The sequence below is a fragment of the Bufo gargarizans genome, chromosome 2, assembly GCF_014858855.1.
Source record: "Bufo gargarizans isolate SCDJY-AF-19 chromosome 2, ASM1485885v1, whole genome shotgun sequence".
Classification (NCBI taxonomy): domain Eukaryota; kingdom Metazoa; phylum Chordata; class Amphibia; order Anura; family Bufonidae; genus Bufo; species Bufo gargarizans.
The window spans coordinates 221,209,715-221,416,572 of NC_058081.1; the positions used below are offsets into that span (position 1 = coordinate 221,209,715).

General features: G+C 43.7%; 1 protein-coding gene across 1 annotated transcript; it reads left to right on the forward strand.

Annotated features, from left to right (window-relative positions):
- Window positions 1-83,087: 83,087 nt before the first annotated feature.
- LOC122925383 (store-operated calcium entry regulator STIMATE-like) lies at window positions 83,088-200,977 on the forward strand. The gene is made up of 8 exons (XM_044276738.1): window positions 83,088-83,387; window positions 148,035-148,083; window positions 150,146-150,241; window positions 151,263-151,384; window positions 175,509-175,621; window positions 181,598-181,681; window positions 183,074-183,199; window positions 200,208-200,977. The coding sequence occupies exons 1-8, from the start codon at window positions 83,237-83,239 to the stop codon at window positions 200,244-200,246; spliced, it is 780 nt and encodes a 259-aa protein (XP_044132673.1). The 5' UTR covers window positions 83,088-83,236; the 3' UTR covers window positions 200,247-200,977.
- Window positions 200,978-206,858: the final 5,881 nt, after the last annotated feature.

Sequence of the window (206,858 nt, forward strand, 5' to 3'; positions counted from 1 at the left end):
GCTTCGTCTGATTACCCTGCTGGTTCCTGATCCAGGCTTCGTCTGACTACCCTGCTGGTTCCTGATCCAGGCTTCGTCTGACTACCCTTCTGGTTCCTGACCTCTGGCTTCGCAAGACCCTGCTTCGGTTTAGCCATCCGTTTGGACTTTTGCCTTACAGCTTGATTTTCAATAAAGCCTTCTTATTTCCACTTATCTCTTGTTGTACGTCTGGTTCATGGTTCCATGACATTTGCATGCAGTACCATAATGAAAAATCACATACAGATATTCGCATGTGCAAGTTTTGGTGCAGAGTTTTTATAAAATTGGATGAAAAATCAGCTTTTCCATAATTTAAAAAAAAATAAAAAAAAAATTACATTTTAAGCAAAAACAGCACAATAAAAAACTCAGCAACACATATACTGAATATACGCTGAGTAAATCAGTGTGGAAACGTTTCACCACTTGTAAAACAAACCAAGCAGGTTCTGTATCCTCTGCATGTACAATTCCTTGTGGACCATGCTATATTTAGCAGCGCTATGGAACTTAAATTGCCTTCCATCCCTGTGACTGTTGACTATAGTTTCAATTCTGGCAGGAGACATACGATATACAGTACACATACCTATTACATGAATGGCGCTTACAAACACATGAAAAGAAAATTAATTAGCCACCTTTTTTTAAAATATAAACTCATGGTAAAAGGAATACATTTTGTCATCTACTGAATAATGTATCATTCAGAAGGGAAGGCAGCGATTCAGTGTCCTTTTTATTACTTGACAGTGCTTGTGGCATTTCAATGGGCATGTTTCCAAGCTTCTATTAAAATAAGTTTTATTTGCAAGAAAAGAAAACTGCAGTCCCTTTCAAATCATTTCCGCAGCCTGTATGTTACAAGACAAGAATTAAATTTGACACCACAATAATAAAATACCCACTTTTTTTCAGACATAATATGACTGCTACTGTCACCTGACGCACTTGAATTATTTTGGACTGTAATAACACGTATTTTGTCTCAGTTGACCAACAAAAATAAACAATTATTGCAAAAGGACTAAACAATTTTTACTCCCATTGAGCAGAGGAAGCTTTAAAGAATCACTGTACTTTCTTACAATTTCATTTAATAGAGAATGGTTTAACTAACAAATTTCTGGGCTCCTTCATGCTGGACTCATCTCAGGTTAATTTATACATAAGGTATATTTATACATATGTATCAAATCTTTTTTTTTTACACAATAAAAGCACACAGAGCTATGAGACAAAAGGTTTTCTGATTGTCCTAACATAATATTCAATAGCCTTTCTATACAGTTTTGTCATGTAAAAACTAATTTGCTTAAACATGGGCATATGGGAAAGGCATGCAAATGAGCAGAATCTGCCTTGTCTTTCAGTTAAAAAAACATTTGCATGGAAAATTCACAATCTACACTACTCATGAACAGCGCCATCTATTGGTTTCATAGGCTTATGACAAGATTATTAGTGTAGCTTTTTGCATGGACTATTTGCAATAAAAATTTGCGATTAGAGTATCTACACTACTCATTAACAGCGCCATCTATTGGATTCATAATCTTGCCATAAGACTATGAAACCAATAGATGGCGCTGTTCATGAGTCATTACAAGCAGGACAATAGTCCTCAGATACACCCTAGCAAGCTTATATTACCGCAGATAAAGTGCTAGAAGATGTGTGAATGATAGCTGCAATCCGATATACACCTCAGTGTTAGCGCAGGCTATTATAGGCTGAGTGCTACATGGTGTGTGGACTATTGAGCAGTGTGCCCCACTTACTAGCATCTATTGGTTTCATAGTCTTATGACAATACTATTACTCTTATCATAAGACTATGAAACCAATAGATGCCGCTGTTCATGAGTAGTATAGATCGCAAATTTTCCATGCAAATGGTTTTTCAGCTGAAAAACAAAGCAGATTCTGCTCATTTGCATATCTTTCTTATATGCTCATGTTTATGCAAATTCGTTTTTTACATGACTAAACTGTATAGAAAGGTTATTAAATATTATGTTAGGACAATCAGAAAACCTTTTGTCTCGCTAATGATATTGATCTAGGTGTGCAGGTCCACCCAAGCCATCCAACAGATCTGAAGTAACTTTGAGGCTTACTGGCTTCCAGTCAGATGAGAGCTGGTTTGGAATGTCTCATAGTGCTCAAGGCTGCCATTGTAAGGTATGCTGACAATGTATGTCATCTGTCTCATGGATAGATTGATTACAATTGATTACAATTTTTTACAATTGATTACATTTTTTTTTTTAACTAAAATATTTTCCACTTAATAAAAAAAGTACAATGTACATTTACTTGAGATTTGAACTTTCTGCATTCTGCATTGCCTGGGTATGACTGACGCATGCGTATTGGTAAACTGGGTGGTGCAGGTGTGCCCATACTATGTTTTGCTGTGGGGCTGTATGAGATCTTTGTATGCTCCTGACACCACCTATTCATTTTCAGGCTTCGAAGACACAGCAATGTTTTAGGGTACAGTTATACAGAATTTACACAACAATTGTGTGTCATATGCTGTAGAAATCCATAGCCTAATTTAACATGCTGTGGATTTAAAATCCTCACTGCAGGTCAATATAATTGCATCTCAGAAAATTAGAACAGCATTGAAAAGTCAATTATTTCAGTAAGTCAATTCAAAAAGTGAAACTCGTATAAAGATTAATTACATACAGAGTAATCTAAGATTGAGAAAAAAAACAGCACCACCATGTTCCAAACTGGTCACTTTATTTGCAGAAAAAAATAAACACTCAAGCAGTAAAAAACATCACCTTCTTGACACGTTTTCGGGCACCCAGGCCCTTTGTCAAAAGAATGGTATAATAATGAACATACAAAAGTTAAAATACGCGTATAGAAAATGGATCCACCTATCAGGAGACAACCTAAAGTTAAATCAGCCCCAGGGTAACAACCACCTATTAGACAAACATACTTCAGTAAGTCTTCAAAGCAAGCATATAGAGCACTGTTCAGACACACTCAAGGTGCTTTTGCAATACAATAGAAAAAAAAAAAAAAACACACTAAAAACAAAAGCAATATATTATACATAAAATCCCTGATGTTAATAGTGATATATAACGTCCTGTCTGCTATTTAAACCTGTTGGAAATCTGGTTTCAAGCATAAAAATCCAGAAAGTTCCCCTTGCTAGTAGTTTTTTTTTGTGATCGCCTCCTCTGTATGGTTTAACCACTTCCCATCTGGGCCATTTGCCCCCTTCCTGACCAGGCCTAATTTTGCAAAACTGACATGTCTCACTTTATGTGGTAATAACTTTGCAACGCCTTTATTTATCCAAGTCATTCAGAGATTGTTTTCTCGTGACACATTGTACTTCATGATAGTCATAAATTTGAGTCAAAATATTTCACCTTTATTTATGAAAAAATCCCAAATTTACCCAAAAATTTGAAAAATTTGCAATTTTCTAAATTTCAATTTCTCTGCTTTTAAAACAGAAAGTGATACCTCATAAAATATTTATTACTTAACATTCCCCATATGTCTACTTTATGTTGGCATCATTTTGGAAATGTCATTTTATTTTTTTAGGACGTTAGAAGGCTTAGAAGTTTAGAAGAAATTCATCATATTTTTAAGAAAATTGCCAAAACCCACTTTATAAGGACCAGTTCAGGTCTGAAGTCACTTTGTGGTGCCTAAATAGTGGATACCCCCATAAATGACCCCATTGTAGAAACTACACCCCTGAAGGTATTCAAAACCGATTTTACAAACTTTGTTAACCCTTTATGCGTTCCACAAGAATTAAAGGAAAATGGAGATCAAATATTTAAATTTCACTTTTTTGGCAGATTTTCCATTTTAATCCAATTTTTTCTTTAACACATCGATGGTTAACAGCCAAACAAAACTCAATATTTATTACCCAGATTCTGCGGTTTACAGAAACACCCCACATGTGGTCATAAACTGCTGTATGGGCACACGGCAGGGCGCAGAAGAAAAGGAACTCCACATGGTTTTTAGATGCCATGTTCCATTTGAAGCCCCCTGATGCACCCTTACAGTAGAAACTCCCAAGAAGTGACCCCATTTTGGAAACTAGGGGATAAGGTGCCAGTTTTATTAGTACTATTTTTGGGTACATATGATTTTTTGATCATTCATTATAACACTTTATTGGGCAAGGTGACCAAAAAATTGGTTGTTTTAGCACAGTTTCTATTTATTTATTTTTACAGCGTTCACCTGAGGGGTTCAGTCAAGTGACATTTTTATAGAGCAGATTGTTATGGACGTGGCGATACCTAATATGTATACTTTTTCTCATTTATTAAAGTTTTACACAATAATAGCATTTTTGAAACAAAAAAATTATGTTTTAATGTGTCCATGTTCTGAGAGCTATAGTTTTTTTTTTTTTGAGAGATTTTCTTATGTAGGGGCTCATTTTTTGCGGGATGAGGTGACTGTTTTATTGGTACCATTTTGTGGGACATACGCGTTTTTGATCACTTGGTGTTGCACCTTTTGTGATGCAAGGTGACAAAAATAGCTTGTTTTGACACAGTTTTTTTTTTTTTTTTTACGGTGTTAATCTGAGGGGTTAGCTCATGTGATATTTTTATAGAGCTGGTTTTTACGGACGCGGCAATACCAAATATGTCTATTTTATTTTATTTTTTCTATTTTGAAATTTTTTTTTTTTATTCCTTACTTGGGGGCCTTTAATTATTACATGTGAAACTTTTTTTATTTTATTTTTTCAACCCTTTATTTTTTTTTATTTTTTTTTAATTTTTTTTACACTTTTCGTCCCCCTTAAGGTCATACAAGACCTCTGGGGGACATTTGCTTCACTTTTTCTTTTCTTTTTCACTGTTGATTTCTCCTGTAAGTAACTGGGGCTGACATAGTAGCCCCAGTTACAGTGGAAATGCACCCCCCAGAGAGGCTGTACAGCGCAATACTGAGCTGTACAGCCTCAGTGCAGGGCTGATCGAGGTCTGTGAGAGACCTCACACAGCTCCTGCACGCTCCGGTCCCGGCGATCACATGACCGCCGGGCCGGAACAGTAAGCGCACAGCGCTTCCTGCTCTGTATACACAGCGCTCGGTGAGCGCTGTGTCTGCAGCGATCCGGAAGGCAGGGACACCTGGGCACTGTCCCTGCCTTCTCTCTGGGTTGCCCTGCTGTCACTGACAGCGGGCAACCCGATCAGCAGCTGCACGATTAGCGTGCAGCTGCTATTTCTGAAATAGAGGTCCACCCATAGGACGTTTATATCCTATGGGCGGACGTAATGTGGTTTTAAATACCCTTTCAATTCCACGGAAGGTGAAGAAAGATAAATCACCCCTGTGAACATCACGGAAGTGTCTGGAAACTGCAGAGGCCTTCAGTGCATTCTCATTAATCGCATCGGATAAATGTTTGCGGATCCTTGTTTTTAAAGTATTAGTAGTGCATCCCACGTACTGCGATTTACAAGAAGGGCAGCAAATGAGAGACACAACATACTTAGTGTTGCAATTAATATAAGATGACATTTTACAGGCAATATTACTTTTGTATGATGTAAACGTTTTTGTTGTTGTAACAAAGTTGCAACAGCGACAGATCTTATGCCCGCACATATAAAAGCCTTTTGTTTCCAGCCAAGTACATGATGGTTTATCAGAAAGAGACAAACTGGGGGATAATATAGAGCCGACCGTACGAGGTCTTTTTGCAACATATTTAAAACCCCCATGTAAAATATCCGAGAAAACCTTATCATGGTACAAAATAGTAATGTATTTATTTATGATATTAGTAACCTGTTTGTACTCCTGGCTAGACACTGTGGAAAAAACAATGCCCTTCTTTTTGGACTGGTTCTCATGCACAGCCCTGGAAAATGGAGCTAGTAAATCTTTCCTCCTGGTAAACTGTATTGCATACAAACTGATCACCTAAAGAAATAAAACACCATGCAAGCACCTGAGAATCCTAATCCTACTATTTTGAGCCTCAAATGTGTAGAAGATTGCTCAGATATATTAACAAAACTTGCAACAATCTTGTGGAGAAAAAGGATGTTTCAGGTGTAACAGATTTAATGTTTCGTTTAGAGGATCTTCTAATAAGGGATTGTTCCCATGACCGTTGGTGTCCCGTGCCTGTTGCAGTCCGCAATGCACGGGAAACTTCCATAGGGCAGGAGCATGGGGATCGCAGACCCATTCACTTGAATGGGTCCGCGATCCCTCCGGTCCGCAAAAATATAGAGCATGTTCTACGGAACCACAGAAAGCACTCCGTAGTGCTTCCATAGTGTTCCGTTCCGTGCTTCCGTTCCGCACCGCTCCGCATCTCCGGATTTGCGGACCCATTGAAATGAATGGGTCCGCATTCGTGATGCGGAATGAAAATGGAACGGTGCCCGTGTATTGAGGATCCACAAATGCGGTCCGCAATATGGGAACGGGACACCAACGGTCGTGTGAACGAGCCCTAAAAGAAACAAAGGTGTGGTAGGATTCTACCAGCCTAAAAACCTATCTTGAGAAACGTATGATCCCTAGGGGTCTCCGCATAAAAAAGAAACCGACAACAATATATGGTGAGGATTTTTCTACCACATGGAATGGAATCTTATCAGAATGTTCATTTAAACTGATTGCACTTATTGTGGAACAAAAAGAGAAATTATTGCAGCCCTTACATGTCGATACAAAGGAGATACAGCAATTATTGGAGCCGCATAAGGATTTACAAATTTTCTAAGAACTTGACAAATTGAAAATCAACATGTTGAAATTAGAAAATGATATGGCACAAATAAAAAAGAATAAATACATCCGAGACAATCTGGACTATGAGAGTAATAAAATCTATGACTGGAAAAGAAATTCACGTTCCTCTGATACACCGAAATCTATACTCAGAAACAAATCTAAAAAACATGGTAAAGGACTTTCAGTCACCAAACAGAATAAAGTGTCATTTTCTGATGTGGAGTCTTCTGATTTAGACTCTGGTGACACTACAGACCATTCTCAATCCTCCTCGACATGTCCTTTTACTCCCAATCGTGCAAGCCGTGCAAAAAACGCATTCGCAGAGCCGGATGCAAACACAGGTGAGGGAGAAAGGAGACGCTACCCTTCGAGTAGGCACAAATAAGTAATGTCCCTAACCTTTCTGCCCAGATATTGAGTGAGTCGCATATTTCACTCCCGAGTAAGGGTTTGGGCTTCTCACTGAGCTGTCATTTTGATTCATTTGGGACTATTGTAGACGGTAGTCGTTTTTCTCGGCTATTGACTGTTAAGAGCCATTTTTCCTTGATAGACATGATGGAGTCAAATTAAATAAATATCACACACAGTCCATTTCCTAATGATGAATTGAATATCCCTACTGTTCAACCTTCTTTGTTATATCAGGACAAGTTGTCCAGTACTTTTCTGAGACGCTAAGGCTAGGTCTGCGCGACAAAAAGTCGCGCGACAGATAGGGCGCAACAGTTGTCGAGCGACAATTTTTATAATGGCAGTCTATGGTGTCGCACTGCAACATGCGACATGTTGCGACTGCGACGCGACAGTCGCAGAAAAATCCATCTTCAATGGATTTTCTGCGACTGTCGCGTCGCAGTCGCAGCATGTTGCATGTTGCAGTGCGACACCATAGACTGCCATTATAAAAATTGTCGCGCGACATTGGTGCAACAAAATGCCGCGCGACAAATGTCGTCGTGTAGACCTAGCCTTAGAGTCTGAATCTATGAGGGAGAGTACTCTAGTGCCAGCATTTTCTGTTCTGAATCCTGATTTTTATCCAGGCCAGGACTTCAGTGCTTGATGATTTTCAGAATTTCAGAACTAGTTCGCCTCCATAGAACCTCTCTGAACAATAAGCATGCTAACAATCTAACTAAAAGTGAGAAAATAGCTCTTTATGATGTGAAGAACAATGATAGGTTAGTGGTGCGTGCTGGAGATAAGGGGGCATGGTCGTTGTTCTGGATTCTGCACTCTATAGGAAGTTAAATCTGGAGCTGAGGGTTTGTCTTTAGGGGTTTTGGATGAAGAAAAAGAGATTTTCTGCTCGTCTCCCATCCAATTGTTCCTATTTTCCACTCTACCTAAGGTCCATAAGGAGGTGTTTCCCCCTCCTATGAGACCCATAGTTGCAGGCATAGGTTCCCTGAATGAAAGATTAGTTCAGTGGCTGGATAGGATTCTGCAACCTTTAGTACTACAGGTCCCAGGTTACCTTAGAGACAGCAAGCATGTTTTGCAGTCCCTTCAGGACATTCAGGGGAAATCCAGTTACTGCTGGGTAACCTGTGATGTGGCCTCTTTGTACTCCAGAATACCACATGAATTAGCATTACGGTCTCTGTCGCATCATCTGAACAGTTATAGCTCTTATAATAATGGGGTCAAACTATTTGTTTTGTCCTCCGTTGATTTTTTGTTAAAGCACAATTATTTTGGTTTTGATGGTGAGTTTTTCTTACAAGTGCATCAATGGGGGCTAAATGTTCACCTTCGTTAGCTAACCTTTTTGTGGCGTGGTGGGAGGAGTCTTATATTTTTTCTGAAGAAAATCCCTAATATGGTATGGTAGATTTATAGATGACCTCCCCATTATTTGGGGAGTTTGTCAGGAGGATATCATTGCTTTCGGAACATTTATCAAAAACAATGATTGCAATTTAAGTTTTGCTCACTGCATGCAATCATGACATTGTCTCTGCCACTTATATCAAACCTACTGCGGGCAATTCTTTATTGCATGCGACATCATGTCATCCATTACACATCATAAAAAATATTTCAAGGGGTGAGTTTATAAAGTCTAGACGTAACTGCTCGGATGATGCAACTTTCCAAAGTGAATGTCAGAGAATTTCTAGACTTTTTTGGCTAGGAAATATCCCACCTGGTCTTTGGAACGAGGCATAAAATATGCCTCTGATAGCAGGAGGAAAGATTTACTAGCTCCATTTTCCAGAGGTATGCATGAGAACCAGTCCAAAAAGAAGCGCATTGTTTTTTCCACAGTGTCTAGCCAGGAGTACAAACAGGTTACTGATATCATAAATAAATACATTCCTATTTTGTACCAAGATAAGGATATTTTACATGGGGGATTTAAATATATTGCAAAAAGAGCTCGTATGGTCGGCTCTATATTATCCCCCAGTTTGTTTCTTTCTGGAAACAAAAGGCTTTTATATGTGCGGGCATAAGATCTGTCGCAACTTTGTTACAACAACAAAAACGTTTACATCATACAAAACTAATATTACCTGTAAAATATAATCTTATATTAATTGCAACACTAAGTATGTTGTGTCTCTCATTTGCTGCCCTTCTTGTAAATTGCAGTACGTGGGATGCACTACTAATACTTCAAAAACAAGGATCCGCAAACATTTATCCGATGCGATTAATGAGAATGCACTGAACGCCTCTGCAGTTTCCAGACACTTCCGTGATGTTCACAGGGGTGATTTATCTTTCTTTACCTTCTGTGGAATTCAAAAGGTATTTAAACCATACACAGGGGGAAATCACAAGAAAAAAACTACTAGCAAGGGTAACTTTCTGGATTTTTATGCTTGAAACCAGATTTCCAACAGGTTTAAATAGGAGACAGCACGTTAGATATCACTATTAACATCAGGGATTGTATGTATATTAATCTATTACTTTTGTTTTTAGTGTGTTTTTCGATTGTATTGCAAAAGCACATTGAGTGTGTCTGAACAGTGCTCTATATGCTTGCTTTGAAGACTTACTAAAGTATTTTCCACTCATAGGTGGTTGTTACCCTGAGGCTGATTTAACTTTAGGTTGCCTCCCATTTGTTAATGAAGGTTTTCTCCCGATAGGTGGATCCATTTTCTAAACTTGTATTTTAACCACTTCCCATCTGGGCCATTTTCCCCCTTCCTGACCAGGCCTAATTTCGCAAATCTGACATATCTCACTTTATTACATGAAAATTTAGACTGGCATATTTTTATTCATAGTCATAGGTGCATATCCATAAAGCAAACATAATAAATAAAAATATAAATAAATAAATAAATAATGTCTGCACACACATATAAGCAGTAAAGCTGAGAAATGGGGATTATTCTAAATTCAAGTGGTACTATACCTACTATTGGGATCAATGGAAGCTCTTAGCGCACATTTTGATCAAACTTGTGTCGGCCCATCTACCTTGCGTCAAGGTGGCTTCCGCAGACGGGTCCCTATCACTAATATACCGCCTCTCTTGGACTTATCCAAGTCCACATTATCAGGGCAGTAAAGGAACCAGCTACATTTGTACTTTGCTTAGAAGCCCCAGGCAGATGGGCGTGTGCTCAGTCTAAATGAGGTGCTACCCTCAGATAAATATTACAAGAAAATTTAGACTGGCATATTCTTAGTGATGGGGGAATATCCATAAAGCAAGCATAATAAATAAAAATAAAAAAATAAAAATTAAATTATTTTTTATTATACAGTATCTCACTTTATGTGGTAATAACTTTGGAATGCCTTTACTTATCCAAGTCATTCAGAGATTGTTTTCTCGTGACACATTATACTTCATGATAGTCATAAATTTGAGTCAATATACTTCACCTTTATTTATGAAAAAATCCCAAATTTACCAAAAATGTAAAAAAATTCGCAATTTTCTAAATTTCTATTTCTCTGCTTTTAAAACAGAAAGCGATACCTCATAAAATATTTATTACTTAACATTACCCATATGTCTACTTTATGTTGGCATTATTTTGGAAATGTCATTTAATTTTTTTAGGACGTTAGAAGGCTTAGAAGTTTAGAAGAAATTCATCAAATTTTTAAGAAAATTGCCAAAACCCACTTTTTAAGGACCAGTTCAGGTCTGAAGTCACTTTGTGGGGCCTACATAGTGGATACCCCCATAAATGACCCCATTGTAGAAACTACACCCCTCAAGTTATGTAAAACCAATTTTACAAACTTTGTTAACCCTTTAGGCGTTCCACAAAAATTAAAGGAAAATGGAGATCAAATTTTTAAATTTCACTTTTTTGGCCGAATTTCTATTTTAATCCAATTTGTTCTTTAACACATCGATGGTTAACAGCCAAACAAAACTCAATATTTATTACCCAGATTCTGCGGTTTACAAAAACACCCCACATGTGGTCATAAACTGCTGTATGGGCACACGGCAGGGCGCAGAAGAAAAGGAACTCCACATGGTTTTTAGATGCCATGTCCCAGTTAAAGCCGCCCTGATGCACCCTTACAGTAGAAACTCCCAAGAAGTGACCCCACTTTGGAAACTAGGGGATAAGGTGCCAGTGTTATTGGTACTATTTTTGGGTACATGTGATTTTTTTGATCATTCATTATAACACTTTATGGGGCAAGGTGACCAAAAAATTGGTTGTTATAGCACAGTTTTTATTTATTTATTTTTACAGCGTTCACCTGAGGGGTTAGGTCAAGTGACATTTTTATAGAGCAGATAGTTACGGATGTGGCGATACCCAATATGTATACTTTTCTTATTTATTTAAGTTTTACACAATAATAGCATTTTTTAAACAAAAAAATTATGTTTTAATGTGTCCATGTTCTGAGAGCTATAGTTTTTTTTATTTTTTGAGAGATTTTCTTATGTAGGGGCTCATTTTTTGCGGGATGAGGTGACTGTTTTATTGGTACCATTTTGTGGGCCATATGCCTTTTTGATCACTTGGTGTTGCACTTTTTGTGATGTAAGGTGACAAAAATGGCTTTTTTTGACAGTTATTTTTTAAAAAAATGTATGGTGTTTATCGGACTGGGTCGATCATGTGATATATTTATAGAGCCGACCGTCACGGACGCGGCAATACCAAATATGTCTATCTTAGTTTATTTTTTCTATTTTTTTATTTTTTTATTCCTTACTTGGGGATTTTTATTTTTTACATGACACCTTTTTTTTAATTTTATCTTTTTAACACAATTTTATTTTTATTTTTATTTTTTTACACTTTTCGTCCCCCATAAGGTCATACAAGACCTCTGGGGGACATTTACTTCACTTTTTTTTTTTTTCACTGTTGATTTCTCCTGTAACTGGGGCTGACATAGTAGCCCCAGTTACAGGAGAAATACACCCCCCCCCCCCCCCAGAGAGGCTGTACAGCGCAATACAGCGCTGTACAGCCTCAGTGCAGGGCTGATCGAGGACTCTGAAAGACCTCACACAGCTCCTGCACTCTCCGGTCCCGGCGATCACATGACCGCCGGGCCGGAATAGGCGCGGTGAGCGCTGTGTATGCAGTGATCCAGAAGGCAGGGACACCTGGGCACTGTCCTTGCCTTCTCTCTGGGTTGCCCTGCTGTTACTGACAGCGGGCAACCCGATCTGCAGCTGCACGATTAGCGTGCAGCTGCAGTTTCTGAATGGACGTTATGGAACATCCATTCACAAATAGAGAACCACCTCCCTGACGTTTTTAGTCTATGGGCGGACGGGAGGTGGTTAACTTTTGTATGTTCATTATTATACCATTCTTTTGACAAAGGGCCTGGGTGCCCGAAACTCGTCAAGAAGGTGATTTTTTTTACTGCTTGAGTGTTTTTTTTTTTTTTTCTATAAATAAAGTGACCAGTTTAGAACACGGCAGTGCTGTTTTTTTCTCAATCTTCGATTCAGGAGTCTCTGCTCACCGTGACACGCCGTCAGCTTTTCACACACCGTGGTTCATTGATAGAGCCGGTAAGGGGGTATATCACCGTATTGTGTTGTTATGCAGAGTAATCTATTTCAAGCGTTTATTTATTTTAATGTTGATGATTATGACTTACATCTAATGAAAACCCAAAAGTCAGTATCTGAGAAAATTAGAATATTGTGAAAAAGTTCAATATTGTACACTCATGGCAAGGTTTCCTAAGCCTTTAAATGTTCCCACAGTCTGGTTCAGTAGGCTACACAATCATGGCCAAGACTTATGACTTGACAGTTGTCCAGAAGACAGTCATTGACACCCTCCACAAGCAGGGTAAGCCACAAAAGGTCATTGCTAAAGAAGCTGGCTATTCAGAGTGCTTTATCCAAGCATATTAATGGAAAGTTGAGTGGAAGGAGAAAGTGTGGGAGAAAAAGGTGCACAAGCAACAGGGATAACCACAGCCTTAGGGTACTTTCACACTTGCGGCAGTGTGATCCGGCGGGCAGTTCCGTCGTCGGAACTGCCCGCCGGATCCGCTGATCTGCCGCTGATTGAAAGCATTTGTGAGACGGATGCGGATCCGTCTCACAAATGCATTGCAAGGACGGATCCGTCTCTCCGCTTGTCACGCGGACCGACGGATCCGTCTTGTACATTTTTTCACATTTTTACCGATCTGCGCATGCGCATGCCGGAACGACGGATCCAGCATTCCGGTATTCTGAATGCCGGATCCGGCGCTAATACATTCCTATGGGAAAAAATGCCGGAAGTCTTCAGTTTTTTTTCGCCGGAGAGAAAACCGTAGCATACTGCGGTTTTCTCTTTTGCCTGATTAGTCAAAACGACTGAACTGAAGACATCCTGATGCAAACTGAACAGATTACTCTCCATCCAGAATGCATGGGGATAAAACTGATCAGTTATTTTCCGGTATAGAGCCCCTGTGACGGAACTCTATGCCGGAAAAGAAAAATGCAAGCGTGAAAAGTACCCTCAAAAGGATTGTCAAGAAAAGACCATTCAAGAATTTGGGGGAGAATTACAGGGAATGGACTGTGGCTGGAGTCAATACTTGAAGAGCAACCGCACACAGGCATATCCAGGACATGGGCTAGAACAAATTCATTGTGTCAAACCACGCATGATCCAGAAACAACATCAGAAGTGTCTTACCCTGGGCTATGAAGAAAAAGGTCTGGACTGTTGCTCAGTGATCCAAAGTCCTGTTTTCAAGTGAAAGTAAATTTTGCATTTCATTTGGAAATCAAGGTCCCACAGTCTGGAGAAAGCTGCTTGAGGTCCAGTGTGAAGTTTCCACAGTCAGTGATGGTTTGGGGAGCAATGTCATCTGCTGGTGTTGGTCCACTGTGCTATATCAAATCCAAAGTCATAGCAGCTGTCTACCAGGAGATTTTGGAGCACTTCATGCTTCCCTCTGCTAACAGGCTTTACGTAGATGCTGGTTTCATTTTCCAGCAGGCCTTGGCACCTGCCCACACTTCCAAATGTACCAACACCTGGTTTAATAACCACGGTATCACTGTGCTTGATTGGCCAGCAAACTTGCCTGACCTAAACCTCATAGAGACTCTATGGAGTACTGCCAAGAGAAAGATGAGACACCAGACCCAACAATGCAGATGAGCTGAAGGCCGCTATCAAAGCAACCTGGGCTTCCATAACGCCTCAGCAGTGCCACAGACACAGTATTGAGTGCATATACTGTACATACTTTTTAGTAAGCCAACATTTTTGTATTAATTTATTTAATTGGTCTTATATATTCAAATTTTCTGAGATACTGACTTTTGGGTATGCATTAGATGTAAAAGCCATAATAATCAACATTAAAATAAATAAAAACACTTGAAATAGATAACGGTGTGTAATGAATCTATAGAATATATGAGTTTCACTTTCTGAATTGAATCACTGAAATAAATCAACTGATGATATAGAATGATATTTAAATTTATTGAGATGTACCTGTATATGTTTTTTTTTTTATTATTATTTTTTTTTGCATTGTGTGGATAAGATTTCTTAAACTCTCATCTAGTGTCCTGCTACTGCAAAACACACATTGTCACATGCAAATCCATAGTGGTAAGTCTGCTACATATCTACTATGTGTGAACATACTTGAGGTTTTTTAATCACAACATTCTAACAAATATGAATTTTATTGCTACTGGGACCCGCACCAATCACAAGAATAGTGGTGCAGTCTGTTCCTAGTATGAATGGATCAGCAGGTTGTACAAACACATTTCCACTCCATTCATTCTTTGAGAACTGACAGAAGTAGCTGAGCCGAAAAAATGGCGAATCGGCCATTTAGATTTTTTTCATTATGCCTTTCACCACATGGCATAAATATTTTTATATTTTAATAGTAAGGAGGTTTTTGGACACAGCGATGCCATGATGTTTTATTTCTTCTAGGGAAAGGGAGAGTGATTAGAATTTTTATATATTTTTATATTTTATATATTTTTTTTGTCACCCTAGGTGACAATAACATGCAATCATTAAATTGCATCTTGTATTCTGTAATGAATATCTATGCATTACATTATACAATATAATGCTGTGCTGCCACCTGCAGGCCAGCATTGGAATATACTAGTAATAAGCCTGTAAGCCTTGTACAGGCTCAGGCCTATTACGAGTACAGGCTTCCTACCCCAATCTCGACCAGGGGAAGGTGGCTCGGATGGACGTGCGCGGCTCCCAGATGCAGTGGTCACATTTCACCACGGTATCTGAGGGGTTAAATGTCTGCAATCAGCATTAACGCCATTCGCTGACATTAGCCTGTGCCTCTGCTGTGCAATTACTAATTGAAATTACTTACTAATAGAAATGTATTAGCAGAAGTGCCCCCTTGTGTCATTTTTATTTATTCTTCTACCCCTTTTCCATAGCTCATTGTCAAGGAATTGACCACCACTGCTATATAGCAATCATGGCCACGGTTGCGCAGTGTAGGTAACACTTCCTGCATCTTTGCCGATCAGAATTGTGGGAGCTCTAATAGGGACGCATTCGCACCAGCATCTGTGCGGGCCACCTTGCAACTGTCTGTGTAGTTTGTGTAGAACAGCTCCAGAGTATATGTAGTAGCCTTGAGGCTCTTCTACACAGCTGCATGACTGGCAGTTCGCAACAGCCTATAGACTTAATGTAGTACAGCTCCAGTGCATGCACAGTATCCCTGGAGTTGTACTGCATAGCTCCTTCATTGCCAGCTGTCACCTGGAGTTCATGCTAACCACACCTACCATAGCTGGTTGTCACTACTGGAAAAGGTCCTTCCATGCTAAAGCTGCTATTGAAAATACATCTAAGCAGCATCGGGAATGTGCACACACAGGCAATTGGTCTGATGACGTCACAGGCTGCATGCCTGTGCTATCAATTAGGATAGAAGTCACCACCCCCTTAAGATGCAGGAAGTTCAGGGCTGCTGCTGTTCATTGGAAGATGGAAAAACAACCCCTTTAAGCACCGAGCAGGAAAAAAATTTAAGCAAATCCAAGCAGGATGGAGCAAGTGTATAACATCTGAAAAATAAGCAAAAAGGTTCCTTTTGCTCATTGGTCAAATATTTCTGGGAAAAAACTAAGGGGTAATTTACTAACTGATATACACCAGTTATCTGTTGTAGATTGCGACGCAAATCTGTAACAGACCTGCGACTTTTCCCCCCTCACAAGAGGTCTAAAAAAAAGGTGGGGGGAAGGGGGTGGGCCGCCAGGCCCATCTCATTTATCATTTTCTACACCTGTTTTAGGTGTAGAAAATTTTCTAAATCTGCTCCAGCAAGGAAGCTGGCATAGATTTAACCGGCGGTGGATGCGCCAAAGTTATGTACAGGCCAGCACTCTTATATAGCTTCAGCGGATCTACCACCAGCGCAGGGGTTATTAAGACCAGTGTCTAAAACACCGGTCTTAATAAAAGACTCCCTAATTCTGTGATGTACAAACCGGATTCCAAAAAAGTTGGGACACTATACAAATTGTGAATAAAAACTGAATGCAATGATGTGGAGGTGCCAACTTCTAATATTTTATTCAGAATAGAACATAAATCACGGAACAAAAGTTTAAACTGAGAAAATGTACCATTTTAAGGGAAAAATATGTTGAATCAGAATTTCATGGTGTCAACAAATCCCCAAAAAGTTGAGACAAGGCCATTTTCACCACTGTGTGGCATCTCCCCTTCTTCTTACAACACTCAACAGATGTCTGGGGACCGAGGAGACCAGTTTCTCAAGTTTAGAAATAGGAATGCTCTCCCATTCTTGTCTAATACAGGCCTCTAACTGTTCAATCGTCTTGGGCCTTCTTTGTTGCACCTTCCTCTTTATGATGCGCCAAATGTTCTCTATAGGTGAAAGATCTGGACTGCAGACTGGCCATTTCAGTACCCGGATCCTTCTCCTACGCAGCCATTATGTTGTGATTGATGCAGAATGTGGTCTGGCATTATCTTGTTGAAAAATGCAGGGTCTTCCCTGAAAGAGATGACGTCTGGATGGGAGCATATGTTGTTCTAGAACCTGAATATATTTTTCTGCATTGATGGTGCCTTTCCAGACATGCAAGCTGCCCATGCCACATGCACTCATGCAACCCCATACCATCAGAGATGCAGGCTTCTGAACTGAGTGTTGATAACAACATAGGTTGTCCTTGTCCTCTTTGGTCTGGATGACATGGCGTCCCAGATTTCCAAAAAGAACTTTGAATCGTGATTCGTCTGACTACGGAACAGTCTTCCATTTTGCCACACTCCATTTTAAATGATCCCTGGCCCAGTGAAAACGCCTGAGCTTGTGGATCTTGCTTAGAAATGGCTTCTTCTTTGCACTGTAGAGTTTCAGCTGGCAACGGCGGATGGCACGGTGGATTGTGTTCACTGACAATGGTTTCTGGAAGTATTCCTGAGCCCATTCTGTGATTTCCCTTACAGTAGCATTCCTGTTTGTGGTGCAGTGTCGTTTAAGGGCCCGGAGATCACGGGCATCCAGTATGGTTTTACGGCCTTGACCCTTACGCACAGAGATTGTTCCAGATTCTCTGAATCTTCGGATGATGTTATGCACAGTTGATGATGATAGATGCAAAGCCTTTGCAATTTTTCGCTGGGTAACACCTTTCTGATATTGCTCCACTATCTTTCTGTGCAACATTGTGGGAATTGGTGATCCTCTACCCATCTTGGCTTCTGAGAGACACTGCCACTCTGAGAAGCTCTTTTTATACCCAATCATGTTGCCAATTGACCTAATTAGTGTTAATTGGTCATCCAGCTCTTCGTTATGCTCAAATTTACTTTTTCCAGCCTCTTATTGCTACTTGTCCCAACTTTTTGGGGATTTGTTGACACCGTGAAAATTTGAATCAACTTATTTTTCCTTTAAAATTATACATTTACGTGGATTAAATGTTTGATCTGTCATCTACGTTCTATTACAAATAAAATATTGACATTTGCCATCTCCACATCATTGCATTCAGTTTTTATTCACAATTTGTTTAGTGTCCCAACTTTTTGGGAATTCGGTTTGTATAAAAAAAATCTGATTACCCTACTTAAAGGGGTTGTCCAAGTTATATTTATTGATGACCTATCCTCAGGATAGGTCATCAATATCAGATCGGAGGGGTCCGACACCCGGCACCCCCTCCGATCAGCTGTTTGAAGAGGAGACTCGCACAGTGTCAGCGCTGCCTCCTCTTCACTGTTTACCTTCTAGCCGTTGCATCTGCAGTGGTGAGCAGGTGTAATTACACCCAAGCCTTCCTATTCAAATGAATGGGAAGGCTTGGGTGTAATTACACCTGCTCACCACTGCAGATGCAACGGCTAGAAGGTAAACAGTGAAGAGGAGGCAGCGCTGACATCGTGCGAGTCTCCTCTTCAAACAGCTGATCGGAGGGGGTGCCGGGTGTCGGACACCCTCCGATCTGATATTGATGACCTATCCTGAGGATAGGTCATCAATAAATATAACTTGGACAACCCCTTTAACCACCTCCCGTCCGCCCATAGACTAAAAACGTCCGGGAGGTGGTTCTCTATTTCTGAATGGACGTTCCTGAACGTCCATTCAGAAACTGCAGCTGCACGCTAATCGTGCAGCTGCTGATCGGGTTTCCCGCTGTCAGTGACAGCAGGGCAACCCTTAGAGAAGGCAGGGACAGTGCCTTTCCGAGAACTCGATCAGCCCTGCACTGAGGCTGTACAGCGCTGTATTGTGCTGTACAGCCTCTCGGGGGGGGGCGGGGGGGAGGTATTTCTCCTGTAACTGGGGCTACTATGTCAGCCCCAGTTACAGGAGAAATCGACAGTGAAAAAAAAGAGTGAAGTAAATGTCCCCCAGAGGTCTTGTATGACCTTATGGGGGACGAGAAGTGTAAAATAAAAAATAAAAAAAGAAAGTGTTAAAAATAGAAAAGAAAAAGGTTTCACATGTAAAAAAAAATTCCCCAAGTAAGGAATAAAAACAAAATGTTAAAAATAGAAAAATAAAAATAAAAGACATGTTTGATATTGTCGCGTCCGTGACAGTTGGCTCTATAAATATATCACATAATAGACCCAGTCCGATAAACATCATAAAAAAATAAAATAAATAACTGTAAAAAAAAGGCATTTTTGTCACCTTACATTACAAAAAGTGCAACACCAAGTGATCAAAAAGGCGTATGTCCCACAAGATGGTACCAATAAAACTGTCACCTCATCCTGCAAATAATGTGCCCTGTGGGGATTCGCTTTGGTAGGCAGGGTAAGCGGACGCAGTACAGAGGCAAAAACAAGGTTTAAATCAAAGTTCAGTGTTTATTCACACATAGCAAGAAAACAAGCCAAAAGAAAGGTGTTCCATTTTGGTGCCTGTTCACACCACACAAAGTTCACAGTGCAAAAAGACGTCACCTGGTCAGCAGATGATTTTCACCCAGAGTCCGCAGCAGTCTTTAGTGGCCTGTTTCCCCAGCCTATGGCTCACACAAACAGATGCCTCAGTGTCTCAAACCACAGACTCCTCAGCTCCTCTGTCATGGAGGATAATCCACCACCTGAACATGCTGGCTGGGTTTTTTATATTCCAGCCAAAACCCGGCCTGGAACCGTGGGGAACAGCCACCCACCCTGCTCTTTGGCTGCTCCCAATAAGAACCGGCCCGGATTGGCTTTACAGCCATTCTAACAGTTGAAGTGTCAGATTGCACTACAGACCTGACACTTCAGGAAAAAACCCGGTTCTTACCTCACCGAGGCCAGGAACCTCGGTGACACGTATCTTCCGTCAAAGACGGCTCCTTGTTCCTTCTTACAGCCCCTACATAAGAAAATCTCTAAAAAAATAAAAAAAACTATAGCTCTCAGAACATGGAGACACTAAAACATAATTTCTTTTTGTTTCAAAAATGCTATTATTGTGTTAAAGTGAAATAAATAAAAAAAAGTATACATATTAGGTATTTCTGCGTCCGTAACAATCAGCTCTATAAAAATTTCACATGACCTAACCCCTCGGATGAACACCGTAAAAAATAAAATAAAATAAAAATTGTCAAAACAAGCAATTTTTGTCACCTTACATCACAAAAAGTGCAACACCAAGTGATCAAAAAGGCGTATGTCCCACAAAATGGTACCAATAAAACTGTCACCTCATCCCACAAAAAATGCGCCCCTACATGAGAAAATCTCTCAAAAAATAAAAAAAATATATAGCTCTCTGAACATGGACACATTAAAACATAATTTTGTTTAAAAAAATGCTATTATTGTGTAAAACTTAAATAAATAAAAAAAAGTATACATATTAGGTATCGCCACATCCGTAACGATCTGCTCTATAAAAATATCACTTGACTTAACCCCTCAGGTGAACGCTGTAAAAATAAATAAATAAAAACTGTGCTATAACAACCAATTTTTTGGTCACCTTGCCCCACAAAGTGTTATAGCGAATGATCAAAAAATCATATGTACCCAAAAATAGTACCAATAAAACTGGCACCTTATCCCCTAGTTTTCAAAGTGGGGTCACTTCTTGGGAGTTTCTACTGTAAGGGTGCATCAGGGGGGGCTTTAAATGGGACATGGCATCTAAAAACCATGTGGAGTTCCTTTTCTTCTGCGCCCTGCCGTGTGCCCATACAGCAGTTTATGACCACATGTGGAGTGTTTCTGTAAACCGCAGAATCTGGATAATAAATATTGAGTTTTGTTTGGCTGTTAACCATTGATGTGTTAAAGAAAAAAATTGGATTAAAATGGAAAATCTGCCAAAAAAGTGAAATTTCAAAATTTGATCTCCATTTTCCTTTCAATTCTTGTGGAACGCCTAAAAGGGTTAACAAAGTTTGTAAATTGGTTTTAAGTAACTTGAGGGGTGTAGTTTCTACAATGGGGTCATTTATGGGGGTATCCACTATTTAGGCCCCACAAAGTGACTTCAGACCTGAACTGGTCCTTAAAAAGTGGGTTTTGCCAATTTACTTAAAAATTTTAAGAATTGCTTATAAACTTCTAAGCCTTCTAACGTCCTAAAAAAAAAATAATTACATTTCCAAAATGATGCCAACATAAAGTCGACATATGGGGAATGTTAAGTAATACCGTATTTTTCGCCGTATAAGACGCACTTTTTCCCCCCAAAAAAGTGGGGGGAAAATAGCAGTGCGTCTTATACGGGGAATGTAGCCGATTTTTTGCCTTGTTTTCAATGATACACCCGCCGCGATGCCGTGCGGCGGGTGTATTAGCTGTGAGGGAGGAGGGGCTGGGGGCGGCATCTGCATTTATAATGACAGCGGGGCCCGTGCAGTGACTGTATTCTACTACACAGGCCCCGCTTACTGTATAATCATATCCCTAATAGTTAATTGTTGTATGCATGTAAAAGCATAATGAGCGTTAATGAGCGCTGTGTATTACTTACAATTAGAAGCGCTCGCCGTTCGGAGCAGAGAGGAGGGAGGAGGCAGGCCGGGAGGACGGGCGCTGGCAGTGTGAGTCATACGTCACGCGCCTGCGCCGCCCACTTTATGAATGAAGCAGGCGGCGTGGGCGCATGACGTATGACTCACACAGCCAGCGCCCGTCCTCCGGCCTGCCTCCTCCCTCCTCTCTCCTCTCTGCTCCGAACGGCGAGTGCTTCTAATTGTAAGTAATACACAGCGCTCATTAACGCTCATTATGCTTTTACATGCATACAACAATTAACTATTAGGGATATGTGCGTCATCCACAGATCCCCCATAACAGTGCATCACTCACAGATCCCCCATAACAGTGCGTCATCCACAGATCCCCCATAACAGTGCGTCATCCACAGATCCCCCATAACAGTGCGTCACCCACAGATCCCCCATAACAGTGCGTCACTCACAGATCCCCCATAACAGTGCGTCACTCACAGATCCCCCATAACAGTGCGTCACTCACAGATCCCCCATAACAGTGCGTCACTCACAGATCCTCCATAACAGTGCGTCACCCACAGACCACAATTAGTTAAAAAACCACCAAAAGCACACCTTTTGATTCAAAATATTTTTTTTCTTATTTTCCTCCTCAAAAACCTAGGTGCGTCTTATGGGCCAGTGCGTCTTATAGGGCGAAAAATACGGTAAATATTTTATGAGGGATCATTTTCTGTTTTAAAAGCTGAGAAATAGAAATTTAGAAAATTGAGAATTTTTCTAAATTTTGGGTAAATTTGGGATTTTTTCATAAATAAAGGTGAAATATATTGACTCAAATTTATGACTATCATGAAGTACAATGTGTCACGAGATAACAATCTCTGAAAGACTTGGATAAGTAAAGGCGTTCCAAAGTTATTACCACATAAAGTAACATATGTCAGATTTGCTAAATTAGGCCTGGTCAGGAAGGGGGCAAATGGCCCAGATAGGAAGTGGTTAACTACAGTAACCTAAGACATTGTTCACAGAAGCCACAATGCATATGTGAGCAGAGTTTTGGAAAGACAACTTTATAGGCAATAACTACAAAAACTGAATTCTTTTCATTAACATCTGCAAATTTAAAATTTTCTCTCCCTCTCCAATTTCAGCCATTCCCCTGTGCCCAGCATATACCTTCAATGTAGACAGACCACAGGTACTAAACTGCTTCTTCTCTTCCGGGCATGAAAACACTACACTTTCATGCAGCCGTCACTAGGGGGAGCTGAATGCAATGATTATTACAGCTTCCACGGTCATTGTACAAATTTGTATGCACTGAGCTCCCCCTAGTGGTGACTTCAGGTAGTTTGTAAATACTAGAGATGAACAAAGTTTTAAAAAAATTTGATTTCAAGAAATTTGCTTCATTCCGAATTAATTCTTCATGAAGTGCGTTAAATCAGCTATATCCCAGCCTGCAGGGAGAGTGTATCTCGGTGTACCTCACTGTGCTTTGCAGCAACATGCATAGCTAGTCCTTTCTGGTAGTAACATAGGAACATAGTATATAAGGCCGGAAAAAAATAATTTGTCCATCCAGTTCAGCCTGTTATCCTGCAAGTTGATCCAGAGCAAGGTAAAAAAAAAAAACTGTGGTAGAAGCCAATTTTCCCCACTGTGAAACGGTTACTGTGATAGGCAAGTGGACACCCCAATAACAGTAGAATTAGACAGCTTATTCACCCCAATTTGAGACTAAAGGCCTGATAGAATTGCTCATCTATTAAACAAGGAGGACCCTGATCAATTAGATAGCTCTGTGCCCTACACAGGGTTTGATGCAAACTGCGCTGTCTCCTATGGATCCCTTCAGCATTAGAATACAGTCCCTGCTTTGTCCCTACAGTATGTAAAAACTCTTCCTATGATTTCCCTACACTGTCCCTGCACTGTCCCTATCTAATATTCCACAATTAAAAGCTTTTAGCAACACTGTCCCTAGTGCTTGTTATGTCTTTCCCTATGCTCAGCTCACAGTAAAATGGTGACCGCGCAGGATGAGGCTTTTAAATGGCTGAGACATCACAAGGGCTGTCTGGCTGCTGACTGGCAATCTGCACGACATTATGGGTGATCTCGCTTTCCCGGGCTTCTTACTTTCACTTTGTAACATGTGTAGCTTCGTTACCACAAAGCGTGATGAAATTCGGATTTGTTGCAAATCAAATTTTTCCTAAACTTCAGGTCAAATTCCACTTTGGATGCTTAGATTTGCTCAACACTAGCAAATACATTAAGAAATATGATTTTCAGAACGAGTGTCATATTTTTTAAGCTACTGTTGCTGTTTTCCGACATAAAAGTGGGTGTGGCAGAGGTGACTTTTTCATTACAGTTTGCTTTTAATACAAATTTCCTACATTTGATTAAAAAAAATGTATATTCATCAGAAATCTTGGCCATTACATTTTGTATTTTGCATTGCCTGGGCGTGGTTGACACACAGGTACCGGGAAACTGATTGGGGCCAGTTTGAGATCCATGTACTGTACACCCCTGCCTGTGCCTACTTGAATTAGTAAACTGATGTGAGAACATCCGCACAACAGCTATAAGCATGCCAACTATTATTCATTATTAATTTATGGAAATGCAGTTTTGGTTCAGAATTCCCAAGAACGTTAGATAATTTTCTTAAGCAATCATTTACTTTCTACCAACAAATAATACCCGATGTTAAGCATACAACTCAAACAGGATACGAGAAAAACAGGTTAGAAATGTGTTTGTCAATTGCATTTAATAACCCAAAACACATTTTAATGCTGGCTATTCATCTGTAGTCATTTGTTGCATGTTTTTTACACTTTGCATCCATGAGGCCTGAATCTCTGGAGCAGAAAGAGACATCTGCTGTGTTCACTTTAGAACACCACCAGCGACGAATTGGCCACAGACCCTACAGGGAAATTTCCCGGTAGGCTGTTGCCCAGGGGGGCCACCCAAGATCTCCTGATCTCCTGATGATGCTTAACGGCCTCAGTTGCCCTCATGAACTCAACTGTATTATCGTCATTAGGACGGAGATACAGTTGAATACTGTAAAGAAAAAAAAGGGAGGAAGTATTTTGTGCTGCACTGTGGTATTTGATTCTCCTGGGGCGGTAATTCGGGCTGCACTAAGGTATTGTAGGCCATGTCTACTTCTGTTCTCCCTGCCTACTTATGTTGCTCTGTCTTCTATCAATTTAGTCCTGTCTACAATATGGGGTCACTTAGATTTTTTTCCAGGGCCCCTTTAAGTTCCGAATCCGCTCTTAAACACCACAAATAATTATACATGAATGTTAATATACTTAAAATGATTGTAGCTGGCTGTTTAAGGAAAACATACACATTTACAACTCTTAACTGGGTAATTACAGTGAGACACTTGGTTAATAGTTTAAAAAATATTCATACTTTTTTTTCTCTCTGTTTTCATTTATTCTGTCTAATCTTTAAAAGTATAAGGTACTTAAAAAAGCTGAAACCTAGGGAATCTAGCACATTGCTGAAATATGCATGAAGCAGGAATCCCAAATAATCGCAATTAATATTACCCCATACATAAGACTTGATAGCCAACCCACTTTTTAATACAGTAGCAGTTTTTAAAATATTTGATGTTATATTTTAGACAGTCAAGTCCCATTCTGGCCTTGGAATAGTGCTATTTCTGAGACATGGTAAATATTTAAAGATATCTGGAATGTTTTTGCATGGCGTGTGAAAGAGAATATTTCTAACTTCTTGCATAGTGATACTATCATCAAAAATATTCAATCTTTCCTTTTCCTGTGTGAACATGAATTATGTACAGACTGCATTTATAAGCATAGCCTTCTGTAGGGATCTCCTGGTGTGTTATGTGAGGATGCAAATCAAATTAAGTAACATATCATAGGACGATGAAAGAAAACCTAGTCTCATATATCATCTTTTATATGTAACAAAATAACTATAGATTATAGATTTCCATAGGCTACTTGATATAATGTATAAGTGCAAACTAAACAGTGTAAACATGCACCAGATTCATCACAGTGGCTGATGCTGGATGATAAATCTTTAGACTATCTAAACTGCTATAGGCAGATTTACACTGCCCAACCGAGCAGGCAATTATCAGGAAGGGAGCGTTCCTTCCCAATAACTGTCTTCTCGTCAGTGCAGGAAAGCGCTGCATTTGTAAGCAGCAATGTCCTCCACTGCATGGAAACAAGTGATGGCTACGGAGTCATCGTTTCTGTTCACACAGTACAATCTGCAGCCCAGAAACAATGATTTATTGCACTGCATGAAAGATCATTTCACCTAAAGCTTTGCTCGTACATCCGGTGATCAGCAGCGCATTTACATGGGAAAGAGCGGTCGTAGTAACCTTCTTTCTTGTTATCAACCCAACAATTGTGGTGTAAAGCCACCTAGTAGGTGGCTTATTTTGTTCCTGAATCGTGTGAATGAATTTTGGTGCATTTAAGCCACCTCTTCCACCGCTAAATCACACTCTTTAACTTCCCTTGTGCTGAGGAAAAAAAAAATTACTGTGAAACTTACAGGGAATATGTCAAAAGGATCAAACTGTTTACACCAGAAATAATGCCTGGTAGGGATGACCCTGCCGATTAAAAAATGCCTTTCTTCCTTCTGATCTGTTGCTGTATTTAGGAGAAATACATGTTTTTAGAAATAGGCAAAAATAGGGCTTAACTGCACAAAGGATTTCCCCTAGCCACTCAATGCCCCTTAGCTCCTCCGCCTGGCTTACCTGGACACTCAACCCTTTAGCTTTATCCCTGGCCTTGTCAATCAAGTGGAGGGGGAGTGTCCATGGAAGTCAAGTGGAGGAGCTAAGGTGCACAGAGTGGCTAGGGCACACCCTAAGTGCACTTAAGCGCTAATTTGCATATCTCTAAAAATGCTAGGGAAGATTTATAAAGGAAAACTAGATTAGTTGCCCTTAGCAACCAATAAGATTCCACCTTATATTTTTCAGAGATCCTCTGAACTCTTTACCACTTATTTCTCCTAAAGACATCAAGGGAAAGGAGGAAGGATGCAATGTTTTTAATCAGCAGGGTTAGTGCACCAGGCATTATGGCTGGTTCAATAGGGTTGATCCTGATGACAGATGCTCTGTAGTAAGTGTGGGGGGACATCCATACTCTGCTACAAAATTCTGGCTCAATTTGAACCATCATTCTGTGCATTTGCAATAGGAAATTTACTACATTGTTTAAAAAAAAAAAATATTAAGTTCAATATATAGTTAAATTTGGTCAGAATTATCAGAAATGCAGATATAACAGAAATGATCAGAAACATAATTACTATGTTTACCCATTCCTGGGCATTATGGTCCTTGATTCATTTCGAAGAGTAAAGCAAACTGGCATTGATACTGCCATTGAGAAACAGATGCTGGCACTGAAACCAATAGGCTGATGCTGAAAACCCTGTGCTTTTTTTGCTTACCATGTTGCTGAAATTCCCTCAAAGACAGGCATGCTCCATCACATGTCAGAATCAATGAATGGGCATGCTTGAAAAGTTTAAGCAAATACCTATGGGAATGGTGCCATGCTTCCAGAGAACAATAGGGTTTGGGAACGAAATACTGCTTAGGTTTGTCTATGATTGTGTAGTAGAAAACTCTCGCAGCTACACCTAAGGTCTCCTAGAGCAATGCGGGCACATATGAACATGGGTCCAACACAAAAGCCTTTAGCTGCCAGCCACACATTCAGCCAGTTTCATAGATATGAATCTGCTGACAGATGCCCTTCAAAGACTCTAACTTTTATTTCCCAGTAGACTGATAAGGGAATGCTGCATGTTTTAGTCTTCTCTGTATTATTGCCTTTTGGGCAAGGGTCCTTCATCAGGCTTAGCAGGATGAATGTCCGTAACAGCATGGTAGTGATTTACATTTTTCATTGGCCTTTATAATATCAGGTGAAGTGACAACTGGCTGTCCCATTAGATTAGAGTAGGTAAAACATGTGAATTAGCTATGATCAGAATGCAGACATGCTAGGCTTTCTTCTCAGCAGTTGATGGATGTAGACAAGTTGTAAAACAGTAACCTGCCCAAGAGGCATCATGGCACACAAAAAGTATGTTTTCTTTCCCTTCTGACAGTTACATTTTACTGTAAAGGGGTTATATAGTATTTATTATTTACTCACTTATTTAGCGCCAACATATTCCACAGCACTGTACAGATGTTATCATCACAATCTAAATTCCTTTAGAGTATGACTTTTAGAGTAAAGAAACATTTTATTTTTCCTTTTGGACAAATACTATTTATACACAGGAGAATCTGGCATCACATAAAAACTGATCCCACAGCATAGTTGCCAACAGTTTGGAATTTGCAGGAACTGTTCCTAATTTTCACAGACAAAGGCAAATTCAGGCTGTCAAGAGACAAAAATTGTCAGGGCTTGAGTGAGCCACATCCATAAGTGGGAGAATCTGGTGGGTTTGGGCCATTCCCATTCCCAAAATGTTCCATCATACCATAGATACAGTTTGCAGGAATTTGAATACATTATAAGGCCGTGATGGCTAACCTCTGGCACTCCAGCTGTGGTAAAACTACGACTCCCAACATGCTCCATTCATTTCTATGGAGTTCTGAGAACAGCCAAGCAAGTGTGCATCTTGGGAGTTGTAGTTTTAGCACAGCTAGAGTGCCGGAGGTTGGCCATCACAGTTATTAGGAAACACAAACTCACGCAATTTACTGTACCATAAATTGCTCTGCAACCAAAAGTTTACCATGGAATAAAAGTCTTTCACTGGAAACATGTTTATAGTCTCAATGATAAAGTGGATTTAGATGGGGCAATAATCAGGCAGATTATCAGGAATGAATGTTCCTGTGAACGCTCGTTCTCGACAATCTGCCCGTGTAAAGATGCAGCAGATCACCCAATGAAATGACCATTAGGGCAGGCACATAAAATGTGCATATCCATCTGTGGTTCCTCGGCAGGTGTAAATGCACTCAATGTTACTGTTAGACTGCGCTGTTAAAATGCACAAAACATGGATACTGGCCCTGGACATTTCGTATTTTTCAGAACGGAAACGTCTGATCCATAATAAAACAGGACATGTTCTATATTTTTGCAGATGGCATGGCAGGACAGCACACTGGTATGATGTCCGCATGTTTTTCGGCCCCATTGAAGTGAATAAAAATACATTTGTGTGCATGAGCCCTAACTGTGTATACATAGCTGTACATGGGGGATGTGTTATCGGAGATTGACAGCATTCTCTGTGTAAGTGTGTATATATAGAGATAGCTGTCAGTCACTGATGGCTGTATACAGGGGAGGTGTTATCAGTGATTGATAGTATTCTCTGTGTAAGTGTGTATACAGAGAAAGCTGTCAGTCACTGATAGTTGTACACCGGGGATGTGTTATCAGTGATTGTTAGTATTCTCTGTGTAAGTGTGTATACACGGATAGATGTCAGTCACTGATAGTTGTCCACGGGGGAGGTGTTATCAGTGATTGATAGCATTCTCTGTGTAAGTGTGTATAGAGATAGCTGTCAGTCACTGATAGTTGTACATGGGAGAGGTGTTATCAGTGATTAATAGTATTCTCTCTGTAAGTGTGTATAAAGAGATAGCTGTCAGCCACTGATAGTTGTACACAAGGGAGGTGTTAGCAGTGATTGATAGTATACTCTGTGTAAGTGTGTATACATAGATATCTGTATACAGGGGAGGTGTTAACAGTGATTTATAGTATTCTCTGGGTAAAGCCTCATGCACACAAACGTGCCTTTGCCATGCATTGGGGACCAAGCAGTCAGTGTGAACAGTTGCGGCCCCATTCAACCCACACAACGCCGTAGTGCTTCAGTGGCCTTCCACTCCGTATCTTCTGGATTGTGGACCTGTTCTAATGAAAGGGTCCATATCTGTGAAATTATGTGCACACGGCCGGTGCCCATATATTGTGAACCCACTGTTTGCGGGCCGTAACACAGGCATGGCACACACAGTGTGTATACAGAGATAGCTGTCAGTCACTGATAGCTGTTCACAGGGGAGGTGTTATCAGTGATTGATAGTGTTCTATCATGTCTGGTATGGCAGGTACGAGACGTGTGGCGCACAGGGAAGGGAAACTGGGTGCCCTGACACAAGGGGGAGGGAGGAGTTGTGACCCCTAACTCACCTAGCACTGGCACCTGGCTACCCTGACATCCCTAGATGGGTTGCTCACCCCTACGCTGATCACGTGCCTCGTCCCTGACTTACCCTGGAAGAAGCCCTAGGTAGTGAGTAGGTGTCACGGCTGAGGATGGGGGAAAATCCTCAGCTGTGCGATGCCAGATGATGTTATGGCTGCTCGGCCAGGACAACAGGATTAGGGAGCAGGTCACCTCCTACAGCGTCCCTAACCTGACCCTAACTCCTACCTGCATGGGTCGACTTTAAAGGTAGGAGGACCCATGCGCAGGAACCTAGGAGCCCTGACTTATCCTCCGTCCGGTCCCCAGCTAGGAGTCAGGGTAAGACAACCTACTCCTCCTAGGCACGGAGGAGCAGGAGTCTCAATGGCCAAGCTGCTGGAAAAGGGGAAACATAAACAGCTCTATGGATTTGATAGGTGAACAAGGAGTTCCACCTACCTGCCACAGCCTTGCTGACTGGATCCCTGTGCTGGCAAGGTGAAGTTCACAACGCATCCGCACACAGGGACCCAGATGCATAGCTGCACAAAATCACAAGGAAACATCAAATAGACATCACACATAACTGGACATAAACGTAAATGTGACATAATGGTTATGACCACAGGGGTGTCTCTCACTGGCAGGTAGAAAACACAGGAGGCTGCTCCAGCTAAGCATGGCTGAAGCAACCTCCAGACCTGGGAAAACAGTGAGGCTTTATAGGTCAAGAAGCCACACCCCACAGTCGGACACACCCAGTGAGACACACACACACTGGGAAGGGAGTTAACCCTTCCAGCACCAGAGAAAGGAAACACACATTAAAGGGAAAGTGTCCAACTCACTAACACACACTGTGGCTGTTGCCGCAGGCAACGACATGGGTGGCACTCATGTCCTGGGAGTCAGCCCGAAGGCCGGGACACTGCCACCACATGTACAACAACGACCAAACGTTGCCACGGACAACCACAGTGAAGGGAAGGGTCACAGTGCACACGTAACATAAAACACAGTGCACACCAGACATACATACACACACACCTAACAAAAAGTTGCTAGGTGTAACCGCATGAAGATGCCGCAAGCTGCCTAGCACCAGCTCAGGCTGCTATCTGCGACAAACTCCAACCACTTGTTGCCCGTGGCAACCGCAAGTGAGGCAACACACAAGCAGCCCTCACCTGTGGTTGAACAACCAAAAACAAACCGCAGGCAACTGCATGCGGTTAAGGAGTCACGGTCATGGCCATGGCCGTGACAGTAGGGTGGTGGGAGCACTAGTCCTCACCACTGACACCTAGGGTAACAACGGGGAGTGGACAAACAACACAAACACTACATATAACCCCAAAGGGAGACAACAAACAGTATACAACAAACTGAGGAGAACTGGAGATCCAACCGCACTGGTTCCAACTGCTCCAGCAACTCCGCAGAAACACCACCTGAGGTCAGAATAGATAACCTGAAAGCAAGGTCAATATCTGGCAACAAGGGAAGTAGGAAGAGAGACTAAATAGTGGCTGGGAGTGGCAGACCCAGAACAGCTGAAAGAAAAACTACTGATACCTAGATAGGACAAAAAGGATAGTAAACCAAAACAGGAAAACATGGACCGGAATCCATTCCCACAACTAGGTCATGCAGAGATCCCTTGAAATCAGGCGTGTAGCCACCTGCTGCGACCTTCTGACCCCAGGCACCACAGGGTCAGCAATAGGTTGTGACACCCTCGTGAGAGTACCCCCCTTTCTACGAGGGGCCACCGGATACTCAGGACCAGGTCTCTCTGGATGAGAGATGTGAAAAGAACGGATTAATATGCTGGCGTTTACTTCAGACGCTGGCACCCACATTCTTTCCTCTGCACCATAACCCTTCCAATGCACCAGATATTGAAGGGAGAGATGGACAAAACGAGAATCAACAATTTTTGCTACCTAAAACTCCATATTGCCATTGACAATAACTGGAGGGGGCGGTAATGGTGATAATTCTGGAGATGCTTTTTGAGCAACGATTTGTGAAATACGTTGTGAATTTTAAATGTTTGAGGTAGCTCCAAGCGAAAAGCCACAGAGTTAATGACAGTGACTATTTTATTAGGACCAATAAACCTAGGACCCAGTTTCCAATAGGGAACTTTTAACTTAATATTTCTAGTCAACAACCACACATAGTCATTCACCCCTAGGTCCGGACCTGGCGAACGTTTCTTATCAGCCATACGTTTATATCTGTCTGCCATATTTTTCAAATTACTTTGAACCTTCTGCCATACAGAGGAGAATGACGACATAAACCGTTCTTCAGGAATCCCAAACGGCTCCCCCTCACTGAAAGTACAAAATTGAGGATGAAAACCATATGCACCTAAAAATGGTGACTTATCAGTTGATTCTTGCCGGCGATAGTTTATAGCAAACTCTGCTAAAGGTAAGTCTCTAGGTTTTGGTTGGTGTGTTCAGTCTAGCCGTTTGACTGCGCATGGAAGGCTGAGGAAAAAGACAAATGTACCCCCAGACGAGAACAAAAAGCTCTCCAGAATTTAGAAAGAAACTGGGTTCCCGATCCGAAACAACATCGGATGGGACCCCGTGAAGCTTCACAATTTCACTGATAAAAACCTGAGCCAGGGTTTTAGCATTTGGCAACCCGGGTAAAGCAAAGACCAGGATAACAGTTTTACCTGCAGATATAGGTAGGTTAGTGATAAAGTCCATCAACAGGTGTGTCCGCGGCCTGTTAGGAATGGCCAGTGGTAACAGGGACCCTGCCGGACGAGTATGAGAGATTTAGCGCGTGAACGGGTTGTACAGGTGGACACAAAATCAACTACATCCTGATGCAACCTTGGCCGCCAAAAACGACAAGACAATAGCTCCGAGGTTGCCCTACTACCTGGGTGCCCAGCGAGTGCAGAGTTATGATGTTCTCTTAATATTTTAAGGCGCAAATTCAAAAGGCACAAACAACTTTCCTGGGGGGCAGGAGACAGGGGCATCCCCCTGAGCCTCCAACACCCTCCCCTCCAGGTCTGAGTGTAACACAGAGACAAACACCCCCTTTTGTACAATCGGCACCATATCAACAACCTCACCCCCTCTAGGAAAGCTTCAGGATAACGCATCAGCTTTGATATTTTTTGCCCCCGGACGATAGGCGATAACAAAATTAAACCTGGTAAAAAACAAAGACCACCTAGCTTGTCTAGGGGTAAGACGTTTAGCAGAGTTAAGGTACAACAGGTTTTTATGATCTGTAATCACCATGACGGGAAAAGCTGCCCCCTCCAAAAAGTGACGCCATTCCTCAAATGCAAATTTAATACTGAACACTGACTTTAGAAATGGCGAAGATATATTCTAAGTGTATAAATTATAGGTTTTACTGAATCTTTTCCCACAAAACTATTTATTAATCTGCTCAACTTCTTCTCCTGTATAACATTCTGCCTGCAGATTGCACTACCCTTCGTGGTGACAGGTTCTTTCAGTGATTGACCGCCTTCCCTCTATGATTAGATGTCAATCACCGAGTGGCACCGCCCAAATGACTCCAATGCACAAAAAGAGTTAAAATTAATAAATTAAAAGTTTTACTGATTTTGCTTCCATAAAACTATAGATCCATCAGCTCAGCTCCTCCTGCTGTATAAAATGCTGTCTGCAGGGTACACTGCATTTCATGGTGACAGGTTCTCTTTAATACAGAGGGCTGCTTAGTAACGAAACTTTTGAGATAAAGATCACACATCTTACTGGTAATGCCACCACCTAAACACATTCTAAATCATATGATTAGGATGAGTGTATGAAAACAAGTGACTCATATTTCCAGACATTACAATTCAGGCGTTGAGTTCTTTAGTGGGAAAAAGAAAGACTTCCTCCAGTAGTTCTCATATATATTATATATTATATTATAGTGAACTTCTATCTATGGAGTCAGTTTTAAAAATATATTACTGAGCAGCAAATGATGTATTTATCAGAATTTTTTTTATGGTAGCTCTGTGACTGTTCACATAATGACCTTAGGTGGAATCGTGGAGTTTTTTTTTTAACCCTTTACCACATTGATTTCCTGAAAACAGAACGAATGCTCAAAAGGCACCAGAGATGGCAGGGTGTGATAGCTACCCCACCCCCACTGCACCTCATACCAGCTGTTTTAACCTTTTAAAGAAGCAGCAGACAAATGAAATTAACATACTGTCTACCTTCAGCTGCCACAAGAGGGAGCTTAAGGCCCCTTTCAAACGGGCGAGAATTCCACGCGGGTGCAATGCGTGAGGTGAACGCATTGCACCCATACTGAATCCAGACCCATTCACTTCAATGGGTCTATGCAGATGAGTGGTGATTTTCACGCATCATTTGTGCGTTGCGTGAAAATCGCAGCAGGTTCTAAATTCAGTGTTTTTCACACAACGCAGGCCCCATAGAAATGAATGGATATGTATAAAAATCGCAAGCATCCGCAAGCAAGTGTGGATGCAGTGCGATTTTAACGCATGGTTGCTAGGAGATGATAGGGATGAAATCTTCTATCTTCATTCAGCAGGACCTGCGCTGACGTCACCGCGCTCACCACATGGTAAGCGCGATTACGTCACCAAAGGTCCTTTTGCAGGTCCTGAAAGAAGAAGCAAGAATGCAGGCTGCGCGATCAATTGTAACAGGTAATTTTAACACCTCAATCTACATTTTACTAAGCATTCTGTATTAAGAATGCTATTATTTTCCATTATAACTATGTTATAAGGAAAAATATTAAAATCTACAGAATACCTAACCCAAAGCCGAACTTCAGTGAAGTAGTTCGGGTTTGGGTCTGGGTACCACATTCAGTTTTTTCTCACGTACGTGCATAATGCATTGCACTCGCACAGAAAAAACCTGAAGAACGCAATGCAATCGCCTACAAAACTCTCCCCACTCGCAGGCAAAAATCGCATGATTTTCCCGCGACGCACCCGCATCCTACCCGGCCCTCACACGCGACGCCCCTGTGAAAGAGGCCTAAGAGTTTATTTCTTCATGTCTTATGACTGAGTTCAATATATAACAATACAGTTACAACAATACGCAGTAAAAGCTCAAGCTCTCTCTCTAGTGGTGGCTGCAGGCAGGTAGCACGGTATCAATATCTATACTATGGATTTGAAGCACTTTGTCAAAATAATGTAGCTTTGACCACTTTAAGGATATATTAAGACATTGGCTGCTTTCTACTGAAATTTCTAAAACACCATAAACAGTAGTCTTCTGGCATAGAAGATAGTATATCACCCCAATTTTTACTGCAGCTCTTCTTTTCAAGTCCCCCTCATGCCCATGAATACAATGTGTAAACACTTTATGGTGACTGTCTCCTTGTCCACAGCTCTCAAGATGGTGGCAGTCACATGATTTAGGCTTCATGCACATGAATGTTGTTTGGGTCCACATCCAAACCAATTTTTTTGAGGCTCGGCTGCGTCCCCATTCACTTCAATGGAGCTACAAAAGATGCGGACAGCACTCCGTGTGCTCTGTGCATCTGCACCTCCGTTCCGTGACTCCACAAAAATAAAAATAGAACATGTCCTATTCTTGTCCGTATCACGGACAAGGATAAGACTAGTCTATTGAGGGCCATACCTTCCGTTCCGCAAAATGGGGGAACGCACACGGACAGTATCTGTGTTTTGCGGACCGCAAAACACAGTACAGCCGTGTGCATGAGGCCCTACCCACATGATTACCTTTTCAGATGTGTTCTCTTCTGGAATCAGAATTATCAGAATATGGTATTGCTTGGTTTCCCATTCAGTGGTATTTGGATTTTGGTTCTCTGTGTTTCAGATCTGTACAAGGCCAGTAGATCTCATCTAATATAAAAAAAACTTGCAGAAAAAGGTCAAGGAGAGTTTGGCATTGCTCATAATATCTAGTACTCTTTGTACTGAAGAATTTGTTTTTTTCCACAGTTGTTCCATAAATGAAAGAGTTTGGACTCATTCCCAGTCTGTCCTACTGTGAAAGGAGGTCTAATTTCAATGCTGTTACTAGTTGTCGTCATTAAAGTAAACTTTTAGAGACCTATTTTTAGGTGACATTTCAAACAAGACGTCTTTACGGGTATTATTCCCATCATTCCATTGAATGTTTGTAGGGGCACGTATTTGTATTATTATTATTTATGTGGCTGTACAAAGTTGTACTTATATAGCGCCACCATATTACGCAGCGCTTTACAAATTCATAGGGTTCATGTACAAAACAAAACTAACTGGCTAATATGCAACTGAAACACTAGGGGTCAGGGCCCTGCTCGCAAGAGATTACAATCTATGAGGAATTGGGGGTGACACATAAGGTAGTTGATTGTGATAAGTAGGATTTGAGCCATTATTTAACTGACAGGAGTGGTGCTGGACGATCCGCTTCGGGTTTTGGACTACTAGAGGATCGAGCTCAGGCCAGAGGAGTTGGTGGGGGGAGGTTTAGTCGGGGAATAGTCAGTTTAGGTAGCTTGATAAGCCTGCCTAAAAATGTGTTTTTAAAGCACGTTTGAAGGTGGAGAAGTTGTGAATTCACCTAGTATTCCGGGGCAGAGTATTCCAGAGAGTAGGTGCAGCTCGAGAAAAGTCTTGAAGACGGGAGTGAGAGGTACGAATTATGGAGGTTATTAATCTTAGGTCGCTAACAGAACGGAGAGCACGAGTAGGGTAGTAGATGGAGATGAGGGAGGAGATATATGGAGGTGCAGCACTGTGGAGAGCTTTGTGGGTGAGGGTGAGAAGTTTGAACTGTATTCTGTGGTGGATGGACAATCAGTGAAGTGACTGGCACAGACTAGTAGCATCAGTGTAGCGGTTGGATGGATAGATGAGCCTGGCTGCAGCATTTAGAACAGACTGAAGGGGGGAGAGTTTAGTGAGAGGGAGACTGATTAGTAATGCGTTGCAGTAGTCAAGACGAGAATGAATCAAGGCAACAACAAGAGTTTTTGCAGTTTCCACTGTAAAAAAAAGGGTAGATTCTGGTGATATTCTTGAGGTACAGACGACAAGAGTGGGTAAGTGATTGAATATGGGGAAGATCAGAATAAAACGTGGCCCCAAGACAGCGGGCATGTTGCACAGGAGTTATAATAGTGCTGCAGACTGAAATTGAAATATCAAGTTTAGGTGGGTTAGTAGATGGGGGAAAGACAAGAAGTTCCGTTTTTGAGAGGTTCAGCTTTAGATACAGAGAGGACATGATGTTAGAGACAGCTGCCAGACAATTAGTTCATACCTACCACTGTACTCTTTTAATAACTATTGGCTCCTACTTTGTACATTGTTAAGATATTTACAGTATATGCAACATTATAATGTGACTAATCTAAATAAGGCTAACCTGTTATACTGTACTAATTGCCAAGTCAAACAATAAAATAAAGCTCAGAAGAACACGGGGCAGGATTACTAATTCTCTAGATGGCGTAAACTTAGACCGGCTGTCTAGACCAGATTTATCACAGTGGCTCAGGCTGGATGATAAATGTGGTGCAATTTTCACCAACATAGACACATGTGTCTAATTGTATTGGTTGCCTTAGATAGAATTTTATTACAGAAATTAGGCACATTCAAAGCCATGGCCCTTTCCCCCAAAGCCACATCCATTTTCCATTGAGTCATGTCCCCTTGAATGGTTAGGTGCAGATCATTTTGCCAAACCAAATGCGCCCAATTGTGCCACATTTTGGTGCAATTTACACTAACATCTAGGTCCCCTCAGATTAGTAAATATGGGCCAATGTTCCCAATGTACTGATTGTGCCAATCTTAGGCGCTCTGTATTATGTCATAAAGCTTTAAAAATGTTTTCCGACACAGAGCAGGAACCTGAATAAAAGAAATAAAAAAAAACAAAACATTAATCACTCTTTAAATGTCCTCTCACCACAACACTGTAGCTCCGGACCCGTTGCTCTGGTCCTTACTGGTCTTGCAGCAATGACATCACAATCTTCAGTCACATGACCACTACAGCCATTCACTGGTCTTAGTGGATACGTGTGCATGAATAGCATGTCACGACGGAAGTCAGTAATTGGCTGCAGCAGTGAATGGTGGAAGCGACATCACTGCTGCAAGACCAGTAAGGACTGGTGCAAGAGGGATCACAATGCTGCAGCGGTGGGACATTTAACTTCTTCTGGACCTCTGCTACAAATGTAGAAGTCTGGTATTTAAACATGGTGCCTGCTAAGAAGCTGAGCAGGAGCCATTGCCACCAGGTGCCTGCTGTTTTACACAACAGACACCTGAAGCTAATGTATATGATCAGCAACAACACTGCATTTAACAGACATTTAACCCTTCATATACCATGGTCAATTGTGACCCGGGCATCTGAGAGGCTTTTCCTCTGGAAATGCTGCGCTTCGGGGGCCTGAGCGGCTCCCCCTTGCTAAGATAGGGGAGCTGTTCATTTGCTGTGATAGCTTCAAGCCTGCTAGAGGGTCCCATGCCTGCCACAGCAATGTTACAATGAGCTCTACCTGTGGCAGGGCTCCACAGGAATACAAGACTGTCACAGGCTGCAATGGTTATTTATTCATGCATGTTTAGTTCTTAAAAAAAAAAAAAAAAGTAAAAACTTGTGTAACACTTAAAAAAAACTGAAAATAAATAAATATATATATATATATATATATATTGTAACATAGTAACATAGTTTATAAGGCCGAAAAAAGACATTTGTCCATCCAGTTCGGCCTGTTATCCTGCAAGTTGATCCAGAGGAAGGCAAAAAAACAACAACTGTGAGGTAGAAACCAATTTTCCCCACTTAAAGGGGAAAAAAATTCCTTCCCGACTCCAATCAGGCAATTAGAATAACTCGCTGGATCAACAACCCATATCTACTAATTGTAACCGGTAATATTATTACGCTCCAGAAATACATCCAGGCCCCTCTTGAATTCCTTTATTGTACTCACCATCACCACCTCCTCAGGCAGAGAGTTCCATAGTCTCACTGCTCTTACCGTAAAGAATCCTCTTCTATGTTTGTATACAAACCTTCTTTCCTCCAGACGCAGAGGATGTCCCCTCGTCACAGTCACAGTCCTGGGGATGAATAGATGATGGGAGAGATCTCTGTACTGAACCCTGATATATTTATACATACCGGTAGTTATTAGATCTCACCTCAGTCGTCTTTTTTCTAAAGTAAATACCCCTAATTTTGATAATCTTTCAGGGTACTGTAGACCACCCATTCCAGTTATTACTTATAACATGTCATGATGAAGGACCAATATATGGAGGTCCGAAACACGTAGACTGTATTTGTAGTTGATGTCTGGATTTTAACGCAAGTAAACGGAAGAGTACTTTTTATGGGAAGCTGGATTTTGCTATTTCTTCAGAATTTTTGCATGGCGGTGTCCAGGCCTCTTTTTTCCGTGCAACCCAGGGAAGTAACACAAGTGAGCACTGCAGTTTTGTTTTGCTTTGATTAATACTTTTTATAATATATATCTATAAAATTATGTTCAAGTCACCCCCTACTATTAAAATATAAACATATTCATCTCATTCGGTGAACATCATTACAGATAAAAAAAAACTAAGTGATTTGCCATTTTTTCATTGCTGCGTAAACTCATCAAAAAGTCATACACACTCAAAAATAGTATCACTGAAAACTACCGACCGCCCTGCAAAAATTGAAAGAGAACCTGTCACTGGGATTTTGTGCATAGAGCTGAGGACATGGGTTGCTAGATGGCCGCTAGCACATCCGCAATACCCAGTCCCCATAGCTCTGTGTGTTTTTATTGTGTAAAAAAAACTATTTGATACATATGCAAATTAACCTGGAATGAGTCCTGTATGTGAGATGAGTCAGGGACAGGACTCATCTCAGGTTAATTTGCATATGTATCAAATCGTTTTGTTTTATTTACACAATAAAAGCACTACATTTAAAAAAAATATTACGCTACTCATTGCACATTTTGAAAAGTGGCCCTGGTAAAATTTGTCAAACTCATTTATGACAGATGTACCAACAGCAACTTTTTAAAAAGCAGCAAAAATTGTCGCAATATTACTCCAGTAAAGGGGTGGTATAGAAAGCGGAGGACTTAAGATGCAGCAAATATATCAAATATTATGCAACATTTCATAAAATTAGTGCAAATTACCACAACGCAGACTCCTGCAGAATTGACTTTAAAAACTTGCCTCATGAGAAATCTTCTCCTTAAGGTCCTTTTACATGCACCAATGATTGGGTGAATCATCGGAGATGAATGTTTATAGGAACTCTCACTATAATTTCCTATGTGAAGGTGCTGACGATCACTCTAAGGGTCCATTCACACATCCGTAATTCCATTCCGCATTTTGTGTAACCCGCACTTCCGGGGTCCGCAATTCCGATCCGGAAAAAAATAGAACATGTCCTATTCTTGTCCGCAATAGCGGACAAGAATAGGCATATTCTCTTAGTGCCGGCAATGTGCGGTCCGCAAAATGCGGAACGCACATTGCCGCTGTCCGTGTTTTGCGGATCCACGGGATCCGTGGATCCGCAAAACACACTCGGATGTGTGAATGGACCCTGTGAATGAGCAAACGAATATTAACAATTATCAGGAACGTTTGGTTTGCTCCCTATAATTAGCTGTTACATCGCCATATGTAAAATCTAGTGGCAGGTGGGCTCTACTTCACCTGCAGGCATGTCCCTCCACAGGTTAAGAAGTCCTGGTGATGAGAGGAATTGATTCATTAGTATCGAATTGCTAATCTGTGCTGTATATACTACACGGTGGCCCACGAAAAAGTAGCCCGCCTCCAGTGATAGTATGATAACATGAACGAGCAAGTGGATAGTTTTTTTTAATTATCCACAAGTCACAATTGATACTGAAAGTGGTCCCTGTTCACATATATGCATCTCATTTGCAGATCCAGGGGTGGCAAGGGGTCAATTGCCCCCTCCCCCGGAGAATATAGTGAGAGAGAGGGCTTCTGATCTTCCTACTCATCTTTAACGCGGGGCAAAAGGGGCAGCTGCCCCGGGCCCAGTTGCTCATGAGGGCCCAAGGCAGCTGCCTCTTGAGCCCCGCTGGCCACTGCCCACAAATTCAATGACATCTATGATCCGGAGGACCGGGAAGCGGTGGAAGCTCTCCTATACTCACCTCCTGATTCTCGGCTCTCTGCTGTGAAGGCTACGCACATGTGAGGTCGCGCTGTGACCTCACGCTGTGCGCACCAGTTCACAGCACAGCAGACTGAAGAGGAGGAAGACCGTGGAGGAAGGAGTGGTGGCATCTGGAACAGGAAAGGTAAGGGTTTATTTTACTTATGAGGCTGATGGAGGCATATGGAGGCATGTGGGGGCTGAAGAGAGGCATGTAAGGGCTGAAGAGAGGAATGTGGGTGCTGAAAAGAGGCAACATGGGGGCTGAGGAGAGGCATGTAGGGGCTAAAGAGGGGCGTGTGGGGGCTGATATAAGGCATGGGGCTCTTATCTGAGGTCTGATTGGTTGTCATTTTAGGTAAGGTCTGATTGGGGGGTCTGATCTGAGGACTTATTGGGGTTTTATTAACATTGGGGGTCTGATTGGTGGACTGACCTGAAGTGTCATAAAAAAAAAAAAAAATCTTATTGTCCCCCTCTAAAACCTAGGTGCGTCTTATGGTACGGTACTTGCTTGCTCCTCCTCCTGAACTCCCCTGCCTTTTCTGTACACGGCGTGCCGTGACGTCACATGGAGGCACTGTAACGCTAGTTTAGCCGAGCCCCGGTTTTCTTACTGAACTGTAGAGTGTATCCCACTTCCAGCCCTGAGCCCAGCTGCCCAGAGCACTGATCCTGAGCCTGCTGGAGTCTTCAGAACTGTACGTATTTACAGTAATTAGCTGTAAGCTATAAAGCTATATTATATACACTCACCTAAAGAATTATTAGGAACACCATACTAATACGGTGTTGGAACCCCTTTTGCCTTCAGAACTGCCTTAATTCTACGTGGCATTGATTCAACAAGGTGCTGATAGCATTCTTTAGAAATGTTGGCCCATATTGATAGGATAGCATCTTGCAGTTGATGGAGATTTGAGGGATGCACATCCAGGGCACGAAGCTCCCGTTCCCCCACATCCCAAAGATGCTCTATTGGGTTGAGATCTGATGACTGTGGGCGCCATTTTAGTACAGTGAACTCATTGTCATGTTCAAGAAACCAATTTGAAATGATTCGAGCTTTGTGACATGGTGCATTATCCTGCTGGAAGTAGCCATCAGAGGATGGGTACATGGTGGTCATGAAGGCATGGACATGGTCAGAAACAATGTTCAGGTAGCCCGTGGCATTTAAACGATGGCCAATTGGCACTAAGGGGCCTAAAGTGTGCCCAGAAAACATCCCCCACACCATTACACTACCACCACCAGCCTGCACAGTGGTAACAAGGCATGATGGATACATGTTCTCATTCTGTTTACGCCAAATTCGGACTCTACTATTTGAATGTCTCAACAGAAATCGAGACTCATCAGACCAGGCAACATTTTTCCAGTCTTCAACAGTCCAATTTTGGTGAGCTAGTGCAAATTGTAGCCTCTTTTTCCTATTTGTAGTGGAGATGAGTGGTACCCGATGGGGTCTTCTGCTGTTGTAGACCACCTTTCTTTCCCATTCTGACATTCAGTTTGGAGTTCAGGAGATTGTCTTGACCAGGGCCACAACCCTACATGCATTGAAGCAACTGCCATGTGATTGGTTGACTAGATAATCGCATTAATGAGAAATAGAACAGGTGTTCCTAATAATTCTTTAGGTGAGTGTATATATTACTTGTTTTATGTTCTATAAGCACTAAATTATTTTCTGTCCGCCACCACAAAACAATCTGGAAGTGCCCCTCCCGAGACCAGGCTCTGGATCCGCCACTGATGCATCTTTGGGCACGTCGGATTATGCTGGCTGATACTGCTTGCAGCTCTTCAGAAATGATGCTTCATCCAGGGGATGTGGATTGTTAGCGGACACTTTCTATTTTAAATTTCCCCACAGAGAAAAATTGCATGCGGACAAGTCTGGGGAACGTGGTGGCCATAAACCCCTTGCTCACAGTTCCCTCCTCCATAAGCAGTTCATGAACACGTGTCAGTGAGTTCTGTGAGGTGGGACATATTGCCCCATCTTGTTGGAAAAAGCAGGACATTTTTTCTTCTGGTGTAAGTTGGTTGTAAAACTGTTCAAAGATGTCCAGGTAAATTGCGATATTCACAGTAGATTTGAAGAAAATTGGACCCACTATTCGTATTCCTGACACTGTGCACTAAACACCAATTTTCTGGTTGTGAAGTGGTGTTTCGTGAGTCAAATGGGGATTTTCAGCGGACCAGTACCTAGTATTCTGGGAATTTACGTGACCTGATAAATTAAACCAAGCTTCGTCTGTCATAAAGTACAGCAATGGGTCCAAATGTCTGTCAGCAATCATAGTCACCAACCAAGTCCAGTAATTTACACGATTAGCTTTATCAGACTCTTTCAGTTGCTGCACACGCGTTATTCGGTACGGTTTTAGGTTCAGAGATTTCAGCACTCGCTGACACGTCTTTCATGATGCACCAACTTGCTCAGACAGTCTTCGAGTTGATTTTTGGGGTCTACTTGCAATCGGATGCTGAATTTCATGTCCTGATCGATGCAGGCCTCGGTTTCTTCATGTTTGCAACAGAGCCAGTTTGATGCCATTTCTGAACCAGACTCTGAATACAGCATTTAGCTGGTGGTTTTGTTCCAAAGGTCTCTCGCATTTCCTTAATCGATCTGCTTCGCACATAGTCTTTCACAATCACTATTCGCTGTCCAGGGAGAACACCAGCTTTCTAACACAATAATAAATTAGTCATAGTTGCCCATAGCAACCAATCAGAGCTCAGCTTTCAGTTCCTACAGGGCTATAAAAAAAAATGAAAGCTGAGCTTTGATTGGTTGCAGTGGACAACGAAGACAGATTTACTATTAGGCAGTTTGATTTGAAGATATTGGAGGCGGGCTACTTTTTTGTGGGCCACCCTGTATATCTGTCATCAATAATTTCTTTTGGAATTGACGGAAGTAAATCCTATTTTGTCTCCTAAAACGTACCATCAGTTCAATGAAATGGGTAAGAATAGCTTCAGTGTTTTATAACATCCTGCAGATGGCACTGTTGCTCTCTAGTTCAGTAAATCCAGACATACTGGAATCCAAATACATACAACATTTCCAGTTTTAGGTTATAACAATAAAATGACATAATTATGTATTTTTAATTAACACTTAATGACAGATATGTGGTGAAGGTATGCTGTGCTATTCAGAACGGAGCAGACACTAACAGCTCCCATTCATTTCAGCAGTGTTCTTTGAGCAGTACAGAAGGTCTATTGGATGTACTTTTGTGCATGCGTTGAAAACTTGAATGGCATAAAATACCAAATGGCATTTTAATCATGGCATGAACAGATTCTCTGACTACATATTCCTGTATTTTGACGGCACTCCAATCTTGTTTTTGTAACACAATGCTCTCTCTTGTCTTTCTGATTATGACTGGATTGCTCAGCTAATAAAGTGTATACTTTATTTACATATGGCTAAGATTACACGCACTAATGACCTTGAGCACAGCTTGACAATGCGTCTCATGACTTTCAGCCATCAAGAGCTTATTCGCATGACCATGTCCGATTCTCAATTTGCAGAAACAAGATATATGAAAAATCCCGTATACATGATTGTGGGTGGAGATCAGATGAGTAGCTCAGTCAGAGGCAGACCCTGGGCTTCAGAGAAGCAGAGTGGAAAACTGGAGCAAGACTAGAAATTATAAGCTTGCGGTCCTACTGTAGCAGAGCCAGAACTAGCTGGGTACTAGAGCAGCTGATGGCAAGGGCAGCTTAAAGGGAACCTGTCACCAGGATTTTGTGCATAGAGCTGGGGACATGGGCTGCTAGATGGCCGCTAGCACATCTGCAGTACCCAGTCCCCATAGCTCTGTGTGCTTTTATTGTGTAAAAAAACTGATTTAATACATATGCAAATTAACCTGAGATGAGTCCTGTCCCTGACTCATCTCACGTACAGGACTCATCTCAGGTTAATTTGCATATGTATCAAATAGTTTTTTTTACACAATAAAAGCACACAGAGCTATGGGGACTGGGTATTGCGGATGTGCTAGCGGCTACCTAGCAACCCATGTCCTCAGCTCTATACACAAAATCCCGGTGACAGGTTCCCTTTAAAGGAGCCCAGAACAGGACAAGCCAGAGCACTGCAGCAGAATATAGGAACGTCGCATACCAGACATATATATCCCTAGAAAAACATGTCTGATGTATACAGATAGTAAGCACAGTGCTGTTTGTTATATTCAGTTTCAACTCAACTGAGTGTTGCTCAGTGGCAAAAACTGTGCAAGTATTACACAGTCGATTCCCATTATTATGACCACTTCCTACTTTCAGTGGCAGTGCATAGCTCATGAAGGAAGTCAAGTGGTGAGCTGGCTTGGTGGGTATACAAGGTGTATAATAGCCCGTCTGCACACATATCCCTCATTGCTGTCATGGGTAAAAAGGGGCAGTTTATTAAAGAGTTGCAAAAAGAGACTACTATTGGCTTTTGGGCCAAGGGTGGCAGTATTTTTGAAACGGTTCTCTTGCTGCTGTAGTGAAAGTGTATTGTGAGTGGACAAATGGCACCATTGCGATTAAACAATGTGGAAACTGTGGAGCACCACATGCCATTGATGTAAGGGGTTAATGTCAGCACGAGGGTGAACGGACACGGTACAGTAGAGCAGCTCACAGCCATAATGAACCAGGGGGCTACCAGACATGTGTCCAAAACAACAGTTCAGCGACCCCTACTGCATATGGGTCTCTGAAGCAGGCTGATGGTCCCTGCATCTCTGTTGACAAAGCTGTTTCATTTTTCTTGGCAGAATAGGAATTGCACTCCCGCTGATTGGCAAAGGGTTGAATTCTCCGATGAGTCACGTTTTCTGCTTTATCGAATGGATGACGTTAGCATGTCGGAATACAAACACCCTGCAACCATACCTGGAAGAACACAAGCTGGTGGTGGCAGCGTTATGGTCTAGAGAATCGTTTCATGATATTCTCTGAACTCACTCATCCATGTGGAAGACACTCAACAGATCTTGGTATAAATCCATCCTTGCAGATCATATACAGCCATACATGCTGATTGTCTTCACTGGGGCAGATGGGATCTTCCAACAAGAAAATGCAACCTGTCACATACCTAGAAATGTCTAAAGTATTGGAAGAGTAGGACCAAGACTCCCAAGTACTACCCTGGCCCCCTAATTCCCCAGACTAAGAATCTGTGGGACCAACTCGATCATCTTGTTCTCTGTATGGATTCCCCCCACACACCATTGAGTAGCTGTGAGATGCACTGTAGTCAGCATGGCTCCAAATACCTCTGACAACTCCTGCGCTGTGAACTCCGTCAGTCTGTTTTGGCGGAACTTAACATGACCTTATTGAATCACTCCACGCCCATCTCGATGCTGTCTGTGCTGCACACAGTGGTTAGACTGAATATTAGCTAGTGGTCATAATAATGTGACTCAGATGTGTACAATTATTCTGATTTTCATTGCGAACCATAGAAAAACTGAATTAACATAGAAGAACCTGAATTGACTGTACACCAGGCAATCTAGGGATGTAAGTTCGGATGCTCCCAGTGGTCCAGCATGTAGACCTGGTGTCAGAAACAAACAAAAGCATGGAATCACAGATATGGGGAAAGATGAAAGAACTAAAGCAAGTGTTGGCACTTAAAAGTGATGAACTAAAGTTTCAAACATCAAGTCACTGGATAGCAAGCTAGATAAATAGGCCAGCTAGGCAGAAAAGGGGCTCAAAAATAACATTGTTCTTTGGGCATACCAGCCTGCATCAGAGAGGCGCAAACTGCAAGGGAAAGAGCTAAAATGCCCCCTGCTAGAAGGCAGAAGTGGGAGAGTGTTTGGTAGTGGTGTTGGCCAGGTTTAACAAAGTTGAGCTGTTCTGTCTAGTGCATATTGAATCCTAAGGCTGGGTTCACACCTGAGCGTTTTACAGCGAGTACGATCGCGCTGTAAAACGCCCTACACCAAGAAGTACAAGAGCTTCTTTAGGGCGCATTCCCGCACATAGACCTAGCGGGAACGCGCAACAATGGGCGTTTGCTTATTTCCTCGAACGTATGTAAACGCCCGATAAGCACGCTTGTAAACATCGCTTATCGGCTACGCTTATGTGTGAACCCAGCCTAAGTGACAACCATGGTCATGTCAGTCTTTGAAACTCACGGTCCCTCCTTGTTATGTGAGGAAAGTGCCATCCAGGTAGGCCTCAAGATGGCCAACATTCTTCTCATGGAAGTCTGTTCATACAATGCATGTGGATACTTAGGCCTGGGGCTGAGAAGCAAATCAGAAAGGAATAGTGGTAGTGAAGATATTTTGAATGTATTGCAAGAGTTATAATTACATCAAAGACCTCCGTGTACATGTAGCCATGGTCAGTCTTGATCAGGAGAAGACCTTTCACAGAGTTACTGATGAATTTATGGGCGAAGCATTGCACAAGCTGGCTTTCAGCAATATGTTTTGTTCATAAAGTCAGGTCCATAAATATTGGGACATCAACACAATTCTAACATTTTTGGCTCTATACACAACCACAATGGATTTGAAATGAAACGAACAAGATGTGCTTTAACTGCAGACTGTCAGCTTTAATTTGAGAGCATTTACATCCAAATCAAGTGAACGGTGTAGGAATTACAACAGTTTGCATATGTGCCTCCCACTTGGTAAGGGACCAAAAGTAATGGGACAATTGGCTTCTCAGCTGTTCCATGGCCAGGTGTGTGTTATTCCCTCATTGTCCCAATTACAATAAGCATATAAAAGGTCCAGAGTTCATTTCAAGTGTGCTATTTGCATTTGGAATCTGTTGCTGTCAACTCAAGATGAGATCCAAAGAGCTGTCAGCATCAGTGAAGCAAGCCATCATTAGGCTGAAAAAAAAAAAAAAAAACATCTAAGAGGTAGCAAAAACATTAGGTGTGGCCAAAACAACTATTTGGAACATCTTTAAAAAGAAGGAACGCACCGGTGAGCTCAGCAACACCTAAAGACCCGGAAGACCATGGAAAACAACTGTGGTGGGTGACCGAAGAATTCTTTCCCTGGTGAAGAAAACACCCTTCACAACAGTTGGCCAGATCAGAACACTCTCCGGGAGGTAGGTGTATGTGTGTCAAAGTCAACAATCAAGAGAAGACTTCACCAGTTAATACAGAGGGTTCACCACAAGATGTAAACTATTGGTGAGCTTCAAAAACGGGAAGGCCAGATTAGGCTTTGCCAAACGACATCTAAAAAAGCCTTCACAGTTCTGGAACAACATCCTATGGACAGATGAGACCAAGATCAACTTGTACCATAGTGATCGGAAGAGAAGAGTATGGAGAAGCAAAGGAACTGCTCATGATTCTAAGCATACCACCTCATCAGTGAAGCATGGTGGTGGTAGTGTCATGGCGTGGGCATGTACGGCTGCAAATGGAACTGGTTCTCTTGTATTTATTGATGATGTGACTGCTGACAAAGACAGCAGGATTAATTCTAAAGTGTTTCGGGCAATATTATCTGCTTATATTCATCCAAATGCTTCAGAACTCATTGGATGTTATTTACATGGGACTGAATGTTAAAGGTGGCTGGTTGGGGGGGGGATGATGTTATTTACATAGGACTGAATGTTAGGGGTTGATGTTTACATGAGGTTGCATGTTGGAGGTGGCTGGGGAGGAGGTCATATTACTTACTTGGGACTGTATGTTTAAGGCAGCTGGGGAGGAGGTGATGTTATTTATATGGGACTGTATTTTGGAGGGGGCTGCAGATGGAGAGGAATGTTATTTACATAGGACTGTATACCGGAGGGGGCTGGAGAGATATGCAGTGAGCTGGACCGGGGTATGCACTCTGACGCCAAATTAGTCAAAGGCTGGGTAAGGTGTAGATAATAGTCTATGTTTTGTTTGTGACGCCAATTGCAGCGTGCGCAGGGTACTGTCACAGGGCCCTCCGAGGTGTTATAAGTCACGCCCCATGTTAGGAATGCCAGAGTGGTGTAATGTCTCTGTATGGTGGCGATAATGGTGTCAACGGTGTCTCCTACCTGGGTACGGCTGGACTCCTGGATCCTGGCTCACTTACAATAAATTGAGTGTAGTGCTAGTAGGAGTAAAAGAGGGATTTTGCAGCAGAAATTGAGATCCAGACCTTTGGTAAAGTTCAAACTTGTCTTTACTAATTGTAACTTTCATCCAAGCAAGATACAGCTTTAGTATTTGGTCCCAGCAGGTATTGGCAATGGTTGGCAGGAATTTATCTTCTGCTCTATCAACCTGGAGCTTGCAGGAAAGGACGTATGCTTGTTAGCTCTAAACTGTGGCAGGAATTTGGCTTCTGCACTCTCTATCTTCTGTTGTATGGGGACTGACTAGCTGAGGAGGAATATGGCTTCTCCTGGGTCTCTGGACTTTACTCACAGTTATCTTCTCAGGGGATGCTTTCTTCCTGGACCTGGAGTTGTCTGCTTGCTTCATCCAGCCGAGGCTGCAGGGCTCAGACTAGGGATGATAATCAATGTCTCAGCCGAGACAAGATCCTGGTTTGGTTCCCTATATCTTGGAGCTCTTAACACACACAGCCTTCCCAAATAGGGGTGGCTGGCACACTGCCTCTAACTTCCTTCTCTCCCCATGCTGCAGGATATGGGCACAGCCCACTCTGCTCACAGAGGGGGAGCTAAGTTGGAACAAACTAGTCCAGCCTAGATGTACTAAACTAAACCTAGCTCCTTACCAATGCATTGCTGCCACCTGCTGGTGAACATGGAAATTACAGCAATATACATTTAACATGGTTTATAATGAACATCTGTGAAGATATAATGTACAATTACATCAGATGACAAGGTTAAGGCTCTTAACAGATTGTAGCAGGGTAAAAGAGTTTAGTAACACAACTCTGGGGTGTTACAGATGGTGTGATGTTATTTACATAGGACTGTATTTTGGAGGGGGCAGGAGAGATTGTGTGATGTTATTTACATGGGACTGTATGGTGGAGGGAGGAATATAACTACAGGGGGCATTATAAATACTGGGGGCACTTCAGGGTGAGAATTATAACAGTAGGGGACAATATAAATACTGGGGGCGCTGTAGGGGTATTATAAATCCAGGGGACACTATAGGCATTCTTATTACTACTGGGGGCTCTATAGGAGGGACTTATAGATTTGCATTATTTCTACTAAGAGCACTATGGGGGGCATTATTACTGGGGAATCTGTGAGGGTATTATTAATACTGCAGGGCTCTTCTACTAATAGGGGCACTCTTGGGAGCGTTATCACGGTTGGGGGCATTGTAGGGGGCAGTATTACTAATGAGGGTATTCTAGAAGGGAATTACTATTGTGTGGGACTATGAGGTGCACTATTACTATGGGGTCACTCATTTTTCTTCAGGATAGTATTTAGGGGTATTGGGGAGCACAGCGAGCAGCAGAATAACACAGTGGGGACCCCAGGTTGGGAGATGATGATAGAAATGGGAGGAAGCTAAGATGTCTGTGTGTCACACTCGGCAGAGACGAGGCGACTGAGAGAAGTTGTCCGGATCAAATGGAGAAGATGATGACAGAGAAGATCTACATCGGAGGAGACGTCACCTGGGAGGCCCTGGATGTGAGAGGTATGTGCTGCTGTATAGCAAGTACAGCAAAATGCTGTGTTTGGGGGGAGGGGAGGATGGTGACTTAGACTGTGCCATATTCATTGGGGCTTGGGCCCCAGATCTTTTGAGAACCTAGCAACGCCCCTGGCATCAGGACCCCAAAAATTCAAGGTCAAGTGCTTGCTCTACATGGACCACATGACCTTCTACTGCACTGGCCAGTACTCAGTGACTGCACTCATCTAGACCTGCAAGTTTCGAAAAAAGCCTCAAGGTCAAAGGTCAACTAAGGGAATTCAGAAGCTATGAACCTGTCTTCCTATGTCCCTTCCCATTCACCATTACACCGGACTTCATCAAAATTATGTAAACCTGGTTTGGGAAGGAAGGCCAGGCCCGCAAGTCTTGGGAAGAATGCTAGGCCAAAGTTAACCAATGGATTGGACTATGGAGCCTCCTACAAGTCACCATTAAAGGCAAATCACTTATCCTACATAAAGTTCTGCCTGCACTCCAAAACACTGCAAAGTACCAGTACCATTTCCAGGGCCATCACCAGGGCAGTGTTTCACTTTGTTTAGGGCTCAAAAATGAAAAGAATGAAGCAAACAATTATGTTCAACACGCCCTACAAGGGTGGAAAGGGCATCCCGAGTATCCTCACTCTGCTGCGGACTGCCTTTGTATATGACTGGCTGTGTTTGCTAGAATAACCAATGGGTCTGAGGGTATGGCTATGTCCCGATTGTTCCTGCTACCCCTATAGCAGAGACTGGGACAAGTGGTACTGCTTCATCCCTTACAATTAGCATGCGCCCTAGTTCTATGGAGTTGTCTACATTGTGAAGAAGCACCAACTGGAGGGTCTGAAGCTCAACTTGTGGAAACCCAAGACTAGCCACAAGCTAATTAGGGCAAAAGACTTGATGGAGGCTGTTCCAGAGATAGTTGCAGACACCACAGAGACTATATGGACTAATGTGTCTTCACATGGTTAACCAACAGAAAAAAAGACTTGTCATAGATGGCTATCCAAGGATGCCTGCCCCTTATTTCATTCATGCATGCAAACAACCTTTGCAAGACCCGCTTCTGCCCCATTCACAGAGGAAACATTTTCTCACCTTTTTTGGGAGTGCCCCTTTGCTCAGGGTCTGTTGGATGCTCTGGAACATGAACTCAAAGACTGGACTTCAGTCCTCGACTGCTGCAGGCTGATCCTCAGGATGCTCAGAAACTATTTCTTATTGGACAGATCAGCCATTGATCAAGAAGAGGATTAACAAGCCTCTCCTGCCCGTTTTTGTGTTCTGTCTTTAAATAAAGCTGCAGGCATGCGATTTCCCTATCCCTGATCACTTGTCTGTATTACTTTGTTTGTTTTGCATTGTATAAGAATGTAAGTGTAGCACGTATAGTGCAGGTTAGCCTGTGGTGTACAATACCAGTCAAACGTTCGGACACACAGATACCCATTTAAAAAAAAAAAAAATCTACATGTTGATTCATATTAAAGATATGAATACGATGAAGGAACACATGTAGTCAAGTAGTAAACCTTTGCTTTGATGACAACTTTGTATACTCTTGCATTCTCTCAATCAGCTGCATAATAAAGTTGCCTGGAATGGTTGAAGGAGTTCCCAGATGTCCTGAGCACTTGACTGCTTTTCCTCAACTCTGCAGTCCAACTCATCCCAAACCATCTCAATTGGATTCAGATCAAGTGATTATGGATGAAGCCATAATTCATCAATCTCCTTCTTGGGCAAATAACAATTACATAGCTAAGAGGTGTGTATGGGGTAATTGTGTTGTTGAATAACAAAAGAAGGTCCTACTATGTGTAAAACTGATGGGATGGCGTGGCTGTAGATGCTGTGGTAGGCATGCTGGTTAAGTGTTCCTTGATTTTTATTTTTTTTATAAATCACGAACCGTGTCACCTAAAACCCCCTAAACCAGGGATGGCCAACCTGAGGCTCTCCAGCTGTTGCAAAACTACAACTCCCATCATACCCTGACAGTCTTCATATATCAGCATATAGCAGGGCATGGTGGGAGTTGTAGTTTTACAACAGCTGGAGAGCCGCAGGTTGGCCATGCCTGCCCCAAACCATCACACATCCTTCTCCCTGCTTCACGGTGGGAACCACACTGTAGAAACCATCCACTCCCCTTTTGTGCATCTCACAAAGATATGGCAGTTGGAACAAAAAATCTCAAATGTTGACTCAGACTAAAGTACAAATTTCCACTGGTCAGATTTACACTTTTTACACTTGGTTTAACACTTTTTGTTTACTACTTAAGGGGTCACGCCACAATTGATGGAAAAAATAAAAACAAAGATCATATTGTACATGATAATCTCCTGCTAACAAAGCTAGAAACAGCTCTGTACCTCACATGATCCAGAGATCTCCATATTAACTGCTCCAATTGCTCTGATAGATTATCTTCACCCTAGCAGCTCAGGGAACATACTGCAGCTCTCATCTGTTTAGGGATTGTCAGCAAGCACCCCATCTGTGCACCCAGGTATTTAGGGAAAGGTTAGGTTAGGCAGGGATATTCAGGGAAAGTTAGTGAGAAAAACAAACAATTTTTGATTGCATCACCCTAAATCGGGGTGTCTGGGGTCCACAGCTCAGCTGTGTGACCCTAGACCCCCCAGGAGTGCTGCAGCTTTCCCCCCTGCCTCCCCCCCCCCCACAACTTTTTTTGGGGCGCTAGCATTTTTTTAAAAATTTTTCCTGCGTACGCTGACTGTGGCAGGCACTCTTAGCGTCCAGCCACTGTTAGCGCATCTCCCACCCCACTGCTAATCAACTTCGGACGGTTGATCAGCGATTTAGAAAAAAAAAACATCACATTTTTTGCCCTTTTTTTATTAATTAATTTTTTGGTCTGTTAGGTTTAGGGTAAGTTCGCAAACACCCGTGCCCCCACACACACGCACACTAAATAAAGTTTCACACACACAAATACATACGCACATACACACTCCCCTATGGCCCGCCGGATGTTTTCGGCCGAGGAGGCATATGCCCGGCTTGCCTCCTCATCAGAGTGCCCCAGTGAGGACGAGGATGACCCCACATTCCTTTTGTCATCCGCGTCCTCCTCATCATCTAGCGATAATGATGAGCCCCCAAGGCAGCGGAGACGCCGCCAGACGGAGAAAAGGGACCACCATGCTAGGGACCCTGTGGCCCACACTAGTACCTAGTACGAGCAGCTCTGGGACTCGTACTAGTTTTCCGGCCCACCAGTTAAGTCCACCGGAGTCCCCTGCCGGTGAAATTGTCTAGTATACCCCAGAGCGTTTTGAGCCTGTGATTCCTGATTTTGTAGGCCAACCAGGAATCCAGATTTCCACATGGGCTTTACTGAATACGACTACTTTAGTCTTTATTTCAGTGACCACTTTGTAAATCTAATGGTGGAGCAAACAAACCTGTACGCCCAACAGTTTGTTGCTCAACACCCGGGAAACTTGTGTGGGACCTTATGCACCCACTGCTAGATAAGGGTTACCACCTGTACACGGATAACTTTAATACTAGTATCCCCTTGTTCCAGTCCCTCGCCGCCAGATCCACGTCCACTTGTGGGACCGTGCGGATAAATCAACACGGCCTCCCTACCCACTCCCTTCAGATACCTATCCCCAGGGGGGAGACCCGTACCCTTACCAGTGGAAACCTGTTGCTGATCAGATATAAGGACAAGAGGGATGTCCTTGTACTGTCCACAATTCATGGTAATGGCATCACCCCTGTCCCTGTGCGAGCTACTGCGGCAACGGTCCTCAAGCCCGATTGTATCGTCGACTACAATTGGTATATGGGAGGACTTAATCTCTCTGATCAAGTCCTCAAGCCATATAATGCCATGCGCAATACCCGGGCATGGTACAAAAAAGTTGCGGTCTATTTGGTACAGGTTGCCTTGTACAACTCTTTTGTGCTGTCCCGGAGCGCTGGCAACACAGGGACATTCCTTCAGTTCTATGAGGCAGCCCTCAAGGTCCTGATCTTTTCTGACCGGGAAAGAGCAGGCTGGAGTACCTCGGGAACTGGAGGCGCCCGGAACGTCCCTGCCAACACTTTCCAGGTGTGGTCCCCCATACTGGAAAGAAGGGACGGACCCAAAAAAGGTGCAGAGTGTGTCACAGGAGGGGGATATGGAAGGACACCACCACTCAGTGTGACACGTGCCCCAATCATCCGGGCCTCTGCATTATTGGTTGCTTCAGGGAGTACCACACTTCCATGGAGTACTAAATTTATATCCCAATTTAGCCACTGACAATCGGATAAAAAACTATAGTTCTCAGACTTGAGACACTAAAACAAAACAAAAAATTTTCCAAAATATTATTTAGTAAAACTAAAATAAATAAAAAAAAGTAGACATATTAGGTATTGCCGTGTCCGTAAGAATCTGCTCTATAAAAATACCCCCCCAAACACGACCTAACCCCTCAGATGAACACGGTCAAAAAAATTCAATAAATACTGTGCAAAAAAAAGGTCTTTTTTTGTCACCTTACGTCACAAAAATTGTAATAGCAAGCGATCAAAAAGTCATATGCCCTCTCCAAAATAGTGGCAATAAAGCCGTCCTCTCATCGCGCAAAAAATGACTCAGACTAAGGCGATACTAAAATGTTTATTTTTTTCTTTATAAAAAGATAATATAGTGTAAAACATAAATAAATTTTAAAAAGTACACATATTAGGTATCACCGCATCCGTAAGAATCTGCTCTATAAAAATACCCCATGACCTAACCCCTCAGATGAACACAGTAAAAAAAAAAAAATTAAAAATGGTGCCAAAACAGCAATTGTTTGGCAAATTTTCCATTTTAATACGTTTTTTTCAGTAACAAAGCAAGGGTTAACAGCCAAACAAAACCTAATATTTATTACCCTGATTCTGCAGTTTACAGAAACGCCCCATATTTGGTCATAAACTGCTGTATGACCAAACGCAGGGCGCAGAAGGAAAGGAACGCTGTATGGTTTCTGGAAGGCAGATTTTGATGGCCTTTTTTTTTTGGCACCATGTCCCATTTGAAGCCCCCCTGATGCCCCCCTAGAGTAGAAACTCCATAAAAGCGACGCCATCTAAGAAACTACACCCCTTAAGGTATTAAAAACTGATTTTACAAACTTTATTAACCCTTTAGGTGTTCCTCAACAGTTTATGAAAATGGAGATGAAATTTCAGAATTTCAATTTTTGGTAACCTTGCCTCACAAAAATGTAATATAGATAAAAAATCATATGTACCCTAAAAATAGTCCCAACAAAACTGCCACCTTATCCCGTAGTTTCCAAAATGGGGTCACTTTTATGGAGTTTCTACTCTAGGGATGCATCAGGGGGCTTCAAATGTGACATGGTGTAAATAAAGCAGTCCAGCAAAATCTGCCTTCCAAAAACCACACAGCGCACATTTCCCTCTATGCCCTACCGTGTGCCCGTACAGTAGTTTATGGCCACATATGGGGTGTTTCTGCAAACTACAGAATCGGGGCAATAAATATAGCATTTTGTTTGGCTGTTAACCCTTGCTTTGTTACTGAAGAAAATTGATTAAAATGGAAAATTTGCCAAAAAATTGAAATTCTCAAATTTCATCTCCATTTGCCAATAACTCTTGTGCAACACCTAAAGGGTAAACAACGTTTTTAAAATCAGTTTTTAATACCTTGAGAGGTGTAGTTTCTTAGATGGGGGTCACTTTTATGGAGTTTCTACTTTAGGGGTGCATCAGGGGGGGCTTCAAATGGGACATGGTGTAAATAAACCAGTCCAGCAAAATCTGCCTTCCAAAAACCACACGGCGCACCTTTCCCTCTACGCCCTACCGTGTGCCTGTACAGTAGTTTACGGCCACATATCGGGTGCTTATGCAAACTACAGAATCGGGTAAATAAATATAGCATTTGGTTTGGCTGTTAACCCTTGCTTTGTTACTGGAAAAAATTGATTAAAATGAAAAATTTGCCCAAAAAAAAAAAAATCGAAATTCTGAAATTTTATCTCCATTTGCCTTTAACTCTTGTGGAACACCTAAATGGTTAACGACATTTGTAAAATCAGTTTTGAATACCTTGAGGGGTGTAGTTTCTAGAATGGGGTCAATTTTTGGGTGGTTTCTATTATGTAAGCCTCACAAAGTGACTTCAGACCTGAACTGGTCCCTAAAAAATGTATGTATCTCAGTATGGCCTGGATAAGTCAAAGCGTTTTAAAGTTATCACCACTTAAAGTGACACTGGTCAGATTTGCAAAAAATGGCATGGTTCTTAAGGTGAAATATGGCTGTTAACTCCTTCATCGTTTTTATGTCTTCAATATGAACCTACAATGTAGGGGGGAAAAAAGAAAAACCATGGAATGAAGAGATACAGCCTCTTGATACTGATACAGCACTGAATATTGTGTTGTCATGCTATGTATGGTGAATGTTCAGTTTTACAGAGGGTTCAGACCTGAGCGTTCTGAAACGAGCGCTCTGTATGCGCGATTGTACGGGCGTTTACAATCGCGCATACAGAGACAGGCGTGCACACATTGTCGAATATCTATGTGCGGGAACGCGCGACAAACGCCCCAAAAAAAGCTCAAGAACTTGTTTGAGCGTCGGGCGTTTTACAGCGCGATCGTACGCGCTGTAAAACGCCCAGGTGAGAACCATTCCCATAGGGAATTATTGGTTTCTCCTTGTTGAGCGTTTTACAGCGCGTAGGAACGCTGTAAAACGGTCTGAACTTAGGGTTAGGCCTAATGCACATGAACATATTTTCTTTCCATGTCCATTCAGGTTTTTTTGCGGACCATATGCGTATGTCCGTTCCACAAAAAAATAGAACATGTCCTATTATTGTCCGCATTACGGACAAGGATAGTACTGTTCTATTAGGGGCCAGCTGTTCCGTTCTGCAAAATACAAAATGCACACAGATGTCATCCGTATTTTCTGCTGATCCGTTTTTTGCGGACCACAAATACATACAGTCATGTGCATAAGCCCTTATTGTGAGCTGCCTCTTGGCCTGCACTGCGTTGCAGTACTATGTATGTTTGATGGCAACTGATTGAAAGTAGCCTAATAAAGTATTTTCACACTGGCGTTTTGGTTTCCGTTTGTGAGATCCGTTTCAGGGCTCTCACAAGTGGTCCAAAACGGATCAGTTTTTCCCTAATGCATTCTAAATGGATAAGGATCTGTTCAGAATGCATCAGTTTGCCTCCGTTCCACCTCCATTCCGCTCTGGAGGCGGACACCAAAACGCTGTTGGATAAATATTATGGGACTCTGTAGTTCTGTGTAAATTATAGGTGCTTATGGCTATCTCTTCCTCCAAATAGGGGACTTCCTTGGCAGCTCTGCACAGCTTTCTACCCTGCACAGAAAAATAAAGAGAAGGCTGCCTTCATCTCATTAATGGTGGCGTTTCCAACACAATGATAAACTTCAAGAGACTGATGCATCTGAATCGGAGGAGCTGAGTTTTGAATATCTGCTAATTTACAAAGATTACATCTTCACTTTCAATGAACACATAGAGAGATTGGACCTGGTGTTTGCTGGAGCTACACAGGGTAAGGCTGAAACCGAGCATATCTCATCTGTTCAGAGAAAGTAGTACCTGGGTATTATCTACAATACTGTAGTGCATATGGACACCATCAAGCTGGTGGACTTAGAGTAGTGGTGGATGGCTAGGCTCAGCAAGTTCAAATAAAAGTCATGGATCCAACCAGTCAACAATAATGCTGAAACCCTATTCTGCATCACAGTGAAAACAGCCAGTGGCCCAACTGTTGGGCTACAGGAAACAGAGGCCTCCAACTTCATGTCAACTGTCAAAAAGGCACTGCAGGCTTACCAAGGCTTGGGGAATGCTCCAATCCTAAGTGCAGTGCTCACAACAGCCCCAGAAATGGAGTGGACCACTGAAGAATGGAGAAGCTAGCAGCGGAAGGAAAAGCAAGCAGAGAAATTAAGAAGATGGCTCATTGACGGACATCAACCCACCTGTGCCGAAAGAGAGAAATAGGTACTCTTAGGAAACCAACTGCTCCAACAACAAGACCAGCTGGTCCTCCATGCAGGGGTTCTTTAATTGCAAGTAAATGTCCAAGAAGAAGTGCTCTTTGGATCAGCAAAAATGTTTGCCTGGCTATATTGGTTTTCTTATTACCTTCAACTACAGAAAGCAGTGTTAAAAGGTCTACAGAAGCTGTGGAAGTTGCAGCCTGGCCAGGACAATAAAATGGGAAGCCCCAGTAGGAAACATCCAGACCTTCTCTCCTCTGACGGCATAAGAATAGTACATACAGGGTCAAGTATTTTCTGAGGATAGTAGATCATTTTACCAAGTTTGCAGTGGCATAACCAACAAGACTAGACCACAGAGCCAGCAGCACAGGCCCTGTGGAAGAATTTTGCCTCACACAAAGAGGCCTGCTACGTGACAGCCCAAGGTAACTCCTTGACCTGGCTTCTCTACAGTCCCACTGATGCTCCATATGTGTAGGCTAAGATGTACCCATCCTCCAAGCTACCCTTCTGCTGCTGCAGTTGTCTCTGCCATTTCTGTGTGCCAAAAAGTGAGAGCTACTGTCCCCCTAAATGCTAGCGAATTACCAGACAAGATTTGGCAGGCTCATTGACTGAGGTCAATTGCAATTTAAAACAAGGCATGAAATACTTTTGCCCGGATGTAAGAAGGGTCTCAGAATCAATTATTTAGCTCCCCCTATGTACCCCAGTCCCAGGGGCAGATATACAATTGGTGCAGCCTGTGCAGTTCCAGAGGGGCCTTACAGGCAAAAGGGCCTCTATAGAGGCAACAAGATCTTCTTGGCTCAAAATTAATAATAGATTTGGAGTGCCATAGTAAGAAACTGCTATACAACAAGGGGTTCACATACTACTTTTGCACAGGGACATCTGTGTCCACCTCTAAACCTACCAGAATATTTTTGCAGGTGATTATTTTTAAAATATGTTACTTGTAGGGCTTTTAGTTTTTAGAAGGGATCTAGCAGATAGAAATCTGCATCACACTCTTATTACTGTTGTACTCCTTACGCAATCCTGGAAAGAGTCCCAAAACCCTGTGTGGAGCTTGACATGGAAGGCTGCCTGGAAAAGAGCAAAGTTCAGGAAGACGGTTTATTGGCAGAATTACAGCAAAAATGCTAACAGAAACCAGGAACTATAAAATGTAGTAAAACCGGCCATTATGCCTCCACTATGAAGTAAACAAGTCTGCTTATCTTGTGTATAGCTTACACCAGCAGCAAGAAAAATTTGGGCCTCAAATCTCCTATCCACAGTAAGGCCTCTTTCACATGAACATGTGCGCTCAGTGGCCATATTGTGGACCGCATTTGCGGATCCGCAATACACGGGCACCGTTCCGTGTGCATTCCGCATCTCCGGATTTGTGGACCCATTCACTTCAATGGGTCATCAAATCCGGAGATGCAGAATGGTGCAGAACGGAAGCATAGAACTAAACCCTACGGAAGCATTACAGAGTGCTTCTGTGGGGTTTCGTCCCGTACTTTCGTTCTGCAAAAAGATAGAACATGTCCTAAAGTGAATTGGTCCGCGATCTGCTGCCCCACAGAGGGTGTTCGTGGATTGCGGCCTGCAGCACGTTCGTGTGCAAGAGGCCTAAAGTGGTGCCTCCTAACATTATCCAAAAGAACAAAATAAATGTGTATTTTCGGCATGAATGATACTAGAAAAACGCTGAAAAATATGTATTATTATTGGCACACTACAAATAGTGTGCAACGCTCTCCCCGAGTCCAACATGTGGCAGATTCATCAACAAATGCAGGAAAATCTTTAGAAATGAGTAGTTCTCAGTATCCAAAAAGTGGAAATGGGACTTCAGAATCATGGCATTTGGACCAAAGTAAATATTTTTTTCAATCCTCAATATAAGGTCTGGACCTGCGCTAATGTTATGTGACCTGCCTATGTAATATATATTAAAAGGAGATGTAGTCTGTAATAGTGTAACACACACAGGGCCAGATTTATCATGACTCTGACAGCTCACTCCACTTTCACATATGGCTAAAGTCAGATTTAGCCAACTCAGATTTATAATCGGCCCTTTAAGACTGTGATAAATGTGATTTGACGGTAGCAGTTTATCTGTCAGTAAGCGGCTTTACAAAAGTCGCACGTCTTTACGAAAAAGTCGCATGTTCTATTAAAAAGTCTCATAAGATAAGCATGGTCCTCACTGGAGTGTAATTGCGCATTTTTTTGCGACTTTTTAAATAGTCGCAATAACAAATCTGTCTGGAGATTTATTTACATAAGAAACTTTCAGAAAACTGGCGATCATAGTGCAGAGCAGAAAAAAGTCTAAAATTTTAGCGCAGTTTTAGCGATTGCGCAAAAATTTGAGACTTTTTCACTCCATTATTCTGACTTGAGCTAATGATAAATCTGTCCCAGAGACTCTGTGTAATACCCAACTCTGGCAAAGGACACCAGTTAGTTGGTCAGGACGGTCAGGAAAGACGATTCAGCTCAAACAAGAAGACGCGGAATACTGCTCGAGTGTTTGCACGTGTGTGCAGAGACTGGGTGTGTAAGGCCACCTGCACACGTTGTGGAATACATGTGGTGCGAATTCTCATGCAGAAAAAACGCAGCGTATTACAGTATCAGCAAAGTGTATGAGGTTACACAAATCTCATGTACACTGCAGATTTTTTCCGTGCAGACACTGACCGAAATAAATAGCATGTCATTTATGTTTGCGGTTTTAGCTGCAGATTTCACCCTTTTCAATGGAAAAATGAGAACTACAGCATAACTGCAGCAAATCTGCACCATCCGCAACTAGACATTGAGGATTTTGGTGCGGATATGCAGCAGAAACGCACATCAATCTGCACGGAAATTCGTACACATTTTATGTGCATTCACCTGCACCCGTGTGCTTGAGGTCTAAGGCTACTTTCACATATGTATTTTTCCTTTCCGGTATTGAGATCCATCATAGGATCTCAATATCAAAGAAAAACACTTCAGTTTTGTCCCCACTCATTGTGAACGGGGAAAAAAACGGAATGGAGTGCACCAGAATGCATTCCGTTCTGTTTGGTGGCATGGGAATTGGAACAAGACGGATCCAACACAATGTAAGTCAACGGTGCCGGATCCATTTTCTCGGACACAAAAGATCCAGCACCCATTTACGATGTTTTTCATGCCATCGTCTTGGCTATTTCATGCCACGTCTTGGCTATTTCATTTCATGTTTTTCATGCCACGGATCGTCTTGGCTATTTTAGAGATAATACAACCGGATCTATTCATAACGGATGCAGCCGGTTATGTTATCATGATGGAAGCATTTTAGTTAATTCCTGCCGGATCAGGCAAAAATGCAGATGTGAAAGTAGCCTAAAGGAGCGCAGGGGAAGCACAGGAAAGTCCCATTCTAGGGTCGGACATCTTCGGCACCTGGTGTACGCAGAGGCTAAGCACCAGTTCGCTCTGCACATTGTTCTCTGCTCAATCAATAGTGATTGATAATTTGCAGAGACTGCATGAAGCATTATATTATCCTGATTATCACGGCAGACGCCATAGCTGTCAGATGCCAGCTGTTTTAAACAGCAGACACCCGGGACTAATTTATGAGATCGACAATAACGTTGATGGCATAACTTTAACCCCTCAGATGCCTTGGTCAAATGTGACCTGAATCATACAAAGCTGCCGCACATTAGTTCTTATGGAGCCCTTCCCTGTGGCAGGGCTCTACAGGAAGATAGTAAAATCCTCATAGATTTCAATGCTAATGCATTCTAGTCTGAGAGAAGCAATCTGATGATTACTTGTTATAGTTCCCTATAGGAACTATAAAAAAAAAAGTGTTAAAAAAAAAAAGGTAAAAAAAACAACAACATTCCAATCACCGCCTTTTCTCCAAAACAAAAATAAAAATACATAAACAATAAAAAAAATAAAAAAATCAAGGGCATCATCACATGTGAAAACACATGTACTATTAAAATCTCAAATTTTTTATCCCATACTGCAAATGGTGAAACAAAAAAAAAGTCAAAATGGACGTTTGCTGTTTTCTGGTCGCTTCACCTCATACACAACACAAAATGATATCAATAAGGCTACTTTCACACTAGCGTTCGGGCGGATCCGTTCTGAACGGATCCGCTCATAATAATGCAGACGGAGGCTCCGTTCAGAACGGATCCGTCTGCATTAAAATGGCAAAAAAAAAGCTAAGTGTGAAAATAGCCTCGGACGGATCCGTCCAGACTTTCAATGTAAAGTCAATGGGGGACGGATCCGCTTGAAGATTGAGCCACATTGTGGCATCTTCAAACGGATCCGTCCCCATTGACTTACATTGTAAGTCTGGACGGATCCGCACGGATCCGCACGCCTCTGCACGGTCAGGCGGACACCCGAACGCTGCAAGCAGCGTTCAGCTGTCCGCCTGTCCGTGCGGAGGCGAGCGGAGCGGCGGCTGAACGCCGCCAGACTGATGCAGTCTGAGCGGATCCGCTCCATTCAGACTGCATCAGGGCTGGACGGCTGCGTTCGGGTCCGCTCGTGAGCTCCTTCAAACGGAGCTCACGAGCGGACCAGCGAACGCTAGTGTGAAAGGAGCCTAAAAAGTACAGCTCACCCTGCAAAAAATGAGCCCTCACACTGCTCCATACACATAACTAGAAAAAAGATATAGGGGTCAGAATATGGCGACGAAAATAAAAAAATAAATTTGTTTCAAGGTATTTTTATTTTTTTCTCCAGTATTAAAACGCAAGAAAAACTATACATATGTGGTATTTCTGTAGTTACACTGACCTGGAGAATGAAAGTAACATGTTAGTTTTATCGCATAGGAAACGCCGTATAAACACCACTTTGCGTTTTTTCCTATTTTACCCCATTTGGAATTTTTGTCCAGCTCCTTACTACATCATATACAATATTAAATGGTGGAATTAGAAAGTGCAACTTGCCCCACAAAAAACAAGCCCTTATATGGCTTATCTGTAAAGAATAAATCAAGGCAACTGGACTTACTGTAGATTTCTTGAAAACGTTTCACTCATTCTTCCAACGAACTTTCTGAATTCTGAGTGACTGTACAAGAATTCTCTGAGAAAGCTTGTTGGAAGAACGAGTGAAACGTTTTCAAGAAATCTACAGTAAGTTCAGTTGCCTTGATTTATTCTTTACAGATATACCATGACCTGGATAACTGAGAACCTTCACAGACATACTCACACGGCTTCTTTGTGATCAGAAAAAATAAATAAAAATTATGGCCCCCGAAAGGCAGGCCCTAGTGTAAAACAAAAACACAAAAATGAAAAAACCTCCTAGGCTGAAAGGGTTGTTCTGGGGAAGATATACAGTGAAAAACCTCAAATGAAATAAAAATAAATAAAATAGGCCATACCCACCCTGACACTCTCTTTCTGACACTTACTGGATCCCCGCTGATCTCTGCTTCCTGTGGCAACAGACTGGGGAAGGAAGAGGAACACTATGTGCGGCAAATTTTTTCTGCACTAGGCCATGCCTCTAATTCCGCCCAATAACATAACTAAACACCTAATCCTACCCAGTTCCATAAATGCCCCACATAGTAATTATTCCCCGTTTATGCCACCACACAGTAGCTATGTGAGCATTGTGCCCCTTCACAGATTATGCCCAGATATGTGCCCCCTCACAGGAGCCATGACCAGATATGTGCCCCCTCACAGGAGCCATGACCAGATATGTGCCCCCTCACAGGAGCCATGACCAGATATGTGCCCCCTCACAGGAGCCATGACCAGATATGTGCCCCCTAACAGTAATTATGTCCACTTAGGTGCCCTCTCACAGTAATTATGCCCAGATATGTGCCCCTTCACAGTAATTATGCCCAGATATGTGCCCCTTCACAGTAATTATGCCCAGATATGCCCCCCACCACAGTAATTGTGCATAGATATGTGCCCCCTCACAGTAATTATACCCAGATATGTGCCCCCTCAGAAATAGGGACGTCTCCTTCTCCCAGGCTGTGAGCTGTCCAATTGCAGCAGAGAGCGTCACAGCCAGGGAGAAGGAGACGCCCCCTGAGAAACACAGATGTCTCCTCCTCTCTGTACTGATGGTATGAATTTACATACCAGGCGGGAAACAAGTACGGGGGCACAGTGGGGAAACGGAGCAGCGAATGGAAAATAAAATGAGCGACATGACATCTCCTAAACATACCCTACAGTACCAGGTTTTAGTACTGTAATCTCAGAACTGGTGAAAGGTCCTCTTTAACTCCTTGAGGACACATATTTCACCTTAACAACCAGGCCATTTTTGCAACTCTCACCAGTGTCACTTTATGTGGTGATAACTTTAAAACGCTTTAACTTATCCAGGCCATTCTGAGATATATTTTTTTTTATCACATATTGTACTTCATGACACTGGTAAAATGAAGTAAAAAAAAAATAAAATCATTTTTATTTATAAAAAAATACCAAATTTACCAAAAGTTGAGAAAAATTAGCAAATTTCAAAGTTTCAATTTCTTTACTTCTATAATACATAGTAATACCTCCAAAAAAAGTTATTACTTTACATTCTCCATATGTCTACTTCATGTTTAGATCATTTTGGGAATGACATTTTAGTTTTTGGGGATGTTACAAGGCTTAGAAGTTTAGAAGCAAATCTTGAAATTTTTCAGAAATTTTAAAAACCCAATTTTAAGGACAAGTTCAGGTCTGAAGTCACTTTGAGGCTTACATAATAGAAACCACCCAAAAATGACCCCATTCTAGAAACTACACCCCTCAAGGTATTCAAAACAGTTTTTACAAACTGCACAAGAGTTATTGGCAAATGGAGGTGAAATTTAAGAATTAAAATTTTTTGTCAAATTTTCAATTTTAATCAATTTTCTACAGTAACAAAGCAAGTGTTAACAGCCAAACAAAATGCTATATTTATTGCCCCGATTTTGTAGTTTGCAGAAACACCCCATATGTGGCCGTAAACTACTGTACGGGCACACGGTAGGGCGTAGAGGAAAAGGTGCGCCTTGTGGTTTTTAGAAGGCAGATTTTGCTGGACTGGTTTATTTACATCATGTCACATTTGAAGCCCCCCTGATGCACCCCTAGAGTAGAAACTCCATAAAAGTGACCCCATTTTGGAAACTACGGGATAAAGTGGCAGTTTTGTTGGGACTATTTTTATGGTAGATATGATTTTTGGTTGCTCTATATTACATTTTTGTGAGGCAAGGTTACCAAAAATAGAAATTCTGAAATGTCATCTCCATTTGCCATAAACTGTTGAGGAACACCTAAAGGGTTAATGAAGTTTGTAAAATCAGTTTTGAATACCTTGAGGGGTGTAGTTTCTTAGATGGGGTTGCTTTTATGGAGTTTCTACTCTAGGGGTGCATGAGGGGGGCTTTAAATGGGACATGGTGCCCCCAAAAAAAGGACATCAAAATCTGCCATCCAGAAACCACACGGCGGCGTTCCTTTCCTTCTGCGCCCTGCCGTTTGGTCATACAGCAGGTTACGACCACATATGGGGTGTTTAACTGTGTGAAGTTGGCACCCCATGTTCTTAAATTTCAAAAATAAATACACCATTCGTTTGTGCTGCGTTTGTGCTGGTTTGTGCCGCAAAAATGAACGTTTGTGCCGGTTCGGTTCCTGAGATATTGCGCGTTAGATTTTTATGAAGCCCCGCCCATTTTCCACCCCATGTTCTTAAATTTCTAAAATAAATACACCATTCGTTTGTGCTGCGTTTGTGCTGGTTTGTGCTGCAAAAATGAACGTTTGCGCCGCTTTGGTTTCCGAGATATTGCGCACTTGATTTGCTGAAACCCCGCCCACTTTCCACCCCATGTTTTTAAATTTCAAAAAGAAATACACCATTCGTTTGTGCTACGTTTGTGCTGGTTTGTGCCGCAAAAATGAACGTTTGTGCCGGTTTGGTTCCTGAGATATTGCGTGTTAGATTTTTATGAAGCCCCGCCCATTTTCCACCCCATGTTCTTAAATTTCAAAAAGAAATACACCATTCGTTTGTGCTGCGTTTGTGCTGGTTTGTGCCGCAAAAATTAACGTTTGCGCCGCTTTGGTTTCCGAGATATTGCGCTTGATTTGCTAAAACCCCGCCCACTTTCCACCCCATGTTCTTAAATTTCAGAAATAAATACACCATTCGTTTGTGCTGCGTTTGTGCTGGTTTGTGCTGCAAAAATAAACGTTTGCGCCGCTTTGGTTTCCAAGATATTGAGCACTTGATTTGCTGAAACCCCGCCCACTTTCCACCCCATGTTTTTAAATTTCAAAAAGAAATACACCATTCGGTTGTGCTGCGTTTGTGTTGGTTTGTGCCGCAAAAATGAACGTTTGTGCCGGTTCGGTTCCTGAGATATTGCGCGTTTGATTTTTATGAAGCCCCGCCCATTTTCCACCCCATGTTCTTAAATTTCAAAAAGAAATACACCATTCATTTGTGCTGCGTTTGTGCTGGTTTGTGCCGCAAAAATTTACGTTTGCGCCGCTTTGGTTTCCGAGATATTGCGCGCTTGAGTTTCTGAAACCCCGCCCATTTTCCACCCCATGTTCTTAAATTTCAAAAATAAATACACCATTCGTTTGTGCTGCATTTGTGCTGGTTTGTGCTGCAAAAATGAACGTTTGCGCCGCTTTGGTTTCCGAGATATTGCGCGCTTGATTTTCTGAAACCCCGCCCATTTTCCACCCCATGTTCTTAAATTTCAAAAATAAATACACCATTCGTTTGTGCTGCAAAAATGAACGCTTGCACCGCTTTGGTTTCCGAGATATTGCGCTCGATTTGCTGAAACCCCGCCCATTTTCCACCCCATGTTCTTAAATTTCAAAAAGAAATACACCATTCGTTTGTCCTGCGTTTGTGCTGGTTTGTGCTGCAAAAATGAACGTTTGCGCCGCTTTGGTTTCCGAGATATTGCAAGCTTGATTTGATGAAACCCCTCCCACTTGCCACCCCATGTTTTTAACCCTGACTCTAGACCCCCCAGGTGTGCTGCAGCTTGCCCCCTCCCGCCTCCCCCCACAACTTTTTTGGGGGCACAAGCATATTATATTTTTTTTTTCTGCATACGCTGACTGTTAGCGCATCGCACGCCCGACCGGGTTTGAATAAAAATAAAAATAAAATCACATTTTTGGGCCTTTTTTTATTTTTTTGTCTGTTAGGTTTAGGGTAAGTTCCCGAACACCCGTCCCCCCACACACACGCACACCAAATAAAGTTTATCACACACACACACTCCCCTATGGCCCGCCGGATGTTCTAGGCGGCATATGCCCAGCTTGCCTCCGAGTCCAAGAGCCCCAGTGAGGACGAGGATGACCCCACTTTCCTTTTGTCATCCGCGTCCTCCTCATCAGCTAGCGATGATGATGAGACCCCAAGGCGGCGGAGACGCCGCCTGGTGGAGCAAGGAGACCGCCATGCTAGGGACCCTGTGGCCCACACTAGTACGAGAAGCTCTGGGGCTCGTACTAGTTTTCCGGCCCACCAGTTAAGTCCACCGGAGCCCCCTACCGGTGAACTTGTCTGGTATACCCCAGAGCGTTTTGAGCCCGTGATTCCTGATTTTGTAGGCCAACCAGGAATCCAGATTTCCACAGTGGGCTTCACTGAATGCGACTACTTTAGTCTTTTTTTCAGTGACCCCTTTGTGAATCTGATGTTGGAGCAGACGAACCTGTACGCCCCACAGTTCATTGCTCAATATCCGGGCTCCTTTTTGGCTAGGCCCGGTGGCTGGACTCCGGTCTGTGCAGCCAAGATGAGGACGTTTTGGGGCCTCGTGCTGCATATGGGCCTAGTCAAGAAACCTAGTGTCAGGCATTACTGGAGTGGGGACATCCTCTACCAGACCCCACTTTACAATTATGCAGATAATGCAGCATGTCCCCCCCAAGGTGATTCTGCCTATGACCGCCTGTACAAAATCAGGCCGGTCATCGATCACTTTGGGGCCAAATTTGTGCAGGTCTATGTACCTGGAAGGGAAGTCGCGGTTGATGAGTCTCTCATTTCTTTCAAGGGGAGACTCATTATTCGCCAGTATGCTCCCTCTAAGCGGGTGAGGTATGGCGTGAAGCTGTACAAACTTTGTGAGAGTACCTCAGGGTGCACTTACAAGTTTCGTGTGTACGAGGGGCGAGATTCCCGTATTCAACCCCCAGAATGTTCCCCCACTCTGGGTGTTAGCGGGAAACTTGTGTGGGACTTTATGCACCCACTGCTAGATAAGGCTTACCACCTGTTCGTGGATAACTTTTATACTAGTATCCCCATAGTTTTATATCCGATTATCAGTGGCTAAAATGGGGAAGGGGAACATAAATTTAGTATTTTTTGTAATTTTAGTAATTTTTCCGCACGGTCCCACAAGCGAACGTGGATCTGGTGGCGAGAGACTGGAACAAGGGGATACTAGTATAAAAGTTATCCACGAACAGGTGGTAAGCCTTATCTAGCAGTGGGTGCATAAGGTCCCACACAAGTTTCCCGCTAACACCCAGAGTGGGGGAACATTCTGGGGGTTGAATACGGGAATCTCGCCCCTCGTACACACGAAACTTGTAAGTGCACCCTGAGGTACTCTCACAAAGTTTGTACAGCTTCACGCCATACCTCACCCGCTTAGAGGGAGCATACTGGCGAATAATGAGTCTCCCCTTGAAAGAAATGAGAGACTCATCAACCGCGACTTCCCTTCCAGGTACATAGACCTGCACAAATTTGGCCCCAAAGTGATCGATGACCGGCCTGATTTTGTACAGGCGGTCATAGGCAGAATCACCTTGGGGGGGACATGCTGCATTATCTGCATAATTGTAAAGTGGGGTCTGGTAGAGGATGTCCCCACTCCAGTAATGCCTGACACTAGGTTTCTTGACTAGGCCCATATGCAGCACGAGGCCCCAAAACGTCCTCATCTTGGCTGCACAGACCGGAGTCCAGCCACCGGGCCTAGCCAAAAAGGAGCCCAGATATTGAGCAATGAACTGTGGGGCGTACAGGTTCGTCTGCTCCAACATCAGATTCACAAAGGGGTCACTGAAAAAAAGACTAAAGTAGTCGCATTCAGTGAAGCCCACTGTGGAAATCTGGATTCCTGGTTGGCCTACAAAATCAGGAATCACGGGCTCAAAACGCTCTGGGGTATACCAGACAAGTTCACCGGTAGGGGGCTCCGGTGGACTTAACTGGTGGGCCGGAAAACTAGTACGAGCCCCAGAGCTTCTCGTACTAGTGTGGGCCACAGGGTCCCTAGCATGGCGGTCTCCTTGCTCCACCAGGCGGCGTCTCCGCCGCCTTGGGGTCTCATCATCATCGCTAGCTGATGAGGAGGACGCGGATGACAAAAGGAAAGTGGGGTCATCCTCGTCCTCACTGGGGCTCTTGGACTCGGAGGCAAGCTGGGCATATGCCGCCTAGAACATCCGGCGGGCCATAGGGGAGTGTGTGTGTGTGATAAACTTTATTTGGTGTGCGTGTGTGTGGGGGGACGGGTGTTCGGGAACTTACCCTAAACCTAACAGACAAAAAAATAAAAAAAGGCCCAAAAATGTGATTTTTTTTTATTTTTATTCAAACTCGCTGATCAACCGTCCGACGTTGATCAGCGGTCGGGCGTGCGATGCGCTAACAGTCAGCGTATGCAGAAAAAAAAAATATAATATGCTTGTGCCCCCAAAAAAGTTGTGGGGGGAGGCGGGAGGGGGCAAGCTGCAGCACACCTGGGGGGTCTAGAGTCAGGGTTAAAAACATGGGGTGGCAAGTGGGAGGGGTTTCATCAAATCAAGCTTGCAATATCTCGGAAACCAAAGCGGCGCAAACGTTCATTTTTGCAGCACAAACCAGCACAAACGCAGGACAAACGAATGGTGTATTTCTTTTTGAAATTTAAGAACATGGGGTGGAAAATGGGCGGGGTTTCAGCAAATCGAGCGCAATATCTCGGAAACCAAAGCGGTGCAAGCGTTCATTTTTGCAGCACAAACGAATGGTGTATTTATTTTTGAAATTTAAGAACATGGGGTGGAAAATGGGCGGGGTTTCAGAAAATCAAGCGCGCAATATCTCGGAAACCAAAGCGGCGCAAACGTTCATTTTTGCAGCACAAACCAGCACAAATGCAGCACAAACGAATGGTGTATTTATTTTTGAAATTTAAGAACATGGGGTGGAAAATGGGCGGGGTTTCAGAAACTCAAGCGCGCAATATCTCGGAAACCAAAGCGGCGCAAACGTAAATTTTTGCGGCACAAACCAGCACAAACGCAGCACAAATGAATGGTGTATTTCTTTTTGAAATTTAAGAACATGGGGTGGAAAATGGGCGGGGCTTCATAAAAATCAAACGCGCAATATCTCAGGAACCGAACCGGCACAAACGTTCATTTTTGCGGCACAAACCAACACAAACGCAGCACAACCGAATGGTGTATTTCTTTTTGAAATTTAAAAACATGGGGTGGAAAGTGGGCGGGGTTTCAGCAAATCAAGTGCTCAATATCTTGGAAACCAAAGCGGCGCAAACGTTTATTTTTGCAGCACAAACCAGCACAAACGCAGCACAAACGAATGGTGTATTTATTTCTGAAATTTAAGAACATGGGGTGGAAAGTGGGCGGGGTTTTAGCAAATCAAGCGCAATATCTCGGAAACCAAAGCGGCGCAAACGTTAATTTTTGCGGCACAAACCAGCACAAACGCAGCACAAACGAATGGTGTATTTCTTTTTGAAATTTAAGAACATGGGGTGGAAAATGGGCGGGGCTTCATAAAAATCTAACACGCAATATCTCAGGAACCAAACCGGCACAAACGTTCATTTTTGCGGCACAAACCAGCACAAACGTAGCACAAACGAATGGTGTATTTCTTTTTGAAATTTAAAAACATGGGGTGGAAAGTGGGCGGGGTTTCAGCAAATCAAGTGCGCAATATCTCGGAAACCAAAGCGGCGCAAACGTTCATTTTTGCAGCACAAACCAGCACAAACGCAGCACAAACGAATGGTGTATTTATTTTAGAAATTTAAGAACATGGGGTGGAAAATGGGCGGGGCTTCATAAAAATCTAACGCGCAATATCTCAGGAACCGAACCGGCACAAACGTTCATTTTTGCGGCACAAACCAGCACAAACGAATGGTGTATTTATTTTTGAAATTTAAGAACATGGGGTGCCAACTTCACACAGGTGGGGTGTTTCTGTAAACTGCAGAATCAGGGTAATAAATATTAAGTTTTGTTTGGATGTTAACCCTTGCTTTGTTACTGGGAAAAAAACTGATTAAAATGGAAAATTTGCCCAAAAATTGATGTTTTGGCACTGTTTTTGTTAAAATTTTTTGACCGTGTTCATCTGAGGGGTTAGGTCATGGGGAATTTTTATAGAGCAGATTCTTACGGACGCAGCAATACCCAATATGTCTACTTTTTAAAATTTATTTATGTTTTTCACTATATCTTTTTATAAACAAAAAAAAACATTTTTGTATCTCCATAGTCTAAGAGTCATTTTTGTTTTGTTTTTAGCCGATTATCTTAGGTAGGGGCTAATTTTTTGCGGTATGAGAGGATGGTTTTATTGGCACTTTTTTGGGGGGCATATGACTTTTTGATCGCTTGCTATTACAATTTTTGTGATGTAAGGTGACAAAAAAAGACCTGTTTTTGCACAGTATTTATTTTATTTTTTTGACCGTGTTCATCTGAGGGGTTAGGTCATGGGGTATTTTTATAGAGCAGATACTTACGACGCGGTGATACCTAATATGTTTACTTTTTTTATTTATTTTAGTTTTACTAAATAATATTTTTGAAATTATATATTTTTTTCGTTTAGTTTTTTTATCCGATTATCCGATTGTCAGTGGCTAAATTGGGATATAAATTTAGTACTCCATGGAAGTGTGGTACTCCCTGAAGCAACCAATAATGCAGAGGCCCGGATGATCGGGGCACGTGTCACACTGAGTAGTGGTGTCCTTCCGTATCCCCCTCCTGTGACACTCTGCACCTTTTTTGGGTCCGTCCCTTCTTTCCAGTATGGGGGACAACACCTGGAAAGTGTTGGCCAGGGACGATCCGGGCGCCTCCAGTTCCCGAGGTACTCCGGCCTTCTCTTTCCTGGTTTGAAAAGATCAGGGCCTTGAGGACTGCCTCATAGAATTGTCAGCTCTCCGGGACAGCACAAAACAGTTGTACAAGGCAACCTGTACCAAGTAGACCGCAACTTTTTTGTACCATGCCCGGGTTTTGCGCATGGAATTATATGGCTTGAGGACTTGATCAGAGAAAAGTCCTCCCATATACAGATTGTAGTCGACGATACAATCGGGCTTGAGGACCGGTGCCGCGGTACCTCGCACAGGGACAGGGGTGTTGTTACCGTGAATTGTGGACAGTACAAGGACATCCCTCTTGTCCTTATATCTGACCAGAAACAGGTTTCCACTGGTAAGGGCACGGGTCTCCCCCCTGGGGATAGGTACCTGGAGGGGGTGGGTAGGGAGGCCGCGTTGATTTTTCCGCACAGTCCCACAAGCAGGTGTGGATCTGGCGGCGAGGGACTGGAACAAGGGGATACTAGTATAAAAGTTATCCACGTACAGTGGTAACCCTTATCTAGCAGTGGGTGCATAAGGTCCCACACAAGTTTCCCGCTAACACCCAGAGTGGGGGGACATTCTGGGGGTTGAATACGAGAATCTCGCCCCTCATACACACCCTGAAGTACTCTCACAAAGTTTGTACAGCTTCTCGCCCGCTTAGAGGGAACAAACTGGCGGAAAAGGAGTCTCCCCTTGAAAGCAATGAGAGACTCATCAACCGCGACCTCCCTTCCAGGTACATAGGCCTGCACAAATTTGGCCCCAAAGTGATCGATGACCGGCCTGATTTTGTACAGGCTGTCATAGGCAGGAGCACCTTGGGGGGGGGGGACATGCTGCATTATCTGCATAATGCAGGCATTTCCGGATGGCCTCAAACCGGGAGCGTGTCATGGCCGTACTGTAAAGTAGGGTCTGGTAGAGGATGTCCCCACTCCAGTTATGCCTGACACTAGGTTTCTTGACTAGGCCCATGTGCAGCACGAGGCCCCAAAACGTCCTCATCTCGGCTGCACTGACCGGAGTCCAGCCACCGGGCCTAGCCAAAAAGGAAGCCCAGGTGTTGAGCAACAAACTGTTGGGCGTACAGGTTTGTTTGCTCCACTGAAAAAATAAAATAAAAGTAGTCGTATTCCTAAACCTAACAGACAAAAAAAAAACTAAATAAAAAAAGGCCAAAAAATTTGAAAAAAATCAAATCTTCAAACTCGCTGATCAACCATCCGAAGTTGATCAGTGGTGGGGTGTGCGATGCGCTAACAGTGGCCGGACGCTAAGAGTGCCGGCCACAGTCAGCGTACACAGAAAAAAACAACTGCTTGCGCCCCAAAAGAAGTTGTGGTAGGGGGGCAGGCTGCAGCACCCCTGGGAGGGTCTAAGGTCACACAGCTGTGCTGTGGATCCTAGACACCCGATTTTTTTATCACACCACCGATCACCATCCTGCTCCAGGTTATCTGGTCCCCAGAGACCCGAATAACCTGGAAACGCAGCAAACCGCAGGTCTGAATTGACCTGCGGTTTGCTGCGCTCGCCGACACATGTGTCCTTAAGTACCGGGACAACATGCCGTATTGGTACGTCATGTGTCCGGAACAGGTTAAGTTCCCAGTCCACTCCTGTGTCCTGGTGAAACAGGACTCAGAAGCTCTACTGCTGCAGAAGACACCATTATTAGGCCTCTTTCACACGAGTGAGTTTTCCGCGCAGGTGCAATGCGTGACGTGAACACGTAGCACCCGCACTGAATCCTGACCCATTCATTTCAATGGGTATGTGTACATGAGCGTTTTTTTTTTTCATGCATCAGTTCTGCATTGCGTGAGATACGCAGTATGTTCCATATTCTGCGTTTTTCACGCAGCCCTGGCCCCATAGACGTGAATGGGGCTTCAGTGAAAAATGCATTGCATCCGGAAGCAAGTGCGGATATGATGCTATTTTCACAGATGGTTGCTAGGAGATGTTGTTTGTAAACCTTCAGTTTTTTTATCACGCGCGTGAAAAACGCATCAAAACGCATTGTACCCGCGCGGAAAAACCTGAACAACTGAACGCAATTGCAGACAAAACTGACTGAACTTGCTTGCATAATGGTGCGAGTTTCACTGAATGCATCCTGAACGCATCCGGACCTGATCCGTCACGCCCGTGTGAAAGGGGCCTTAAGGATTATCGCACCGCACAAAGAGGAGCATGCTGCGATTTTCACACAACGTATAAGTGATGCGTGAAAATCACCGCTCATGTGAACGGCCCCTTAGAAATGAATGGGTCGGTATTCAGTGCGGGTGCAATGCGTTCAACACGTGCATCGCATCCGCGCGGAATACTCGCCCGTGTGAAAGGGGCCTTAAGGCTCATGCACGAGAACCTACGTTACGTTTTTTTTGCGGCCTGTATGTGGAACCATTCACTTCAATAGGTCCGCAAAAAAACAGAAATGACTCCGGGGGTATTCCGTTTCCGTATGCCTGCATGTCAGTTTCCTAAAAAAAGATAAAACATGTCCTATTTTTGTCCGATAGGCATTGTTACAATGGATCCGCAAAAAAAACGTATGCAACACGGACGACATCCCTATTTTTGGTGGATCTGCGTTTTGCAAAATACATACGGTCGTGTGCATGAGCCCTTATACCTAGACCATAGCAGGTGGGAAGCTTTACCAGGCCAGCACTTTATGGGTTGCTATGCACAATCCAAATGAATGAAGGATCTTATTATCAAGCAGAACATGACTGTAATGACCTCTTATCACACTGCACTTGAGATGACCTAACAGGATGGAGCCTCTTTCCCTTCTTTTACAATTATTTACTTTTTGATAACAGAAAAGTGAACAATAAGGGAAAGCTAAAACTTACTACTCTAGACCAACATCATTGTAAGAACCCCTCCCCCAACTTCTTTAGATATCTGCCACTATTCTAGACATACAAACAAATGCACAGTTCAGATATGACAGATGGAGATGGATAAGATCAGGCCAAGACTTGGGTTGTCTACTTTTTTTTTTAAATTGATAACCTATCCTCAAGTTAGGTCATCAATATAAGATCAGCGGGGGTCCAACATCCAGCACTCCCACCGATCAGTTAGCACTGCCTTCTCCTCACTGTTTATCTGCTCGCCGTCACAACTTCAGCGCTGAGCAGGGTAATTACATCTGTTCAAGGGAATAGGAAGGAGCCCTATAGATGTGAATGGGATGCCAAACTTGTAATTACACTGCTCAGCGCTGTGGTTGTGACGGCGAGCAGGTAAACAGAAGAGAAGGCAGTGCTCATACAAGCGCTGCTTTCTCTTCAAACAGCTGATCAACGAGGGTCCCCGTTAGTCGGACTACCGCTGCTACATTTAGGTGGAAGCTGCATCACTACTGCAAAAGACACAGCAAACCATGGTAAGAGTGGGTTCACATCTGCGTTATGGATTCCATTATTTTCATGGTTATAACAGAAAGCTATAACGAAATCCCTAAGACGGAAGTCAAAATGGAAGCCTTTAGAGGCATTCAGTTTTGATCCGTCTTAATACAAGTCTATGGGACTCATAACGGATCCATCTGGGTCCGGTTATGCAAAGAAAAAAAAAAGTCCTCCGTCTTATGGATTCCGTTATTTTCTGTTATAGCTATTTTATAACGGAAATCCATAACGGAATTCAGAACGCAGATGTAAACCCACCCTAAGGCTGCCTTTACACGTAGGATTTTTATGCGGTTTTCAACTTTGTGATGTCTGAGGGAAAAACCACCTGAAAAAAATACCATGCCCAGAGCATGCTGCGTTTAGACAAAAATGCTCAAAAACTTAGAAATGTCCAAATGCTACACAAAAATAAAACTTTGTAGTGGCTTTCACGGTTCATTATAGCAACATCTGGATGCATAAAAAAGCTAACAAAAAGCTGAACCAAAAAACATACAACCTGCAAAAAAAATAAAAATATTGATTTATCGTAGGGTAATCGGTCACATGGCCTAGTTGCACCATGAGGTGCATTACCAAGAACTGCCACTATACGATCTATGGCGCTGTCCTTGAAAAGCTACGGCGGGCGTGGCGGCTCCCTGAAACAGCTGATCATCAGGAGTGCTGGGAATTTGACCGCCACGGATGTGATAATGATGACCTGTCCTGAGGATAGGTCATCATTATCAATTCCTGGATAACCCCTTTAATGGTGGGACAGAAAAAAGATCCGAAGAATGCAGCACCCACCATAACAACACCGTGCCAGGAAGGGCATGTCCTTCTAGACACAGTCTGATAATCTATACGAATGGCAGCATGGACGCCCACTGACAAAAATGGGAGGTGGTTATTGTTCTAAGAAAAACGCCATGTGAACGAGCGCTTACGCTGGGTTCACACCTGAGCGTTTTACAGCGCGTTCCTACGCGCTGTAAAACGCACAACAGGCAAGAACCAATGATTCCCTATGGGAAGGGTTCACACCTGGGCGTTTTACAGCGCGTACGATCGCGCTGTAAAACGCCCGACGCTCAAACATTACAGGAGCTTTTTTTGGCGCGTTTGACGCGCGTTTGGGCAATAGACTCTTTGGACAACACTGCTGTCAATCACCCAAACGCGCGTCAAACGCGCGTTCACTATTAAAAAAAACGCGCGACAAAAACGCGCATAGAAACGCGCGTTTGAGAAACGCCTAGGTGTGAACCCAGCGTTAGAGTACGGCCATGAGTAGCGGGTCCGTGGCAGTAGGGGCGTAACTACTATAGTGGCAGACCATGCGACTTCTATGGGGCCCAGGGCAAGAGGGGGCCCATTCTTAGTTGGGATTATCTCATCTTCTACTGGGGGTGAAATCAGGACTCTACCCTCTAAAGCAGTGATGGCGAACCTTTTACAGACCGAGTGCCCAAACTGCAACCCAAAACCCACTTATTTATCGCAATCTGACCTGAACACTACAGTCCAATACAGTATATATTCCATGTACTCTATCATTTAGCTATAGCCTGCCTACATTCACTGCCATGACTGCACCGTTCATAGTGGGCCCTGCGCTGATGAATGGCAGGAAAAGTCTAAGGCCCCTTGCAGAAGAGCGTGTCCAGATTAGGTCTGGATGCGTTCAATGAAAACTGCGTGATTTCGCAGGCAAAGTCATTCAGTTTTTGCCTGCGATCGCGTTCAGTTTTTATCGCGTGGGTGCAATGTGTTTTGATGCGTTTTTCACATGCGTGATAAAAACCTGAATGTTTACAAACAACATCTCTTAGCAACTATCCGTGAAAAACGCATTGCATCCGCACTTGCTTGCGGATGCGATTTTCACGCAGCTCCATTCACTTCTATAGGGCCAGCGTTGTGTGAAAATCGCTGAATATAGAACATGCTGCGATTTTCACGCAACGCACAAGTAATGTGTGAAAACCAACGCTCATGTGCACAGACCCATTGAAATGAATGGATCCGGATTCCATGCGGGTGCAATGTGTTCGCATCACGCATTGCACCCGCGCGGAATACTCGCTCGTGTGAAAGGGGCCTAAGGCATATTGGTACACCATAGACTTTTTCCAGGGTGCGGGTGCCCACAGAGGGGACCCTCAGTGCCATAGGTTCACCACCACTGCTCTAAAGGAACAACTTTTAGCAAATGAAGCAGTGGAAAAAAAATGGTCCAAGGGTCATTGAAAAGGGTTTAGGCGGAAACCCTTCTGTCCTGTGTGGGGGGCCTGGTTTGATCCTTGCTTTGGGGCCCTTACATCTCTATGTACGCCACTGCGTGGCAGATTGTAGGGTAAAATGTGCGGCAGATATTGCCAACAATATCACTCCTACGCCACGCTGTGCCCCCCTGCAGTTTTCCCTCTCAGTATGTTAATACTGAGCATGGGTACAGGGAGGAGGAGATGCCAGGGTTTCTCAATGGGCGTCTCCTTCTCCCTGGCTGTAATTGGATTGCGGCACAGCCATGGAGAAGGATTAATATACTGAGCGGGAAAGATATAGGGGGGTACAACAGGCGTAGGAGCCATATAAAAAAAAACAGGCAGGGTGGCAGCATCAGCGGGGGGTACCGCTTTAAAGGGTTTCTGTCATGGGAAAAATTGTTATGTACTGTAGATGACTGACACTAGCGATGTGCTAATGTTAGCAGTACATAATATGTTTTCCAACTCCCTGATTGCCGCCGTTCTCTTAAAAAACAAACTTTTATAATATGTTAATGAAGCCTCTCGGCGCTATGAGGGCGTTGCTGCACCACCTAGAGGCTCGGTCTACTCGCCTTTTGGCACGCCCACATCTACTTGATTGACGTCCTTTTTCCACATCGTCCTCATAATCCCGCGCCTGCGCCGTTCCATTTAGTATTCGGCGCAGTGAGTGAAGGACGCTCGGCTGCTGCATGCACATGACCGTGGTGCATCCATTCCTTGCATTGGGGACTGCAATTTGCGGTCCCCAATGCACAGGCAACATCTGTGTGGATTCCGCAGATGGATCCAGACCTATCCAACTTGAATGGGTCTGTGGTCTGTCTGCATGCACTACTCTTTTGTGGTGCGGAGGCCCAGAGAGTAACCCCACAGAAGCACTCCATAGTGCTTCCGTTCTGCACCGCACCTTCTGGATTGATGCGGGGTGCACACAGCCAGTGCCCAAATATTGCAGACCCGCTGTTTGCAGGCCGCAATACGTGCACGGCCGGTCAACGACCGTGTGCATGAGGCCTTATGCTGCACATCTCCAGACTACCTTTGATATGGAGAGGTTGACGTCCAGAGCCGTTTCCACAGTAAAAACCGCAAGCAATACACACGGTTTCTGCTGTGGAACACTCTATATTCACTAGTGTTCACATGATGCATTTTCCATGCTGAAAAAAACCTGCATCACGTTTTTTTCGTTTGGTTTTTCATCCTGCCCATTTTCTATGGGGATTCTGGATGCAGAATCCTCTTCAAGAATGTACAGGTCCGTGGGTGTAGCTATAGGGGGTGCAGAGGTAGCAGCAGGGGAGGACTGGCAGCCTTAGTCCTGGGGGGGCAAATCTAGTCAAGTGGCCCATTTTTAGCCCCGCCCATCATTAAAAGTCCCTCCTACATATAATAGGCCACTCCCAACACACACTTTACAGCTGACATTCTATAGTTGCGGCCTGTCTCTACACATCATACGGAGAGGGGAGGCCGTCCTGGCTGCACTGCCTGCTTATATAACAAGCTACAGCCAGGAAGCTCCTCCGCTCTCCTCCCTACCCTGATCCTGCTCAAGGCCTGTGGTTCCCCCCACCATCTGCCACCCGCCCGTGGCCTGCTGCCCCCTTTCGTCATCCTCACCTAGTTCTGAATCCTCCTTCTGCAAATGGCAGGAGGAGGAGCCGGAGCATCTCCTCTCCTACATAGCACCACATACCTCTTACATCCAGTGATGTCACCTTTGTTGTAGACGTTCTCTTTCCTCATCTTCTCCATTCAGACCAGACCGCCATGATGATTTTTCTGCCATCTCCCTTCACTGCAGAGATTGAGAAACAGACATTAGTTTCCTGCCACCCCCAATACTATACTGCAGAAACAGTCCCCCTGGAAATACAAACTACCACACAGATAGTGCCCCCAATACTGTTCCCGCTATGCCCCCAATACTATACTGCAGAAACAGTCCGCCTGGAAATACTACTACCCCACAGATAGTGCCCCCTTAAACAATTATTGGCACACAGCGCTCTAAAAAATAACTGCGCCCAGACACTAATAGTATAAAGATAATGTCCCCCAAAAATAATTGTGCTAAGCTGATACTATGCCAGGGTGCCCCCAAAGTAACAATGCTCCCCAAAATCCCACCAATAGAAATAATTCTCTGCCAGAGCACACTTAGTAGTAATAATGCCCCTATAGTGCCCTAGTAATCATGTTCTTCATAGCCCCTAGTAGTAGTAGTAAAGCTCCCCATAATACCCCCTAGTAGTACTAATTTTCCCTATAATATGACAGTACATGAAATACCCCCGCTTAGTGCCCGCAGTTGAGCTAATGTCCCCATAATGTATGCCAGTATAAAATACCCCTATATAGTGCCCCAGTAAATGCCCTCATACTGCTCCTCTCCCCCTTCCCCATAGTGTCCCCATAATATGCCAGTAAAAAAATGCCCCTTAGTGCCCCCAGCAGATGCCCCTATAGTGCTCCTCTCCCCCACAATGTATCAGTAAAAAAATGCCCCTTCTTAGTGCCACCAAATGCCCCAATAGTGCTCCACTCCCCCATAGTGCCTTCCATAATGTGCCAGTAAAAAAATGCCCCCTTAGTGCCACCAAATGCCATAGTGCCCCCCATAATGTTCCAATACAAAAGGCCCCTTTAGAGCCCCCACTTCCCCATAGTGCCCCCAAATAATGCCCCTATAGTAGCACCAGATGCCCCATAGTGCTGCTCTCCCCTATAGTGCCCCCCAGAATGTGCCAATAATTAAAAAAAAAAGCCCCTTTAGAGCCCCCAGTTACCCCCATAGTGCTCCTCTCCCCCATGGTGCCCCCGCATAATGTGCCAGCTCCCCCTATAGTGCCCCCCCATAGTGCCAGCTCCCCCTATAGTCCCCCCCCATAGTGCCAGCTCCCCCTATAGTCCCCCCCCATAGTGCCAGCTCCCCCTATAGTCCCCCCCCCCATAGTGCCAGCTCCCCCTATAGTCCCCCCCCCCATAGTGCCAGCTCCCCCTATAGTCCCCCCCCATAGTGCCAGCTCCCCCTATAGTCCCCCCCATAGTGCCAGCTCCCCCTATAGTCCCCCCCCATAGTGCCAGCTCCCCCTATAGTCCCCCCCATAGTGCCAGCTCCCCCTATAGGCCCCCCCATAGTGCCAGCTCCCCACAGTGCCCCCCATAGTGCCAGCTCCCCCTATAGTGCGCCCCATAGTGCCAGCTCCCCCTATAGTGCGCCCCATAGTGCCAGCTCCCCCTATAGTGCGCCCCATAGTGCCAGCTCCCCCTATAGTGCCAGCTCCCCTTATAGTGCCCCCCATAGTGCCAGCTCCCCCCATAGTGCCAGCTCCCCCTATAATGCCCCCCATAGTGCCAGCTCCCCTTATAGTGCCCCCCATAGTGCCAGCTCCCCCTATAGTGCACCCCATAGTGCCAGATCTCCCCCCCATAGTGACAGATCTCCCCCCCCATAGTGACAGATCTCCCCCCCCCATAGTGACAGATCTCCCCCCCCCCCCCCCCATAGTGCCAGATCTCCGCCAAGAAGAAAAAAGAAGAAAAAATACTTACCTCCATCAGCAGCGTGTGCTGCCGGCTCAGGCGTCGCGATGATAATGACGTCATCGCACTTCCTGAGCCGGCCTCTGATAGGCTGCAGGCATTAGTGCCTGCGGCCTATCAGAAGAACAGGGGAGGGACACGCCTCTCCCTCCCCTGCCCCACAGCCCGGCCGCAGCGCAATTACATCCAGGGCCGCGCCGCCTGTGGTGATCGGCGGTGCGGCCCTGAAGAATGAAAAAATTTTTATTTTTTTTTAGACGGGCGGCCCAGCGGCCGTTTATTTAGGGCGGCCTGGGGGGCAATTGCCTCCCTGCCCCCCGGCCCAGTCCGCCCCTGGGTAGCAGTCGCTACTGGGCCCAGGAGCCTGAGGGGGCCCAAAGAACCTTGTGCCACATAAGAAGACACACAAAGCACTGGGGGAAGGGCGGCCCAAGCTGAACTCTTGCACCAGGGACCATGAGCCGTTAGCTACGCCCCTGGACAGGTCACTTCTTTTTTTTCATGGTGCGGTTTTATATAACATGTGGATTTACCATTGAAATCAATGGGGAAGTTCTGCATGCATTTTTGGCGCTGACTTTAGGTGCGTTTGTGAAGCAATGCAGAGTCTATTCCATTAATAAACAGGGATCTTCAAATTTAGCCCCCAGTTCACTATGCCACAATCCTAGACTGGCAAGAAACGCACAGCACCGCACGTGTATATGGAAAGCACTACTGGCCCGGTGACAGACCGCTCTGGAGTAAACTTCTCCACACAGTGTACCGGGCGCCATTAGCACAGCTGGAGCAGTGCAGGGAAGTGAAGGCTGCACTTGGGACACAGCTGTGGGAGGGGAGCGGGCAGCAGCTGAGGACGGGACGTGGGGGCATCCTCCCCTCAGGTCTCCTGCCTTTGTCTACACCGAGCTCCAGTCCCCTAGTCCAGAGGCAGGACGGCGCCTGCAGACATGAGGGCTCAGAGAGGGCTCCAAGCCGCGGAGAACATGACCGAGCTGGTGAGAGCCGCTTATCAGGGCTGTGATAACGGGGCGCTCCTGGATCGATTCGGGGTCCTCATCCAAGGGGTGCTGGCTGTGGTGGCATTCAGCACTCTCATGTGTGAGTATGACGTCATCATGTGTATGGGGGGGCAGCGGACTGCTGTCGACTCCTGCTTGTCCCGGGTCCGCGGACTGCTGCCGGCTCCTGCTTGTCCCTGGGCTCCGCGGACTACTGCCGGCTCCTGCTTGTCCCTGGGGTCCGCGGACTGCTGCCGGCTCCTGCTTGTCCCTGGGGTCCGCGGACTGCTGCCGGCTCCTGCTTGTCCCTGGGGTGCGCGGACTGCTGCCAGCTCCTGCTTGTCCCTGCGGTCCTCGGACTGCTGCCGGCTCCTGCTTGTCCCTGGGGTCCGCGGACTGCTGCCGGCTCCTGCTTGTCCCTGGGGTCCGCGGACTGCTGCCGGCTCCTGCTTGTCCCGGGGTCCCTGCTCTCCACAGGAGCCATGGAAATGTGGAGAAGGCACAGCTGCTGTCCTGAGACTTGTGGTTCTTTTTATAGGGCAGTTGTACAGCAGCTGGATTCTTGTGTAGAATTTGGAAGTTTTCTGTGGCAAATTACCCATAATAACTAGTGCTCACTTCGAATTGTGTCTTTTTTTTTTTTTTGCTGTATTCCCATCAGTGTTAGGAGTCTCTCTTACAAATTACGTCAGAACGACGGCCACCTTTAGGGGGGACCTGACCACATCCCAGTCTAGAGCAGTGGGGTCCGCCAGTTGCAGCCTGTGCCCATAGTGTAATGGAGCTGACCCAACGCTGTGGTTTTAATTATAAATGGAAACCAAAAAACTCTGCCTTACACCATTGACAGCACTATCCCTATAAGGGTACTTTCACACTTGCATTAGAAGAATCCGGCAGGCAGATCTGGCGACGGAACTGCCTGCCGGATACGGAAATCCGTATGCAAACGGATATCATTTGTTTCTTGATGCAGAACCATCTGACAAATACATTTCAATACCGGATCCGTGTCTCCGATGTCATCCGGAAAAACGGATCCGGTATTTATCTTTTTCACAGATTTAAAGGTCTGCGCAATACGCAGACCGGAAAACCGGATCAGTTTTTCTGGAACACTTGGTACCGGATCTGGCATTAATACATTTCAATGGAAATGAATGCCGGATCCGGCAAGTGTTCCGGAATTTTTGCCGGAGAAAATACTGCAGCATGCTGCGGTATTTTCTCAGGCCAAATACCGTAAAAGGGACTGAACTGATGCATCCTGAACGGAATGCTCTCCATTCAGAATGCATTAGGATAAAACTGATCAGTTTTTTTTTCAGTATTGAGCCACTAGGACGGAACTCAATACCGGAAAAGAATAACGCTAGTGTGAAAGTACCCTAAGTCTGTGTTCACAGTGCAATTGTACTTTATGTTCCACATACTCATTGGTGAAATCCTGATAAAAGTGTGGCGTGAAGTGAACACTTATTCCTGATGTAAGCCAATGTATACTGTACAGTGGTATACGTCATACATAGGACCCCGTGCTATACAGTGTTATATACAGAGACATATGTCATACATAGGATCCCATGCTATACAGTGTTATATACAGTGACATGTCATACATAGGATCCCATGCTATACAGTGTTATATACAGTGACATAAGTCATACATAGGACCCCGTGCTATACAGTGTTATACACAGAGACATATGTCATACATAGGACCCCCATGCTATACAGTGGTATACGTCATACATAGGACCCTGTGCTATACAGTGTTATATACAGAGACATGCATAGGACCCTGTGCTATACAGTAGTGTGTCATACATAGGACCCCGTGCTATACAGTGTTATATACGTCATACATAGGAACCAGTGCTATACAGTGTTATATACAGTGACATACAGTCAGGTCCATAAATATTGGGACATCAACACAATTCTAACATTTTTGGCTCTATACACCACCACAATGGATTTGAAATGAAACGAACTATATGTGCTTAAGGTTCCATTCACACGTCCGCAACGTGTTTTGCAGATCCGCAAAACACGGAAAGCGGCAATGTGCGTTCCGCATTTTGTGGACCGCACATTGCCAGCACTAATAGAATATGCCTGTTCTTGTCCGCAATTGCGGACAAGAATAGGACATGTTCTATTTTTTTGCGGAACAGAACTGCGGACCCGGAAGTGCGGATCCATAGGAATGAATGGGTCCGCAATTTGCGAAATGAAATTGCGGACGTGTGAATGGACCCTTAACTCCAGATCGTCAGCTTTAATTTGATGGGTATTTACATCCAAATCAGGTGAACGGTGCAGGAATTACAACAGTTTGCATATGTTCCTCCCACTTGTTAAGGGACCAAAAGTAATGGGACAATTGGCTTCTCAGCTGTTCCATGGCCAGGTGTGTGTTATTCCCTCATTATCCCAATTACAATGAGCGGATAAAAGGTCCAGAGTTAATTTCAAGTGTGCTGTTTGCATTTGGAATCTGTTGCTGTCAACTCAAGATGAGATCCAAAGAGCTGTCACTATCAGTGAAGCAAGCCATCGTTAGGCTGAAAATACAAAACAAACCCATCAGAGAGATAGCAAAAAAATTAGGCGTGGCCAAAACAACTGTTTGGAACATTCTTAAAAAGAAGGAACACACCGGTGAGCTCAGCAACACCAAAAGACCCGGAAGACCACGGAAAACAACTGTGGTGGATGACCGAATAATTCTTTCCCTGGTGAGGAAACACCCTTCACAACAGTTGGCCAGATCAAGAACACTCTCCAGGAGGTAGGTGTATGTGTGTCAAAGTCAACAATCAAGAGAAGACTTCACCAGAGTGAATACAGAGGGTTCACCACAAGATGGAAACCATTGGTGAGCCTCAGAAACAGGGAGGCCAGATTAGAGTTTACCAAACGACATCTAAAAAAGCCTTCACAGTTCTGGAACAACATCTTATGGACAGATGAGACCAAGATCAACTTGTACCAGAGTGATGGGAAGAGAAGAGTATGGAGAAGGAAAGGAACTGCTCATGATCCTAAGCATACCACCTCATCAGTGAAGCATGGTGGTGGTAGTGTCATGGCGTGGGCATGTATGGCTGCCAATGGCACTGGTTCTCTTGTATTTATTGATGATGTGACTGCTGACAAAAGCAGCAGGATGAATTCTGAAGTGTTTCGGGCAATATTATCTGCTCATATTCAGCCAAATGCTTCATAACTCATTGGACGGCGCTTCACAGTGCAGCTGGACAATGACCCAAAGCATACTGCAAAAGCAACCAAAGAGTTTTTTAAGGGAAAGAAGTGGAATGTTATGCAATGGCCAAGTCAATCACCTGACCTGAATCCGATTGAGCATGCATTTCACCTGCTGAAGACAAAACTGAAGGGAAAATGCCCCAAGAACAAGCAGGAACTGAAGACAGTTGCAGTAGAGGCCTGGCAGAGCATCACCAGGGATGAAACCCAGTGTCTGGTGATGTCTATGCTTTCCAGACTTCAGGCTGTAATTGACTGCAAAGGATTTTCAACCAAGTATTAAAAAGTGAAAGTTTGATTTATGATTATTATTCTGTCCCATTACTTTTGGTTCCTTAACAAGTGGGAAGCATATATGCAAACTGTTGTAATTCCTACACCGTTCATCTGATTTGGATACAAATACCCTCAAATTAAAGCTGGCAGTCTGCAGTTAAAGCATTCATCTTGTTTGTTTCATTTCAAATCCATTGTGGTGGTGTATAGAGCCAAAAATGTTAGAATTGTGTTGACGTCCCAATATTTATGGACCTGACTGTACGTCATACATAGGAGCCCGTGCTCTACAGTGTTATATACAGAGACATACGCCGTACATATGACCCCATGTTATATAAGTCATACATAGGACCCCATGCTATACATCAGGAATGGCCAACCTGTGGCTCTCCAGCTGTTGCAAAACTACAACTCCCAGCATGCAAAGACTACTTACAGCAGGCATGCTCAACCTGCAGCCCTCCAGCTGTTGTAAAACTACAACTCCCACAATGCCCTGCTGTAGGCTGTTCAGGCATGCTGGGAGTTGTAGTTTTGCAACAGCCGGAGGGCCGCAGGTTGAGCATGCCTAGCCTACAGCTATCAGCTTACAGCAGGGCATGGTGGGAATTGTAGTTTTACAACAGCTGGAGAGCCACAAGTTGGCCATCCCTGCTATACATTGTTATATACCGTGGTATACTTCATACATAGGACCCCATGCTATATCGTGTGTGACACAGTGAGATGTACCCTGGAAAAACAGGTATTTTTCTCCCAGCATATGCTGCTGGGCTGATTTACAGCCAGGTGAGGTCAAATACCGGACCGGGATTTAAATGCCGGTCTGGGTTTTGGCAGCACCTGGCTGTCCTTAAATAGGCAGCTGGGCTCAGAAGCCATGTCTATGTGTTGGGATCTATGTTTTGGGGTGCATATGACTTTTTGATCGCTTGCTATTACACCTTTTGTGATGTAAGGTGACAAAAAATTGTTTATTTAGCACAGTTTTTATTTTTATTTGTTTACGGTGTTCATCTGAGGGGTTAGGTCATGTGATATGTTTATAGAGCCGGTCGATACGGACGCGGCGATGACTAATATGTATACTTTTTTTTCCCCCTATTTTTTACCAATTTTTTTTAACTTTATTTGGGGAAAATGACATGTTTATTTTTACTTGAAACGTTTAATTTTTTTAACATTTTTATTTTTTACTTTTTTTTGTCCCACTTTGGGACTTGAACTTTTGGGGGTCTAATCCTTTACAATGCATTCCAATACTTCCGTTTTGGAATGCATTAGCTATATGAGTAATACTGTATGTTTTACTCATACAGCTTCCGGCCTGTGAGATCCAGGGGGCTGGATCTCACAGGCTCGTCACCGGAAGGCAGCCAAGGTGCCTGCTCAGTGATTTGAGCAGGCACCGGGTTCCGATCACGTCCCGCCGGGCGTGATCGGAACTATACATGACGTATCGGTACGTCATGGGTCCTTAAGGACTCGGTAACAATGCCATACCGGTACATCATGGGTCCATAAGGGGTTAAAGAGCACACCAAATGCTTGAAATAACTTCTTTATTAACTTCAACTTTTCTTTATATAACACTGCCGCCTCCACAGCAGAGAGTCCATGTGCAAAACATGTGTTGAAAAGATATCACAAAATGGCGGTATGCATAAGATGGTGGTTTAACTGTTTAGTCTTGTCATTCAACCTAACATGGTGGATATATTTCTCTCTTGAGTATCTGTACTCTCACTTTAAGTTATTTAATCACTTTATGATCTCTCTTCTCTGAGAGGTATATCTGAGGTCTAACTAATAGTTCACTTGCTGAATTTGGTCGCAATTTACAAAATGCAGTAACTAGTAACTATTTGCACATTGGTTGACTATGATCTGGTATGGAATTTGAATTTGGATTGTGAATTTTGTAGTCTGCAATTGTATGGTATTTGCAATTAAATCTGTAGTTTGCAATTGAATCTGTAAGTAAATGCACATACTTGTTCAGTATACAGTTCTAATCACTATATTAACAGTATAAACATTATATAACTGTTTTAAATATCTATTTTGGCCTCTCTGCTTTCATAAAACACAGCTCTTAGTGGAGTGAATGTCTGTTCAGCTTCTCTCTGTGGTGAATAATAATTTCTAGCAGCTCCTGTTAGGGGAATTTTCCACACAGGCTGTGTGCGAGTCTGGCTGTGATTGGCCACGACTCCTGCTGTGTGTGAGGCTGGCAGTAATTGGTCTAGACTTCTGCCCAGCAATAACAGTTTAAGGCTCCTTTCACACTAGTGTTCGTCGGTCCGCTCGTGAGCTCCGTTTGAAGGAGCTCACGAGCGGACCCGAACGCCTCCGTCCAGCCCTGATGCAGTCTGAATGGATGCGGATCCGCTCAGACTGCATCAGTCTGGCGGCGTTCAGCCTCCGCTCCGCTCGCCTCCGCACGGACAGGCGGACAGCTGAACGCTGCTTGCAGCGTTCGGGTGTCCGCCTGGCCGTGCGGAGGCGTGCGGATCCGTTCAGACTTACAATGTAAGTCAATGGGAACGGATCCGCTTGAAGATGTCACCATATGGCTCAATCTTCAAGCGGATCCGTCCCCCATTGACTTTACATTGAAAGTCTGAACGGATCCGCGCAGGCTACTTGCACACTTGCGCACTTGCGAAATTTTTTAAAGTTATTAATGCAGACGGATCCGTACTGAACGGAGCCTCCGTCTGCATTAATATGATCGGATCCGTTCAGAACGGATCCGATCAAGCGCAAGTGTGAAAGTAGCCTTACTCTATGCTTTTTGTTTCTGCTGTGTCATTGAGCTTACCTCACATCCATATAATGAATCTTAAAAGGCATATTATCTTTTCTGCTGCTGTGAACACAATATATAACAGTTATATGACATCCAAACATGAAGTCACTGTAAATAACTCTGCTTTTTTCTTTAACAAGAAAACATAAGAACTGTATTAAGGTTATTGGCAGGTCTAGGTGTATAAACACATAAGCTATGTTAGTAACCTAGGATAGGTCTTAGCTGTCCAGCTACAAGGACCCCGTGCTATACAGTGGTGTATGTCATACATAGGACCCCATGCTATGCAGTGTTATATACAATGGTATATGTCATACATAGGACCCCATGCTATACAGTGACATACATCATACATAGGACCCCATGCTATACAGTGACATACATCATACATAGGACCCCGTGCATATAAAAAAAAAGTGGAAGAGTTTTGCAAGTCTTGCCTGACCTGCCAGATAACTAGCCCCCAGCCACATTTCCATAGTCCCCTAGTACCTCTCCCGATTATCGAAGTACCGTTTGACCGAATAGCTATGGACCTCATAGGCCCAGTATGGAAGTCCGCCAGAGGGTATCAGCACATCTTAGTCATTCTAAACTACGCCACTAGGTACCCAGAAGCGGTGTCACCAGGCATGGGATCCAGCCGGTTCTCTCCGGTTCTGCCGAACCGTTTGTTAAAATTACAGGCGGTTCGCAGGACCGGTGAGAAGCAGGGATCCCGACCCGGTCCTGCAGCTGCGCCTGCACCAGTGGCGTAGCTATAGGGGTGGGGGCGGAGCGGAAGCCGAGAGGAGAGGCCCTGTGTGACGCGCACTGTGCAGGGCAGCTGGGCAGGCGAAGTGAGGAGGGGCCGGGGGAGCGGCTTCAGTTGAGGTGCGACGCAGGACTTAGTCACGTACCTCACTGTGACCTCCTGCGGCGGATCTCGCGAGATGACGCGGCGCGGGAAGGCACTGAGCGAGGCATTGGTGACCGCCTGTACCAGGATGCCACAAGCTGGAGAGAGGTAAGTATTAATTATTTCTCCTAAGCAGGTGCCTACTCCACCTTCCCCTCATCCTGACCCAATGTTTAGATTCTTTTAGCCAAACAAGAGTTATGGATGGGGTTGATGACAATATTTAAGGTGGCCACACACAGGGAAACACATCTATTTTGCCCACAGAGTAAGAGCAGCTTTTTTAAGCGGTACTCCACTATGTAATGGCCCCCTCTTTGTTATTAATGTAATGGCCCCCTCTTTGTTATTAATGTAATGGCCCCCTCTTTGTTATTAATATAATGGCCCCCTCTTTATTATTAATGTAATGGCTCCCTCTTTGTTATTAATGTAATGGCTCCCTCTTTATTATTAATATAATGACCCCCTCTTTATTATTAATGTAATGGCCCCCTCTTTATTATTAATGTAATGGCCCCCTCTTTATTATTAATATAATGGCCCCCTCTTTATTATTAATATAATGACCCCCTCTTTATTATTAATATAATGACCCCCTCTTTATTATTAATATAATGGCCCCCTCTTTATTATTAATATAATGGCCCCCTCTTTATTATTAATATAATGACCCCCTCTTTATTATTAATATAATGACCCCCTCTTTATTATTAATATAATGGCCCCCTCTTTATTATTAATGTAATGGCCCCCTCTTTATTATTAATATAATGGCCCCCTCTTTATTATTAATGTAATGGCCCCTCTTTATTATTAATATAATGACCCCCTCTTTGTTATTAATATAATGGCCCCCTCTTTATTATTAATATAATGACCCCCTCTTTATTATTAATATAATGGCCCCCTCTTTATTATTAATATAATGACCCCCTCTTTGTTATTAATATAATGGCCCCCTCTTTATTATTAATATAATGACCCCTCTTTGTTATTAAAGTGGGGGCCATTATATTAATAATAAAGAGGGGGCCATTATATTAATAATAAAGAGGGGGCCATTATATTAATAATAAAGTGGGGGCCATTATATTAATAATAAAGAGGGGGCCATTATATTAATAATAAAGAGTGGGCCATTACATTAAAAATAAAGAGTGGGCCATTATAATAATAATAAAGAGGGGGCCGTTACATTAATAACAAAGAGGGGGCCGTTACAGTAATAACAAAGAGGGGGCCGTTACAGTAATAACAAAGAGGGGGCCGTTACAGTAATAACAAAGAGGGGGCCGTTACAGTAATAACAAAGAGGGGGCCGTTACAGTAATAACAAAGAGGGGGCCGTTACAGTAATAACAAAGAGGGGGCCGTTATATTAATAACAAAGAGGGGGCCGTTACAGTAATAACAAAGAGGGGGCCGTTACAGTAATAACAAAGAGGGGGCCATTATATTAATAATAAAGAGGGGGCCATTATATTAATAATAAAGAGGGGGCCTGTAAATATGTCGTGACTGTGTTGCATATATATGGTGTATGTAAATATGTGTCATGACTCGTGACGCGCTGCGTATCCACCGCTGAGTAGGGAACCTGTTGTTAAAAATTTGAATCCCACCCCTGGGTGTCACTGCGACATACCTTGGCCAAACTCATAGCTAAGGAGTTAATGGAGATGTTTTCCCGATTAGGACTACCTAAAGAGGTTCTGACCGACCAAGGGACCCCTTTTGTGTACAAGGTGATGAGGGAACTCTGTAAGTTGCTGCATAAAAAAACAACTACGGACATCCGTTTATCATCCGCAAACGGACGGTTTGGTAGAACGGTTTAACCAAACATTAAAAAATATGTTGAAAAGGGTAGTGTCTAAAGATGGGAAGAACTGGGACCTCCATGTTCGCAGTGTGAGAGGTACCCCAGGCCTCTACTGAGTTCTTGACCTTTGAACTGCTATATGGCAGACACCCTCGTGGTCTCTTGGACATGGCCAAAGAGGCGTGGGAACAACAACCTACTCCATATAAAAGTGTCATTGAGTATGTTACCCAGATGCAAGATCGGATAGAGACAGTGTTGCCTCTTGTTAGGGAGCATATGGAGGCAGTTCAGAGAGCCCACAGTTGGGTCTATAAAATCAGCAGGCTCGGGTCCGGATCTTTAACCCGGGTGATCGGGTTTTGGTTCTGGTGCCGACCATGGATAGTAAGTTCCTGGCTAGGTGGCAGGGGCCCTACGAGGTACTCGAGAAAATTGGAGATGTAAACTACAAGGTACACCATCCAGGGCGACGAAAGCCGGAGCAGGTTTACCATGTGACTGCTTGTTATGTCACTTGCCTAAAGTGTGAATAAAACACTGAACTGTTTGATCCAAAGAACTTGTTGTTGCCTCTATACTGCATCCACTAATCCTGTCTACCAGAGCGAGTCCCCATAAGTGTTGTATACAGAGACATACATCATACATAGGACTGTGGCAGGCGCAGTACTATGAAGTGCCTTTTGCGCTGTGGCATTAGAAGAATTTTGATATCTCTGACTTTGTCTAACCAGACTGTCTATTACTCTAGCGCCGTTCTATGGAAACAGTAGGTTTAAAGAGCACACCAAATGCTTGAAATAACTTCTTTATTAGCTTCAACTTTTCTTCATATAAACACTGCCGCCTCCGCAGCAGATAGTCCATGTACATAACACGTATTGGAAAGATATCACAAAATGGCGGTATGCATAAGATGGTGGTTCAAACTTGTCATTTAAACATAAAATGGTGGATATATTTCTCTCAAGTATCTTTACTCTCACTTTATAGGGTTTCTGTCATGGGAAAAATTGTTATGTAGATGACTGACACTAGCGATGTGTTTTTTTATAATATGTTAATGAAGCCTCTAGGTGCTATGAGGGCATTGCTGCAGCACCTAGAGGCTCGGTCTACTCGCTTTTTGGCACGCCCACGTGGTTGACGTCCTTCTCAGCATCGTCCTCCTAATCCCGCGCCTGCGTCGTCCCGTTTACTATTCGATGCAGGCGCAGTGAGTGAAGGACACTCGGCTGCTGCCAGGCAAGCCTGCCGGGGAGGCCTGTGACGAAATCGACCAAGCCTCTAGGTGCTGCAGCAATGCCCTCATAGCACCTAGAGGCTTCATTAGCATATTATAAAAGTTTGTTTTTTAAGAGAACGGCGGCAGTCAGGGAGTTAAGCATATTGTTATGTACTGCTGACATTAGCACATCGCTAATGTCTGTTATCTACATAACGATTTTTCCCATCACTGAAACACTTTAACCACCTCAGCTCCCCTAGCTTAAACACCCTTAGGGCTCTTTCACATCTGCGTTATTGTCTTCCGGCATAGAGTTCCGTCGTCGGGGCTCTATGCCGGAAGAATACTGATCAGGATTATCCTAATGCATTCTGAATGGACAGTCCGTCCTTCAGGATGCATCAGGATGTCTTCCGTTCCGGAACGGAACGTTTTTTGGCCGCAGCAAATAGCGCAGCATGCTGCGCTTTTTGCTCCGGCCAAAAATCCGGAACACTTGCCGCAAGGCCGGATCCGGAATGAATGCCCATTGAAAGGCATTGATCCGGATCCGGCCTTAAGCTAAACGTCGTTTCGGCGCATTGCCGGATGCGACGTTTAGCTTTTTCTCAATGGTTACCATGGCTGCCGGGACGCTAAAGTCCTGGCAGTCATGGTAAAGTGTAGTGGGGAGCGGGGAGCAGCATACTTACCATCCGTGCGGCTCCCGGGGCGCTCCAGAGTGACGTCAGGGCGCCCCAAGCGCATGGATGACGTGATCGCATGGATCACATGATCCATGCGCATGGGGCGCTCTGACGTCACTCTGGAGCGCCCCGGGAGCCGCACGGACTGTAAGTATACTGCTCGCCCGCTCCCCACTACTACTATGGCAACCAGGACTTTAATAGCGTCCTGGGTGCCATAGTAACACTGAAAGCATTTTGAAGACGGATCCGTCTTCAAAATGCTTTCAGTACACTTGCGTTTTTCCGGATCCGGCGTGTAATTCCGGCAAGTGGAGTACACGCCGGATCCGGACAACGCAAGTGTGAAAGAGGCCTTAATGACCAGACCACTTTTTAAAATTCTGCACTACACTACTTTCACAGTTTATTGCTCGGTCATGCAACTTACCACCCAATACCTCCTTTTCTTCTCACTAATAGAGTTTTCATTTGGTGGTATTTCATTGCTGCTGACATTTTTTTATGTTATTAATCAAAATTTTAGCAAAAAAAGAAATTTTTCACTTTCCGTTGTAATTTTTTTTTTAAAAAACGACATCTATATATACATTTTTCGCTAAATTTATTGGTCTACATGTCTTTGATAAAAAATAAAAGTTTTGGTAAAAAAAATAAAAATGGTTTGGGTAAAAGTTATAGCGTTTACAAACTATGGTACAAAAATGTTAATTTCCGCTTTTTGAAGCAGCTCTGAATTTCTGAGCACCTGTCATGTTTCCTGAGGTACTACAATGCCCAGACAGTAGAAAAACCCCACAAATGACCCCATTTCGGAAAGTAGACACCCTAAGGTATTCGCTGATGCGCATAGTGAGTTCATAGAACTTTTTGTCACAAGTTAGCGGAAAATGATGATTTTTTTTTTTCTTACAAAGTCTCATATTCCACTAACTTGTGACAAGAAATAAAAACTTCCATGAACTCATTATGCCCATCACGAAATACCTTGGGTGTCTTTCCAAAATGGGGTCACTTGTGGGGTAGTTATACTGCCCTGGCATTCTAGGGGCCCTAATGTGTGGGAAGTAGTTTGAAATCAAAATGTGTAAAAAAAAGGTGCTCTCTGGAATGTGGGCCCCTTTGCCCACCTAGGCTGCAAAAAAGTGTCACACATGTGGTATCGCCGTACTCAGAAGAAGTTGGGCAATGTGTTTTGGGGTGTCATTTTACATATACCCATGCTGGTTGAGAGAACTATCTCGGCAAAAGACAACTTTTCCCATTTTTTTTTTTATACAAAGTTGGCATTTGACCAAGATATTTATCTCACCCAGCATGGGTATATGTAAAAAGACACCCCAAAACACAGTGCCCAACTTCTCCTGAGTATGGCGATACCACATGTATGACACTTTTTTTCAGCCTACATGCGCAGGGGCCCAAATTCCTTTTAGGAGGGCATTTTTAGACATTTGGATTCCAGACTTCTTCTCACGCTTTAGGGCCCCTCTAAAGTGCCAGGGCAGTATAAATACCCCACATGTGACCCCATTTTGGAAAGAAGACATCCCAAGGTATTCAATGAGGGGCATGGCGAGTTCAGAGAAGATTTTTTTGGGGGCACAAGTTAGCGGAAATTGATTATTATTATTTTTTTTTTCTCGCAAAGTCTCCTTTTCCGCTAACTTGGGACAAAAAGTTAAATCTTTCATGGACTCAATAAACCCCTCAGCGAATACCTTGGGGGTGTCTTCTTTCCGAAATGGGGTCACATGTGGGGTGCCCTGGCATTTTAGGGGCCCTAAAGTGTGAGAAGAAGTCTGGAATATAAATGTCTAAAAAAATTTACGCATTTGGATTCCGTGAGGGGTATGTGAGATTTTATTTTTTGAAACAAGTTAGTGGAATATGAGACTTTGTAAGAAATTTTTTATTTTTTTCTAAATGGAGCCTTACAGGGGGGTGATCAGGGAGTCTATATGGGGTGATCACCCCCCTGTAAGGCTCCATTCAGATGTCCGTATGTGTTTTGCGGATCCAATCCATGGATGCGTGGATCCGTAAAACACATACGGACATCTGAATGGAGCCTAACAGGGGGGTGATCAATGACAGGGGGTGATCAGGGAGTCAATATGGAGGGGATCAGGGGTTAATAAGGGGTTAATAAGTGACAGGGGGTGGGGTATAGTGTAGTGTAGTGCTTGGTGCTACTTTACTGAGCTGCCTGTGTCCTCTGGTGGTCGATCCAAGCAAAAGGGACCACCAGAGGACCAGGTAGCAGGTATATTAGACGCTGTTATCAAAACAGCGTCTAATATACCTGTTAGGGGTTAAAAAAAAAAGCAAAAACGATCGCCGCTGGCAGGCTGTAGATCCACTCTCTTACCTTCCGATCCTGTGAACGCGCGTTCACAGGAAGTCTCGCGTCTCGCGAGATGAAGCGTACATGTGTCACTCTGCCTGGGACAGCCGCCTCCAGACCGCGATCCTGCATTAGGCCGTCCGGAGGCGGTTAAATGGAACCTGTCACCGGGATTTTGTGTATAGAGCTGAGGACATGGGTTGCTAGATGGCCGCTAGCACATCCGCAATACCCGGTCCCCATAGCTCTGTGTGCTTTTATTGTGTTAAAAAAAAACGATTTCATACATATGCAAATAACCTGAGATGAGTCCTGTCCCTGAGAAGAGTCAGGGACAGGACTCATCTCAGGTTAAGGCTTCATGCACACGACAGTATTTTTTCACGGTCCGCAAAACGGGTTCCGTTGGTCTGTGATCCGTGACAGTTTTTTCGTCCGTGGGTCTTCCTTGATTTTTGGAGGATACAAATTTTTTGCGGAGCCAAACGGATCCGTCCTGAATTACAATGCAAGTCAATGGGGACGGATCAGTTTGACGTTGTCACAATATGGTGCAATTGCAAACGGATCCGTCCCCATTGACTTTCAATGTAAAGTCAGGAGTCCCTTTTATACCATCGGATCGGAGTTTTCTCTAATCCGATGGTATATTTTATCTTGAAGCGTCCCCATCACCATGGGAACGCCTCTATGTTAGAATATACCATCGGATTTGAGTTACATCGTGAAAATTCATATCAGACAGTATACAGGGATCTCAAGTCTCCCGGAAGTTCAGGGAGTCTCCTAGCCCCTGACACCTGCAGAAAGGTTTATCTCACTCTGATAGCAGAGCAGAGAGATAAGAGAAGTGAAAGGACAGAGTTTAGATTACAGGTTGAATTAACCCTTTAGGGTCAAATTGGCTTCTCAAGGAGATATATATGTTAAAGGCATCCCTTCTGTCTCATTCAGTAGCTATAGAACTATTGAGAGAGATGTATTTTTTTTTTAAATACATTTACACATTTAACCCTCCATTTTAATTATATTATTTACCCCAGTGTTAAATTCACACCCCCTGGATGCTTTAATCATATATATATAAATATGATAATTTGGGGCAGGGTAATGAGCCCGGTCCTCCACACCATAGAGCAAAGTGTGCAGATACTTCATATGTTTGTAAAATGTAATAAAAAGTTCGTGAAAAAAAAAAAAAAAAAAGAAAACCTCCCTGAAATGAGTTTTTGCAGGTTGGGATGTCTGCAGTATATTCTAACACAGAGGCGTTCCCATGGTGATGGGGACGCTTCTAGTTAGAGTATACTACAAACTGTGTACATGACTGCCCCCTGCTGCCTGGCAGCACCCGATCTCTTACAGGGGGCTATGATACGCACAATTAACCCCTCAGGTGCGGCACCTGAGGTGTTAATTGTACGGATCACAGCCCCCTGTAAGAGATCGGGTGCTGCCAGGCAGCAGGGGGCAGTCATGTACACAGTTCGTAGTATATTCTAACTAGAAGCATCCCCATCACTATGGGAACGCCTCTGTTAGTGAAAACTCAGATCCGAGAGTATATTCTAAGTGAAAACTCAGCTCTGAAAAAGCTTTTATGCAGACGGATCTTCGGATCCGTCTGTATGAAAGTAACCTACAGCCACGGATCACGGACACAGATGCCAATCTTGTGTGCATCCGTGTTTTTTCACAGACCCATTGACTTGAATGGGTCCGTGAACCGTTGTCCGTCAAAAGAATAGGACAGGTCCTATTTTTTTGACGGACAGGATACACGGATCATGGATGCGGCTGCAAAACTCTGTATTTTCCGATTTTTCCACGGACCCATTGAAAGTCAAGGGGTAAGCGAAAAGAAACGGAAAACGGCACAACGGCCACGGATGCACACAACGGTCGTGTGCATGAGGCCTAATTTGCATATGTATCAAATCGTTGTTTTTTTTTTAACACAAAAGCACAGAGAGCTATGGGGACTGGGTATTGCGGCCATTCAGCAACCCATGTCTTCAGCTCTAGACACAAAATCCCGTTGACAGGTTCCCTTTAAGTTATTTAAGCACTTTATGATCTCTCCGAGAGGTATACCTGAGGTCTAACTAATAGTTCACTCGCTGAATTTAGTTGCAATATGCAGTTAGCAGTAACTATTTGCAAATTGGTTACGTATGATCTGGTATGGTTGTATGCAATTTGGATTGCAATATGGATTTTGAATTTGTATTGTGAACTTTGTAGTTTCCAATTGTATGGTATTTGCAATTGAATCTGTAAGTAAACACACATATTACTGGTTCAGTATACAGTTCTAATCACTATATTAACAGTAGAAACATTATATAACTGTTTAAATATCTATTTTGGCCTCTCTGCTTCCATAAGACAGAGCTCTTAGTGGAGTGAATGTCTGTTCAGCTTCTCTCTCTGGTGAATAATAATTTCTAGCAGCTCCTGCTAGGGGAATTTCCCCACACAGGCTGTGTGTGAGGCTGGCTGTGATTGGTCTAGACTCCTGCCCAGCAACAACAGTTTAACTCTATGCTTTTTGTTGTTTCTGCTGTGTCATTGAGCTTACCTCACATCAATATAATGAGCCTAAAGGCATATTATCTTTTCTGCTTCTGTGAATCAGTTATATGACATCCAAACATGAAGTCACTGTAATTAACTCTGCTTTTGTCTTTTAACACACAAACATAGGAACTGTATTAAGATTATTGCCAGGTCTAGGTGTATAAACATATAAGCTATGTTAGCAACCTAGGATAGGTCTTAGCTGTCCAGTTACAAGGACCCCGTTCTATACAGTGTTATATACAGAGACATACGTCATACATAGGACCCCATGCTATACAGTGGCATACATCATACATAGGTCCCCGTGCTATACAGTGTTATATACAGTACAGACCAAAAGTTTGGACACACCTTCTCATTCAAAGAGTTTTCTTTATTTTCATGACTATGAAAATTGTAGATTCACACTGAAGGCATCAAAACTATGAATTAACATAATTATGTGGAATTATATACATAACAAAAAAGTGTGAAACAACTGAAAATATGTCATATTCTAGGTTCTTCAAAGTAGCCACCTTTTGCTTTGATTACTGCTTTGCACACTCTTGGCATTCTCTTGATGAGCTTCAAGAGGTAGTCACCTGAAATGGTCTTCCAACAGTCTTGAAGGCGTTCCCAGAGATGCTTAGCACTTGTTGGCCCTTTTGCCTTCACTCTGCTGTCCAGCTCACCCCAAACCATCTCGATTGGGTTCAGGTCCGGTGACTGTGGAGGCCAGGTCATCTGGCGCAGCACCCCATCACTCTCCTTCATGGTCAAATAGCCCTTACACAGCCTGGAGGTGTGTTTGGGGTCATTGTCCTGTTGAAAAATAAATGGTCCAACTAAACGCAAACCGGATGGAATAGCATGCCGCTGCAAGATGCTGTGGTAGCCATGCTGGTTCAGTATGCCTTCAATTTTGAATAAATCCCCAACAGTGTCACCAGCAAAGCTCCCCCACACCATCACACCTCCCCCATCCATGCTTCACGGTGGGAACCAGGCGTGTAGAATCCATCCGGTCACCTTTTCTGCGTCGCACAAAGACATGGTGGTTGGAACCAAAGATCGCAAATTTGGACTCATCAGACCAAAGCACAGATTTCCACTGGTCTAATGTCTATTCCTTGTGTTCTTTAGCCCAAACAAGTCTCTTCTGCTTGTTGCCTGTCCTTAGCAGTGGTTTCCTAGCAGATATTCTACCATGAAGGCCTGATTCACACAGTCTTCTCTTAACAGTTGTTCTAGAGATGTGTCTGCTGCTAGAACTCTGTGTGGCATTGACCTGGTCTCTAATCTGAGCTGCAGTTAACCTGCGATTTCTGAGGCTGGTGACTCGGATGAACTTATCCTCCGCAGCAGAGGTGACTCTTGGTCTTCCTTTCCTGAGGCGGTCCGCATGTGAGCCAGTTTCTTTGTAGCGCTTGATGGTTTTTGTTACTGCACTTGGGGACACTTTCAAAGTTTTCCCAATTTTTCGGACTGACTGACCTTCATTTCTTAAAGTAATGATGGCCACTTGTTTTTCTTTAGTTAGCTGCTTTTTTCTTGCCATAATACAAATTCTATTCAGTAGGACTATCAGCTGTGTATCCACCTGACACAACGCAACTGATGGTCCCAACCCCATTTATAAGGCTAGAAATCCCATTTATTAAACCTGACAGGGCACACCTGTGAAGTGAAAACCATTTCAGGTGACTACCTCTTAAAAGCTCATCAAGAGAATGCCAAGAGTGTGCAAAGCAGTAATCAAAGCAAAAGGTGGCTACTTTGAAGAACCTAGAATATGACATATTTTCAGTTGTTTCATACTTTTATGATAAGTATATAATGCCACATGTGTTAATTCATAGTTTTGATGCCTTCAGTGTGAATCTACAATTTTCATAGTCATGAAAATAAAGAAAACTCTTTGAATGAGAAGGTGTGTCCAAACTTTTGGTCTGTACTGTACGCCATACATAGGACCCCATGCTATACAGTGTTATATACCTTGGTATACGTCATACATAAGACCCTGCGCTATACAGTGGCATGCATCATACAGGGGACCCCATAGATAAAATACCACACAGTATGCAGTACTTTTTTCTAGTGGGGCCCACTGTAAAGGAAAGCACAGTAAATTACGCTTTCCTTTATAAATAGGGGAAAGAAGATTTTACTGGTGTCTGACCGGAACCTCTTTTTGTGTGCTCTAGGACTATAGGGTTCAATAAATGCGTTCACTGTATATGCCAAGGATGTCCCCCGAGCATAGCGTAAGGCCTCACATTTCTGTGTCTGTAAACATATTCATTACACAGTGGTCAGTATTTTATCCGTGACGGGTCCGTGTTTGGTCTGTCCATTTTTTTTCCCTTCAAGTGTCATCCTTATTCCACCTACACTGCTAGGCTTTAAATTCATATCCAGAGCATCTCCTACCAATGGTTCGTGAGAACCACCAACAAAATACGGATGCCATCACAGATCCAAATAGTGCATGTCTCTATTGGTTTTCCGGTGACCCACAGTCTTAAAAAAAAAACACTGGTATGTGAACAGACCAGATGTTTTCAGCGAGGGAGCCCAGCGGAGCATCACAGGCCGAGAGGAGAAGGAGTGGGGAGCCAGCGCTGCAGGTATGTAAGCTTCCCTTCACAATTCTGGCCAACTGTGGTGACATTTTTGCACAACCCCTTTAAAAATCAATGGATCCATGGAGAACACTGACATGCATCCGTGTGTCACTATAGTGTGAACGAAGCCTTAGGCTGACTATACAGATTAGATAGCTGTCGGTTGAACAATCAATCAGCCGCTAGCTATCCCCACATGCATGCCCAGCTTGTCTGAGTTATAATGGGCAGAGGGAGCAATCAGCCACGCCCTTCTCTCTGCTGTTCTTAGGCTGAGTGACATCACAGTCATCGTTCATGTGGCCTAGGAGCAGCTCAGCCCCATTCAGGTGAATGGGGCTAAGTGCAATGCCAAGCACAGCCACTATACAATGTACGGCGCTCTGCTTAGTAAGCTGTGAGAAGGCAGCGGAGCTCACAGGAGTGCCGGTCCCTTCCCAGCTGATCAAGGGGGGTCCCGGGTTTTTTCACCCAAAAAAAAATCTTGGAAAACCCTTTTAACCACTTCAGCCCCGCTAGGTGAAACCCCCTTCATGACCAGAGCACTTTTTACACTTCGGCACTACACTCCTTTCACCGTTTATCGCTCGGTCATGCAACTTACCACCCAAATGAATTTTACCTCCTTTTCTTCTCACTAATAGAGCTTTCATTTGGTGGTATTTTATTGCTGCTGACATTTTTACTTTTTTTGTTATTAATAAAAATGTAACGATTTTTTTGCAAAAAAATGACATTTTTCACTTTCAGCTGTAAAATTTTGCAAAAAAAACGACATCCATATATACATTTTTCGCCAAATTTATTGCTCTACATGTCTTTGATAAAAAAAAAATGTTTGGGCAAAAAAAAAAAATGGTTTGGGTAAAAGTTATAGCATTTACAAACTATGGTACAAAAATGTGAATTTCCGCTTTTTGAAACAGCTCTGACTTTCTGAGCACCTGTCATGATTCCTGAGGTTCTACAATGCCCAAACAGTAGAAAACCCCCACAAATGACCCCATTTCGGAAAGTAGACACCCTAAGGTATTCGCTGATGGGCATAGTGAGTTCATAGAACTTTTTATTTTTTGTCACAAGTTAGCGGAAAATGATGATGATTTTATTTTTTTTATTTTTTCTTACAAAGTCTCATATTCCACTAACTTGCGACAAAAAATAAAAAATTCTAAAAACTTGCCATGCCCCTCACGGAATACCTTGGGGTGTCTTCTTTCCAAAATGGGGTCACTTGTGGGGTAGTTATACTGCCCTGGCAATTTAGGGGCCCAAATGTGTGAGAAGAACTTTGCAATCAAAATGTGTAAAAAATGACCGGTGAAATCCAAAAGGTGCACTTTGGAATATGTGCCCCTTTGCCCACCTTGGCAGCAAAAAAGTGTCACACATCTGGTATCGCCGTACTCAGGAGAAGTTGGGCAATGTGTTTTGGGGAGTCATTTTACATATACCCATGCTGGGTGAGAGAAATATCTTGGCAAAAGACAACTTTTCCCATTTTTTTATACAAAGTTGGCATTTGACCAAGATATTTTTCTCACCCAGCATGGGTATATGTAAAATGACACCCCAAAACACATTGCCCAACTTCTCCTGAGTACGGCGATACCAGATGTGTGACACTTTTTTGCTGCCAAGGTGGGCAAAGGGGCACATATTCCAAAGTGCACCTTTTGGATTTCACCGGTCATTTTTTCCGTTCCTGTGAGCGCGCGCGCCTGTGTGCGCGCGTTCACAGGAAATCCCGGCCCTCGCGAGATGACGCGTATATGCGTCGTTGAGCGCAGGGCTGCCACCTCCGGACCACACATCTGCGTTAGGCGGTCCGGAGGTGGTTAAAGAAACCCTGTCACATTGAACACAGTGTTTGAGCTCTAACGGCATTCCGCATTTAAAAAAAAAAAAATTGCGAATCGCGCAGTTTATTTTAATGTTTTTCTGTTCCGGCGTTCACCGCATAGATTTTTTAAAATATTTTAATAGTTTGGACTTCTCCGACGTGGCGATATGCGATATGTTTATTTATTGTTTATTGTCAAGGCTATGCCAGCCTGTGATTGTGGGAGGGGCGTAGGCTTCATAAGCCCCCCCTCCCACGGTCATCCGACGCTGGCGTTATTTCGTGCAAACCCACTTCGTTTCGCCAGTCCCGCATGAACAAGGCTCTGGCCAGGTAAGTATGCACGGCCTCCCCCACGCCGATTCCTCGCCACCGTGCCTGATCCTGTAGGCCGTCCGGCCTCAAGTGAGTCATGTTCCCCACAACATTTTCGGCAGCTTCGCCTACCTCCGGCCACGGCATCCACTGGCCAGGCTCAGCGTCCTACCCGCAAGGCCCTGTTCCGGTTGCCACGGCCGATCCACTGTTGCCAAGGGGCGGGTGGTCTGGCACCGGCCTCTGCGTCCCGCCTACCACCCGCCATCACCCAGCGCCTCCCACCTTCACCGCTCGGGCACCGTGGAAAACATCTCAAGTCCTTCCCCAGTCCGGCGCCTTTCTCCATTCTCACCTCGCTCGATGCGCTCCAGGGGCTGCCCGGCAGACTTCGTCTGCCCCTCCGCCACCTTTCGGCGTCCTCGTCCCGGCGGTGTGGGGGCGGGGCCGGCTCTTCCTCGTGCACGACCCCTTCCCTCCGTCTCAAACCAGGCACCGCCTCTGCGCATGCTCCCCGGTAGGCATGCAGGAGGAAGTCACAGACCATCATTTCCACAGCAGAAAAAATAAATAAATAATAATTACATATATAAAAATGTTGTTAAATTAAAAAAATAAAATTTAAATTATTCTGCTCATCATTGTATAAACGCTGCAATGTCCCCCGTTTTACGTTACAGAGCTACCTTTCCGGTTCCTTCTGACAGAGCCATTGTACGCCACCCGTTTTATCGAAATTTACCTGACCCTTTTTTTGTTCGTCAAAAAATCTTCATCAGCAGGTTGGTATTTTTGCATTACTCTAACCAGTCTCCTGCGCGCTTTGGGTACGGTAGTCTGGATACGTCTGCTCATCCACGTCCACGCCATTTTAATGTCACAGCTTTCGTTTGTCAGTCGTTTCTCCATTTGTTTTAGCCAGCCATGTTGTCCACGGTGCCAGGCCACTTTCCCATTCCACGATTCACGTTTGTTTTACGTCTCCGTATCTTTCACATCCCAGCCTGCTTTTCGTTATTCAGGCCACATCTGTCTTCACGTTTCACGCCTGTTTTCGTCATTCAGGCCACGTCCGTCTTTACGTCTCACGTCTGTTTTCCGTTGTTCAGGCCACGCTTGTCAATTACGTCTCTTGCTGGTGTTAATCATTCAGGCCACATCTGTCTAGGTTCCATGCAGGTTCATGTCTGTTTCGTCATGTAACCACAACTGTCAGTCACGTCTTTCGCCTGTTATTCAGGCTTCGTCTGTCATTTACGTCTCACGCCTGTTTTCATCATTCAGGCCACGTCCATCATTTACGTCTCACGCCTGTTTGTCATTCAGGCCACGTCCGTCATTTACGTCTCACACCTGTTTGCGTTATTCAGGCCATGTCTCGTCTTCTCACGTCCCCCTCTGTCTTGTCTCCAGCCACATCTCGGCTCGTTCCATCCATGTATTCCATCCTCATCTTCCATCAGGCTATTCCGTTCCACGCACGCCCTGGTTCAATATTCTAGTCACACCACAGTCACCAGTGGTTTCTCACCTGCCACATCAGGCAGGTCATTTCGGCCCCTTTTCCATGTTGGTCCGGCAGCCTACCCAGGCATCAGGTTATTTCATTCTTGTTTACTGGCCATTGGCCCTCCGCTAAAACTTTTACTTTCATCTCAAAGACCCGATTTGGTCTACACCGCCACGAATCATCATGGACCTGAGGCCTTGGTAGACCAGGTGGAATTTCAAGTTTCCCAACATGTCACATCATTCCGAATTAGACGACTCCGCATCCCTTCTGGATTCCCTGGCTTCCAGCCATGCCAGCGTGGGGTCACTCCGGAGCTGGACAATCCCCAAAATTATAACCGAACTCCCCAAACGAGGGATTCGTTACCCAGCTTCGGCCAGGAAGGCGGAGCTGTATTGACTCCTGGTGTCCGAGTCGTCCCACTCCAAAGACCAGGTATTAATGTCAAATATCCAGTTGTCATTGACCTAGCTGCACGCCACCATCAACACCCTAGCCACCTCCGTATCAGACAGTCAGACCAGGCTGTCGGCAGTAGAGTCCAGAGACCCGTTTCCCAGCATCCCCATCCCTCCTCTCCCGTTCACTTCCACGTCCCAATCCACATCCTCAGGTAGGGTTTCCGCCTTGTCCGAGGTAGCCCCGTTCCATTTTGTGACTGACACCCTCAAACGAGACATCTTGGAAGGGAAGGACGTCAATTTAGCTGCCATCCTCATTGCCACCCACGACACGGTTGAGAACAGGACCATAGCCTGCGAGAATGTGTCGATAGTTCTCAGGTCCAGGGATGCCCGATTGAACAGGAAACTGTCTATCCCAGAATTCGTCCTGGCTTTCAGCCTGTTCAGGAACATGATCTGCTCCGCCTTCCCCGAACACGTTCTACGATTACCACCGCTCCTTCTCGGCCAAAGCCGCGGCGGCCCTCGCCAGTTCCAACGGGTCACCAATTGGGCATACCTGGATATGGAGCTGTTTTGAAGACATTTCTCCGGTCTCAAAGCCCCCGCTTGCGCGTCATGCCAGTCCATTCTGCATGCCTCAGACTGGTGCCCAAACCCCAGCATTCCATAGTCCCTGCCCAGGTCTGCGGCAGGCTCCTCGGGGTCCCAGCCTAGACACAACTCGGGAACTGACAAGCTGGGTCGACCCATAGTCTTCCTAGGAAACAGGTATGCAACAACTACAATTTTGCAACCTGCAACTACAACCAGTGCAGAGCACTCCACGTCTGCTCCACTTGTTTCAGGGCCCACCCCCTATCAGTTTGCCCAAATAGATTGGCCAGGAACAAGTGACTAGGCGTGGTCAACGTGGACCTACTAGCCTCACTTCTCCGTGACCATCACAATCCCCACCAGGTTCACTTCCTCATCGACGGTTTCAAGGAAGAATTCCACACTGGTCTCGTGGCCCTTCCTCAATCATCTTGGGAAGGCCCCAACCTCAGGTCTGCCATTTCTGATGCCGCTTCAGTAGGTCCTCTGGTTCCGGCAGAACTGGAGAAGGGTTTTCTCATCGGCCCTTTCTCCAGCGTTCCGTTTAACTACTGGAGGATAAACCCTATTGGCATCGTTACCCAAAAAGTTTCCCAAAAAATATTCATTTACAACCTCTCAGCTCCTCATGGTTCTCACATTACCAGCCTCAACTCCCTGGTTCCGTCTGAGGAGTTCTCGATGAAGTACTCTTCTCTCAGTGAAGCCATCGCTTTCATCCTTCTGGCAGGCCAAGGGGCTTGGCTGTCCAAGGCTGACCTGGTGGACGCTTTCAAGCTGCTTCCCATCAACCCACAACTCTGGAAATTCTATGGCATTAAATGGGACGACTTGTACTACTTCGCCAACCGCCTCACCTTCAGCTCCAAAAGTAGTCCGTGGTTGTTCGACCAGTTTGCCCAGGCCCTCCACTGGGTCCTGGTTAACCATTGCGGGTGCCCCATGGTCATCCACTACCTGGATGACTTTCTATTAATAGAGCAACCAGACGTTCCGCCTTGCAAACTTGATAGTCTACTCCAGGTTTTCGCCAACCTCAACATCCCAGTCGCCCCTGCCAAGATTGAAGGACCCTCAACCACCATCACTTTCCTCGGCATGGTCTTAGATACCCGCAAGATGGAAGCGAGGTTGCCTGAGGACAAACTGTCAAAGATCAAGGAGGTCATTTCCAGATTTGTGGGTTGCAGGGTCATCTCAAAGCAGGACTTACAATCCCTGCTAGGCATGCTGAACTTCACCGCCAGGATCATGCCCCAAGGCAAAGGCCTTCTTGTCCAGACTCCTGGATCTGCTACCAACTGCCGCAGAGCAGGACTCCGATAGTCCTGGACGCGCACGCGATGGCGGATCTAGCCATGTGGAACTCCTTCCTGACCCGCTGGAATGGGATCTCCCTATTCGTCCCTCAATGGTGTCCCTCTTCTCCCACGATTTTTTTCAGACGCCGCCGCCTCCAGGGGTTTTCGCAGCCATCTACAACACCCAGTGGTTCGCAGGCCACTGACCCCCCCGAGATTTCTTCACTCAGCGAGTACCTCAGATCCTCCCCCCTCCTAGAGATCTACCCAATCGTAGCGGCCGCTAAAGTTTGGGGCAGGCAGTGGGCAAACTCCCCGGTGACATTCATTACAGACAATCAGTGCCTTTCGTCCGCAAATTAGTTTGGTTCTCCCTAGAGCACAACTTTCAAAGGGTGTCCAGAACTCTGCGGCTGACGCACTGTCACGCTTTCATTTCAACCGTTTTTTCCAGGTCATGCCAGAGGCGGATCCAGCAGGATTGTCCCCTCCGGAGTTCAACACACTACGCATGGACTAGCGCAAATCATTTAATCCGCCAAATCCTTCATACAAAAATCACTATCAGCCAACACAGCTAGAAACTATAAAACCGGTTGGAACAGCTTTCAAAAATTTTCACATCTCCATCCTAGGAGCGGCACAGATAGGACCACCTATTTGATGGCCTTTTTAGCTTATTGCCACCATCACCTCAAACTCGGCTACAATTCCATCAGATTGTACATGGCAGGGGTGCAATACTATTCCACCCTTAAACACCCCGGTAGTAAGGCGATATTCGCGTCCCCCGCCATCAGGGCTGTCCTTAGGGGAATTCAAAAAAGCAGTCTGCCATGCACTCCCTCCAGGCAACCAGTCTCAGGGGGATCTGTTCAGGAAGCTTTCCAATTCCCTAGACAGCAACCCTTTCGGGCTCCATCCCAGCACAGTCATTAAAGCGGCCATGTATTTAGGTTTCTATGGGTTTTTGTGCAAGAGCCAGTTAACGGAGTCACGACCATTTCATTCTGCTATTACCTTCCACCTAAACGTCGCATTCAGGGCCCCCAGTCCCAGTCAGGTACTTCAGGTCCTTCAACAAATGGTGCCCGGTCCAGGTGTTCAACCAATTAATCAGCTCCTTAGGTCATTCCTCCCCAGACAGTCCGCTGCTACCCTTCAAATCCAAGCCCCTCACGTCCGCGCAATTCATTTCACACATTCGCCTTCTAGTCACCGGCCTAGGTGTCGATCCCAAAACCATTTCAGGTCACTAGTTTCAGATCGGGGCGGCATCCGCAGCCTCCAAGCATAACGTTCCCAGTCATATCATTCAGAAGATGGGACGTTGGGAGTCATCTTGCTTCACCAGGTACATTCCCAATCCGCATCAGGAAATATCAGACATTTTCCGCAAACTGGCATTGTAATTCGTGTACCCTTCAATAAATAAAAAAATATCTACCTTTTGCCTTGCTTTTTGGCCCCTTATAGGCTACCCACGTTTCATGGCTATGGGCACAATCCAGGCCTACTTAGTATATGATACGTTCAGGTTTCCTGGGTTCACTTTGATAGCTCCAGTATCCATAGCCACGACCATAATTGTCAAGGCTGTGCCAGCCTGTGAATGTGGGAGGGGCGTAGGCTTTATAAGCCCCCCTCCCACGGTCATCCGACGCTGGCGTTATTTCGTGCCCCACCCTCCCTCCCCTTTTCAAGGGCTTGCTCAGGGTATGCCCCCTTATAGGCTACCCACGTTTAACGGCAATGGACACAATCCAGACCTACTTAGTATATGATGCATTCAGGTTTCCTGGGTTCACTTCGATAGCTCCAGTATTCGTAGCCACGACCATAATATATTTTATATGTGAAATTGGGAAAGGGGGTGATTTACACTTAATATTTTGTTGTTTTTTTTTTCCTTTTTTTTTTATTTAATAACTATTTCCCCCACTTAGGGGCTAGAACCTGGTAGCTTTCATCCCTTGTCCTATTCACCCTGATAGAGCTCAGGGCAGCAGGGAGCTGACTATGGCAGCAAGGACTTCGGTAGCATCCTGGCTGCCATGGTAACTGATCGGAGCCCCCGGATTACACAGCTGAGGCTCCGATAGCAGCTCCCTGTCAGAAGCAGGGTGTCGGCTATGCGATTCTGCTGCCGGCACCTGCCTCCTGTATTACGTGTTAAAGACGACCTTATATGGGTCCAGACTTTAAGTATTAGGCTACACAGAGCGGCGCCCAGAGATGTCCCAGCACTTACTATTATTCCTGGGCGCCGCTCCGTATGCCCGCCGTGCCCCATTACTATCCGAGCAATGGGGAGGAGACATCAGCTTCTCTAGTGGGCGTTTCTTCTCCCTGCGCTGCGATTGGACAGCGCTACAGCCAGGGAGAAGGAACGCCCACTAGAGAAGCTGATGTCTCTAGCCACGAGCAGCATCCAGTGAGCGGGCGGGGCGGATCCCGGTAACTCCTTCCCTGCCAGACTGTCCGAGAAGTCCACGTAGAGGCAGCAGAGTGCCGGGAGTGCCCCGGATTACTGGGGGCAGCCATGTGAGGGCATATACCCAGGCGCCAGGACAAAATTCCTGATCGCCATGGCCACCTGGTGCATGGGATTTGTCGAGCCCTGCTCTATGGATGACAAATGCCATAGTATGGCATCTGTCTGAAGCGTCTTAATATATATACTTTTTTTGTGTACATTAAATGTATGTCATAAATGGGATGTGAAAAGCCTAACTGACAGAAGAAGCTGAACAGACTCCGCTGATTATGATGGGATCTGTTCAGTTTTCGTTCGGGATGCTGTCTTTTTTACCAGACAAAAAAGTCCTGAATATAAGGGTTCATTCACACGTCTGCAAAATGGGTCCGCATCCGTTCAATGGGGCCAGAATGTGCTGTCCGCATCCGCATTTGCAGATCCGCAAAAAAATAGAACATGACCTATTCTTGTCCGCAATTGCTGACAAGAAAAGGTATTGTCTATGAGAGTGTCGGGGATGTGCGGTCCGCAAAAATGCGGAACGCACATTGCCGGTGTCAGTGTTTTGCGAATCTGCAAAACACATACGGATGTGTGAATGGACCCTAAGGCCTCGTTCACACTTCAGTGTTTGGTCAGTGATTTCCATCAGTGATTTGTGAGCCAAAACCAGAAGTGGAGCCTCCACAGACATGAGGTAGAAGGGAAAGATCTGCTCCTGTTCTGTGTTTAGAGTTGCACCTGGTTTTGGCTCACAAATCACTGATGGAAATCACTGACTAAACACTGAAGTGTGAACGAGGCCTAAGGCTTACTGCAACTTTCAGATTCCTTCTCGGGTAAAAATACACCGCAAAAATGGTAAGAGGAGTATTTTTTAATCTTCTGGAAAAAATGTAGTGCGACCTCTGGTTAACAATATTTAAAAAAAGAAGAGTACCCCCTTGAAAAAGCTAACGCGAAACGCGGTGGTGTTCGTGTGTGGTGTCTGTTAGGGGTCAGTATCTGTAATGTGTTGAAGATATTGTGTTGCCGTCACACTTTATGTGGTGTACATTATGCGACATTACTGTTATGGTAATGTGGTTTTGATGTATTTAGATATGAATTTTGATACCATTTGTTATTGAGCTTAAATAGTTTGGTTATACCAATTTTTACTACCAGATGCTGACCATTAATATTGCATTTGCACTTTATTATTGGACACCGACAACCCACCATTGGTCCTTTTGGTTTTAAATGTCTTGTGCTTATGCCAATCATGTTTTTGTGAAATTTTCTATAAAAATTATGTAATTATGTGATTACTTTGTATTAGCAACCAATGACCAGTGGTTTAACTGAAGTTTGTCCCGGCCTTAGGGGAGAGATGGCACAAGGGGAGCAGAGCTGGTGGGTCTGGGGTGGCGGGGTAGAGCTGATGGCACTGGGGTGGCGGGGTAGAGCTGATGGCACTGGGGTGGCGGGGTAGAGCTGATGGCACTGGGGTGGGGCATTGGAAAATAGTATAAAGCCACAGCACTCCAGTGTATCTTGTTCTTTTCCTTATTTTATTGCACCTTAAACAGCAACGTTTCAACCTTGAGGTTTTTATCAAGCTCACATTCACAGAATGTGAGCTTGATAAAGACCACAAGGTCGAAACGTTGCTGTGTAAGGTGCAATAAAATAAGGAAAAGAACAAGATACACTGGAGTGCTGTGGCTTTATACTATTTTCTAACGCTTACGGGGACCAAGAGACCGGGATCCGACGCTACGGGCACCGCCACAGACTGGAATAACTGGAAACCCAGTGAGTAGTGCTGTCTTATTGCTACATTTAAATACTGATGGCACTGCGGTGGGGGACTGCTGATGGCACTGGGGGAACGGAGCTGATGGCACAGGGGGGGGGAACTGATGCACTTGGGCTGATCGCACAGGGGGGAGCGAAGGGTGTTGGCGACTGATGGCAGGGGGTCTGATGAGTTTTTATAAAGAAAAAAAGTCTATTAATTCATTTTTTCCTATTAGAGTACATGATTAATCGTAAAAAAATAGGAAGAATATTTGATTGCTAAAATAATCGTTAGCTGCAGCCCTATTGTGCCGCTGGCTCCCGTGTGTCCATCTTCGAGTCTGCAGCTTGTAGTTGACAGCAGCGGACCATGCCCATGCCAGAGTGAGTAAACAAGCCTGAGACTGAAAGATCGGCATGTGGGAGCCAAGGCACAGGACCAGAGCGAAGGGGAGCAGGTAAGTATGGTTCTTTCCACATTTGAGACGAGGCTGCATGCATCACTTAAAACCTCCTTTACAGGTACACCAAATGGATCAAAAGTTCTGTGACATTTGTTAAATTTGGAGCGAATTATGGCAATGTAGACTTTTGAAAACTGGTTTCAAAAATTTCCCTCATGATAAATCTCCCCCAGTGTTCTTCTGATGGCAGGCTCTTTGGGCCCTATGTTGGATATTATGGCTGCGGGCACGTTTGGAGCATTACAGGTGGTGTACATATGGCCGGTTAATTAGGCGACGTGGCTTTTCTGAATTATTCGTCCCCAGTATTAAAAACATTGGTGGCGCAGTGGCCAAAGGGTCCCCTCCTCGTCATTGGTGGTGCTGTGGCAGCTTCTGATCGGAGCCTCAGCAGTGTAATCCTGGGGTTCCGATCGGTTACCATGGCAGCAGGACGCTACTGAAGCCCTGGCTGCCATAGTCAGCTCCCTGCTGCTGTGTGTACTATGTACAGGGCAGCAGGGACAGTGTGAAGTCCTGTTCACTGTAATAGAGCTTTATCAGGGTGAATAGGACAAGGGATTAAAAGATCCCAAGTTCTAGCCCCTAAGGGAGGGGAACTGTAAAAAAACACAACAAACACACAGTATAAATCACTGCATATAAAATTATAATTTCACATATAAAATATTACATATCGCCACGTCCGAAAAGTCCCCCGCAAAAAAATAGGATAGGACTGTTTGATTATGGGCCGGAACAGAATAAAAATTTGGGTATTGAAACAACCCTACTAAGGACATTGCAAAAATAGGATAGGACTGTTTGATTATGGGCCGAAACAGAATAAAAATTTGGGTATTGAAACAACCCTACTAAGGACATTGCAAAACTGCTAAATTTCTGTGACCTAAATGTGAAACTATTAGGCCTCTTTCACACAAGCGACTTTTCCACGCGGGTGCAATGCGGGACGTGAACGCATAGCACCCGCACTGAATCCTGACCCATTCATTTCAATGGGTCTGTGTACATGAGCGTTTTTTTTCCAAGCATCAGTTCTGCATGTTCTATATTCTTTATTTTTCACGCAGCCCTGGCCCCATAGAAGTGAATGGGTCCTCAGTGAAAAAACACATTGCACCCGGAAGCAGGTGCGAATTCAATGCGTTTTTCACTGATGGTTGCTAAGAGCTGTTTGTAAACCTTCAGTTTTTTTATCACGCACGTGAAAAACGCATCAAAACACATTGCACCCACGTGGAAAAAACAAACAAACAAAAAAAAAAAAACACACGAACAACTGAATGCAATTGCAGACAAAACTGACTAAACTTGCTTGCAAAATGGTGGGAGTGTCACTGGACACATCCAGAGCCAATCTGTCACGGTCGTGTGAAAGAGGCCTTATAGTGTAAAATAGGATTTCATGGACAAACATCATGCTTGTTACTTCTGTCTGATGTCTTGTTACACATTGACGTCTGAACTATGATAAAGAATTAACAAGAAGCCACGAGGAAATATCCACCCTTTTATCTAAAACTCCAGTCCTCGTATACATGTATCTGAATATAGTCTGAACATAGAAAAAGGAAAAGATGTGGGACATATCAAGTACTCATTGGGTCCACAAAATGTGTTACTGGACTCCTTTTGGTGGTGGTCCACATTTATACACATTAAATGGGTTTTCTAGCCTGTGAAAAACTGTTGGCTGAGGGTTCTGATTGGCTTAAAAACGTAAAAGAACAAGTTCTTCACCGCTGCCCAGGTCCCTGCTGTTCTCTGCTTCCTGCTTCAATTTCCACACACAAGAAGTGGATGCTCGATCAGTCAGTGGTGGAGTCAGGTCACCAACGCAGCCAGTGATTCCCCAAAGGTGCATTTCCTGTGTGTCAAGATGGAAGCAGGACGTAGACAGCAGTGGGGGCTGGGCAACTGTGGAAAGGCAGCAGCGAGTAGGCATTCTCTGCCGCTGCTACCCATTTGTTTCACACTAGAAGCCCCCCCATTTAAAAAAAGGACCTGTCCCCACAAAAACCAGTGCAGTCTGCACGCAGCATGTTATAGAGCAGGTGAAGCTGAGCAGATTAACCGCCTCCGGACCGCCTAACGCAGATGTGCGGTCCGGAGGCGGCAGCGCTGCGCAGACTGACGCATATACGCGTCATCTCGCGAGACGCGAGATGACGCGCTTTGCCGGCCCGCGCATGCGCAGTTCGGGCCGGCATTTCGTCAAGGGGGGGTCGCGTCATCAGCTTGCCAGCCAATGATCGCGGCTGGCAAGCTGATGATTTTTTAAAAATCCAATGAGAAGCCAGATAACAGATCATATTAGTAAGTATGATCTGTTATATGGCTGCCCTGCTCCTCTGCTGGTCCTTTCCGTCGGTTGGATCCAGCAGAGGAGCAGGCTTCACAGTGAGTAGCACCAACAGTACACACTTAGCCCCAGATCACCCCCTGCACCCCAATTAACCCTTTGATCACCCCTTTGATCGCCCCGGTCAATCACTAGTGAAAGGAAAAAAGTGATCAGTGCAAACTGTATTGACCGTTAGGTTTTAGTATAGTTTAGGCCCCTTGGTTAGGTAGTTTAGGGATCAGTTAGCGCCCAGCCCACCGCAGTCACTGATTCGCTGATTAGCGTATCGCTAATCAGCATTTGTACTTTTATAGTATCTGGAAGTCATCAAAACTGATCACAGTCAGATCTATAATAGTATTAGTGTCACATTAGTTCGCCCTCCACCCAAAACGCAGTGTTTGCCCGATCAGGCCTGATCGGTCGCCCACACGTGCGTTCGCCCACACCCGCCCCACCGCAGTGACAAAAAATATATATTTTTTTGATCACTGCACATTCACTTTACACGCGCTGCGGCGATCAAAAAAATCAGTTTTGATATTTTTTATCAACCGCAGCGGCCTCCGGTACTTCGGTAGCCTCCCCTTTGTAAGACAGGCTTGCTTTTTTTTCTTGGGTAGTCTCAGGGAATACCCCTAAATTTAGTTGCCCAAATGTCAAACAGGGGGTATTCTTCTGAAGAGGCCTACAGGCTTCTGACCAAGTCGGATGAGGAATGGGAACCCTCATCTGATGAATCTAGCGGGTCAGAATACGAACAGGTAGAAAGCAGTGGCTCTCTGACCCAAAGTTCGGACGAGGAGGCTGAGGTCCCTGATAGCACCAGGCGTACCCGGCGCCGTGTCGCTAGACCACAGGTTGCGCAGGATCCGCTTCAAGAGCAGCAGAGTGGGGCTGGCGCTGTCGGATTACGTGGTGAGGCATACACCAGCAGCGCAGCCCTCCCTGCACCTAGTACCAGCACTGCCGTACAACCTGGTGAAGTGGCGAGCACCAGAAGGGCAGTTGAAGCTGGTACGGTGGCACGTGCAGTAGTGACCCCGTCGCAGCCACCGCAAAGACGGGCCCGTAGAGCCCCTAGAATCCCAGAGGTGCTGGCAAACCCTGATTGGCAGTCCCCAACTTCAGCCGCACCTGTAGTTCCCCCTTTCACTGCCCAGTCTGGAGTTCGGGTTGAGACAGCTCAGATCGGTTCGGCCCTGGGATTTTTTGAGCTGTTCTTGACTGTGGAGCTCTTAGACATAGTCGTGGCTGAAACAAACAGGTATGCCACACAATTTATAACCGCCAACCCGGGAAGCTATTATGCCCAGCCTTTCCGGTGGAAACCAGTCCAAGTTTCCGAAATTAAAACTTTTCTGGGCCTTCTCCTCAATATGGGTCTAACTAAAAAGCATGAATTGCGGTCATATTGGTCCACGAACCCAATTCATCACATGCCCATGTTCTCTGCTGCTATGTCCAGGGCACGTTTTGAGGCCATCCTGCGTTTCCTGCACTTTAGCGACAACACCGCCTCCCGTCCCAGAGGCCACCCTGCTTTTGACCGGCTCCACAAAATTCAGCCCCTCATAGACCATTTCAACCTGAAATTTGCAGGATTTGTATACCCCAGAGCAAAACATCTGCGTAGACGAGTCCCTGATACATTTTACCGGGCGCCTTGGCTTCAAACAATACATCCCAAGCAAGCGCGCCCGGTATGGGGTCAAATTGTATAAGCTCTGTGAAAGGGCCACAGGCTATACCCACAAATTTCGGATCTATGAGGGAAAAGATCAGACCCTGGAGCCGGTCGGTTTCTCTGACTACCTGGGGAGCAGTGGGAAGACAGTCTGGGACTTGGTGTCACCCTTATTCGGCAAGGGGTACCATCTTTATGTGGACAATTTCTACACAAGTGTGGCCCTCTTTAGGCATTTGTTTCTAGAACGGATTGGCGCCTGTGGCACCGCGCGAACTAGTCGCGCGGGCTTCCCCGCAAGGGGGCAGAGGGCCGCATTGTGTAACGAAGAACTGCTCGCAGTGAAATGGAGAGACAAGCGTGACGTTTACATGCTCTCCTCCATTCACGCAGACACGATAATACAAATTGAGCGAGCAACCCGTGTCATTGAAAAGCCCCTCTCAGTCCACGACTATAACCTTCACATGGGAGGGGTGGACTTCAATGACCAGATGTTGTCTCCGTATTTAGTTTCCCGCAGAACCAGACACTGGTATAAGAAGGTTTCTGTATATTTAATTCAATTGGCTCTGTATAATAGTTTTGTTCTCTACAGTAAGGCTGGGAGAACTGGATCCTTCCTCAAATTTCAGGAAGAGATCATCGAGAACCTCCTGTACCCAGGAGGTTCCGTGGCCCCATCCACCAGTGTAGTTAGCCGTCTACACGAGCGACATTTCCCCAATGTCGTTCCTGGTACCTCAACCCAACCGTCACCCCGAAAAAGATGTCGTGTCTGTAGCAGGAGTGGAATAAGGCGTGACACCCGCTATTTCTGTCCTGACTGTCCTGACCACCCTGCCCTATGCTTTGGAGGTTTGTTCTATAAAAGGTAAAAAAAAAAAAAAAAAAACTGTAAGCAAAAAGGTTAATGTTTAGTTAAAGTTTATATATTCTGTTCGAAAGTTAATAAAATTATTGCGTTGCGGCCTGGTTTTCTCTTTTTTTTTTTACCTTCCAGGTGGACCAACCGATCGACTAGCTGCAGCACTGATGTGCATTCAGACAGAAGCATTGCGCTGCTGTCAGATTACACGCAAGTCGGTGTATGCGGCGCTGCAAGACGAGATTTCTACTCTGCAGTAAAAGATACGTTTGCCAAGGCATACGAGCTGAGGAGGAGGCGGCGTTCCTATGCTTTGGCAAACACTTTGTATATAAAAAAAAAAAAAACGGCAATGATTTATTCATCCACATCGATTGATGTGAATGGAGAAATCTGGTTTGCCAGGGCATACGAGCTAAGTGGGTATGGATGTTGGGCGGAGCTCCTATGTCCTGGCAGACGCCTTTCCCCTCTTTTTTTTTTTTGGCAGAGATTTTTTCATCCACATTGATCGATGCGAATGAAGAAATCTGTGCCGTTCGTTTTTTTCTTTCAGCCCAGAGGCTGAACGGAAAAAAAAAATCTCATTACCTGTATGCTCAATATAAGGAGAATAGCAGAAACTCCTAATGCTGGCCATACATGTAATGATTGCGGAGACCCTCAAATGCCAGGGCAGTACAAACACCCCACAACTGACCCCATTTTGGAAAGAAGACACCCCAAGGTATTCGCTGAGGGGCATATTGAGTCCATGAAAGATTTAAATTTTTGTCCTAAGTTAGCGGAAAGTGAGACTTTGTGAGAAAAAACAAAAAACAAAAAAAATAAAATCAATTTCCGCTAACTTAGGACAAAAAAATAAATTTCTATGAACTTGCCAGGCCCCTCATTGAATACCTTGGGGTGTCTTCTTTCCAAAGTGGGGTCACATGTGGGGTATTTATACAGCCTTGGCTTTTTAGGGGCCCTAAAGCGTGAGAAGAAGTCTGGGATCCAAATGTCTAAAAATGCCCTCCTAAAAGGAATTTGGGCACCTTTGCGCATCTAGGCTGCAAAAAAGTGTCACACATGTGGTATCGCCGTACTCAGGAGAAGCTGGGGAATGTGTTTTGGGGTGTCATTTTGGGGTGTCATTTTACATATACCTATGCTGAGTGAGATAATATCTTGGTCAAATGCCAACTTTGTATAAAAAAAAAAATTGGAAAAGTTGTCTTTTGCCAAGATATTTCTCTCACCCAGCATGGGTATATGTAAAATGATACCCCAAAACACATTCCCCAACTTCTCCTGAGTACAGCGATACCAGATGTGTGACACTTTTTTGCAGCAAAGGTGGGCAAAGGGGCACATATTCCAAAGTGCACCTTTCGGATTTCGCAGGCCATTTTTTACACATTTTGATTGCAAAGTACTTCTCATACATTTGGGCCCCTAAATTGCCAGGGCAGTATAACTACGCCACAAGTGACCTCATTTTGGAAAGAAGACACCCCAAGGTATTCCGTGAGGGGCATGGCGAGTTCCTAGAATTTTTTATCGCAAGTTAGTGGAATATGAGACTTTGTAAAAAAAAAAAAAAAAAAACATTATTTTCCGCTAACAAAAAATAAAATGTTCTATGAACTCACTATGCCCATCAGTGAATACCTTAGGGTGTCTACTTTCCGAAATGGGGTCATTTGTGGGGTTTTTCTACTGTTTGGGCATTGTAGAACCTCAGGAAACATGACAGGTGCTCAGAAAGTCAGAGCTGCTTCAAAAAGCGGAAATTCACATTTTTGTACCATAGTTTGTAAACGCTATAACTTTTACCCAAACCATTTTTTTTTTTTTTGCCCAAACATTTTTTTTTAATCAAAGACATGTAGAACAATAAATTTAGCGAAAAATGTATATATGGATGTCGTTTTTTTTGCAAAATTTTACAGCTGAAAGTGAAAAATTTCATTTTTTTGCAAAAAAATCGTTACATTTTGATTAATAACAAAAAAAGTAAAATTGTCAGCAGCAATGAAATACCACCAAATGAAAGCTCTATTAATGAGAAGAAAATTCATTTGGGTGGCAAGTTCCATGACCGAGCGATAAACGGTGAAAGTAGTGTAGTGCAGAAGTGTAAAAAGTGGCCTGGTCATTAAGGGGGTTTCAGCTAGCGGGGTTGAAGTGGTTAATTATGAAACGATAAAAAAATAAAAAATAAAATAAACTGTAATATACATTTATATGTCTGCACTTTCTGACCTCCCCCATGTACAGCTATCAGCTACTGACAGCTATCTCTGTATACACACTTACACAGAGAATGCTATCAATCACTGATGACACTTTTTCCGTGTACAACAGTCACTGACAGCTATATGTATACGCACTGCTAATGACATGGTTTAGGCGTGCAGCATGGTGACATGGTTTAGGCGTGCAGCATGGTGATGTTGATTAGGCTTTTATCATGGTGACATGCTTTAGGTATCCGATAAATCAACGTGCTTTAGCTTTGCCACAGTACAGTATTAAGTATGTGCCGCTCTCTGTGTAGTGGTGGTGCCTCAGTGTACCTGGAATGCATCCTACATCTTTTTATGCAGTCTGTGTCTGAAGAAGGGCCACCTATTGGGACCAAAATGTGTGCAGCATGGTGACATTTTTTAAGTGTCCATGTTTAGTCCTAGTAAAGCATGGCCGCATTTTTTAGCTGTACAATTAGGTGGTATTGTTTAGACACTGTACGCAGCATGGCAGGATTATAATCATTATTTATGTACATGTTGGCACATATATGGCACTGTCTATTATGTACTATATTGAAGCATTTTAGTGCCATTGTTTAGGTGGCAGCCTTGTTTTGATGTGCAAGACAGTACAGTGATATTTTTTAGATGTGTAGTGCACATACATGTGTATTTTTGTGTGCACACACTTCCATATGCATGGTCGTAAGAAGTGTGTGTGGGGGGGGGAGGGGTGGCGACACGAGAAAGGAGAAAAATTTGCTCATACATGGAAAACTTAAAGTTTTGTAAAGACAAGAACCACCTGGTGACCCAAGCATTCCTCTCTTTGGCTTGGCTCATCCACTTGAGAGGGGAGTGGTCAGTCAGTCACCAGACAGAACTTTCTCCCCAACAGATAATTGCGGAGAGACTCGAGTGCCCACTTGATGGCCAGGCACTCTCTCCACTATACTGTACCTAGCCTCGGCTGGGGTAAGCGTTCGGCTCAGGAAAACAACGGGATGTTCCTCCCCATTGACGTCCTGAGAGAGTACAGCTCCGAGGCCTACTTCAGAGGCATCAGTCTGTACCACAAACTCCCTCTTGAAGTCAGGTGTCACCAATACCGGGGACCCACACAGGGCCGACTTCAAAGAGGAGAAAGCCTTTTCCACCTGCTCATTCCACTGGACCGTCACTGACTTGCGTCCCTGTCAATGGTGCGGCGACTGTAGCAAAATTGGGGACTAACATCATATAGTACCCCACCATACCCAGGAACGACTTTACTTCTGAGTAGTGACAGGTCGGGGCCAATTCCTAATTGCCTAAATTTTGTTCACCTGAGGTTTGATCATTCCGCATCCAATTACATACCTCAGGTACTTGTCTCTTCTAACCCTACTTTTTTGGGTTAGGGGTTAAGCCAGCCTTCCTAAGGGAGTCCACTACAGCCTGTACTTTAGGTAGGTGACTTTCCCAGTCGGTGCTGTGGATAACGATAGCGTCCAGGTACGCCAAAGCGTACCGACGATGTGGACCGAGTTCAATGTCCATTAGCCTTTGAAACGTGGCGGGAGCGCCATGTAGATCAAAGGGTAATACCTTGTACTGATACAGCCCCTCTGGCGTGATGAAAGCCATTTTTTCCTTGGCAGCCTCCGTCAAGGGTACATGCCAGTACTCTTTGGTGAGGTCCAACACAGAAAAATACCGGGCTTGGCCTAACTTCTCAATAAGCTCATCCACTCGGGGCATGGTATACGCGTCAAACTTGGACACCTCATTCAGTTGGCGGAAATCGTTACAAAACCGCAATGTCCCGTCCGGCTTGGGTATTAAGACTATCGGACTGGCCCATTCACTTTTCGATTCCTCGATGACACCTAGCTGGAGCATTAGCTGCACTTCCTCCGCAATGGCTTGTTGCCAAGCCTCAGGTACCCAGTACGGTTTTAACCAGACTTTTGCCTGAGGCTCAGTGACAACGTCATGCCGGATTATGGACGTGCATCCAGGGAGGTCCGAGAACACATCCGTATTCCGACTAATGAACTCCCTGGCTTCCTGAGCCTGTTTAGAGGAGAGGCTGTCAGCAATTTTCACTGTGGCAGTTGCTTCTCTTGCTTCAGACAGAGGGTCCGAAACGGCTTCCTCTAGGAACCCTGGTCGTGAGCTTCCCTACAGGTTTCCCTATCTTTCCATGGTTTGAGCAGATTCACATGGTACACCTGCTCCGGTTTTCGCCTCCCTGGCTGGTGTACCTTGTAATGTACCTCTCCAATTTTTTCAAGTACCTCGTAGGGCCCCTGCCACCTATCTAGGAACTTACTGTTTATGGTCGGTACCAGAACCAACACCCGGTCATTCGGGTTAAAGTTCCCGACCCAAGCCTGACTATTATAGACCCTACTCTGGGCTCGCTGTGCTGCCTCCATATGCTCCCTAACCAGAGGTAACACTATTTCCATCCGTCCTTGCATCTGGGTGACGTACTCAACAACACTTTTGTGTGGTGTGGGTTGTTGTTCCCACACCTCTTTGGCAACATCCAACAGACCACGCGGGTGTCTGCCGTATAGCAGTTTGAAGGGCGAGAACCCAGTAGAGGCCTGGGGCACTTCTCGCACTGCGAACATGAGATAGGGCAGAAGATGGTCCCAGTCCCTCCCATCCTTAGACACCACTCTTTTTAACATATGGTATTTTTTGTTTGTTTGACTAAACCTCTCTACCAGGCCATCCGTTTGCGGATTATACACGGACGTCCGTAGCCGTTTTATGTGCAGCAACTTACAGAGTTCACTCATGACCTTGGACATAAAAAGGGGTCCCTTGGTCAGTCAGAACCTCCTTAGGCAGACCCACTCGATAAAACATCTCCATTAACTCCTTAGCTATGATTTTGGCTGATGTATGATACAGTGGCACCGCCTCCGGGTACCGAGTAGCGTAGTCGAGGACAACTAAGATGTGTTGGTGCCCTTTAGCGGACTTCGGTACTGGGCCTATGAGATCCATAGCGATCCGCTCAAATGGAACCTCAATAATCGGGAGAGGAACCAGGGGACTACGGAAATGTGACTTGCAAGACTCTTCCACCTCTCTGAACACACTGGGCCAGTAGAACCGCTGTCCTGCGTTTTCTGTTGGCCCAGGTGTCCCCCGAGAACATGTTGGTGGGCTAACTCCAACACGAGCTTGCAATACTTTTTGGGCCCCACCATCCGTTCAATATGCTCACCCCGTAGTTGATTTACCCGGTACAGCATCTCCTGTTGAACCACAAAACGGGGAACAGACTCGGCCCCTGGTTGTTGCAGCTCACCTTGTACTACTACCACATTTTCCCAGGCTCGAGATAGTCGGGTCCTGGTGCTGTGCTGTACCAAAGTTAGTTCCGGAGATGTTGAGATCTGCCAACTCTGGACCCGGCGGCAAGTCCTCCACATCTCCCACCATCACACTTAGTGGGGTTGTCTCCCCCTCTTCCACCGAAGTGGTGGTCACTCCATCAGCTGGCCCTTCAGACTCAGGTTCTCAGGGTTCTGGTCTCCCCCCTGAGCCGGGCCACATCTGTCTCCCGGGTATTGGTAACTTTCGTATCCGGCCATAGTGCCGGGAAACCTCTCCCAATTATTAGTTCATAGTGCAACTTTGTGGCAACGGCCACCTCATGAGTCCACGGGATAGTTCTTTAAGTCTCCATGGATGCACACTACACCTACTTTTCGGCCAGTATAATCGGCGGGCCGCACCAGGGCAGCTCTTACCAGGGCCACTGCATCTCCCCTTGTACCTGGCACAGGTGACCATTGTCTAGTGTCTCGGGGTTACCGGATGCACACATCCTCCTGGCATACATTGAAGTGCGGTAGCTAAAGTTAGTGTCCATGGGTTCACCCTGATGGGGACAGTCGGCTCCTGACACTGTGTCCAGGCTCCTGACACCGCCAGCAGACCACCGGGGGCTAGGTCTGCAGGGGGTACGTCCCGGGTGGTTTTGGCTGGCACCAGCCGCCGGGGTAGAGATTTCCGGGGTTTGACTGGCTCCCTCCCACCCCTGCACATTTCTGGTGGCCTCATAGCGCTCCACCAGATCGACCATCTCTAGGGCATTGCCAAGAGACACCTGGCCGATCCAGTGGTAGAGAGGGTACGGCAAAGCCCTCCAGAACACATCCGCCAACAGGCGATCCAGCATAGCAGTGGTACATTTTTGCAGCCGGTGTAGCAGATTATAATGCTGCGGTCTGGCGGGTTCAGCCGGGTTAAATTCCCACTGACGCACTCGCTGGGCCCGGACCAATACATTCACCCTCATCCTTGCCAGAATCTCACCTTTTACGGTCAGGTAGTTGGCCGCTTGATCAGCTGGTAGGTCGAAAAACACCTGCTGGGGTCCAGACAACAGGAACGGAGCGACAACCTCTGGGACGCTCCTGCTGCTTGTAATGCCATCACATGCTGTAATAGCAGCTGGTTGGTTTCCTGCTTGTTAGCCTCCCGCTGCTGCAAGTTAGCCTCCACGAGGGCTTTCACAACCGCCTCCATTTTGTCAGGGGACACGGGTCGTAACCTTGCCGGCTTAATATAGGACATGCACATGCAAAACTTTTCGGCCTTCAGGCCTGCCTCACTGCGTTTGCCCGCATCAGACACCAATTGTGGGGATTCACTTTGGTAGGCAGCTTAGCAGACGCAGTATAGAGGCAATCACAAAGTCTTTAACTTAAATAGTTCAATATTTATTCACACAGAAGGCACAACGAAATAACAGTTCACAGTGTTGGTGTATGTTCACACCATGGACAGTCCACAGAACACAAATGTTCACCTTGTTAGCGGTTTTTCATCAGCCATCCACAGCAGGCTTTATGGGGCCTGTTTTCCAGCAATGCGGCTCTCAGCCCTTTAGCACAGCACACTTCATGCAGATCCCAAAACCACATTCTCCAGAGCTTCACTGTGAAATGGAGGATAATCCAAACACACAGCTGAGACTGCTGGCTGGGTTTTTACAAACCGGATTCCCAAAAAGTTGGGACACTAAACAAATTGTGAATAAAAACTGAATGCAATGATGTGGAGATGGCAAATGTCAATATTTTATTTGTAATATAACGTAGATGACAGATCAAACGTTTAATCCGAGTAAATGTATCATTTTAAAGGAAAAATACGTTGATTCAAATTTTCACGGTGTCAACAAATCCCCAAAAAGTTGGGACAAGTAGCAATAAGAGGCTGGAAAAAGTAAATTTGAGCATAACGAAGAGCTGGGAGACCAATTAACACTAATTAGGTCAATTGGCAACATGATTGGGTATAAAAAGAGCTTCTCAGAGTGGCAGTGTCTCTCAGAAGCCAAGATGGGTAGAGGATCACCAATTCCCACAATGTTGCGTAGAAAGATAGTGGAGCAATATCAGAAAGGTGTTACCCAGCGAAAAATTGCAAAGACTTTGCATCTATCATCATCAACTGTGCATAACATCATCCGAAGATTAAGAGAATCTGGAACAATCTCTGTGCGTAAGGGTCAAGGCCGTAAAACCATACTGGATGCCCGTGATCTCCGGGTCCTTAAACGACACTGCACCACAAACAGGAATGCTACTGTAAAGGAAATCACAGAATGGGCTCAGGAATACTTCCAGAAACCATTGTCAGTGAACACAATCCACCGTGCCATCCGCCGTTGCCAGCTGAAACTCTACAGTGCAAAGAAGAAGACATTTCTAAGCAAGATCCACAAGCTCAGGCGTTTTCACTGGGCTAGGGATCATTTAAAATGGAGTGTGGCAAAATGGAAGACTGTTCTGTGGTCAGACGAGTCACGATTCGAAGTTCTTTTTGGAAATCTGGGACGCCATGTCATCCGGACCAAAGAGGACAAGGACAACCCAAGTTGTTATCAACGCTCAGTTCAGAAGCCTGCATCTCTGATGGTATGGGGTTGCATGAGTGCGTGTGGCATGGGCAGCTTGCATGTCTGGAAAGGCACCATCAATGCAGAAAAATATATTCAGGTTCTAGAACAACATATGCTCCCATCCAGACGTCATCTCTTTCAGGGAAGACCCTGCATTTTTCAACAAGATAATGCCAGACCACATTCTGCATCAATCACAACATCATGGCTGTGTAGGAGAAGGATCCGGGTACTGAAATGGCCAGTCTGCAGTCCAGATCTTTCACCTATAGAGAACATTTGGCGCATCATAAAGAGGAAGGTGCAACAAAGAAGGCCCAAGACGATTGAACAGTTCGAGGCCTGTATTAGACAAGAATGGGAGAGCATTCCTATTTCTAAACTTGAGAAACTGGTCTCCTCGGTCCCCAGACGTCTGTTGAGTGTTGTAAGAAGAAGGGGAGATGCCACATAGTGGTGAAAATGGCCTTGTCCCAACTTTTTGGGGATTTGTTGACACCATGAAATTCTGATTCAACATATTTTTCCCTTAAAATGGTACATTTTCTCAGTTTAAACTTTTGTTCCGTGATTTATGTTCTATTCTGAATAAAATATTAGAATTTGGCACCTCCACATCATTGGATTCAGTTTTTATTCACGATTTGTATAGTGTCCCAACTTTTTTGGAATCCGGTTTGTATATCCCAAACCAAAACCCGGCCTGGACTTTGGCTGCTCCCAGTAAGAGCCGGCCCGGATCGGCTCTACAGCCATACTAAATAAATAGTGTCAGTCAGCACTAACTGCCGCTGACACTTAAAATTACCGTCTCTTAGGCTACTTTTACACTAGCGTTCGATCGGATCCGTTCTGAACGGATCCGATCATAATAATGCAGACGGAGGCTCCGTTCAGAACGGATCCGTCTGCATTATTTTAGCATATAAAAGCTAAGTGTGAAAATAGCCTCGTACGGATCCGTCCAGACTTTCAATGTAAAGTCAATGGGGGACGGATCCGCCTGAAGATTGAGCCATATTGTGGCATCTTCAAACGGATCCGTCCCCATTGACTTACATTGTAAGTCTGGACGGATCCGCACGCCTCCGCACGGCCAGGCGGACCCCCGAACGCTGCAAGCAGCGTTCAGCTGTCCGCCTGTCCGTGCGGAGGCGAGCGGAGCGGAGGCTGAACGCCGCCAGACTGATGCAGTCTGAGCGGATCCGCCTCCATTCAGACTGCATCAGGGCTGGACGGCTGCGTTCGGGTCCGCTCGTGAGCTCCTTCAAACGGAGCTCACGAGCGGACCAGCGAACGCTAGTGTGAAAGCAGCCTTACCTCAACGAGGCCAGGAATCTCAGTGACACATACCTTCCGTCAATGACGGACCCTTGCGCCTTCCTACACTGGTTATCTAAGGACATTGCAAAACTGCTAGATTTCAGTGACCTAAATGTGAAACTATTAGGCTCCTTTCACACTGGCGAGTTTTCCTCACGGGTGCTATGCATGAGGCGAACGCATTGCGCCCTCACGTAATCCGGCCCTATTCATTTGAATGGGGCTGTGTACATGAGCGTTGTTTTTCACGCATCACTTTTGCATCGCATGAAAATTGCAGCATGTTCTATATTCTGCGTTTTTCACGCAGCCCTGGCCCCATAGAAGTGAATGGGGCTGCGTGAAAAACGCATTGCAGCGGCAAGCAAGTGCGGGTGCGATGCGTTTTTCACTGATGGTTGCTAAGAAATGTTGTTTGTAAACCTTCAATTTTTTATCACGCGCGTGAAAAACACATCAAAACACATTGCACCCGCGTGGAAAAAACTGAACAACTGAACGCAATCGCAGACAAAACTGACTGAACTTGCTTGCAAAATGGTGCGAGTTTCACTAAACGCATCCTGAGCCAATCCGTCACGCCCGTGTTAACCCAGTCTTAGGGCTGTTTCACACGAGCGAGTCCATTGCGGGAATCACGCTCCGTGTGTGAGTGTGATCCTCTCCTTTGGACTTGCAGGAGTGCACGGCATTATCATGATTTATAATGCTATGTGTCTCTGCATGGCCTTTTTCCCACAGAATCATAGTGACATACGTAGAAAAAAGGCCATGCATAGGCACATAGCATTATAAATCATGATAATGCCGTGCGCTCCTGCAAGTCTAGAGCAGAGGATCACACTCACACACGGAGAGCGATTCCCGCAATGGACTCGCCCGTGTAAAACAGCCCTTAGGCCTCTTTCACACGAGCCAGTTTTTCACGCGGGTGTAATGTACTTGAACGCGTAGCACCCGCACTGAATTCTGACCAATTCATTTCAATGGGTCTGTGTACATGAGCGTTGTTTTTCACGCATTAGTTCTGCGTTGCGTGAAAAACGCAGCATGTACTATATTCTTCGTCTTTCACGCAGTGAATGGGGCTTCAGTGAAAATCGCATTGCATCCGCAAGCAAGTCCAGATGCAATGCGTTATTCACTGATGGTTGCTAAGAGATGTTGTTTGTAAACCTTTAGTTTTTTATCACGCGCGTGAAAAATGCATCAAAGCGCATTGCACCCGCGCGTAAAAAACTGAACAACTGAACGCAATTGCAGACAAAACTGACTAAGGCTACTTTCACACTAGCGTTTTTCTTTTCCGGCATAGAGTTCCGTCACAGGGGCTCTATACCGGAAAAGAACTGATCAGGCATATCCCCATGCATTCTGAATGGAGAGTAATCCTTATGCCTATCCCATGCATGCTTAAACTCCTCCACTGTATTTGCAGCTACCACTTCTGCAGGAAGGCTATTCCATGCATCCACTACTCTCTCAGTAAAGTAATACTTCCTAATATTACTTGTAAACCTTTGCCCCTCTAATTTAAAACTATGTCCTTTTGTAGCAGTTTTTCTTCTTTTAAATATTCTCTCCTCTTTTACCTTGTTGATTCCCATTATGTATTTAAAAGTTTCTATCATATCCCCTCTGTCTCGTCTTTCTTCCAAGCTATACATGTTAAGGTCCTTTTAAAGGGGTTGTCCAGGTTCAGAGCTGAACCTGGACATCCCTCCATTTTCACCCCGACAGCCCCCCTGACATGAGCATCGGAGCAGTTCATGCTCCGATGCTCTCCTTTGCCCTGCGCTAAATCGCGCAGGGCAAAGGCATTTTTCTAAGTTCCGGTGACATACCGGGCTCTCTATGGGGCTGACAGGCAGCCCGGTGACGTCACCGGCACTGATGGGCGGGATTTGGCTCTACCCTAGCCAGTAAAACGGCTAGGGCAGAGCTAAAGCCCGCCCCTCAGAGCCGGTGACGTCACCGAACACACTGCTGGGCGGAAGTTACCGCCCGGCAGTGTGTTATTGAAAACACAAGAGCCTGTGCCCTGCGCGATCTAACGCAGGGCACTGGAGCGCATCGGAGCATGAGATGCTCCGATGCTAGGCTCAGGAGGGCTGCCGGGGTGAAAATAAGGGTATGTCCGGGTTCAGCTCTGAACCCGGACAACCCCTTTAATCTTTCCTGGTAAGTTTTATCCTGCAATCCATGTACCAGTTTAGTAGCTCTTCTCTGAACTCTCTCCGAAGTATCAATATCCTTCTGGAGATATGGTCTCCAGTACTGAGCACAATACTCCAAATGAGGTCTCACTAGTGCTCTGTAGAGCGGCATGAGCACCTCCCTCTTTCTACTGGTAATGCCTCTCCCTATACACCCAAGCATTCTGCTGGCATTTCCTGCTGCTCTATGACATTGTCTGCCTACCTTTAAGTCTTATGAAATAATGACCCCTAGGATGCATCAGGATGTCTTCAGTTCAGTCGTTTTGACTGATCAGGCAAAAGATAAAACTGTAGCATGCTATGGTTTTATCTCTGGCCAAAAAAACTGAAGAGATGCCTAAATGCCAGATCCGGCATTTTTTCCCATAGGAATGTATTAGTGCCGGATCCGTCCTTCCGGCCTGCGCATGCGCAGACCGGTAAAAATTTGAAAAAAGATACAAGACAGATCCGTCTGTCCGCATGACAAGCGGAGAGACGGATCCGTCCTTGCAATGAGATGCAATGCATCTCATAAATGCTTTCAGTCAGCGGCAGATCGGCGGATCCGCAAGTGTGAAAGTAGCCTAAACTTGCTTGCAAAATGGTGGGAGTTTCACTGAACGCATCCACAGCCAATCCATCACGGTCGTGTGAAAGAGGCCTTATAGTGTAAAATAGGATTTCATGGACAAACATCATGCTTGTTACTTCTGTCTGATGTCTTGTTACACATTGACGTCTGAACTATGATAAAGAATTAACAAGAAACCACGAGGAAATATCCACCCTTTTATCGAAAACTCCAGTCCTCGTATACATGTATCTGAATATAGTCTGAACATAGAAAAGGAAAAGATGTGGGACATATCAAGTACTCATTGGGTCCACAAAATGTGTTACTAGACTCCCTTTAGTGGTGGTCCACATTCAGAGGCGGCTCTAGACTTTGTGAGGCCTTAGGCGAAATTCAAACATGAGGCCCCCATGAAGATCGTTGGGTTGCCCGTGATCTCCCGTACGGCTTCCCGGCTCAGTCCTGAAGAAATAAGCTGTGTCAACCACCGCACGGAGCGGAGGTGTGGTCAACACTCCCCCTCCATGTATCTCTATGGAAGACTCAGAGATACACAAGTGCTGTATCTGCGGCTCTCCCATAGATACATCGAGGGGGAGTGTTGACCACCGCTCCGGGCATAAGGTGGCAGTGGTCAGTTCCGATCGGAGTCCCAGCAGTGTGATGCTGGGGCTCCGATCGGTTACCATGGCAGCCAGGACGCCACTGAAGTCCTGGCTGCTATGGAATGTTAGTGAGCAGCATTATACTCGCGTGCGCCGTGGCCGCCGGGTGCTCCTTCTTCTCATAGGTCTGAGAAGAACCTATAAGCATTAGCAATGCGCCGCACAGACAGAAGGAGTGCCCGGCAGCCACGGCGCACGTGAGTATAATGCTGCTCACTAACATACCATGGCAGCCAGGACTTCAGTAGTGTCCTGGCTGCCATGGTAACCGATTGGAGCCCCAGCATTACACTGCTGGGACTCCGATCAGAACTGACCACTGCCACCAATGATGGGGGGAGGGGGACCCTGTGGCCACTGCCACCAATGATTAATACTGGGGGGGTTGAGTTACCAGAGGCTGGGGGGCACATGAGAGGCTGGGGGGCTGATGAGAGGCTGGGGGCTGATGAGAGGCTGGGGGGCTGATGAGAGGCATGGGGTTCTTATCTGAGGTCAGAATGGGGGTCAATCACATTGCGGTCTGAGCTGAGGTCTGATTGTGCGTCTGATCTGAGGTGTCATGAAAAGAAAATTCTTATTGTCCCCCTCTAAAACCTAGGTACGTCTTGTAGGGCGAAAAATACGGTAGATAGGAGATAGATAGATAGATAGATAATAGGAGATAGATATTAGATAGAAAGATATGGGATAGATAGATATTAGATAGATACATATGAGATATACAGTGGAGGAAATAATTATTTGACCCCTCACTGATTTTGTAAGTTTGTCCAATGACAAAGAAATGAAAAGTCTCAGAACAGTATCATTTCAATGGTAGGTTTATTGTAACAGTGGCAGATAGCACATCAAAAGGAAAATCGAAAAAATAACTTTAAATAAAAGATAGCAACTGATTTGCATTTCATTGAGTGAAATAAGTATTTGAACCCCTACCAACCATTAAGAGTTCTGGCTCCCACAGAGTGGTTAGACACTTCTACTCAATTAGTCACCCTCATTAAGGACACCTGTCTTAACTAGTCACCTGTATAAAAGACACCTGTCCACAGAATCAATCAATCAAGCAGACTCCAAACTCTCCAACATGGGAAAGACCAAAGAGCTGTCCAAGGATGTCAGAGACAAAATTGTAGACCTGCACAAGGCTGGAATGGGCTACAAAACCATTAGCAAGAAGCTGGGAGAGAAGGTGACAACTCGACCTCGCTCTGGGGCTCCACGCAAGATCTCACCTCGTGGGGTGTCAATGGTTCTGAGAAAGGTGAAAAAGCATCCTAGAACTACACGGGAGGAGTTAGTTAATGCCCTCAAATTAGCAGGGACCACAGTCACCAAGAAAACCATTGGAAACACATTACACCGCAATGGATTAAAATCCTGCAGGGCTCGCAAGGTCCCCCTGCTCAGGAAGGCACATGTGCAGGCCCGTCTGAAGTTTGCCAATGAACACCTGAATGATTCAGAGAGTGACTGGGAGAAGGTGCTGTGGTCTGATGAGACCAAAATAGAGCTCTTTGGCATTAACTCAACTCGCTGTGTTTGGAGGAAGAAAAATGCTGCCTATGACCTCCAAAACACCGTCCCCACCGTCAAGCATGGGGGTGGAAACATTTTGCTTTGGGGGTGTTTTTCTGCTAAGGGCACAGGACAACTTATTCGCATAAACGGGAAAATGGACGGAGCCATGTATCGTGAAATCCTGAGCGACAACCTCCTTCCCTCTGCCAGGAAACTGAAAATGGGTCGTGGATGGGTGTTCCAGCACGACAATGACCCAAAACATACAGCAAAGGCAACAAAGGAGTGGCTCAAGAAGAAGCACATTAAGGTCATGGAGTGGCCTAGTCAGTCTCCGGACCTTAATCCAATCGAAAACCTATGGAGGGAGCTCAAGCTCAGAGTTGCACAGAGACAGCCTCGAAACCTTAGGGATTTAGAGATGATCTGCAAAGAGGAGTGGACCAACATTCCTCCTAAAATGTGCGCAAACTTGGTCATCAATTACAAGAAACGTTTGACCTCTGTGCTTGCAAACAAGGGTTTTTCCACCAAGTATTAAGTCTTTTTTTGTTAGAGGGTTCAAATACTTATTTCACTCAATGAAATGCAAATCAGTTGCTATCTTTTATTTAAAGTTATTTTTTCGATTTTCCTTTTGATGTGCTATCTGCCACTGTTACAATAAACCTACCATTGAAATGATACTGTTCTGAGACTTTTCATTTCTTTGTCATAGGACAAACTTACAAAATCAGTGAGGGGTCAAATAATTATTTCCTCCACTGTAGATAGATATTAGACAGATACGAGATAGATATGGGATAGATATTAGATAGATACGAGATAGATATTAGATAGATACGAGATAGATATGGGATAGATATTAGATAGATACGAGATAGATATTAGATAGATACGAGATAGATATGGGATAGATATTAGATACGAGATAGATATGAGATAGATAGGAGATAGATAGATAGATACAAGATGGATAGATTGATGATAGATATTAGATAGATAGATATGAGATAGATTATATATAGATAGATATGAGATTAGATATTAGATAGATACGAGATAGATATGGGATAGATATTAGATAGATATTAGATACGAGATAGATATGAGATAGATAGATAGATAGGAGATAGATAGATATGAGATAGATTATATATAGATAGATATGAGATAGATAGATAAATAGACAGACAGATGAACCATAGATGCATATATAAAATAGGAGATATATAGATATATAAGAGATAGGTGATAAATAGATAGGCAGATAGATAGATATTTCATAGATAGACTTACGTGTTTGTACTGATCACTTTATTTTCTGTGAACGGTAATAATCTTTATTCATTGCTGGTAATGGGAGATTCAGCAGCCTGGCAGATCAGTGGACAAGTACCGGGGGAGGGGGGGGGGGGGGGTTGGGGGATAGCATTCGGGGCACTGGAGCTCAAGTCCCAAATGTTTTGACTTAAAGGGAACCTGTCACCCAAAAATCGCCTATTAAGCTGTTTACAGTACCTTATAGTGCTGTATACTCGGTTCTTGATGCACTTTTTGTTCGTTTTCCCGCATGTCTGCTCATTCAGAAATCGTAGTTATATTCAGCTGCTGCCCCGTGCTGCAAGTCAGGCTTGAAGTCACGGGGGCAGCGGCCTCGGCGTCTTACATGGCCCTCTCCCCGCCCCCTGCCTCTGTTACTGACAGCCGAACTCCGAATCCGGGACCGCGCTCAACGGCCGCATGCGCAGTAAAGGGCGGCAGGAGCGCGGTCCCGGCTGCCGCGCGTACTACGCGCCGTCTTACTTTCGCCGCACTGCGCATGCGCCCGACATCCTGTATCAAACGCGCCCGCGCCCGGCATCTGGGCGCGGGCGCGTTTGATACAGGATGTCGGGCGCATGCGCAGTGCGGCGAAAGTAAGACGGCGCGTAGTACGCGCGGCAGCCGGGACCGCGCTCCTGCCGCCCTTTACTGCGCATGCGGCCGTTGAGCGCGGTCCCGGATTCGGAGTTCGGCTGTCAGTAACAGAGGCAGGGGGCGGGGAGAGGGCCATGTAAGACGCCGAGGCCGCTGCCCCCGTGACTTCAAGCCTGACTTGCAGCACGGGGCAGCAGCTGAATATAACTACGATTTCTGAATGAGCAGACATGCGGGAAAACGAACAAAAAGTGCATCAAGAACCGAGTATACAGCACTATAAGGTACTGTAAACAGCTTAATAGGCGATTTTTGGGTGACAGGTTCCCTTTAAGGATGCTCCCACCCGACACCGCCGCAAGTACAATTTGTACTTGCGGCGGTGTCAGGTTGAAAACAGAGCAAGGCCCCCACCAGCGCAAGGCCTTAGGCGGCGGCCTAAGTGGCCTAATGGAAGAGCTGCCTCTGTCCACATTTATACAGTCATTAAAGTTTTTTTTTAGCCTGTGAAAAACTGTTGGCTGAGGGTTCCGATTGACTTAAAAACATAAAAGAACAAGTTCTTCACCGCTGCCCAGGTCCCTGCTGTTCTCTGCTTCCTGCTTCAATTTCCACACACAAGAAGTGGATGCTCGATCAGTCAGTGGTGGAGTCAGGTCACCAACGCAGCCAGTGATTCCCCAAAGGTGCATTTCCTGTGTGTCAAGATGGAAGCAGGACGTAGACAGCAGTGGGGGCTGGGCAACTGTGGAAAGGCAGCAGCGAGTAGGCATTCTCTGCCGCTGCCACCAATTTGTTTCACACTGGAAACCCCCTTTTAAAAAAGGACCCTTCCCCACAAAAACCTTTGCAGTCTGCACGCAGCATGTTATAGAGCAGGTGAAGCTGAGCAGATTAATTATGAAACGATTCCAAAAAAACTGTAATTTATACATTTATATCTATACACTTTTTGAACACTCCCATGTACAGCTGTCAGTGACTGACGGCTATCTCTGTATACACACTTACACAGAGAATGGTATCAATCACTGATAATACCTCCCCATTTACAACTATCAGTGACTGACAGCTATCTCTGTATACACACTTACACAGAGAATGGTATCAATCACTGATAATACCTCCCCATTTACAACTATCAGTGACTGACAGCTATCTCTGTATACACACTTACACGGAGAATGGTATCAATCACTGATAATACCTCCCCATTTACAACTATCAGTGACTGACAGCTATCTCTGTATACACACTTACACAGAGAATGGTATCAATCACTGATAATACCTCCCCATTTACAACTATCAGTGACTGACAGCTATCTCTGTATACACACTTACACAGAGAATGGTATCAATCACTGATAATACCTCCCCATTTACAACTATCAGTGACTGACAGCTATCTCTGTATACACACTTACACAAAGAATACTATCAATCACTGATAACACTTTCCTCTTGTACAACAGTCACTGACAGCTATCTATGTATACGCACTGCTAATGACTTGGTTTAGGTGTGCAGTATGGTAACATGGTTTAGGCGTGAAGCATTGTGACATGGTTTAGGTGTGAAGCATGGTGACATGGGTTAGGTGTGCAGCATGGTGACATGGGTTAGGTGTGCAGCATGGTGACATGGGTTAGATGTGTAGCATGGTGACATAGTTTAGGTGTGAAGCATGGTGACATGGGTTAGGTGTGTAGCATGGTGACATGGGTTAGGTGTGCAGCATGGTGACATGGGTTAGGTGTGTAGCATGGTGACATGGTTTAGGTGTGAAGCATGGTGACATGGTTTAGGTGTGAAGCATGGTGACATGGTTTAGGTGTGAAGCATGGTGACATGGGTTAGGTGTGAAGCATGGTGACATGGTTTAGGTGTGAAGCATTGTGATGTTGTTTAGGCTTTTATCATGGTGACATGGTGTAAATGTGCAGTATGGCGACATGCTTTAGGTATCCGATAAAACAACGTGCTTTAGGTTTGCCACAGTACAGTATTAAGTATGTGCCGCTCTCTGTGTAGTGGTGGTGCCTCAGTGTACCTGGAATGCATCCTACATCTTTTTATCTCCTGTAACATTAATCGTCTGCAGTCCGTGTCTGAAAAAGGGCAACTATTGGGACCAAAATGTGTGCAGCATGGTGACATGTTTAGTCCTAGTAAAGTATGGCCGCATATTTTAGCTGTACAATTAGGTGGTATTGTTTAGACACTGTATGCAGCATGGCAGGATTATAATCATTATTTATGTACATGTTGGCACAAATATGGCACTGTCTATTATGTACTATATTGAAGCATTTTGGTGCCATTTTTTAGGTGGGAGCCTTGTTTTGATGTGCAAGACAGTACGGTGATATTTCTTAGATGTGCACACACTTCCATATGCATGGTCGTAAGAAGTGTGTGTGTGGGGAGGGGTGACGACGCGAGAAAGGAGAAAAATTTGCTCATACATACAGAATCTCCTATTGAGGCTCTGGAACCAAACATTTCCACTTCACAAGTAAAGAAAAATGAAATAACTGAATCGTGAAAATTCAAGCTTTAAAAACAATTGTCTAGTTTCAACAAAGCTGTTATATCAAGAGATAAGGGGGGTGGGAGGGATGTCTACTTAAATGTCGCTACTTCATTGAAGTGAATCGGTACCAAAATCTAGATTATTCCAGAGGGTTCACATACTTTTTCTAACTGTATCTGCGAAGGGGGCTGATTTGAGCGCATGCCCCAGTGAATATGGGCTCATGATAAACTCGGAACCCCTCTCCACTTGACCCAGGCATATCCAAATTGTAGAATGTTGAATATGAAATAGTACAAGCCAGCATCCCCCAAAGAATGAATGCCCATGATCCTTCACCTGTAGGATTACACATGCCCATCACTTGGGGAATGGTAATCTCAGATTCATGCCAGGCTCCATCAATTTTCAAAGACTGCATTATTCATTACCTCCCCATTTATAAGATGTCAGGGTGTGAGATGGGGAAGACTCCATTGCCCCAACCACTACAAGCCGACCCGTCGCTCCTGGCTCCTTCTCAGTTCTTTACATTGCTACATCAGTAACCTCTATGGTGCCACTAAAACCTTTTATAATCTGATGCATTCAATTCAGAATGGCTAGGGAAAAAATTTGCTCTATGCTCGCCTGATTTTGGCTTTGAAAATACTGATGAAATCTACACTTGGTTTGTAGAATCTCCTGCGCTGAATATGACCCTGTCATCCATACCATAGAACAGGGGTAGGCAAGCTCCAGCAAGTCCCAGCATGCATACTTGCTCTGCTCTTCTAAGAACTCTCATAGAAATGAATGGAGCATGCTGGGAATTGTAGTTTCACAACAGCTGGAGAGCTGATCCCTGTCATAGAACATCTGATTTTATATGTGAAATAACTGCACATATCAGGCTGTTCCACTAGGTGTCTCTGTTGTTCTGTCGGATAGCCAGGGCTTTGTGCATTCTACTACAGTACATCTAAAGTTATACTTCCTGTTCATAATCATACTGTAGCTATGCCTTAGACTTATTATAAATCTGAAGATGCTGCAGTAATGCAAACTGTATGAGGATGAGTTTGCCCAATACATACATAGATTGTATCCATGTAGATGGAACAAAATGAGCGTCAGTCCACTTACTGTATTGTCAATCGGCGCTGTGTACGGGCAGAATATCCGCTCATGTAAATGAGCCCTTATTTGTTGAAGGCTTAGATGTAATTCCTGAGGGATTTCATTTGTAGTCTTGCTATAAAAAGTCATCCTTGCAACTGATGATATACTCTTAGGTCTCGTGCACATAACCATATCCGTATTTCGGTCCGCAGACCTCAGATCCACAAAATTCAGACACCTTCGATGTGCATTTTGCATTTTTCTAAATCATTAGAAATGCCTATTCTCATCCACAAAACGGACCAGAATAGGGCATGTTCTATAATTTGCAAAACTGCCTCACGGATCCGCAAAAGGTGTGCCCCATAGGAATGAAAAATAAGGTGGTGTGCGTGAGCCCTTAGGCTGACCATACACATTAGATGTTAGTTCGGCTGACAGCTATTGGACTCACCCCCCCCCCCCCCCCCCCCCCATACTCATGCTCACTCAGCCAGGCACGCATGTGTTCTGAATTAGGAGAACTGAGACACCTCGGGGAGGTCTCATCTTCAATGGTGAGCAAATTGAACAAGAACTGCCCAGTATGGTTTGTACAATAATTTGCGACTTTTTATGCCACAAAACTGGCGCAAAGACCTTCCGCCCCAAAGTATATTAGAAGGACTTTCATTATCTAATGATTACCGTTATTTACATAAAAAGAGAACAGCACTTAAATTGACAGTGCAGCGGTGGTAATTTTTGTTACCTCTAGTTTGCTTTCAACTGAATGACCTTTGGCCATTGATCCGCAGATGTCAATGCCTCTGGCTTGAAAGGTTTGTTTGTCTTTACCTGCCACTATAAGGGTGTTTTGACATATATACAGTGCCTTGAAAAAGTATTCATACCCCTTGAACTTTTCCACATTTTTCACGTTACACCCACAAACTTAAATGTATTTTATTGGGATTTTATGTGATAGACCAACACAAAGTAGCAAGTATGTGTGAAGTGAAAAGAAAACGGTTTTTCAATACAGAGTCAATACTTTGTAGGACCCCCTTATGTTGCAATGACAGCTGCTAGTCTTTGGGGTATGTCTCTACCAGCTTTGCACATCTAGATGCTGACATTTTTGCTCATTCTGTCCTTGTTGAAGAAAAACATCCCCACATCATGATGCTGCAACCACCATGTTTCACGGTAGGGATGGTGTGTTCAGAGTAATGTGCAATGTTAGTTTTCCGCCACACATAGGGTTTCAATTTAAGACAAAAAGTTCAACTTTGGGGTTCCATGTGACCAGAGCACCTTCTTCCACATGTTTGATGTGTCCCCCTACATAGCTTGTGTTAAACTGCAATCGGGACATCTTATGGCTTACTTTTAAAAACGCTTTCTTGCCTCTCTTCCATAAAGACCAGATTTGTGGAGTACACAACTAATAGTTGTCATGTGGAGAGATTCTCCCACCTGAGCTGTGGATCTCTGCAGCAACTCCAAGGTGACCATGGGCGTCTTGGCTGCTTCTCTAATTAGTGCTCTTCTTGCCTGGCCTTTCAGTTTAGGTGGACGGCCATGTCTTGGTAGGTTTGCAGTTGTTTCATACTCCTTCCATTTTCAGTTGATGGATTGAACAGTGCTCCAAATGATGGGGGGGGGGGGGGGGGGAGGGGGGTTACCTTTATGTGAAGTCCTGTCTAAAGCCCACACACCGGGAAGATATAATTTGAGGGAAATGAACATGTGGAGTCCCTGTCATATATGGAGGCAAAAACAATATAAGTAATAAAGTACTGATAGGAGTTTGTTATTAGCCACTTAATATATACCAGAGTCCACAGAAAATCTACTACTAAATGAGATAAATGAGGTGGCAAATCATAATGAGGTTGAGAGCTGCTTCCTGTTCATTACACTGCCCTTAAGCGGTGGCGTATTGCAATTACAAGTACTCCTGCCATTCAAGTGATTGGAGCAAGTACTTGTGATTACACTGCACTGTTGAAACTTCCGAGATGACGGGCAGTGTAATGAACAGGAAGCAGTGCTCGCACGGAGCGCCGCCTCCTCGTTAAACAGCTGATCGGCTGGGGTGCCGGGTGTCGAACCCCCGCCATTCAGATATTGATGACTTATCCTGAGAATAATTCATTAGTATGTATGGCCTGCATAACCCCTATAAGGGTCATTACAGAGATGGGGGACATCCTCTGCGTCTGGAGGAAAGAAGGTTTCTACATCAACATAGAAGAGGATTCTTTACGGTAAGAGCAGCAAGACTATGGAACTCATTGCCTGAGGAGGTGAATTCACTAAAAGAGTTCAAGAGGGGCCTGGATGTATTTTTGGAGGGTAATAATATTACAGGCTATAGTTAGTAGATTTCTGGAGAAACCTCGTGAGGGTTTTTTGCCTTCCCCTGGATCAACTTTGATAGATAATAGGATGAACTGGATGAATGTATGTCTTTTTTCAGGCTTACAAACTATGTTAATATGTAAACATATATTTTATATATACTTTGTGTGTATGTATATACAGTGTGTGTGTATATATATATATATATATATATATATAGACACAGATACACGTGTAAGAAGAAGAAATAAATCCATTTTACTTTGTCTTTACATACGTACAGTACAGACCAAAAGTTTGGACACACCTCATTCAAAGAGTTTTCTTTATTTTCATGACTATGAAAATTGTAGATTCACACTGAAGGCATCAAAACTATGAATTAACACATGTGGAATTATATACATAACAAAAAAGTGTGAAACAACTGAAAATATGTCATATTCTAGGTTGTTCAAAGTAGCCACCTTTTGCTTTGATTACTGCTTTGCACACTCTTGGCATTCTCTCGATGAGCTTCAAGAGGTAGTCACCTGAAATGGTTTTCACTTCACAGGTGTGCCCTGTCAGGTTTAATAAGTGGGATTTCTTGCCTTATAAATGGGGTTGGGACCATCAGTTGCGTTGTGGAGAAGTCAGGTGGATACACAGCTGATAGTCCTACTGAATAGACCATTAGAATTTTATTATGGCAAGAAAAAAGCAGCTAAGTAAAGAAAAACGAATGGCCCCCCTCCCCCCCTCCATCGTTTGGAGCACTGTTCAATCCATCAACTGAAAATGGAAGGAGTATGAAACAACCGCAAACCTACCAAGACATGGCCGTCCACCTAAACTGAAAGCCCAGGCAAGAAGAGCACTAATTAGAGAAGCAGCCAAGACGCCCATGGCCATCATTACTTTAAGAAATGAAGGTCAGTCAGTCCGATAAATTGGGAAAACTTTGAAAGTGTCCCGAAGTGCAGTCACAAAAACCATCAAGCGCTACAAAGAAACTGGCTCACATGCGGACCGCCCCAGGAAAGGAAGACCAAGAGTCACCTCTGCTGCGGAGGATAAGTTCATCCGAGTCACCAGCCCTTCAGAAATCGCAGGTTAACAGCAGCTCAGATTAGAGACCAGGTCAATGCCACACAGAGTTCTAGCAGCAGACACATCTCTAGAACAACTGTTAAGAGGAGACTGTGTGAATCAAGCCTTCATGGTAGAATATCTGCTAGGAAACCACTGCTAAGGACAAGCAACAAGCAGAAGATACTTGTTTGGGCTAAAGAACACAAGGAATGGACATTAGACCAGTGGAAATCTGTGCTTTGGTCTGATGAGTCCAAATTTGAGATCTTTGCTTCCAACCACCGTGTCTTTGTGCGACGCAGAAAAGGTGAACGGATGGATTCTACATGCCTGGTTCCCACCATGAAGCATGGAGGAGGAGGTGTGATGATGTGGGGGTGCTTTGCTGGTGACACTGTTGGGGATTTATTCAAAATTGAAGGCATACTGAACCAGCATGGCTACCACAGCATCTTGCAGCGCCATGCTATTGTAGTGTCCCACTAGGTAGGGGTGGGCACTACACAAGGGTCAATTGGTGTGCTCGTTACTCCTACTCACAAGGGACAGAAATGTTATATTTAATTGTGCATTGTTTTTCTATGCAATGTACCCCTGTATGATGCAATAGCAGGCCTAGTTGGGTGTAGTTAGACATCCCAGACACTAGAGGGAGATAGGGAGCCCCTAGTATAAATGTCCAGGTCCAGACAGGGAGAATTAGTGTGTGCAGAGTCAGGAGTCTGAGAAGACAGAGGTTAGAAAGCGTTCTCCTGACATGCAGCTTGATAGCCCTGGTTGCTAGCTATGACCAGGAGGCTAGTGAGGATACCTAGCCTGCCTGAAGCCAAGAGAGCCTTAGTTAGCTCTGAAGTCACCCCAGTAGCAGGACAGAACCTCCTGGGAGAAACCCACAGTCATCCACCAAACAAGTAAGGACATCCCAGGGAAAGCTAAGTAACCCTGATGGGCAGAAGCATTACAAAGTAAAGCAAGAATCTAATACCTGAGGAAGATATAATTACCAAGGATTTAAGCCACCCTTTAGGCATCCGGGCCTTGGGATAGAAAGCCAGACAGGAGTTCTAGAAAGAACAGTGTACACTATTTCTGAGGAAAGGTACAACCTGCTTCTGAGTGCATTGTGAATTTACCCTCTGCGTATCTTGCATAATTAATACCTGCCATTTTGTGGAGAAAGCCTACTTGTGAAACTGTGATTTAAGGACTGTGTTACCACCTGCTTGTACAAAGTTGGACTGTTCAGTAAAGTAATGTTTGGTTCACTATACTACCTCTGTACCTCCATCATTCCAACTACCAACCGGTGTGCCACCGTCAAAGGCACTGGCGTCACAAATCCAAAAGGGACCTTGCCCCAGGCACTCAAAATACCTGTAACATCCAGGGCACCTCATCCACCATCAGGCCTGGTCCCTCCATACAGAGTGTGCCCCAGAGGAACCGTATCTACCTCTCATTCACTGCCACACGCCTGCCCAGGGTTCTCCAGTACAGTGAGCAACCCTCGATTGCCCCTAACCGTGACCTCGCTTCGCTATACCCTGCAGGTCTGGCGTGTTGCACTATTCCATCCGGTTTGCGTTTAGTTGGACTATCATTTATTTTTCAACAGTACAATGACCCCAAACACACCTCCAGGGTGTGTAAGGGCTATTTGACCATGAAGGAGAGTGAGAGTGTGCTGCGCCAGATGACCTGGCCTCCACAGTCACCGGACCTGAACCCAATCGAGATGGTTTGGGGTGAGCTGGACCGCAGAGTGAAGGGAAAAGGGCCAACAAGTGCTAAGCATCTCTGTTGGAAGACCATTTCAGGTGACTACCTCTTGAAGCTCATCAAGAGAATGCCAATAGTGTGCAAAGCAGTAATCAAAGCAACAGGTGGCTACTTTGAAGAACCTAGAATATAACATATTTTCAGTTGTTTCACACTTTTTTGTTATGTATATAATTCCACATGTGTTAATTCATAGTTTTGATGCCTACAGTGTGAATCTACAATTTTCATAGTCATGAAAATAAAGAAAACTCTTTGAATGAGAAGGTGTGTCCAGACTTTTGGCCTGTACTGTAGTTAAAGTTTAAAGATAAGGTAATGTTAAAAATTAAATTCAATTTGGCTGAGGTTATGTATACATTGACATGGAAAACATGTATTACCCAATTCTTCAGGTCAGACTGAATGCATGGCATCCAGTTACACAAAGGTTTCTGAAAATTACATGAATTAAGTAGATCACGACTTGGAAAACTCCAAGGTAGCCAGTTTGCCTAAGGTCTGTTTCACATTTGCGGTAAACAGTGGAATTTGTCTGGCCGATCCTCGGCATATTTACCAGGTTGTGGCTGGATCTTCCTTGGCCTCCTTTATAGTGAAAGGGGCCGACAGTATCTTGGCAACGCCCGGTATTTACGGATCCCCCCAGGCTGATCCCGGCCGGAACAGCCTGCCGGATCTGTTTACCACAAATGTAAAAGAAGCCTAAGACCACTTGTCGTCTTTTTTATTTCCATAGCTTTTAGGGCAAGGTCACATCTGCATTGGAGACTCCATTCAGAAGTGCTCTCTGCATTTGGCTGTCTCAAAACTACAGGGGGAAATCACACAGCAGGACAAGTTACTTCACAATGCTGAGCTAAAGAGCTTACTCATCCTCCTCTTTGCCCTGCTTGTCAGGAATTATGATCCCGAATGCAGCTGAAAAGAACTTTAGCTAAATCTCTGTGGGAATTGAGTTCATGAGGAGACATGAAGTACAGAGAGGTCGGACAGGACATACTGTGGTAATGTGGGGCTGTGGTAATGGAGACTACATACAAGTGCTGCTGCTCATTACCCACATTCCCAGCTCCTCTCTGTACTTCATGTCTCCTCATGGACTCCATTCCTATAGAGATAGAGCTGAAGATCATATTAAACTGTATTCAGGATCTTAATCCCTGACAAGCAGAGATTAGGATGAGGCAGCTCACTAGCCCAGTGTTATGAAGTAACTTGTCCTCCTGTGTGATTAGGACAGGTTTTGTGTGTACTAATAGAACAGCGGCCATTTTATTTCTCCTAATGATTGCTCCCTAGATACAACGAGCCATTATCACGACCGGCGTGCCGATCAAATACGTGACGCAAAGGGAGGGAAAAAGGAAGGCCCTGTCCAAGGGAGAGGGAAAGGTGGTGACCCCTAACTCACCTTGAGGCTGGCACCTGACTGCCCTGACGTCCCTAGATGGGTTCCTCACCCGTACGCCGATCACGTGCCTAAAACCCTGGCTTTCCCTAAGATGAGCCCTAGGTAGTGAATAGGCAGACAAAACATATAATCCCAGGTGGGCGACAACAGTGAACAACAAAAGCCCAACAGGGATCCGGAGGGTAACGCTCTGGAACGACAACCAGAAATCACAGCTACACAGTGGGTCAGTATAGAAGTCCAGGCAGGAAGCTCTATATCTGGCAACCAGAGAAGTGGGAGAGGAGAATATAAATAGGTTGGGAGTGACAGACAAGAAACAGCTGAGGAGAAGAAGCTACAGATCCCTGAGTGAGACAAAAAGGATTGCAAGGCAAACACAGAAAGCTATCATTAAGAAGCAGCATGATCTTTAGACATAGAGCGCGCAGCCACTCGCTGCGACTTCCTGACCCCAGGTATAACGGAGTCAGACGTGGCTCTTGACACCCTCGTGACAGCCATTATAACTAATGAAAGGAATTTAGGAATATATTTATAATAAAGTAATATTTAAGTATCTTCATTTTTTTAATTCCCGAAGAACCCCTTTAAGGAGAAAAATGTTGCATATTGAATTAGGGCTGAAATGATTCATCAATGTAATCGAGGCAAAAAAATCACGTGACCACGGAGCGTGAGTGAAGAGAAGCCTCACTCACCGCTCCGTGGCCTTCCGCACCACGCGGCCAGGGCTTTACGTTCACACATCGTTGGCACGCTGGCTGATGCTGTGTGTGACGCCAGGTTCCTCCCAGTGCATGCTGGGAAGAAGACGCGGTCTGTCTCCTCCGGACTCCATGTCAGCGCACTGCCAGTGCCAGGAAAGGTAAGTATAAAGTTAGGGGGGGGGGCACCTGTAATTTGAACTGGGCTGATGACGCTGGAGAAAATGGATGATCATCATGGCAATGGCATGGAGGGGCTTATGGCGCTGGGGTAGTGGGGGACAGGACATGGAGGCAGGGACTGATCTGATGGCACTGGGGGAGTGGGGGACATGTTGGATGGCATGAAGGCACTGCGGGAGGGGGACATGGCAATGGAGGCACTGGGGGAGGGGAACACAATGGATGGCATGGAGGGGCAGATGGCACTGGGGAAGTGGGAGACATGGCATGGAGGCAGAGGCTGATCTGATGGCACTGGGGGAGTGGCGGACATGGCAATGGATGGCATGGAGGCACTGGGGGAAGGGGACATGGCAATGGATAGAATGGAGGCACTGGGGGAGGGGGACATAGCATGGAGGGGCTGATCTGATGATGGCACTGGGGGTGGGGGACATGGTGGATGGCATTGAGGCACTGGGGAAGGGGGAAATGGCATGGAGGCACTGGGGGAGGGGGACATAGCATGGAGGGGCTGATCTGATGATGGCACTGGGGGTGGGGGACATAGCATGGAGGGGCTGATCTGATGATGGCACTGGGGGTGGGGGACATAGCATGGAGGGGCTGATCTGCTGATGGCACTGGGGGAGTGGGGGAAATGGCATGGAGGCAGGGGCTGATCTGATGGCACTAGTGAAGTGGGAGACATGGCAATTGGGCTGGCAATGGATCGCATGGCATGGAGGGGCTGATGGCACTGGGGGAGTGGGGACATGGCATGGAAGGGGCGCTGATCTGATGGCACTTAGATACACATTCTGGCAGAAGAACAGCCTGTAGGAGTATACCGTATTGGGTATAGCCAGATACAACCAGCTATATGCTCTCATTGACTAAAATGTGGTCCAAGGCCATCTGGCCATGTTGCGGCATACATGCTGGGTATCGTCCAAAGACTGGACCCCCTTACAGTCAATCGCTGCAGTATCCAGCTATACCCGATATGGTAGATTCTGGCTGGCTGTTCTTCTGACAGAATGTATATTGCTGCTGTGAAAGTGTGTGTGCAATTATTTGCTATACCATTGTAAGAAATAAAAATATAGTTTTTATAAAGCAATATGTTAATTTAAGAAGTTTTTGTTTAATTAGAGTACTCGATTAATTGTAAAAATAATCGGTAGAATACTCGATTATTACAATAATCGTTTACTGCAGCCCTATATAACGATTAATTTGGTGCAACTCGCAAGACATGATGGACAGTTAACTCCTCCTTATGGCATTTTATGGTTGCCAAACTTTAGAGCAGTGTTTTGCTGAAGAATGGTGCATGCTGCTTTAAAATTTGACACATTTTATGGCTTTTTAATCATGTCACTTTATTTAACGTACATTTTTTTTTATCTTTACATCAAAATGCATGTAGAAATGAGGTATGAAGTGTTAGCAAAATAAGTGGATAACTGTACAACGCAGTGTTTTACATAGGTAATTTAGTGCATACTTCCACACAAGTAAAGATAAGCAATACAAAATCAAATAAAATACCCCAAACTGAAACAAGAGCTCTGAATAACGAGAACTTCAAGAAAAAAGGTGCAGTTGACAAATTAAAGTCAAAAAATTCAAGCCCCTTTTTTCCAAAGCACTGGTTGTTAGAAAGTATCTAAAACACCTACAGAATTTGGCAGACATCATATATTTCACTTTTTTGTGACAATTTGTGCCAGACTTCGGAAGCAGTGTATATGTAAATGGAAGACGTGTACTTTGCTTCCTAACTTTGTCTGTAGCTTATTAGTTAAATATTGCTAGATTTGGATTGCTGAGTAAGCACATCTTCATACAGTTTTTCTGAGGCTTTACAATCAGCACCTGACAGAGAAAGCGCCTTACCATAAGGGTGCGACCCCCTCCCGTATGTTTGAGTCTGCATCCGTTCCGCAATTTTGCGGAATGGATGTGGACCAATTAATTTCAATGGGGCCTCAAAAGATGCGGACAGCACACCATGTGCAATTGCGGACAAGAATAGGCATTTCTATAATATGGCTGGATCCGAAAAACAGATACGGTTGTCTGAATGAGCCGTAAATGTAAGGACCCATTTATAGGCTGTGTTTTTATTCCACATCCAATGCACTCTTTTGTGGATCACATTTGTTTCAATGGGACAGCAATATGTCTGTTTCATGGTCCCGCAAAAAAATAGAACAGGGATCAGCAATCTTTGGCACTCCAGCTGCTGTGAAGCTACAACTCCCAGCATGAAAACATGCTTGACTGTTCTTCTATCTCCCATAGAAGTGAATGAAGAAATCTGGGAGTTGTAGTTTCTGAACAGCTGGAGTGGCGGAGGTTGCTGATCCCTGAGATAGAGCATGCCCTATAGAATAGGCATTGTTACAATGAGGCCTGCAAAAAGTGTAGGATGCACGCGGACCTCAGAACAGATACGGTCATGTAAATCGGACCTAATACTAAAGTGTTTCAAACGTGTCCCAAATTGATATTTTATAACACAAGGAGAAGATGAAGTAAAGACAAAAGTGGTTTCATTTTCTCATATCTCTTCTTGCATTGATTGGGAAAGGGATACAATGTCCATTTGATTGGTTGGTAATATTACAGTATGTTGAAAGCGTGGCCAGGTTAGCTTTTCTTTAAGCAATTGCAACCTTTCATACCAAGATTTATGTGAGACCAGCCTGATGACCAGATGTGGTTTACAAGTATAAAACCTGTCTGCAGATTCGTGCCGCGGCTCCACACCAGCTTCTCCACGCCTGATGCAGCTTGACAGATCTCTGACTATTACGTATAAAGAGAGGCCCGTCAGTGAAGCTTAGCTTTTTAAAACTATACCACAATGTTTCAGAGTAAAACATAGCTTTTTGTAATCTTGTCACGTTTTTTGCTACAATTGTATGAAATGTAAAAAAAAAAAAAAGAGAGGTTGTTTGGGGGTGGGAGAATTTTTTTTTAATCTCAGGCCATCCATAAAGTAATGTCATAGGTTGGTATAGAATAATAACTCTCAATCCTAGTTATTTTATTATGAACATCTATATACATGTGTGATATGGTATCTTATCCATTTTTTTTTATTTGCTTTTTAGTGAAACGCTGGAGAGAACCTAAAGAAGAAAGGCGTCCATGGAGAATATGGTTAGAATTGACTTAAATCAACTCTGTCTATGTTTTAAAGAGGACCTGTCACCACTCCTGACATGCCTGTTTTAATAGCTCCATGCATTCCCCATGTAATAATTCTGAAGCATCTTTTCTTATGTCTCTATGTTGTGCCATTCCTGTATCATTTCCACTAGAAGTAATGAATGAATTGCTAGCAGTCTGCAGTAAGGGTACAGAGGGGAGGTAACCAGTTGGGTGTGTCCCTGCACAGGTTGACACTATCCAATCAGTTCTGCCATTGCCAGACTGTGCAGGTACACCCCCCCCCCCCCAAACTGGTAACACTCCTCTGTACCCTTACTGCAGACTGCTATCAAATCATTTATAACTTGTAGTTGAAATAATACATGAATGGCACAACATGCAGCTATAAGAATAGATGCTCTAAAAATTTTATTACACGCACTGCCCATGTAATATTAAAACAGGCATGCCAGGAGAGGTGACATGTCCTACTTAATAGGACATTTCTTTAGCATACTGCCCACACACAAGGACAGATGGCGTACTGCTAGACAGCACCTGCACCAAATGTATCACAGTGCCTGAGGCTGGATGATAAATGTGGTCCAGGTAAAGACTATTTTGTCTAACGCTATACAACTATTGGTTGGCTTAGCTCAAGACAGAATTAAACACCGTTATTGTGGCACAATTTTGGTGCAGAATGTTGGATATTAGGCCATGCTTCTTTCCCGTCAAGCCATGCCCCCTTGTCAAGCTAGGTGCTGATCGTTTGTCTAAACTAAAAGACACCATACTTTGGCGTAATTTACAACAAAATGTAGGTGCACATTAGTAAACGTGAGCCATGATACATCAGAGCTTATAGATGTGATCTCTCAAGTATGAATGTATTAGGCCTCTTTCAGACAAGCAAGTTCTCCATCTGGATGCGATGCGTGTAGTGACTGAATCCTGACCCATTCATTCCAATGTGTTTCACACATTATTTCTGGGTTCAGGAAAAATCGCAACATGTTCTGTATTCTGCGTTTTTCATGCAGCCCAATGGAGCTTGCATGAAAAACTGAAGGCATTCAGTTACAATCCGGATACAATGCGTTTTTCACTGATAGCTGCTAGAAGATGTAGATTGTTATTCTTCAGGTTTTTTTTTCCATTCGCGTGAAAAAGGCATCAAAACTGATGGCATCCACTCGGAAAAAACTGAAACACTGAACGCAATTGCAGACAAAACTGATTGAACTTTTGAGCAAAACCATCAGTTTTTCCCTAAACAGATCCTGACACAATCCGTATCACTCGTGTGAAAGATGCGTGTAAGTTTTCTGGAAAACGCTGGCAGATGTATGACACTTAACATATACAAGGTCAAGTTTTTCCAACTTCAGGGTACAATTAGAGTCTCTCATGGGGATAACCCTGGTAGCCTGTTAGGACCTATGAACAGAATAGAAGGGTGCTCTGCTCAGGACCTCCTCTATGAGCCAGAACGGAGTGCCACTGTAGCGTTCCCATTCTGGCGGACTGAAGCCTACTTGTATTACACAGACAGCCATTTCCCTTGCAGAGGAAAATGCCTGGCTGGTTGCAGCTTTCCCTAACTAATGAACTTGTATGTCATCATTATGAAAGTAACAGACTCTGGACATGATGCCCTATGACTAATAGTTTGCATAGAGCCCAGTTGGGGAATGGTTTGGTGGAGAGCTTAGGGTGGGTTCGCACTAGCTTTATGCCATTCCATTATAGGTTCTGTTTATAATGGAATGCCCAGATGGAATGCAAAATGGAAGTCGACAGGACTTTTTTTCCGTCCTGCATAACGGAAACCAGACAGATCCATTTTGCTTGCCCATAGACAGAGCAAAACAGAATGCCTCTTAAAGGCTTCCGTTTTGCATTCCGTTATATTCCGTTATAAACGGAACCTATTATAGAATGGCATAACACTAGTGCGAACCCACCCTTATTTGTGTTTGGGTTGAATTAAGCTGTCAATGTACTGATGTGCATTATGTGTTCCTTGGAGAACACAGTTCATTATGTATTTCTGTCTTCAATTCTTCAGGTTTTTTGACACATCTAAACAAGCAATTGGTGCCCTCTTCATACATTTCACAAATGTGTTTCTCTCGGATCTGACAGAAGAGGATCCTTGTTCTCTGTGAGTATTAAATATGTTACTAAACCGAATGTCATTAATATCCTTGTGCTATCTATAAAGATGTCATTGGCTTCATGTTAATCAGACAGACACACAATATACACTGCTTGCTTAATTAAAGTAGGCTGAAAAGGGGTTGTCCAGGTAGTTGGACTTTTTTTTTTACATTTCAACCCCAGCCTGTCGAACCTTTTGAAAAGTTGCTTCAGCGGTGACATGTCCCCAAGTGGCACCTGCTGTGCACGCTCTGTTACAGCTCCTTAGTGGCCTTCAGCGGTCTACTGATCACTTTCCGGTAAACTTGTGGGCAGGTCACGTGCACCCCTGCTTCCAATGACTGACATTAGCGGTGACGTGTTTCCAAGTGGTACATGACCCAGCAGTGTGCCACTTGGGGACATGTCACCGCTGAAGCCACTTACTGGCTGCAGTTGTGCATGTGACCTTGTCCAGATGTTTACAGGACGCAGACTGAAAACCTGCTGAAGACTGGAGTTGAAAGATTAAAAAAAAAGTCCTAAAAGCTGAACAACCCTTTTTAAGGCCCCTTTTCGGGGGCGACCAACCTGGCAATTATCAGGAACAAACTGTTCATTTGCTTGTTCATTGGGTGATCGGCGGCACCTTTACAAAAGGGCAGTTTTCAGTAACGAACATTCCTACATCCTGATAATTGCAGTGGTTGATGGGTTATTTATTGTGTTGTCTAGTGACAAGGGCTGAAAAAGATAATAGTTTCTTTGACAATCATCTCAAGACTAGTTTTACTTTCCCCACAGCTCCAACCACAAGTGCCTGACAACTGCAACTCATGCTATTTAGTTAGCATATGTTAATGGCAGATCAGTATAGCTTGCATTAGTACAACCGGATTACAGCATAGATATATAAATTTTAATAGATTTTGACTGCTGTACATTTTGGTATTTTTTTAAATGGCTCTATAGTATTGTTTTTCAGATTTTGCATGCTTTTACTTTTCATTTTAAAGTACCTCAAATATCTTGTGATCTCTGTACAGGTACCTTATGAATTTTTTGCTGGATGCCACTCTTGGAATGTTAGTTATATGGCTGAGTGTGAAATTTGTATCAGCAATCGTGGAAAGGAGACAGTGCACGTTACTTGTATTTGGTGAATATGGTAAGGATCAATACCTACTTTTTTGATCAGCCTTTTGTAACCCTGAGATGCATTGTGTTATACTTCCCTTTTTTAGGTTGATGTCCTTTAGTCATCAGTTTCTTATGTATTGTATTTCAAGACTGGCATGCTCATTGAATGAATATTTTTTTAGTGTAACACAATCCAAGAAAATTTTAATGACAATTGTATGCAAAATGTAATTTAAAGGCTATGGACAAATTAAGGGGTGATTGTTATTTTTATTATTGCATTCTGCCATCAGTCCCCCACCCCAGTGCCTTAATCTCCACTCCCCTAGTGTCATAAGCCCCTCCATGCCATTTATTGCCATGTCCCCCACTCCCCCAGTGCCATCAGATCAGCCCCTCCATGTCCCCCAGTACCATAAGATCAGCCCCTCCATGTCCCCCAGTACCATAAGATCAGCCCCTCCATGTCCCCCAGTACCATAAGATCAGCCCCTCCATGTCCACCAGTGCCATCAGATCAGCCCCTCCATGTTCCCCACTCCCCTAGTACCATCAGATCAGCCCCTCCATCTCCCCCAGTGCCATCAGATTAGCCCCTCCATGTTCCCACTCCCCCAGTGCCATCAGATCAGCCCCTCCATGTCCCCCACTCCCCCAGTGCCATCAGATCAGCCCCTCCATGTTCCCCACTCCCCCAGTGCCATCAGATAAGCCCCTCCATGTCCCCCAGTGCCATCAGATAAGCCCCTCCATGTCCCCCACTCCCCAAGTGCCATCAGATAAGCCCCTCCATGTCCCCCACTCCCCCAGTGCCATCAGACAAGCCCCTCCATGTCCCCCACTCTCCCAGTGCCACCAGATCAGCCCCTCCATGTCCCCCACTCCCCAGTGCCACCAGATCAGCTCCTCCATGTCCCCCAGTGCCATCAGATCAGCCTCTCCATGTCCCCTACTACCCCAGTGCCATCAGATCAGCCCCTCCATGTCCCCCAGTGCCATCAGATAAGCCCCTCCATTTCCCCCAGTGCCATCAGATCAGCCCCTCCATTTCCCCCAGTGCCATCAGATCAGCCCCCCCATGTCCCCTACTCCCTCAGTACCATCAGATCAGCCCCTCCATGTCATCCAGTGCCATCAGTCCAGCCCCTCCATGTCCCCCAGTGCTATCAGATCAGCCCCTCCATGTCCCTCAGTGCCATCAGATCAGCCCCTCCATGTCATCACTCCCCCAGTCCCATCAGATCATCCCCGCCATGTCCCCTACTTCTCCAGTTTCATCCGATCAGCCCCTCCATGTGCCCCAGTGCCATCAGATCAGCCCCCTCCTCCATGCCCTCCACTCCCCCAGTGCCATCAGATCAGCCCCTCCATGTCCCCCAGTGCCATCAGATCAGTCCCTTCATATCCCCACTCCCCCAGTGCCATCAGATCAGGTCCCCTAGTGCCATCAGATTAGCCCCTCCATGTCCCCCAGTGCCATCAGATCAGCCTCTCCATATCCTCTACTCCCCCAGTGCCATCAGATCAGCCCCTCCATGTCCCCCAGTGCCATCAGATCAGCCCCTCCATATCCTCTACTCACCCAGTGCCATCAGATCAGCCCCATCCATGTCCCCACTCCCCCAGTGCCATCAGATCAGCCCCTCCGTATCCTCTACTCCCCCAGTGCCATCAGATCAGCCCCTCCATATCCTCTACTCCCCCAGTGCCATTAGAGCAGCCCCTCCATGTCCCCAGTGCCATCAGATCAGCCCCATCCATGTCCCCACTCCTCCAGTGCCATCAGATCAGCCCCTCCGTATCCTCTACTCCCCCAGTGCCATCAGATCAGCCCCTCCATGTCCCCCAGTGCCATCAGATCAGCCCCTCCATGTCCCTACTCCCCCAGTGCCATCAGATAAGCCCCTCCATGTCCCCCACTCTCCCAGTGCCATCAGATCAGCCCCTCCATGTCCCCCAGTGCCATCAGATCAGACCTCCATGTCCCCACTCCCCCAGTGCCATCAGATCAGGTCCCCCAGTGCCATCAGATTAGCGCCTCCATGTCCCCCAGTGCCATCAGATCAGCCCCTCCATGTCCCTACTCCCCCAGTGCCATCAGATAAGCCCCTCCATGTCCCCCACTCTCCCAGTGCCATCAGATCAGCCCCTCCATGTCCCCCAGTGCCATCAGATCAGACCTCCATGCCCCCACTCCCCCAGTGCCCTCAGATCAGCCCCTCCATATCCCCCACTGCCATCAGTTAGCCCCTCCATGTCCCCCACTCCCATCTGCCCCTCCATGTCCCCCACTCCCATCTGCTCCTCCCATCCGCGATCCATTGCCGGCTGTCCCCCTTTAGTGCCATGTCCCCAGCGCCAGTGAAATATAATACTTACCTTTCCTGTAGGGGTGCCGCTCCACAGTTCCTTCCCCTTCTCCTCCGTGACGTCACACAGCGTCGGGTCATAGTGCGGGCTTACGTGCACTATGACCTGACGAGATCAAGATCCAGTGCAGTGCGGTAGGGGCCGGCGGGTGACCACGGAGCGGTAAGTAATAGCAAGCGCTTCACTCCCACTCCATGGTCACATGAGACAAACGAATCCTCGATGCAAAAAATTGCACCAAGGATTTTTTTGTGTCGAATAACTCGATTCAATCGCGTAATCGTTTCAGCCCTATGTGAAGCCCTTATCAGTCAGACAAAAAGCCTGCTATCCTGCATATATATATATATATATATATATATATATATATATATATATATAGAAGCTGACATCTGTATAAAGAAAATGGCTAAAAATTTTAATAAAGACTAATTGGAATAATGATTTGTAGCACGAAATGAGTAGAATGCAATAATAAAATGAAATTGCCCTCAAAGCTGTCCATAGCCTTTAAACACTATTTACTGTTTAATTATCATTTCTATAGAAAATTAAAGGAGTTGTCTGCTTTTTTTTCCCGTATCCTCAGGATAGGTAATCTATATCAGTTTGGCAAGGGCCAACTCGATCAGTTGTTTAAAGAGACCGCAGCACTGGTACGAGCACTGCCTTCTCTTCATTGTTTACCTGCTCGCTGTTGCAACTGGTGTTATTACAACTAAGCCAAGTGAATAGGAGGGAGCCGTCCCATTGAAGTATAGTGGGTGATGTAATCACATCTGCTGACTGCTGCAGTTGTGATGGCGAGCAGATAAGGCTGGGTTCACATCTCCGTTAGGAGATCCAGCAGGCTGTTATAGCACAGATCAGTCTGCTGGATTCCATTGACTGAAAAGAGGTCCAGTGGTGCTCCAGCCGATTTCCAGCATAAATGCCGGATTTTGGCCGGAAAAAAACAATGCATGCAATGGGTTTTTGTCCGGCCTTCATTTGCACAGACCAGCCAGTCAAGTCTACAAAACGGAGAAGTAAATACGGCCCAAACAATGAAGAGAAGGCAGTACTTTGACGAGTGCTGTAGTCTCTTCAAGTAGCCCCCCGCCCATCTGATATTGATGATTTATATTGAGGATAGGTCATTGATACAAAAAAAGCGGACAACCCCTTTAAATGCAATGGGAAATGTAATTTCACTTCCTAGAATACACATAACCAAATCACGTTCTAGGCAGGTATAGAGCCATCAGGGAATATTGGTTGATTTTAAGGTACACACTAAGGCAGGCATGGCCAACCTGCGGCTCTCCAGCTGTTGTAAAACTACAACTCCCACCATGCCCTGCTGTAGGCTGATACAGTCTGGGCATGATGGGAGTTGTAGTTTTGCAACAGCTGGAGAGCCTCAGGTCGGCCATCCATGCACTAAGGCATGCAATGTTTTTTCTGTTAAGGTGGCCATACCCAAGAGGTAGAAGTAGGTTGATGATTGAACAGGTAGTTTCACAGACACAGGCCACATTCACATATCCAGTGTACATTTCCAGCAGGCTTTTAGGACATGTTCTATCTTTCGCCATAACTTGTGGATGGCGGACCCATTGAAGTCAATGGGTCTGGACCGTGATGCAGAGTCCACCCGGCCATTGCCCGTATTTTCTGGACTTGTAGTTTGTGGTCTGCAACACTGGCATGGCGATCCCACAGTTGTGTAAATGGGGCCTGATGGGTACATATACTTTTGTTTTCCTAAAATAACAGAAAACTGTCAGTCAGAGGTTGGTTGGCTTACAATTCTGCATTACATTTTAAGATCCACCTGATATTTTATGATAGGAACAAGACAAAGACTGCAATAAGCATATAATCATTATATATTTCAGTCCCCATTTAAGGGTTTCTATCACCAGAAATACTGTTATGTAGCTGACTGACATTAGCGATGCGCCCATGTCAGCACTACATGACAGTATGTTTCTAACGTTAGTCCCTGCAGCCGTTTTAGTTAAAAAAGCACTTTTATTATATGCTAATGAGCCTCTAGGTGCTATGTGGGCGTAAAATCAGCACCTAGAGGCTCCGTCCACTCACCCTGTATTCCGCCCAGGTCCAGTGTTGTGCCCGCCCGCTCCCCTTGATTGATGCTACTGTTCCCTGCATCGCTGGCGAAATCCTGCGCCTGCGCCGTTCACTTCGGTCTTCGGCGCAAGCGCAGTGAGCGAAGGCCGCTCTCCTGATGCCGGCTTCCTCACTGTGACGTAGTCGGCACAGGCGCAGTGAGGAAGCCGGCACCAGGATCGCATCATTCACTCACTGCGCCTGCGCCGAGGACAGAAGTGAACGGCGCAGGCGCGGGATTTCGCCAATGATGCAGGAAACAGTGGCATCAATTACTCCCACATCGCACCTAGAGGCTCATTAGCATATAATGAAAGTGCTTTTTTAACAAAAACGGCTGCAGGGACTAAAGTTAGAAACATACTGTTATGTAGTGCTGACATGGGCGCATCACTAATGTCAGTCAGCTACATAACAGTATTTCTGGTGATAGAAACCCTTTAAGCAATTGCTGCATACATAACCGTGAAATGATTAATATGATCACTTTTTCAGATTTTGTGATATTATGTACATTATGTTTTTCAGTAACTTTATAATTTTCTACACAAGGGGTCACTGTTGTCTCAATTCTATGCACAATGGCTGTGAAAATCCAAAGTACATGTCTCCTGATGAAGGTTTAAAAGTAGAACCCTAGGCATTGCTCCTTCTAAGCTTTTGTATTTAGGACAGATAGACATCTCTAAGCAGTGTACCACATACTGTAGACCTAATAACTAGCCAAACATCTGCCAGATATATAGGTCCCATATATAGTAACATAGTACATAAGGCCAAAAAGACATTTGTCCATCCAGTTCGGCCTGTCATCCTGCAAGTTGATCCAGAGGAAGGCAAAAAAAAAAACCCTGTGAAGTAGAAGCCAATTTTCCTTACTTTAGGGGAATTAAAAATTCCTTTCCGACTCCAATCAGGCAATCAAAATAACTCCCTGGATCAACGACCCCTCTCTAGTAGCTATAGCCTGTAATATTATTACGCTCCAGAAATACATCCAGGCCCCTCTTGAATTATTTTATTCTACTCGCCATCACCTCCTCAGGCAGAGAGTTCCATAGTCTCACTGCTCTTACCGTAAAGAATCCTCTTCTATGTTTGTGTACAAACCTTCTTTCCTCCAGACGCAGAGGATGTCCCCTCATCACAGTCACAGTCCTGGGGATAAATAGATGATGGGAGAGATCTCTGTACTGTCCTCTGATATATTTATTGACATGAAAATCTAAAACTTTATTGGTTTTCTGAAATTTCAGTAGGAAGTAGCCAACAGGCATAATGGGGGTCTTTCATTAATATTTTTAGGCCAACTTTTGGTGTAAAAGTATTGGCAACAGGGCCGGCGCTACCATAAGGCAGACCAAGCGGCTGCCTTAGGGCGCGCCCTGCGCAGGGCGGAAGAATGAATGAATGCCGTTTTTTTTTTTTTTGTTTTTTTTGCACTTGCTTGTGCTGCAGCGCCGCCACCGTCAGTGAACCTGCCCGCCCCCAGCCTGCGTGTGCCGGCCGGCAGCCGCGGCGCTCGTCATAGTCAGGGCAACATTACCACCCGTCCCCAGCCTGCGTGCGTCGGCCGGCGGCGCTCATCGTAGTCAGGGCAACAGTACACAACACAGTCACCTGCAGAGGGGGCGTGACTGGTGTGAGAGCGGCACGGCGGCGGCGGGTAGCGCAGGTACCATAGGCGAGGCTCGAGCTAACTGATTGTGTCTGAGTCAGACACAGGCAGCCGCGCCCGCCAGTAAGATGAGAGCAGATGATTCAGACGCACACTGGCCCTCTGGCCCTCTGGCAGCCAGCAGCAGCAGGAGACGTGGTCAGGACAGGACAGGTCAGGACTTGTTAGGGTAGGCGTAGGTCTGAATTGAATTTTTAATGCTATTTTATAAAGAGTCACACCAGTTTAAAATTAATTCAAAATGATGAGATGAGCGCCCATGAGCAAAAAGCGCTAGGCTAGCGCACACACTGACTAGCGCCAGAGCAGAGGCGCTCAGGCTTAGCATGGCATCAATGATGTGTTTAAAAAAATTAATTACAAAACAATCATTAATATTGGGGGGGTCACACACCCCGCCCCCCCCCCCCTAATATTAATTATTGTTGTTTTGTAATTAATTTTTTTAAACACATCATTGATGCCATGCTAAGCCTGAGCGCCTCTGCTCTGGCGCTAGTTTGTGTGACCGTGACATGATGGAGGGAGGGCAGGGGGGACAATGTAAATGTCTGTACTCTGAGTATGCCACTGTATGTGACATGGGAATGGGGCCAGGCCGCCAGGAAGGGTCGGCCGGGGGGGGGGGAATGATGTTCCATGGGGGGGTAAAATGTGACACAATAGGGGGTAATGATGTGATCATGGATGGGGCCAGAGCCGTCCGTCAGGGGGGGGATTAAGTGCCATGGGGGGGGAGAAATGTGACACAATAGCCTATTGTGTGTCACATTTCTCCCCCCCATGGCACATCATTCCCACCCCTCCCGCCCGGTCGGCCCTGGCCCCGGCCCCATCCATGATCACATCATTACCCCCTATTGTCAATAGGGGGTAATGATGTGATCAGGATGGGGCCAGGGCCGTCTGGGCGGGGGTTAATGATGTGATCATGGATGGGGCGCGGGAAAGGGGGGGGGGGCGCTAAAATGTAGCTTCGCTTGTGTTGGCAAAAATCCTTGCACCGGCCCTGATTGGCAAGACCCTATTTTGAATGCACGTGCTACGATGTTTTGTCACATTTTTGCGCCATCCTTGCCAATTGAGAGTGACGGGGACGCAGTGGCGGAGGCCGTTTCAGGGCCAGGACTTCGGCCATGACACATTTTCTATATTTTATTCCAGGCGTAAAAGGGGCTGAAGTGGTTTTTACTCCAGGTGCACGGACTGCTGGCTGTGCACCTAATTTATGATGCGGCCTGAGCCTCCTCATAAATGAAGAGCTTTATCTGCCAGCGCAGGGGAGAAACAAAGACCGGTGTAAAAAGATGGTCGTAGTAAATGACCTCCTATGTCTTGTAGGGCTAGCTCAGTTGAATGTAGGGATACCTTTCACTAAGCGACCCATGGCTTCATTGAATTTAATGAGCTAGCGATCCATTGTTCCAGTCTGAAGAAAAACTACTTGTAATACATATGCAGATGAGCACTTTAAGTGCACCGAGGGCAGACCCAAGCCACTCTGCGCACCTTCGCTCCTCCTCTGTCAGCCCCTCCCTCTCCTTCTTGATTGACAGGGTGCGGTTCCTGTATAGTCATCTCACCTGGCCCTGGAGGGGGATGACTTAAAAGTACTTTTTCTCCTGAATGAAGCATTGGATCGCTAAGTGAAAAGTATCATTACATTCATGTAAAACTAGTCTACAGGGCGTTGGCGCCTGATTTAACAGTGAATTTCCTGGCAGGCTGACAAGCTCCCTTTATTATCTGCAGTAATACAGGAGCATCACTACACATAAGGAGTCCAGATCAACATTTATTCAGGACTCAACGCTGGGCTGAAATACTCAGTCCTGACTTCTGTGCTAGCATAATGGGGAGGACTCCTGTGCACATGCATAGCAGTCCAAGCAATCTATTTTAGTGCAGCCTTAAACTCTGAGAGCGGGGGAACAGGGGGCAGTACTAACATAACAATGGTGATCTGGACTCTGTATGTATAGTACTACTCATGTATTACCAGAGATACACGTAATAGTCCAAGATGGTGGTGACATATTCTCTTTAAATGTCAGAGATTTCCAAAAGATTTTCATAAGCAGCTTCTACTATTTTTTAAATTGCTTTGAAATCCCAGCATGTAGTGATTTAAAAAGCAATGCTAGCAAATATGGCAACTTGGCTAAAGCAATGATTGTGCATTCCTGTGGACTTCCTGCCATAGGCTGGAGCTGGACCTAGACATTTTGTAGCACTACTTATTGATTTGTATCAAGTGACATGTGCAGTGCACAATCTGCCTCATGTATGTAACCCTATTAAGCTCCACTCAGCTGTAAGACATGCTACCTTAGGGTAGGGCCACACAGCCAGGTTTTTAAAGGGAACCTGTCACCGGGATTTTGGGTATAGAGCTGAGGACATGGTTGCTAGATGGCCGCTAGCACATCCACAATGCCCAGTCCCCATAGCTCTGTGTGCTTTTATTGTTTAAAAAAACCTATTTGATACATATGCAAATTAACCTGAGATGAGTCCTGTATGTGAGATGAGTCAGGGACAGGACTCGTCTCAGGTTAATTTGCATATGTATAAAATCTTTTTTTTTTTTACACAATAAAAGCACACAGAGCTAAGGGGACTGAGTATTGCGGATGTGCTAGCGGCCATCTAGCAACCCATGTCCTCAGCTCTATACACAAAATCCCGGTGACAGGTTCCCTTTAAGCTAGAACCGAGTGTAGATCTTAAAGAGGACCTGTCACCACTCCTGACATGCCTGTTTTAACAGCTTCATGCATTCCCCATGTAATAATTCTGGAGCATCTATTCTTATGGCTCTATGTTGTGCCATGCCTTTATTATTTCTACTAGAAGTTATGAATGAATTGCTGGCAGTCTGCAGTAAGGGTACAGAGGGGAGGTAACCAGTTGGGGGGTGTACCTGCACAGTCTGACAATGGAAGTACGGATTGGATAGAGTCAGACTGTGCAGGGACACCCCCCCCCCCCCCCCCCCCCAAGTTGTTATACCGCCCCTCTGTACCCTTACTGCAGACCGCTAGCAATTCGTTCATTAGGCTGCTTTCACACTTGCGGCAGAGTGAGAGCGACTTTGTTTTCCGTCTTGCATAACGTGGAACCAGACAGATCCATTATGATTCCCATAGACTTCTACTATGACAGATCCAAACGGAATGCCTCTTAAAGGCTTCCGTTTTGACTTCTGTCTTATGTATTCCGTTATAACCATGTTATTATAATGGAAAGCCATAACAGAATACATACCGCTGATGTGAACCCCCCCCCCCCCCTTCCTTACAGATAAGGGCCCTTTCACACCTGCGTTATAGTCTTCCGGCATAGAGTTCCGTGGTCGGGGCTCTATGCCGGAAGAATACTGATCAGGATTATCCTAATGCATTCTGAATGGACAGTCCGTACTTCAGGATGCATCAGGATGTCTTCGTTCCGGAACGGAACGTTTTTTGGCCGCAGCAAATAGCGCAGCATGCTGCGCTTTTTGCTCCGGCCAAAAATCCGGAACACTTGCCGCAAGGCCGGATCCGGAATGAATGCCCATTGAAAGGCATTGATCCGGATCCGGCCTTAAGCTAAACGTCGTTTCTGCGCATTGCCGGATGCGACGTTTAGCTTTTTCTGAATGGTTACCATGGCTGCCGGGACGCTAAAGTCCCGGCAGCCATGGTAAACTGTAGTGGGGAGCGGGGAGCAGCATACTTACCGTCCGTGCGGCTCCCGGGGCGCTCCAGAGTGACGTCAGGGCTCCCCAGGCGCATGGATGACGTGATCGCATGGATCACATGATCCATGCGCATGGGGCGCTCTGACGTCATTCTGGAGCGCCCCGGGAGCCGCACGGATGGTAAGTATGCTGCTCCCCCGCTCCCCGCTACTACTATGGCAACCAGGACTTTAATAGCGTCCTGGGTGCCATAGTAACACTGAAAGCATTTTGAAGACGGATCCGTCTTCAAATGCTTTCAGTACACTTGCGTTTTTCCGGATCCGGCGTGTAATTCCGGCAAGCGGAGTACACGCCGGATCCGGACAACGCAAGTGTGAAAGAGGCCTTAAGGCATCTTTTTGAATCCCTTTCTGGTTTTGCCTTGAAAAACTGCAAAAAGACCTGCACACATGGCCATACCCAAAAGTAGCATGTCTCACAGATAAGAGAAGAACCACCTGTAGAATTTGAAAGCAGCTATTTATATGAGTACTGCGAAATTTTGAAAGCAGAGTAAGTTTACATACACAATTGGGGTGGATTTTAATTTACCGTATGTATCAATACATCAGTTTACGCACTGGAAATGAGATGTTTGAATCCTCATTTAGTTTTCAGGTATTATATTATCCTGCAGATTTGTGAAAAAGCTAACGTAAATAATTACAACCTAAGGTCCAAGATGGTGGGCTGAAACGTTGCATTGGACAAATATTTCACCAACTTTAATGTACTGCTGGGTTGTTTGCATTCAAGTGAACTTAGTGGCACTCTGCTCTGTTCTGCTAGGAGTTGGGTTCCCATCCCAGACGTACTGTAAATAGAAATAGAAAAGTTTGCGTGTGACTTTATTGAGACTGTGGCTGTAATAAATATTACATCCACAGTCTCAATAAAGTCACACAAATTTTGCATCGATATCACGGGTTGCAGTTTGTGTTATAATAAAAATTGGTAAAATGCTTTACTCATCCTTTATTTAAACAGGCAAAAATATCGTTGAAGCAGTTTAATTGCAATTTGTAAACCAGGATGTAACATATTATAATGTGCTGAGTCAATTCCAGTCAACTGCAGCAACTCTGACCTTCCTCTGCTGATGATCATGTCATCAAACAGCTCTGATCATTAACATGTGTTTAGGATGTTATAGGTTTACATTTGTATCTTTTGGGAAAAACTAGCATTTATAATTTTTTCCATGATTTTCTTGCATCCACATAAATAACTTATTTTAGAGCTGATGCTGACACTTGTTTTTTTTTTGCAGTCATGTTGTCACCATTGAGCCCCTCTCTGTGTGTGACATCTGATTGGTCAGAGAACACGGTATACCGTACTTATTCACTCAGTTATAGAGAGAAAATGAATATTTACGGATACAGTGGAGAAAAGGGAATACAGAGTCACCATCCCATTTTATAGAATTGTTCTGCTCCTAGAACCTCCAGCGTTCAACTGTAATTTGCTGGGGAACCCTGCAGAAATGTTCAATTCCCCTGAGGCCACCACAGCAGAAATGAAGCATTTGATGGTGGTCTGCAGGTCTTTCTAATCATATCTACTTTGGCTATCAAGTAACGGTCCAAATGAGGGCCGGTGCCCTTTTTATAAAATGTTTTAAAATGGGTTTCTTTCTGAGATAACCCTAAGATTACTATTACTATTCTCTACAAAGTGATATCTGCTTTATCAGTTATTAAAGTGCAACTCTGACAAAGAGTGAAAATACAGTTAATTTAGCTGTACATGCCTCCAATGTTTCACTTACCCTAAATAAGTTTTCAGAGAATCAAAACTTATCCCGTATCCACAGGATGTGCGTCCGATCACTTTTGGTACCTCGTGACTTCTGCAGTTTGGGGGGTTGATTTTGACTTTGGAAAACACCTTTAACTCTTTGAGTACATGACTATTTTCCATTTTTGTTTACATTTTTTAATACCAACAGCTGAGACTCAGCCTTCCCAGAGCCATAGCTTTTTTTTATTTTTGCGTTCACATTACATGTTACATAAAATGTACTGTGAAGCTGGAAAAAATTCCAAATGGGGTGGAATAGGAAAAAAAAATGGCATTCCCTATTTGATAAAACCGGCCCAAAACTAGCCTTTCATTCTTTGGGTCAGTATGATTACAGTAATATCATATTTTTACAGTTTCTCTTGTGTTTTTATAACAAAAAAAAACAAAAAACTTTTTGGGGTGTATATAACTTCTTGGAAACCTTTTATTCAATTTTGGGCGGAGATAAAGCAATGATAAAACGATGAATCGGCTATTTTTTCCATTATGCTGTTTGCTGTATGTGATAAATATTTTTATATTTTAATAGTACAGGCATTTTGGGATGCTGTGATGCCTATAATGATTATTATTTTATTTTTATTTTGGGGAAATTCATGCATTAGCATTGAAGTCTCTTGAGAAATTTGCTATGTTTCTATGGAGCTTTTCTAGGAACATACAGTCACAACAATAGACAATCACAGTCTGCTTAAACTAATAACACACAAATAATTAAATGTTACCATGTTTTTATTGAACACACCATGTAAACCTTCACAGTGCAGGTGGAAAAAGTATGTGAACCCCCTTGACTAATGACATCTCCAAGAGCTAATTAGAGTGAGGTGTCAGCCAACTGGAGTCCAATCAATGATATGAGATTGGAGGTGTTGGTTACAGCTGCCCTGCCCTATAAAAAAACACACACCAGTTCTGGGTTTGCTTTTCACAAGAAGCATTGCCTGATGTAAATGATGCCTTGCCTGACTTGCATCAAGCTGAAAAGGGCTATAAAAGTATATCCAAAAGCCTTGCTGTTCATCAGTCCACGGTAAGACAAATTGTCGATAAATGGAGAAAGCTCAGCACTGCTGCTACTCTCCCTAGGAGTGGCCATCCTGTAAAGATGACTGCAAGTGCACAGTGCAGACTGCTCAATGAGGTGAAGAAGAATCCTAGAGTGTCAGCTAAAGACTTACAAAAGTATCTGGCATATGCTAACATCTCTGTTAGCGAATCTACGATATGTAAAACACTAAACAAGAATGGATTTAATGGGAGGATACCACAGAGAAAGCCACTGCTGTGCAAAAATAACATTGCTGCACGTTTACAGTTTGCACAAGAGCACCTGGATGTTTCACAGCAGTACTGGCAAAATATTCTGTGGACAGATAAAACCAAAGTTGAGTTGTTTGGAAAAAACACACAAAACTAAAAGAGGCACAGCACACCAACATCAAAACCTCATCCCAACTGTGAAGTATGGTGGTGGGGGCATCATGGTTTGGGGCTGCTTTGCTGCGTCAGGGCCTGGACAGATTGCTATCATTGAAGGAAAAATGAATTTCCAAGTTTATCAAGATATTTTGCAGGAGAACTTAAGGCCATCTGTCCACCAGCTGAAGCTCAACAGAAGATGGGAGTTGCAACAGGACAACGACCCAAAGCATAGAAGTAAATCAACAACAGAATGGCTTAAACAGAAGAAAACACGCCTTCTGGAGTAGCCCAGTCAGAGTCCTGACCTCAACCCGATTGAGATGCTGTGGCATGACCTCAAGAAAGCGATTCAGACATCCCAAGAATATTGCTGAACTGAAACAGTTCTGTAAAGAGGAATGGTCAAGAATTACTCCTGACCGTTGTGCGCGTCTGATCTGCAACTACAGGAAACGTTTGGTTGAAGTTATTGCTGCCAAAGGAGGTTCAACCAGTTATTAAATCCAAGGGTTCACATACTTTTTCCACCTGCACTGTGAATGTTTACATGGTGTGTTCAATAAAAACATGGTAACATTTAATTCTTTGTGTGTTATTAGTTTAAGCAGACTGTGATTGTCTATTGTTGTGACTTAGATGAAGATCAGATCACATTTTATGACCAATTTGTGCAGAAATCCATATCATTCCAAAGGGTTCACATACTTTTCCTTGCAACTGTAGCTGCGGGAGCCTCAGATCCTTCAGGGGGACAGAGACTGCTGCAAGGAAGGAACAGCTCCCTTGAGCCCTTATGTCCTTTCAGCGCTCAGATGTGGTGGTCATATTTGACAGCGTCCCAGTAGCGATGGCACTCACTCCATTCCTTTTTAAAGAGATGACGTCTGCCATACATGTACGGTGGATGTCATCAAGGGATTAATTCCACCTTTCCAGTAATTGTGGGCTGTCCTCTTTTACCCCACCTATGGAGTCTGGGCTGGCCATGGCAGCTGATTATACCAATCTGTATCATAAACTTGAGAATCAGGATGTAAATTACAGTGCCACACAGCACAAAGTGCTCCCAAAAATCCACCAAAGCTAATTCTCTCCCAGAGTGCCCTGATTAGTAATCTCCCAGTGTAGTGATAATGCTCTGTTAGTAGTAGTGCCCTCCATATTGTGGCGGATAATAATAATAATTCTACAAAAACCCCAGTAGTAGTAATCCCTATTAGTGCTCCAGTTGTGATAAAGCTCCCCAAAGTGTCCCCAGAAGTAATATGGCCCCTCCTTAAGGCCCTCTTGTAAGCCCCCCTCCCTGCATAGTTATTATGTCCCCTATATTGCCTCCAGCAGTTATAATGCCTCCCTTTAGTAGCCTCAGTAGGTATAATGCCCCCAATAGGGCCCTAGTAATGATAGTGGCCCCCTGTAGTGCCCCAGTAGTTATGATGCCCCCCATATTGCCCCAAGTTGTTATAGTGCCCCAGTAGTTATAATGCCCCCCATAGTGCCCATACTAGTTGTAATGCCCCTATTGCGCCCTCAGAAGATATAATGCCCCCATAGTGCTCCCAGTACTTATAGGGCACCCCAAGAATGCCCCAGTACTATCTTCACACAATCTTCACCTGACTCCTCGTTTCTGTCTATGATGCAGGCCACAGGCCTCTTCTGGCTTTCCTGCTCGGGTTATCACAATGAAGTCAATTGGCCGCCTGTGTCTTGGAGCAGGTGTTCATGATGACGTCATCAATGTCCTGGCACAAACGGTCGCCATAATGTAATCTTTTCGGGACTGACTGCGCTATTTTACTGCCTCATAGGCTTCAGGATTACTGGCCTATGAGTGTGAACGGCTGGACAGGGAGCCACTGGCCACTGTGTCCCGCAGCAGTATTCAATTGTATTGCCATCCTGAGGATAGCAATACAGTTGTCTACTTGGCTGCCACTACATTCGGGGCTCTGGACAAAACACCCTGAGCCCATGCTTCACATGTCTTGACCTAACACCCTTGCCACTTATTAGGTGACTTCAGTTGGCTTCAGCATGTTATAATGAGGATGAATGGTTGTTCATTTGGTTATGTTGTTTTTTTATATATTAGTTTACATCTGACCAGGCACTAAAAAGCCTAATCGGGTTGTAGGGGTGAATATTTTTATGATCGTCTCTTTCAGTATTAGACAAGATCTCATATACCATTTTCCCTATGTCTTTTTCATGTTGACTTGTATCATTGGTTACACACAATACTATTATCTATTAGGGTCCATTCAGACGTCCGCAAAATGGGTTCGCATCCATTCCGCAATTTTGCAGAACGGGTGCGGGCCCATTCATTTTCAATGGGGCCGCAAAAGATGCGGACAGCACACAGTGTGCTGTCCGCATCCGCACTTCCGTTCCACAAAAAAATAGAACATGTCCTATTCTTGTCCGCAGACACGGAAAAGAAAAGGCATTTCTATTATAGTGCCGGCCATGTGCGGTCCACAAATTGCAGAACGGTGTCCGTGTTTTGCGGATACGCAATTTGCGGACTGCAAAACACTTGCGGGCGTGTGAATGGACCCTTATACATCCTAAAAGTTCCAAATGTTTGGTCAGTGGAATATGATACCAGAAAGGTTTCCATGTGCTGTAAATAAATCATTGTACTGTCCTGGGCTTGTATACGATATATGGACATCCAGCATACTCACGCAGATGTGGAGACAAAGCCAAATTCTCTCCAGAGGGAGGATGTGTGGGATGTTGCTAGAACTGTTGTCATGGAAGTGCATGATATTTCCATAACAGATTTTTCCCATGTTTATCTATAGCCAAGTTACTTTTCACCGCTTTATAATCTGCCTCCATGAAGAAAAAGTCCAGAAATTTACAAATGACTTATTTCGGTACACATTAGGCTCTGGTGACAAATCAATTTCTATGCATACAGCCTATGTTGGGCTCATGTGTAATGCGTATGTGTAATGATGTGAAAAGGGTATACAGGAAAGTACATTTTAGCCACAGTACGCTGTGGCTAAAATTTGTCTGCATAGTGTAGTTCTATGGCAGATGATAATTTTCCAAATTGTACATGGCAAGAGTTTTCATAGCTGTGGATGGCAAGGCGTTATGTAAAGAAGAAGCTAAGTTAAAGCAGTTTTATCATCTCAGACATTGGTGGCATATCACTAGTGCCAACTGTATTTAGTTGAGACATAAATTCAGTTTTTAATTAAAAAGTCACATTTTGGGGAGTTTTTTAATTTTATTTTAATGTGACTGTTAAAGGGGTTGTCTGGGTTCAGAGCTGAACCCGAACATATCCCCTTTTTCACCCAGGCAGCCCCTCTGATATGAGCATCGGAGCAGTTCATGGCAGTGTGGGCAAGTCCTGCTGGAAAATGAAATCAGCATCTCCATAAAGCTTGTCAGTAGAGGGAAGCAAGAAGTGCTCTAAAATTTCCTTGTAGATGGCTGCACTGACTTTAGACTTGATATGACACAGTGGACCAACAGATGACATGGCTCCATAATTGATTGTGGAAGCTTCACACTGGATCTCAAGCAATTTGGATTGTGTGCCTCTCTACTTTTCCTCCAGACTATTTATATGCTTGGATACAACAATCTGAACAACCAGCTTATTAATCATGACCTTTTGTGGCTTACCCTCCTTGTGCAGGGTGTCAATGACTGTCTTCTGGACAACTGTCAAGTCAGCAGTCTTCCCATCATTGTATAGCCTACTGACCCCGACTGAGGGACCATTTAAGGCCTCTTTCACACGGGCGAGATTTCCGCGCGGATGCAATGTGTGAGGTGAACGCATTGGGGCTGTGCACATGAGCGGTGATTTTCATGCATCACTTGTGTGTTGCGTGAAAATTGCAGCAAGCTCTATTTTGTGCGTTTTTCATGCAACGCAGGCCCCATAGAAGTGAAGGGGGCTGTGTGAAAATCGCAAGCATCCGCAAGTAAGTGCGGATGCGATGCGATTTTCACACATGGTTGCTACGAGATGATCAGGATGGGGACCCGATCATTATTATTTTCCCTTATAACATAAGCAATAATAGCATTCTTAATACAGAATGCTTAGTAAAATAGGGCGCAGCGATGTCATCAAAGGTCCTTTACCCAGGTCCTGAAGAAAGAAGAGAAGCCGGGCTGCGCGAGCAAGTGGATTAAGGTGAGTTACATTTTTTATTTTATTATTTTTAACCCCCTCCAGCCCTATTTCACTAAGCACTAAGCACACCAATAGCATTCAGAAGAATGCTATTATTTTCCCTTATAACCTTGTTTTAAGGGAAAATAATAAAATCTACACAACACCTAACCTAAAGGGTTTGGGTACCAAACATGCCGATTTTTCTCACGAGTGTGCAAAACGCATTAAAATGTTTTGCACTCGCGCGGGAAAATCGCACATTTTCCCACGACGCACCCGCATTTTATCCGGCCCAAATCTATGACGCCCATGTGAAAGAGGGCTTAGGAAACCTTTGCAGGTATTTTTTGTTAATTAGCTGATTAGAGTGTAACACCATGAGCCTGCAATACAGAACATTTTCCACAATATTCCACTTTTCTGAGATACAGACTTTGGGTTTTCATTAGCTGTAAACCATAATCTTCAACATTAAAAGACATAAAAACTTGAAATTGATCACTTTGTGTGTAATGAATCTATAGAATATATGAGTTTCACTGAAGTGAATTGCTGAAATAAATTAACTTTTTGATGATATTCTAATTTATTGAGATGCCTCTGTATGTCAATAGATGGTTTACTCTAGGGATGTTGTTTTATATGTTTTCTAGGATGTCTGCTTGTATAACTTTTTGTTTCAGTCATTGCATTGAGATGCTAGATTCACTATGTACAGGAGGTAAAGTGTTATGAGAGTAATTTTTAAAGTCCGTTTTTGCTTAAGTTTGCAATAGTGTACTTTGTGCCAAACTTATCAACTGTTGCACAGTGTTTGATACATTTGGTGTATCTTCAAATATGATTGGGGTCATTTATCAAACCGATATATAAAGTAGAAATGGCTTAGTTGCCCATAGCAACCAATCAGATTCCACTTTTCATTTTTGACAGCTCCTTTGGAAAATTAAATGTGGAATCATATTTGTGGCCATGGGCAACTAAGCCAGTTCTACTTTACAGCAGTTTGATAAATGACCCCATATGCTTTTTTCTAGAAATGCTGCTCCACTTTTTTATGCCACCCCCCTACTTGAGTGACTTTACGACTTTTTGGGCAACTTTTTACAAAAGTCGCAGTGATAAATCTGGAGTGAAACTGATTGACATTTATAGCCCAATATCCTACCCACTTTTCAGAGGTAGTGTTGGTGGAATAAAACTGCAGGAAGCCTTACATTTTGGTACAAAATGCATTTGCACCAAAATGTATGACTTTTCTATGCCAGAAGGTAGGTGTAGAGCTTTAATACATTATCCCAAATGAGTGGGTCCCTGAGATTTCTTTAGGTGGGCCAGTTTATGACTAGGATCTTAAAAATGTAAAATTTGAATTAAACTGTGAAATCTGTAACTTGTGATTCACATAGTTGAAACTCTATTTAAAGGGAACCTGTCACACTGAACATGGTGTCTGAGCCGAAGGTATCATGTTATAGATCTGAGCAGATTCATATTTACTTTTGTGGGAAAAGATTCAGTAAAACTTGTAATTTATACATTTTAAATTCCTGCTCATTCTGGACTGTGAAGTCAGGGAGGCGGTCCTATCAGTGATTGACAGCTATCTCTGTATACAGTCATAGAGGGAGGGCTGTCAATCACTGATAGGACCGTCTCACTGACTTCAAAGCCCAGAATTTGCAGGAAATTAAATGAATAAATTAAAGTTTTACTGAATCTTTTCAATCTTCTCAGCTCCTCCTGCTATATAACATGCCGCCTGCAGACTGCACTGCATTTTCGTGGTGACAAGTTCCCTTTAACACTTTGATTGTGCTAGGCATAATAACATACTAATTTACCATAGTTCAGCTATCCTGGCTGACATATTCATAAACCATACCACCCAACTTTTTAGATGGTCAAAGAGGGACACTTTTGGCTCATTTGTGTAAAATACCCATTTTCCCTTCATATTTATACACTTTAATAGTTTTCCTAGCACACAATAGCACAAAAATGATCTGAATATAATAATAATTAAATAATATATAAGGTGAGTTCTAATATACAGATAGGAACCAGGCAAACACTTTCTGGATCAATATTGTAAATGTAATAACGCAAAGGTATACCTTAGATCAGAAAGAGGAGCATTTAAAGAGCAAAGAGGGACTGTCCCTCCAAAATAAGGACACTTGGGAGATCTGCATAAACATGTGCATTCCGATCAGCAAGGTGTGCATTTCTATTCTTACTGACACCTCTGGGATCTCACAGAAGAAGAAAGGACTGCATAGGTTAAAATTCATCCTATCATCAGGGGAAATCTGTTCTAGTGATTAAATGATTTTGGAACCTTTCTGTGCAGATGGACATAATAATGAGAAACTAAATCGAATGAAAAAAAACCTCTTTCACATAATTCTGTCTGTTACATTGTCTAAAATTAACAATTAAGGTGGGGCCCTTTAAAGGTTGATTTTAATGTGCTGTATTTTTCCAATCTACCACACAAATGAGAAAATCTTGAATAAATATAAGTAGCTGTCCTTCCTTCTTCTCACATATAAAAGTTTTTTTATAGATTTTCCATCTGCTTAAAAACATGACTGTACTAAATAATCTGTTCAAGAAAATGTCAAAGTTTAGATACAATTGAAATCGTTCTCCGAGTTAAATAAAAAAAATTGGGCAGCAGCAGGATATGTGATAAAATAACAAAAGATATTTTTTTCCAGTTCCATTTCCAGTGTTGGCTTTGGTCCACCATGCTGCTCTTTGTTTTCCCGGGCTACAATGGCTATCTTCCTTGCAGTACCGTGTCACTGAGGCAAGCGATCACTGACCTCAGCAAGGACATCCTGTGTACTGCTGAGGTCAGTGATTGGGTATCAATGCCACGGGACCAAGGCGGGATGCTAGAAGCAATGGGGCATAAAAATGTTTAGTATCACTACTACTGTTATTTTAGCACATTTACAGCTGGTGCCCGAGTTTTTATTTAACTTGGACAACCCCCTTTAAAATGTACTTATATACTCTATACTGTATGTAGGGCCCCATATTATCCAATAAATATTCATCTCTATTCTAGTCGATACAAATTATATAATACATATTGTGAGGCAGTGACAGGCCTCACGGCTGCTAGGGGAGAGATATGGCAGGAGTTTCCATTTCTTCGCTGTCAATCAGCAGGTCAGAGGCCGCACCAGGTGGAACAATCAGTCTGGGATAAGAGCCCAGTCCACACTGTTAGGAGGAGGAGGAGTCTGTGTGCAGCAGAGGCCTGGGAAGGCTCTGTACAAGTGGGCTCAGCCGAGCTGGTTGAGGGGCCATGGGGCTAGGTGTTAGCCTGAACTTTGGGGGATTCCGCGAGGTCTTGGAATCGACGGTCGCTAGGCCAGAGTCAGAAGGACTTCTGGGCCACAATCCCCCAAAAGGTACTGGACTTTGTTACAGCCTGGAAGTGCTGGATTGTTAGGCTGGGCAAAACCGCATGTTCTTCCCGTGTGTGAACAGGGCTTTCAGTGAGGTAGGGAGTCCTCATGTTTAGTTAGAGCCCAGCCAGGCAGGTGTTTTATTTGTATTGTTTGTTTTGGTTTTGCTGAGGAGCCAAATAAAAGCAATGTTTGGCCCCTAACTCTGTGGTCGATGAAGATCATTGTGAGAATGACCCCTCGAATAAGAGGCGATCCCTTATAATACAATATACACTGAAAGAAAAAACTTAAAGGCTATAAAGACCTTTGTGGGCAATTTTTTTATGATTGCATTTCACTCATTTCTAAAAATCTTTTTTTCAATTGGCCTTTATTAAACATATTGAGCTGTTCTGTCACAAAGGGTTAACAGTTTTTCTAGCTGTGTGACTGGTACTTTCACTTTGTGCCGGACAGCTCATAAACCTTATCTCTAAACTACAGAGAGGTCATAAACACTTATTTAAGCCACATTCTTATCAGTAAGATTAGAACGGAGCTATAGTGAGTGTTTAGGAGATGAGAGAGCAGAGATGAGGAGCCATCAGCTCCTGGTCTGACGGAAAAGGCAGAAAATCCAAAGGGTGCTACTAGACCATCTCGGCTCTGTACAGAAAAAAAGATTCCATATTTTTTAATTAGGGATCGACCGATATTGATTTTTCATAGCCGATACCGATAATCAGTGAACTTTCAGGCCAATGGCAGATAACCGATAATTTATACCGATATTTTATATATTATAATATATATTATATTAGTTGGTAGTCACTGAGGTGGCGGAAATTTGCATTTGGCACTAGTATATTATAAATGTACGGTAAATTATAAATTAACAAAGCCCTTATTGGTAGTCAATTTATAATTTGCATTTATAATATACTAGTGCCAAATGCAAATTTCCACACCATCCCCCCCTTCTCACTGACTTTATTAACCCCTATCAGACCTCAGATCAGACTTTACTTAACCCCTATCAGACCTCAGATCAGACTTTATTTAACCCCTATCAGACCTCAGATCAGACTTTAAGCCCTATCAGACCTCAGATCAGACTTTAACCCCGATCAGACCTCAGATGAATAAAATAAAATAAAAACTCCTCACCTCTCCGATAATCGGTCGATCCCTATTTTTAATGCAGACCAATTTATATAGGTGTATATAACCTTTATTTGTGAATCTTCTAAATTATACAGTGTGTATACGCCAAAAGAAAAAAACACTACTTTGATCAATATATATTTTTTTTTCTATCATACACTAAAAGCCAAAATTGCACTACTCTAGACAGTATGCATTTTTTCCCCATATGCCTGTTTTTGGCATAGAAAGTCGCAAATCCACAGAGGGACAGACTGTGGGCAGGCCCATTGGCCCTGACTTATTCATCATTATTTGCGCCAGGAAATTGTGTAAATGGCGACTCAAATCTTTGCTAGCTTCAAGCTGCCATAGATTTCATTCCAGCACACGGACTGCCAGAGGAGCCATATCATTTATGATTTAGGCCCCATCAATCATGAATCAGGGCCTATGAATCTTAGGCTACTTTCACATTAGCGTTTTTTGAGGATCCGTCATGGATCTGCAAAAACACCTCCCGTTACAATAATACAACTGCATGCATCCATCATGAACGGATCCGGTTGTATTATGTCTTCTATAGCCATGACCACCATTGAAAGTCAATAGCGGACGGATCAGTCTTCTATTGTGTCAAAGAAAACGGATCCTAAGCATACCACCTCATCAGTGAAGCATGGTGGTGGTAGTGTCATGGCGTGGGCATGTATGGCTGCCAATGGAACTGGTTCTCTTGTATTTATTGATGATGTGACTGCTGACAAAAGCAGCAGGATGAATTCTGAAGTGTTTCGGGCAATATTATCTGCTCACATTCAGCCAAATGCTTCAGAACTCATTGGACAGCGCTTCACAGTGCAGATGGACAATGACCCAAAGCATACTGCAAAAGCAACCAAAGAGTTTTTTAAGGGAAAGAAGTGGAATGTTATGCAATGGCCAAGTCAATCACCTGACCTGAATCTGATTGAGCATGCATTTCACTTGCTGAAGACAAAACTGAAGGGAAAATGCCCTAAGAACAAGCAGGAACTGAAGACAGTTGCAGTAGAGGCCTGGCAAAGCATCACCAGGGATGAAACCCAGCATCTGGTGATGTCTATTGTTGTAGAAATATTAATAGTTGTAATCTGCTCTCCAATATCTTTGTGTAAGGAAATGTAAACCACCTTTCCCTCAGCCGCAGTCAGAGCCAGACCCAGGTGTTACCATTGAATTCTGAGCAACTCCTCCCCTCCCTGCCCAGTCTGTTTCTTTTATTTACTCACAAAAGGTGTAAAAGGGGCTGGCCCAAGACAAGGATACAGGAAGTGATGACATATAGGAAGTGATGACATGTCAAAGGACAGGGAAGGGCATCAATGTGGCTGGACACCCCATCCCTGTATAAGGAAGGATGAGTCATGTCCATTGTCTGACCAGCCAGGTGGCCACCCACCCCCCATCACTGTCAGCATGGACCTCATTCAATACTGCTCAAAGCGACCAGTATCTAGTGAAGATCATTTTACTGGTTCTTATAAGTTTGAGATTATCTGCGAGACATTGCTACGGCTATTGTCAGTATACGGTACGAGTATACCGACAAGGCAGATATGCATGTCTTAAAAGCAGATATGTATCCAGAAAGGGATAGCGAAGCCGCAGCAGAGGTATAATATGTATCTCTCGTTATGCAGACTTCACTTCTCTAATGTGTATAGACATTTGAAGGGAAGAAGCCCACTGCATTGCACTTAGTGCTCACAAACCGGCAAACACCCCCCTACACACTGAGAACATGTCTCCAAGCCCATGGGAAGGTTTTCATACTGATGGTTTTACCACTGGTCCTGATTCAACCCAAGTATCCTCTGCTAGAGCGTTCTTTGGCCAAATCCGACACAGGGAGACAGATGACAAGCTATAAAAACACACACACATCCTAAGATAAAATGTCCGCATAATAAAATTTCCACAACACTATGCCTTCCAGACTTCAGGCTGTAAAAGCATTTGCAACCAAGTATTAAAAAGTGAAAGTTTGAGTTATGATTATTATTATGTCCCATTACTTTTGCTCCCTTAACAAGTGGGAGGCACATATGCAAACTGTTGTAATTCCTACACCGTTCACCTGATTTGGATGTAAATACCCTCAAATTAAAGCTGACAGTCTGCAGTTAAAGCACATCTTGTTCGTTTCATTTCAAATCTATTGTGGTGGTGTATAGAGCCAAACATGTTAGAATTGTGTCGATGTCCCAATATTTATGGACCTGACTGTATAGTAATCATGACTGCCTTTCAATGCACTGATCCAGCATTTTTTTCATCTTCTAGGGGAGCCTCCACAGGCAGCCGCATGGTTGGGCCAATGTGGGCTTTATCTGTTAATAATGATTGTTGAAAAGACCATAATAACGCTTGTTCTGCTCATCCCAGGATGGACTAAGGTACTGTAGGCAATCATAGTTCACATACGCGTGTATACAGTTTAGATGGGCACATGCTCTTGTTACATGTCTGTGTTTATTCATTCTGTACATTTAGTAGTGAAAAGTATGCCATGCTGGTCTTCATCATAGCAATATGTAAGCAGTTACCGTGACGCACATCACTTGTAGTAATTTACATTAATAGGTTACTGACTACTATGACATAAAAATGTACACTGTATATGGCAAGAACGTTATAGATCGCCACCATTCAAGACTGGTAAATTCCTTTCATTGCTCCTGTTTGGATTTCACTGGATGATGCAGCCTTTGGTAAATTATATTAAACTCTTGTGTGTAAAATTAATTCTTGTAATACACTGAATATACACATATAAAGACATTTCACAACCTCCTGATCAATTATCATGCTGGTTTTATGCTGTGCATACTGTACAGTGCAGAAGTATATTTAGCCAAAAATCTATAATCTTTATTAACATTTCCCTAAATAAAAATCTGTTTATCAAATCATTGCCATACATTTCATTTTTACTTCAACCACGACAGATCCTGTTAACTGTTTTACTGTAAAGGATCGTGCACAGCAGGATACAAGAACAAATATTTGTAATGTGCATTTCTTAAACAAGGGTCTCAAAGTGCAGGCATGGTGGTGGGGCAGGAGAGTCAGTGGCTGCCATAGAGGTGCCCATCCCCAACACCCACTAGGGTCAATTTTATAGGAAGCCAATTTTTGGAGTATAGAAGTAAACCGGGGTACCCCGAGGAAACCCAGTGCTCACAACTACTTTGTTTAGTACTGCTGTGCTTAATGCTGCTGCTTCTGCTGTATGATATAGCAAAATAGGGAAGATGTCTATAGGGCACATTATAGTACCTAGTTCTGCAGGATACAAAGTATATAATGACTGGAAATTATATTACTCCTCGTGTGCACATATATGACAGCTTTTTCTGAAAAGTCACCTGAAACAACAGGTTAAGGCTACTTTCACACTAGCGTTTCTATTTTCCAGTATTGAGATCCGTCATAGGGTCTCAATACCGGAAAAAAACGCTTCAGTTTTGTCCCCATTCATTGTCAATAGGGATAAAACGTAACTGAACAGAACGGGATGCTCCAAAATGCATTCTGTTCCTTTCTAATACCGGAGAGCAAACCACGGCATGCTGCGGTTTTCTTTATATCATGGGATGCGGAGCATCCGTCATGACCCACAATGCAAGTCAATGGGGGCGGATCCGTTTTATCTGACACAATAGAAAACTGATCCGTCCCCCATTGACTTTCAATGAAGTTCATGACGGATCCGTCTTGGCTATGTTAAAGATAATACAACCGGATCCATTCATAACGGATGCAAACAGTTGTATTATCAGTAACGGAAGCGTTTTTGCTGAACCCTGCCGGATCCAGCAAAACGCTAGTGTGAAAGTAGCCTAAATTTGTGAATCTTTCATATTAGTAACCGTCAATATGCCTTTTTATGGGGGGGGGCACTAAGGATCCGTCTTCAAAATGCTTTCAGTGTTACTATGGCAGCCAGGACGCTATTAAAGTCCTGGTTGCCATAGTAGGAGCGGGGAGCGGGGGAGCGGCATACTTACAGTCGGTGCGGCTCCCGGGGCGCTCCAGAATGACATCAGAGCGCCCCATGCGCATGGATGACGTGCCATGCGATCACGTCATCCATGCGCCTGGGGCGCACTGACGTCACTCTGGAGCGCCCCGGGAGCCGCACGGACGGTAAGTATGCTGCTCCCCCACTCCCCACTACACTTTACCATGGCTGCCAGGACTTTAGAGTCCCGGCAGCCATGGTAACCATTCAGAAAAAGCTAAACGTCGGATCCGGCAATGCGGCGAAACGTTTAGCTTAAGGCCGGATCAATACCTTTCAATGGGCATTAATTCCGGATCTGGCCTTGCGGCAAGTCTTCAGGATTTTTGGCCGGAGCAAAAAGCGCAGCATGCTGCGGTATTTTCTCCGGCCAAAAAACGTTCCGGTCTGGAACTGAAGACATCCTGATGCATCCTGAACGGATTTCACTCCATTCAGAATGCATTAGGATAAAACTGATCAGGATTCTTCCGGCATAGAGCCCCGACGACGGAACTCTATGCCGGAAGAAAAGAACGCAGTTGTGAAAGAGCCCTTAGATGCTGCAGTTAATAGTGACCACAGCATCTAAGTGGTTGGGGGGGGGCTCCCTCTCTCAGGCATCGGCACCCAATAAGTTCCGATGTCTTAGTATGAAGTAACCCAGTGTATGCATCAGGCTGTCTCACATCAAAACCCCTTTGTGGGACTAATGAGTGGTAAAAATAAGAGTTAAATAATATTTTGTTAAGTGAAAAAAATCTCCAAGTTTCACCAAATAACAATAACTTCAAATACACCTTTTAACATTGAAAAAATACTTTTCAATGGCAAAAAATTGTAAAAATAAAAACCCCTCCATATATTTTCACATAACTTATCCCGCACAGTGAACGCTGTAAAACAAAACAAAAACATTACAAGAATTCCTTTTAGTAAAAGGTATCATACTGACCGAGGGAATAAAGTTATCATGTTTATGCTGAAAAATGAAAGCCGCAAAATGTATAAGTAAGGCCTCTTTCACACTTGCGTTGTCCGGATCCGGCGTGTACTCCACTTGCCGGAATTACACGCCGGATCCGGAAAAACGCAAGTGTACTGAAAGCATTTGAAGACGGATCCGTCTTCAAAATGCTTTCAGTGTTACTATGGCACCCAGGACGCTATTAAAGTCCTGGTTGCCATAGTAGTAGTGGGGAGCGGGGGAGCGGCATACTTACAGTCCGCGCGGCTCCCGGGGCGCTCCAGAGTGACGTCAGAGCGCCCCATGCGCATGGATCATGTGATCCATGCGATCACGTCATCCATGCGCCTGGGGCGCCCTGACGTCACTCTGGAGCACCCCGGGAGCCGCACGGATGGTAAGTATGCTGCTCCCCGCTCCCCACTACACTTTACCATGGCTGCCAGGACTTTAGTGTCCCGGCAGCCATGGTAACCATTGAGAAAAAGCTAAACATCGCATCCGGCAATGCGCCGGATCCGGATTAAGGCCGGATCCGGATCAATGCCTTTCAATGGGCATTCATTCCGGATCCGGCCTTGCGGCAAGTGTTCCGGATTTTTGGCCGGAGCAAAAAGCGCAGCATGCTGCGCTATTTGCTGCGGCCAAAAAACGTTCCGTTCCGGAACGGAAGACATCCTGATGCATCCTGAAGGACGGACTGTCCATTTAGAATGCATTAGGATAATCCTGATCAGTATTCTTCCGGCATAGAGCCCCGACGACGGAACTCTATGCCGGAAGACAATAACGCAGATGTGAAAGAGCCCTAAAAACTCAGTATAGTTTTTTTTTTTCCCATCCCTACCTACAGTAAGAGATAAGAAAAGTTAATCAGTAAGTTAAAGGGAACCTGTCATCACTTTTATGCAGCCCATACTAAAGGCAGCATAAAGTAGAGACAGGTGAGTTGATATCGGCGGTCTGTCAGTTATAAGTTAAAAGTAAGTGGTTGCCGAGAACCAACATCACAATCATTGCAGACTGGGCCTGGAAAAGAGTCCCGGCCACCTGAGAAGAGTCCTGGTTCTTCATGAATTCCTGCTCTCCTGCTGATGACTGACAGTCTTCTACCTAGTTTTCTCCCTTTCTCTCTAGGAGAGAACTGACAATCAGCAGGTGGGTGAGAGCAGGAGATTATGAATAACCAGGACTCTTCTCAAGTAGATGTGACTCTTTTCCAGGCCTGGGCTGCAATGATTATGATGCTGGTTCTCAGCAACCACTTACGTTTAGCTCATAAATGACACACCGCTGACATCAGCATTTCTGTCACTATTTTATGCTGCCCTCAGTGAGGTCAGCATAAAGTTGTGGACAGGTTCGCTTTGAGTGTACCCAAACAGTGCCATTAAAAACTATTGGGGTCATTTATCAAACTTGTGTAAATCCGATTCCACCTTTAATTATTCAAAGCTCCTTTGGAAAATGAAAGGTGGAATCTGATTGGTTGCTATGGACAACTAAGCCAGTTCTGCTTTACACCAGTTTGATAAATGACCCCCTATAACTTGACCCATGAAAAACAAGCCCTCATCTGGCTACATTAATAGAAATGTGAAAAAACGCTATGTTAAAGGGTAACTGTCATATTTTTTGTATATGCTAGTTTATTAGAGCTAGGCATGTATACCTGAGTTAGTCTGTCAATGATTGTCAAAAGATCTGTAATTACCTTATAATAACAGCTTTCATTAATGTCCTCTGTCCCTTTCCACGGCTCCCTTAAAATACAGTTGCTATGGCTTGTCTGTTTCTGGATAAGAAGACAGGAAGACGGAGGGGCGGTCCTTCACACTGCATGACTGCATTAGGCTTCAGAGTGAGGAGGCGTGTCTCTCAGTAATCCAATCTGATTGGCTGGCAGAGAGCTGCTGGCTACAGCAAGTGTGTATGTGAAGTGAGGGAAAGCAGTTTTGGCCTCAGAACTGGCAGAGGAGCCATCTTGAGAAGGTCCTCATATTGTAAATGTTTAAACAGCCGTAACTAAGGGAAAAACTCAAGGACAACAGTGGTATGTGAAGAAAATAAAGATTGCTTTATGCATAATACTGCTGCAAATATAACCGGAATATTTAGATGGGTTGTGAAAATTTCATAACAATCACTATCACAGAATTACTAAATTCTCTTAAAACATAACTTTTACTAGTATAAATTTAGAAAATAGCCCCATAACAAAAATAAATAACAATTCGGCTTGTGCCAATAGATAAAAATGTGGAAGAGCCTTACTTTATCTTGGATATGATGATCCCAAATACATTAAGCAATATATTGTAACTTACAGTTTTGAAGACAGCTGATAATAGAGAAGTAAGGCCAGGGCAGGGGTGCTGGGGAATTCCACCCTAAATTGATCCTCACACTACCCCTGCCTACAAGCAGAGCACCCGCTCTGTGCTTTACTTTATCTTGACATCAATACCGGACCATAATGCAATTATCATAGTTTCCATCATTACCATCATCTCACTGGGGAAATGCGTCGGGACAAGGGACGAATATACAGTGGAGGAGTATACCTTACTTACCTACAGGGCTAAACCAGGTGACAGTTGAGGGCTTAGCCACCGAGAAGTGGGGTCGCTCCTTTCGGGGCGGGTGCTCTGCTTGTAGGCAGGGGTAGTGTGAGGGTCAATTTTGGGTGAAATTCCCCCCTCCACCCCTGGCCTTACTTCTCTATTATCTGGTGTGCCAATCAGCTGTCTTGAAAACTGTAAGTTACAATATATTGCTTAATGTATTTGGGATCATCATATCCAAGATAAAGTAAGGCTCTCCCACATTTTTATCTGTTGGCACAAGCCAAATTGTTATTTATTTTTGTTATGGGGCTATTTTCTAAATTTATACTAGTAAAAGTTATGTTTTAAGAGAATTTAGTAATTCTGTGATAATGATAATACTGCTGCAGCAGTAACATATGAAACATGGCAGTTACCCTTTAAGTCATGATAGACTTTGATCCTTGGCCTGGTTACAAATGATCACCGAATTCATCACCATAACAAGTATTAGGTGGGTTAATGTACCATATATATATGAAGTCCTTATAACAGACAAAATCCAGGTGATGTTTTTCCTGTATAAAAAGAATGAAGAATATAATGTGTTTTTACATGTTTTAGCCACTTGGACCCAGTGAAAATAGACTATATAACAGATGCCTCTGTGCTGTGTATGTGACCTTGATTGTCTGCTGGTAATGTCCCGCTCTCCATTCTACTGTGAAATATGTTATTGTAACTTTGCTTTAACGTTTCAGTAACTATGTGTGAACTCTGGCTGGGAAACCTCTAAAGTGACAGGTCTGTTTGCACTATGTACATCCTCTTGCTTTGTGTTTTTCTCTTTGTACAGCTTCAGGCAATTCTTCTGGACTACATTCCAAATCCCAAGTTGGAGCTCGTCCTGGTCATGCTGGTGGTGCCTTTTATAGTCAATGTGAGTACAGCTCTTGTAATGCCAACCTAATGTCCTTTTTTCAGTGCATTGTTTTTTTGCCATGGGAAAGTAGATTTAACATGGCTGACAACCCCAGACCTGTTTTACCATATAAAATAAAAATTAGAGTTTGTCACCTCCAGCAATCACTATTATAGGCAGTAGTACATGCATAGTTCTTCTGCCCCTGACTCTGGATAGCTAATTAATACCCCCCCCCCCCCCCCCATCCATTTCCTCTGCTGTCCCTCCACTGAGCGCTGCTCTAATACATTGAGAGGATTTCTGAGCTCAGGGGTCCAGTCAGTGTACAAAAAGCAGCAGAAAGTAGAAGAACAGGGAGGAGTATACAAATATTAATTAGAGATCCAGAGTCCGGGGCAGCAGGATTGCTCATGTAGTTCTTCACACAATAGTGCTTGCGGGAGGTGCAGACTCCATTTAATTTACACTTTTATGTTAGGATCATGACAGTTTAACGTTATCCATCATTATCTTAGATCCATTTTTATAGAATTTACATTTGGGTATAGTTCATTATATTTGAATTTCGCGGGAATTGGTACTCGATACCGAGAAGTTTCACCTCAATCAACAGGAGCGGGGCGGGCTGGAGGGACGCGATGGGTGGCTGAAATGGTTAGTGAACGGAGCCCTCTAGGTGCTAACGACGCCCACATAGCACCTAGAGGCTCATTAGCATATGTATAAAAGTAAGTTTTTAACAAACACGGCTGCAGGAACTACTGTTAGAAACATACTGTTATGTAGTGCTGACATGGGCGCATCGCTAATGTCAGTCAGCTACATAACAGTATTTCTGGTGGTAGAAACCCTTTAATAATGTACGAGTGCCCTTTAAAATGTATTGGCTCCGATGAGTGTAATAACTTCATAAATTAATTTCTACTGTTAAAAAGAAAATTCCCAAACTCTGGTTCGGTTCCAAGGTGCCACTTAACAGCAGAAATTAATTTCTGAAGTTATTACCTAAAATCCCGAGAGACTTTGCGAAGTAATAACTTCGGCTCATCTGAGCCAATAAATTCTAATACTGTACAGAGCGCTCGCTCCGTAAAGTATTCAAGCAAAGTTTTATGCGAAGCAGCTATACAAAATTTTTCATTACATGCATTTACAAAAGTATTCAGATCCAAGTGCTGGTTTGAAAAATTTAGAATATTTTTCATGTGACAACTCCTTTCTTTTGAACCAATGGTTAGATCCAGTGTTACACTTTTTTGCAATTTTCTAAATAAAAAAAAATAGAAAACTCTTGTTAGACAACTAAAGCCATAGAAATATTTAGCGCTGACCTTTTTTATTCGGTAAATTTGTGTCGTGCCGGCTATCTGTAATATAGGTATTGAGACATTATCTGTTTCTTTTCAGGCCATAATGTTTTGGGTGGTGGACAGCTTAATAATGAAAAAATACAAACGATTAATAGTGGATGAAGGTCTTAAAAACCGAGAACTTGCAGATGATTTTCCATCAGTAGTTGATGAAGAAAGACAGGTAAGTCCTAGCAGGGTGCAGGGAATCCCTCTGCCACAGGCCTTTGAGAAATTAATTTGTGAAATCTGTACAGTGGTCATTCGAGTTACAATATTAGGCCTATTGCACACGGCCGTTTTTTTTTCCCGTTTACTGGCCGTTTTTTGCGTTCCGTATACGGTCCATATACGGAACCATTCATTTCAATGGTTCCGCAAAAAAAACGGAATGTACTCCGTATGCATTCCGTTTCCGTATTTCCGTTTTTCCGTTCCGTTTTAACATAGAACATGTCCTATTATTGCCCGCAAATCACAGTCCGTGGCTCCATTCAAGTCAATGGATCCGCAAAAAAAACGGAACACATACGGAAATGCATCCGTATGTCTTCCGTTTCCATTCCGTTTTTTCCTGAACCATCTATTGAAAATGTTATGCCCAGCCCAATTTTATCTATGTAATTACTGTATACTGTATATGCCATACGGAAAAACGGAACAGAAAAACGGAACAGAAACGGAAACACAACGGAAACAAAAAACAGAACAACGGATCCATGAAAAACGGACCGCAAAACACTGAAAAAGCCATACGGTCGTGTGCAATAGGCCTTAATTGGCTTTGTGATAGCCATTGTAAGATAAAAACCATAACCATAACTTCATTAAAAACTATTATTTGGTTCTGAAATGGTATTAACTTAATTGAGCCCAAAATTGTAATCTTAAAATAAGAGAAAGAATGAAGTGTGATCAGCACAGGCATTTCCAAACTGTGATATTTCGGTGTTAGACGTTGCAGAGGAGCAGTTGAAGGCTGTGAGCAGGTGCTAGTGTACACTGCAGCCAAGAAATAATGAGTCACCAACATCCCTGTCCTGTCCTTCTAGACGTCCCACTTCCTGTCCATCTCCCTGGAAGGCTGAACAAGTTACAGAAATGTATGATGTATTTGTGATAGAAGATATTTCAGTATGTCATAATTCCACATCTAGACTGTGAAAATGTTTCTACGCTTAATGGATTCCTAGATAAAACTACAATTAAATATACAGAACTTTCTAGAAGTATTTCATTGATACTTCATGTCCATATCTTCATGCTGATCTACAGTAGAGGTAGGAAAAAACAAACCCCTCTGATGCTGCTGCCAGGTTCGTCTTCATGTAAAGGAAGCAACGTCATTTCTGGCTTTCATGGCTATGAGAAAAAGTCCCTGTGCAATTACTCTCATGAATGTAATGGAAAACTACTGATACTTCTTTTTAACCTCTTCAAGAAATGTTCATTTTTGTATTTTTGTATTTTTTTTTTTTACTCCCAGACTTCACGGAACCATAATTTAAATTTATTTTTTTCTGTCTACATAGCCATGTGAGGGCTTGTTTTTTGCAGGGCAAGTTGTGCTTTCTAATGGCATTTAATAATGCATATGATGCAGTGGGAAGATGAAAAAAGATTCCAAATGGGGTGGAATTGAAAAAAAAGAGGCTAATTCGCCACAGTTTTAAACTGGCCTGTGCCCTTTATTCTCTGGGTCAGTACCAGTTACAGCAATACCACATTTTTATAGTTTTTCTTGTGTTTTATTACTTAACAAAAAGTTCTTTGCATCGCCTTATTCTAACCCCCATAACTATATCATATTTAGAGGGGTTTCCACTTTCTGGCTACTGTTTATGAATGTGTTTGTAAGATGATTATATGGTACTTACTAATATAGCCTTTGTCAGTGGCGTAACTAACAATGACTTGACCCCTCAGCAAATTTTTGAATGCCCCCCCAGAAACTTTTTCAGCCCCCCCTTCTCTTGTGCATCCCCCACTCCTGTGGCTAGTCTAGATTGCTCTTTCAAACAAGGCCCAGAAGCCGCGCCATCCTTTTCCTACAGTGTCTCTGTATATAATGTAATTTTATAATACTGTTAAGGGGCCCCTAACAATAAAAGCTTTTAGTCCTCCTCCTGGGTGGGCCCCTTCTGAGTTTAGGTCCCCTGCTTCCCCTATAGCTATGCACAATTATCTATATTTCATGAGGTATGCCCCTTGTTTGCCAAGTCTTTTGTGCTGTCCACACAGAAGTCTTGTCCATAAAATGGCTGCTGATGGAGGGTCATGTGACCAGGCACATCACATCCACGTGATGTCATGGGATACCACCTCTCCTGTGTACAGCTGTCAGTGACTGACAGCTATCTCTGTATACATACTTACACAGAGAATATTATAAATTACTGATAACACCTCCCCTGTGTACAACTATCAGTGACTGAGAGCTATCTATATATACACACTTACACAGAGAATACTATCAAACACTGATAACACCTCCCCCTGTACACCTATCAGTGACTGACAGCTATCTCTGTATACAAACTTACACAGAGAATGGTATCAATCACTGATAACCCCTCCCCATGTACAGCTATCAGTGACTGACAGCTATTTATGTATACACAATTACACAGAGAATGCTATCAATCACTGATAACACCTCCCATGTACACCTATCAGTGACTGACAGCTATCTATGTATACACAATTACACAGAGAATACTATCAATTACTGGTAACACCTCATCATGTACAGATGTCAGTGACTGACAGTTATCTATGTATACAAACTTACACAGAGAATGCTATCAATCACTGGTATCCCCTCCCCTGTGTACAACTGAAGTCAGAAAAAAACTGTGAGATAAATGTATAAATTAAAAGTTTTTCTGAATATTTTTCCATAAAACTATTTATCAGCTCCTCCTGCTCTATAATATGCTGCCTGCAGTTTGCATTGTATTTTGTGGTGACAGATTATCTTTAAATATCTAAGTTATTGAGCTGTTTATGTAGAGCTCTCATTTCTTGTGCCTAAAAAGTAGGTAAGTAAATAGGTAGTGTATAAACATCTGATGCACAAAAATAGACCAAAATTATATAAACTTAAAAAAAAAGTACAAGAATTAAAATGCAGGCTAAAGGTATCAGTGATCTTTATGTATATAGCTGGTAATTTATTTTTTATGCCACATGAGAACTTTTGTGTCCTTTGTATAGTCTGTTATACTGGTAGGAATTTTTGTTCTGCTGAAATGATATCAACAATGTAATATATTTCTTATAAGTAAATAACTTTTCATTTCCAAGTGACATTCTCTAAATCTTCAGATCAGATTCTCAGAACACAGAGACAATTATTCTGCACACTGAATCCAATGAATGTATCCCATTGGCTTTTTCAACTTCCGTTACTGACCTTTATTCTCAACTTCTCGTGATTTCCTTATCCACACAACAATGGTTCTCCTCAGATGCGTGTTTTGCCTTTAGTTCCCATGGCAATGCAGTTCCAGATTGTTATCTTACTGCATACTAGTACAAGTATCTATATCACGCTGCTTTATGTTCTCCTTTATGGAAGCATGATCTTATCTTGTTATATATAATATAGCCATACATCTGCTGCTCTTCTGATCATACCAGTTTATACTTGTGCTAAATCACTTTTCCATTAAATATAAAAAGGTTTGCACTATTGTACGGCTATGTAAAACATTGCTCCCTTGATGTGTGAATTTTTAGCTACTTTACTATACAGAGATTTTACAACATTGTGAGCAAATATTCCTTGTAAATATTTAACTGCTATACTGCTTACTTTAGCCTATAGGGTCGGGTCCACACTTGGCAGAAATTTTTGTTGCTGCAGATCTCAACACTAATCCATTGTGCAGCAAACTCGTCATGTGTTAGATTAAGATTGTGCTGCCGAATCACCACAGATTTAAGTGCAGTGCCTGAACTTACCCCTGAAGCTGTCTTAGAACATATCAGCTCATGGACTGTTGGGATTGTCCCCAGCAATACTACTTTTTTCATAATATTTATTGAAAGGACAGCACTTTTCTGGAAACCTTTTTATATTACATGCCTTTACAGACTTGCTTAAATGGGTTATCCAACTCTATGTAACTGATGACCTATCCTTTGGATAAGTCATCAGTGTCTGATCAGTGGGACCCCTACCTATCATCTGTTTGAGAAGGCCCCAGTGCTTCTGTGAGCGCTACGGCCTTCTCACTGCTTACCCTAGGCCAGTGATGTCACTACCATCAGTCACGTGGCCTAGGCACAGCTCAGCCTCATTCAAGTGAAGCACCAGAGCCTTCTCAAACAGCTGATCGGCGGGGGTCCAGGGTGTCAGACCCCCACAGATCAAATGCTGTTGACCTATAGGATAGGTCATCAGTTACAGAGTCGGATTACCCTTTTAATTAAGAATTTCATTTTCACATGCCAGACATGTAACAAAACAAAACTGCAGGTTGTTAAGTGCCGCTCAATGGTTGTCTGATTAGGATGAACAGCCTAAAGAGTATCTTCTCAGCATACCAATTATGAGCAGATGGATAGATCACATCCCTAGGGGACATTTACTCCAGTGGTACTCCTGGGTTCTGTAGTGGGGTCTCTGGGGTTTCGTTAGCTGGTTCCCGCTAATGACCGATACAGAAGATGCAGATTAGTAATCATATATTCACAACATGACCCCTTTTTTGCTAATGCATCAACCTCACATCGCTAACAGTTATCAAAAAGCAGTTCCTGTAGTGTATAAATAAATAGCATTTTCTGAAAAATGGTCTGGCTTTTAAGTTATTTATAAAAGCTTTCCTCCACTTTTCCATGCAGGAAAAGGTGTACAATGGTAGGTTTAAAGGGAGTCTGTCACCAGGAAATTCACTGGTAAACCAGGCACATTGTCTTGTAAAAGACCTTTTACACAGGCCAGTGATCTGCTGACCGAACTTTCAGATCATTGCCCCATGTTGAAGGCCCACCGATCAACCAACGAGCAATCACTCATTTGTCGACTCATCACATCTTTCATGCGACCATAAAAATAATATCACTTTTTGACAGCACATCTCTGCATGTAAAGAGGGATGTGCTCTTGGTAATAATTTTAATGAATGACCACAAGAACGATCTGAAGTAACGAATGGTCATTCATGCACCTTGTTTAGGCAGTTTTATGCCTGTATGCAAGGTCCTTAAAGAGCATCTGTCAGCAGATTTGTGAAACTGGCTGACCTGTTACATGTGCACTTGGCTGCTGAAGGCATCTGTGTTGGTCCCATAATAGGAATAATTGTGTGTGTGTGTATGTATATATATATATACAGTACAGACCAAAAGTTTGGACACACCTTCTCATTCAAAGAGTTTTCTTTATTTTCATGACTATGAAAATTGTAGATTCACACTGAAGGCATCAAAACTATGAATTAACACATGTGGAATTATATACATAACAAAAAAGTGTGAAACAACTGAAAATATGTCATATTCTAGGTTCTTCAAAGTAGCCACCTTTTGCTTTGATTACTCCTTTGCACACTCTTGGCATTCTCTTGATGAGCTTCAAGAGGTAGTCACCTGAAATGGTTTTCACTTCACAAGTGTGCCCTGTCAGGTTTAATAAGTGGGATTTCTTGCCTTATAAATGGGGTTGGGATCATCAGTTGCGTTGTGGAGAAGTCAGGTGGATACACACCTGATAGTCCTACTGAATAGACTGTTAGAATTTGTATTACGGCAAGAAAAAAGCAGCTAAGTAAAGAAAAATGAGTGGCTATCATTACTTTAAGAAATGAAGGTCAGTCAGTCCGAAAAATTGGGAAAACTTTGAAAGTGTCCCCAAGTGCAGTCACAAAGACCATCAAGCGCTACAAAGAAACTGGCTCACATGCGGACCGCCCTAGGAAAGGAAGACCAAGAGTCACCTCTGCTGTGGAGGATAAGTTCATCCGAGTCACCAGCAGCTCAGATTAGAGACCAGGTCAATGCCACACAGAGTTCTAGCAGCAGACACATCTCTAGAACAACTGTTAAGAGGAGACTGTGTGAATCAGGTCTTCATGGTAGAATATCTGCTAGGAAACCACTGCTAAGGACAGGCAACAAGCAGAAGAGACTTGTTTGGGCTAAAGAACACAAGGAATGGACATTAGACCAGTGGAAATCTGTGCTTTGGTCTGATGAGTCCAAATTTGAGATCTTTGGTTCCAACCACCGTGTCTTTGTGCGACGCAGAAAAGGTGAACAGATGGACTCTACATGCCTGGTTCCCACCGTGAAGCATGGAGGAGGAGGTGTGATGGTGTGGGGGTGCTTTGCTGCTGACACTGTTTGGGATTTATTTAACCCCTTAAGGACATAGGGCGTACCGGTACGCCCTATTTCCCGAGTCCTTAAGGACCAAGGGCGTACCGGTACGTCCTAACTTAAAATCTTAATTCCGGCGCCGCTGGGGTTAATCGGAACGGGATTTCGGCTGAAATCATTCAGCCGGCATGCCGTAACAACGCAGGGGGGGGTCATTTGACCCCCCCTATCGGCGATCGCAGAAAACCGCAGGTCAATTCAGACCTGCGGTTTGCTGCGCTTTTTGCCGTTTCTGATCCCCGCGGTCCCTGACCGCGGGGATCAGAAACTTCAGAGTGCCCGAAATCAATATTGTTAACCCCCCCCTGCACCCCTGCACGATTTGATGGCGGCGGGTGGTGCAGGGGGGGTGTCGCATGCAGTGGGGGCGTTGCAGGAGGCGGGCGGTGCGGCAGGCGGGATCGCGATCCCCCGCCCGCCTCCCATTGCATAATCGTTGGTGTACAGTGGGTATACCAGGGTGCCAGCACATTGCTGGCACCCTGGTATAAACGGCTGACATCGTTGATGCGATGTCAGCCGTTTAACCCTTTCCATACATCGGTCCGTACGGACCGCTGTATGGAAAAGGTTAACAGTAAGAGGGAGCTCCCTCCCTCTCCGATCGGGGGGCTGCTGTGCCTTTGCAGCCCCCCGATGGGAGAAGGAGAGAGCCCCCAGACAGCCCCCCCAGAACCCCGTCCTTACCCTTCCCCGTCTGCGAAGTTCTGACCATAACTGAGCAGACGGGGAAGGTTCCCATGGCAACAGGACGCCTGATCAGGCGTCCTGCTGTCCATGGTGCTGAACAGATCTGTGCTGAAAGCATAGACCTGTTCAGTGTAAGTAAAATACAGTGCAGAAACCTATATAGGTTCTGTTCTGTATTTTACAGACATCAGACCCACTGGATCTTCAAGAACCAAGTGGGTCTGGGTCAAAAAAATCAAATAAAAAGTGAAAAAAGTTAAGATAAAAAAAAAAACATTTATCACTGAATAAAAATTAAAAAAATAAAATACACTACACATATTAGGTATCGCCGCGTCCGTAACGACCTGATCTATAAAATGGTCATGTTACTTTCCCCGCACAGTGAACGCCATAAAAATAAAAAAATAAAAACTATGAGAAAATTGAAATTTTGCCCACCTTACTTCCCAAAAAAGGTAATAAAAGTGATCAAAAAAGTCGCATGTACGCCAAAATAGTACCAATCAAACCGTCATCTCATCCCGCAAAAAATGAGACCCTACTCAAGATAATCGCCCAAAAACTGAAAAAACTATGGCTCTTAGACTATGGAAACACTAAAACATGATTTTTTTTGGTTTCAAAAATAAAATCATTGTGTAAAATGTACATAAATAAAAATAAAGTATACATATTAGGTATCGCCGCGTCCGTATCGACCGGCTCTATATAAATATCACATGACCTAACCCCTCAGGTGACAACCGTAAAAAAAAAAAAATAAAACTGTGTAAAAAAAGCAATTTTTTGCCATCTTATGTCACAAAAAGTGTAATAGCAAGCGATCAAAAAGTCATATGCACCCCAAAATAGTGCCAATCAAACTGTCATCTCACCCCGCAAAAAATTAGACCCTACTCAAGATAATCACCCAAAAACTGAAAAAACTATGGCTCTTAGACTATGGAGACACTAAACAATTTTTTGGTTTTCAAAATGAAGTTATTGTATAAAACTTACATAAATAAAAAAAAATTGTATACATATTAGGTATCGCCGCGTCCGTGACAACCTGCTCTATAAAATTACCACGTGATCTAACCTGTCAGATGAATGTTGTAAATAACAAAAAAAAAAAACATGCCAAAAAAGCTATTTCTTGTTACCTTGCCGCACAAAAAGTGTAATATAGAGCAACCAAAAATCATATGTACCCTAAACTAGTACCAACAATACTGCCACCCTATTCCGTACTTTCTAAAATGGGGTCACTTTTTTTGGAGTTTCTACTCTAGGGGTGCATCAGGGGGGCTTCAAATGGGACATGGTGTCAAAAAACCAGTCCAGCAAAATCTGCCTTCCAAAAACCGTATGGCATTCCTTTTCTTCTGCACCCTGCCGTGTGCCCGTACAGTAGTTTAGGACCACATATGGGGTGTTTCTGTAAACTACAGAATCAGGGCCATAAATAATGAGTTTTGTTTGGCTGTTAACCCTTGCTTTGTTACAGGAAAAAAAATATTAAAATGGAAAATCTGCCAAAAAAGTGAAATTTTGAAATTGTATCTCTATTTTCCATTGAATCTTGTGCAACACCTAAAGGGTTAACAAAGTTTGTAAAAATCAGTTTTGAATACCTTGAGGGGTGTAGTTTCTTAGATGGGGTCACTTTTATGGAGTTTCTACTCTAGGGGGGCATCAGGGGGGCTCCAAATGGGACATGGTGTCAAAAAACCAGTCCAGCAAAATCTGCCTTCCAAAAACCGTATGGCATTCCTTTTCTTCTGCACCCTGCCGTGTGCCCGTACAGTAGTTTAGGACCACATATGGGGTGTTTCTGTAAACTACAGAATCAGGGCCATAAATAATGAGTTTTGTTTGGCTGTTAACCCTTGCTTTGTTACAGGAAAAAAAATATTAAAATGGAAAATCTGCCAAAAAAGTGAAATTTTGAAATTGTATCTCTATTTTCCATTGAATCTTGTGCAACACCTAAAGGGTTAACAAAGTTTGTAAAATCAGTTTTGAATACCTTGAGGGGTGTAGTTTCTTAGATGGGGTCACTTTTATGGAGTTTCTACTCTAGGGGGGCATCAGGGGGGCTCCAAATGGGACATGGTGTCAAAAAACCAGTCCAGCAAAATCTGCCTTCCAAAAACCGTATGGCATTCCTTTCCTTCTGCGCCCTGCCGTGTGCCCGTACAGTAGTTTACGACCACATATGGGGTGTTTCTGTAAACTACAGAATCAGGGCCATAAATAATGAGTTTTGTTTGGCTGTTAACCCTTGCTTTGTTACTGGAAAAAAAATATTAAAATGGAAAATCTGCCAAAAAAGTGAAATTTTGAAATTGTATCTCTATTTTCCATTGAATCTTGTGCAACACCTAAAGGGTTAACAAAGTTTGTAAAATCAGTTTTGAATACCTTGAGGGGTGTAGTTTCTTAGATGGGGTCACTTTTATGGAGTTTCTACTCTAGGGGGGCATCAGGGGGGCTCCAAATGGGACATGGTGTCAAAAAACCAGTCCAGCAAAATCTGCCTTCCAAAAACCGTATGGCATTCCTTTCCTTCTGCGCCCTGCCGTGTGCCCGTACAGTAGTTTACGACCACATATGGGGTGTTTCTGTAAACTACAGAATCAGGGCCATAAATAATGAGTTTTGTTTGGCTGTTAACCCTTGCTTTGTTACTGGAAAAAAAATATTAAAATGGAAAATCTGCCAAAAAAGTGAAATTTTGAAATTATATCTCTATTTTCCATTGAATCTTGTGCAACACCTAAAGGGTTAACAAAGTTTGTAAAATCAGTTTTGAATACCTTGAGGGGTGTAGTTTCTTAGATGGGGTCACTTTTATGGAGTTTCTACTCTAGGGGTGCATCAGGGGGGCTTCAAATGGGACATGGTGTCAAAAAACTGTCCAGCACAATCTGGCTTCCAAAAACCATACGGCGCACCTTTCACTCTACGCCCCGCTGTGTGGCCGTACAGTAGTTTATGGCCACATATGGGGTGTTTCTGTAAACAGTAGAGTCAGGGCAATAAAGATACAGTCTTGTTTGGCTGTTAACCCTTGCTTTGTTAGTGGAAAAAATGGGTTAAAATGGAAAATTAGGCAAAAAAATGAAATTCTCAAATTTCATCCCCATTTGCCAATAACTCTTGTGCAACACCTAAAGGGTTAACGGAGTTTGTAAAATCAGTTTTGAATACCTTGAGGGGTGTAGTTTCTTAGATGGGGTCACTTTTATGGAGTTTCTACTCTAGGGGTGCATCAGGGGGCTTCAAATGGGACATGGTGTCAAAAAAAACTGTCCAGCAAAATCTGGCTTCCAAAAACCATATGGCGCACCTTTCACTCTACGCCCCGCTGTGTGGCCGTACAGTAGTTTATGGCCACATATGGGGTGTTTCTGTAAACAGCAGAGTCAGGGCAATAAAGATACAGTCTTGTTTGGCTGTTAACCCTTGCTTTGTTAGTGGAAAAAATGGGTTAAAATGGAAAATTAGGCAAAAAAATGAAATTCTCAAATTTCATCCCCATTTGCCAATAACTCTTGTGCAACACCTAAAGGGTTAACGGAGTTTGTAAAATCAGTTTTGAATACCTTGAGGGGTGTAGTTTATAGAATGGGGTCATTTTTGGGCGGTTTCTATTATGTAAGCCTCGCAAAGTGACTTCAGAGCTGTAGTGGTCCCTAAAAATTGGGTTTTTGTAAATTTCTGAAAAATTTCAAGATTTGCTTCTAAACTTCTAAGCCTTGTAACATCCCCAAAAAATAAAATATCATTCCCAAAATAATTCAAACATGAAGTAGACATATGGGGAATGTTAAGTCATCACAATTTTTTGGGGTATTACTATGTATTACAGAAGTAGAGAAACTGAAACTTTGAAATTTGCTAATTTTTCCAAATTTTTGGTAAATTAGGTATTTTATTATGCAAAAAAATTAATTTTTTTGACTTTTTTTTACTAGTATCATGAAGTACAATATGTGACGAAAAAACAATCTCAGAATGGCCTGGATAAGTCAAAGCGTTTTAAAGTTATCACCACTTAAAGTGACACTGGTCAGATTTGCAAAAAATGGCCTGGTCCTTAAGGTGAAAATGAGCCCGGTCCTTAAGGGGTTAAAATTGAAGGCATACTGAAACAGCATGGCTACCACAGCATCTTGCAGTGGCATGCTATACCATCCGGTTTGCGTTTAGTTGGACCATCATTTATTTTTCAACAGGACAATGACCCCAAACACACCCCCAGGCTTCGTAAGGGCTATTTGACCATGAAGGAGAGTGATGGGGTGCTGCGCCAGATGACCTGGCCTCCACAGTCCCCGGACCTGAACCCAATTGAGATGGTTTGGGGTGAGCTGGACCGCAGAGTGAAGGCAAAAGGTCCAACAAGTGCTACGCATCTCTGGGAACTGTTGGAAGACCATTTCAGGTGACTACCTCTTGAAGCTCATCAAGAGAATGCCAAGAGTGTGCAAAGCAGTAATCAAAGCAAAAGGTGGCTACTTTGAAGAACCTAGAATATGACATATTTTCAGTTGTTTTACAGTTTTTTGTTATGTATATAATTCAACATGTGTTAATTCATAGTTTTTATGCCTTCAGTGTGAATCTACAATTTTCATAGTCATGAAAATAAAGAAAACTCTTTGAATGAGAAGGTGTGTCCAAACTTTTGGTCTGTACTGTGTGTGTATATAATAATCTATTTTTATATAGCATGCACATATTCCACTGCACTTTACAATCAGGGGGTTCAAGTACAAACAGTCCTGAATAACATAGCAACAGACAAGTCGATAATTAGAACAAGAGGAGTGAGGGCCCTACTTGCAAGAGCTTACAATCCATGAGGCGATGGGGGTGAGACAAAAGGTAGAAGTGCTTGTTTTATACAATGTTCCAGCCATCTGAACACAATGGGGGAGTAGATATGAGGCTACATGAGCCAGTCACCAGTCGATATCTGTAGTGCCTCTGAGCTCATGTAATGTGGTGGATACTGATAGATCAGGTAATGGCATTAGCGTTAGGCCTCTTGCACATATTTTGTTTCCGTGTCTGATCCGCTTTTTTATTTTTGCAGATAGGATGCGGACCCATTCATTTCAATGGGTCCGCAAAAAACGTGGTCAGTATGTCCGTTCCGTTGCTCCGCAAAAAAAATAGTGCATGTCCTATTTTTACTAGTTTGCGGACAAGGATAGGCATTAGAACAATGGATCCGCAAAAAAAAATGGATCCGCAAAAAAAAAACAGATGCCATACGAAACGTCATCCTTTTTTTGCGGATCCGCAATTTGCGGACCGCAAAACACATACGGTCGTGTGCATGAAGCCTTACTCCTAGAGGTTCTGCTTTCTCTACAACTGCTGCGCCCTCTGAACTTTGATTGACGGGGCCAGGCGTAATGATGTTTTCCCTGCCTGGTCCTATCAATCAAAGTGCAGAGGCGGTAGCAGTTGCAGAGAAAGCAGAGCCTATAGGTATGACAGCAACACCCCCCGTTACTTCTAGAGGCACATTTGCATATTTTAAAACTTCATTTTTCTCAGCAATATGAACATAGTACCAACCAAGCGCACATACAACAGGTCAGCCAGTTTCATAGGTTCAAATCTGCTAAGTGCTGATTTACCTGCTATTATTGTTGATCAGTCTAAAAGGATCTTTAGTAAATGTGCCCCAAAGAGTGCTTCACCAGTCCAGGCCTATCTGCATCGTTTACATCCTCCTTTTTGAGGGTGTGCATCCAGTGGACAGCCCACAGTGGTGATGTCACTATGGATCATGTGGCTGATGCTCGTTGGGGCCCAGTGATGTGTTGTTCATATGGACTACAGGTTTGTGTTCTTCAGTACTGGTTTGAAACTCTTAGGCCTGGAGAACAGTGACTTAAACTGGTTTTCCGGGTATTTAACCACCTCCCGTCCGCCCGTTGACTATAAACGTCTGGAAGGTGGTTCTCTATCTCTGAAAAATCATGCAGCTGCAGATCGGGAACCCTTAGAAAAGGCAGGGACACCTGTGAACTGTCTAGATCACTGTATACACATCGCTATGCGCTTCCTGTTCCGGCCCGGCGGTCATGTGACCGCCAGAGCCGGGTAAGTGCAGGAGCTGTCGGGTCTTTCACAGACCTCGATCAGCCCTGCACTGAGGCTGTATAGCGCTGTATACCACTGTACAGCCTCTCTGGGGGGTGTATGTCCCCTGTAACTGGGGCTACTATGTCAGCCCCAGTTACAGGAGAAATCAATAGTGAAAATAAAATGTGAAGATAAATGTCCCCCAGAGGTCTTGTATGACCTTATTGGGGATGAAAAGTGTAAAATAAAAAAATAGTCTTAAAATTAAAAAAATGTAAAAAAAAGTTTCACATGTAAAAAAAAAAGAAAAAATCCCCAAGTAAGGAATAAAAAAAATGTTAAAAATAGAAAAAAATATAAAATAGACATATTTGGTATTGCATCGTCCGTGACGGTCGGCTCTATAAATATATCACATGATCCACCCAGTCCGAAAAAACACCATAAAAAAATAAAAACTGTCAAAAAAAGCCATTTTTGTCACCTTACATCACAAAAAGTGCAACACCAAGTGATCAAAAAGGCGTATGTCCCACAAAATGGTACCAATAAAACAGTCACCTTATTCCGCAAAAATGAGCCCCTACATAAGAAAATCATTTAAAAAATAAAAAAAACTATAGCTTAGAACATGGATACATTAAAACATAATTTTTTTGTTTCAAAAATGCTATTATCGTGTAAAATAAAATAAATAAATTAGAGAAAAGCATACATATTATATAAATGAATAAAAACTGTGCTAAAACAACCATTTTTTTTGGTCACCTTGCCCCATAAAGTGTTATAATGAATGATCAAAAAATCATATGTACCCCAAAACAGTACCAATAAAACTGGCACCTTATCCCCTAGTTTCCAAAATGGGGTCACTTTTGGGGAGTTTCTACTGTAAGGGTGCATCAGGGGGGCTTCAAATGGGACATGGCATCTAAAAACCAGTTCAGCAAAATCTGCCTTCCAAAAACCATGTGGCGCTCCTTTTCTTCTGCGCCCTGCCGTGTGCCCATACAGCAGTTTATGACCACATGTGGGGGGTTTCTGTAAACCGCAGAAACAGGGTAATAAATATTGAGTTTTGTTTGGCTGTTACCCTCGATGTGTTAAAGAAAAAAATAGATTAAAATAGAAAATCTTCCAAAAAAGTGAAATTTAAATATTTCATCTCCATTTTCCTTTAATTCTTGTGGAACGCCTAAAGGGTTAACAAAGTTTGTAAAATCAGTTTTAAGTAACTTGAGGGGTGTAGTTTCTACAATGGGGTCATTTATGGGGGTATCCAATATGTAGGCCCCACAAAGTGACTTCAGACCTGAACTGGTCCTTAAAAAGTGGGTTTTGGCAATTTTCTTATACATTTTAAGAACTGCTTCTAAAATTCTAAGCCTTCTAACGTCCTAAAAAAATAAAATGACATTTCCAAAATGATATAAAAGTAGAAGTGGGGCACTCTCTTAAGTAAAGGGATCTTTATTACACAGAAATATATAGATATAAAATGCAATAGAATTAATATAGCAATTAAAATGCAATAGAATTAATATAGCAGCAAATAAAACAGAATATCAGTCCTACAATAATGTTAAAATTTATATTAAGTAGCCAGCATACAAATAGATCCCAGAATAAATATATAAATTATTCCATTATTTTCCACTCTAGTAATAGTTCAAATAAATCTTCATTCATATAACGATTTCGTTGATATTAATAATTTGTTTAAGTGCCAGCAGGCAAGAGTTTCCAAATGTAACCAGTCTCTTATGAACTTCAGTCTATGACTGAGTAGAAAGTTCTCCTATTAGGAATAATGAACTCCACCTCAATACATCTGCAACATTGTATGCGTGTAGTATCCAAAGTTCAGAGCAATGTAGCTATTCAATGGTTGCAGTAAGTGTTGAAAAAGCTACTAGTGCATACAGCGGCGTCCCGCTGTAATAATCAGAAAGCGATCGCTATGGGGACAATGTAATCTTACCCGGCGGTCTTTTGGCTGGACAATGAGCCCTCGACTCGGCACACTTAGCTTGTAAGATCCCAGTCTCAAGGGCTGCCGCTTTGGATTTGAATTATGGCGCCACTTGGGTCTGTTTATACCACGTGTTTTTGGCGTCTCTGATGTCGCAGTTGGTAAGTTGAATAAATCCTTTTCGTATAGCAATGTCCAGGTCACCGGAGTTACACAGTCCTTTCTTTCTTTAAGGGGGGATTCGTACCAGACGCGTTTCGGGGATTTATGATATTGACCCCTTGCTGAGGAAGGGGTCAATATCATAAATCCCCGAAACGCGTCTGGTACGAATCCCCCCTTAAAGAAAGAAAGGACTGTGTAACTCCGGTGACCTGGACATTGCTATACGAAAAGGATTTATTCAACTTACCAACTGCGACATCAGAGACGCCAAAAACACGTGGTATAAACAGACCCAAGTGGCGCCATAATTCAAATCCAAAGCGGCAGCCCTTGAGACCGGGATCTTACAAGCTAAGTGTGCCGAGTCGAGGGCTCATTGTCCAGCCAAAAGACCGCCGGGTAAGATTACACTGTCCCCATAGCGATCGCTTTCTGATTATTACAGCGGGACGCCGCTGTATGCACTAGTAGCTTTTTCAACACTTACTGCAACCATTGAATAGCTACATTGCTCTGAACTTTGGATACTACACGCATACAATGTTGCAGATGTATTGAGGTGGAGTTCATTATTCCTAATAGGAGAACTTTCTACTCAGTCATAGGCTGAAGTTCATAAGAGACTGGTTACATTTGGAAACTCTTGCCTGCTGGCACTTAAACAAATTATTAATATCAACGAAATCGTTATATGAATGAAGATTTATTTGAACTATTACTAGAGTGGAAAATAATGGAATAATTTATATATTTATTCTGGGATCTATTTGTATGCTGGCTATTTAATATAAATTTTAACATTATTGTAGGACTGATATTCTGTTTTATTTGCTGCTATATTAATTCTAATGCATTTTAATTGCTATATTAATTCTATTGCATTTTATATCTATATATTTCTGTGTAATAAAGATCCCTTTACTTAAGAGAGTGCCCCACTTCTACTTTTATATTTATTCTACTTTTTCAGACTGGGTGTTGTCTGTCAGTGGGAGCACCTCTGCTGGATCCCCCCCTCATCCTAGTGCGACATTATTTTATATTTATTTCCAAAATGATGCCAACATAAAGTAGACATATGGTGAATGTTAAGTAATAAATATTTTATGAGGTATCACTTTCTGTTTTAAAAGTAGAGAAATTGACATTTTGAAAATTGCAAATTTTTCTAAATTTGGGGTAAATTGGGGATTTTTTCATAAATAAAGGTGAAATATATTGACTCAAATTTATGACTATCATGAAGTAAAATGTGTCACGAGAAAACAATCTCTGAATGACTTGGATAAGTAAAAGCGTTCCAAAGTTATTACCACATAAAGTGACATGTCAGATTTGCTAAATTAGGCCTGGTCAGGAAGGGGCAAATGACCCGGATGTGTAGTGGTTAATATTGATAACCTTTCCTACCACCTATCTGATATTGACCTATCCTGAGGATAGGCCATTAATATAAAAATCTCGTTTAAACCCTTTAAATTAAGACCTTGAGTAAATGTCTTCGCTGAAAAAAATAATCTAGCAAATGTATAATAATTTGTCGTGATCTTCAAAAAGCCAAGTACTACTGAGATGATCCAATAATGCGTTACATGAAGACTAGCTCACTTTGTTCCTATTATAGATTTACAAATTGGGGACTCTAGGGCCTCTTGAGCTGTTCAATGTTTAACCCCTCTTCTCTTGGCATATGTTTTAAAAAGGTAATAGGAAATTCATTGGATTACAGTGGACGTTTTTGTATGAACACTGGAGTCTTCTTCACAGTAGAAAGCAGGCGTCATAAGTCTGCAGTGTATATGCTGATAATGTGCTGATATACATTTTAATCATATCTTTAGCTACTTGCTTATAATTTTGTATTTCTGTTTTCCGCTTCTTCCAGGTTTTGCTTGGACCGTCACCTGTTCGTACATATTGTTAATATTACTGTTATTTGGCTATTCTCCGTGGAGCACTGTACATGTTACTGCTGCTTCTGATCATCACTTCTGGGATCAGTTCCTCAAAGTTTATTTTAAAAAAAATAAGCACATCAATAAATTTGGCATTTCAATGAAGTCAATACTATTCAGAACATGCAGTGAATAAAGAACATTGAGAGAAGAGTATTCCACAGAGGCATTCAGCATTTGATACAGTTCAGAGACTGTTATTTCTATTGCGAATATTTTACGGTATTCATTGATGGTTCCTTCTTCTGTTTTACTTTCTTGTTTGTCTTGTTACTTTTTCAGTGAACCAATGAGAAGTCTGGTAAGCACACTAACAGGATGAAATAAAAGGAATTATACTGAAAGGTTACAGACACTTGATGTTACCTTAGAAAAGCTAATGGATGCCCATTTGTCAAATCCTCAGTTTAAACCGTCCATTTCATCTTGGCTTTGTTCACACTAGTGCCCTAGTTCTGTTCTACCAGAGTTCCATTAACTGTGGTTTGCGCTGTGCTACTTGCTAAAAAAAATATAACAGGAAGCTGGCATGGATGTTTTAAAAATATAAACCATGACACCAATGTGAACAGAGCCTAAAGCAAATTTGTACATGTACAAATGTGCTAAATCTGAATCAAACACATTTTTGTGGCTCAAATTTATATTTTTATCTTAAAAAAAAATATATGCAAATAAAATAATTAAAGCATAACTATGAGTGCTTTGATCTGGTATTGTTTGTCCTATATAGAGCTGTTTTGAGTGTTTCTGTTGCAGGATGAGAAAGTATAATGGTACATTCACACTAGCATTCTTAGAATCCGGCAAGCTGTAAACAAACGGATACCTTTTTTTTTCCGGATCTGTAACATCCGGAATAACGGGTGCAGTATTTAAAATTTTTTAAGGATCAATATATCCCGGCGCAGACTGGAAAACCGGATCCGGCAATTTCCTGAACACTTGGTACCGGATCTAGCATTAATACATCTCTATGGAAATTAATTCTGGATTCGGCAAGTGCGGTATTGTTCCGGGATTTTGGCCAGGAAAGATACCTCAGCAAGATGCTGTATTTTGTCCGGTCAAATACTGTACAAGGGACGGAACGGAATACATCCTGATGTATACTGAATGGATTGCTTTCCATTCAGAATGCATTAGGAAAAAACTGATGCATTTTTTCCGGTATTGAGACCCTTTACCGGATTTCAATACCGGAAAAGAATAACGCTAGTGTGAAAGTACCAACACAGTACCAAGTCACAACACAAAATAACTGTTTCTACACAGTGGCTTCAGTCTGTAGCCTGGGCATGCTGTATACAGTTCCACTCCACCATAGCTGTAGAAAAACCATCCATCCTGCCCGCCTTGTGTCATATGCAGTGTGCCACTCAATGTGATCATCTATCGTGACACTTCAGGTGTACATGTGTGTGTACAGAGGACCTGTAGTCAGTTTTTAAAATCACTATGGTTTACATGCCACGATGCCAGTGTGATCTCGTAAGATTTAACTAATCTCAAGACACCCGGATGTGGAAAGACCAGCTCTCACGCTTCCACTATAAATGCAACCAAACATCAGAACCTGGTCTTTCCACAGCCTGGCCTCCTCTCTATCTTCTCAACCCAGGTGCACGCTGGCCAGATAGGACCATGGCTGCCTAGAAAAAGCTGCGAGAAGGCCACAGCACTCACAGGAGCATCAGTGCCTTCTCAAACAGCTGATTATCTGGGGTCCCGGGTGTCGGACCCGCACCAGTCAGATGATGACGTATGCAAAGAATAGGTCATCAGTATTAAAATCTCGGAAAACCCCTTTAACCATAAAGTGGCAGACAATGTAAAGTGACAGAGCATAAAAGACACCAACACTACTGCTTCAACAAACCTCCACTGTCATGATTTCTCATCATGGCACAGGTTTCCATGGCCAAGCAGCTGTATGCAAGCCTTACATAACTCTGTTGCCAATGCCAGGAGAATGTTAGCTGCCTGACTGCATTGTGCCAAATGTAAAGTTTGGAGAAGGAGGGATAATGCTGTGGGGTTGCTTTTCAGGGACTGCCTTAGGCTTCTTCGTATGCTGAAGGATTTAAGATTTTTTTGGAAAATTATATGCTTCCAGCTTTTGTGTGAACAGTTTGGGGGAAGGCCCTTTTCTGTTCCAGTATGACTGTGCTGCAGTGCACAAAGCAAGGTCCATAAAGGCATGGTTGGATGAGTTTGGTGTGGAAGAATTTGACTGCTCCCCACAGAGCCCTGACCTCAACCCATTGAACACCTTTGGGATGAACTAGAATGGAAATTGAGAGACAGGACTTCTCATCCAATATCAGTGGCTGACCTCACAAATGCTCTTGTAGGTGAATGGACAAAAATTCCCACAGACAAACATCTTGTAGAAAGCCCCTTTAGGTGTAACATGTAGGCGCCCCAATACTTTTGTTCATATGGTTTATATGTAGGGAGGCCGTGACTGGGGCAGGGAGAGCCTGCCTCTGCATCTTACAGTTAGCCTTCTTCTGCGTACAGTACATACTGAAGATTCCTTAGCAATGCTCAGAGCGTTTAGAGGCTGTTATGTAACATTCTCTTATAAATTATATCACAAACTTTATTTAAAACACTATTTCTGTTATTAAAAAAATTACATTTTCATGAATTTGTCCTTATCTTTGCTCTCACAATTTCAATGGATCAGCTCGGTTGCAACACTAAAGCGTGCCAGCCTTCTGCTGCCCAACCTTGGCCAAGCTCATTAGCTGAGTTGAGGAGGGCACTGACTTTTCCCTGAATAACCCTTTTAAGAAGATACAGGCAGCACCCCAGTGATGATCCTTTATTAACCCAATGCAATGTTTCAGCTTAAAATGAACTTGAGAAGGGCTTATTCTGAGCTGAAACAATGGATCGGGTCAATAAAGGATCATCATTGGGGTGCTGTCTTGGATTTGCTAAGGACTGATGGGCCTGGTCTTAGCAACCCTTATACCATATATTAGGCTTTATCCTATGCTGCTGCTTTTTCTTTTATTACATATGTATTCTAGCAGTTTTTGGTTCTTATAAATCAATTTTATCTAACAATATTGCATAACATTATTCACAATCACAGAAAGCTACTACTTTATTGTGTCTTTTTAATAAAAAATAGGTAAAGATATTTGCTAAACTGAAAAGCAGAATCTGCTTGTTCTTGTGCCTAAATGTTTCAAGCTGTGTGTCACACAACATATTTGTAGCATTTCAATATAGAAATTAGCCTTTTTGTCCAACTCATCTGCTGCTATTATCAAATGATGGCATCAAGTGCTTTAGAATGGACTTCAGTGTACAGAGCACAGCCTTGTATAACATGAAATGGTAGGCATAAATCCCTTAACCACAACTATTGTGCTGGTGAAAGCCCTGTAAACTTTAGAAAATTGAGCAGTTAATATGTACAATTGCTGTTCTGTAGAAAAGTGTTATGACGCAGTTTTTTTTTTTAGCATGGTTAACCTTTCCATTTATATCTGAAGTGGTGACCCCTATCCTTAATGTACTGTAGGCATGATTCCACAAGTCTGGATTGCAATTCAATGTTTACATGAAAGAAGAAATCCAGAAGTAAGCCATCGTTCAGATGTGTCAAAACAGCTTAATAAGGAACAGGTATTTTCATGTTATGTAAGAGTAATGGAAGTATCTTTAAAATAATCTCTATGACATCTTAGGACTTCTTTACATCTGCATTGGAAGCTCTGCTCAGGGCTTCCATCGCAGATTCTGTAAAAAAAAAATGGACAAAAAAGTCCTGCATGCAGAACTTTTTTTTGTCCAGTAAAAAATCTGGATTCCGAACGGATACTAAATAGTGATGAGCGGGAGGTGCCATATTCGATTTCGCGATATTTCGCAAATATTCTATTGAATATTCGTCATATATTCGTTGAAATCGAATATTCGTCAATTTTCTATTTATCGCGAATAATATACGATTAAATTTTTCGCGTATTGCGATTTTTCTTTTGACAGTATAAGGCAACATTCCTATGACTATGGCTAGGCTAATATGTGTATTTTACGAATATTCATAATATTGCTCTAACTTCGTCTTTTAGAATATTACAAATATTATAAAAGACGAAGTTAGAGCAATATTACAAATATTCGTAAAATACACATATAGATTGTAATTTAGCTAATATAGTGCTATCATCTTTTTTTTTTTTTTTGTCTAATTTTTTTTGCCTCTTCTGAACTTCAGTTTTGGAAAATATATATACAATTAAAAAAATTACTATATCAATATTACGAATATTCGTAAAAAAAACACATATAGACTGTAATTTATGTGTACTGTTATTTCACTTTGGCATACTGCTCCCCGACAAGCGTCCCCATAACCATGGGAACGCCTGTGCGTTAGAATATACCATCGGATCTGAGCTTTCACGATCTCAGGGAAAACTCAGATCCGATGGTATTTTCTAACCCACAGGCGTTCCCATGGTGACGGGGACGCTTGTCGGGGAGGAGTATGCGAACAACTGTACAGATAGGAAAAAAATAATGCCAAAATTCTAAATAACGAATATATTCACTATATTGCTATGTATTCGTTTTTTAGAATATTGGTCATTTTATTTTCCATATAAAAACATGATTCAGCCCTGCTTAAGTTGCTTGTGGGCCAAGGGAGAAATCATATTTTCAGATGAAAAAAAAAAAAGAATATTCGATTTCGCGAATATATAGAACTATATTCAAAATATTCGCGAAATCTCGAAGTTACGATATTCTAGAAAAAAAATTGCAATTCAAATATTCGCGCTCAACACTAATACTAAAATGGCTCCATTGTAGTCAATGGAGCCAATAGCAGGCCGCAACAGGAACGAGCCTCCCTAGCGTCACGGATTGCTATTGACTGTCCTACTGTCCCGTCCACGCCACACCCACATTTTTAGACCTTGTGTGAGCGGGGAGAAGTCACAGATTGCGGTGCAAAGGACCTTTGTGCCACAATCTGAAATATGCCTTATTTAGGCGTACTTCTGTTCAATAAATTACCCCCTATGTTTCTATTGTGGTAATGCTGGCCATCTACTCCAGTCCTGTCAATGGCCACCACCAGAAAGACATCAACGCCTAGGTGGCTCTCAGGAAGGTCACTTGGGGAGGAGGTATATCCTAGGATCCTTAAAAAGGTCTTACTTCCAGTATGTATTCCCTATAATTCTTGTAGTAAATCTGGATTTGCTTTTGTTGATTCTGGATCTGCTGTTAATTTTATTGATTTGCATTTTGTTATCTCTGAGTATTCCGTTACTTACTCTCCATACCACACCCTTGGCCAAGGGTTTGATTTAATATTGTACCCCTAATATCTCCATGCTCATTGCTGCATAGTGTTGTGGGCGGAGCACTATTGCTGCACTATTTCCTACCGTTTCATGACACTAGTGTTTATTCCCTGGATAAATGTCATGAAGAGGAGGAATGAACAGGAATTGTTTGACTGTACATATGTTTGCTAAGGGCAGCAGCAACAGAAAGTTAATGCCAGAATGTACAGACTCCTATACAGGCCTGTGAAAAAGTGAGGACACCCCGTGTATTTTTAAAAAATGAGGACATGTGAATTCAAACAGTATATAAAAAATGGCTTTGTAAAAGTGTACTTAACACAAAATAAATTACAATTTTTAAATCTACATACATTGGGCAAAATATTGACCCACTTGACTTCCTATTACAGTGACATAAAGGAGAGGTGGAGTGCATTTTACGGAGACAGCCAAGCCAGGGACTTTTACGACTTCAAAATGGACTTCTGTATCAGTTGTATCACATTGAACTAAAAATCTTTAAATGCTTTTCATTTCAATGCTACATCATGCCACCGTTTTAAGTTACAGCAGCAGCTCCACTTCAACCCTTTCACCCCAGAGGGTTTTTCATTTTTCACTCCCTGCCTTTTTCGGGGCTATAACTTTATTTATTTTTCTGTTTACATAGCCGTATGGGGGCTTTTTTTTTTTGCGTGGCAAGTTGCACTTTCTAATTCCACTATTGAATATTGCATACAATGTAGTGGGGAGCTGTAAAAAATTCCAAATGGGTTGAAATTGGGGGGAAAAATTGAATTCCCCAACAGTTTGAAGGGTTTTGTTTTTACGAGGTTCCCTTTACAGTAAAAAAGTTTTTACTTTTCATGGCCATATTCTGACCCCTATAACTTTTTTGTAGTTATGTGTACGAAGCTGTGTGAGGTCACATTTTTTGCAGGGCAATCTGTACTTTTCATTGATAACATTATGGGGTGTGTAAGGCTTTTTTATCACTTTTCATAAAAATTTTCTTAGGAGGTAATGCGACCAAAAAACAGTGAATCGGCCATTTTGACTTTTATTTTCCATTTTGCCATATGGGAAAAATAATTTTATATTTTAATAGTATGGGTGTTTTCGCACACGGCGATACCCATGATGTGTATTTTTTTATTCTTTACATTTTTTTCTTTACATTTTGGAAAAAGGGGGGGTGATTAGAACTTTTATATTTTTTTAATTTTTATTTTTAAAAACTTTTTTTGCACTATTTTT

Excerpts from the sequence above, each read along its gene's own strand:
- LOC122925383 (XM_044276738.1), top strand. The coding sequence starts at position 83,237 with ATGAGGGCTCAGAGAGGGCTCCAAGCCGCGGAGAACATGACCGAGCTG. Across the intron at positions 83,388-148,034 it reads GGCATTCAGCACTCTCATGT|TGAAACGCTGGAGAGAACCT; the intron begins GTGAGTATGACG and ends TTTGCTTTTTAG. Across the intron at positions 181,682-183,073 it reads TGGTGCCTTTTATAGTCAAT|GCCATAATGTTTTGGGTGGT; the intron begins GTGAGTACAGCT and ends GTTTCTTTTCAG.